Source organism: Prionailurus viverrinus, chromosome A3 (assembly GCF_022837055.1).
Source record: "Prionailurus viverrinus isolate Anna chromosome A3, UM_Priviv_1.0, whole genome shotgun sequence".
Taxonomy (NCBI): domain Eukaryota; kingdom Metazoa; phylum Chordata; class Mammalia; order Carnivora; family Felidae; genus Prionailurus; species Prionailurus viverrinus.
The window spans coordinates 57,636,509-57,917,915 of NC_062563.1; the positions used below are offsets into that span (position 1 = coordinate 57,636,509).

At 41.0% G+C, this 281,407-nt stretch overlaps 3 protein-coding genes and 1 non-coding gene across 8 annotated transcripts; 2 read left to right on the plus strand and 2 right to left on the minus strand.

The window, feature by feature from the left end:
• Nucleotides 1–18,752: 18,752 nt before the first annotated feature.
• TMEM182 (transmembrane protein 182) lies at nt 18,753–104,655 on the minus strand. Of its 5 annotated transcripts, XM_047853054.1 has the most exons (9): nt 104,644–104,655; nt 94,481–94,485; nt 90,696–92,936; nt 80,578–81,159; nt 78,518–78,857; nt 71,054–71,153; nt 69,292–69,390; nt 36,116–36,253; nt 18,753–21,086 (listed from the first exon to the last, which is right to left on the minus strand). In XM_047853054.1, the coding sequence occupies exons 5-9, from the start codon at nt 78,713–78,715 to the stop codon at nt 20,866–20,868; spliced, it is 756 nt and encodes a 251-aa protein (XP_047709010.1). In that variant the 5' UTR covers nt 78,716–78,857; nt 80,578–81,159; nt 90,696–92,936; nt 94,481–94,485; nt 104,644–104,655; the 3' UTR covers nt 18,753–20,865. The 5 variants fall into 5 exon arrangements, with proteins under 5 accessions (XP_047709010.1, XP_047709011.1, XP_047709009.1 ...); XM_047853055.1 differs by lacking the exons at nt 94,481–94,485; nt 104,644–104,655 and adding an exon at nt 95,681–95,773 and having other exon boundaries at nt 90,696–90,902; XM_047853053.1 differs by lacking the exon at nt 104,644–104,655 and having other exon boundaries at nt 90,696–90,902; nt 91,351–95,650.
• MFSD9 (major facilitator superfamily domain containing 9) lies at nt 95,855–112,343 on the plus strand. Its single transcript, XM_047853050.1, has 6 exons — nt 95,855–96,081; nt 100,749–100,836; nt 102,054–102,097; nt 102,416–102,545; nt 105,111–105,320; nt 108,525–112,343. The coding sequence occupies exons 1-6, from the start codon at nt 95,917–95,919 to the stop codon at nt 109,313–109,315; spliced, it is 1,428 nt and encodes a 475-aa protein (XP_047709006.1). The 5' UTR covers nt 95,855–95,916; the 3' UTR covers nt 109,316–112,343.
• Nucleotides 112,344–118,578: 6,235 nt separating this feature from the next.
• On the minus strand, nt 118,579–219,149 carry SLC9A2 (solute carrier family 9 member A2). The gene is made up of 12 exons (XM_047854129.1): nt 218,587–219,149; nt 179,117–179,580; nt 171,347–171,597; nt 151,387–151,604; nt 150,786–150,988; nt 140,499–140,588; nt 139,871–139,941; nt 132,995–133,156; nt 125,323–125,419; nt 123,103–123,234; nt 121,502–121,592; nt 118,579–120,179 (listed from the first exon to the last, which is right to left on the minus strand). The coding sequence occupies exons 1-12, from the start codon at nt 218,882–218,884 to the stop codon at nt 119,809–119,811; spliced, it is 2,448 nt and encodes an 815-aa protein (XP_047710085.1). The 5' UTR covers nt 218,885–219,149; the 3' UTR covers nt 118,579–119,808.
• A 21,159-nt stretch (nt 219,150–240,308) lies between these two features.
• Nucleotides 240,309–240,414, plus strand: LOC125163127 (U6 spliceosomal RNA). The gene has a single exon (XR_007151295.1). It is a non-coding gene; the product is annotated as a U6 spliceosomal RNA (small nuclear RNA).
• Nucleotides 240,415–281,407: the final 40,993 nt, after the last annotated feature.

Sequence of the window (281,407 nt, forward strand, 5' to 3'; positions counted from 1 at the left end):
TTGTGGTATCCCACCCCCAACTTTGAGATGTGCTCAAAAAAGCCCTTTGGAAAGTTTTTGGGTTTTCCACGTGAAGACTTCTTTATAGATGAAACGAGCCCTCTAGTGGTCATTTTTCAAGTTACAGCCTCTATTTTTAGGACTTGGAGGACGCTGGCTCAGAACGTTTCTGCTTTCTTCTAAAGATGCACGGAGAGCTAGTTCTCACTATGAACCGATGTAAATTTTGCTCCTTGTTACTGCTTGCCTCACAACACAATTCTACTCTCCCTTTCCCAGTTTGTGCATCGCTAAGAATCTTTCTTTTGTCTCATAATCTGGGCATTTCACTGCACCCCCCCCCCCCGGGTGCCAGAGGATCTGTCTCACTAAGTCGCGGGGACCCTCCATCACCACACGCCGCTGTTGGGGAATTGCTGGCCTTATGACTTCAGAAGGTGCGTGCTGAGAATAATAGCACCATGCTGGCCATCTATCAGGTGGACTAATGGACACTAACAGAAATGTACTCAGACATGGGCCTCCTCACAGAGGATGTGCGTGATTCACAGTTTGGCCATGAACTATAGCTATGTTACATTTGAGTTTCGTGCTGTTTCGATATTTCAAAAAGTCATACAGTCTTCCATGTCAGCCACATCTAACACCCACACTTCTGCCTGTACGGTGCTCCAAACAGACTGAAAAGACACATTTTGACTGGTCAGGACAGGGTGCTAGCAAGTGGTGAAGACCCTCACAATGGGTATGAGGCGGAGTTGCTAAAAGCAAAGCAAGCGGAAATCAGCGCAAACTCAGATGTGCTCCACGGTTGTTGCAAATTGCTCTGGCTCCTTTTGGTCTAAGTGTTTAAATCAACAGAGAAAATCCACACCGCTTTTTATTATTTATTTTTATTTTTTTAACGTTTATTTATTTTTGAGACAGAGAGAGACAGAGCATGAACGGGGGAGGGTCAGAGAGAGAGGGAGACACAGAATCTGAAACAGGCTCCAGGCTCTGAGCCGTCAGCACAGAGCCCGACGTGGGGCTCGAACTCATGAACGCGAGATCATGACCTGAGCCGAAGTCGGACGCTTAACCGACTGAGCCACCCAGGCGCCCCTCACACCGCTTTTTAAACAGCTTTGGTGGTCTCTTGAAATCCTAACCAGTCAGAAAATGGTATGTAGTGAGCACCCACTGTTTACACAGTGTGAAACAAACACGGTTACAAAGGCAAAGAGAAGACTATCCTAGGGACCAAAGTATTCATGGCCAAGTGAAAAAGAGAGCAAAGCAAGCAGATGAAAATCAGTCGAGACCCCATTTACCAGAAAGAAGCACAATTACTACGGGTTACTTGATGTTATGTGGGGTGTCCCTAATAATGAATGCCTGTTGTACCACCTTCGGGAAGACAGTGGGTCCTTAGCAGCTCTTGACTTTTCTCTCCCCATTGTTCACATCCACAATGTATCTCAAATTCATCTTCTCCCTGCCCTTCCTCCATCAACGGATGGTTACAATCTCATGGCCTCTCCACCTGCATAGCCGCGAGACCTTGGAGAGTTCAAATCCCTTACAGCCATGTTGCCCAGGAGCTATCGTCCATTCCCCACAAAGCCCCGGAACGGCTCCTACAAGGTGCAGCTGCCTCATCCCAGCTTTGAAAGTCATCGCTGACCTCCTGGTGTCCTCTACAACAGATTCCAAAGTGTTTTCGGGACTTTGATTCCTTGAGACGTGAGCACTGACAAATGAGAAGGGGTCATCTATTTGGGAAATGGCACACGTGTGCTGTGAATTATCAAGTGGGGCCGAGGGGACAGATGGAAACAGTACATAGGAGTTTCCACTCTGGCATCCTCTGGAAAGCTTTCTCCTAATTCATCTGCGGCTGAATTGAGTCCTTTCTCTGCACGTCCTTAACATGTTAGACATACGTACCACATGGCATAACACTAATGTAGTTATGTGCTTTGATACCTAGGCTCACACTCTAGCTGTCTGAAGTGATAACTGAGCATCATAATTTTCTGTTTTGAAACTTAAAATTTACAAAACCCAAATCACACCGGGGAACTGTAAACACAATGCCACCGACGGAGGCAGAATTGGATAATTAGGTTTGCCAAGGAAAAGAGAGTAAGACTTCGTGAATTTGTAAAAGGTCATCTGAAAACATTAATTAGTATTTCTTATTAATACCAGTTTCACTCAGATGGGATTAGTAGCCCACAAGCCCATGAAATTTTACTAGGAATTTCTTCCTCCTCAAATATAAAGACAAATGTGTCCTGTTCATTTCCGCATGATTTTATTCTGATAAAATGAAGATTTAGGTTAAGAGAGAGGACTGTCCCCTGATACAGATTTGGCAACAAGGCGAGAGGAGAGGCTAACTCTGGGGCAGGGGTCAGCTTTATGGTGAGTGATAACTGCAGTCATACAGGGCCCCGCACTTGGACCTGTGCTTGGATTAGTGCTCTGCTCTGGAATTTCTTAATAACTTTTCAACAAGGAGCTCCCATTTTCATTTTGCACTGGGCCCCGCAGATTATGCAGCCAGTCCTGCAGTGGGGAGATCTCAGGAGCCACTTGCTGCCTCCTTTAACCAGAAGCCCCTTCCCAGAAAGGCCAAAATCAGCCTGCACGCTTGGGTCTCTGGAAAGCGCGAGGGTGCAGCTAGAACCAAATCCACAGGAGGCGCTAACAGCCCCTCAGCCTAACCCAGTTGCTCTGCCACAGGGCATTGTGGGTCTTTTGCTCCGACCTCCCCACTGCCTTGGAAAGCACGTCCCACGAGGGGTGCTGGTGGTCCATCAAGGTGGCATCCCAACAGCTCCGGAGTCCGATAAATAAATAAACGTTTATTTAAAAATATTTAAAAAATAAAAGACCTCACGTTTTCAAAGGCAGAATCTCCACCCTGTTAACAGCAGCCAATCGCTCTACGGTCTAGCTGTAGAAGTTAATTGATGCTTTACCACTTATGTTTTTCTGTTCTCTAATTCAAGTTAAGAACAAATCATCTCTCTTATTTGTCTTACTGAGCAACTTTATACTTCTTGACACTTTTGGAATGACAACCCCCTAAAATGAAAAAAAAAAATCCACAAACTTCACCTTCTTATGCCGCACATTTGTTTTTAAAACTGAATTGGGTTGGAACTAATGTCCTAAGAATTCTCTATTTCGTATGAAAAAAATTAGAAACACCACAGGGTATCATAGAACTGGGAACGGAAACTACCTAAGAAGACAATTAACAGTGGAGGGAGGTACCGCAATAACACAGAGCTCTCATCTGTGGCTGGCATTCACGAGCGGGGTAGGCAACATATTTCAAGTAGATAGCAAGGCGACGCTAGGTTTATGTGTTGCTCTCAAGAGAGGTCCTCTGTCTTTAATCTGAGCATGAAATTAAGTACATTGATAATAAGCCGTGGATCTGAGAAGCTTGGAATAGCCATCATCCCCCAGGATTCCTCAGTATAAAGCCAAGGACTGCACGCCTTAGGTCAGAAGCCAATCCTGACATGATTGACGGCTGCCTTGTGTCTGGTGCAGAGGACAAGGCTGGGAGAGATAGGGTTCTCTTCCTGCATCTTACTCTAATAGCCTTGACTTCCCCTGAGTCCTTTTACAGATCTGGAGTCCATGTCCTCCACTGTAAAAGAAGGCGGGGGGGGGACAGGCAGACCAGGAATCCAGGAATCCAGCTTCACATCCTGTGGGAGCACCTCTGAACACTTGCCTTTGTCCTTGCTATTTATGGAACCTTAGGTATACCTAACCCTAGGTTATGTAACCTGTCTACACCTCCCTTTATCTCCGTGTAAAATACAATGACAAAATCATGGCACTTACCTCATCAGATTTTTGTAAGGATCAAATGAGAGCATTGTTTACAGTGCTTAGCCCCGTGTCTGGCACCTAGTAAGCGCGCAAAAACTTTCACCATAAAGACATACCACCACACAAGTATTGGAATGGCCTACATCCAGAAGGCTGACTACAGCAAATGCTGAAGAAGATTAGAACAACAGGAACCCTCATTCGTTGCCGGTGGCGCAGCGATGTGGGAGAGAGTACAGCCACCATGGAAGACATTTTGGACAGTCTGGAGAGGTTTCTTTTAAAACTGAACATTTTAAAACTGAACATTTTACCATATGATCTAGCAATCGTGCTCCTTGGTACTTACCCAACGAGCTGAAAACTTATGTCCACACAAAAACCTACACCCGGATGTTTATAGCAGCTTTATTCATAATTGCCAAACTTGGACACAATAAAGATGTCCTTCAGGAGGTGAATAGATAAATATATTACTACTACTACTACTACTACTAATAATAATAATAACTCTGGTACATCCACACAATAGAATATTATTCAGTGCTAAAAAGAAATGAGCTATCAAGTCACGAGAAGACCTGGAGGAAACTTCAGTGCACATTACTATGTGAAAGAAGCCAACCTGAACAGGCTGTATACTGTAGGATTCCCATAATATGACATTCTGGAAAAGGCACAACTATGGAGACAGTGAAAGATCGGGAGGTGCCAAGGATAAAAAGGGAACAGAGGAATGAGTAGGTGGAGCACAGAGGAATTTTAGGGCACTGAACTACTTTGCATGATATAATAATGGTGAACACATATTACATAGTTGTCCAAATCCGCTGAATGCACAATATAGTAAGAGTGAGTGCTTAGTGTAGACTATTAACACTGGGTAATAATGACGTGTCAGTGTTGGTTCATCAGTTACAACAAATGTATCACTCTGGTGCAGGATGTTAATGATGGGGGAAGCTGTGTGTATGTGTGCATGGTGGATGGGGGAACAGGGTGTACATGGGAAATCTCCGCATCTCCAGCTTAATATTGCTGTGAACCGAAAACTGCTCTAAAAAATAAGATCTATTAAAAATAATTTTTAGCCGGGGCTATTTTTATCAAGGATCCTTTCTAGCTTCATTTTCTGATGGTATATGTAGCCGATGTGTATTTGTTGAAGGAAGTTACTGTTTACCCAGCATTTGTGTTATCCTGGCCTCTGGTGGTGAATTCGCAGACATGCTATCATTCTCGCTACTGCATTTCACATTTCCATAGCACTTTTCCTGATTTGGGTTTTCCCTGAGCTGTTACAATTATTGAGTCTTTCCCAATCCCCACCCTCCACAATTGCTTTGTGTGCAGGTGATTGCTATTATTATCCTTAATTTCCAAAGAAGGAAACAGGCACAATGGGTCCTTATCTAGGAGGTGTTATTTCGGCATAAATAATACCTCAGAGAAACAGGTAAGGCACAATTTGCATCTTGGCATTAAATTAGAAATAGACCCCAGGAATATTTTATTCCTGAAATAACAACTACCAAGTGGAAAAGCCAGAGTGATTAACTAATGTCCCTTGGCTTTGTAATAACTTGGTAATACACTCAGAGTTGGAGGCACCTGCTTATAGATTGAACTATTCTGGACCTGCCCAGGGCCCTGAGCCTCTTTTGTTGGGTGAACAGAGTGTCAAGGCAGCTCAGTGGACTGAGCATCCAAGAGCCTGGATCTTCTAACTCTGCACTGCTATAGCCATATAGAGCAAGTCCTTGAGAATTCATTGTGGTTTTTTTTGGGGGGGGGTCATTTTTTAATTTGTGGAGGAGAGAACACTTTCTGATTTTTCTACCTCCCAGGGCAAAGGGGAAAAAAAGATAAACGTGGCATATGCAGATAAAGAAGATAACTCCCAAAATGGTGACTGGATCAGTGCTTCTTTCTTTAGGTGAGCCGTCACGCATAAAGGTCATCAATGGATAATCCTTCAGTTTTAGAGTTACAAACCTAGGCCAAGTGGGGTCAGGGTCTGACTTACAGATGTCTACAAGCAGCCACAGTGCTACCAGAGATGTATTTAGACCTATATAACTCCTGATGATCACAGACCATGGGGCAAGAAAGTAAAAAATGCAAACCCCATCACGGATTTGAAGCACTGAATTCTTGCTCAGTGCACGTACATACTGTTCAAACTATGTGTCTACTAAATTGTTAACACAAGCCTTGCAAGGCTCCTTGGCTAACTCAGGCCATGTTCACAAAAATGGAATAAGCTGTATGTCACTGACTTAGCAGAGCCCATGTTACCCTCACCACTTAATGGGTTAGATTAACATTCTGTGCCTCGTGCTTCTCGGAGAAGGGGACATCATCTCTGTGGTATTCTTCCCCCAAATCCATAGCTCCAATCTGTCAAAGCATCAGAAAAAACCGATTGAGAGACACTTGACAAGGTGCTTGACCAGTACTCTTCAAAAGCACCCAGGTCATGAAAAACATGGAAAAACTGAGGAAAGGTCATAGATTGAGAAGGCTAAGGAGACAGTACAGCCAAATGCAAAGTGGGGTCCTGGATCAGATCCTGGAACAGAAAAAGACACCGGAGGGAAGATAGTCGAGATTAAAAAAAAAAAGGTGCATAGTTTTAGTTAGTGGTATAGTACCAACGTTGGTTTCTTGAAAAAGTTATCTGTGGTTTCATGGGATGTTAACATTGGAGGTAGTAGGTGACAGTGTGTGTGGGGTTCTCTATCTTTCTAACTGCCTTGTAGGTTTAAATTTATTTCAAATTACAAAGTTTAAAAAAAAAAAAGCATGGCACTCAATTTTCCAGTCCCCATGCACAATTCCAGGGAGATGCCAGAGCCAGGACTGGATGTAGTAAGGGAGAGAAATGATAGCCAAGCTGTTTAAACTGATCCAACGGGTCAAAATTAACATGGCTGTTATTTCTACAAGAAGTATATCCATAATTGATTTATACTAGACTGTGAAAGAATAACAGAATTAGTTTGATGAGCTCCTGCCAGCATCTCTGATCCCTAACCCACCGCTCCCTCTCCAACCTTCCACCTGCCTGAGAAAGAAGAGCTCCTCCGTGAAATCATCACATCTTCCAATTTTTGTGTCAACCACGGCAAAGGCACCAACCCTTTTCTTCTTACATTGTTCTCGTGAAGTATGCCGTTAGGGGCTCAGAATAATAAAGACCGCTGTCATAATTAAGCTCTGGGATGTATTTCAAAAGACTCACAGACATTAGAAATGAGAAGGACCCAGCAGGTCATCCAAGCCCGTCTTCCTGCCAGTGCAGGATGGCTGTGTGCAATTTGGCAGATCCGTTATCAGGCTATAAAAATTCTAAACTATTCAAAAAATTGCCACATCGTATAAATTATGATAAAAAGTTTACCTTATTCCTGGGTGATTCTTGAGGGTAGGGAGAAAAAAAAAAGGAAGTCATGAATAGCTCCCTAAAAACAATTACTGTCGTCCTATTTAGAAAATACTTTCCAAGGTGAAAATGTGGTTATTTTCTGTTCAGTGTGACAGTCTATGCTTATTGTTATGCAAGAGTTGCCTCTCTGCATCTGATAATTCAAAATTTAGCACTGACCCCAGCTGTCCCTCAAATGATATTATGAATGTGTTTTGCAATGGTTCCAACTTCTTCTGGCTTATATTTAAAGTGATGGACTTGAACACAGTTGTATATGCTCCTGCCTTTGGCTCTGACCTCCTAGCCCAATGTCTACATTCCTGGAGAATCAATTCTAGAGAGAAACCTTCCAAAGACCTTCCAAGAATAATACTCAAACCACCACACCTGATCAGGTTGGGTGAGGCCTTTTCCAATCAGAATTGTGAAATGTCTGTGGTGTATGATCTGACAGATAAATCCAATAGAAAAGGGGCAACAGCAACAAATACAATAATAATAACAAAAGGAAGTATTTTCAGTGCATGGAACTTGGAGGAAAACTGGAGAGAATCACTGAAATGAAGCAGTTAATTCATAGCCCAGAAATACAACCTTGAAATGTGTCTTGATTATGTACAAAATGGAAAGTTGGCAGAATAAAGGATGTAGGCAGATACAGTCCAATGAAATATGTGACCACTGTATCCATCAAGACCAGATGTTTGTCTGTCATTCTTTCATGCTGGGCATTGGAAAACCAGGGCAAAGCCCCATGAAATATGTCAATATTTTTCATTTTTGTTGAGTTTTCACTGCTTGGTATACACAGTTCACCTTTGTATAACACATAAGAAAATGTAGGTCTGTGTCCTATGAAATAAAAGGAGCATTGTATCAAAAAATATGCCTAGTCCTTCTTTCTAACACCATATTGGATGGGCACATCATGTCTATAAGTCATGGCAGAAACTCACGTTTAGAAGCATATCCCAAGAACCAGAAGTTCTACCTTCGAAACCCTTCTTCGCTCTTCTTTTAACATAACTGCATGGAAAATGTATGCAGATAGGATCCCCTTTATAAGTGGTTTGTGTTTCAAAAATTCATTTGTAGGTTGGTTAAAACTTAAAACGCACTTTCCCAAAGCTCCAGGGTTGTAAACAATAGCTTATTTCCCAGGGCAGTCTAGTGGAGTGTTCGAGCAAAATACACGGTGCAAGAAGGGAAAGTTACAAAAAGCCAAGAACACGACACATAAAGAGCTAGGCTACCTGAGGCTGGAGCAGGAGGCTAGGAGCCTCGGAAGGACACAGCAGTAAAAGCCTCTGGATTTCATGGAGCTATCTAGTGTTAACGGGACATGGATGGTAATGGGACCTGCTGGCAAAAATCTTCACGTGCTTTCTCATGGTCTTTGTCCTCCTAAGCCTTCTGACTGAGTATGGCCCATCACTGTCTCTACTGTTTCCATTACAACTGTTGACATATCCTTCGGGTTTCTGCCTCAACTTCTTCCAAACATCTTTTGATATGTCTCCATTTAAATTCCGGGGAGGGCAGCGACTGGGGGACTAGAGGAAAAGAAAGAGGAAGGGGAGAGAAAGAAGAATCCAACTGCCCAACTTTTGCCCTGGGCTATAGTCATACGTATCGAGTGGATGGATAGGCGATGGACTAGCTGTCCTTGGGCCAGGTGCCCCACCTTGACACAATCAGCTATACTGGTCCTGTGGCATACACCAGGGACCTGCTTCCTAGGAAGTGTAACAGAAGCCAGCTCTGTGACATTATTAGCACCTTTTTTTTTAACGAAGTGTATTTCAACAAAGAGCTCCAAGTAAATAAATTCTTAATCCAGCAATGCTCAGTGTAGGTGAAGGAACTAGCACTACCTGGTGAGAACCTTCAGCTACTATGTAACCTGAGCCTTGCACTTAAACTTCTCCTGCTGGGCACTGAAGGAATAATCTGCTAATTAGTGTACATTAAAAGGGGAAGACAGAATCTGGTGTGTCTGCTAACTTCTGCTCTGCTCCAGATCTTTAAAGGAATGACTTTTATTTTTATAAATGACCATAAATGGGTGACAAAATATTTATTTAATATAAATATTTACATGCTGCCTCAGTTTCTCCTAAGTCATCAGTAAAAGTGACCTCGCTCTGGGCCAAAATTTCACAACAGCTTGATCCATTCATTCACTCCGCCATTCAGCCATCGTTTATTGTTTATTGAGTACTGTGGACACTCCATCAGGGAGGATCACCAGGTGATCACTCGGCAGAGTTAAGTACCGACGGGTCACCTAGAGCCAGAATCAGAAAGGATATCAAAAGCATGACCAGTTTTCCTGATGACTTTATCGCAAAGTAACATGTGACAACCTGAGAAATGATCCGGCTGCCTTGTTTTTCAAGCTTTCTAAATGACTATTTGTATTTCACAGACAGAAAAAAAGAAGTAATGCCTTTCCTAAGATTATGACATATATCAGCCATGAGTAGAGGCAGTGTCGTCATCTCCAATTGCCCATAAATACTGGCAATTCTAGGGGCGCCTGGGTGGCTCAGTCAGTTAAGCGACCGACTTCAGCTCAGGTCATGCTCTCACCGTTTGTGAGTTCAAGCCCCGCGTCAGACTCTGTGCTGACAGCTTGGAGCCTGAAACCTGCTTCAGATTCTGTGTCTCACTCTCTCTCTCTCTGCTCTTCTCCCTCATGCTCTGTCTCTCCTTCAAAAATAAATAAACATTAAAAAAAAATTTTTTTTTAAAATACTGGCAATTCTATTGTGTTTTTCCCCCAGGGATAACCCTAATCCATGTGAACTGAGACAACTTTGATCATCCCTCTTTGATCATTCCTAGGGTAGGGATTTGATTTCTCTTCTCTGGGTTAAGAGCTGCACAGAGTCCTATCTCTTAACCGAGTCACATTCCAAAACATTTTTATTTCTCTAATCCTAAAATCACAAGTCACTGTTATCCAATGTATGTACTAGTCAAATCTTTATGGAGGTTGCTTGTCTTTCTTGAACATTATGTGAAATATAAATGTCGTATGATAGTGGAGGTGAAGGCTTGAATCTACTCTTCTAATACTGAACACTCAACCGCACTTCCAAATCTTGTCTGAGGCTGCTTAGGCAGGGGCAAAATGGTTTCTTTTCAAGAAACAATCTTCCAAGATCAATGATGCACAAAGTACTTTGGTTCGAAAGGGAGAGAGAGGAAAGCAAAGAAAAAAAGCAGCTTAGACTGGAGGGCCTTGAAGTTGGGGGACTTTTTGAAGCTGTTCACATATGCGGTATCTACCCTTGACAGGTCATTTCGTTCCATTTAGCACTTTCTCTTCTCCACGATTAGAAGCTCTTAGGCAAATGCAGAAGGGAGGAAAAGCTACCAGATCTGATAATACAGTGTATCGTACTGTCAGCCTAACTGAAGTTCCCCTGTGGTGCGGGCAAGACACCGTTCCAAAAAGAAATCACGCAAAAGAAAGGGACAAAAGGATCCTAGAGATCACGCCTTCACATTTAATTTCAGAGAAGAAGACCCGAAGCTGATTTCTGTTTAGATCAGTTGTGTACCAGTTGGAACACGGGCACCTAGCACTGCAGTGCAGTAATATGATCTGCGCTTTAAATAGCTGCCAAATAGCCATGTGGTGGCTGGCGGCAGGCTACGTGTTGCAAAGAGAGCGATCTGTTTCAAAGCGAAGCCGCATAACGAGGGGACGAGTAAAGCTGATGTGCGGGAGAGCAGTGTTTCATTATCTTTCTGTGTTTTCCTTTCATATTTATTTAAATGTATTCCCCATTTTGAAAGGGCACTAATTCAGTTTGGACTCTTTGGGTGGGGGAGAGGAGTCGGCCAACCACATATGGAAACCCACCCAAGTAATTTTGTGCTGACTCCTCTTCTTTGGTGGTCTGTTTTCTCTGAAGGGAACATAATAGCACTATTGTCGCTCCTTCCCCCAAGTTTTTCTGGCTCTCATCACACTCCTGGGAAATATTATATAAGCAGAGGCAATGAAATGGAAGATGTCCCTGGGGTGAATTTAGGAATAAGTGTGTGTGTGTGTGGGGGGGGGGGGGGGGAATGTGTCCACTGATCTTTGAAAACTGAAAAGAAATCCGGGATCAGAAATTGTAGAAACATTGTAAGTCAGAACTATAATAATAACAATAACAGCAAGAGTGGGTAACATTTATTAAGCACCTGCTCTGTGACAGATGCTGTTCTAACTGCCTTCCACAAACATTTTACTGTCCTTACTTTGAGGGTGAGGAGACTGAGGCCTAGAGAAGTCTGTAATTGCTCAAGATCATGCTGCTATAGTGGAACTCAGATTTTTTTTTTTTAATTTTTAAGCTTTATTTATTTTTGAGAGAGAGAGAGGGAGGGAGAGAATGTGAGTGGGGGATAAACAGAGAGAGAGATACAGAATCCAAAGCAGGCTCCAGGCTCTGAGCTGTCAGCACAGAGCCCGACGTAGGGCTCAAACCTATGAACCGTGAGATCATGACCTGATCCGAAGTCAGACACTTAACCGACTGAGCCACCCAGGTGCCCCTGGAACTCAGATTCTAACCCTGGCCATCTCTCTCTGTCTCTCCAGAGCCCTCTCGCTTAACTGGAAGGCCTCCATTCCCACTACCCTAATTGGCCTTGAGTGGGAACTCTGTTAAAAGTCAGCAGCATACCGGACGTTGCACTGGGGGTTTTGCCCAATTATATTGCTTGGAGAAAAATGGAGAGTCTCAGTATCTGAGGGCACACAGATAGGTTTTAGACTCAGAATCCCACTGTCTTTCCCCTGTCAGATAGCTGGGTGCCCTCTCCAACACTGTGAGCAAAGGCTTTCAATAATAAAAACGGGAAGCCATTTCTGTAAGACAATATCTGCTTTCTACGTAGCGGACTTTCTATTTTGTTCCCAGAGTGGCATAAGCCATTAAAGTGGCCTCAGACTCCTATTGCCTCATTCCAGATTCTAGGTCACTAAGGTCATCGAGCATGTCACGGGGACCCTGACATTCTGTACCATCCCATTTAATGCTTGAAGTCCAAAGACTACATCAAAGGGTAAGGTCCGTGGAGGATTTTAAAGTAGGTTGCTTTGTGCAATTTGCTTTTCCATTCATGCAAGTAACCCAACACACATCTATTCACAGACATCTTTCTGTTTTTATTAAAATATGTTCAAAAACATTTCCCGTCCACTTTATGGCGAAGCCAGTTGGTATTACAGAAAGAGCATGGAGATTCAAACACCTAAAACCACATCTCCAACCCTCCCTAGCTGTGTAGCATTGGGCAAGTTATATACCCTTTCTGTTTCAGTTCCTTTAGTGCCCCAGTGGAACGCGGATAATGTATGAAAAGCTACTGGTACATAGGAAGTGCTCAAAAAATCAGAGTAACCGCCATTTTTAATCTTGTCTTCATTCTCATTTGGTGGAAATTTAGAGAATACTCTTTATTTTCCTAATATAATTTTCAATTGTCCACAAGTATTTAACTCACAATAACCTAGGTGGATGGTCACTATTATTCCTCCATTTTAAACTGTGTCCACATAGAGAACAAAGAGCAAAGTGACTCCAAAACCAGTGGGCTCTCTAAAGTTAAAGACTCGAACACAGGCTGGGTTGGCATGCTTTTGAGCTGTGCTGGCTTGGCTGTCATTGAAAGAATGTAGTAATCTTTACTTAAAGACACACATATGTTCAAGCTATAGCATTAAGTAAAAAACTAAGTTTACAAAACTTTATTCTCTATGACCTCCTTCTGGCTACCTATTAAAACTATTTACACCACTTGACTCTAGTGGTGGAATTATGGGCGAAATTTGTGTCTTTCTTTCTGCTTGTTTATACTTTCTGAATTGTCTAATGAATATGTATTACTCTTGTAAAGAAGAACAGCTTGGAGAATTAAAAGATTTCTTTAATGTCTGTTTTTTCTGGGTTTTTTTCTTCCTGTCCTATTGTGTCTGTGAATAGGCAGTGACAGACCTTGGAAACTGTATTTTTCTGAAAGCTTGATAGGTTGTGAAATTGTAAGCTTTGGGATTCACCATTTTATGATTAAGATAACAACATTATACAACAACCAGATTAATTTGGAAAATCTTGCTATCTATAAAAAATCATGTGGACAGATAAAAGTATTAGAAATCATAAACTGTATTGGGGTGCCTACATGGCCCAGTTGATTGAGAGTCTGACTCTTGGTTTCGGCTCAGATCATGAATCCAGGGCCCTGGGATCAAGCCCCACATCCGGCTTTGCACTGAGCGTGGAACTTGCTTAGGATTTAGGATTTTCTCTCTCTTTCTCTCTCTCTCTCTCTCTCTCTCTGTCTCTCTCTCTCTCTCTCTCTCTCTCTCTCTCTCTCCCCTGCTCACACTTTCTCTCTCTCTACAAAAAATAAAATAAAACATGAATAAATCATAAACTGTATTGATAATACTATTGACCACTCAAAACCTACAGTATCTATTGGTATAAGATGCAGCCCCTATTTCTGGGAGCTTGAGAGGTTTTACTGCTTGTGCTAGTGGTCAGTCAGGCCAATTACAGAAGAGTAAAACCAAATTCTAGACTCCCTTTATTTTTTTTTTAATGTTTATTTATTTTTGAGATGGAAAGACAGAGCATGAGCAGGGGAGGGGCAGAGAGAGATAGAGACACAGAATCTGAAGCAGGCTTCAGGCTCTGAGCTGTCACCACAGCCTGACGCAGGGCTTGAACTCACTAGCCATGAGTTCATGACCTGAGCCGAACAGACATCCGACTGAGCCACCCAGGCATCCCTCTATGCTCCCTTTAAAAAATAAACTCTGATTTTACTACTGATGAATTAAGAAACACAAGAATGTCTTAGAATCTGAACTGAGTCAGTTTTAAAAATCCTCTTTCTGATCATTTATCAACCGTCTTTCACATACTATACTTTTCGTTTTATTTTGGGTATTTTCCCAGATCAGAAACGGACAACCTAAAACAAATAATGCAGAACCCAGATCCAGGGTTCTAGTGTAGTATCCGGAATGTGTTTTGATTATCCTTAAAACAAGAGGCCAAGGTTTTCCATCACACCAATGGATGGATTTCTGACAGTCACCAGGATTCTTCTAGACTGGAATAAAATTAATGCCATCAGATATAAACAAGAAATCTCCTTCTCAAATACTTATCTAGAGAAACAAGTCAGGGAGCATTTAACTTCACGAGCATGATGGAATCTTCTGGATAGTCAGCAACATCCTGACACACTCAGTCTATTCCTACTCAAAATTTTAACAGATCTATATTTATGCTGTGTTTACTCCCTGGGGCTTGATTCATATCTTGGCTGATAAGCAGTGAAGGGTATTACATTTGACCTATACAAGGTGATTTGCTCAACTTTCTGCAACCCCGATGCCTAACGTTGGAACTAGTGCTTGGTAAATGTACAATAGGAATTTTGTTTGTATTTGTGGGGTTTTTTTTTGGGGGGGGAGGTGTTGGTTGGTTGGTTTTACCAACTGTAACATAGTGAGTGCTTTCTCCATTCTGGGCATCTTTAAATATATGACCCTTTTAAGGGGAGGCAGGTGCGCTGTCCCTCCACATGTACATCAGCATGCCCTATGACCCCACCCCCACCCCCATTATGGTCCTTCCCCCACACCATCACCCTCTTCTCTGGACAGAATGATTTTCAAAAGAGGCAAACTCGCTCTCATTTTCCCAGGTCTTAAGAATGCTTTCTCTGGACCTCACACTCCCTTCTCTCCAATTCCATGACCCTTTGCCCTCCTTGAAGATAGACAGTCTTTTTCTAGAAGCGGCCCAGCATGCATTCTCCACATGCTCATCTCTCAGTGACTCCCCACACCAATCAGATCCAGCTTCTGTCCCCACCACTATGCCAAGATTTCTGTCATCATTGTCAGAAACAATCTCCAAGCTTCCATGGCCAGAGGTTCCCTTTCTTTCCCTGTCACAGCCATCTTGCCAACAGTGTTGGGAAAGTACAAAACTTAGTCCCTTCTCAAAACATTCTCCCCACTGGCCTTCCCAAACCTATCAACCCTTCTATATCTCTTTCTGGCCTCTCTTCAGGCTCCACCTTCTCTTCACCCTATAAATGCTGGGTTCACCAGTGCAAAGAGAGTTCCTCTCTCTAGCCATCCTCCCTCGCAGCCTCATCCTTCCCATGCTTTTCAGTGTGGTGACTTCCAGATGTGAGTCTCCAGCTCAGACTGCTCACAATTACTCTTTGCTGAATAAACGAGTAAATATTTTAGATGAAGCTACTGAGTGAAAGTAAAGTGGAAGAAGTTTTCAAAGTATAAGTTTAAAATCCAGGATTGGAATGCCGGTCTTCAGACACAGATTTAAAACTTTTGCCACCACACCAGAGGTGTGACCTGAGTCACCAGAGGATCTTCCCTACAGGTGACTCAGATAAGGAGTTCATGAGACACCCAGTTGGCTTAACCTTCTGTAAGGGCATTCAAAAAATGTATCAACCAAGGCATGCTGCTTTAGAAAGGAACTCTTTTACTTGGCAAAACTTATTAGTGTTACATAAATATTCACTAGCAGTTATCAATTGCTAGATATCAGTTGTTAGAAGGTGTTCAAAGACAAGGGCATTGCCATTAGGCATCCATACGGTCGGACACGACCAATGCATTGCACATGCATCATCACATATGCCCTGGATCCAAGGAAGAGAGGCTATGGGAGCACTCACTGAGTCTCCCCTTTATCCCCCACTCACCCCTGGGACAGGCTTGCTACAGCATAAAAATAAAATAAGCCCCCACTTCGGCAAACCTTACGAGACTGACAGACATTTGCAGAAGTATGTATGCACATATGAGAGAAACGTAGGCATTTATTATGTACATATATATACATGTATGTATAAAATATTTCATAAATATACATGTATTATGCATCTATGTGTATGTACGTTCAGACCTGTCTATTGACAAATGTATATGCAGCGTTATCCAAATCCATATTTACACATGCATACATAACACATATATGCAGAAATAAAACCATACATAGGTTCATGGGTGTATGTTTACAAAACACACACATATAGGTTAATCCAGCTTTCTGTTTGACATCTCTCCAGGAATTTACACAAACCCATAAAATTCTTGAGGAAAAAGTTCTTGCGTTGGGGGGGAGTGAAGACAATATATCAGTACTTCATATAGTGTCTGTATATGCCGCACAAAAAAATAAGGCAACAAGCATTGTTCCTTATATATCACTCTTCTTATTATTCTTTTTAAAGGTATATTGTTCAAATACCTATTTGTTTAGATGGTTTGCAGTGACGACACAATCTGTAAGCATTGGTGAATTTTTTTTTAACAGTGGCAGTCTCTTTTTAGAATAAATGGACAAAGAAATGCTAAGGAAAAAAACCCAATTGCCACACAAAGGGGGAGCTATCTACATTTTCAGTGAATTATGTCACAATAACTCCTAGACTCCCAGAAGAATGAGACTATTAAAATGTTTGCTGTATATGTATTTATGTTATTCCAGTGAGCCTTCTCTCCCCTACATTATCTACATAATACTTGGGATCAATACAGGATGCCAATTACCCCAAGCACACTTATTTCATAAGAACAATTAAGACTATTCCTATCATTTGTGCAAACAAGAAAAATTATTACTTGAAGAATTCAAAATCATTCTAATGTGTTTACTTACAGATAGATGCCTTATAAATAGAATCGACTGGTTAGACATAATATATGATTCTCTATATCCTAAGGCATATCATTTTAGAAAGTTCAACCCGCCAACTGCCCCTTCAATTGTTCACAGCCATGGGGACACACCTGTGAGAGAAATGACCCCTGAGAAGCCAGAGTTGGACTCTTAGTACTCCTCCGCTGTCATTTCAGACTTGTCCTCTCTAATACTTCCCAACCTCACACACTGGTCCAGGCTGATCTCAACGTTCCCAAAGACAGAGGTCCTAGCACTTGCCTTGATGGAGCTAGCTCAGAAACTCTAAGCTCTAGTAGGACCTTTGTTCTTTCTTTCCTCTTATCCTGCCAACCAGGTTAAGTGTGCCAGCTTGCTTTATGCTTACTATAATATGTATGATGTTTAATATTTCCTCACCCTCCTTGGTTTTTAACATCTAATACACTGTCTTCCTAAGTTTTTGTTGGAATTTCTGTACCTACTCTGGGTCATCGCCGAGGAAATGTCTCTATGTATTTAATTCTTTTGGACAATCAACAAAAAATGTAGTTTCCATTCCATCTCTTTTGTATGAGCCCCTTCACTCCTGGTGGCCTTTCACAAAAATCAAATTGGGGACCTATCCTCTTACTCAATATATTTCTTTCCATGTAAGCCCAGTACTACGGGTCTTTCTCCACAATGCTACTTTCTTACAGATGTATGTACAGCTTATGTTTACTGGCACCTCATATCTGTCTAATCCTTATGACATTCTAAGCCTCTTTGTAAGCTTAATCTGGTTGCTTTTCATGAAAATATAAGTAAAATTATGTACTGAACTGAAGAGACCATCATCAATTGAGTAAAACAGTTAAAGTGGTACTCAGGGACATACAGCTATCTTACTGTCCCCCGAGAGAAACGGATTTGTAAAATTTTGCTTATCTCAATTATATTGATTTCCATCACTCACTTTATCTCTTTGTATCCAAATTTATAATTCTGGGTAGACACACACACACACACACACACACACACACACACACACTTATGTGTTGATGATAGATACACAGATAAGTACCAAATGCTGACACCTCATCCACCATGCACTTTTCTAAGTGGATTTAATATTCAACTTCAATAAATACATTTCATATATTAGTCAAAACAGTGACTAAATGGCCAGGAATAGCGCACCTAGTAGCATTTTTTTAAGTCGTACCCTCCACCCCCAAACTGAACACCATCATTCAGCTTCTCTGCACAGTTTTTCCAGCCAGTTCCAGTGCATGTACCACCTGCTGCCCGACCAAACTGAACCCCCAGAGCAAATACAGTATGGAAAGACAACAGCCTTCCCCAAGTCCAAGGGCGTGAGGCACTGCCCTCTTACTTCACTCCTTCCAGGATGGCACCAAAAAGACATCTCATTTGTTACACTGAAACTTTATGATGCAAAATCAACACACTTACAAAGGGTTTTGACATATTATTTGGAAGCTTCTGAAAATTAATCAGTACACCGAATAGAGGCAAACACACTATCCCAAATCACACACGAGGCTGTTACGAGAATATACTGCATATTTCTGCTATTTTAAAGTATATTTTACTTATAGACACAGCACACAGAACTCACCTTCCTTCCTTCCGCAGATTGCTGGTAAGTAGATGGGGAAATGCATCTGAATTAATGTGATTGATGCATTACAACTATGAAATACTTCCAAAGTGTGTATCTGTGTAAAAGTGTCATACACATCAGATATTCAGCCAATTGCCTTGTGATAAATATATGGTAGCCGCATAAGTGTATTAGAAAACGAGGATAACCATCTGAAATTTATAAATATTCAAACCTTTACTGAAAGCAGCTTGTATGTGAAATTTAAATGACATATAATACACTAGAAAAAAGGCTCCATTCCAAAGTTCTACAAAAAGGAATTGTATTTACAGATGACATGAACTAATCAAATACATCTAGCATCGTCTGGAAAACTTAATGGCATGCCATAACTTAATATCACAGCAAATATGCATAACAGAACCCATAATTATTTTTCTAATAATCAAGCCAAAAGCAAAGTAAACGGAGCAATATAAAAATGAAAACAGAAAAAGACAAAGGCAAGGATCACAAAAAACATTTATGATATAACTCAGATGGCTTGAGAAACCAGTTAAACCCCTGAAGCTTTTTTTTTTGTCTTTATTCTTGTATTTGGTTTTTATTGCATGCGAATCCTATCTGTCACTAAACATTAAAATGCCCTCATGATTCTGCAGATACCTCAGACGGTGGCGATCCCTCCAGAAATCCCTCCCACTGAAACAGGTTAACGGAAAGGATAGATGTGTAAGAAGACAGGCGATCTCTCCATCAGGGGGACGAGGAATGGAAAGCAATAGCCCCTCTATCCTACAGCATCTTCTCGGCGGTCACTCTTAATTTGTCTCTGAGTCCTGCCTTAGGTATTCACAAAGGCCGCAGAGCAAAATGCTGTGTCCAGAACAAAGCTCTCATACCACACAGGTTCTCTGTTCCCTCACCAACACCAAACTGCTCCTTGGTGGAGGTTTCCAAGATGCAAATGCAACGTGGGCTTCTCAGATGGATTTGATTTCAATGAAAATTAGTGCCAAACAAACATCTTTGATATGCAAAACATCTACATGTCTACACTAGCAAGTAAGAAAGAATTATTCACCAACCAGCACAAAGTTTTCTTCCAGGAGGTTAAAGGAAATAGCAGATCTGTAAATGTTAAAATACCTATTGTAAAGATGAAGGAACTGAGAGACAATAATTAAGGGAATCAAATTATCAGAAGAACTACAACCTAGAAAATCTTGGGGAAAGTTACTATTTCATGGTCTTTAATACAGCAAGGCTATTATTTCATGTGGAAATATTTTGAAAGTTTATAGCTAGTGCATATTAAAAGCACATTTCATCAATAAATTTTCACATGCTGAACATATTAGCCTATAATTTTAAATAGGAATTTTAAAATATCAAACAGAACTCTGAACTAAGCTAAGGTGCTTGGTTGTTACATATTTTCAGCCATGTTACATATAATTAATCCACTGAGCTCGTGAAAACCCAGTCTGCATCATATGTAATTTGGCAGTGCAGATTTGCCACTTTTAAACATAGTTTAAGGTTTATGTAAGCATGCACAATTAAGTAACCTAAGTGATTAAGTAAGTAACCAAACTACTGTTGGGGAGAATGTGGGATAAGCACACATTCTCAGTCTGGTTGTGGCCCATTTCAGCCAATGTGTTTGACTGATAGCACACTGCTATCTATTTTTAAGTCATAAATAATTGGCTCACAGGAGTCAGTGAATGTGTATGGGGATACGCATGTGTGTGGAGAAGAAATGGAGTAAGTTCTCTGACAACATTTGTATTCCGTTCTTAATTATTCTCCAAAGATTTTTTTTTTTAATAGCAGCAGAAGTGAACGCCAAGAAGGAAGCTTTCAATCAAAGCTTCATTGGCCCAGGTGGTGGTGTTATGCCATTAACAGGCCTTTGTAACCTGTGTGAGCTTTAACAGGTGCAATGAAAGGGAGGCCCATGTTACCTGCTCCTTACAGAACTAGGTTCTTGATAGCACCTATGTGAGATGGACACATGTGGCTGTTGGGAAAGACTCTAGGACCTTCCTATTAGGGGAAATCACAAGTAAAATTTAAAGGGGAACTTCAAATAGCAACTAAATAGCTCACCAACTAATTCTATGCTGGGATCACCAAAACAAAATGAAAAAAAAAAATTCTCTCTTCTAAAACCTCTCAAGAAAACATGGGTGGCAACAGTTTGATTAGTGATGTATCTGATTATGCTCAAGAAAACATGGGAGGCAACTGTTTGATTAGTGATGTATCTGAATATGCCGTCCAATAACTAGAAATAGTAATCCTGCTAGCAAAGAAAAAAATATCCCCGCTGGGGCCAGAAAAAATGACCAGCCATAGAGAACAGAAGGGGTGAACTCCAAGCAGTCTCTCATTTTCATGTTTTTGTAGCCTTCCATGTCAGCCACTGCCTGGACCCAGATGACATACAGCATCACCACCAGGGAAAACAGGATGCCTGGGAAGGACAAAACGAAAGACCTTTAGGCTTTATGAAGATGTTTTCCCAAGAACGCTAACCAATCATTTGCCTGATGATAGTCTCTAAAAATACAATCCTAGCCAAGTCACCTACTTTGTGTCAGACTTTTTATTTATGTGTTTTATATGCACATTGTCTATCTTTAATTTTCAAAGCATTGAGATGAGAGCTATGGCAACATAAGAACAATGGCAACAGCTGTCATGCATTTACTGAGTACTTACTGTATGCCAGGCTCTGTATTAGGCGTTTGTGAACATAAGAGTCAAAGATCCTGCCTGGTGGAATTTCTTCTAACATTTCCCATCTGTACTGTATGTCTGGTTTGGGGTGAGCACTGTAATATATTATTTATTGCAGTATACAATAAACTGGTAAAAATAGGTACCATTAACCCTTGGTTTTTAACTAGCAGTTTTCAGAGCTGATTTTCAGCTCAGGTCTTTCCGGCTGTTGTTATGTTATTACAACACAGCTGACTGGTGCTACAGGTAATTGTGTCAATGAAAACAGAAGCTGAAGTGAGTGCCAGACAAGAACAGAGATGAAAGCACTGGACTAATGTAAAAGAATATACATGATTCTTTCGAATTGAAATATATACGGTAAGATGGATCACGGCATAAAAGAAACATTGCCTGGAAAAAGTTCAGTGGACTATAAAACCACAGGTTTAAGAGCAAGTGCCTTACCAAACAAAAGAAAGGAAGTAAAAAGAATGTGGGGATGTGGGGAGGGAGCAATATGACAGGAGAGCTTCACGGATGCTAAAATTTGAGAACACCACAAAGCATATACTTTTCCATGTGGCAGCTACTGAAAAAAAAAACAGAAGGGAGCAGCACTTCTGAGCTGCAAACCCAGGTGAGTCAGCTGGCTGACTCACTCACTAGTGACAGATCCGGAGCAGGATGCAGCCTGAGGGATTCAAATCTGTCCCTAAGCAAAATATACTTGAGGTCATTTGCTAGCTGTTCAAAAGTTCAATCCAAACCTGTCAAGGACCTATTAGTTTTTGAATTAAGGAACAGAAGCATCAGGCATCAAATCTCCATATTCTAATTGCCAGTCAGTCTGAAAGGTAAACATAACCCTGGGACTGAGAGCAGAGATGGTGGCATATTGGTAGGACACAGTAGCTTTCAGGAGCCTAGCCATTAATCACCCTTCCCCAGTTGATTGTGCTCCTACAGTATTTAGGATGCCCTCTCTCTCTTGGGCCATCAGTTGCATAAAGAATCTTGAGAAGCACTCACAAAAGAAGAAGGGCTTATAAATATGCCGAGGTGAGTCTCAAACTTTCTCATAATCGTGATACAAAGTACAGAGCAATGAAGAATCAACATAGATGCTTCACTAATAGGAAACATCCTTCACACTGTGGTCTGTAATGTAAATGCAAATATGGCAGCACAGAAGAGTGCAATTTAACCACCGAACAACAGCGATGTCAGAGAGAAATAGTAAAGTCATAGCCGCCGAGCAAACTCCTCGCAAAGCCGTACCTCAGATGTTGACAACAATATGGCAAGGCCATGTGTTGTCGAGCAACTCTGTGCATTTCAATACATTTTCCTGCAAATATATAGACACCGTTCTCTCCTAATGTAAAAGTTTGGCTTAGTTATTTGCATACCATTTGCCTTATGCAAACACACTGCAAACCTTTGTTATTATTTGCGGATATGTTTCTTTATCTCTCTTCCGTCATATGAATCTCTTGTGCTTTCAGGTATTTTTACTAAAAAAAAAAAAAAAAAAAAAAAAAAAAAAAAAAAAAAGAAAACTGCCTTTGTGAAAAACTAGAAGCCTTATTTGTATATCCTTTCAAAAGTTACAAAACTCATTACTGAATTTAGAGTATTCAAAAAAACACATTGCAGGTAATCATGTGGAGATTTTTTATAAGGAAGAATTAACTTATACTTAAAATATACTTAAATATTAAAAAATATACTTAAAAACTGCTGTTATTCAAGAGCATTTGCATCCTGAAAGCAATGAAAATAGGCATTTCTATCACTGCAGTCTTTAACTTGTTCACCAACTGAGGATACTGTCCATTTAATTCATATCATACCAGCTTCTAATTATATCTTCCCATGGGGTAAGACAGAGTTTCCTTACCTATTAAAATTGCCAGTGTTTTATACCAGTGTGTGTATGTGTGCATGTATACACTTGCACATGGAGACAGAGACAGACAGAAAGAAAATGAACTAACAGACATTGAAAAGTAAGAATTTATGATGGGGAGTCTGCGTGAGACATCTGGCCAACAGAGGAATCAGGAGACTGTTACATAGAGGTAGACTGATGAAACAAATAAATATATTGAGGTTAGTTGGAATCATGTTCTTCACCGCCTGAAAGGGGAGTTACAAATTTGGAAAGGGGGAAAGTTAGAATAAACTCTATTCTATTGGTTTGGAGTTAAATATATCAGTGTGAATTTATGGTTCTAGGTAGATAGATAGATGATGGATAGATAGATAATAGAGAAGTAAAAGTGTGTGTGTGTGTGTGTTAAAATATACCCGTATGTATATGCCTACATATATTACCTGGTTCTGTTCCCTGAGAGGGTCTGAGAGCAGTAACACCCCAGTAGCATGGAACATACCAAGTATCCAGATCTTCGCTTCTAAATATCAGACCCAAGCATCTCAAAGAAATAGTTGTATCCAGGCTGGGACAGAAAGTACCAGGTAAGTCAGGAACATCAGATGTGCTCAAGGAATTGTGGGAGTGTCTCAGAAGTGAGCTTCAGGGACTTCCCCAGACAGTTCTGAGGCAATCTGACTATCAAACAACAAATGATAATGGTACATTATACCTCACTGAATAAAACAGAAATCTGAGCCCACAGTGATATAAATAAATGAATAAATAAATTAGCAGGGAGACGGGAAAGCTTTTCCTTACAGAATGCTAACTTATAAATGTAGAAGGAATAGTTGAGTTAGAAATCGCCATTTGGCAATCATTTAAGTAATAATTCAGGCAAGAAACAAAAATGGATGCTAAAACTAGTAAATGAAATGTAGATGAGAAATAAATATTTACACAGGCTCAAAGTCTTTTCCCACAAGACACTTATCAATTTGTAAAGGGGAAAACAGTAATTTTATACTGAAGAAACCTAGCAAATATCACCTTATTCAAATGATCAAAGTGCACATCACCAGTGGCATGACATATTCATGTCACTAACAACCTTGTCAGACACAATGAGAATAGCACAGCATCACTACTGTGATGCAGCCAAAAATGAAGAGCCTAAATCCAGCCATAGGAAAACATCAGACACGCCAACTCAGGAACACTGTAGAAAATCACAGGCCTGTACTCTTGTAGAGTCAAAGTCATGAAGGTCTACCTAGGATTTATTCTGGTCTGATGGAGATTCGAATGATACAACTACTAAATGCAAAGCCTGTTCCAGGACTGGATCCTTTTGCTGTGAAAGACATTATTGAGATGGTTAGTGAAACGTGAATGGAGTCTCTGGGTGAAGAGACTTTCAAGTTCAATGTAAATGTGAAAATATTTCAAAACAAAAACCAAAATGAATGAATAAAAAAAAGTGTAGTGGGAATCTATGGCTATGCGTGTTAGAAAGAGCATATATATGCTCTCTATATATGGGGGAATGGGAGGAGGGTATGTGTGTTCATATACCCAGCAAGATACATCTTCTTTCCACAACTTTATTTGTGACTATTACTGAACAGTAATATTACTGATCCGGTTCACCTACCAAGTGGAGAGTCTCATCTGGGAAAATACTAACAGCAAAATACTATGGAAAAATCTTAATTATTATCCCGTGATATCTTAAAGGACTCTCATTCATGAAAATATAACTAATAACTGTCTTGAGCAACAAGTGATTTGCATTTCAAGCTCACCTGCCACTATGATTTTAGCAGAACTAGAAAATATTGCTAGTATTTAGGTAATAATTTACTTCTAAAATTAAGTTAGATTTAAGTTTGGTCATATTTTGAAAGCATAATTTATTTCCAGTTAAACTTAAAAATACCTAGTTTTTGGAAGACCAACAAAAATTCATAAAACAGCTCACTGGAGGCATAATCAAAGTAAGGTACCAAAACCCATGAAGATTTGTAATAATAAAATCATGGACAAATAAGTCACAAGAACCTGTTGGTTCCCTTATTAATTAGCAGTGTGAGGAAGAGCCATTAAACTTATGATTTCATACGGATTCTCTTACGAAGTTGAAAACTTTTCCCTCTAAATATCAAGAATTCAGGGAATCTGGGTGGCTCAGTCGGTTAAGCTCAGGTCATGATCTCATGGTTCATGGGTTTGAGCTCCACATGGGGCTCTGTGCTGACAGCATGGAGTCTGCTTGGGATTCTCTCTCTCTCTCTCCCTCTCTCTCTCTCTCTCTCTCTCTCCTGTCTCTCTACCCCTCCCCTGCTCGCTCACTCTCTCTCTCTCTCTCTAAAAAATAAATAAATCAACATTAAAAAAAATTTAAAAATATCAAAAATTCTATTTGGAAAGCATTTTCTCTGAAACAAAAGTCACATAAAATTTAGTCACAAATGGCCATCAGGAACACAATTGCTAATGATAAACAAAATGGAAATGATCACAATGTGGAAAAAAATACAAAAGAACTTTCCCCAACACCAAGTCACAGACTGAAAAATAAAACTACATGTCCTCAATATTTCATAGAAAAAAGTATGGAAAAATAAGACATACTATGAAGATTTTGTATACTATCTTATAAAAAACAAATTTAAAAATGTAGTCCTAGGGAAAAGTTAGCCACAAGAATGGAAACTCTTCAAAAAGACAGGCAAATGTCAAACCCCTATATCCTTGCCTAGAAATAGACATATTTGTATTAAAAAACAAAAGCCTTTTGGAGTTACTGAAAAACGATAAGCTTGATCTTTAACTGCTTAGATGTAACTGAACTGCCTTGAAATGTGTTTTAAAACTTCTTTTTTTAATGTTTATTTATTTTTGAGAGAGACAGAGACAGAATGCAAGTGGGGAGGGGCAGAGAGAGAGGGAGACACAGAATCCGAAGCAGGCTCCAGGCTCTGAGCTGTCAGCACAGAGCCCGACGCAGGGCTCCAACTCCCGAGCCATGAAATCATGACCTGAGCAGAAGTTGGATGCTCAACCGACTGAGCCACCCACGCAACCCTTGAAATGTGTTTTAACAACTTGAATCACAAGCAGCTATTGGTCACTTGGGAAAGAATCATAAACTCAAGATGCTTCCATTGGCCTCTCTGTGTCATGCTTCCACACAAATTCAGTGGCAACTCATTTCAGCTTTCATTGGGCACTGAAAATGTCACAGAATTCCGTAGTCAAAAAAATGCATTATGTAGAAAGCTGAAGTGAATAGTAAAGTAGAATTAGAAAAAAATTGCCTTTTCTCTACCTGGAGGATGCATGTACTCTAGAGACAGGGCAATATTCAGCAAGGGAATCTACACAGAACTACAAAGTAAGCTTCAAAAAATTTTAGGATGGGGTGCCTAGTGGCTAAGTCAGTTAAGTGTCTGATTCAGCTCATGTCATGGTCTCATGGTTCGTGGGTTTGAGCGCCGCATCGGGCTCTGTGCTGACAGCTTGAAGCCTGCTTTGGATTCTGTGTCTCCCTCTCTCTCTGCCTACAACCCCCCAACCCCTGTTGTTCTCTGTCTCTCCCTATCAAAAATAAACATTAAAAAAATTTTTAGGATGATAGCTTCAGCTTGCTTCTTGCATCTATTTTCAGAAGATGAAAATGAGGTCTGCAATAGTCAACTGCCACAAGGTCAAAGTAGCCTGTGGCATAACACAAATGGACACCCTGATACACCCTGATAGCAGGTATAACACACTAGCCTGAAGACATTCAAAAGACATTCTACAATATAGAGAAAATATTCCAAGGAGCTGGTGGGAGATGAGGTTACTTTTCTAGGTAGAGTTCCCTGGAGGGCAGGGAGAGGGTTCATGCTCATGACAGAAATGAAGAAAAAATCTGGAGTGTGGGTAAGAGTACAAAGGATAGCATGGCAACTGTGGATCTTACATGCCCAGAAGAAAGAACAAAAATGAAACAAAAAGCAATGTATTTACTGTCATTTTCTAAAAGGAAACACGGCAATTAATCAAGAAATACATAACGAATGCCTTCTTTGTTCTGCATAGGGACACTGAGAAGCATGACTGACAAAGTCCCCAAAAGGGGCTTTTGCAGAAGATCCATAAATAGTCTTCATACAAACATGTTTTAACTTATCCCGTACTCATATTTGAAAGTATTATATTAAGCCCCAATGGTTTGAAGTTTGTTCCAATGTGTAAAAAGCATTCCAGGCTCATTGTTTCTCTTTCTCATTTTTTTAAAACCGAGGTATAATTCACATAGAGAAAAATGTACAAATTTTAAGTGTATGGTTTGATGAGCTTTGATAAATGTAAACATCAGTGTAGCCACAGTCCATTGAAAACAGAACATATTCATCACTGTCACTACAGAAAGGTTCTTCACGCCTCCTCACACCCCTCACCCAAAGCATCTATCACTATAGCAGAGTTTTGCCCTCAGAACTCCACAGGAATGAAAGCACGACCGCATGCAGTTTTTGTCTCTGGCTGTTCATACTCAACATGATGACTGAGAATTCACCCACGTTGTACATGTGCTAGCCATTCCCAGCTTTTTACTGCTGAGCCCTGTCCCATTGTAGGAACAGACCACATTTTACTCATCCATTTATCTATGGGTGACCACGTGGGTTCTTTCTAGGTCTTGGGGATAATGAATTAAGCCACCACTATGAATATTTTGGTTTGCGATGCTCCAACTCAAACATAGAATCTTGAAGTGATGGCTACATCTCCTTAGACAAATGGCTTTGTCCCTTCCCTTTCATTATCTGGCCTCATGTTTTTATTTAGTCAACCAAACCGATACAATGTCTATCAGATTTCCCAAATATTTATTACTTTCTTAGATTGGCATGATCATCATAGGCATTAAACATTCTGCGTATCCGATAGTCTGTTCTCTCTCGAGAAAGAGTTATTGATACAGAATGATCATGAGGGTTTATCCATCCATACAAGTCAATAGGGATTTCATCCGGAAAGCGGTTTTCGCTTAACTCCACGGAAGTATTTACTCACAGTCACACTCACTAAGCAGCAAGCGGCTGAACAGTACAGGCCTGGATTCTGACTGCCCTGGTTTAAACCTGACCTCAAAGGTACACAGGTTAGAAAGCTTCACACTTTCCCAGCTGAGCAACCTTGACAAAGTTCTGTACTTCTCTCTGTCTCAGGGTCTTTGCTGGTAAAATAGAGATGGTGCCAGTGCCTCCCACAGAGAGCAGTCATGGAGAATGAATGGAAGTAAAACACTTAGCAAGGTGTCTGGAACAGGACAAGCATATAACAGGCATGGGCTAGTTTGGTTATTATCATTGTTTTTATTGAGCTTTGGCATGAGCTCCCGCTAATAGCTAGCAAATATTATTCTCTGAAATCTTTTAAAGTATCAGAGCTTCTCATATGACTGGGCTATTTCAGGACTGGCCAAGAGGCAAGAAGATAAACTGCCATGGTGCCTTCCAGTTCTGAGATTTCAGAAGTGAGGGAGTGCCCATGTCTTATTAGAATGCTCCACCAGGTGGCACCAGTCACCCCACAGGCCCACTGCTGAATATTTCAGAAAGGGTAACAGGTGAATCCAGACTTATGCTCACTTCTATATATTAAGGATATTTTCTTTTTCTTTTTTTTTCCCTTTTTAAAAATTTTTATTTATTTATTTTTTAGTTTACATCCAAGTTAGCTAGCATACAGTGCAATAATGATTTCAGTAGTAGATTCCAGTGATTTATCCCCTATGTATAACACCCAGTGCTCATCCCAACAAGTGTCTTCCTTAATTCCCCTTACCCATTTAGCCCATCCCCCCCCCAAAACCCCTCCAGCAGCCCTGAGTTTGTTCTCTTATTTAAGAGTCTCTTATGTTTTGCCCCTTCCTTTTTTTATATATTAATATCTTTTGCTGCCCTTCTATATATTAAGGACATTTTCTGCTTTAAGTATCCAGTTAGCAAACTTCTTGTCCCTCCCCAACAGCACTTTAGTTATAGAAATCTCTACGACAGACTCTTAGCATATGTCAGTCTGGTCATTTGGAGGAGTCTGTATCTAATGTGCTTCTCTTTCCTACAAGTAAGTATAAAGGGGGGAAAAGTCCTCAGAAAATACCTAAAAATTTTACTAAAAAAGGCAATATGCCTTTTTCATGCACTACTAGTTATTCTGAGCAACGTGACTATTTGGGGGAAGGATGTTGAACAAAACAGAATATTTGGAAAGAAATTGAGTCCCTCCTAGCTAAATTAATAACAGATGTTAATGATACACATACTTTAAAAAAGGAGAATGAACTGATGGAAACTCATTCTGCCTTCCCACCATACCAAAATCTAACCCCACACCAGAGATGCCATTTATAAACAGGAAAGGATCTTGTCACCCTACACATCTGAAAATTCTCTTTTGGTGTGATTAATTATACTCCCAAAATACAATGACATGTGAGTAAAAGCATTCATCTGCCAGGCCTGTAGCTCTAGTTCTCAGAAGGAACCACACAGATGCATTTTTAAAAGGTTATGGAGAGCATTTATTCATGTTTGCAATTCAAGGTTTTCCAGAAAGTCCCAGTAACACTATTACTGAACTGAGCTCTCATACCCTAGGTTTATCTGGGCAGTAGCAGGACCATCACCCTGGAAGTCTCCAACGAGGACACACATACACACCAAGCTCAGGGTGGAGACTCAGGATCATAAGAGCTCTCTTCTTCACACTCCTCATCCCTTCCCAGCCTTCAGGTGGCTGGGGTGGTGGAGATTCGCAGACCTGGGTCTCACTCATCCCTTCTGAACTCTCCTATGGGGACCTGCTCCTTCACTCCAGCATCATATACCTACCACAGTGGTGCCCTGTTCGAAACTGAGCCAGGACACGTCTGGTCCTAACAGCCTGTTACACACATTCCAACTGATAAGGCCACGTGGGAAAAAATAAACTTTCAAAGAAGTATCCAAGAAAGAAAAGTAATAAGGTTTTAAAGTATTCTTGTAAATAAAAATTCTTCAGAGTTCTTTCCTATTTAGTATCGACCAAGGTTGACTTATTCCAGCACTTGACGTTTACATGAAATGTCATAAAGAGGACATTTAAAATTCCACATCAAAATTTGAAGGGAGGCCTTCCCACACTATAATAGTATCAGTATCCAAAACAATACTTTTCCTGAACAAATTCCCAAATATTACAACTGAAGGCACAAATCCAGAGCACAAGGCAAGTACTTCTAGAAAGTTGTCACAGCAAGTACGAAGCAGGTACTTAGAAAGCAGATCTCATGTACTAAGCATTTTTACTGAGCAAAAGAGAAATCCAAGCTGTCATTCTGTATTTCATAAAAATCAGAGACACTAATTCTACTATAAGAAGTACATCTGGCTGATGTATCAGTATCCTACAGTTTTCATTAGTCCCCCCTTCCTTTCCTCCTCCACTCGCCTCCAACAAAACACAGCTATGAGTAAAATGTTAAGTCCTGGACTTTGGTAAAATATTCTGTTCCCCACTGGGAGGTCATGTTTGTGATCCTCTCCTAAGAGCCTACCTCTGGTGCACTAGGAAAGACCCAGAAGCTCTAGAAAAGCCATTCTGGCAAGCATTTGCCGGTCTTCCAGGTCTGTTATGCTAACACAGAGGCCCCTTTGCTTGTCCAGGGTTAAGTGGCTGTTTATAGCCTGGATCTCTCACTATATAGACATGGAAACAGCAGGTGCAAGCAGGGAGATGCGTATGCCTGTAAGTTTAGAGCGCCTGCCTCTAGACCGTCAGCAATTCTTCCCTAATCCCTTCCTGCCCATGGTCTTCTGTTTCCTCCACATACTCTTCTCTTGCTCTGCTTTATCTGGAGGAAGACGTGAGAAGCAAGGAATGACACTGAGTACTTCCTGGAAGCCACGTGTTCACTGTCAGCCAAAAAAAAAAAAAAAGAGAGAGAGAGAGAGAGAACATCTGAAATATGCCCCTTGGCTTTATGACCTATTTTTTCTAGGATTCAGGTGAAAAAGTATCTTGTAGTTTGCAACCATGACATCTATCTTATCTTATATAGAAATAAATGTGCTTAACTGATGAGCTACTACAAATTCCATTGACCTTTTGAAAGAAAAAGGAAAACAAACCACAAATCCGATTTAACTCTGATTCAGTATTTTATGTTGTATTTTGGATTCCGAATTTTATATTCCCTTCATATCCGCTCACCTTTCTTATGCTACTTTTTAAAAAGGGTTCGTATCACTACGCTTTTAGAAAGCACTGCCCTCCAGATCTGAAGGGAGCAGGGATGAGCTGTGGAGGGACGTGCTTCAGGTGTTTTATCCCACGTGGCAGAGGAGTTATACAATTCACCCCAACTCACTCAGTTTGTATCCCTGGTGACCAGTAATATCTTGGGCAACAGCTGTCTAGGTAACTCTGTGGTCACAGAATGGGGTGGGAGTCAAACCACTACTTTGCCTCCAGGGGACAAATTGTTCCAAAGGGCCAATCACACTGCAGAGGTACCATTTACTTCCATTAATACATCCTGGGTCTACGAAAACAAAGGCTACTATATTCCTGACTTCTAAGAGGTCCCCGTAGTCTCACCAGCCTGAGGGTCCCACAAGGGATCTAGTCAAGATTCAGAAGCTTTTCAGGCACCTCTACCCAGGAGGGACTCAGTCTAGCTCTACAATCAGCAGAAAAACATATTCCCACTTTGTCACTCAGGAAGAGGTGATTTCAATTATGAAATAAAAATCTTTGTACCCTAATATGCTGCTAAGATGCTGATCTCTACATTTTATGGCTTATCTCCCAATGTCAGTGTCCCCGAACTTCCAGATCATGTCATTATTCTTTCCTGTTCACTTGGAAGTCTTACTCAGGCACAACAATTCCTGTATTGATATCACTTTGCCCAGGCACTAGGAATATTCTGTGGTATAATAATTTCCTCCATATAACCTAAATGTTTTGTAATGCGATGCCTACCCATTCTAACTTCTCCTGCATCTTTCCTATAACCTCCAATATCACAGGGTTAGGAGAAGACCGGTGTCAGCCCCCTTTGGATCTGAAAGTTCTCTGGGAGCCAACATTAAAACAAATTTCAGCACTTGTTTAGGCATTGCAGCGTGTATGATTAGACTCACTGAAACAGGTTCTGTAATATAACAATCCTGACAATTACCATGCACTTGGTTCATACCCGAACCTCCTTGGGGAGCACATGGCCAGAGACTGCCTGAAGAGGAATCTGCCCAGCTGCAAGGAGTGGCCACATATGTCCTCTAAGTTTTGCTCTGAGCCTGTTGACAGAGCAAGAAGAATACCATGGACCCCATTCCTTACTCACACCGACAACTGTGACATCAGCATGACTCAGCTATGCATGGAATGCCCCAAAGCAATCTTCTTGCTAATGCCAAGGAGTCTTTCTACATACACACACAGCCAGCAATGGCCATTTGGAATTTGGGTATCCCCTGTCCTAAAGTCATCTGTCCAAATAGAGAGAGTGTGCAATCTTGTTTGTGGCATTGATAAAGCTGCCATGGCAACCCTGGGCCCAAGCTGCACCTGTCACTAACTGCCCAGCAGAGCACAGAGCATTGGCAAAGGCCAGCATGGGAGATTCAGGCAAGGAATGATGAGGCCCATAAAAAAAAAAAAAAAAACAAAGACATTGTATAATACCAGATGCATGGAATGAGATCTCTTCATTTTGAAAATATAAAATCTGACCAAAGAAAGCATTATAAATTCAATTCTATTAAATTCAGTAGATGATTATATGCATGGGTCCATATTAAATGTGGTACACAAAAATCCGGCTGGCCCCAAAACCTAGTGTTTAGTACATATTTTCCTAGTGTTCATATAGCATAGCATGTAAGTTTCCATCTTCAGCTTTGAAAGGATAACTTGCTTATTAACATCACCTGAGAATGTCAATAATAGACAATTAAAAGGTTTTACAAATTCTTCTATCAAAGTACTCAAGCTTCAGGATAATTTATTAGCCCCATAACTGCCTTAACAAAATTGTGCTTCATTGTGGAAATTGCCACTGAACCATAAACTTTAGTTATTCCTGAGAACATCACTTTTTCTGCCCGAGCTAATAAAATGAACAGTAGTATTTTGTCCCATCCAACAGAATATCTCTCTGTGTTTTGGGGAAACAAATAGCCCTATATAAACACTAAAGAATTCTGCCCTGAAGAAAATTAAAAGTCAAATTTGAAAGGACGTGTCCTCATAATTGTCCAGTTCAGTTGCTTTCAGAATGGGTCCCAGAATACCATGGGCACCTCTCAATTCCCAGGGGCTATTGCATGAAGACTTGGCAAGGAGGACCTCAGCCCCATGCCCACATACAGCAAAGATTCATTGAAAAGAGAAAACCCACTGGTCATAAGCATAGGAGTCTATATCAAATGCTTTACCTTCCTATAGAGTTCTCAGCCAAATATAATTCTCTAAATATACTATTTTCTTGTACAATTTAAAAACGATCAACTTTTTCTTTTTCAAAAGCACTAAACACACACAGAGACACATAATTCTTCCATCAGACTAAACCAAGGATCAGAGCACTTCTGAGTATAAAGCAACTATGCTATCCATAATATGCACTAAACTAACGCTATTACAGTTAACCCTTGAACAATGTAGCATTAGGAGCGCTGACCTTATGCACAGTTGAAAATCTGCCTATATCTTTTAACTCCCCCAAATTTATCTGCAGTTGAAAATTTGCCTATAACTTTTAACTCCCCTAAACTTAATGACTAATAGCCTACTCGACCAGAAGTTTTACTGATAACAGTCGATTAACACATACTTTGTATATGTATTACATATCGTATTCTTACAATAAAGTAAGCTAAGAATAGAAAATGTCACTAATAAAAACATGAGAAAGAAAAAATACATTTATAGAACTGTACTGTATTTATCAAAAAAAGAAATCTGTGTGTAAGTGGACCCAAACAGTTCAAACTATATTGTTCAAGGGTCAACTGTACATTTCCCTTATTGGAAAAGATTAAAAAAGAAAAGCAAGGAATGAGAAGAAACAAATATTTACAAACTCTAGCAGACAGCTGCTATTTCTGGGAAGACCATGGAAAAATATAAAACTTCACTAGATCTTTGAATAAAGCAAAGGTAGAATGTGGTTTTCCCTCCCTCCTTGAGGGAGAAAAAAAAATTTTGGCTCAGAAAATGGTCAGTTTTAAGATATATAAGGGGTTTAGTCTTATGGAATTATGAATGAAAGAAAGGACATTATAAGTTATGAGACTGAAATGGACCGACACAAAAGGCCACACATTGTCTGAATCCATTTATATGAAATTTCCAGAGGAGGCAAACCCACAGAGACAGAAAGTAGATGATTGTTTACTCAGGGCCAGAAGGAGAAAAAGAGGGGAGATGATGAGGTCTCTTTGTGAGGTGATAAAAATATTCTGGAATCAGAGAGCGGTAATATTTGCACAACTCTGGAAACATATTTAAAAACACTGCATTGTATACCTTAAAAATTTTTTAATGTTTATTTATTTTTGAGAGAGAGAGAGAGAGAGAGAGAGAGAGAGAGAGCATGAATAGGGGAGGGGCAGAGAGAGAGGGAGACACAGAATCTGAAACAGGCTCCAGGCTCCGAGCTGTCAGCACAGAGCCGACCTGGGGTTCAGACTCACGGACCACGAGATCATGACCTGAGCTGAAGTCGAATGCTCAACCGACTGAGCTACCCAGGAGCCCTGCATTGTATATTTTACAAAGGTAAATTTTGTGAAGAAATCCAGGCCCTTGAAAACAAGGTCCTTGAAAAAACAGGAAAAGAATTGAATATAAGACAAAAGAATGACAGAATGGGTTAAACAGGACTCTGATTTGATGGGTTTTTTTTCTTTTTTCTTTCTTTTTTTTTTTTGAGGTCTTTGAATGGAGGATCTGTATCTGATTATTCTTATTTTTATTCCCTCTACAGAATTAAGTACAATATTATGTAAAGAGCGTGCTCAAAGGAACTGTGAATTGACCATCAATTAAATGATGAGGGAACACATGAGGAGCTGTCTCTGAAATCATTTAGAGACAACAAAGCTATCCATCCTGTTTCTTTACTGTCATTACCATTTCTACAGACACACTCTGTCCTTATCTGACATTATAGTATAGCTTAGTCATGTGCAAGTTGGTCTTACTATAGTGAAGTTTGCCTAATTTTCTAGAACTGTTATCTTTACAAATCACCTGTGTGCTTATGTTTTCGGATTAGACTTCTGGCTGTTACTTCCCAATTAAATGAAAAAGATGGAACATTCACAAGACACACCTAGTCGATTATTTTTCTATTTGTGCTATGATCACCATAAGCAGGCATTAAAAACACTAGTTGTAAAGCCGACTAAAACAAACGCAGGTTTTGCCAGGGAGAGAATGTGTTTCGCTAATGCCCATGAACCACAGTTAAGAAAACTGAATGGGGACATTGTAGAAAGAGATGTTTTTTACCTGTGATAAATAAATCATGCCGGTTTGTAATATCATCAGGAGGTTATCTCTTTTAAGATCACCCAGAAAAGTTCACCCACATCCTGATATTACAGATATGACCCCATTTTACAGAGAGAGTAAACAGGTTAATTTCCCTTCTAGTGCCCTCTTAATACAATATGGATACAGTGAGGAAAGGCTGTGGAGCATGTAGCAGGCGCTCAAGAAATACTGTATATAAATATCATTGTATTACCACTACTAGAAGCCTGAAATCTGAAACTAGAAAAGGAGAATATGAAGATATGGAGGAAACCCACGGCTGGAAATCACACCCTTTGCCCAGTGCGTACCTGCAGCAATGTACCCGCCTCCGCCGGCTTTATAGAGAACATGGCTCGCGAAGGGGGCTGCACAGATGATCAGAAAGCTTGCAGTCACCACGGCGACGACCCCCAGAAGCATCAGGACTGCCCAGAAACCACGGTAAACTGGAGACCCGGGGGTGGGGTGAAGGAGAAAAGAAAAACAAACTTAGATTGTGAACACCGCTTAGATTGTACCAGGCAGTTTCTTTCCTCTTTATTGTTCTGATTTCAGCCACAGCACGGATGGGCACAATCCCAAACCACAGATCCTGAATTACAGTCCAAGGGAAACCTTATTAGGTAACTCCATACTCAATGATATCAACCTTCAATCAACTAGTGCTCGGTGTTTGCACCGCACACGTGCTCAGTATATTCTAGGAGCTCATTTTCCGGACCAGATTTTCCATTTTAGAAGTGGAGATATTCCAAAATTCTGGAAAGAGTACCTTTGAGTAAGGATCTAATTGGGTCACAGATAGCGTTCCATACCAAACGTACAAAGACATGAAGATGCATTCACATTTACAAACATGGCCTCTTACTACCACTATAATCACTAGAAGGTAATAATCACTCCAATCCCCTAACAAAAAAGTACACTTCTGTTTAAATTGTGATGCCATTGGAAAGTAGTCTTCAGGTAATAAAAATAGAGAGCAAAAATAAAAATAAAAATTTGTACAGACTGAGATTTTAAGTCCGGTATATTTAAGGCATACTACTTTCTACCAATATTTTTCTTAGAAAGACTCAAAATGAGAAGTTAGAGTAGTCTCTTATGCATGGACCAGCAAGGCTGAATTAATGGATGCAGCTGGTGATAAATGGATTGTGCGTTTGGTGATACATAGTAATCAAATACAGAGGAATTCTAATGATCATTTTTGAGTGGGATAATTACCAATCTATTAAACAAATTCATCATTTCCCAAGGGATAAAACACTAAAATAAGTACCTTTTGGTATAAATGAGAGAAAGCTCTGTGAAACACATTAGTCAAGTTACCTTTTTTCATGAAAATATAGACTTTATATGAGAGAGCAAAAAAAAAAAAGATTTTATTTTTCTCCACAAGCCCATTTGGCAAAGAAAAAAACACGTCCATCACCTGCAATCTTACAGAAAAGAGGATGGGAAGGTGGAAACGTACAGGGAGAAGCCACTGCAGTTAAATGGGAAAGGCAGGCTGCACATTTTGTGTGGACACGTCTGAAAGCCCGGGTACAAGGCCGGCTTGTCCCCCACATGCCGTGCTATCCACCTGACAGTGGCTTCCTGGTCTGTGGTGTAGGAATATTCTGTGGCTGCGTTCAGGCTCCACAGGCAGCCAAGCAGTGGAGAAGTGCTGATCATATCTGAGCGTGGGAAGAGTGGCAGACTGTGAGCCAAACATGTGCCGTCCAGGTCCTACCAGAATTTGCTAGAGAATTGGCAAGCTTCACGGTTTACATTTTCATTCACACACACACACACACACACACACACACACACACACACACACACACAAATATTCCCTTCACATTGGGGAGCCTCACATTTTACATTTGTATTCACTTCATTTGCTTTATTGTCTATCATGTGACAGGTTCTGAGGCAAGTGCTAGGGGTGAAAATGTGAATTAGAGGCAGTCCAGTGAGTAAGGAGCCCATTCTGTCGTTCCCCTGATCACGACTAAAACGTGGACCCACATGGCAAACAACTATCTGAGGAGTCTGAAATGTAAACAGTAGCAAGTGGATTAAGGAGAGAAGTCTAGCTAGCCTTAAGGAAAGATAAAATTGGCTACAAAGAGTTTTCTGAGTTTTTCCTTTTTTTCTCTTCCTAGATTGGACCTGAAGGCAAGTCAGATGGGAACTTTGTAAAAGTGTAAAAGGTGCAAACAGAAAACAAAACAAAACAAAACAAAAATCCCCATATGATCATCATTCTCACTAGATCAGCAGGAAAGGGGGCTGCTGTAAGCCAGAGTATAGGGAAAGTCCCCATGTTGAAGTCTTCTCTTTTTATTCTCCCAGTCCTGTCTTCAAGGCCTCAAAAGTAGATCTGCACTGCTACCCGAGGGGAGGCATGGACACTTAAGATCCCAAATGACGATTTAACTCTTTTGCTATAAGAATGAGAAAAAGGAACCCTCAATTTTCAAAGAGTGAGGGAAAAAAAAGAGAGGTTTTCTCTTTTCTTTCACTGCTTTGCACTGTGCTACAATTGCATGGAACTGGGCCATGGCTCAGGAGGCCAAAACTCAGAAAACCTAATCTTTCTAGCCAGAAAAACTGGAAATGTGGGCCTTGGAAGCCTGAGGGTGTGGGAGAAACCCCACAGATGAGAGGGAGCCAGAGAAGAGAATCTCTAACTCTGTGTTTGAATCTACACAAGTGATGAACTTACTCCCCAAGTCGTGCATGCACAGAAAATGCCCAGAGAAGTGCAGTGAAGGCTCTGAGAACAAATTACAGCATCAAAACCACCCAAGTGCCAGAGCCCTGAGTGGCACATTACCCCAGGCAGACCCAAACAGCATAGCAAAGGCTTTGAAAACAGAATTGACCTTGCAAAGACTCCCACAGAAGAAAAGGACAGACGTGCAGGCGGATCACTCCTTCAAACAACAAATCAATATTCTCCAGAGAAGTTTTTACAATATGCAAAGTCTAGCAATGTATGTTCAAAATGTCTAGGCTATAATCCAAAATTACTTGTTATACTAACATCCATGATAATCTGACCAATTCTCAAAGGAATGAGCAATCAGCAGACGCCAACCCAAAGACGGCTCAGATGTGTGAATTCTCATATAGACTTTAAAGCAGCTACTAGAACCATTTGCTATGAACTAAGGTAAACACTGTTGAAATGAATAGATAGAAATCCTTAGAAGAGAAATAGAGTCTTTAAAAAAAAGAACTAAAGTGAAGTGAAAAATATAATATCTGAAATTTAAAATCCATGAAATGAACTCAAGAGCAGAATGGAGATGAAAACGAGCAGGCGAAACATGAAGAGAGAGCAGTAGAAATTATCCCAATTGGAATAACAGGAAGAAGAAAAGTGATTGGAACCAAAAATAGCTAGGGTCTCAGAGACTTGAGAGACAATATCAAAAGATATCACATTTGTGTCACTGGAGTCCCTAAGGAAGAGGCAAATAATGTTGGTACAGAAAGAACATTCATAGAAATACTTCCCAGACTTGCTATAGATGACAGAAACTCAACAAACTCCAAAGGGAATAAACTAAAAAAAAAAAAAAAATTAGCCCAGAAACATAACAAAATCACTGAAAACCATGGATAAAGAAAAAAGTTTTGAATGTAGTCACAGGCAGGTGGGGGGGGGGGTGGGGGATGACATATTAAATGCAGGAGAACAATAATCCCAAGGACGGAAGTTTCTCATCAGATATGATGGAGGCCAGGAGAGAGTAGAACATCTTCAAGGTGCCAAAAGAAAAGAACTATCAACCTCGAATTCTGTTTCTAGTGAAGATATCTTTGAGGGATGAAGGTGAATTTATCAAAGCAGACCTATTCTGTAAAGACATGCGAAAATGGATTTCTTTAGGTGGAAAGAAATGACGCCAGGGTTCACTTGAAACCTCAGGGAAAAGGAAGTGAAACAGAAAGGTGGATATCTGCATAAATGCAGTCTAGTATTTTTCTCATCTTAATTTCTTTAAAATATACTTGCCTGTTGAAATGCAAAAATATATTGTCAGCAAAATATGGTAAAGAAGTAGAGCTTTTAGAGTATTTACCACTTCCATGGGATATAACCAGTTACTTAAGTTTCCTGACCAGTTACTTACTTAAGCTTCCTGAACCTCTAACTCTTCTGTAAAATACAGATGTCTGTATCCACCCTTTACAGTTACTGGAGGAATTATTAATAATGCATAGGAAGTGTGCAACACACAATAAGAGATCAATGAATGGCATTTATTTTGTGGTTGCTTTTATTCACATTATTATTTAAACTGTGCCAACACTATGCAGTGGGTAGTACTGTGTTCAATACTAGGAAAAGGGAATTACTTCCCTCAGAGATCCTTACATACTGCTTTTATGTACCATCGATGTTTGGAAATTCCTTTAGATTACTACACAGGATGCAGTAAAGAAGTTGTGTTTGACAAAGGTCTCTCATACCGTCTTCCTTGGGAAGTTTTCTCATCCCCTAACCTCCAAGAAGGCATTGGGCATGTTTTATAACATGTAACTCTATTTCTAAATACCTGAAATACAAACAAATGGGGTCAGACACCGAACAAAAGACAGCTCAGACATGGTGACTTCAGATCCATGCCTTATGACCAACGTTTTGTAAGGATGAGTTGGGCTCATCAGTGTGATCCCTGCAGAACCGGAAAGCTAGAAACATGAGGTGATTAGTAGCAGGGTTGAAGTTGAAGGAAGCATTGGTCATTGGGTCCAAAAGAGCCACATGTGAACAAGAAGGCAGGCATTATGAATTGGGCCACAGACAGGGCGGAAACAGCAGGACATGCCTCCCCACAGAGAAGAGCAGAAGGACTGAAAGAAGGAGAGAAAGTACCTGGTGAGGGAGAGAGAGAAAGAGAACAAGACAGAAACGCAGATAAATGCTCCCCAGAGTTGCTGTCGTTCCTGAGAGCTGCCAGTTCCTGTCCTGCCATTTGCTCTAACAAAATAGCCTGACTTTTAATTCTGAGTCCCGTATAAAAGGCAGAACAACAGATCTGTATTTAAGGGAAGGGGGAACCTCGCGCCTGGAGAGTTGTGAACATACAGAAATCGCTTCCAAGTGAGTCTCCTTATTGCAGTCACTGTGTGCTTTATTTTTCTGCTTGTGTTTCAGCATTCAAAAGTGCGTAACTTCAGGCCTATTTCAAAATGTTTTGGAACTTCCTGTTCCTTGGCTAATTATATTACCTTGTTTGCATATGTGGCACACTTTGATTCCAGAATTAAAATGTTCACTCGTAATTAAGAATCATCTCATGGAATTGGGTAGGGTTCTTTCACTGTCTGAAGTAAACCTGAGGCAATCAGAGAACCTTCAACATAAAGCGAATTAAGTATATGTGTTTTGGGAGTCAAACATGATATTGGGGCCCTTCCAATTACTAATTGTGTGACTCTGATAGACCACAGTTTTCTAAGATGGAAAATAATATCCTTCACATAAGTTTATAGAAAGAGTTGAGAAAATATAAGTAGCTGCATGCCATAAGTACTCATATACATTTGCTATTACTAGTATTAATTAATACTCACCCTGTAATAAAATGTCAACAATATAGTTGACACATAAAAGACATCTTACTAATTTCATGGATCTAGGATGGACAAGATTTCAGTTGTAATATATCTATACCTTTTACATTTTGGCAGGGAGCATGTTTTTGTTTGGTCAGTAGTTTGTATTATTTAAGTCTCCTAGACTGTGAATGTTTCTCAGAGATCACTTCATTTGTTTCCTGGTTCCTTATATGAGCCCGTAAAAACTGTGAAGTTTTGTCTTTGAAAGCTTTGGACTGTGCCGAGTGAAAACATCTCTAAAAATCCATTTGAACCATTAAGGACAATTCAATGCTTAACTTAAACCATATTGGATTTCTACTAATTCCTATTAGAACATGAAGCAAGATGTACAATGTAAATAGATTTACATGTAATCTATATCATCACAATTTGGATTAATTAAAAGAAAGCTTCATCTGAATCTGTGAAAGTCCAGAATTAACAGCTATTTTCAAAGCAATGGAGTTCTGTTGATTCTAAATAAATTGGTGAGCTGACCTAACAAAGTGCCCCTTGTTCAGGTGTTGTAATGAGGATGAGTAGTAATTAGTGTGACAACAGATGTTATAGGAATGGTTCTTCTAGAGTATTCAGCTTATTTTCCTCAATAGATGAAGCTTTTACCCTGACAGTATTACTTGCACCACCAATTTACTTAGTAACTCCATCTTCGTGGGTCTAGATTAAAAATCATCAGTCTCGGGTATGCTGAAATGTCATGTCACTATATCCTGTTTGTCACTTCACATTTTATAATATTTTCACTCACATATGATATTTTGTAGTTTTCATTTGAGGGCTATCCTGTTGCTTTTTTAGTGGAGAAAAGAGACCAGTCATTAGAGACTGTCTAGGGTGTTCAATAAGAGTGTTATTTGGAATGCAAAACTATGTTCACAATGTGTTTTACTCTTAAAAAGTACATAACATAAAGAGTATTAACTGCATTGCAAATTCAAATTTCAGACTAAAACATGTACCAAGAGGAGCTCATATCCTGGGTATACCTCAAAGTCAAATTCCAAAATGACATTAATTAGGAACTGAAGGGAGACATCTACTAAGCATCCTTCAGGGAGAAAACAGAAAAATCACCCAAAACTGTAGGACAATGAAGGCCATGAAATAAAGTGGACTATTAACTGTACACATCAGTATGTGTGCATATGTATGAGTGTGTGTGTGTGTGTGTGTGTGTGTGTGTACACATTTGCACTATGTGTGCAGGTTCCCACAGACCACAGACAGGAAGCTAATGGCAGAATTGGCATCTGTTCTGAATTCCATCTACACGGTTAGTATTTTTTTCCACTAAGAATGTAATAAAATGCACTAAAACCCATTAATTTTGATGATAGAGCAACCTGAAGTTTTAATTCTAGATTATTTTTTTAAGAAGTTCCATTCCAAAACATTCACATCCATCCAGTAATTCAAGCCGGCGTCTTACAAGGGACCGCAAAGAGAGACCCTGCCAGGCTTGCTTGGCGAATGGGGGTGTTGTTGACAACTATAAGTTACTTAATTTAGCAAACATATTTCTATGGCTCTCTAGGCACCAAAACCTGCTAGAGTAAGACACATTCCTTGCCCTCACAAGTTCAGTCCAGTGATGGAAAAACAAGTAAGTTTCACACTGTGTTGATAGGTGCCTCAGCAGAGGTATGCACAGAATATCATGGAGCCCAATGGACCACAGCCCAGAGAAGCCACTATTTCAGGGCTGAATGGTAACGAGTAAAGCCCTACAGTTCTGATTCTAGTTGAACTGGGTCTTATTTGAACTGTCAGAAGGCAAGAGGGAAGGTCAGTGTAATCACAGTAGGAAAGAGTTCCACGGATCAGCAAACAGAAAACAGCTCCCTGCAGCTGCTTCCCATATGGATGACGGGAACAGAAAACGAGGGATAGAAAGGTCGTCAAGGCCTTGTGTGCCACTCAGCAAGACACTCCTTGTCATACTGGTCCTAGGGAGCCCCTGAAGGTCAGTTATCAGAAATTATAGCCACACCTGTATCAGAATACCGCTCCTGTAGCTGTCCAGAGACAAACTGGCAGGAAAAAGAATAGAAGAAGGGAAACACAGTTAGGTAGGTGCCATAGTAATCCAAGTGGGGCCTAAAACGGGCAGTAGGGATAGAGACGAAACAAGCTTTAGTGAGAAGCTGTTGTTACAGGAGCTGAGAACCCAGCAAGAACAAAGTCTATCTTTATGGATTTTTCCTTTGCATGCCGGAACAGCGTGTTCTGTTAAGATAGTAACAAACCTCCTCTTGATTTTGTAATATTACAATGTACACATCAAACCTCCTTCCACACAGCGTGGAGAGGGAAAAGTCAACCCACACGATCACAATTCCAAATTCGTAGTGTTTTGATAGATTATTTTGTTGTGTATACAAAAATGTAAATATTGTATTTGCAGTTTAAAGATAAACTTAAGTGTTATTCATGTTTCAAAACTTGCTATCTTGCCTCAGACACCTCACAAAGCTAGTTCATAAAGCTAATCCTATGTTTCGACACATCCTCAAGCACACAGTGTGAAGTGCTATAAAATGTTTTATAAGAAGCCAAAACAAAACGCGCCACCCCCCGCCCCTCCACCATCATCGGCAGCAAATGAGAACCTCCAGCATATGTTGCCGTTGCTTTAGGCAAGACGCTTCTGTTACACAGGCCAGCAAGCCTGTCCTGCATCTCCATACACTACTGGTCTTGGCAGCATTGGGCAGGTCTAAAAATACAGTCATCCCTTCACCAAAGCAGAAGGACAGGCTGTACAGTGTGTCCGCGTCTGAGCTCTGCAACTGTGGACGTGCCAAGTCACGTGCTCTGCATGGTCCATTGATTTTTTTTTTTTCCAGAACAAAAAGAACATTGAAAGGCCTGATGGAGTTTATTTACTTCCCTACTGTAAACACAGACAGTGAAGGAACGGCCGAGAGGGAGGAGTGTCTTGAGCAACCGGGGCAGAGTCCTCACCGTCCATGCCGGCTGTGACCTTGGGACAGTCCCCGAAGCAGGAGAAGCGTGGGTTTCTTCACATGGTTTCGTGGGCTTTCCAGGTTGGAGGGTGCGTCTATGGTCACTATCTTGTTTCTCCTCCTGACCATCTTGGGGGGTGGGAAGGGAGGCTTTGTGGGTGCTGGGCTTGGCGGTAGCAGAGGTAGAAGTGGTGGTGACCGCAGTGACAGGGGTACTAGCACAGTGCGGCTTGACCGCAGAAGCAGCCAGAATACTCAAGTCACAGCCAGGAGGAACTGAGGCACTCAGAAGTGAGGTGAAGGGGAATCAGAATGTGTCACCCCGAAATGCGCCACTTTGGGTAAGGATTATCTGAGCTGGAAGCGAGTAAGAGTCAGTGCATGCAGAAAGAAACCTGGGGGGAGTTTTCATCACCTGGCTTAAAGCAGAAACATTTGAGACATGAAGTCTGCTCTTCGAGAGTTTTATGGCCATGACAGAGACAGCAAGTCAGTACCAAGATGGGATGGCAAACACATCTACTAACGTACCCTTCCTGTCCATTAGTCTCTCCCGTATAGTTCCTAGTCACCGTCCCACCGTTTACCACCTCTAGCCCAAACCCGTTTCCTCTGTCTTGTCACATCACCATGTTCTTTGTTAAAAAGGCATATAAGCTCTCAGGCTTATCTGCTTCTTTGGCCCTTCTTCTTCTTCTTTTTTTTTTTTTTTTTAAGTAAGCTTCATGCCCAGAGCAGAGCCCAACATGGGGCTTGAAATCAGGACCCTGACACTGGGACCTGAGCCAAGATCGAGAGTCAGATGCTTAACCAACTAAGCCACCCAGGCAGCCCAGCTCTTCGTTTTTCCATGAAGGCCTCTATATGCATACAGACTAATAAATCTTTTCTCATCTCCTCTGTCTTTTTATAGTATAATTTGCAGGGCCACAGTCCCTGAACCGAAGGGGATAGAATAAAGTTTCCCTACAGAGGTATTGTATAAAAAGACACTCGGATTCTAATACAAGGGACCAGATTAACCTCCAGCTCCAGGTCTTGCTCTGACCCCTGCTGCCTCCAAGGGCCTAGATTTGCAGCCCCATCCCTGCCTGAGCATCAGAGCCACCTGCAGGTTTCTAATGTCATAACCAGGCCAGGATTCCAAACCAGCCCAATTAGGTGAGAATCTCTCTGGGTGGGCACATGCAATCATATTTCTTCCAGCCTCAGGGAGAATGGAGTGTGCACCAGGTTGAGAACCACGGGCCTCTTGGGTCTCTCTGGAGCTGCCAACAGCATTGCGAAGGTGCTATATGCCATGAAGTGGCTCAGCCTTTCCAGATGTCCTTCCCTCTGTCATCAGAGCAATCCCTACTCTGTATTTTACTGATGAGGCTGGGGAGCTTAAGGAAAGTTCCAAAAATTAAAACAGCCACTAAATGACAAGGTCAAGATTTGAACTCAGGGCTGTCTGATCTCAGTCTGAGACACCGTTAGTCTCTGTGTTTCGGGGGGGTGTGTGTGTGTGTATGTGTGTGTGTGTGTGTGTGTGTGTGTGTGTTGCAAATAAATTTCCACTGCTCCATCAGAACTTCTAGGTTCAAATCCTCCCACTTTGGTTCCTCTCACCTTATCCTCCAGAAATCCTGAAATTATACTGAAGTTTCCTGTTGGGAAGGGGGAATGCTGTTATGCCTCTAGGCTTTTATTTCCCCTCACTAGAATGATTAAACCTTCCTACTTGTCACTTGAGATCCGTTTAAACTGCTTCCTTCCTTGAAGGGACATAGTAGAGTTACTTCCTCACCTCCACCAAAAGGCAGGAGAGCCCTGAACCAGCTAGACGAAAGAGGTAGAATAATAACCCTAACCAGCTGTATGACCTTCAGCAAGTCACTTAGCTTCTCCGTGCCTTAGTTTCCTTTCCTAGAATGTGATAATAATGATACTTATGGTGTTGTAAGAGGACTGAAAGAGTGCCTGGCCCCCTACTCAGTCAGTGTTCTTAACACACGCCAGGCCCTGGACTTAGCACTCTGTGCTGTCTTCTCACTTCTCACATCCTCCTCCACTGCTAGACTGTGAGTTGCTTCAGGGCAAAGACTCAGTCTTGCTCATTTTTCTAACACTAGGGAAAGCTCAAGTTATGCAGCCAAGGCTAGGGGAATATTTAAGGGCCGGGGGACAGAATGAAGCAAACTCATTCAAAACAGAAAGGAATCCATGGTCTCGTCTCACTACCACAATGGCTGGGGAGCCTTTATTACCTGAATCCCTACTAGGGAGAAAGAGGCCCTTGAAAATGAAGAGCTGAGGAATCAAGTAATGAGACACTAACACCTGGTGGCTAAGTAAAGGTACCAAGGACTATGTGACTGCCCTTCCCATGCTCCTGAATACCCAGTACATAGAAATTAATTAAGAACATCAGGGATTCATGTAAGTTTTCCCACTCAACTCTAAAGATGACAGAAAAGAGACACATTTCCTTATTCTCTGAGTCCCTTAAAAAAAAATCTGATCTATACCTGAGAAGTCTTGTTATCCTTTATATTAAGCCATGAAAAGAACACTTTTAGAAACGCTTTACTCATATACTTTTTTTTAGTGTTTATTTTTGAGAGAGAGAGAAACAATGCGAGAGAGTGAGGGGCAAAGAGAGAGGGAGACACAGAATCCGAAGCAGGCTCCAGGCTCCAAGCTGTCAGCACAGAGCCTGATGTGGGACTTGAACTCAGGAACCATGAGATCATGACCCGAACCAAAGTTGGACACTTAACAGACTGAGCAACCCAGGCTTCCCTATTCATATAGTTTTTTAACATTAAATTTGAACCTGCTTGCCCAAATCTTTTGTACAGACAATAGAAAATAATTGCAGCAAAGACTTGCTTACTTAGCTGTAAGTATTGTATTATTATTATCCTAGGACTCCTGAGTCTTCATGTTCTTATCTTTCAGATGGTTTGACTCCACAAATCTCTAACATCTTAGAACCACATTTCTCCAGGGAATTTTGTCATATTTTATCATATTGACATTATATATCTAAGAACCTTTTCTTAGAGATGTGACTCAAAAGTAGTTTCCACTATTTCCACATCAGGAAAGTTGGTTTAGGAATTCCATAGCAATAAAATGATTTGATATGTTCCCTCTATTTTTATCACAAAACACCCAACCAAAGAAGTGATTAACAACTAACCTGAATTCCACTCTTTCCCTTATCTATGCTCAGACATTGATCGAAAAATATCTACCTTGTATCAGGCACTATGCTAGGTAAGCACTTATTGGTGATATTCCATGAATAAAAGTACAATATATGTTATCAAGCAGTCTAATAGGAGAGAATTGCACAATCTGATGGTTATTGGCTATGCCAAGTGCAAGGAGAGAATGCAATGAATGGTGTATTACACGAGAATAGAGTAAGGGTATTTGACCCAATCTTGGCATATTGCAGAGGGCTTCCTGGAGGAAGTGATGCTTAGAGGGCAGAGTTGGCATGCAGAAAATGGAGGCAGAAAGCACAAAGGAGACCAAGGCGGAATGCAGGTGTGTGCAAGGAGCTTAGTGTGAAAGCACAGAGAGAGCAAACCTTTGGTGGCAGGGGAAGTGGCTAGAGAAAAAGGTAGGAGGCAGATCACAATGGTCCATGTAGGATACAGTCATTTTCCAGTGGAATATTTTTGGCCCATGTTATGTAAAACTTTCCCTACAAATGACGTAAAAAATCACTGATTAACGTAAATCAAAATAGGCTTTTTGTCCCCACAAAGCTTCTGTCTATCAATAATCAAACCATTGGCAGGAGGTTTACAGTCTGGATTGTGGGGGGCAGTGTGTTCAGTGAGAAAGACAAAGATAAAAACAGAAAAACACAAACCCCTTTTCTTTCTTATAGAAATTTGTATTTTCCTGGTTTTGTTTTTCTGAAGGAGTAAAATATCATGATGCCACCACCAAAAACATCTGACCATACTTCTGGGAAACTAGCCTGCCCTGTGGCAAAAATTAAATGGACAAAGAAACCTTTTCAAGGAATTAGGATAAAAGAGAAATGAAGCAACCAAGTTTCTAGGAAGACAACGAAGGGATGAGAGTCACCACCAGCTGCCGGGGTGACAGGATTCAGCAGGCAACTAGTGGCCTGTCCCTGCCAGCAAATGCCTTGGAAAACTACGTGACCAGCTCTGGAGAAGGACATGCGTGGTTCGGGATGGGAACCCCGCACACAAGGAGTGTTAGCACAGTCAGCGAAGGTGAGTGTCGCATGGGGACAGACGACATAGCTGGCAAGCCGCCAGCATCTCTGCAGGGCAAAGCCTCCATTCCCTCCAGAACAAACGTTTGCACTTTGCTCCTCCATGAACAGACTGACAGTCGTATTTTCTCCACTTAGCAAGAAACACAACCTTTGGTGTTCAACATCGGCATCTACCAAGTATAGTACATAAGCCCTTCTCGGGCATCTTTCAATGACTCGGCATCCTCTACGGGTCAATCTGAGGGAACGTGTCAGAAATGCTTACTGGCCTTGAGTTCTCACAGAACTGCCAACTATTTGCTGTGTGTGCCTTAGAAGCCAGCCACGTAACCAGCCTCCCTAATTTTCTGTTTGATTCTTAATAAAGAGGTAGCCATCTCAAGTCTCATCTCCAGCTCTTCCAGTTAGAGTCCTGGCAAGCATATGGTCGATATTTCCCTTTGATAATGAACTGCACAGATTGAACTTCCAAGTCTCCCCTTGAAAGGACCAGTCTTCCAAAATTGCCCATTTTAAGCAGAAATTCATCGAGAAGATCAAACATAGCATCCCCACAGCTTCTCTGTACATGGTCTAGTGGGGGATTTGGTTTTATTTATTTATTTGCAGTGATAGGATACATCTTTGGAAAACTTCCCTCTCTAGCTACTCAACATAGCAAACTGTTATAGCAAATACCCTTCTTATTGCATAACAACAGCTGTTGCTCTGGAAACAAGTTAACCCTTTGCTTTCCATAAAACGTATCTATATCTTCCCTTAAAAATACTGAATCAATGCTCCGTGGGTGTGAAGAATAGCCTTGGCCACGCACAGCCCTGAAGCAATGAATTTGTGGACTAGGGAAAACACTCTAAAGATCAATCATATTTTAAAATAAATATATTTAAAAGTCACTTTGGTTTTACTTCTGTACCCCTAGACTTGTTTGTAAAGAGTAATAAGTAGTAAAAGAAAAACTGACATTGGCTCACCACACCAAAACTAAAAAGTGAAAGAACAGATTATGTAATTAAGCAATGGATTTTGTTTCAAAGTATGTATTGCTTGCTAGGTAAATGAAACATAATTTCTCCTACAATGTTATCAAGAAGGTGGTTATGGAGAAGCAGGCAGCTCATTGCAGAGCCTGATCTTTGGGGTGAGAAACTTAAACACTCTCAGTTTCCTTGGCTTTGAGATGGCAGCAATAAATCCTACCTCGCAGTGCTGTCACCAGATCCAGGGAGCTATCTATGTAATGTCAAGTAAGTGGGCGAGCACCAGGATGGGTTCCCCTCAATCCATTTAACTTGTAATCAGAAATGAAATACGCCATTCTGTTGTGATAAGAATGATTTTGATAAAATAAATAAAATTAATTATCTATTATACATTAATATTCATTAAGAAATCAATATTTTATTGATGCAATAAATAAAAATAACAAATAAAATGTTCCTTTAACATCTGTTAATAGTCTAGTGGGTTTAAATAAGCAGAAATAAGGAGAGAAACAAATAGCTTTGAAGGAATTATGATGGTGTCTCTGGGAAATGTATGGCCTCAATGACTGACAAATTCATTTGTTCTCATTCATGCCAGCACTGGAATTTATCAAGTAGTATTTGTGTTCATCATTCATACATCATCATTTACAGATGGAAGAAAGAAAAAAAAAGAGTGCAAAAAAATATATAATCTGTGAAAAGGGAAATAAGAGTAGTGAGCCTCAGAAGAAGGAAGTCCAGCTTGTGAAATAGGAGGTGAAGTTGCTGAGGACAGCCTGTTCAACCCAAGGGTCGGACCACACTGCATACCTGCCTCTACCCCCTGGCAGCATTTAACAAAACTTATCACTTCCTCCTCTGAGGAAAACTTAACCATGGAACATCCTTGGCCTCAGTCCTTGGACTGACCTTCTTTCTCACTACACTCACTCCCCCAAATGGTCTCATCTTGTCTCATGACTTTAAATACACCGCCACACAATGACTCCCAAAGGTACACTTCCTGCCCAGACTTCCACCTTTAACTCTGGACTCTGTGATCCAAGAGCTCACATAACGTCTGCACTAGGCAGCCTCAATTTAACACATCTGAAAACTTCCAAAGCTTCCTGTTAAAGATCAGCTCCACCTCAGCCCTCTGCATCTCTAGTAATAGCAACATCACCCCTCCAGTTGGCAAAGACAAAAGAGGGTCACCATCGACTCTGCTCTTTCCCTCACACCCCACACCCAATCCATTAGTCAATTATTCCTCCCTTATACAATCAGATATAGTGACCTTCTGCTTTTTTTTCAACCAGGACTAAAATCCCTGGAGATTATCTATGAAACAGAAGAGGATTCAGAAGGATAAATATAAGATGCAAATGTCAACGAGGGGGCTTAGAGCCCAAGTAATGGAACAGTGGGGGGGGGGGTTCCCTGGGTTTTCTTTTTGCCTCATTCCTCTCATACTTGACACTAGAGAAGTAGAGAACCAGAAAATGGCAAAAGCACAAGTCAACCTGGACAAAGTGCCAGGAAGGGGGCTATCTATCATGACAGAAAACGTTTAGACGGTAACTGTTCTACTGCACTCAAACACCACAGAAGATTTCAACACAGTCTGAATGAAGAGCCTACATTCCCCCTCACCAGACTACATGGACCACTTCAATACAGTGCTGGGTTGGTTTCAGGGAAGAAAGGGAGGTGAGACTTTCATCACCACCAGGTGGGAACATCCAGCTCCTATCCTGTGGTGTTTGAGGAGATGGAAAAGCCGGACACCCAGAAATGGCAACTATCATAGGCAAAAAACAAACAAACAAACAAACAAACAAACAAAAAACCCTAACAAAAACTGTTTATCTAAAGGACAAGATAAGGGGCTACCTAGTAAGGCAGGAAACTTTCAGGAAATAAGCATACTACAGTAGTAAAACTTGGGCTCCCAACCTTACTCTGATCAGCAAAGACCAAGAAAGGAGCCTAGACCTTGCCCCTTGATAGGCTGTAACAAGGTGCTCCAAACACTACTGCCTCTGTAATACACACACACACACACACACACACACACACACACACACAAGGATGGGTCAAAGAAGGCTAAATAAGGAGTCAGGACTTTCATCTTTGCAGGGGTAATGAGGTTACCAATCACAGTGACAGGAGAGACCGTGTGTGGAGCCTGGACTTCCACCCCTAAAAGGTGAAAATAAGACATTCCTTCCACCTAGGGTGGTATCAGAGAAGGTAGAGTGGAGAGTCAGGACCACCCTTGCCTACTCTCCATGTCAGTGGAAGCCATTGTAGAGGCTGCAATGACTGAATCCTGCCCCTTCTGGATAGGATGGCATCAGGGAAAGCACAGTAGAAAGCCAGAACTCTCAGTACTGCCCAGCAGTAGAACAGCATCTCCTCCCGTCAACACATACTAAGTGGGGAACCTGGAATTCTGCTCCTGTCTGACTTTCCCTGAGAGAGTACCCATCCCTTCTCCTGCAGAAGCTGTGCCAAAAAAGCCAACCAAAACAAAACATCTAGAGTTTCATAACATAATACCCCCAAACTCCAGCTTTAGTAGGAAAAAAAAAATGTCTAGTCATACCAAGAACCAGGAGAATCACCACTTAAATGAAGAACATCACTCAATAGATGCCAACAGACAGAGTGGAGATGGTAGTATTTGCTAATGAATATTTTTAATGAGCCATGATAAAAATGTCTTGGGGTGCCTGGGTGGCTCAGTCGGTTAAGCATATGACTTCGAGGCAGGTTATGATCTCACGGTTTGTGGGTTCAAGCCCTGCATTGCATTCTGTGCTGACAGCTCAGAGCCTGGAGCCTGTTTCGTATTCTGTGTCTCCTCCTCTCTCTGTCCCTCCCATGCTCATGCTCTGTCTTTCTCTATCTCTCAATAATAAATAAGTGTTAAAAAAATTTTTTTTAATGTCTTAAAGAAAATAGGGATTAAATTGAAGAGAAAATTAAATCTTGGCAAAGAAATAGAAGATATAAAGAAGAAACAAAAGAAAATCTTAAGAATGAAAAAATATAGTAGCCAAAAATAAAAACTCAATGGATGGTCTGGAAAGTGGGATAAAGTAGAAAAAGGGGATATACTCAAAAACACTATAGATAAATCAAAATGGAACGAAATTCTAAAAAAATTTAAATAACCCATAGTAAGGCAGGAACAAGAAAACAGAGAAATTAAAACAAAACAAAACAAAAAAAACAGAACTGAGATGCCTGGGTAGCTCAGTCGGTTGAGCGACTGACTCTTCATTTTGGCTCAGGTCATGATCTCACAGTTGTGAGATCGAGGCCCACACCAGGCTCCACACTGAGCGTGGAGCCTGCTTGAGATTCTCTCTCTCCCTCTGCCCCTCTCCCCTGCTTGCGCTCTCTCTGGGGCGGGGGGTATCAAAGGTAAGAGAAAATAAAAATTTAAATGGCAGGGTTAATTCCTAACATATCAATAATGGCATTAAATATAAAGAGCATAAATACACTAATTAAAGAACAGCTTTACCTTAATGTGTATGTGCTTAACAAGAGAGTGCCAAATTACTTGAGGCAGAAACTGACAGAACTGAAAGAGAAAAGAATGGATCCACTGTTACAGTTGGAGACTTCAACTCTTCTCCATAAGAAATGGACAGCTCCAGCAGGTAGAAAATCAGTAAGGTCATAGCTGGGCTTAGCAACACCATCAATTAACTGGATATAATTGACATCTATAGACTACTTCACCAAACAAGATCAGAATACGTATTTTCTCAAGCTTACATGAAACAGTCACTAAGATAGACCACATTGCAGACCATAATGCACTCCTTAACAAATTTAAAATAGAGATCAAACTATGTCTTCTCTCAGACCATAGCAGAGTTAAATTAGAACCAATAACAAAGATAACTGGAAAATCCCAAAATATATAGAGATTAAAAACACACTTCTAAATAACACAGGGGTCAAAGAATAATATCAAGAGAAACGTAAAACATTTTCAACTAAATGAAAACACAACTTGCCAAAATATGTGGGATTCGGAGAAAACAGTGCCTAAGGGAAATTTAAAGCACTAAATGCATATGTTAAAAAAGAAGAAAGATCTAATATCATTTATCTAAGTTTCAACCTTAAAAAACTAGAAAAAGTTGAGTGAATTAAATCCAAATTAAGCAAAATCAAAGAGGTAATATAATTATAATGAAAATCAATTAATTTTAACACAGAAAATCAATAGAAAAAATCAACAAAACCAAGATGGTCTTTGAAATGATCAACAAAATTGATAAGCCTCTAGCCAATCTGTCTAACAAAAAAAAGGAGGACAGAAATTACCAATATCAAAAATGAAAGAGAGAACATCAGTACATTTTGCAAGGACAGTAAAAGGGCAGTAAAAATAGCTGGATTTATCATACTCATCACTTCATAATGTTGAATCACTAAGTTGTACACTTGAAGTTAATATGACACTGTCAGCTACACTTCAATAAAAAATTAATAAGCAGCCAAAAAATGGGATAATAAAGGAATACTATGAAATACTCTATGCCTACAAATTTGATAATATTGAGGAAATGGACTAATTCCTTGAAAGACACAATCTGCCAATACTCAACGTATAAAGGCAAATGTCTATTAAAGAAATGGGATTAGCAGTTAATAATCTTCCTAAACAGAAAGGACCAGGCCCAAATGGTTCCCTGGTGAATTTTGCCAAATATTTAAGGAAAAAGTCTATCAATCTCTACAATATCTCAGAGGATAGAAACAGAGGTAGTACCTCCTAAATCACTCTAGGAGGCCAACATTATCCTAACACCAAAACTAAAGACCAATATCTCTCATGAACATGGATGCAAAAATTACCAACAAAATATCAGCCAATTGAATCCAACAATGTGTATAAAGAATTATGCACCATGATAAAGTGAGATTTATCCTAGATATTCAAGGCTGATTCAACATTAAGAAAATCAATTAATATAATCCATGACATCGACAAGCTTAAAAAAGAAAAATCACATGATCATATCAATAGATGCAGAAAAAGCATTTGACAAAATCCAATAAAACATGGTCAAAAAACAAAACAAAACAAAACAAAACAAACAAACAAACAAAAACCTCTCAGGAAACTAGGAATAGAGGGGAAATTCCTTAAAATGATAATGTGCATGTACAAAAATCCTGCAGCTAAAATTATATTTAACAATGAGAAACTTGAAGCTATTCCACTAATACTCAAGAATGTTCCCTTTTACCACTCCTTGCCAAAATCACACTGGAAGTCTTTGCTAATGCAGTAAGACAAGAAAAAAAAATAAAAGGTATAGGGATTGGGAAGGAAGAAATAAAACTCTCTTTGTTCATTGATGATACGATCATCTATGAAGAAAATCTAAAATAATCTACAAAAAACAAAAACAAAAAACTCCAGGAACTAATAACAACAAGGCTGTAGCAAGATTGATACACAAAAGTCAACTGATTTCCTATATGCTGGCAATGAAAAAATAAATTTGAAATTAAAACTAAAATACCATTTACATTAACACCCCTAAAATCAAATAGTTAGGTTTAAATTGAACAACATATGTATAAGATCTATATGAGGATAAGCAGAAAACACTGTTGAACAAAATCCAAGGACTAAATAAATGGAGATATCCCATGTTCATTGGTAGGAAGATTCAGTATTGTCAAGATGTCACTTCTTCCTAACTCAGTCTATAGAGGCAATGCAATCCCAATCAAAATCCCATCAAAATATTCTGTGGATATCAATAAACTGATTCCAAAGTTTGTATGGAGAAGCAAAAGACCAAGAAGAGCCAGCAAAATATTTAAGCAGAAGAACAAGGTTGGAGGACTGATACTATTTAAGTTCAAGATTTACTATGAAGCTATAGTAACCAAGAGAGTGTGGTAATGAAAAAATAATTGACATATTTAGATCAATGGAACATAATATTTAGCCCAGAAACAGATGCATATAAATATAGTCAACTGATCTTTGACAAAGGATCAAAGAATGGACAAATGGAGCAAGGAAAGTGCTACTGGAACATGTGGACATCTGCATGCAATGAAATGTATGTAGACACAGAACTCACACCTTCATGAAAATTAACTCAAAATGGATCATAGACCTAAAAGTAAAACACAAAACTATAAAACTCCTAGGGGCACCCAGGTGGTCAGTCGGTTGAGCACCTGACTTCAGCTCAGGTCATGATCTCACAGTTTGTGAGTTCGAGCCCTGCGTTGGGCTCTGTGCTTACAGCTCAGAGCCTGGAGCCTGCTTCAGATTCTGTGTCTCCCTCTCTCTCTTCCCCATCCCCACTCATGCTCTGTCTCTATCTTAAAAATAAATAAAACATTAAAAAAAATTTAAACTCCTAGAATGTAGGAGAAAACCTAGATGTCCTTGGGTATAGTGATGGCTTTTTAGATACAACACAAAGGCACAATCCATGAAAAAAATACTTGATAAGCTCAACTTCATTAAAATTAAAAATTCTTCCGCAAAAGATGCTCAACGTCTGTCCTCATCAGGGAAATACAAATGCAAGCTGGTGCAGCCACTCTGGAAAACAGTGTGGAGGTTCCTCAAAAAATTAAAAATAGATCTACCCTGTGACCCAGCAATAGCACTGCTAAGAATTTACCCAAGGGATATAGGAGTGCTGATGCATAGGGGCACTTGTACCCCAATGTTTACAGCAGCACTTTCAACAATAGCCAAATTATGCACTTGACCTTAGCCAAAAGGCCGAGAAGCGATAACAATAGCCAAATTATGGAAAGAGCCTAAATGCCCATCAACTGATGAATGGACAAAGAAGATGTGGTTTATATATACAATGGAATACTACTTGGCCAAGAGAAAGAATGAAATCATGCCATTTGCAACAACGTGGATGGAACTGGAAGGTATTATGCTAAGTGAAATAAGTCAGGCAGAGAAAGACAGATACCATATGTTTTCACTCATATGTGGATCCTGAGAAACTTAACAGAAGACCAGGGGGAGGGGAAGGGAAAAAAAAAGTTACAGAGAGGGAAGGAGGCAAACCATAAGGGACTCTTAAGTACTGAGAACAAACTGAGGGTTGATAGGGGGTGGGGGAGAGGGGAAAATGGGTGATGGGCATTGAGGAGGGCACCTGTTGGGATGAGCACTGGGTGTTGTATGGAAACCAATTTGACAATAAATTATATTTAATAATAAAAAATTCTCCTGCAAAACACAATGTCAAGAAAATGAGAAAACAAGCCACAGAGTGGGAGAAAATATTTGCAAAAGGCACATCCAATAAATGACTGTGAGCCAAAGTATACAATGAACTCCTAAAACTCAAGAACAAGAAGACAAAAATCTCAATTAAAAAGTAGACAAAGATCTTAAGAGAAACAAAGAAGATATAAAGATGGCAAACAAGCTTATGAAAAGATGCACCACAGTATTTGTCACTAGGGAAGTGCAAATTAAAGCAACAAGATACCACTACATACCTATCAAAGTGGCCAAAATTCAGAATATTAACAATATCAAATTCTAGAGAGGATTGGAGCAATAGGAAATCTCAATGCTAGTGAGAATGCAGAATGTTTTAGCCACTGTGCAGGAGAGTTTAGAAGTATTTTATAGGGGCGCCTGGGTGGCGCAGTCGGTTAAGCGTCCGACTTCAGCCAGGTCACGATCTTGCGGTCCGTGAGTTCGAGCCCCGCGTCAGGCTCTGGGCTGATGGCTCGGAGCCTGCAGCCTGTTTCCGATTCTGTGTCTCCCTCTCTCTCTGCCCCTCCCCCGTTCATGCTCTGTCTCTCTCTGTCCCAAAAATAAATAAAAAACGTTGAAAAAAAAAATTAAAAAAAAAAAAAAAGAAGTATTTTATAAAATGAAAGATACACTTGCTATGCTACCTAGCAGTCATGCTCCTTGGTATTAAAACTTGTGTCCACATAAAAACCTGCATGCAGATGTTTATAGCAGCTGTATTCATAACGGCAAAAACTTGGAAGCAACGGAGTTGTCTTTCAATAGGTAAACGGATAAATAAACTGTGGTGAAGTCAGCCAATGAAATACTACTCAGTGCTAACAAGAGATGAACTACCAGGACATGATAATAACATGAAGAAAAACTAAATGCATGTTACTAAGTGAAAGAAACCAATCCGAAAAGGCAACATGCTCTATGATTCCTACAATGTGACATTCTAGAAAAGATAAAACTATGGAGACAGTAAAAATATCAGCGGTTGCCAGATGTTGGGGTGGAGCAGAGGGGTAAATAGGCAGAGCATGCGGGATTTCTAGGGCAGTGAAATCATGTTATGTGATAATGTAATAATGGATACATGTCATTATACATTTTTCTAAACCCATAAAATGAACAACATCAACAGTAAGCCCTAAGGTAAAATAATGGACTCTCAGTGATTATGGTGTATCAATGTAGGTTCATCGGTTGTAACAAATGTACCACTCTGGTAGGGGGATGCTGATAACGGGCGAAGCCTGAATGTGTGGGGGCAGTGGGTAAATGAAAAACCCCTGGATCTTCTCTCAATTTTGCTGTGAACCTAAAATTTCCCTAAAAAATTATATTTAAGTTGAAAAGAGATAGCTTAGCAGACTCGATTAAAAAAATCTTCCAACTATATGCTGTGTATAAACTCACTTCAAATATAATATTTAATATAGAAATATTGAAAGTAAAAAAAAATGAGCAATTACATACCATGTAAATACTAATTCAAAGAATTAAGGAGTGGAGATATTTTATCCATATCAGATAAAATAGATTTTAGAATAAGGAAAATTATTGGCAACATTAAATAATGATAAAAGGGTGACTCTACCAAAAAGACATAGCAACACCAAATGTGTATGCATCTGACAAAAAAGGAGCAGCATATGCAAAGCAAAAACTGCTACATATGAAAAGAGAAGTAGATAAATCCACAATTATAGCTGGGGACTTCTATATCCCTTCTCACCAATTACTAGAAAACCTAGACAGAAAATCAGTCAGAATATAGAAGAATTCAACAATGCCATCAACCAATAAGCTCTAACTGACATTCACAACACATTCCATTCAACAGCAGTACATTCTTTCAAGTGCCATGGAATACAGAGAAAAACAGACCATACCCTGGGCCACAAAACAAATCTCATTAACTTTAAAAGAATTTAAATTATACAGAGTATGGTCTTTAATCACAAGGGAATTAGACTAAATATTAATAACAGAAAGATTGAAAGGAAATCTCCAAACTTTTGGAAACTAAACAACACACTTCTAAATAATCTATGAGTCAAACAATAAAGTATCAAGAGAAATGAGACAACACAGAGTTGAATGAAAAGAAAAATAAAACATATCAAAAGTGTAGGAAGCAGCCAAAGCAGTGCTGAGAGTGAAATCTATACCCGTAAATGCTTATATTAGAAAAGAGGATAAAAGACCAATAACCTAATTTTTCATTTCAAAATGAAGAGCAAGACAAACCTACAGCAATCAGAAAGAACGAAATAATAAAGAGCAGAAATCAATGAAATTCAAAACAGAAAATCAATAGGAAAACAAAGAAACAAACAAACAAAAGCAGGATCTTTGAAAAGTTCAACAAAATTAACACTATTTTAACAATACTGACAAAGAAAAAAATAAGACACAAGTTACCAATATCAGGAATGAAACATGAGATATCACCACAGATACAGCATACATAAAAAATAATAAAGGAATATTTTGAACAACTCTCTCTCTATATATATTTTTTACAACTTAGATGAAATGAACCAATTCCTAGAAAAACACAAACCATCACAAATCACACAATGTTAACTACATAATTTGAATAGCCCTGTAACTGTTGAGTAAAATTAATTTATAATTTTAAATTTCCTGAAAGTTAAATCTCCTGGCCAAGATTATCTCACTGGTGAATTCTATCAAACATAAGCATTTAAAGAGAACTAACACCAATTCTCCACAATCTCTTCTTGTATACAGAAGAAGATACTTCCCAATTTACTTTATGAAATCATTTTTACACAGATACTAAACCCAGAAAAAGGAGTTAAAAAAAAGGAAAACTATAGACCAATATCCTTCATAAATACAAATGAAAAAATCCTTACAAAATATTAACAAATAGAATTCAGCAATATATTAAATGAATTATTTATCATGACCATATGGAGTTTATTCCAATGGTAAGAGGCTGGTTCAATATTTGAAAATCAATAAATGTAATATGTGATATTAGTATGCTAAAGAAGAATAAAAATTGTGATCATATCAACTGATGCAAAAAAAATTAACAAAATTCATCATTCACTTATTATAATACTCTCAGTAAATAAGGAATAGAGGGGAATTTCAAGTTAATAAAGAATGTATGTAAAAAAAAAAAGGCCTATAGCAAACATCATACTTGAGGAAAAAATACTGAATGCTTTCTCCTGAAGACTAGAAATGAGGCAAAAGTGTCTTCTTTCACTGCTGCTATTCACCATGGTACTGGAAGTTATAGACCATGCAACAAAGTAAGAAAAGGAAATAAAAGGTATATAAATAAGCAAGGAAGAAATAAAACTGGTCTATGTGCCAATGACATGAATGTTTACGTAGAAAATCCAAAGTAACCTACAAAAAAACAAATACAAAACCTCTTAAAACTACTAAGTAAATTCAGCAAGGTCTCACTATACAATATACACATTAAAAATCAATTATATTCCTATTATCAATAAATATATGGAAACCACAATTAAAAGTATATAGCAGTTATAATTTCTAAAAAAATTTAAATACTTAGATGAAATCTAACAGCATAAGCTGAAAACTACAAAATGCTGGTGAAAGAAATTAAAGATCTAAATAAATGGAAAGATATACTGCATTCACAGTTTGGAAGGCTCAACATAATAAAATTAATTCTTCCCAAATTGATACAGGCAATTCTATCATCCAAGAAAGGCTTACTATAGATATAGATACAACTATCCTAAATTTTAATTTAAAGAAAAAGGATCTAGAATAGCTAAAATAATTTTGAAGAAAGAACTAAATAGGAGGAATCATTCACCCCAACTTCAAGATACAGCTGAAGTAATCGGGATGGTGTGGCTCTGGCAGAGGGACAGACACATACGTCAATGCAACAGAATACATAATCCAAAAATAGTCCAACACAAGTATGACCTACTACTTTTTAATGTGTGCAAAATCAATTCAATGGGGGTGCTAGGGAAGTGGGACACATGTTTGAAAAATTATAAATCATACACTTTATACAAAAAGTACCTCAAACTGGATCATAGATTTAAATATAAAACATAAAACTATAAAACTTTTGGAAGAAAAGAGACAAACTTCAGAACCTGGGGTTTGGTAAACAGTTCTCAGAGATGATACTAAAAACACGATCCATAAAAGAAAAACTCCATAAACTGAATTTCATAAAAATTCACAACTTTTACTCTGTGAAAGACCTTGTTTTCAAGGTCTTTTCAAGATGATGAAAAAAGCTACAGAGTGGGAGGAAATGTTTGGAAACTATGTATTCAATAAATGACTTGTATCTAGAATATATAAAGAACTCTCAAAATTCACAGTAATGATCACTCAATTAGAAAATATGTTAATAATTACTATGTTTGAGAGTTTCTACAATAAAATACTTTTTTTTTAATTAAAAAAAAGGGAAAATCTGGAATCCAGGACTGGTATTTTAAGGTATATAGCAGCCTGGACATAAGAGTTTTTTTGTTGTGTTTTGCTACTGATACTGATAGATATTCTTACTGGTTCGAAACAATTTTAAGGGACCATGGCAGTTTCAAACAAATTTTCACCTTTTAATATCTTTTTCTTAGCCATCTGAAATATAGCAAACCTCCTGACTAACTAGTCCCCTGATTCCACATTTGACTAGTCTGTTAACAATGCAATAATCGGAGATATTCTTTCACGACACAAATCAGGTCGAAATCATCCATTAGCCCCCTTCTTCTCTCATTCAGAACATGAGCCAAGGTCTTTACACTGGCCCAACCTCTCCCTGAACCCACCATCTCTCTGATCATCTCCTCTACTCTCCACTCACTCAATCTCTTCCTGCCATACTGGCTTCTTTTGTGCTCTTTGCACACATCAGCCATGTTCCAGCCTCTGGGCTTTCGCATCTCATGTTCTATCTGGAACACTCTTCTTCTGGATATCACACAGCTCACTCCCTCACTTTCTACAAATCTCCACTAAATACCATTTTCTCAGAGCCAAGCTTTCTTCTTAGCACATTACAGAGTTTTTATCACCCTCACTTCTGCCAGCTTCTAGTCTCCAGCCTCTTTTCAGGTGTCATGCTTTTCCAGAGCACTTTTCATCTTCCAACATACTATAAAATTGACTTATTTTATCTTGTCTTGTGTGTCTCCCCTCTCAAGACTGTCAGCCCCACAAGGACAGAGATTTCCATCTGTTTTTGTGCACTGCTGTTCCCCAGAACCCAATGCCTGGCACATAGTGTGTGCTCAATAAATATTTATTGAATGAATTTTAATCAAAATTACTAGATAAAAAGTGACAAAGCTTGGCCATTACAGATGGTAATATTAAGTACCTTGTACTAGGATGAGGAAAGCCACTTTTGAAGCCCTTATTCTTTGCCAGAGCTCTACCAAATGCTTGATGTCACTGCGCACACACACACACACACGCACATGTGTATACACACACACACACACACACACACACACACACACACACACACACACTACCCACAAACACACACACACAGTGCAGAGAGCCGGAGCATTTCACTAGGGAGAAGCCATGAGGAATTAATGTGCCCTCATGAGTACTTATCATCAGTGCTCTAAATTGGCATATTGCCCTAGAAATAGCTGACATTTATTGAGTACCAACTACATAGCAACTACTCTGCTAAGCATTTGTATTTTTACCTATTCTCATTTTAACAACTGTGTGAGTTGATATTATACTAATTTCCCTTTCACAAACAAGTGCAGGGAGTTTTGTTGAGATAAAGAAGCCAGAGGCTGGAAGTGGTGGCTTCAGGTAGTGAACACAGATACACTGACTGAAAGCCCAGCTTCTAACTCCCATAGAACCCTTACCACAAGCCGGCTCCACTGCTAAGTACTCTGTGCACAGCATCCACCTAGCCTCAAAAGAAGGATTGTGAACCATGACAGCTTAGCTGGATGACAGAGCCCAATTCAACCAGGGCTGGCCAACTCAAAACACACATCACCTTCGCTATGAGGCCTGTCACCTTATTTAATATTGAGGTTGCTTCCACACACACTATACCCCCTTTTATTTCTCCCCAAGTACTTAGCTGATTTATTTTGTTTGTCATCTGCCTCCCCCCATAATGAAAGTTCCATAAGTGTAAGTTTAGGGCTGACACTAAAGCCTGAAGAACAGTGCCCAGCCTACAGCAGTCATTCGATATTTTTTTCCACTGGATCTAGTAAATATTTTTTCTATGACAAGATCCACAACTTGAGTAGAAATGGTAATATTTAAAGATGAGAGAGACCCAGACCAGATCCTTGCTCCTTTTTTGGCTGTATATTCTGCATGGAAACAGGAAACTAACCATTATTAATGTGATTTTTGAGTCCAGACTTGGAGCTGGGCACAGATATTTACAGTATAATTCTAAAGAAGAGCTTGGGTCCTCAGAAGTGTTAGGAATGAATGTCTAGAATGTTTCAGTAGTTCTCATGAGAGGTGATTTTGTGCCCACCCACCTCAGGACATTTGCCTATGTTAAGAGATATTTTTGACTGGCACAACTGAAGGGTGCTCCAGGGGTAGAGGCCAGGGGTACTGCTCAACATCTCACAATGCACAGAGCAGCCTCCACAGCAAAGAATTACCTGGCCACAAATGTCAATACTGCCAAGGCACCAAGAGATTCTCTACGATTGGAGAATATTTCTACTTCTGAGTGTGGTTGACATTTCAATAGCTATCACCAGAAGCCTCTGTAGAGGCTAGAGCCTGTCCTCCATGAAGGGAAGTCAAGCCACACTATGGTAAATAACCACACAGTCTTGTTTTCAGAAGGCAATCTCCCCGCATTAGTGCAGAGATGTCACATAAGCTGTCAATCAATCCTTAGATGTCCATGAATCAGTTGTAGAGAACACAAAACACCCTCTGAAAACGTGATTTTTAATTACAGCTTTGATATTGGGACCTGGACCTGAAAGCCAACTGTATCCTCATGAGCTGCAGCTTTGGAAGATGGGGCGAGCTGCCCTATGAGTGCCCTGTGATCTGAATGCAGGGGAGCCTTCACTGGGTCACAGGTGAAAGGTCAGCCAGAAATCAGGAATTGCAGTCACCCCGTAATATCATGCTGTGTCTGTGGCTGTGTAATCCCAAATGTCTGAATGAATAGTAGGACATTGAGTGAATGTCAAGGTATTTCTAAATATCTAGGTACTTGACATTTTTGACCAAAAAACAAAACAAAACGAAACAAAACAAAACAAAAAAGGAACTGATTTCCATTATATTTTACAATGTATGTTTTTTTGCTATATAACTAAAGCAGAACAGAAGGAAATTTGGTAAATTTAAGACAACATCCAGATTCACCGTATTGAACATGGGAAAATTCGTAAATAGGACCCAGCTATGGAAGCATAATTGATCTGGAAGCAGGAGGTCATCCCAATGAAATTAGGTGCCTCAGGTGTGTTGATGTGCCTTCGTAGTTATGTGTTTGCATTAACTTTAGACTCAAATCTAAAATATTAAAGAAATAAAATTGTCAGATATGATGGTATTTATATTTTATTTTGCCTTGCATAGCAAAGCAAGATGGTGTGTGTGTGTGTGTGTGTGTGTGTGTGTGTGTGTGTGACTGTTTTTATAAGGACTTAGTATTCTCTGTAAATGTGTACTCTTGGGAGCTACTCCAAGTCCAAGTGCTGGCTCCTCACAAAGGTCTCAACGTGTTCATTGCCCATCCCCTAGCCACCCTGTATGAGGTTTCGTGCCCCCATCATTCTGTGGCTCTGCCCCTTTATGAGCATCACTGCTTTCTCACCTCTTCTCCTGGGACAAGTGAAGGAGGAAGAAGCCTGGGATAGGGCTAGGCCCTCAGGAGGACTGTTGGGTGACAAAATGTGCAGGAAAATGGAACGGTTCCTGGAGGAGAAAGAGCATTGCCAGGAAAGAGGGCAGGGCCCTCAGGTCCCATCTGAGGGAACAAGCAGTGAGCAGGAATGGGATACAGAGCAGAAGGCCTCAGGTCTCAGGCCAAACCAGCAGGGCATTGTGGGTTTACATTTAGAAAGAGATGCCTGTAAAGAGCCTTTGAGGGCCTCTGTAGCTGAGCCTTCAGTAGGCACAGCTATGAGTGGCCATGGGAACCCCTGCATTATCAGTATTATCCAGTTCCTTTCTGCTTCTGCATTTGTCACTGAGGGACACCACCTCCTTCCCAAGACTCTTCCTGTCTGCCCACAGGCCCCTGGAGCAGTGTTGACAGCCTGCTCATCAGCTTCCTTCTCAAGGCTTCTTTCTCTTTCTCCTTTGTGGGCTGCCTTTGCTTATTTTTTCTCCTCCTAAATATAATTGATATTTTACCACCTCCTTTTCTATGATTTGTTTCTTAAAGATTATATCTGATATCAAAAACTACCTCTATGGAAGGCTTCCTTAGAAAACTGATGTATGGGGCACCCAGGGTGGCTCAGTTGGTTAAGCATCCGACTTTGGCTCAGGTCATGATCTTGTGGTCCATGAGTTTGAGCCCCATGTTGGGCTCTGTGTTGACAGCTCAGAGCCTGGAACCTGCTTTGGTTTCTGTGTCTCCCTCTCTCTCTGCTCCTCCCCTGCTCATGCTCTCTTTCTCAAAAAATAAACATTTTAAAAAATTTAAAAAAAAGAAACAAAGAAAACTGAAGTATGTATTAGCTCAGAGAATGGGCCTGCTTTGTTAGAAAAGTGAAGGGAGGAGGGGTTGGGAAAAGAGGAACAGCATTTGGGGAGGAGGGACGGCAGGTACAAAGGCCCTAACGCAGAAGGACAAACACTGATTCTGAAGAACTCAAAGAAGGCCATCATGTATGCATTTGTTCCAACTCATGAAGGAAGGGACACATCATGTTCAATATATTCTGCTGAATAAGAAGGCCAAGGAATTTGTGCACTTAGTCATTCCATAGAAATATTTAAGCACTTACTAAGTACCATTCACTATACTAGGTTCTGGGGGTATAAATATGAGTATGTTACATCCTGTGTCTCTAGGGAGCTCCAACAAATAATAAAGAAACTAAGGTGAACAATTGCAGTTACATGCAATGAGGACTTTGATATAGGTGTGGCCAAAGGCTATGGGGATAGCAAGAAAATTATTAATTCACTCAAGGGCTGAATTATCTTGAAAATTAATCTATGTTCTATACATCATCACCAAATGATACCAAATAAATGAATTGTTATTGAGTTTAATCATGAAGCAAACCAGAAAATCTAAATTCTGACAGATATCAAAAGGCAATAGAATTGTTTAAAGGATGTCAAAGTGGGGCATCTGGGTGGCTTAGTCAGTTAAGCATCTGACTTCAAGTCAGGTCATGATCTCACAGCTCATGGGTTTGAGCCCCACATCGGGCTCTGTGCTGACAGCTCAGAGCCTGGAGCCTACTTCAGATTCTGTGTCTCCCTCTCTTCTGCCCCTTCCCTGCTCACACTCTGTCTCTGTCTCCTTCAAAAATAAATAAACATTAAAAAAATATTAAAAAAAAAATAAAGGAAGTCACAGTATACAATCCTACCTCAAAACTTCTCTAGGCTTGGGCAACCATTCAAATAACTAAAGTTGAACATAATTGAATTTTAGAATGTGTACTTGAGACAAAAAATAAATAAATAAAGGAAACACTGAATTAGACCTGACTGTATACACAGGTCAGGATCAGATAGAAAAGGAGAGAAAGGCAACATAAATTTAAAGCTGCTCTTTTGTTGAGATCCAACTAAAAAACTCATGCTTAGAAAGATTTAACAGCAAATACTAAGACTTGCCTTTTCATTCACTGTAGTTTATAATAAGATTATCAATAAATAAAATGCAGAGACTTGGACCTTTGCATTAGTTCTGCCAAGGATCAGCTGTGTGAAAACCGAGTCACAAGGTTCCTCTGAGTTTCAGTCTCCATATTATGAAATAGAACAATTTCATCAGTAGCATTCAATGATTGTAAAATAGTCTTTCCAGAACAATCAAACACTGCTATATTATTTTCACTGATTTCGACACTGGCTAACTGTAACTGCAAAAACTAAAGAAAATACAAAGCTATTTTACCAATTATATTTGCCAGGCTGGAATGCATCCAATTTTTACAAACAAGACTGAATTTACCCAAGATAAATTGGCAAATGTATAATGCCTGATAATTATGAGGCTATATGAAACCCAAGAGTACATATGGGGTCTGGTGAAGACTAGATAGCCTCACTAACTAGGAAACACTCACTTTTCAGTCAGATAAAACCCTTCTCACGATATCGATGGCCCTTCTCTTAGATAAGGGAACCATAAAAAAAAATCACCCAAATAAAATGTCAGATACCATTGTATGTTATTATGAATGTAAATGAAATGTGTATAAGCTGTTTCTTTGTAGGACATCCTTCTTCCCGTCTTGGTCATGTTTGCTAAAATGTTTGATAAAGCTGCTTAAAGTGAATAGGGAGTTACAATATGTGAGCCAAGGGGAGTGTGATCATTTAAAACAAAAAAAAAATTGGAATATGGTTTTGTCATTAGATCCAAAAATGACACAGTAATTATATGCAGTGCTACATAATGATTCTAACTGTAATTGCAGTATAATTTTTGGGGCATGCACGTACACTCCACCTCCATCATAATTATTATGTTTAGATCATGTCACCTTGTGTTTCAAGTTCTCCGCTAATTCCTTGAGCTACAGACTCTTCAAATATGTAGATTCATTTAAACATATATAGCGCCCATGATACCTATCCGATCATCACAGGACCTGAACATATACATGAGTTATCAACAGAACACTAACAGCTATGCAAACACCTAATGTTGTGGAAAGTCAACCCTGTTCTACTCTGCTACTTCTTGGTCAATTTTACAAAAGTAAGAATGTCAGGGAAGGGATACCTTTTTTGCAACTTTTTGTGAGACAGAATAGTTTATACACTTTCCTATGTCATCTCGTCTCTTATCAGTGAAAAGGTCCATGTTACACAATGCAAAATGCTTTGACAAATGGAAGCGCCTTTTGCAGTTATTAATGGGAAGTAACATTCACACCGCTCGTTCTCAAGGCCAAAAGCCAGAGCCCTTTTAAGCACAAGTGACTATGATGGATAAGCATGGCTGTATGACAGCTTATCTCATTTGCTATTCAGACCCCACTTCCACTCCATAAAGTGTCATGTTAATTGTGTGATATGAGCAAATGCTACATACTTTGACAAACTTAAAATTATAAGGCATATAATTTGCAATGGTTAATTTTATGCATTAATGTGGTTAAACTACCCATAATGGGGGTGGGCCTCATCTAATCAGTTGAAGGCCTTAAGAATAAAGACTGAGGTTACCTAAAGAAAAACTTCTACCAGAGTTTCTAGGCTTCAGATTCAAGACTACAACAGCAACTCTTATCCAGCCTGAAATCTTGCCCTATAGATTTTAGACTTGCCAGCCTCCACAATCACATAAGCCCATTCTTTAAAATCTCTCCATCAATCCATCCATCCATCATTCTCTCTTCCCAACCCCCACCCCTACCTATGTATCTCCTATTGATTCTCTGGGGACTACTAATATAAGTTTATTCAGAAAAGTAAATATGCTGCTTACTGTCTTTGAAAAAAAAACAAATATTTTTGTCTTTATTTATGACATTGGTAAATAACGAACCAATTCTTAGTTTTAAGATTACAAGAAACACCCTTTGTTAAAAACTTCATGAAACCAGCCGAGAATCAAGTTGACATATTGAGCTTTTGTGCTTTGTATAAAACTACATTTAAGTATATATGATATATTTTCCATACCAACTAAGTTTGTGTACCTTCCATAGGACAAAGAGGATGTAAATACCAAGGAACTCGGTAATCACGACTCTCAGTTAATGACATCTGACTATTCTTCGTTGAGATATCACATATAAGGAAGTCCAGTCATTTTGCAGGAAACCAGTAGCATAATCATATTCTTATGTGTAACAATTACAAAAACAATGTTTTTAAAGCAGGGTGTGGATTATAATATTTCCCATTATAAGACTAGCTTTAGGTCTGTTAAACCTACTAGAAGCAGTTATTCCTAATAAACATCATTATTTCCACACCAGAAGACACACTTAAAAAAAAATCTTTATAAGCAGCAAGTAAGTTACAATGGCTTTACTTTTAACTCTGAGCTATATTCTATTAGAGTTATAAATATTGTATTAAAAATGGTATTTTATTATTTATATATAACAGATTGATTCCAGAGAAAATGTTGAAATGATATATGTTAAATTAGTTTTTTTTCAGAAAAGCAAGTCTTTCTTGGAGGCATTCTCTAGACAAAGGTACTTACTAACAGCAGAGTCATAGGAGGTTGAATTGTGTTCCCCTCTCGTGAAGGGATATGGTGACAGGTAAGCGTGCATGCAGTTCTTGAACGGTGGCTGATTGGCTAGGAAGGAGAGCAAATGATGGTAGTTGTTATTGAGATGCTGAGTGAAGACTTCCTAACAAGAGACATACAGGACCTGGGACACACAAGCTAAATAAACAGTGGGTGGGAGCAACAGATTCAGAGAACTGATGAGTTGGCGGGGGGGGGGAACTCACATCAAGCAGCTCAGGGGACCTGGAAAGTAGATTCATCCAAAACATCTAGTTCATGACATAGTTCAATGCTGGGAATGCCCCTAATATCACCTTAAGATTAAAGGCACTACACTTCATTTATTTCACAGCCATATTCTCCAGTTCCCAACATGATGCCTAGCACATAGTATTCAAAAAGTAATTGTTTTAAAACTCTAATAAACTTAGATTTACCCATTGTCAGCTCTGATTAATAGAAAATGTATCCTATATTCTATTTTTAGGGAAAAGCTGGAAATGATAGGTCATACAAGCTAATAATTTAAATGCATTTTTAGTATTTGGAGAAAACACAAGAAAAAAACTTTTATGTTGTTGGAAAACTTGAAGCTTTCACTGTGTACCCTTTAAGGAGGAGTGAAATATTCTTTCTTTCTCTAAGTCCTTGGCAAAATCTTCCTCTTGCACAGTCTGACTTACTCTGCCAGAGTCTGAATGCTTTTCATTGGCAGATTCCATGCTCATTCTCCTCTCCAAAAGGACTACGAGATAGCCTACCAACTATTTCTTGCAAAATTCCATTTCATCATTACTTTGTTCCTTTCACATATGCCAACTTGCTGTCAGCTTGCTTACGTCTTCCAAGATCTCATCTCTTTATTATATATTATTTTATCATATAATCTTGACTAGTGTGTAAATGCCATATTTTGATATATCACAGGAGTATTGGATAAGGAGACTAATAATTTCAACCTACAATAACCTTGAGGGTAATAAATAGTTCTTTTATTGTTAAATGCAACAAGATAAAAGCTAGTTATTTTCAATGAATTTACTTTCAGAGATTAATATAATATAGGAAATACAGTGAAAAGAATGTACTGTATTTTTAAGAAGCTATTCTACATCAAAAAGGAACTCTCAAGTTTCTATGAGAGAACACAGACATCAGAAGCCAGGCATTTCTTGATAATTCCCACTACCTTGGTTAAAGCCCAAACAGTGTGCTTTCATCCACCGCTGCTGGTAAGTTTCATTATAAAAAACAAAACAAAAAAAAAGATATTTTTTAACTTTAAAGCCACCAATATAAAATATCTGATCTCTATATCTTAATTTTTAAATTTGACATTTAAAGGGTTGATAGCCAAAAATAAAACTAATTTATTTGCAACACAGCAATAACAGACACAGCAATAACAGACAAGAAAAATACTATAGTTAATACCTAGTTTTTTGTTGTTGTTAGGGTGAGTGTATTTTAAATATGAGCAAGGAAACAGAAGATAATTCAGTTTTGCCATAAATATTCAGACCCCTATTTTAGGTTAGAAAATAAAATAATTATTCATATAGCCATTTCTACTTACTGAAAAAGAATCACTTCATGAATCTTTTGAAGACATTCTATCAGGATTCTCCAGTTAAGAATCCAATCCTATCTTGTAAGTGATCTATACTAAATAAGAAGCTGCTCATTCTTATTTTAATGATGAGGGGAAATAAAGCTAAATTGCACTTACTGTACCAGAACTTCCAGATACTGGAATCATTCTCTTCCGCAATCCCATTAAACCAACATCTCCAGAAGAATCCTTCATGGTGGAAAGTGACATTCTCTATCTGTACAGAACACAAAGAAAGTAATTTGCCATCAACACAAAGCACATAACCTAAATTATCACATCCAGGAAAATATTACAACAATGGATTTTATCCCAAATAATGATGGTCAGTAGCTTGCTACCTATCTCTTCTGTGAAGAAATAGGCACTCCACCACTATTCTCTGATTTCAAGAGGATACATAAGGCTACCCTCATCCCTACCAAGTACATCAGTATTTGGAAGAAGAAACGCACATTCTGTTCACCTGAACACTTCCCCACTTCAGTTGCAAGAAGCCAGTAATCCGATCCAAAAGCCACCAAAAAGAGTAAAACTCCCAAAGCACCAAAGAGAGCCCCAAAGAAGATGGCAATATTTAGTCTCATCTTCAAGCCACTGGTTTCCCTTTAAATAAACTTAGAAATTAAAAAAAAATGGCAGACACGTAGCTTCTCAATTAAAAAAAAAATAAGAAAAATAAGAAAGATTTTTCGAGTAGGCAGGATCTTCTTTAGAAGCCTCTCCTAGCTCATGTTTTGGTGACTTCTCACTTGCACCCAGTGGGTGGATTTGTATTCCCTTTGCTCTCCCCTGGAGGGACTCCAGCCCAGCAGCTGAGAATGGCCAGCTATTTTAGGATACTGATTGAGGAGCTGTCTCTCTCCCGTGGGGATCAAAAAATAGCTGACCTTCCCCTGACTGTAGAGAGGAATATCAGGGGCTGGCTAGAATGACCATTTTTGCTGTTGGGTAATCCATAGAAGTGGAAAGAAGATGAAGTGGTATGAAGTCATTGGCAGTATTGGCCCAAAGTCTTAAGTGTCTGAACAAGCTCCTCAGTCTAGAATGACCATTACAACAGCAAAGCCAAAGACACTTAAGACTCTCTTTGAAGACAGATAAAGAACAGCTATCAGGAACCACAAAGAGTTTTCTTGGATATAATTAAAGTTGTAATTAATTTCTTAATTCCTTTTGGATACTTTAGGGATACAAAATAATCTGCGGGTCAAGTGGTCTAACGTATCATGGAGTACAGCTCAAGTGTATAACCTAGACATTCAGATGTATACTTAAAAGATCAAGAAAAAAGTAACATAGGCTATTTAAAGTACAAAAAAAGTACCTTCATGCTACCCACACTATTGACATAAAAACAGCACTTTCTACAGCAGCTCCAATATCTTGTACAAGTTACTCCAAATAACCATCCCTAAAGTGAACCGAAGAAAAACAGAGTCCCAAAGTATATTGTTGTCTGGATTAAGATGAAAGAATCTGGTCTACTCTTTATTTTTGTTTCCTTCATTTTAAATGTTCAACTTCGTCAAAACATCCTGGATTCTGATACAAACCACCTCATGAATCTATACTTTCTCCATGCCTTATCTCTATTGTTGTTTTCTTTTCATGTCTGAGTATACAAGAGAGTATTTTTAAGTACTTGTGTAGCATTTTAAACTTTGTACTGTCTCTATGGCTACTGTTTTTTGTTTTTCCTTCTAAATATATATTCTCAACAATAATGTGAGTTAGTGCACCTTCTGAAGAGGCATCAGCTCTACCAGCTTCCTTCACCACTTCTGCTTGGTATGGGACAGATCCTCAAATACAGATTGACGGAGGGCAAAAGATGACTCTTCAGTAGGGAGGCAGGGCCTTTGCCAGTTCTGGCTATATGTAGTCAGAGGTACCCGAAGCTCATGAATGGAATTCTAGGTCACAGAATCAGTGGCTGCGAGGGCTAAATGGAATTCAACAGAACAGCTCAGCTGATTCCTTATCTAATGCTGAAATCTCTTTTGTAAGAACCCCCACGGCATGGAGCCATGCCATCTCTAGCCTGCTGTCTTGAAAGACATCAGGAATGTCCACACAGCCCAACCTTAAGTTCTGCCAAAAGCTGCTTTCCTAAAGTTTCCAGTATTAATCCTATTTGGTCCTCTGAGATTGCATAGCACAGGTGTGCAATCTTCTGTCATGTGACAGAATTTCCTGGTATTTTTCTGATGAAGAAGCAGTCATCTCAAGCCTCCTCAAACCAGAACTGCTACTGGACCCCTAAATTGAGGTCTTTTTCTTCTAAGTTAAACATCCTATTCTTTTAAACATCCCTTAGGTTGGCACAACTCCAAATTTCCCTGTTATCCTGGTTCTTTGCTACAATCTTCAAGGATTTGATTGAAGTGAGGCATAGTATAATCTTCTGCATAGAGCCTAGCACCTGAATACCACCACCTTTCTGATTTGGAGGCTGTGATAAGCAGAATAATAGTCTCCCAAAGATGTCCACACCCTAATCCTAACTGTAATCACATAATCTGTGAATAGGTTATGTGGCAATATCCTGGATTACACAGGTAGGCCCAATCTAATCACATGAACCCTTTAAAGTAGAGAATCTCTTCTAACAGAGTAGGCAGAGAAAGGAATGTGGCAAGAAAAAGAGTCAAAGAGTTGCTGGTTTGAAGGGGTCACAAGCCAAGTAATGTGGCTGGCTTCTAGTGCCTGGAAGAGGAAAGAACAGATTCCCCCTGGGCCCTTCCCCCACTAAGGAAGAAACATAGCTTTACCAACACCTTGATTTGGGAGGTTTCTGACCTCTGGAATTGTAGGGATAGTAAATTTGTATTCTTTTAAGCCACCAATTTTTTATTCATTTGTTGCAGCAACAATAAGAGACTAATACAGATGCTATTTGGTAATTAATGCAATATGAGATCAAATTAAGGGTTTTGGGGGGGTGGGGGGAGAAAATACATCTTGAAGAAGTGCTTATTGAGAACTTGTGAGGGCCCAGGCATTTTGCCAGACATTAAGGTTACAGTACATAGGCCCTGACCTTGAGGAATTCATGCCCTAGTGGGAAAAAATAAATGATTCACTAGAATGAAGTACACAGAGGTTTAATAATGAGCTTTGGGCCAACCTGGACACATTCTCCTCCTTCCCAGCCCACCCCTCTCCCAGCGTCAGTGTGGTTGTGTAGTTGTGGTTGTGTAGTTGTGGTCGTAGACACCAACACTGCTCTTTGGAGAGGAGAAGGAATTTCTTCATGAAGATTTTATTTATTTTATTTATATCCCAAAGGTTTATGGTAAACATCCATGCATCAATACTAAATCTTTAACACACACACACATTAACAAACATACACACATACAAACAACTAGATTTTTTTAAGTAAGCAGGAAGGAGTGTGGAACTTTGTCATTGTTATAATTCATCTCAATTTTGGTCTTTGTCACACACAAAAATCATCTTTCTGGATTAGGTCCATCAACTAATGACATTTTCTCACCATTTCTGGTTTATCCAAAAATGCATAAGCATCATTATAAAAATGTGTGTTTATTAAATCAATTATGAGTAAGCAATCTAATTATTTCCACCATTCATTTGTGTGCATCTATTTGATATCACAGAGTACTTCTCACGTCATGAAACTAAACTGCTTTAGCCCCATTATCCCCAGTGCTTATCACAGTGCTTGACGTGCAACAGGCACTAAAATAAAATAAAAATCAATTTGTATTAGGACACTTGGCTGAGATACAAGTCCATGACCTTCTGAGCCATCCAACTGGTAATCCGTCCCAGAAGAAAGCGCCCTGATCTGGCATGGCCTGTTCTTTGTGAAACCTGGAGGGATGGATTTTAGTGGGGTGTGTGTTTCCTCTTTTTGAGAATCTCCATTAGACTCTTACTGATAAATGCAATGAAACTTACTCTCCAGGGGTCAAAACATGTTTCCTTTCTTTAGAAAACTGGACCATTTGCTTGTCATTTGCCACTCCCCTAATTTTGCATGATTCTTAAAATATTTCCAAATACTTTTTTTTTTTTAATTTTTTTTTTCAACATTTGTATTTATTTTTTTGGGACAGAGAGAGACAGAGCATGAACGGGGGAGGGGCAGAGAGAGAGAGGGAAACACAGAATCGGAAACAGGCTCCAGGCTCTGAGCCATCAGCCCAGAGCCCGACGCGGGGCTCGAACTCACGGACCGCGAGATCGTGACCTGGCTGAAGTCGGACGCTTAACCGACTGCGCCACCCAGGCGCCCCCCAAATACTTTTTTTAAGTTTATTTATTTTGAGAGAGAGCATGAGCCGCGGAGGGGCAGAGAATCCCATGGGGCTTGAACTCACAAACCACAAGATCGTGACCTGAGCCCAAATCAAGAGCCTGATGCTTAACCGACTGAGCCACCCAGGCACCCCGTGCAGCTTCCTCAGGTTCTTTCAGCAGCCTGAACAATTTTCCATGCACCAGGAAGATGCCTAAAAAGCTGCTGGGTTCTTATCATCTCCACGGATTTGGGCAGAGGGCCTCTTTTTCCCTTCACACTCTTTTCTGGCGAAAGGCCAAGAGATGAGGAGAAACAGACATACTCAGGCACCAACCCCAACTTGTAATACCCTGTAATAAAACCACTCCATTGCCTATCCTTTAGGTGGATATTGAATCTATTTTTATGTTGATATGATTATCACACTGAATCTGCAAGGCCACAAAACTAAGCATGATATCTCAGGTTTGATCCTGTGGGAAAGCTGGATTTTCAAAAATGTGAACTGAGGTCAAAAATAACAGCTGATATCCATGAGCATCTACCAGGTAGCAGATAGAAACCTAAGCACATTAATCCACTCAACAACCTTGAATACAGGACAACCTTCAGTAGACAGACTATGAAACAACCACTTTCTCTATGGGCGTCCACTCTCTTGAGCAGGAATCTTAGCATCTAAAAGTCTTTTTGGTGGTAGGAGTCAAAGATGGTCTAGGTCACATGAAAGATGGCCAGAGGTAAGCCAAGAGAGATTTGCTTGGAGTCTCACTGCCAAAGGCAATTCTCAATAATTAACGGGTTACGTTTGGACCCTAGAGGTTACCCCTTTGTTATGATGCTCAATTGTTCTCTGTGCCCCCAAGGCTAAATGAGAAGGCTAGATGGCTGAGTGCAGACTTAGGACCGGTCCTCCAGAATACAACAAACCTGGACACAAGAGCAGGAGCTGCAGGTACCAGCTCTCCCCCACTGGCAGTTTTCAGAATGAGGATTTCATTGAATTAAGAAGAGTGGGAATTGTCTTTCATAGAAGATGATTTGTGCTTGGGCAAATCACTCAAATCTCTGAGCTTTGGCTTCCCATATGGAAAAACAGGAACAATGCTTCAGAGGATAATTGGGGATATTAGGAAAGAGGACGTGTCAAATGAGTTGGTGGACTACCCACATTAGGTTTCTCTTCTATCCTGCCTTTACCTGAAGACCATTTTTTGATGAAATTTTTTTAAAAAAAATCATAATACAAGATAAAACTCCCTCTGCTAGCATTCCAGATAGGACTCGGGTTTATTTCAACAGACTAACCTCTCAGCAAGTGCCCCTAGCCCTCCCCACACCCATATACATCATTCTCTCCCTTAGGCCACCTGCAGCATTTTCCCAAATCCTTGCCTATCCTGTTCCCTTCTGATCAGAACTCTCTTCTCTTCCACCTGTCTGATGAACTCTTCCTTAATCCACTCAACAAATACATAGCAAGTCCCTACTCCGTGTTACATGTTCTTGCGGGTGTTGAGTACTAGCAGTGCTCTCCAAGAAGGCTGTATTGTACAACCTATAACACTTTCCCGTATTTAATTACACTCTTCTCTTCTATAGACACTTTTTGAATCCCTGCATCTTGGGAAAACTTGGGTCAAGACATGTTTCCTCAATGAACAAATTAATAATGAATAAACAAATAAATGAAAGCCCCCCCATAAAATATGCCCCATTATTCTTCAAAATATTATCAAGAATGTTAGCCTCTGTATCTACAGTGCCTTCTTATGAAGACCAGGAGGAAATTTCTGAATACTGAAAGAAGTTGTGTTTCCATAGACCACTGCTGTTATTTTTAATCTTAGAGACACTATAAATTGTATCCTTTTGATAAATATTTATCAAATGCCTGTTTTAAGGCAGATTGCTGTGTCCCAGAATGATGGTAGTGAATAAAATGTGCTCTCTAACCTCAATGAGCTTATATTCTTATGACACCAAGAGTACTTCTGTCTCTACCCGGGTACCTGGAAAGCTCAGAGACAAATGTACAAAGGTGATGTCCCAGCTTCCCACACCCTTCCCAAGGTGCCTTCCTTAGTTTCCTTCCTGTGTGCCCCCGACTTTCTCTCCCACACACACTTGTTCAACATGTCATTTTATATATGTTTATGTAAGCTGCTTCAAGTACTTTTGAGAACAACATAAAGAATAAACAAGGAAACAAACATAGACACTTTGTGAAATCAGATATTAGAAAACATGATGTAACTGCCCCAGCCAAGAAAGCTGGTCTGGTTTTATTGTTCCATTCAAAAAGCTCCCTGAACTCTTTGGTCATCCCTGCCTTTTTCCTCTCATCCTGATCATTCTACTATCACAATTTCATTTGGAGAGCCTCCTGACTTTGTGGAAATAACTTTCCTTTTGGAGTCTTTGTCACTTAAAGAAATTGACAAAAACCTTTTTAATTTTTTTAATTAAAAAAAAAAGTTTAAAAATCAACCTTCTAAAATCTAGAGTAAAGGAAGATCATTAGCACTCCAAGTTAGGGTGGTAAGTTTCCTTCTTGTTTTTTACAAGTTAAATAAAACTTGACAACCAAAGACTGGACAACTAAATAATGGAAGGCTTTGATCCACTATTTTGATCCAATGTCTTGTTTTTTTTAAGTTAACTGTGTTTTTTTTTCAATTGGTAAATACACTGAAACTTAGCAGAAATCTCAAGTCATGATAATGAGCAAACATTCTTTTTTCTAAGGTCATAATTTCTAATCCTGATACTGTAATACTCTTAATTATCTCAAAATATCTAATTAAACTAAGCATTTTGAAAACAAAATTAATTCTGGTTCACTTTAGCTTAAAAATATTCAAGAATGACAATACCCAGGACCTAAAAATGGTAAACAAATTTGTAAAGAAATATGGGCCTACTTCAGAGATATTGTGAGTTTGGTTCTAGACCATGGCAATGAAATGAACAAATAACACAATAAAGCAAGCCAAATGAACTTTTTGGTTTCCCAGTTCCTATAAAGGTATGTTACACTATACTGTGGTCTTGTAAATGCACAAGAGCATCATGTCTAAAAATACAATGTACATACCTTAATTAAAAGATACTTCATTGCAGGGTGCTTAGGTGGCTCAGTTGGTTGAGCATTTGACTTCAGCTCAGGTCATGAACTCACAGTTGGCGAGTTCTAGCCCCGCTTCAGATCCTTTGCCCCTCTCTTGCTCTTTCCCCCTCCCCTGCTCACACTCTCTCAAAAATAAATAAAACATTAAAAAAATATGCTAAGATATGCTGATCATTACCTGAGATTTCACATCGTGGTTATCTTTTAAGTGTGTTGGAGGGTCTTGTCCCCATGTTGATGGCTGCTGACTGATCAGGGTGGTTTGCTGAAGGCAATTTCTTAAAATAAGACAACAATAAAGTTTGCCACTGGGATTGATTCTTCCTGTCACAAGTGATTTCTCTGTGGCAGGCGATGCTATTTGATAGTATTTCATCCAGAGTAGAACTTCTTTCAAAACTGGAGTCCAGCTTCTCAAACTGCGGCTGTTGCTTTATCAACTAATTTTATGTGATATTGTAAGTCCTTTGTTGTCATTTCAACCATCTTCACAGTATCTTCACCAGGAGTAGATTCATCTGGAAAAAACAACAAAACAAAACAAACACTTTCTTAGTTCATCCATAAGAAGCAACTCCTCATCCATCAAAGTTTTATCATGATATCATGATATTGCAAAGTTTTATCATTGATATACAATTCAAGTATAATAATAATGAAAAAGTTTGAAAGACTGTGAGAATTACCAAAATCTGACACAGAGACATGCAGTGAGCAAATATTATTGGAAAAATGGCACCAACAGACTTATTCGATGTAGGGTTGCCACAAAGCACCAATTTGTAAAAAACCACCATGTCGTTAAAGCACAATAAAGTATACTCCAATAAAACAAAGTATGCCTGTATATAAATCAAACTCTCACAAACTTCTATAGACTGAGAATCCATTTTCCAAAAAAAAAAAAACTGGAATGGTTTTCTAGAGACTTGGGGTTGAATTCTTTTTTGTCATGGAATAATATAGATCCACAATATTTATCTGCCATTCAAAAACCTCTGAAAACCAAAAGCTGTTGGTAAAACAGACCTACTGGGCATAAGGGTATATATAAATTATAGTGTGAATTTCTCATGTATTTTATTGCAGAAGTATGAATGTGTTTGATTATAGGGCTCCCCAGCTTACAATGAGGGTATTAGGTAATATATAACATATTACTTTTCCCCAAAATTATGACTTCTAAACACATCTGGCCCTAAGGGTTACAGTAAGGGACTGTGGGACCACAGCCCTAAACATAAGACAACAGACCTGAAACATCAATTGCTTCCCTATGATCATTATTGAAACAGATTGTTACTGCCAGTGAAACATTGCCATCTGTCTCTGTGACTCTACTGACCTTTTTAAGTTCTGTTTTTATAATGGTTCTTGGTTCTTGTGTGTGTTCCTCCTGACTACTCTCCCATCCACCAAGATGACAACAGGACCACATCCTGTAGTTTTAAGAGATTATTCACAGGCCTTGTCATCTTACACATAGTATGTAACAACAAATAAACTCACTGGACATTATTAGTGGTTCTGTTTTTGTTTACTGCTACACCCCTACCAGCTTGAGGTAGGTGCTCGGGGGAAAAACTTAACTAACCAAATAAATAAGCCAGCAATCTTATGGAGGTGAACTGAATTGGGTTGAACACTGCCATCTGCTGGCCACAGGTAAAATTTGCATTCTCTGGTCCACTATGGTCAGTTGTGGGAATTTTTATATAATACAAATATTCTATAATACAAATACAAGATTTGCTGTTTTCACAATAGTATTTGATACTGATCAGCCTTTACTAAGATGTTTCCACCAAAGTACCAAGGCCCTGATGAACAGCTTACACTGAACGCAACTGCAGCAAGATCCATTGCCTCACTCACCTCAATAATTTGGGCAGTTAGTATTCCATTAAATTGAGAGCTACTTACACAAGTAACTCACACAAAGGGGATTATATTACAATGACATCCTTTACTGTGAAAGGGAGTTCACTGTCTAGCTTCATAGAGCTCCATAAGGAACTCTATTAATGAACTTAAGTGCATCAGCTCCTGAAAGAGGTAAAAAACTGAGAACTTATTTGTTAAAAATCTGCCTTCAACTGCAATAAAAACATAATAAACAATTTCAAAAACAAAACGGTGGACTAAAGGGGAAATATTTTTGATTTGTAAAACTAGAAATCAGATATAACTTATCAGAATGCATCTATTATACAAATATACATCTTAAAGAATTGCTACCTTGAATTTACTCATCCCTTTGTTTCCTTGCAATTCTCTCTTGAAGGTACATGCTACACTCCACATGCCAGAAACCTGTGAATAAAAAGTTTCCCTTCTCCTGTCCCTCAGTTGTGAAAGTGCTTTCCATGAATCTTGTGTGCCATGATTTGAATCTTCATATAGAGAAAGACATGTTTGTCTTGGCTCTGGGGTGTGTTGCCTTGTCCTTCCACACCTTGGCCACTGGTCTTCTTTCTCAGTAAAAATGAAGATGGTCTTTTCATTCCCACTTCAGATGACTTTCCCAAAGCAAGAGGCTCAAATGGGCTCAGCGTCTGCAAGCCAGTTCTGTGCCCCAAAGGAAAGACAATCCAATCCAGGAGTAAGAGAGTGCAGGGTGGGGAGACACATCCATGTGACCTTTGGGCTACCAAGTCTCAAAGAGGAGAAATAGTTGGTGTTGCATTGGTGTGAAAATACAGTCAGAAGCTGTCCAGGGAGAGGCCGCTGTCTGCGGCACTGTTAAAGGTGCTGGTGGTTTCTGCATGGAGGGCTGCACAGACTTCTCTTCATGTTTTGCTCAGCCAAGTCCTTTAAGTTCTGTAGATTTAATTCCATAGGAAGTATGGGGTAAGCACTTGAAAATCAGGACATATCAGGATACTCAAATAACACAACAGCTAAATAACAAAAATGGCCACAATGACAAATTAATAGCACCCAGCACTTACGTAGCGCTGGCTCTGTTCTAAGCACCGTTCTAAGTGCTTATTAACGCATTTAAACTTCACAATAACCCACTGTAATAAGTGCTATGATTTCCCCTATTTTATCAATAAGGAAACTGAGGCATCTCTCCATGGCAGGGTTTCTTATTATGCTAGTTTGTGTGCCCCCCCAAATTCATATGTTGAATCCTTAACCCCGTTGTGACTTTCTTTGGATATAGTACTTGTTAGGATAAAATGAGGTCATAAGGGTGGGACCCTAAAGTGTTACCCCAGAACATAAAACTAAAGCCAGGAGTTAGATGCTCTTTGCAGACTGCAGTTCAATAGCAGTTGTCAAAGAATTATAGCAACGTAAAAAAAAAAAAAAAGGAGTAGGTTCCATTTTCATCTTGGAAATGTAGAAACTGGAAGGAACATTCTGCCACCCTTTCTACAAACAAAAGGTTAGACAAACTTTAAATGAATAGCTTTTCTTGAACCCATGAGAGAATTGAGATCTCAGGTAAACAACTAACCAATCTGTATCTCTTGGGAAAGACACGTGCCTCCAGGAAGAAAAAGGACCCATGCATATATAGTGGATCATGCTGACTGGCATGTAAGTTAGCTACAAATTCCTTATGAATTGCTACAGGCCAAGTGTGCCTAGCATAAAGATCTACCCATACACAGGGGGATTCCTATCAATGTGTTTCCATCAACAAACTCTTCCAGGTATTTCCAAAGACTGGGGAGAATCTCCATCCTCTCCTACCTCAGTATTGCCTGAGGCATCAGAAAAGTAGCCACTGCCAAACTCTACTGACAACTCTCCTGTGGAACAAAAGCCTATATCCGAATGGAGAAGAGCAACAAAATTGTCACCTTAGGGCATTAGAGAAAACCCTTTGTAGCTGAGAAAAACAAAAGGGTTTTTTTTTGTGTGGTGTGTGTGTGTGTGTGTGTGTGTGTGTGTGTGTGTGTGTGTGTTTTAAGCAAGAAAAAAAAGGAGGCAAAAAGAAAGGAAGGAAAGAAGGAAGCAAAGAAGAAACTTTACCCCAAGAGAGAAGCAGGAGTAAGTAGAGTGTGCAGGATTGATAGAACAGTGAGGATATTCTACATGACAGTATAATGCTGGATACATGCCTTTATGCATTTGTCCAAACCCGCAGACTGTACAACACAAAATGTAAACCATGGGCTTCGTGTGACCATGATGGGTCAATGCAAGTTCATTGATTATAACAAATATAAACTGTGGCACAGGATACTGATAATAGGGCAGGCTCTGCGTGTGTGGAGGCAGGGGATATGTAGGAACTCTTTATGTTCCATTTATTTTTTCTATTAACCTAAAACTGATCTGAAAAATAAAGTCTATTAAAGAAATCTCTCTCCCTAAGTGAGGAAATAGAATATGTGGTGTCAGGCCTAGCATACAGCAGAATGAAAATGTGAACACTTGTGAAGGCCACACCCCAAGCCTCAGGTTCACAGAGCCTGGCTAAGACATAGTCAGAACATCAGAGAACGCTCTCCTCCCCTGCCAGCCACCCACAAGCTAACACGTGTCCAAGTAGAAATAACAGTGGAATATACCTAGGAATTCCAAGAGAAATATGCTCTCTGAGGGATAGTGCAAAGCTGGTCAAGAGGACAGCAGATATAATAGGAAAACCCTCTAGCAAACTATGTGGAATTTCAGGTAGCTCTAGAGTAGTGTTTCCTAACTTTGGCACTACTGACATTATGTGCTGGATCATTTTTTGTTGTGGGTGCCGTCCTGTGACGTGCAAGATGTTCAGCATTATCTCTGGTCTCTACTCACCAGAGGCTAGTAGCAATAGTCCCAGGCAGTCCCAAATGTCCCCCAGAAAGCAAAATCATCCTCAGCTGAGAACCCCTGCACTCAAGACCATGAAGTCTATGGTACAGAGAGGGTAACCAGCAAAGTAATTACTGAGGGTAACTGGGCAACAACAAACTTCCAGCTCAGTCAAGCTCCTGACTAGATTAACACACACCTTCACACTGAAGGATCAGCAGAAGGAAAGTTGTGCTCACCTCCAAGTATATAAGCAAAATGCACATATATATTTATATTTATCTCACTAACTAGTATCCTATACAACATGCCAAGCATTTAACAAAAATATTACAGAACATGTGAAAAGCAAGAAGAAAATGGAGCCTGAGTTCCACTTCCAAAGTGGCAGCTTGAGGAGCTCCATGGATCCATTCCCTAATAACACAAGCATAACTGGTAAAAGCTATTTAAAACACTCAACCATTTACAGTCTGAGGAAATTGTCCTAAAGGACAATTACATAAACCAATGTAGAAACATTTAGTCAAAAATCTACTAAAAATTTGATACAAACAGCAAGAGTTCTTGACATTTGAGACATGGCCCACCCCCTTCCTCCCCTTCTCACAAAATACACAAAAATTTAATTCACTATGGATCAAAGGCCTAAACTGAAGAGCTGAACTATAAAGTTCTTAGAAAAAAAGTGAGCATAAATATTCATAACCATGGATTAGGCAATATCATTTTAGATATTACAACAAAAGCAAAAGCAATTAAGAGACAAAAAATAAACTGGACATCCTCAAAGTTAAAAACTATTGTTCATCAAAGAACACTATCAAGAAAGTGAAAAGACAACCTGTAGAATAGGATACTAATAATACACATATCCATATGGAGATATAATAATAATCCGTATAAGAGATTTACACCTAGAATATATAAGGAACTTTTACAATTCAATGATAAAAAGACAACCCAATTTAAAAATGGACAAAGTACCTGAACAGACATTTCTCCAAACAAGATATACAAACAGCAAAAAGGCACATAAAAAGATGCTCAACAGTGCTGACCATCAGGAAAATGTAAATCCACACAACTACCACTAACTAATAAATGTTTGAGGACACAGAGAAATTAGAACTTCGATCCACTGCAGGTGGTAATATAAAACAATATAGCCAGTTTGACAGTTCTTCCAATGTTTAAACATAGAGTTACCACGAGCAATTCAACTTCAAGAAAAATAGAAACATGTATATACACAAAAATTTGTACACAAATGTTCATAGCAGTATTAAACCTGTATTATCCCCAAATTGGAACAAACCCAAATGTCTATTAATCAATGAATGGATAAATAAAATGTGGTCTATCCACACAATGAATGTTATTGGCATCCATGCTACCATAAGGACAAATCTTGAAATCAATATTAATAGAAGCTAGTCACAATGGAACACATATTGCATAATTCTATTTATTATGAAATGTCCAGAATAGGCAAATACATAGAGGTAGAAAGTAGATTAGTAGCCTCCTGGGGCCTAGGAGGGTTGGGGGTTTGCAGGGTGATGTCTAAGATGTGCAGGTTGTCTTTTCAGGATGACTACAATATTCTAAAAGTAAGTTTTGTGTTTTTAAATTTATGTATTTATTTTGAGAGAGAGAAGGAAGAGCAGGGGAGGAGCAGAAAGAGAGGAGACAAAGAATCCCAACCAGGCTCCTTTCTGTCAGTGTGGAGATCGTCCCATGAGCTGAAATCAAGAGTCGACCTCTTAACCAATTGAGCCACCCAGACATCCCTAACCTAAAATTGATTGTGGTGATTATTGCACTATCCCATGAGTATTCTAAAAGCTCTTGAATTGTAGGTGTTAAATAGGCGAATGGTATAATATGTGAATTACCTTTTAAGAATGTTGTTGTAAAGGAAAAAACAAAGTCTGAAGAGACAAAATAATCATCATAACCAAGCCCAGACATAACCCAGATGTTGAATCTATCATAATATGGAATTAAAATAACAGATAAATATGTTAAAGATTATAATGGAAAAGGTAGACATTTAAGACTTGATATATATCTTCAGCAGAGGTATGTAAACTATAAGACAGAATTGAATGCAAATCTAGACATCAAAACACAGTAGATGAAGATTGCCTTTATCAAATTCATCAGCATACGAAACACAGCCAAGGAAAGAAACATTGAACTTAAAGACAGATCAATAGAGATTACCCAAGTTGAAACGCAAAAAGAAAAAAGAGAAAAAAATAAAAATAAACAGAACACACCATTCAAAGTCTGATGGGCAGTAATAAATGAGTCTATGTATCACTGGAGTCCCAGCAGTAGAAGACAGAGAAGGGGGCAGAAGAAATATTTGAAAAATAATGGCTGAGAATTTTCCTAAATTGGAGATATACCAAACAACAGATCCAAGAAACTCAGAGAATATCAAGCAATATTAATACCAAAATAGAAAAAAAAAATAGACCTACCGTATTCAAACTGCTGAACATAAAAGACAAAGATAAAAATCCTAAAGGCAGCCACAGAAAAGAAGGCAAATTACCCAGAGGTTTAAGAATTACAACAACTTTTCATTAGAAAACACAAGGGATGAAAAAACATGGAGTGAAATCTTTTAAGTGCTGGAAGAAGAAAAACCCACATGCCATACCAGAATTCTATACTTTTTAAAAGTGAAGGAAAAGGGGCCCCTAGATGGCTCAGTCGGTTGAGCCTCTGACTCTTGATTTTGGCTCAGGTCATGATTTCACAGTTCTTGAGTTTGAGCCCTACATCTGTGCTGACAGTGCAGAGCTGCTTGGGATTCTCTCTCTCTCTTCCCCTCCCCTGCTTGCGTGCGCTCTCTCTCAAAATAAATAAATACATAAACAAACAAACATGAAAGAAAGAAACTAGCAAACAAACACGGGAATGTACTGTGAAATCCATTCAATAGGGTTTCTCAAAAACCTATGAACAGGATTCTAAGGGATGAAGTAAAATTTTAAAGGTGAAACAAACAAACAAGTTCTACTCCTTGAATAGGTTCAGAGTTAGAAATCCACTGGCAACAGGTCTACTTAAAGGGCATTTGGCTAAAAGGTGAAGTATGTGAGAAGTTACCAGAAATCTCCTTGGCTAAATTCCTCAGGGTATGATTGATCTAAAGGTAACAAATGTCAAGAAGCACCTTGAGAATATGTAGGAGATAAATTCAGAAGAGGATCATTTAAAATACAGTAAAGTGATAATGGGGCACCTGGATAGCTGTCAGTTAAGCATCCAACTTCAGCTCAGGTCATGATCTTGCAGTTTGTGGATTCAAGTCCCACATTGGGCTTTGTACTGACAGTGCTCTCTTTCCCTCTCTCTCTCTCAAAATAATAAACTTTTTAAAAAGTTTAAAAAATAAGTAAAAGGAAGGAAAGTTTTAAAAAGTTTAACAAATAAATAAAAGGAAGGAAAATCAAGCCTTTTCATACAATATAGAGAATTCAGTGCCAGCAGACCTACATTTATAAGAAATGTGAAAGGAAGTTCTTCAAGAAAAGAGAATGTGATATGGATTAGAAAATTGGTTCCAAAGAAAGAAATTAAAATTGTTCTTCCTTTAGTGTCCTAAAATGTTAAGCTTAGATTGTTGATTTTAGATCTTTCTTCTGATACATGCATTGAATGTTATAAATTTCCCTCTGAGTGCCACAATTGTTCTATTTCACAATTCTGAGAAGTTGCATTTTTATTTAGTTGAAAATATTTTTTAATATCTTGTAAGACTTCATCTTTGACCCATGTGCTACTTAAAAGTATGTTGTTAGGGGTGCCTGGGTGGCTCAGTTAAGCGCCTCTTAACTTTGGCTCAGATCCTGATCTCAGTTTGTGGGTTTGAGCCATGTCAGGATCTGCGCTGACAGTATGGAGCCTGCTTGGGATTCTCTCTCTCTCCTTCTCTCTCTGCCCCCACTCCCTCGAAATAAATAAATAAACTTAAAAAAAATGTATGTTGTTTATTTTCAAGGGTGTTGAAAATCTGGTAATTTTGTTATCAATTTCTAGTTTAAATCCATTGTGCATACTTTTTTCATTTTTCTAAAGTTGTTAAGGTATATATTAAGGCCCAGAATGTGGCCTCTTGGTGAATGTCAATGCGAACCTGAGATGAATGGGTATTCTGCAATGCTAGATGAAGTATTTCATAAATGTCAATTAGATTCCCTTGAATGTCGTTGTTGTTCTTTGGTTTTCTGCATTTTTAATATACAGCTCATGTAGGGTTTTTAGTATTTATCCTGCTTGGTGTTCTCTGAGTCTTTTGTGGTATGGTCTCTGTCATCCATTTTGGGAAATTCTAGACCATTGTTACTTCAAATAATAATTCTCTTTCTTCTTCCTCTGGTATTCCAATTATGCATATCACATACTTTTTGAAATTGTCCCAACGGTCTTCAATATTCTGATATATTTTTAAAATTCATTATTTTTTTATCTTTGCTTTTCACTTTGGGCATTTTTTATTGACCTATCTTCAAACTCAAGGATTCTTTCCTGAGCTGAGTTCAGTCTACTGATAAGCACATCAAAGGCAATCTTCATTTGTTATAATGTTCTTGATTTCTATCATTTCCTTTCAATTCCTTTTTAGAGTTTCCATCTCTGCTTGCATTGTCCCTCTGTTCTTGCATGTTGTCTACTTTCCATAAGAGCCCTTAATGTATTAATCATAGTCACTTTAAGTCCTCTGATAATTATAAGGCCTGTGTCGTATGTGAGCCTAGTTCTGACGCTTGTCTCTTCAGACTGTTCATTCTTGCCCTTTAGCATGCATTTTAAATTTTTGTCAAAAGCCAGGCATGTACGTATTGGGGAATAGAAGCTCAAGTGATTAGGCTCTTAAAGTGAGGTTTTATATTAATATTGCTAGGAATTAGGCTGTATTTAATGTGTTTATAGCTGTAAGTTCCAGAGGCTTCAGTTTTCTCCAGTTCCCGTGTTTTTTTGTTTTTCCTGCTATATTTGGGTTTCCTTAGAAAGTCCTTAAATAGGGTGTGTCTTACATGTTTCTCAGTTGTAATGCACTCTTTTTTTTTTTTTTTAATTTTTTTTTTTCAACGTTTATTTATTTTTGGGACAGAGAGAGACAGAGCATGAACGGGGGAGGGGCAGAGAGAGAGGCAGACACAGAATCAGAAACAGGCTCCAGGCTCTGAGCCATCAGCCCAGAGCCCGACGCGGGGCTCGAACTCACGGACCGCGAGATCGTGACCTGGCTGAAGTCGGACGCTTAACCGACTGCGCCACCCAGGCGCCCCTGTAATGCACTCTTACTGAAGGTTTGTTGGTATTTTCATAAGGTGTAGGAGAGGGAAAACATTCTATAACCTTATGATTAAATCTCAATGCTTTAGTGGGTTTGAGTCTTTGGATTATGACTTTTGGAAGCATATGTTGGCCCCCTTTTATTCCCCCCTCCTTTTGTGTGAAATAAAATGTTAGAGGGTGCTAGAGTTGTTTAATTGTCCTTTTTCAAGTCTGATAAGGCTCTGGTAGCTTACCTTAGATAATAAACCTTTGTTATAGACAATGCCCTCAGTGTATTTCAAAATGGTTAATTTTCCTGTGTTAATTTTTAAATTTTCTCCTCTCCCTGCTGAAAACATACAGGGACTTTTCTCAAATCCTCACCATAAAAATCTGGTGTGGAGCTTCTGTTGGTAAATACCATGAGAGTATGGGTATCCCTGAGACTGGGCCCCCAAGATTTAACTGTCATGCCAGTCAACTGTCAACCTCCAATAATTCATCAAAATTACAATGGAAGTGTTCCTGCGGGTTACTAGTTCCAGCAGCTTCTGCTGGTATTAAGCTGACTGTGTCTGTATTAGGCTCTCTCCAGATTCCCAGGTGATGGCTTACCCTGTGACATCAATTTTCAGATGTCTCCATTAAAAGTTATTTGTTTCAATTTCTCCATATTTTTTTACTTATGGTAAGAATGGAAGTGTCAACTTCCAAGCTCTTTACATGTTGGAGGTGAAACGAGAGTTCTGTGAAATCTTTACATGAATGGAATCCTACATGTATTCCTTTTCATCTTATCTCTTCAGTCAGCATAATTATTTTGAGATTCATCCATATTGTGGTATGAATTCATAGTACCTTATTGCTAAGCAGAACTCTACTGTATGGATTTACCACAATTTGTTTAGCAAGTTCACCTTTTGATGGATAGATTGTTTCCAGTTTGTGGCTACTACAAATAAAGTTTGTATGGACATCTGTGTACAAAACTCATTTTGGATATATGCTCTCATATATACTGTGTAAATATCTCAGAGTATAATTGAAGTATACATGGTAGGTGTATGTTTAACTGTTTAACTTTTTAAAGAAATTGCCCATCTCTTTCCAAAATGGATGTGGCATTTCATATTCCCATTGGAATTATTATTCCATATCCCTCCAACTCTTTTCATCTGTAGCCATTCTAATGACAAGCAGTTGTGTTTCAATGTAGTATACTACAAATGAGAGTAATATCTTAACAATATTCAGTCTTCCAGTTCATGTTCATGGTATATCTCTCCATTTATTTAGGTCCATTTTCATATCTCTCAGTGTATAGGTCTTTGTTGGGTGTTAAGTTTGATCTTATGCCATTTAAAAATTAAGTTAGCCTATTACCATTTCACAGATGCCAACAAAAGACATGAGACCCCTGCATAAGAGACAAAATACTTTATTACTCATGACGCAACAAACAGCAAAAACGCCAGCATGTTTATGCCAATTTCTCTTGCTTCCATATTCCAGGAGAGTGATGCAGCAGACCCATATGGATTCCACACAGATAGTGTTTTTTAATCACAACTCAGAAACACTCAGCTTGTTGGTAAGGACAAAGTAAGCTTTTCCTTTGATAAGTGAAAGGACATTACCTCATCTTTCAAGGTTACCAACTGTATAATCAGCTCTGAGAAAATGACACAAATGAAGGAATGGTGGGGCGCCCAGGTGCCCCAGTCGGCTGAGTGTCTGACCTTGGCTCAGGTCATGATCTTGTGGTTCGTGAGTTCAAGCCCTACATCAGGCTTGCTGCTGTCAGCATGGAGCCTGCTTCAGATCCTCTGTCTCCCTCTCTATCTGCCCTCCCCTGCTCGTTCTCTCTCTCTGTCTCTTAAAAATAAATAAAGCATTTTTAAAAATAAAAAAAATTTAAAAAAAAAAGAAAAGAAAGAAAAGAATGGTTAGAGGTTTACCACCTTGGTGTGCCCACTAAGAAGCACAGGAATTCAACAGGTCCAAAGAGGATTTCTCTCTGCACATTTTTAGTCAACTTTATCCTTATTTCATATTTAATGTTTTCCTAACGATTTTCTTTTTAAACTCTAGTTTCTAATTATTCATTGCTGGATATATAAAGAAAATTCCTTATTTGTACATTGACCTTGTATTTTGTAATCTCATTAAGCTTTTAGTTCTAGTAGATTTCTTACAGACCTCTTAGTATTTTCTATATAGATGACCAGGTGGTCTATGAAATATAGACAGTTTTATTTCTCTCTATAACAAATTTGGATGTCTTTATATCTTCTACTTACCTATTGCCCTTGGTTGAGACACTGATGAAACTCAATGGGAAGCCACCAGCCAGTGTGTCCGTGGAAATGGCTAGGAAATTACTTGCTATGGCACCTGGGAGGTTCACCTGGAAACCAGCTGGGATGTCAGTGGAATTTGCTGCTTGCATTGGGTGGCACTGAAACTTGCTGGGGCTAAGCACCAGTAAGTATTTCATACTCTTTTGGCTGCCACATACCACAGAAACAAGAAGAGAGAAAAGCACATTAGTCCCTCAGCACCTTCTACTAAAAAAGATTAACATTAGACCATCTAGTAATGGAGAAATTTTGACAGGGTTCTGCTCTAGTATCACAGAGCAGGACAATTATATGTATATTTGGGTTTGGAACTGAGATCAATCAATAATTTTGTCCATCCTTTGTCCAAATACATCCTTCCATTCATATTTCAGTTTCCATATAATTTTCCACCTAACAAAAAGGACACAGTCTCAACATTCACTGTATCTATTACTGACTATATTAATTGCTCCCCAATTTTAGTCACAATCACATTGAATATTATGCTACCTAAAGACTAAATTGCAAGGTTAACCTCCATCACTCACATATATAATTATCCTTGGAAGAAGACAGAAGGATAGCATATACAAATAATCATAACAGTCCTCACATCTGTAACTGGACATAAGGTCATAGTTGATATGATATCTATGGCTTTCTTCTTTGTGTCCTGTACCTTTTTTTTTAACTTTGAAAATATTTTTTAAAGTTTATTTATTTTGAGAGAGAGGGAGGGCACAAGTGGGGAAGGGGCAGAGAGAGAGAGAGAAGAGAGAGAATCCCGAGCAGGCTCCACACTGTCAGCGTAAAGTCTAACACAGGGCTCGATTCTATGAACCATGAGACCATGGACTGAGCTGAATTTCATTTGCCCTCTGCTAAAACATCAACTGGTCAGTTATTCACCTCATGGAATGATGCAAGTCTTCATCAGCGAAGGGTCTGATTCTGTAATAGTTCTATTTTTGTTTGTATGTTGTGTGGTTTTCTACATACAGTCTTTCTTCATGCCATTGTACAACCCAATTTCTCCTTGGTAATCAGAATCGGTCCATCACTCTAGCCAGTAGAATAACCCCTTCTTCTTCCTGGGTTAGTGGCATAAGGCCAAAGTGGCCAGGTGGTGGTCTCATCTTCTAATTCAACAGAACCTTTGTGAGGTCCCATAGTGGAAGCATTGCCCTCTTAGGATCAAAGGCCTCAAAACACAGGGTTCAAAGTAGCTGAGATGGCACTAATGGACTAAGTGAGTTACTAGGTGCAAGTGAGAGGAGTTATTCCCACTTTCACAATTTGATTCCTAAACTATGTCTTCTGGATATGGGGGAGACAGCACCATATAATGGTCTCTAATTCAAAGCAAATACTATATGCTTTAAGACAGAACTCCATTCTTTTAGGGTATCTAACACTGTAATTGAACCTTCAATAAGACATTATTTATTCAATTAGGCCAGCCTCTTCTTGGCGATGTGATATGTGCTAAGATCAGCGAATTCAATAAGGATGACCCCATTGCTTTACTTCCTTGGTAGTGAAACAAGTACACTGATCAGGAGCAATACTATGTGAAATACCACAAAGGAAGAGAAGATATGCTGTGAGGCCATGGACAGTGGTGTTGTCAAAAGCATCATGAACAGAGAAGGCAAATACATACGTAGAATATCAGTTTATTCCACTAAGGATCAATCTCTGCACCTTCCATAATAAGAGAGTTCTGATAACGGTCAATCTTACAGCAGACTGATCCCCCAGGGAATGGTAGCGTAGCGGGAATTAAATGTTGGTCTTTGCTGTTGGCATATCAGGCATTGAAGATGCATGGAAGAGTAAAACCATGCTACTGAGCCTGTGTATAGCCTCCATCTCTGCAACTCTTGCTACTTTGCCATGGACTCTTTCTTCTAGGGTTTTTATGGTTTCATGTCTCACATTTAGATCCTTAATCCATTTTGAGTTTATTTTTGTATGTAGTGTAAGAAAATGATCCTGTCTCGTTCTTCTGCATGCAGCTGTCCCAAGGGACAACATTTTAAGCACACCTTTCAAAGGATAACAGGCCTGCTATGTTAACTCTTCTCTGCACAGTAGTTAGGGTAGTTAGGTGATAGATGGGCACTAAGTCTCTAACGATCTCCCCTGGTAAACATTTCATACGTGTCATAACTCATAACTGGAGAAATTAATTATATCCTGTGTGACTCCACTGGGATGGGACACTTGGAGGTTCGTTACTATTTTCCTTTAGACTTTGTCCCATGCAAGTCACTTTGCTGATTTTGCTTTGTGTCATTTTCCTGTAATAAATCTCAGCTATAGGTGTATGACTATATACTGAGTCTGGTGAGTTGTCCTAGAAAATCACTGCATCAAGTATATAGTACTCAGGATTACCAGTACAGCTCCATTTTTACTGATGGTGCACAGTGGCATTTTGAGCTCCGATGAATTAGTGTAAATCTGAAGCCAGTGTCTAATAATTCTCCAAAGATCTGGGTATTTCCTTTTTCATAATTCCCATTCTAATAACAGTTGCAGGCTCCACAGGGGAAAGTTTGGAGGAAGACTTATGGTATATACTCATGTGAATGCTTCAAGATTCCACCTAAGGTTACCTAGACTCCCCTTGAGTCAAGGGGCTCTGTGAATTGATTTGTGTCTAGTATTGGGTAAGAGGCTGTGATTCTCCTATAGCAAATCAAGTTAGGATTTTGGGTACCAAATCTAGAGTTTTTTTCTGTTATATAACATAAGCAATACTCTAGTAGGTTATTTCATTCCTAGGGATATTACAGTCAACTAGCCATAGTAAAAGATTCCTGAAGGCCAAGGCATTCTGATCACTGGTACATGTTACCTCTTACAGTAAATGTGCCCACCTTGTCTTTGATGTCAAAGTGGTGCCATCTGGCCTCTAATAATCTGGGATCTTATTACCTCCGTTTAAACTAGGGATATCACCTCAAAAGCAGTATCACCCATAGCTACACCCAGCCTACAAAAGAGAGCAATCACAAGCCTCTTCAAGAATATTAAGTGTGGGGCTCCTGGGTGGCTCAGTCAGTTAAGCCTCTGACTCCAGCTCAGGTCATGATGTCACGGTTCATGGGTTCGAGCCCCACATCAGGCTCCATGCTGACAACGCAGAGCTTGCTTGGGATTCTCTCTCTCTTCATTCTCTCTGCCTCTCCCGGAGTCATGCTTTGTCTCTTTCTCAAAATAAATAAACTTAAAAAAAAAAAAAAAAAGAAAAAGAAAAAAAGAAAGAATGTAAGTGCTTCTCCCACTAACATAGTCCTCAATGCCTAATTAAGGTAGTGCCTTCCAGGCATTCTTATGGGATGTATTTGGGGGTTAGGCATGCAGGTCATACATCATAAATCCACTGTAACACTCTTATTTTCTCAAGCTTTGGACTCCCTTCTTCATATTATGCCAGGAAACCTCTGACATCCCAAGATAATCAAATTATGCCAAGAAACCTCTGAGTCCATGTTTCAGTCAACCAACCAGTTAAACTATGAAAGCTACCTCTGGCTCTCCAAGCAAACACATTCCATCTGGAACCTAGTAAGTGCATTCCTATTGGTGAATTCTGCCTAATCTAGTGTTATAGTTTTCCCTCCTTAATCTGACACACTTAAAATTTTCTACCCTATACGTTTCCAAGGTATGCTGATTATATATTAGCAGTCTTTCAATTCTTTTGGTGTGTAAGCAATTTTCTCTGAGGTCACAGTGTCTACCTGCCCCCTGGAGTATGCTGAGATTTTACCCTCATTATCTATCTAGTGAAAAGTGAGTGGTTTCGATGGGTCTTGAGAAACAGGAGTATTCCTCTTCAAAGCACCTACCCCAGATGGGTTAACCACGCAAACTTCAGGAAGCACAGGAAGGCTAGTTTCCTTGGATACAAGAAGGCAAATTACTTCTAGAGGCAAAGAAGGCTCAGAGTGACTTGGGTGGGGGGCTCAAGCTTGTCAGATTCATCTGGTTCCAACCACATATCTCCACTCTAAATTTCAGTATCTCATTCTTTCCTAAACGGTGCCCTTTCACACAACAAACTTTGCAAGATCAAATCCAACAGATGTAGCCATTTAGCAACCTGCACAACAAAATTAAGATTTTTTCATCAAAATCTCAGACCGAGAGAGGAGTAGGAACTGAAATAAGTTCCTAATAAGAGGGGCTAATAACCATAATTAATATTAAGTACTTACCATATGTCAGTCCCTGTGCCAAGTGATCGATATACACACTATTTGGCGTCATGCACTGCTTAATTCCTTTCATTGCACTCAAAATAAAACCTTAAAGCTCTGCCAGGGCCTTTTAGGTCCTGAATGATCGATCCTGCCTCCTGCTTACCTCCCTGATTACTCAGTTTGTTCAGAAAGTTTCCGCCATATATATATATATATATATATATATATATCCTCAACTTTCTCAGTCCACATGCCACCTCTCCCAAGCTTCCAAAAGAGCAGCTCACTCCCGGCCTTAGTTTTCATCTGGAAACAGGGCCTTTCTTCTACCACTTGTCACCGTATTACTTTATTTATCGTGTTCTTCTCTTGTTTATTGTATGTTTCTGATTTATCACGTTTATTTATTACATGCTTATTATTAATTATTCCAGGCAACTGTAACCCCCCCTCGGGCTCAGGAAGCATTTGCAGGATCCTCACAGCTCTCTGAGATTAGTCTACATTATTTCCGCTGCTTTTCCAACGGGCAAGCCGAAGTTTGGAGGGGCCAGAGGAACCTACTCCACGTCACTCAGAGCCCACTAGAGCCTAAGTCTTGAGTCTCCCAGGCTGGGCAGCCGCCACCCGGTGCGGGGAGGGGGGGGGGGGGGCGGAGGGGGGCATACTCTTTGGTGAAGCTCTTTACTGAACCCTCCCGTCCATGGAAACATAAAGCATCATCATTACCACAACAAAGCTGGCTCGTCTCTCACGCTCCACGGGCGCGCGCCGTCAGCTCCGCGTCCCGGGCCCAAACTGCGCCTGCGCACGGGGCCCGCCTCTCGGGGACCACCGCCCCGCAGCCTCGTGGAGCTACCCTCTGCGCAGGCGCACGCCGTTCGCTTCCGCTCGGGGCGGGGCTGGCGTGCGGGGGCGGTTCCCGGCAGCGGCTGCGGTGGCCGCGCCCCCCAGCCAGCGTTCGTATGGAACCTGGGGGTCGCCGCGGCCTGGCCTCGGCCGGGGGGCTGGCCTCGGCTACCCGGAAGCCAAGGCAGGAGCCGGGTGCCGGGGCTGAGGCGCGGGCTCCTGGCGCCGGTGCCCTCAGAGCCCGCCGCTTCCTGCTCTGCCTTTACCTGGTGGGCTTCTTGGTGAGTTCCGGGGCTGAGGTCGAAGGGCTGCGTCCTGGACCTGGAACCCAATTAGGGGTGGTTTTTTTCTTGAAGCTCGAGCGGTGGTAAGGTTCAGCCAGGGCTGGGAACCTGCGATCCGCCTGGTGGTGCTTCCTTACTTTTCAAGCCTCCTCTGTTTCCTAAACCCCTTCGCTCTGCCAGGCCATATTGCTTTATTGCCCCTAAGCGCTTTCTAGAGGGCCCAGTTCGCAGCTCCTGTGCCCCTCTTGCCCTCTGAAAGGCCCCCAGCACCAGCCTCAAGTGTGATCTGTGATCCAGCCGGGCTCAAAGGTGACCCCAGGTGTTAGATGCTGTGGTAGGTACTGCGCATGCAGGGTGGACAGTAAGGGCTGGTGGGCAAGCTTGAGGAAGTCCAGCTGATCTGGTGTCTGTAAATGTGCTAGGAATACACACGCCTTTATGTCAGGCCAGGTCGGGGAAGTCTCTGTTGATGACCCCACTTGGAGAGAATTAGGCACATTTACACTAGGATTCCTGGTAGACTTGAGTGTTTAAAAATGCAAACCACAGTCTTTTTGATTGCCGAGTAATACTCCATTGTGTGTGTGTATGTATATATACATATATACATACACACTATATATATACATACACACATCTTCTTTATCCATTCATCCTTTGATGGACATTTGGGCTCTTTCCATATTTGGCTATTGTCGATAGGGCTGCTATAAGCATAGGGGTGCATGTGTCCCTTCGAAACAGCGCACCTGTATTACCAACCAAAAAAAATGCAAACCACAGTGAATTATACACATCTGCCCTTCAACAAAGATTGGACAACGCAGATTTGGTTTTTTCATGATTTGTGTGTGTGTCCTGGTTAAATAAAGGGCAGTTGTTATGATTTCCAATGTAGAATGGAAAGCTTAGAAAGATGAGTGTAGGATGGAGGAAGTCATCCATACATCCATCCATGTATTATTGATAGAATTTCAGAAAAGCTGCTATGTGGTAGATGCTTTAGAGCTCCAATCATTATAATACATAGTCCCTGCTGGGAAGAATTTAACTGTCTTACTAGTAAGCTTGTGTTGGTAGTTCATGGGCCATTATCTCCAGGAACCCGAGATCCAACTCTTTACTCCTCTCTTTCCAAGTCTAGACCTGGTGCATTTGCTCTGGTTGTGAGCCGATCCATGTTAGGGGAGAATTGGGACAAAGGTCCAGTAGGATTTCCTCTTTGCTGAGTCTGTATCTTGATGACAAAAGGAACTAGTCAGGTTAAACATCCCTGGGAGAAGACTGCCTTGGCTGTCAATAGTCCCCAGTGTCACTAGGTCTTGGCAAAGAGGAATTATCGTTTTCTGCCCAGATGCAGGTTAAGACCACTGCTCCCCAGTATGATAGAGTCTGGATGCTGAGCCATGCTCAGCTAGGAGAGGAGCAGGAAGGCAGTCTCCCTGCCCCCTCCTCACTGCAAGGTGTTCATCAGCCTGTAAAGTTTTAATGTTGAATTAATAGTTAAGACAATGATGAAAGCATTTTCACCAAGTCACTGTAAACACAGAGCCATGAAGCACTCAGGAGGGCAGCACTTCACACAGAAACTCTGCCTACAGTTCACCTTGCCCACCCTACCCCGCCCCAGGCTCCGTGCCTCCAGTTCCAGAATGCCTCAGCTTGGCATTCCTTAATCTTAGTTCAGTTTCAGGGTGTAAATACCTCTTCCGCTTTCCATTCTAGTCACCCAGAATTCAAAACTATTGACTGTGAGTGGTTCTGGAGATTTCGAAAGGGAGTTGGCTGCCATCCACCCTCTGGTAGGAGCTGGGTACTGTAAACTACTGCTTCCCTCTCTCATATGGTACTGCCGTCTGGTTCTGCCAGAGGAAGAGGATTTGGGCCCTCCCCTGGAAAGTCCGGATTGGAGTTCAGAGAAACCAGCATGACCTAAAATTCAAAATTGTTTGAGTTTTTTAAATAAATTCACAGATCATTCATCACGGTCAGCGTCCCAACACAGATTTGAATATTCAGAGCTTCTCATACGTTGTGTATGCGCTGTGCACACAGCAAGTCTCATTTAGCAAGACTGATGTAAAATTTTAATAATTTGTTCAAGAGAATCATCAGGTCTCTAATATGTTCAGGGGAGAATGTAAGATTTCCCAAAAGTTAAAAGAGAATAGGGATTTTTTTTTTTTTTAATGGAAAATGTAAGCAATTAAAAATATGTGCAGCTTTGGGTATCCGTGAAGGATCTAATGGTTCTTTGTTAGGTAACATCTAAGGAATATTATACATAACTTAGTTATTACTTTTAATATATTTAGAGATGTAAAGAGCCCTAAGACTTTCGAGAAAATGGTTTTGGATGAATAAGAGAGGAAGGGAACAAGATTAAAGAAGTCATTTGCCAAAGTGTTCTGTTTTTAGTTCTCATCTGGGCTTCCGGGTTTCAACCTGTTTAAGAAGGAAGACCAAGAAGGCCCTCTGGACCCTTTTCGGTTACCATTCTAAGATGGTGCTAACATCTGTGATTTCAGTCCCTCTCCTCCAGATACACGGCGAGGTTCATATTTTATTTAATCAGCTGTAGTCAGGTCTCTTATTCTCTTATTAGCAATTTACTCATCACAAAATACTTTCAGGGTTCCTACCCTGAAAAGATCCTGGACAGCATATTCACCGGTTTTGACAGAGATGTAGCTGTTCCCATGAAAGGTGTAAGCGATCCCCACTCACCTAATTTCCTTATAAATGGTTACAGGCACGTGACCAGTTGCAACATCCAAAGCGCATGCAATGTGGGTGGTTTTGAAGAGCGTGTGGATTCACGGGAAGAGAGAGGTTGCCTTTTATAGTACAAGGGAAGACAGTTTTACAGCACAACTTCCCAAAAGAGCTAACACCAGCCTCCTTGGAAACAATATTTTTCAGGCTCACATGAGCCTATGTTTTCTTATTACCTTCCATAAATCTCAACCTACTTAGTTATTTCTCTTCAATCCTTTATTTAGAATAATGCTTTGAAAGTTAAATGACAAGGGGCACTGGGAAGTTTTTGGAAAATAAAATCTTGTTGGACAATTGAGTTTCCTTTTCTGACAGATCAGAAAATTCAGTAGGTAACTGATGTATTTTGTGTCTTTTAAATGATATGATACATCAGTAGGCTGATGACACAAAGCTGACAGAAAACCCCACAAGACATTGACTCAGACCCAAAAGAAATTTTAAGTAATCTTAATATCAAAATAATAAACCGTAGTTCTTGTATAAATTTATGGGCTATTTAGGAACACTGGATAGTAACTATATGGCCACCTAAAGATGTCACCATGAAAAACGGCCACTGAAAAGTGCATTTAGAGATTCATGTTTCTAAAATTAGGTGAAGGTATAGCCACCAGGAGAAGAGGCAGGCAAAAGATTCATTGTGGCTCAAAGAAAAAAATATTTTTCATGCATTTCTTTCTTTGTATTTAACCAGGATTATAACAAAAGGAATTCGGGTTGAATATAAAGAAAACTGTGTGTATGCCCAATGTCCTTTCCTCCTTCTAAGCCAGTTGTAGAAAGTAACCAAGTAAAGTAGGAATGAGAACAAAACTTAAAGGAAAAATTAACAATCTACCTGTTCACTCAGAATACCTAGCAGGAAGGATCAGTACTTATCCCCAGTCCCGGAGAAGAGAAAAAATGTGTGAACTTCTATTGCATGTTAGACCTTTCTCATCCATTATGTCTTTAAATGTACATCATATTTCTACCGGACAGGTATTAAATTATCCCCATTTTTTACAGATGACAGCACTGATGCTTGGTGACATTCAATAACTTTCCAAGCACACATGCTTAGGAAGTGTTGGAGCTGGAACTGAAAACTGTCTGACCCCATATCCCATGCACTTTCATTGACCCAGCTGTGAAACATTGGCTTTCCCCGCTACTCCAGCCGTCTTTCTCCTTCCTGCTTTGCTGAGACTTTCTTTTCAGATACTACCTTGTGAGGCTGTAAACCACGATTAGTTGCCTTCCCTAATTCTGGGAGGAAATTCATATTATTAAGCAAGGGATGCTTTGCCAAGGAATATGCATTATCCCTACTTCCTTTCCCACTTCATTACACACAAACATTTTTTTTATTTAACTTCTGTCTCATAGCCTCCCTGAGTATTAAGGATCAATTACAGAGAAGCTGAGGTTGAATGATTCTAGGTTATGGGGATCAGGCATTTACACGTAGCAATTCTTATAACATTATCATTGTATTTTGATTCTTTGATAACTTTAACCTGATGAGTATAGCATGCTACAGATACAATTATGATTTCTTGTTTGCTGAAAATTTTAGGTATTGTTTTTATTTCTTTTTTAATTTTTTTAACGTTTATTCATTTTTGAGAGACAGAGCATGAGCAACAGAGGGGCAGAGAGAGAGGGAGACACAGAATCCAAAGCAGGCTCCAGGCTCTGAGCCGTCAGCACAGAGCCTGACGCGGGGCTCGAACCTGTGAACTGCGAGATCATGACCTGAGCTGAAGTCTGACACTCAACCGACTGCGCCACCCAGACACCCCTGTTTTTATTTTTTTTAATCAGTTTGTTATTAGGATTACTACTTCGAGAACACCTAAGCTGCAGTTTCAATCGGAGTTAATTAGTGTTTTATTGTTTAGGATTTGTTTGGTGTAAGCATGGTCGTGCCTTTATTGAGCCTTCATGTCAAGTCTCTTGGAGCAAGTCCAACAGTTGCTGGAATAGTAGGTGAGTGGTTAATATTGCACATTTTCAGAGTGCTGCATTTTCAATCCTCTAGACTAAGACCCCCCAAAATAAATCAGTCTTCTAGCTGAATATTCAGCTGAATATTATCCAAAGGTAAATTGAAAAGGGGATAAAAGGAATTTTCAGAATACTTAAAAATGTTGCCCTGGAGCAAATGCAGTTCGTCTTTTCCTAGATTACCTGTGTTCAGAAAGGTTTCGAGGTTTAGCATTATCCCCTTCCCCTTACCACGAGTGACATTACAGGTACTTCCTGAGCCTCTCCAAGGAGCTGGCTGTGTATGTTAAAGGATAGGTATAGACTCCTGCCTGCAGGAACCTGTAACCTAATGCGAGGAACCAGAGAAACACAACCTACAGAAATCAAGCCATGCGGCAAAGGGATTTGGGGTGAGCCCTGACAAATTGGTTGCAAGCTTCCTGCACCACCACCGGCATATCTTAGGGGGTTGTTAGGGTCCCTCTACCTGTGCAGCATAAAAACTGCACATCTACAAGTCACTGACTCACCCAAGAGACAGGAAATAGGGCTTGGGATTGTGCTAATGTACAAGAAATTGTTAAGACTGAGAGCCCTTGGTAATTCACAGGCTAGATAAGCAAATGTTTGGGGACAGCTTTGTACAAAATGTTTGGCAAGTCCTCCTTGCCCTGATTTGTACTTCCTTGGAAGGTGGAATCATACTGGACCACACAGCAGCACGAAGGTATTTATGTAGAGCAGAAGGGACGTGTTATTTGACATAATGGGGGTAAAAGCGCTCTGTAAAACATTGTCAGTTCTTTATAAAACTGGAATGTTGGAGGCATAGGAGATAATACAGCAGATTAAGACTCAGTAGAATTCTTGCTGATTTCAGATTTCTACTCCCCCCAAGCACTCTCTGTTCAGTCTTCTCAGCTGGGGGTGCACATCCTCACAAAGTGGGAGAAGGCCTCTCTCTCAGAGTCCCTGCGGGTGGCCCTTACCTTTAGTCTCTCTTTTGCTTCCTTTAGTTTTATTTTTGAAGGTCTTTTATTAAAAATTGTATTGCTTTACTCTTCCAACTGAAAAAAAAAAGGGTAATTTCCTTTTAAAAATGGTCCTCCCTCCACCCCCAGTGTTTTTCTGTTAATTTCTTTGTAATTATTACCATATTAATCCATTTTTTGTGATGGGTCCATCTGATTTTATTTATTTACTGATGTCTTTTGTAGGCTCCTCCTATGGCATTTTGCAGCTCTTTTCTAGCACATTGGTGGTAAGTTATCTCCCATCTGGCAACATATCTGGGTCACATTTTGGGGGTATTTCAGGGCACCTGCCTGGGTGGCTCAGTCGGTAAGCGTCTGACTTCAACTCAGGTCATGATCTCACCATTCGTGAGTTCGGGCTCTGTGCTGACGCTTGGAGCCTGGAGCCTGCTTCGGATTCTGTGTCTCCTCGCTCTCTGCCCCTCCCCCATCATGATCTCTCTCTTTCTCTCTCAAAAATAAATAAACTTTTAAAAATATTTAAAAACATTTTGGGGGCATTTCCATAGTCGTGGTGGACCTGCTGTGTTCCTTGCTTTCCTCAGGGCTGCTGGAGTGATGTGGTTGGAAGACGGTCTTCCTTGCTGGTGTGCATTCTGTTCAGTGCCCTGGGTTATCTGATTCTTGGAGCATCCACCAATGTGTTCCTGTTTGTCCTTGCTAGAGTCCCTGTGGGTGAGTCCTTGCCTTTGTGTGTGTGTTCACTCAAAATAAGTCAGTTACATGTATCTGTAGAAAGAGACTTCCCTTCTGGTAATTGCCTTCTTGATGAGAGCTTATGTAAAAAAGAGAATAATGACAACAGCAAGAATAACTGCAACACCAGCCGCTGCTGGTGGCGGAGCACTTCGTATCAGCCAGGCTCTGCTAACTTGTGCCGAGCTCCAAAGCTTGCACGTGACAGTCTGAAGCCCTTGCCGTCTGTCGGTGTGAATCATCACGCGGCTGCACAGACCTGTCTCCTTCCCATCGATCTGATCTCTGTACGTTCAATCAGTAAGAATTCGTTCAACGTCTTTGGCCAGCACTGTGGTTACTGTTCTTTCTCTTGGCGAGCTGATGGTTTTGAAATTGGGCTTCCTGACTTCAAGTGGAGATTTACGGCTGTGGCTTTCCCACAGCCTTCTGTGAATCTGGCTGCTGCTTGAGGGAGAGACTAGGATGACAATGTAGTGGCTCATGGCTCATGGGTTGGTTTCTGTTTCCAAACTAACGTTGAATGTTTCTGGCATTTTCGAAATAGCTTTTATTTTGTCCATTCATTGAAACATTTTGTCCTTTCTTTGAGACACCACTTGTGAATGCCGTCATAGTGTGGTGCGTAGGCAGTTCCTGTGGATGCTTTTTATTCTCTCTTTGCCTTTCTCAGTTGTGAGAGCCCTGGAGTTTCAGTGTTTCTTTCTCCCCTTACTCAATAGAGCACTGACAGACTGCTGCCCTGTGGACGAGTTTGCAGCACTGGACCTCTGCCCGTATTCAGTGAAGCTGCTTGTTTTTAACTAACACCCCAAAGGAACAGAGCATAAAATAAGTCCTTTTGACATGCAGTTAATGATCACCTTATTTGGGATTTTCACCCCATTTCCGTCACATACGTTCTTACTCTTCAAGTCTTTTGAGTTTACCCTCCAGGATTCATGCTGCGCCTTTCTATTGACCCCCCCCCCCAAAAAAAAAAGTTTATGAAGGTCTTTGCTTTGAATGTGAACAGTCATTAAAATGTTTTTATTTAATATGACGTGAGCCTGGTTTGAGTAATGATAGTTCTGTTAGGTGAACGTCATACTCTTTGCCAACAGGAGAGCTATACATAAAAATTCTTTCTTGCTATGGGGACCTCTACAGTGCTTGGTGGCCCGGGGATGTGAGGGAGCCCTGGGAAGCCTTGCCGGGGTTGTGCCTCGCAATGTCCTGTGTAGATTCAGGTCCTTGTATCCTGAAGGTGAACCTGAGGGAGGTTAAAGTACCAGAAGCAGACCTTTGGTTTTCCCCTCCTCCCTCTGTCCCCTAGCCCAGCCTCTGAAATGTACCAGAAAGCTCATCTGGGTTTCTCACCGCATACTCTCACCACATTCCTCCTTCCTTAGGTATGTGAGGTGAACCCGACATCGGTATCATTTCAAAATAAACACAGTACTATAATCACAGGAACATAATCTATCAAGCCTCTTAGGAATCATCTTCCGGCCCCGTCCTTTCTCACATTCAAGGAAATAGGTCTAGAGAGAGTCTCTCTACCTAATTACCAAAGGAATTTATAAGTTTGCTTCCCAGAGAGGCTGGTTATCAGGCAAACACCCTCTCTGATGTTTAGACACAGCTGGGTATAGAACCCAGCATCAGTGTGCTGACAGAGTGATGTGCGGAGTTAAACTTCTTTCAAGAAGATCGCTGGAAACTGTTGTGTTACATCACAGTTGCGAGAAAATTCAGGCAGACCCTGCAGGAGCATTGATCGAGTGCCTGCTATGCATCAATCGACATCGTGGGCAAGCTGTGTTACCAGAATGCACAGTCTGTTCAGCGTATGGGAGTATGGGCACAGACAAGTCAAATACATCAGCAGAAGTAGGAGAAATATGAAGTTGTAACATATAATTGAATCTCTTATTAAGCCATGTCACAGCTTTCAGTTTGTTTAGTCAACCAATTCATAACCCTCTCGCTAATAGAAAATCAGTTGGTATTGTTTAGATGACCGTGTCATCATATTTTTATATTTTTACTCCCTATCCTTCTTGCCTGTTCTGTTTCTCTCTGTAGCAATTATCACCTTTATACACATACACACACACACACACACACACACACACACACACACACACACACACAGAGGCTCTGTGAAGATAGATACATTTGTGTCAAGGGTCAAAGTTAATGCTGGACGTATAGTAGGTATGCAGTGAATGTTTATTCACAGAGTGAATGAATAAAGAATGATACATCTCTGTAGAGAAGCCACCATGAATTGCACTTGGCTAACAGAGAGGACCGAAGATACTGGGATGTCAGGGTGGGAGGTGGGGAGGCTGAGGATTCAGGGCTTCACCACCAGGGGTAAGTTGACCAACTAGGACCGTGGGGCTCGACCGGGAGTCCAGTCACGGAGGCATCAAACTGCAGAGCTTAGACATTCGAAGAGAGTGGAGACTAGAACTCTTGTCAGTGGTGATAGAGATGAAATGCAAGATACTTTTGGTCTGAAAAATGTCACAGAGCATGTTTCTTGTCCCCTTACAGGTATTTTTAAACACACACTCTCCATTTCAAGAGCTCTGCTCTCTGATCTGGTTGCAGAGAAGGAACGACCCCTAGTAATTGGACAGTTCAATGCAGCCTCTGGTGTGGGCTTCATCTTGGGCCCCATGGTTGGTGGATATCTTACTGAGTTAGATGGTGGATTTTATCTAACAGCCTTCATCTGTTTTTCTGTCTTCATTCTCAATGCTGGTAAGTTGACATTTCATCATAAGAAGACTGTTTAGTTTATGCATTCACACTGATTTACTTTTATCTCCTTACAATTTGTTGTTCTTAAAATAGGTGGATTTTTGTTGTTGTTCCACTCTAGTTAACATACAGTGTTCTATTAGTTTCAGGCGTACAATACAGTGATTCAGCCATTCTGTACATGACTCCGTGTTCATCCTGTTAAGCATATTCTTAACCCCCTTCACCTTTCACCTTAGAATAAGTAGACTTATAATTTGAAGTTGGACCACTTCATCCCCTGCTACAGACCCCCCCCCCCCATGTCTTTCCATCATGCTAAAAGCACATATGTGTCTCATACAGCCAGCGTAATGGTGAGCTGGCCCTGCCCCTCACTCTGCCTCGCTTCGTATGCGTCAGCCACACTGGCTTCCTGGTCGACCTCACACACACCAGGCTCATTCCCACAGGAGGGCACTGCAATTTGCTCTTTCCTCCGCCTACAGCATTCTTCCCAAATATCTTTACCGGGTCTTTCTTCTTATCATTCAGGTGTCAAATATTTTCTTCCTTGGAAAGGCCTCCCCTGATGATCCTGTTTAAAATAACTCCCATTTTCTTGACAGCACTTCTGAAATTATATTAGAAATTTGTTTTCTTGCTTCTATTCTTTCTGTCCCTCTCCTCCCCACCTCCCCACACATACAATTAGAAAGTAAACACCACAGGCATAGGGGTTTGCTCATTGTTGTCACTCCTGCCCAGAACATGCCAGGCATAAAACTGAATTCAATAATATTTGATGAATCAAAGAATACTGACTGGACTGTGAGCCCCTGGATACAGGGTCAGTTACCTAAAGCAAAGAAGATGAACCTCTTTGTCCAGAGACTGGAACGTGGATGAGCCTTAGATGAACAACTTTATAAGCAAGAAGAGTGATTCACGTTATTCAGTTTTTCTTAAATGTAACGCTAACCTACTGCACCATTTTCAGTCTTTGTATTCAAGGCTCCACATTGAGTGATAAATTCCATGTTGAGCTAGGATTTCACACTCAGGAAGCAGAGTTCGTGGGTTCAGTGTCAGTCCTCACAGGAATACTTTATGATTTCCTGCCAGAAGTTTAACCTGCAACCTCAACCAGGGGGCGAGGTCTGATGGATTAGTGTAAATCTAGATAATACTTTAAGCACCTGACCGGTTGGTGTGGCCAGGTACCTTCCCACACGAAGGAATGTGATGAATGCGATAGCACTCGAAGTCAGAAGTCAGTGTGTAAACGAAGAACATGATTATGGAGTTCTGTTTTGGATTCTCCAGTAGTGCTGCTGTTTAATATTTTGCCCTCACCTAAGCCTGTGAATGGGTCTGAGTCAGTCAGGGATACATTCACCTGCAAGCGTTCTCAACCACGATGGCTAAAAAAAGTAATAGGGATTTATCTTACACTCTTAAGGAATGTGGAGGTCGCTGGACCAAGCTGATGCAGGAAATAGCAGAGGAGAGCAAGGTGGGGTGAGGGGCTGGAGAGCAGACAGTGTCTCACACGGGGCTTTGGCCTAACAGTGCATTGAACTCAGTGCACGGTGTTTGTTTTTGTTTTTGTTTTTTTTCCCCTCAACAACTTCAGCTGTTTTCCTCAACCCTCTTTACCCCTTCAGCTTCTCATATCCTGTGTCTGATCTGCCCCGTTGCCTGAGAAAGGCCTTTTATGTCTTTTTTCCACGATTTCTGTTTTCAGACAGAAGTCTAACAGACTTAGATTCAGATTCCTGCTTTGCCACTTTTTAGCGTGGGCCTTGGGTGGGTTGCCTCAGTTCCTCATCCGTAAAAACAGGGTGACAACACTCCTGTGCTTGTTAGGACGAACACCATAGGCCTTGCACACAAGCAGCTCACCCCTCTGAGTCGAGTATGGGAAGCCCTCAGTAAATGTTAGTTGCTGTCATGATTATCATCTTACTATTATTTTAATTATACTCTTCCTCTCAGTCTTCCTCTTAATTATACTCTTCCTCTCAGGGACAAGCCTTTCTCATTTTTATCAAGATTCTATGAAATGTCTGAGGGCCCTTTTAAAGATCAGAAGAGGTGGAAAGTCTAGGCCTGCATTCTTGTGTGGTTAGTTTCCTGTCATAAATTAGTCCCTGGCTAATAGTCCACCTGTACTATATTTGGAGAAACCACATACACACAGATGTAGCTGCTGAAAACAGCATGAAGTGGCCTGAATGGTCACTGGTCCAAGTTGAATTTAAGTGTGGAAGGACTGAGAACCCAACAGCATGAGTTTGGAAAAGATATCGTAGAATGGCAAGCTGGAATTCAGTTTTAAGACATTTGGGGGCATGGATTGGCCATGCCAATAGGTCAATCTACTTGGATGGCATGGGATAAATAAAACAATCATGGCGGGAATGTGCCAGTCACAAGGGTGGAGGTGGGATTATCCAAATAGGAATGGAGTTGCTGTGTCAGATCATGCATCACGGTCCGTGAGAATGGCACCCCCAGAGATTTTGAGGTGTGACTCACGAAAGCACATGATGGCCTTGACTAGGGGCAGATCCAAGCAGGTGCTTTCTGATGGGTCCTGGGCGTCAAGCTGTCCCTCCCCGGCTGTGTCTGTTCATAGCATCCTGTGCTTCCCCTAACTTAGCACTTACCCTGTAATCCAGTTGCTTTGCTTGTCCAAACCCCCTTTTAGACTTAAATTCCTTGAGGGCAGGGATTGTATAGGCCTGGTCTTGTTGCTTAATATATTCCTACTATCCAGTACAGAATTTAGCATTTAGGAGGCATAAATATTCAGTATTCGAACGGATGAAATACGGGTGGTGAATGAATGGGTGGATGGATGGGTAGGTAGATAGTGGATAGGTGGAGAATTAGAAGGTAATGATGGGAAGAATTTAAACATACAGCATGAGAACTTAGATATTGCATGATATAGGAAACCAGCTCTTGAGATGGGAAAAAAGTGAACATTTTGTAGGTATCGTTTTTGGTTTTTTTAGGCGAATCGCAGAATTCTGCGATCAAAATGGGGTAGAAGGAGCTGTGGGAATAGTTAAAAACTGGATTCAAAAATACAGATGGGTAAACATACTAATACAGAAATACAGAGTAGCAGTCCCTTACAATTGCTCACCCCCCTGGGGGCACTGTGGGATTCAGGGCGTGCAGCCTGCTGTGACCGATCCTATCCCGTCTTAACAGGGCTGGTTTGGCTGTTTCCATGGCGGGACGCCGAGCTCACCAGTACAGAGAAAGGCCTGCCAGTGGGTAAGAACCCCGCACTTTGGGGGAAGACAGACCGCGAAGTGCAGGAAGCGGCCGCCCCCTGCCAGAGCAGGGCCAGTGGGAAGCCTGCCAGGCCGCCCTGGGTGGAGGTCGCTTCCACCCTGCGGGACATGAAGAGCCTGATATTTTCCGAAATGTGGGACATCTTTATGGTGCGCTTGATGATGGCCGTGGCGGCCATGCTCTACTACAGTAACTTCGTGGTGGGCCTGCAGGAGCGCTTCGGGGTGCGGCCGCGGGCGGCCGGCTACCTCATCAGCTACAGCAGCGCCCTGGGCGCCCTGGCCGGCCTGGCGCTGGGGCCCATCCTGCGGCTCTACCGGCACGACGGCCACGCGGTCCTGCTGCACTCGAGCGCGCTCACCTGCGTGCTGCTGCTGCTGCACGCCGCCACCCACACGGTGGCCGTGGCCGTGCTCTGCGCCTCGCTGCTGGCCGTCTCCACCGCCGTGGGCAGGACCTGCATCACCGACCTACAGCTGGCTGCGGGAGGGGCGCAGGCCAGCGGCACCGTCATCGGTGTGGGGCAGTCGGTCACGGCCGTGGGCCGGATCGTCGCCCCCCTCCTTTCGGGGGTCGCGCAGGAGGTCAGCCCATGCGGGCCCCCCAGCCTGGGGGCTGTCCTGGCCCTCGTGGCGATTTTCGTAATGTCACTGAACAGACCCCGCTATGGGCGTGGGGGCAGAGACAAATTAAAAAGCGAGTAGAATGGAAGTGGACGGGCAAGAAACCAACTCCGAGGCTGTGAAGGAGGGATGGTTCCCCAGCGGGTGTGCCGTGTCGATAGACGTCCAGGTCCATCCTGCTGGATGATCAGAAGTCATCTTTGTCAAAGGGGAAGGTATTAAACGTTCTGTAAAAGTCTCCTCTTCGCACCCAACCAGCGGGGTTAAAATTTTCCAGGGAAAGCACTACCAGCTTTGGGAGAGGGGGATGGTGGTAGGTTAACAGAAGGTGATATGCTCCCCTGCTAAGTAAAACTTAGGGTATCACGTTAATAAAGTGATCCACTGGGACACAGGTGTCATTTCAAAATGCGTAAACTAAGAGGGGGCCTTTCTGCTATGAGAATCCTAGAGATGGAAGAAGCTGCTTTACTGAAACTCGCCTGTCACTTTCTCAAGTCATAACAAGGTTATGAGTTCTAGTTCCCCCTGGGAAACCGGGAAAACCAGATAGCTGGCCCCAGAGACTGATTCGGGGGGCCTCAGGAAGGCCCAGAAACCTGTATTTTATCAGCACCACTTGCACTTTCTCGTGGAGGCAGAAAAAGGATCATTCAGAGACCATACTGGTTTTGAGTCAAGTCAAAAGCCAGAAACTTGGTTGTGTTTATGAATAGCTAACCCAGTTCGAACTATTAAAATTAAATGATCACAGTGTGTGACATTTCCCCGAGCTCTTGGCAGTCATGCTCCATAATAGGAGAAACAGGTTCCTGGGCCCCGTCCCCTGTGTCCACTGCCTCTGAAGCCCCACGCTCTGCACAGAGCTGGTTGTTGTTAGTCTGGCCAGTTCTCCCTAGATTATTGGCCATGAACTGCTCCCAGAAGCCAGTGGTCCAGCAGGTGCATCAGTTGGATGGTGGTAGAGCCCAGTGGAGAAGCCAAAGCACAGGAATGCCTTTAAGATGACACCTCATGCAGTGTAAGAGTCAGGTGTCATGCCTCATCAGAGGGATCTTAGTTCTACAGCATCTTATGTTAAAAGTCATTTCCTTTATCTCTTTTTCGTATCACAACTGGGAATGAAAGAGCTGTGCTGATCTACAGGGAAATGTTTTGGTGTGCCTTGTCCTAGGCCCAAACTGCCATTCCAAAAGTAGGTCCCCAGGGTCCAGCCAAGAGGCCCAGAGTGAAGGGAAGGTTGGCACAAACTCACAAGAGCATCTGCGAGGCTCTTGCTATTTGGATGATGTCAGCCATTAATAAAAATTACTTTGGAGCCCCTTCTATTTTCCTCACCCAAGCTACCACAGTTCATATTCCCTTCATTCTTTTTAAGTGGTCCACTAGGAACTTATTTCTGTTCTCAGCCTAACACATGTATAATTGTAAATGATACTTTAATACACTAATCAGTTGTAACGTTAATAGTAGTATGTAAAGCAGAAAAAAAAAAATGTTTCTCTATTTTTAGAAGTTGTGTGTGGGGTAAACTCATACCTTTATGAGAAAGAATTAATTGGATGTTTGAAGATTGTCCTTTCTCCTATCTGGCTGCAAAGAAAATATTAACTTTTTATGAAGTGTTACAATTGTGAACTTTTATACAAGCGCTAAGTGCTTTTGGTGAAACCAAAATATGATGTAAAATGGTGTTGGCCCTTAAGGAGCACACCAAATCATCATAGAGGTTAGACTCAAAAGACAAGAAGTAATCATGGTTTATGCAATGAAGTAGAATTTCTCCGAAGATTATCCTTTCAGAGCACTCAGAAATAGACAAGTTTCTTAGGCACTCTTTAATATAGTCATTATTAAATGTTTGAAATCATAGGACTTTAATTTTGAAGTTAAATAAAGCCTACAAATTTATTAAGGCTTTACAATTAACCAGATCTCTGGAAATCCCGAAAACCAGGGTTGATCTTAGTACCGAAGAGTAGAGAAACATTTTCGTTATTCTCCACACTTATGTTTTTTTAGAGAAATATTATACAGGCATACTTTGTCTTATTACACCTCATTTTATTGTGCATCACAGATACTGTGTTTTTTACAAACCGAAGGCTTGTGGCAACCCTGCATCAAGCAAGTCTGTTTGCGCCATTTTTTCCAATAGCATTTGCTCGCTTTGTGTCTCTGTGTCACGTTTTGGTCATGCTCACAATATTTCCAGTTTTTTCACTGTATTTGGTCTGGTGATATGTGATCAGTGATCTTAGGTTTTCCTCTCATAACTGTTTTGGGGTGCCATGAACCACACCCATATAAGATGGTGAATTTAATCAATACTTGTTACGTGTTCCAACTGCTTTACCAATTGGCTGGTCGCCTGTCTCTCGCCCTCTCCTCGGGCCTCCCTATTTCTTGAGACCCAACAGTACTGAAATCGGTCCAGTTAACAACCCTACCGTGGCCCGTTAAGTGTTCAAGGCAAAGGAAGAATCAATCGATGTGGCAAACTTCCTTGCTGTCTTACGTTAAGAAATTGCCACAGCCACCCCAGCCTTCAGCAACCACCACCCTGATCAACATTGAGAAAAGATCCTCCAACCAGCAAAAAGATTACCACTCACGGAAAGCTCAGAGGGTGGTTGGCATTTTTTAGCAAGAAAGTATTCTTCACTAAGGTATGGACATTGTTTTTTTAGACATAATGCTACTGTAAAGTTAATAGACTACACTATAGTATAAACATAAGTTTTATACATAAGAAACCAAAAAATGCATTTTACTCGATTTATTGCAATATCCACTGTATTGCGATGGTCTGGACCAAACCCACAGTACCACTGATATATGCCTGGAGTTCCTCTTACGTGGTCCAATGTATTGCTCTTCAAAAGTATGTTCCAGGAACCAGCAACGTCCACATCCCCTGGAGTTTGTTAGATGTGTAAACTCGTGCCCCACCACAGAGCTGCTGGGAACCACTCTCACAAGATACCCAGCTGCTTTGTATGTATAGTAAATTTTTAAAACCACTGGTCTAATGGACAGTATTTGTATGACTTATGGAATATGATCTCAGGGAAATTAAATCTGCTCAATTAAAGTTTGTGTTAAAGTTTGCGTTGTTTTGTTTTTAAGCTCTTGAGTAACTTGTGTAAAATTTCCGAAGTATGTAGGTTGAGCCACATGAAATTGCCATTTTTCTAAGTCAAAAATAACCGCAGTTTCACATGATTCAACTTAATATTATATGGAATCTTATTTTAGGGGCATGGAACTTGCCTGAGAAGTTTATAAAGGAAATGGCACCCTTTCACCATTATGCCAGCCACAACTTATAAGTTCTGTGACTCAGCCTCAGGGTTTTGGGTTCTGAATACTTGGCCTTCTCCACAGAAGGAACGTATACCTCGCCCTCAAGTCCAGAGAGATGAGCAAAATTCACAAAGGGAGCAGGGCATTCCTGGCCAGGGCAGTGACCCCTGCAAGGCTCCGAAACCCAGGCCGTATGGGTCAAGAGTGATGTCTGCAGCACACAGAAGGGGCTAGAATCAGTGCTGCATATTAGAGTCACCTGATGCCCAGAGCGTGCCCTGGACCTTGAGAACCAGACTCCAAAGTACCCCAGAGTTGAGAGTGTCTGGCTTAGATCATGGAGGGTCTTGTGTACCAGGCTCAGGAGTGAGCTTCATTCTCACAGATGGGGGTGAGGAGGGGGAGCCACTGAAGAATTCATGTTGGAGAATGCTCCCAGGCTTTATGTTAAAGGTCCCTCTAGGGCGGGAATCCAAGAGGAACATGAGGGAGAAGTGGTCATGCACACTGAGGGAGGCAGGTAGGGCACAAAATTTTCTGAAAGGCCTGGAGATTATCAGCTTGTGACCTCCAGGGAGATTCTGGAAGGGGCCGTGGGCAACATCCACGTGTCTGGTCCAGGTGGAGGTCAGGCACTGTTAGAAAGTCTGGTAACGAATGTTGAGCACATTGTGCCCCTTCTTATGTTAGCTGGCGGAGAACACGTGTGGGCATTTATGGAAGTTTGTTCTCTGCATGTTCAGAACATTAAGAAGGCGTCTTTTCCTGAGGACATTTCTATAAGAAATTTAGACATCTGTGGGGGAGGGGGAATGTCAATCCACTTAGGAGAAATTTCAGGCATTTGGGCACCTGCTACAAGAGAATGGCTTTTTATTTGGAGTGTGAGTGTAGCCAGCATGGTCATTCTCCATGTCCTATTCCTCCTGGAAACTTAAGCCTTTAAGAAGTCTCTGAAATAGGGGCACCTGGGTGGCTCAGTTGGTGGGCATCCAACTTCAGCCCAGGTCATGATCTCCTGGTCCGTGGGTTCAAGCCCCACATAGGGCTCTGTGCTGACCGCTCAGGGCCTGAAGCCTGCTCAGGATTCTTTGTCTCCCTCTCTCTCTATGCCCCTCCCCTGTTCGTGCTCTGTCTTGCTCTGTCTCTCAAAAATAAATGTTAGAAAAAGTTTTTTGTTTTTTTTTTTTAAAGAAAGTCTCTGAAATAAGAGATTCCACAATAGAGATACCACAGATCTAGCCAGGATGATGTATAATGTGACTCCTCTCAGAACAGGGTGATGAACTGAAAAAATAATTTTCTGTCCTAAAGCTTTATTTTTCCTGAAGAACTTGCCAGTTACATGGTAATAATTTTCTTTAATCATACAACCCCTTTAAAATTATAATGAAGTGTTGTCATTTATTCTAATTGTCATTTTTAGGAGCCATTGCTGTATCCTGATACATATTTTACATCAGTATCCAGAAGCGCCTGAAAATGTTAACTTCCAGTTACTATAGAAACATGTCCTAATAGTAAGAACAACAAGCTTTTGGCTTTGCACACCATCTGCTAATACCAAATATACACATAATCTGAAATTTATTGCACACCGTTGGTAAGCAAAATTTTTTAAGATATCTCATCAATAGGATTTATTTTTAATCAATCAGGTACACAAATGCTAACTTATTTTAAAACATTATTTTACTTTAGATTTCTCACTTTTCCCAAATGGATTGTCTAATCCCACTACTTTACAGACAGCTGCATATGAAAACAATACAATTTCTACTGTTTTTGTGATTCAGTACATTGTAAGAAATAGTGTGGATTTTATCTGGAATTGGACACTCTCAAACAGCTTGTGCTGTTCCTTGAGGGGAAAAGACAATTATAAACATTAAAGAAGGAGGTGTTAATTATTACCAATAATTATACGCATAAACTATAGCATGAAAGTGGACTATAAGGATCTTGTTAGAATGAAAAATTGTATTTTAATCAGTCTTGATTTAAACTATACTACATCCTGATAAATAAACATCTTTTTTCCAAAATATACACTGTGGCGGGGGATAAAAGTAGTTAAAGTACCTATTAATAGTTGCGGTTTACAACATGGAATAGGAGATGTCCTTTCTTCAGGCTTATCAAAGAATCTCTTACATTTTGAATCACTGGGACTCAGGTTCTTATCCATATTGAGAATTATTTTTTCATGTGATAGCTTACCCACCTAAATCTCTCCTGAGTTTACCCAATGAAATTGAGACCACATGAACTATCCAGAATGAACCTGATGTAATAAATGCATTTGCTGCTGACTTGGGGCCTGGCCCTTGTGAGTGGGAGTGCATGTGAATGGGTGCATGGTCCGGCTTGCCTTGGTCATGATGCCTGGGCATCAAGCCAACTCCTGACCAGTGCCAGGCGATAATGACACGGGTAAGGGTGATCGTTTTCTCCTGGGCACCTTCAGAGCACCTTCCCTGTGCCATCTTTTTGGAATGAGTAACACAACAGAGTATGCCAAGTTGTGACGCCATTCAAAGTAACTTTCCAGCTAAAGGTAAGAACTTGAACTGGACGCCCAGCAGTAAGAGGTACTTGGGGTAGCAATTGAAACCACAGTAAGTGGTTTCGATCGGGTACGAAAACGTTAGTGAAAACCTAAAAATGTGATCTGTTGGTACATAGCCCTGCATAAATCATCTCTAAAAATCATTCCTTAAGACAGTGGATGGCATTAACCTAATTTGTTTTCCTTGTGTTGGCTTTGGAAAGCAGCGTTCAAAATTCCAGAGCATGCATTATCTTCGAGCCCTTTACGAAAGGGTCTGTTGACATACAGAAAATTAAGGGGCACCTGGGTGGCTCAGTCGGTTAAGAATCTGACTCTTGATTTCGGCTCAAGCCATGATCTCAGTGTTGAGATCAAGGCCCACATCAGGCTGTGCATGCAGCCTGCTTAAGATTCTCCCTCCCTCTGCTCCTCCCCCACTGGTGCAGGCCCTCTGGCACTCTCAAAAACAAAAACAAAAAAAGAAAAAAAAAAAAGAAAATTAATGGACCAGTTAAAATCTTCATTCCTTTAATCAGGTTCTTTAACATGGTAGCAATGTTAGCCCTGTTTAAGATATGTGTATTTGAAATTAAAACAACTGAAATTTTTAATACTCTTGAATTCTTACCTTTCACTAATTCCAGCTATCATGCCTCCATTTTAGCACAAATGAGAGTGGTTTTGATATAGAAATGTAAAAAGTGGAATTTGGGGAACTGTCCTGGTTTCTTGTGATGCATGATTTTCTCCACGGTGATCAAGTATTTCCATTTACGTTTATTCCATTAAATGTTTCCACTCCATAGTGATTTAACCCTTAGACTTTTGTATACTTCACAGACACCAGGAAAACTTCTTTGTTGGTGTACATCTATAAAATTTGTTTGGCAAGCAGTGACCATGACTAGATGCAGAGAGCCTTGTTTAAATTAGAAATGTTACCACTTGCACTGAGGACAAGACCCAGTGAAATAAAAAAAAAAAAAAAAGGAGAAATGTACATTTGAATATTTAATTCAAGGTATTTTTTTTACAGTAGTGAAAATCAGAAAAGTCCCCGCCAATGTGTCTGGCATTCTGTCTACTGGGCATCTCATGGAGGGACAGTTCAACACCGCACAACACAAGGATAAAAGATCCCCATGAAACCTATGTGACATAAGAGCACTGAAGTAGGTGCTGAGCCATTCAAAATAATCAATACGCTGTGCAGATTGAAAATTTGGTAATCCGTTTGCAGTAGATATATTCACTCTACACACAGAAACACTTACTTCTCTGACCGGACAGTTAAGAGAGCTAGCCACATTTTAATGACTCTTTTTAGAGGTAGTAAAATAGAATTTTCTTTGAGAAAAAATGTAGAAAATTAGAGAACAAAAGGGATCAAAAAGCCGTGTACCATTGCAACATTAAAGACGTTCACAACTAACCACGCGGGTGCTTGGTCTGCACATCTACGGTGGGCGACCATGTTTGAGGGTGTCAGCCACATGTGGAGTGAATGACATCGTAAAAACTTCTGAAGGGAGGCGTCAATTTTCTTGAACAAAGAGCTGTGGTCACTGGCAGGCAGCAGTTACCCACAAGGGGCTCTCACTGCCTTACAAATGGATTGAAGAAAGGGCCTGGTTAAAATATCAGAGATAAAGTACCAGCAAGCTACTTGTTTTGCTCTAAAAGAAAACAAAAACAGAAACAAACAAAAAAACATTCACACACACAAAATCTCAGATAATGAGACAGTTGAGTCATGAGCCAAAATCTCGTTCATCTCAACAAAGGGAATCAACATACTGTGTTCAGGCTTTGGCAGGTGATGCCAACAGCTACTTCAACTGGACAAAGAAATCTCTTTAATAACTCCTCAGAGAAGAAAGTCAAGTGTGAACTTTGAGCTAACAAAATATTACAGTTCTCACACTTGTCTATAAAATGCCAGTTTTCACATAGACATGATTTGGGCAGGACAACAAATGGAAAACATGCTGAGACATGTAATATATAACTAATTCTCCATGCTCTTTATATAAGTACACACTCCCTTCCCCCACTACAAAGCTCAGAAAAAGCCAAAGGCAATTTCATCCCAGATATTCTGGGGACTCATACATAAAACACATGTTTTTTAAAAGTATCGAACTCTGGAGCCAATTTCTAGTTGTTTGCTAACTGTTCCCAACAGTCAGCCTTTAACGTTAAACATAAAGAAACAAGCCTTGACCTTGCACTTTACAGGTTTCAAGTCAAATCTGTTACAACAATCACCAAACACCCATCAAAATTCTACAGTTACACTGGAACTTTGGTTGGATCAAGTATTGCTTGAAATAGGGGAATCATTTACAAAGGGTCTGGGATGGGTCTGTCCTACAGAAAATTTAGACTGTTTTGATATTTAAAGTATCATATTCTCTCCTATAGTGTCTAGAACTTAATTTTATTTGAAAAAAAAGTATAGAAAAAAGCGAAATGAAGTCAAGGTTATTTTTCATTGCTTTTGTCATTCAACAAATAAGAAAAAAATTTAAATTGATGATGACATTAAGTGCTCCTTTTTTTGTTTTGTTTTGTTTTGTTTTGTTTTTTGGAAGTTTACACAATGTCAACCAAATTCTTTATTGACTTTTAATCAGTGCTAGATGAACTTGGTATACCTACTTAACAGGAAGAAATGTAACAAAAATTTTCAGATTTTCTCCTTCGGTTCTAGAAAATTGGACTCCTCATACTATTTATTATTCTAGGACACCAGGAAAAATCAGGAAGTTTATTTTTAAGGTCATTTTCCATTTTAACCTCTTTTTTTTTTTTCAGTCCTCATTAACTTCTAAAAATTTATTCTGGACATTCTCAAAAATATTCATCCCATCTCTTCATGAATCATATTCCTATAGTAAAATTCTAAAAGTCAGTTTTAATTTCTTTTCTGCAGATGAAATATATGTATTTTTATATAAATATTTTTGCTTAAAATTAAGATATTTGGCACAGAGTCCTCAGCCTACAGTTTCCAAATTGTGGCTGTGCCACTTTCCACTGGCCAACGTGGAAGAGGTTGGGAAGGAAATGGTGCTCTTGATGAACTTGTACCCCGTGTCCTTATCTCTCCCTCCGCCTCACGCCCAGCAATCTAGCAGTATTCCAAGACTGTAGAACACGCGAGAAAGGGTGGAAGATTCATTTCTCCATGTCAATGGGGAGGAAGGAAGGGGGTGGGAGAAGTGTTGCTGAGGATTTCTGAGTACTGAGTCTTCGTTTAATTTATTCATGTTTTTCCACCAACAATACCGTGGTCCCTTGTGTCCTCTGCTGCATCTCCAATGTGCACCCAGGGGACAAAATGTGTGGCCGGGTTTGTATCTAAACCCAGACATTTAGAGTCTTGTTCTAGTCACGTTTTAAAAAGGAGTTTTTCAGGAAAGAAAAAAAAACAAAAACCAAAAAACCAAGACGGCAATAAAATCTACAGTTTAAGAGACAGAAATTCAAATATTAATCTTTAATGATTATATTCCACTTCTTGTCTTTCTGCTGTACTTTTAAAAAGTACTCAGCTGAGGAGAATCCATTTTTATACGAAGAATTTGAGTCACTACTTTATTGAGGGGCCGGAGGTAACAGATTACACACTAGTGCAAAAAAAAAACAAACAAAAAAACAAAAAAAACCCACTACATTCTCCAAAGTGCTTCCTGAATATATTTCAAGACCTGAATTCTCACCAATTTGCTAAATATTGGAATACTGTTTGAATAAACTGCTTGGAGGCTCAAAGTTCTAGAACATTCGACAGAAAATTCTGAAGCAGGTAGTCCTAGATGGGCATGAAAGGGAATCTCCTGTATCCTCTTCCCAGTATTGCACAATATAAAACCTGCCCACAAGGTGTAAGCAGGTGCTGCTTTATCTCCCCCACATTCAACATGAGGCCTGCACGCTGGAACTTCATCAAAAGCTGCCACCAAGTCTGTCATATGTTGCGTCACCCACACAGCCTGTCTGCGCCAAACACAAATGAGAGATGGAACCTATGTCACCCCCAAACATACAGAATGAGGAACACAGTAAGTCCTGCTGACTCATTGTTTCATGGGAATCCGCGCTCTGGGAGCCAGGCCACCTCATATGCCTAGATGTTCTGGTTGTCTCCCTGGTCTGAGTTCATGGAGCATGGTCTGCTCCATGCTGTGCTCTTCCTGTACCAACTGGTCATCAGCTCAGGATGGCAAAACACCTTGACTCTGAACAAATGGCCCACCATCCTCCGGGCACCGCCTTTTACACCCCAGAAAGATGTTGAGTATGTTTAACGCCCTTCATTTAAAAACTGATTACAGATATACATATGTTTTCATAAATAAAACTTGAGGCATACATGTATATATTAAAATTTTCACCAACAAGGGTGTGTTAAAAATTTCAAGTTCTGTCATTCAAGTTCAATAAAGGCACACTTTTTTTTTTCTTTAGGCTTGTAAGGAATACAACTGCTAGCAAGAAGTCATAAAAGGCATTTTATGGGACTTTCTTCTTTGATATTCCTCTTCTTGGGATGAGCATTCATCCTGTAAGTCAATGGCATGACTCTGCTACCCAAAGAAGTATTGAGATGCATAGAGGGCATTAAATGGATTCCACTTCTGTGTCATGTTTCAGAGTGACAACCCCCAGCTGTGCTGGGTCAGTCACTCCAGGTCTGCTTTGGCCATTTCCATCAAGGCTTCTCACTTCCAAATCGGGCTTTCCGGCTGCCGGGTTCCGATGCCCTCCGGACCAGCCTGGGTGGTGGCTTGGGGCAGACGCCTCCGGTCACACTGTCTTCCCGCACTGAGCCAAACTGGCCTTTGGAGAGAAGGGGCTGCCGTAGCATGCCTGGGGTCTGGGTGCCCCCCTCTTTGCTGGGGGGTGCTGGGGGGTTACAAGGCTGGCCCTGTCCGGAATCGACGTCTACCTCGTTCTTCCATTCCATTTTATAGGGCTGTGGGGCTTTCTTTGAGAACTGTTCTGGCAAGAAGCCCCTTGCTCGGGGCTGCAAATTGAGGACGGTAGTCCCAACATCTGTGTCCGAGTCACTGCTATTGCCACCTACCACAGAGCAAAAGAAGGACAACATGGGCAAGCATTTCAGAGGGAAGGAATTTTAAGTGACTCAGCAATGCAACAGTGGGTCCAGCATTTGCGGTGCCCTCAGGCACCTCAGGCACGGTTTGGGCAGGGGAGGTCCGAGGGCTCGCTACCTCTAGCCCACAGACCTGGGCATGATACATAACCTCTGTGGGCGTTAATGTTGACTGTCCACACTAACGCCGAAGAGCTTACTGTGCGCCAGGCAAGTGTCCTAAGCACTTGGAAATGCATTAACCCATTTAATCCTCACAAGTGCCCATTCGGCAGGTGAAGTAACCGAGCTTCAAGAGATATTATTAATCAGTGCATGTGGGTGTCACAGTGCGACTATCTGGCAACAGCAGCTGTGTTCCCACCTGCCCCATCAGAACGATCCCAGAATGGCTCAGCTACGTGTCTGGCACATAGAAAGCAGATTGGCAATTGGCTGCTATTTGGAAAATTCTTGTCTTGATCTGGAATCTCAGAGACAGCCTTCTTTATCTCCTGTGCAGTTTCATAAAAGGGCCAAAACACCCATGTGCCGTTTACAAACAGTGGGAAGACACACGATCAGAATGAGCTGGTGTCAAAATTCAGGTCCTAGAGAACTGTGGGTAGAAGAGCTGACGGGGAGCTCACCCAGGAGCTGAGATTCTTGGGACCCTAAGACCCGGTCTTAGTGGACGTGGCCCACTGCTCTACATATTCAGTGCTGCCTGGCCTCTCTTCTCAGGTCTCATCTCACTGATCATCACCACCAGCCAGCATTAGAATTTCCTCTTCTTGGTTAATTAAGTAAATAAGCAAAAATAAAGGGTGTGGTAGGGTTATATCCCACATTCTAATAACATGGTATCTTAATATATTTCTTCTGGGGTTCACAGAAAATGGCTGGGTGTCCACCCAAAGATTATCATTAAATAAAGAGATATTAGACTCGTGATTACAGGCAGAAGTAAAATTTATGGTTGACCTTATGAAAATATATGCAGGTTGTAAAAATTTAAACACTCCTTCGCACATTCACAACTCTCTATTTACCTGTTCACTACCACAGGTGGCAATAGTGGCTCGTGCTGTATCAAATGGAATCATTATGGAAAATCATTGGCTAAATTATTTATAACGTACACAGAACTCCATCCAAAAACCTTACAATGCTAATAATAAGTCACCATATTATTATTTGAGGTTTGCAAACCATTAAACAGATTGTCCTTAATGAAGAAGAAGAATGGGAAATTTTCTCTATTTTGCGAACATTAGTAACATGACTCTGCTCCAACTGAGTTCATTACCTGTGTTAGAAATATTCTTTTTCTTTTGTAGCTTTTCTGGAAGCTTTGTATTTTTTGGTAAGGATAAATATCGAGAGGCTGAAGTGGACGCCTGTGAGAAACACAGAAAATGTTTAGATTACGCAGATGTCATTTATTGTATATTAGAAGTTTAAATTCTTAGGGCAAACCCTGGTGTTAAAAATTAAAATTGTACTTTTCTACTCCAAAATTACTTGTGAGGGGCTGGGGGCATAGGGAATAAAGCTCCCAGCAATAATTATTTTACTTAAAATAACCAAATCTCTTCTAAGATGTAATAGAAATCAGTATTAAGGAAAATGAAAATAAAATAGGACCATTAACAATAAGATGTGCAAACTACTGAGTCTTTTTAAAGAAAAGCTAAGGAAACACCTATGTATAAGAATATACAAAAGATATGTAGAAACAAGGCACCTGGGTGGCTCAGTCAGTTAAGTGTCTGACTCCTGATTTCAGCTCAGGTCATGATCCCAGGGTTGTGGGACCCAGCCCCGTGTCAGGCTCCACGCTGGGAGCCTGCTTGGGATTCTCTCATTCATATTCATTCTCTCTCTCTCTCTCTCTCACCCCCCCTTCCCCGCTTGCACTTTCTCACTCTCAAAGTAAATAAATAAACTTTAAAAATATGTAGAACCTATATGTGTGGGAAGAAAATATATGAAAAATGTAGCTTACTTGAGTTTTAATTACTTTAGTAAGTCTTGAAAATGATAGAACAAAAAGTTATTAGTATAGCTAATTTGCTGACAATTCAAATGCCACAATCCTACTTTCCTTAACTTTTCATCGATGCTGCCACATTTTACACATTAAAAAAAGATAATTATCTTGTTCACACATTACCATTTTGGTCTCTGACGACCCAATACAGAATATTATTAAAAAATGAAATGCAATCCTAAAATTAATGCAACCTTGTGTGTCAGAGTGGTAAGATATAACGTCTGCTACGTTAAATCAATCAATCATAATGTCATTTAAAAATGGCTTTCCTTATCTATTGACAATGCCCTCCACCAAGGGCAAAGGTGAACACTCACGTCCCCCCAGCGGCTGTGACCTTGCAGTTCCAGCACGTGCCACTTGCCCATCTTTGGGCTGCAACCTCTCCCTGGAGATATCAGATAGGACTTTTCCAAATGAAGCTTGGTCCAGCCATGCTGTTTAAATCTGCAACTTAACTGACCCTTTCTGTGCTCCCAATCTCCTTCCTCAGCATTGTTTTTTTGTTTGTTTTTGTTTTTTTTTTTCCCCATAGCACTCACTGCCCTCTAACATAACAGATAATTTATTCCATTGCTGGCTGCCTTCTCCTCACTAGAATAGGAATTCTACAAGCGAAGGTATCTTGCTTGGTCAGTTTCGTTCACCAACATATTTCAAGTGCCTAGAACAGTGCCCGGAACATAATAGGTGTTCCAGAAATATCTAGAAAGACTTTACCATTAACTCCATCTCAGAATTCCTGTGAATCAACCCTCAGCAGCCATTCTGTCAGTAGACCCTCCAGACTGGCGGCTGGCTCTGCTCTGGGAAGCTTCCCTCCTCCCAGACAAATGGTAACAAACGCCAGTTACCCTGTGCTCCTGGTTCAAGCTGCTGTCTTTCCGGATGCTTTCTCGCAAACTGTGCCTTCGTCGGATCAGAATTTCCTTGGCTTGTCGCTCACTTGTGTCAGCCGTCAGATTGTGTCTGTTGTAGGACAAAGTCTGAAATGAAAAAAGAGACATTTTACCAACAACAAACAAACAAAGCCTGACTGCTGCCCCAGAAATTCCAAAACTTTGCTGTGTTTCTTTGGCTTTGCACCTCAGCGAGGCACTTAACTAATGTGCAGAGCAGAAAAATAAATGAATAAAAAGCATAAAAGTTGTTAGCACTCATAAAAAAGTTAACATTCGTTCAAATTTTGAAAGCACTTGTTTTCTAATAAAAGTGTGTGAATAAAATATCTTTCATTCAAAAGTGTGATCTTCATAAATCAGAAAAATGATGGAACTCATCAAATGCCTCTGTCCACCTTGAAGTGCTTTATATGTTTTTAGCCCTCATTAGTAGCTGGAGAAAATGATACAATTCATCTTAATAAATTCTCTATTGAACAGGAATTACTGGTATAAAAACAAACCACTTTGAGCCACTTGGTGGTGCCATGTCCTTGTGATTAAACTTAAGAACACTTTTACAACTGGGTGGTCAAACTGAAAAGGCTGGGGGCTATCACCGGCAATAACCATGTGCCAGTATTTGAAGCAGTAAAATTTCTAAACCAGGGCTGGACATGGCACACATTGTTAGTTTTCTAAGTTTCCTAAAATAAACCATAATTAGCGATGGAGTTCATTTTCTGGTGTCTCAATATATTCTTCTTGGGAATATCCCTGTGTCCCGAACTATTAAATATTAAATCTTGAAGAAATATGCAAAACTCATAGAGAACAAGGCTCAAGTCCTGCCTTGAGAAAATTACTGGCTGGCTGGACATCAAAGGCTAACAAAGTAATACAAAATTGTGAAATTAAGTGCTAAAACTATGTGGTACGTTATCAGCTCCTAGGGCTACCCCACTTGAAGACAGGGCTGGGAATAATACGGAGGCTGTTGAGGAATCCTTAAACATCCTGATGTGGATCTCCTGACAGGAACCAGTGGGACATTCCAAGTGGAGACAGAGAAGAGAGGAACAGAGTCCAAGGAAGGAAGACAGAACCTGGGGGCTTGGGGAGGGCAAGGAGGTGTAAGGTCAGACACTGTAGAACTTGGAATTAGAGATCCCAAATACTGAGAGAATAGTTTAGCCTGTAAGCCACAGCTGTGGTTTTGTTTCAATTCAAACAGGGGAAGGCTGCTTAAAAGGTGCTTTAGGGGAAAAGGAGGAGCCATAGTAATGCAGGATGGAATGGGGACTGCTTTGGGGAAGACCAGCTGAAAAAGTGCAGAAATGACCCCAACATGGGTGAGGAAGGCTCCTGACAAGCGATGTGATCTGTGTGCCACCTCGCCTCACTGTACCTTAATTTATTCATCTACAGAATGGAAACAACAGTCACCCCACTTGGAGAAATGAGTTAATACCTGCCGAAATGGGGCACGGCAAATTGTATGCACTCTCGAAATGTTAGCTAAATTATTAGCCAACTGTTAGAATGAGGTGTTAACAATGGGACGGCTGTGAAAGAAGTGATTCGGGAGATACATTAAAGGAAGAAACTATAGCACTTTATGAATAACAAGGAAGATTAAACGAATTTGGATAAGTTTTCTTAAAGCTGTAAGTTTTCTACAAGCTATAAAGCTATTTCACCAAAAAAATTAATGCCTGGGTGGCCCAGTCGGTTAAGCGTCTGACTCTCGATTTGGGTTCAAGTCATGATCTCATGGTTGTGAGATCAAGCCCTGTGTCAGGTTCCGTGCTGAGCGTGGAGCCCGCTTAAGATTCTCTCTCTTCTTCTCCCTCTGCCCCTTCCCCACACGCACTGTCAATCTCTCTCTTAAGAAAAAAAAATCAGAAGAGAGCCATCAATTTCTTTTTTCACAATTAGTTAAAACATATTCTTTTATCTCCAAATCCAGAGTAGCAGAACTCCCAGGGGACTCCAAGCTTTTCCCACTGGTGTCTGGGAAGGAATGGCACCCTAACAAGATAGGACCCAGAGAAGAGAAGTTGTCTGGTGTGGGACTCGCAAAAGGCTGGCATAATCGTAGGGCAATATCCGCTACAACTGGGTAGTGTGAAATCAGAAGGCATATTCTCAGCCAAAGGCAAGGAAAGGCTTGGCTAAATAAATTATTCTCACTCGCTGTCGGATTTGATAGAGATTTCTGGATAATATTTCTCGGATTTCATCCATTTCACCAGGTGTGAGCTTCCTTATTTTCTCTTCACGACAATCACTGTGAAAGTTTAGAAGAAGAATATATTTTACTATTGGACAAATGTTGGAATCATCAATTTTTTTTGAGATAGAATATCATCTAAGTAGAATCTTAGCTTAAAGAATAATGCTTAGGGATTATTCAGTATTTTAAGATAACTCAAAATTCTAAAACTGTTCAGCATCAAAATTATTCAAAACAAGTTCAATCATGCACAAGTTTTCACAGTCTGTTCATGCAATTATTTTTTTCCATACAATTATTATTTTAAGGAAGAAAAACTATAGTAGCTTATAATGGTCTCACTTTAGTATTTCTAATACTCCATAAATAAGGTAATACATGATTGATTTTTTTCCAACAGAAACTTAATTAGCTACATTTTACTATTAGGGCTTAGTCCTTTAAACACATCATTATAAATATTTGCAAAGACACCACTTATAATATGGATGCATATACAGTCAATCATAATTATTCAAGGATTTCGTATTTGTAAAGTAACCTACTTGCTAAAATTTACTTGTAAACACAGTATCAGTACTCCTGGCACTTTTTCACAGACATGTGCAAAGTGGGGGGAAAATATGAGTGCCCCAACACACAGGTTCCTGGATAAGGCTAAACAGGGCAACACTCTGCCTTCTTGGTTCAGGTCTTGTACTGTAAACAAATGTCCTTTTTGTGGTCTATTTAATGACACATTTTTCACATTTTTGTGCTTTCTTTTGGTGACTTCACTGTTTAAAATGGCCCCCAAGCATGGATCTGAAGTGCTGTCCAATTTTCCTAAACAAAAGAAAGCTGTGATGTGCCTTCTAGAGAAAAGTCATGTTCGGTAAGCTTTGTTCAGGCATGAGTACAATGCTGCTGGCCGTGAGAGGAATGTTAATGAAATAGTAATATATATGAAATAAGGAGTCTTCAAATAGAAACGTACATAAAACGAGGTTATATATCATCAGTTGATGAAAATGTTGTGACCAGAAGCTCACAAGAACCTAAGCCTGTATTTCCCCTAGGAGCAACTGTTCAGTATGGGCAAATCAGCGCTTATGGCAATTTTACAAGACATGACTACTGCCAACAATGAGAACCAACCGTATTTTCACAGTTTTATTCTACTGCCTTCAAAAAGACTTTGAGAGGGCCTACAAAAATATACAGTAAAATAAAATACATAGCTAAGAAGATAAACTAAGAGAATAAAGCTGAGAAAGTTAATATACATAAATCCAGGTCTTATAGAAGACGGGCTAAGGACACACCAACTGAAGGCATAGTTCCTTTATTTATTTTTTTTTAAATGCAAACTTGCTGTTACTGAAAATCAGCCATAATATTAATTACCTATGCCCATTGGTACTGGAGAAAAGCAAAGGAACAGATACAGATATTTAAGGCTTCAGCAGGACAGACTTCTCTAGATATAAATGATTCAATTTTGCCTCAACCTCAATTGTTCTTGAGTTTTTAAGAAGCATCTTCTTAGACTAAAGCATTGTTGTTTAGACAGCTGTCCAGGTATCTAATCAGGAGTTTGATCAGCAAAGTTAATTCACAGGACTTGAGAAGGACAAATATAGTCAAGAGGTAACAATCTTTTGGGTGTCTGATTTTCTTGTACAATGTTCCCACCAAGTTTTATCCAACATATGTTTGTATAACTCTAGTGGTAAGTGCCCAACTACCTCCCTTGTTTATACCCAAAGTATATCTACTGGAATGTAATACAAAAACAAAAAGTACAGGAATCTTACATGCACAGCTCAATGAACTACCATAAAGCAAGTGTACTTGTACAACCGCTACTCAAGTCAAAAAACAGAACGTGACCTAGAACCCCAGAAATCACTATTACACGCCCCCAACAATCACTACTTCCTTCCCTCTTTGACAAAAACAACCACAATCCTAACTTTGGAATTCACAGAATACTTTTGCCTGAATTTGAACTCTATATAAATGGAGTCTTTTAAATACAATAGGTAGTTTTTTATTTTTATTTTATTTTTTATAATAGGTAGTCTTTTAAATTTAGCCTCTTTTGCTTAGCGTTATATGTTGGAGATTCAACTGTGTTATTGCATGTAGCTATTGTTGGTTCATTTTATTCACTGTGCAATATCCCATTACATGAATATAGCACAATCTACCCATATTGATGGGCATTTGGTTTATTTCCAACTTTTGGATATGACAAACAATGCTTCTATGAAAATGGGTCTATTCCAAACTCTTACTTTGTTCCGCTGGTCTATTTGTTCTTTTATCCTTACCCAGTAATCACATTGTCTCAATCATAGGAGTTTTACAGTTTTGCTACCTGATAGTATAAATCCTCCAAATTTGTTCTTTCATGTTAAAGACAATTTTGTCTTGGTTAATTTGGGCCCTTTATGTTTCCACAGAAATGTTAGGACCAGACTGTCTAATTACACACTGGGATTTTGAATGAAATTGCTTTGAGTCCACAGATCAATTTGAGAAGAGCTGATAGTCTTATAATATTGAGTCTTTCTTTTTACTAATATAGTCTTTATTTGGTTTGGACTTTCTGCAGAGAGGTCTCACACATATTCTCTAAATTTCATTTTGATGTTTGACATTGATGTATATGAATGTTTCATGATACCATTCTAAATTAAGCCTTTTTTAAAGTGTCATCTTCTATTTGTTGATACTTATAAAGCCACCACTGATTTTTTTTTTTACCATGTATTAAGAAACCTAGATAAATTACCTTATTATGTCTAATTACTTTTCTGTAGGTTCTTTTGGATTTTCTCTGAAAACAATCCAGCTGTTTGGGAATAGTGACAGTTCTACTTCTTTTCCTATCCTTAACTTTTACATTTTTTCTTGCCTACCATTGGTACAATATTCATAGAAATAGTAATAATAGGCATCCTTGTTCTTGATCTCAGGATAAATCTTTCAACATTTCAACATTAAAAATCGTATTTGCCATAGATTTTTCGTGAACAAACTTTATTAGCTTGAGAAAGGATTTCTTCTATTGTTAGTCTACTTAAATATTAAAAAAAAATAAAGGATATTGAATTTCATCATATAATTTCTGGGCCTCTATTACAGATAGATAATAACCCTTGATTTTTCTCCTTTATTCAGTAAAAGTGGTAAATAATGGATTGATTTTGACTCTTAAATCATACTTACATTCCTAGAATAAACCAAAATTATTGTGATGTGTATCTTTTTTATAGATCTCCGGATTTGGTTTGCCAATATTATGTTTAGAATTTTTACAGGTTTATTATAATTTTCCTTTCTTATAAGTGTCTTTGTCAGGTTTAGTATCAAAATTATGCTAGTCCCATATGGCAATTTGGGAAGCTTTCCATTTTTCCTTACTTACTGAAGAAGTCTGTGGAAGATTGGTTTTATTTTCTCCTTAAATATTTTGTAGAATTACAAATAAAGCCAAATGGTCTTGGGGTTTACTTTGTAGAAACAATTTCAAGTACAGATTTATTTCTTTAGTATTTACAGTACTATTCAAATTCTCTGTTCTTTTATGGGTTTAATTTGTCATTTCTTTTTTCTAATTTCCTAGTATGATTTATTGATTTTCAGCCTAAATTTGTTGTTTTTTTGTTTTTGTTTTTGGTTTTTTTTTTGGGTTTTTTTTGTGGTTTTTTTTTTGCCTATTAACTGTATTTCTAACATTTTCATTAAAGGTTAAAAAAATTTTCCTCTAAAAATGCTTTATACAAGTTTTCATACATCCTGTTTTTCAAAGTATTTTCTGATTTATAGCATAATTTCTTACTAGATCCAATTTTTATTTAACTTCTAACTACAGGGATATTCTACTTTTTATGCTGTTTTATATTTTATTTTGGTTCTGATTCCGCCCGGTAAGGGAACATACCCTATATGAAACTTTTTAAGACTTGATTATTTATTATGTTATTGAAATCTTCTATATCCCTGTTGAAAGTCTGTCTGCTTATTCTATCATTTTCTAGGAGAAGAGCAATACAGTTATCCACTATGATTATGAATTTGTGTATTTCTACTTGTGGTTCTGTTATGCAGAATGTAATGTTTACATTTTATGGTAATAATATAATTATACAAACTTTCTTTTGTTTAGGTGCTTTAACAAAATACCTTTTTATCAACCTTTCACTTGCAATCGGTCTGTACTTTTAGCTAGAAGTGCTATCTCTTATAAGCAACATTTAGTGAGTTGTATATTTTTATCCATTTTGATCATCCATCCTTTCAAATGGAATGTTTGTATTTAATGTAATTACCTTTGGGTTCAAGACTATCATCTTAGTATTCGCGTTCTATTTGTTCTACCTCGTCTATAGTTGTTTTTTCTACTTTGCTGCCTTTTAAAATTTTATTTTATTTTGCTCTTTTATTTCTGTAGTTAGGTTGGCTTTTATGTTCTTTTACTTTTTTTTTTTTTTTTTGGTGGTCACCTGGGATTACAACATTAATCACTGACTTATTAAAATCCAAAATAATTTTTACTATTTTCTGGACAACACAAGGTTATCAAAACACAATTAACAACATTTACCTCCCTCCCAATATATAAACTGTATTTGTTGTTCATTTTAATTCTGCTTACATTCAAAACCACACAGACATTATTACTTTATGCAACTGATATTCATTTAGCTATTACAAGTACTCATTTCCATTGTTTTAATTCCTTCCTTAATCTCCAACCCTTCTCTCTATGGAGACTCTTACCCTTCTGTCTTACCCTTCTGAATTTTTTTTTTCTTCTGCCTGAAATTTTTTATCATTCAATTTAGTATGATGATTTTTAATTGTCTGAAAATGTTTTCATTCTCCTTTTTGTGAAGAATATTTTAGCAGGATATGGAACTCTATAGATTATCAGTTGCTTGCTTTCAGAATTTTGTTGAAAAATCAGTTGTCAGCATTTCTTTTTTACTTGAAGAAAACAGGTCTCTTTTTCCCGCTGATCATATTTAAAATTCTCTCTGTGTCTTTGACTTTTAGCAGTTTTGTTAGCATGTACCTGCATTTGGTATTTTTCTTATCTAATCTGCTTGGGGTTTGTCTTTTATCTCTCTGGGAAATGCTCAGTAATTAACTGTTAAAATACTACTCCTACTAATTTCTCTCTCATTTTCTCCTGGAACTTTCACATAATCCCATATATTTCTTACTTTATTTTCAGCATTTCCCATGCTCCCCTCCCACCCCCGCCCCACCGCACCAGCTCTCTGCTTCACTCTGGTTATTCCTTCTGTCTTACATTATAATCAGTCGATTCTCTCGATAGCTGTATCTAATCTGCCTTTACACTATCAAATGAGATCCTAAATTTAATTATTTTAGTTTTAGCTCAAATATTCCACTTAGATCTTTTCTATTTCTATCATCCCCCACAACAATGTCAAAAGCATCAATGCCATTTTCTTTCCTTACACATACTATTATTTTTATTTTAAAGTCCCTGCCTGATAACTTAATTATGTGAATCCCCTTTATGTCTGTTACTACTCCCTGTTTTTGTTTTATCTTTTTCTCAGTGTTTTCAGTATCTCACTTCCTTGTCTACTCTTATGCTTTGGATTGGTTGATAGACACGATATAGGAAAAATCATGGAAGTAGTTTAAGACTCTTTATAATCTTATTTTCCTCTGGAGAAGATTTAAGTTTATTTCTCTCAAGCAGCTGGGATAGGAGTAATTACCAATTTCAGATGATTTAAACAATCACGGATTGAGAGAATTCTAGGCTAGACTTCTTTCCCTTGAGGGTTAAAGGGTAGAATTTGGAAGTAATAGCCTATAAGCTGGGTACAAGAACCCCTCCTTCTTAGTAGGTACTGAATTCCAATTGTATTCTGTTTTAGCCTTTTAGACTCTCAGATAACTTCTCTGTGATCCAGGGGAAAAAATGGCACCAAATGCCCGTTCCATCTTCTTGGACTTCCCTTTTCTGTTGACTCTTGGCCAAGATATTCTTCTTTGCACTGGTGCTTTCCAGCTTTTCAGCAGGTTTTAAAAATACATTTTGTGCTTTTTTTCTAGTTGTTTGCATAGGATGGTTTGGACTACAACACTGAGTCCATTACTGTCAGAAACACAGTTCCTTATTACCTCCCTTTCTGCTTTTCATTTTCTCTAAAGAAAATGTTTCAGGAGCTGTGGAATGGTCAATATGCTACTCATTTACACAGCCATGCAGCTGACCATTAATTCTGTTACCTACTTCCATAACCTTAAGCCTTTGCCTTTCTTCTGCTTACTACCAGCTTCCAAATGAACTATACACAGAGAGGAAAACTAAGATTTCTTCGTGATCGCAAAGATAATGGCTCTCCTTTGTGAAGCTGAATAATTGAATTATCCTTTGCCACCACTGTGAAAGGCATGGTGAGTAAGAAAGATCATTAATTTGTAAAGCTAGAGGGAAACAAAGATCAAGTGTAGCCCCATTTTCTACTTGAAGAAACTCAATCTCAAGGAAATAGATGGACCAGCTTAAGGTCACATAGTGAGTTACTGCAGCGGAGGACTATAAATCAGTCACTGCGCTCAGTCAACTACTGTTCCTAGTGCAATATAATGCCTTTACCTCCAAGCCATTCTTGATCACTATTTCTTTTTATTTTGGATTGGGTAAACTCCCATAATTTTAATAGGGGATGTACAGTCTTAGTAAAAACCCTAGTTAATATGGTTGGGTGTAATTTGGAGTTTCCTTGTCTTATTTCAACTCTCCCATTGATAGCATTCTAATTACGTGACATGTTCTTTAAATGCACTTCAAGCTCATCGGTGAAAGAAGAAATCAGCAGAACCTGTAATTTCTGTTATTTTTGTGGCAGGGAAGGACTGATGTTTACACGACAAAATGACCTCATTTGTTAACTGAGCAGTAATTTACTGCTCTGCTATGGACTTGCTATAAAATTTTGGGTAAGTCACTTTACCATTCTGAGTCTTCATTTCCTCATTTTTAAAATTAGGAAGATAGACTAGGTCAGTGGCTCTCAATTCTGGCTGCATATTGGAAATATCTGAAGAACTTATAAATATACCTATACCTGGGCCTTAACACCACAGATCCTGGTTTTATTGGTGTGGGTGAGGCCCAGACATTTGTATCATTTAAATGCTCCTAAGATATTTTTAATACGCAGCCTAGGTTGAGAACCATCATACCGTATGATCACTAATGTTCCTTGCAAGCCTTAAACTACGATGCATGAATAATCTATGAGGAAATAGCTATATCCACATGCGTATTTATAATAGCACACCTTAAGATATTCCATTTCAAAATGCTCGCTAAAGAGGCACCTTTAAAAAGCACTGAATTACATTAAGAAGATAGAATAAAGGCATACCCATCCTAAACATGACAAAGTATTTGCTGACCAGTCAATTCTAAAATAACGTGACATGATGTGACATACGGCACACATTTCTAGGCTGCACATTTTAACCAGGATCTCACTCTTCTGTGAGGTGTCCAGGAAGAGGTCAAATTTGTTATTATTACCGCTTTCCAAAAACTATAAAGACATACACAGGAATACTAACTTTTATTTGCAAAACAGCACTTACTTCAGAGATGCAAAAGAAGGAACAGTACTTATCATCCCCGTCTCTGCCATCTCAATGGCATGTTTTATTTCAAGCTTTTTATATAAAGACACGATGCTTGACTTGGGTTGGTTTTCCCGAATCAACAGCTTCCGCAGGTATTTGTCATCGAACTTCTTAAACCTGGAAATAAAGGAAATCAGAGCTTCAAGTAATTAATACTAAACTGACAAAAACAACAACAACAACAACAAAACAACAAAACAACAAGCCTGCTTTTACCAATAAAATCATTTCTACTATACTTGGGGAAAAACTCAGTAGCAATGTTTAGCTCATCTGATCGTTATATATATATATATATATATATATATATATATATATATATTATGTGTAGACCTCAATGTATGTGCATATATATGTATACATAAATGACACTGCTGTATCCAGCCATGATATACATGTATCTAATATTTACTAATAACAGAGTAAACTATGTATTTTTTTTAACAATTGCTATTTCACTGCTTCTGCTTTCAACAATATTACTCAAAAGTATTTTTAATACTTTCTATCTCCAATTCCTCTCCACAGATTTTCTCTTGCACATTCACAAATTATGCTTTTGTCCCCAGCACTCCATTGAAGCTACTTGTACTGAGGTCATCGGTGACCCTACAATATAAATCCAATGGCCAATTATTAGCACTCACATTTCCTGACCTGTCCTGCTTAATAGGTCATTTTCTGGGACGTCACATTCCCCTGGGCTCCGTCCTACCTCTTTCCCAGTCTCTTTTGTTGGGTATTTTTCTTCTTTCTGGCCTCTTGATGTAGGAGTGCTCAGGGTTCCATCTTAGTCCTCTCTACCTCCACTTGCTCTCTAGCCATCTTGCCCAGTCTCGTGATTTTAATAGCATTTCTGTGCCAGCGACTCCCATATTTGTATCCTGCTGTAGCCTCACCCCCAAATCCCAGAAATGAATATTCAGCTGCCTATTCAACATCTGCACTTGGATATCTAGTTCTCCAACTTGACTTTCCCAGACCGAATGCATCTTCTCCTATAGTTCTCGCCATTTCAGTTAATGACCACTCCACCCAGTCAATTTTGATTCTTCTGCTTCTCTGACATTCCATGTTATGGACTGAATTGTGGGCCCCTGAAAGTTCACAGGTGGAAGTCCTCACCCCCAGTACCTCAGAATGTGACTGTCTTTGGAGATAGGGTCTTCACAGTAGTGATTAAGTTAAAATGAGGTCATTAGGTCAGGTCTCAATCCAATATGACTGGTGTCTCTATAGTAAGAGGAAATTTGGACACAGACACACACACACAGAGAAGACCATGTAGAGAGGCAGAAGGCGGCCATCTACAAGCCAAAGAGAGGGGCTTGTAACAGATGCTTTACTTATAGCCAAAAAAAGAACCAAATCTACTGATAACTTTGATCTTGGACTTCTAGCCCCCAGAACTGTGAGAAATTAAATTTCTACTGTTTAAACCACCCAATGTGTGGTACTCTGTTATAACAACTCTAGCAAACTAATACTCCATGTCCACTCTACCAGAAATTTCTGTTAGTGCCACCATCAGAACACACACACAATCCCACCATGCCTCGGCACTTCTATCCTCCTATCTCTTGGATCCACCCTGATACAAGACATCATCACCTCTCAGTGGATTCTTTTTTAATTTTTTTTTTAGCGTTTATTTATTTTTGAGACAGAGAGAGACAAAGCATGAACGGGGGAGGGTCAGAGAGAGGGAGACACAGAATCTGAAACAGGCTCCAGGCTCCAGGCACAGAGCCCGACGCGGGGCTCAAACTCACAGACCCCGAGATCATGACCTGGGCCGAAGTCGGCCGCTTAACGACTGAGCCACCCAGGCGCCCCCTCAGTGGATTCTTGAAACAGGCACCCAGTTGGGCTCCCTGCTTCCACCACTGCATTCCTCCAGACTACCCTCAACACAGAAGCCAGAGAGAACCCGGTAAAACGGTAAGTCAAACCATACAACAACGCCGCATCTCTCTTGAGTAAATGTACAGCGACCTGGGGGCCCTACACAGTTTGGAGCTGTACCTCTTAGCACTGTGCTTCTCACATCCAGCCTCACTGGTGTCCTTTCTTCCCTGGAAACTGGCAGTTCTACTCCCACCTGTGGGGCTTGGTAGCCACTATTCCTTCCACAGGAGCACCCCTGCCCCACAGTTGCAGACCCCCCTTTAAGTCTTTCCTTAAGAGCCATTTTTCCAAAAGGCTTTCCCATCCATCCCATTAGAAATGCATGCCGTCTCCCTCCCACCCTCCTAACTTCCCATTCTACCTCCCAGATAGATTTCTCTCCATACCATTTATCATTTTCTAACATGCTATATAATTTATTTATCTTGCTTTCTGTCCCCTAGCACTAGAATGGTATATATGGGCAGAGACTTTTTGTTTTTGGTTTTTTTCCACTTTTTCCTGTATCACCAGTGCCTAGGACAGTGCCTGGTACACTATAAGTATGGATGGTAGAAGAGATCTTTTGCCTCGATTCCTCCCTGTATCTACACCCTCTGCCATATTACTTGGCAATGTCCTTCCGCCACGGCCTAGGTGACCTGTGCTGTCCTGTTTCCTGCCACTGGCCCCAATAACGTTACTTGCTCTGGTCAGTGGGCTTTAATTATTTAATTAATTAAATAATTAATTAATTGATGATTGGGGCAGAGGCTTAAAACAGACTTGTTGGCTTGCACTTGCATGTTGAAGCTTATCTCTTTTGTTTTCACAATTACCATGAGAAGGACATTCATGGAGTGACTCATGAGTCCCAGGACAAAGGTGAATGCCACACGAAGCAGAGCTCTGTTACTCCAGTCACATACAAGAAGGCCAGCCAGGATGAGCTGACAACTAGCCAACCCCCTGAAGCATTAGCAAGACCTGTCCGCATCAGCCCGGCGCAGCCCCAGATCCTGGACTCTCAGACGCGTGACTCATATGCTTTCATAATGTGACTGTTGTTTGGACAGCTGTATATCAGGGCAGTTTATTATGTAACATTATTATGCCAACAGGTAAGCAAAACAGCATGCAATAAATATTTGTTGAGAAAGAAAGAAATGCATTACAGTGATCACCATAAGCCCAAAGAGGTTTATAGGTACACCTGTGCTATGAAAGGAAACAATGTGAACCCACATTCTTGGTACTAGTCCTTTGTTCTGTACTGGAGGGCTATGAATAATTAAAGAGAGCCATCCTTTCCACTGGGGCCACAACACTAAACATACAGCTAACTTTTTTCTCCGTTTATTCTCAACTTCATGTTAGGCCCATTAGGCCAGGACTCCTGGCATCAGCAGCACATCTTTTCACTGTATTTTTTTTAACGTTTATTTATTTATTTTGAGAGAGAAAGAGAGAGAGAGCAAGTAGGGGAAGAGAGAGACAGAGACAGAGACAGAGAAATCCCAAACAGGCTCTGTGTCGTTAGCGCAGAGCCCAGTGCAGGGCTCGATCTCACAAACTGTGAGACGAGGACCAAAGCCAAAATCAAGAGTCGGACTCTTAACCAACTGAGCCACCCAGGTGCCCCACAGCAACACCTCTTTTTAAACTTCTGTTATTTTTATTATTACTTTAGCTTTTCAGTAGAGAAGAATTCTTCAACAGAAGAATTAACATCAAGGGCAATGACATCTGATCTATTTAGCATAGGAAATATGTACTTTCTTTTCTTTATTTCCACACCTTTCATTTCTCTGCCAAGCCACGCCTAGGTGCTTTCTTCCTTTCACCATCATTAGGCAACTTTTACCAAGTCTGAGAAACTTCCCTACTCAAAGGATTGCGCCTTACCCTTCCTCAAAGCATCAAATGCCTCAAGAATTCTCTGGCAAGACCACTAGAAATGTACAGCATAAGGGTTCCAGACGAAATGGAAAGATACCCAACATACCTGAAACAATCCACTTCTTTATATGTGATCTTTAACATCAACAATCATGTACATACCAGAGATAGGATCTGCGGAAAGCTAATTTTAAAAATGGCCTGCGTCAGCACCAAATTCCTCCACACCCACACCCACTTCCCTGCTCTACCTGCGACATACAATGTACTTGACAGTCCAGAGAAGTATTTGAAATCTACCTGGAGAATATGAGGCATGGAAATATACAGGACTGAAATGAAGTATGCACACTGCAGAGAAAAACGTGAGACACAACGCAATACCACCTTTCGGACAGGAAATCAGAGTTGGCTCTGCCCTCTTTACTATTTATGGTCCAATTACCCTGGCAGCATGTAGAAATCAGTCTGGAGCAGACTCCAGTACCCCAGAGACAGAGTACCTCTGCCTGCAAGACAGGATGTAGCCAGACTTTTCTCTGCCGTTCCAGATCAAACCCACAGAATCACAGGGTCCACCAATCCCTCCTACCACTGTCCCAGCGGCTGCGGACCTGATGCCTCCATCTGTCTACTCATGTCTACTTCCCCCTGTTTAGGAGGCAGAGGAGTGGTATAACTCTTTAATTTCATCGCCCCTTTGGAAAGGAACCAACCGTTGTGGGCTACTACACTCTCCTGTCCCTCCAGGGAAGGAAGGGGTGCCTAGAGAAGGGAGAAAAGTGGTCGGGTGGAAAGGGAGGATACAGGTGGAAAACGGGCCGGGCTGAGAAAACAAGAGAGAGAGAAAGGCAGAAAAGTCTCTACTGCTGGCTTGGCGAAGACAAGGATCCATCTTTGTTAGGAAGGTTCCAGCGATGTAAAGCAGGGTAGTGTAGAAAGTCACAACAGAGATGGGTAGCTTCTCTCATCTACCTCCTGCCTGCAAAAAATGTAAAATCCTGCCCAAGATAAATGGCCATTTTTCTCCATATTTTTACGATGGAGATTTCAGTTTGCTTTATTACTTTGTGCTCCCATGTGGCTAACTGGGCACTCTCTCCAGACAAATAAAATATTTTTTCTTTACTTAATAAAGTAACACTAAAGGTTGCTAAAAGGTCCACCAAGGTCCACTAAAAGGTCCAAGGAACTTTTCTACATTAATAGAAAAGTGTAGCCAGGTTTGTAAAGGTTGCTCTCGAACTTAGAGTCTCTGTAACTCATTTGATCACCTAATGATATAACACACACACATACATACCTACACACACATACATACGTACACACACACCGGTTTGCTGTGTGTCTGTGTTGTTACCTCTATTTTACTGCAAAAAAATTTTTTTTTAATTTTTTTTTTCAACGTTTATTTATTTTTGGGACAGAGAGAGACAGAGCATGAACGGGGGAGGGGCAGAGAGAGAGGGAGACACAGAATCAGAAACAGGCTCCAGGCTCTGAGCCATCAGCCCAGAGCCCGACGCGGGGCTCGAACTCACGGACCGCGAGATCGTGACCTGGCTGAAGTCGGACGTTTAACCGACTGCGCCACCCAGGCGCCCCTACTGCAAAATTTTAAAGTCCTGAGTTCATGGTTTATATTTCTCGTGTAATCCAATACCATGTCGGAACATGTAGACAAACAGTAAGTACGCAAAAACTCCCTCATGTGAAACTACATAAATTGGTATGTTGGTCAACTTCACGTAAGTTAGCAGGGAGAGCGAGGGGCTCTAGCAAGTCAGGCAAGCAAAGGCAAGCAGCAGAGGAATCTACCAAAATATAGTTTAAATCTGTCTGTCTGTCTGTCTGTCTCTTTCAAAAGGCTCTCCTCAACAGTGATGGGCTGATAAGTGTTAACAAATTGTTTTATGACAAACCAGAAAAAGGCTCTGGTTCAGAGCATTTGTTAGCTCCATGGCAAACTCCTGCCATGGCTGACTCAACCTACCCGTGTGGATGGCAGTGAAGGCGCACGATCAGCTCCTGGTGGTCGGGTGGGCTGGCTCCTCCACTCTGTGGTCCCCAGCCCTGCTGCCACACTAATCCTTACTGCTTGATCCCATAAGTCCGTTTTTCAGTTAATATGAAAGCATGTACCTAATTCTGTACCTAATTCTGCCTGGCTAGTGTACCTTGTCCATTTCAACTCTAAGATCCTTGAGGAGAAGCACTGAATCTTCTTTATCTACCGCAGAGACTTTAAAGGTTAAAACAAAACAAAACAAGGACAAAGAAACAAACAAAAACGGACAGAGACAGACACATTTATATAAGCACACACAATATTTCGTGTAAGTGTAGACTGAAAAGCCTTTGTTATTTGTATTTTAAATCTATTTGTAAAACGCGTGTTATTCTATTTATATCCTCAGGTGCTCTGAAGCTCTGCACTGGACAAGGCCCCTCAACAAGCGTGGGAGAACAGACAGTAACAGAACCCTCAGTTTTTAACCAAATGGACTACATTCCTCAGCCTCCTGTGCAGTGAGAACTGCCCACGTGATGGAGCCCTGGCCCTATAGGGCCAGGCCATGTGTGTAACTGGAAGAATTCTGTGAAAGCTTCGGACAGCTCCATTTCAGAGGAAGCTGGTACATATTCCTTGTCTCTTCATTATCTTTCTTCCTACGTGCAGCTTGGAATGTGTGCATGATGACTAATGCTGCAGCAGCCACTCTGGTCTAAGAGGCAACCTTGGAAACGGAAGTTGTTGGTGGATTCACCTAGACAGAAGGGTCCCGAGAACCACAAGCGGTCCGTGGAGCGGAGCTCACCTATTAATGCCTACGTGGTCTACAGAGCTCTGGCTTTTTACAGAAGAGAAAAGTAAGCTTCTATCTTGTTCTAGGTGTCTGTGGTTGTTGAACTTTATCTTAAAGGACAGAGGCTGGCACAGCGCAGGAAAGGTGTGCAACTCAGAAAGGTAACACAGCTCAGTAAGCCCTGCTTCCAGAGCGAGCCAGAGCCACTTCAGCATATAATGGTGCAAGACCTTCTTACTTGTCTCTCCAAAAGTTGTGACCCCAATGTCCACAAACATCTTCAATCCCGGTCTTCACATGATCAAAAAACTAAAACGGAAAAAGCAGGCTCTTGATTAATTGTTACCTGAAATCACTAATTTCCACTCTACTGCCACCACTTCTAAACTCTGAAGATGCGGACCATTTTTTGTTTCGTTTGCTGTTGTTGTTGTTGGGTTGTTTGCTCATTTTGTTTTGTTTTTACTGCAAGCCACAAAACAATAATGCACCTCCAAACAAATTGATGTGTATTATATCAATATTAGGCAATTCTCAGGTTAGTTTTCTCATCGTAACATAATTTTGGAAAATAATGACATACAGTGATAGTTTTCCAGCAGAAACATTTTCAGGTTGAATGAAGTAACAAGAGGGATTTCTTGGGCCCCTATTCCCAAGAGGTCTAGCGGGTCAATTTGGAGAAGCCACTATGGGGTTGTGCTCGTTCTATTCCCCCTACTCATGCCTTCCTTGGCCCCCCTTCCCTTTTATCCTTTGCCATTTCCCTCTCCTTCAGGAAATGAATACCTTAATATCAAGTGGTCGACCGAATCCAACAATTTTTTCTCTTATCATTTCAACCATTACATTACATTAACACTTACCCGGCAATGGATTTCTTCACTGACCGCTTGCTGTTTCTTATTGGACTTCTTCACATCTAGAAATTCCACCAGCGGTCGGATAGTAATTCCCTACATAGGAAAAAAAAAAAGTGTATCTTCTTATAAAGTTAAGTTAAAAATTCAAGAATAACTTTTATTCTTCTAAGCTTTGATAACTAACAAAAGATACCCTCCTCTACTAGAAACACAACAATGGACAAAGTACAAGACGTTGCAAATAGACTCTAACTAAGTTATTCTAAGAAACAGAGAAAGAAAGAAATTCTAAGAAATAGTAAAGTATTACCCAGGTCAGAGGAATCACCTACTTGCAGTACCCATAGAAAACTTCTCAGTAATTCTTATATTCATTACTTTATTAAAACCACTTTATTGAACTTCTGCACAAATGTTAGGGTCTTGGGCATTTGGGACAAAGTTAAGGCACTCAGCTCTAGGACTTTGTAATTTTACAGAGAGAAGGATACACCAAAAACAGTTATAAAGTAGGCAAAAGGAAGAATGAGAGATAACCAGGAAGCCCATCCAGAAAGGCTTCCTGGAAAGGGAATACTGGATAACAGTCTTAAAAGACATTGGAAGCGTATCATAGCAGGACCAAACACGAGCAAAGAATCAGCAGTGAGAAAGGGTACAGAGGGGTTTGGGCACGTTTGCGAACTTGAAAAATGGACAGAACCATAAGGTATTTAGTAATCTAAGAAAAGAAAAAAAATCCTTAATATAAAAAATAAAAAACATCTGCCAGAAATCTGTAGTGAACATCTGACTTAATCATTAAACATTAAAAGCCTTTCCATTAGAACTAGAAATAACACAAGGATACTCCTTATCTGCTATTTGACACAGTTCTGCATGTCCCAGCCAATTTAATAAGAGACAAACAGGTAGAAGTAGAGATAATAAAAATGAAATAACAAGATTTTTGTTGCTCGTGAGCGATCTAGTTTTTGTCCTAAAATATCTAAGACGATCTTTTTTCATTAAAAAATACCAAGAAAGTTAATAAAGTCACTAGACACAAAATCAACATACACAAATCTATCCCATATCCTAATTTAAAAAAAGAAACAGAACACTTACATGAAAGAACACATATGTATAATACTAGTGTGTGCCAGTATATAATAACATATAAAATATATGCTAGTATACTATATAGATACTAAATATATATTATATACTCCACATATGCATATTATGAAATATATGCTCCCATCATGAAATGCACAAAACCTTTATAAAAATAACCATAAAAATTAATAAAGGATATTTAAAAGATTTGAGTTTTAAAAAGACACAGTTCCTAGATAGGATTACATTACAGTATGATCCTGACAATTTTATCTCAGTACATGCAATAAAATTCTGGTAACATACTCCAAAGTATTTTTACTAACAGAACTTAAGAGGCTGGCTCTAAATTAGTCTGGAAGAGTACAGATAGCCAGGTAGCCAGGAAAACTTAGAAAAAGAAGAATGAGGAGGAAGTTACAGATATCAAAACAACCAGTTAATAGACTTAAAATTATGAGATACTAGCACTAAAACAGGCCAGGTAAGGAGGTGGTGAAAATGTGGGGTCAAGGAAGATCCCCAAGTCTGCTGCATGGTAGGCAGATAGGTGGCCCTTCTTGGCATGGGGAACACATGAATGGGGGGGGTGGTAACTGGGTTTTTTGGGGGGTGGATACACATATTAAAATATGTTCCCTGCCATGTATTTGATTTTGTCTTGCCTTTCCACATGTCTTTGAGAATGTTTTTGATAATATAAACTGTGACACACACACACACACACACACACACACACACACACACACACTTTTTAAACTTTTTTTTAATGTTTATTTATTTTTGAGAGAGACACAGAGCATGAGCAGGGGAGGGTCAGAGAGAGAGGGAAACACAGAATCCGAAGCAGGCTCCAGGCTCTAAGCTGTCAGCACAGAGCTTGACATGGGGCTTGAACCCATGAACCGTGAGATCATGACCTGAGCCGAAGTCAGCCCCTTAACCGACTGAGCCACCCAGGTGCTCCCCACCTTTTTAAAAAAATTTTTTAATGTTTATTTTTGCGAGAGAGAGATACACAGAGTGTGAATGGGGGAGGGTCAGAGAGAGGGAGAAACACACACACTTTTTAAAGGAGGTTATTATCCACTGTGTTCTATCAATCCAGCTTCAGGTATTTTTAAGTTTAACTTTCTGGAGTGTGAACTGATTTTGACCAAATTTGGTATATAAGACACATGATGTTCTATTTGCATTTCAGTCTTTCTCTCTGAGATAATATAAGAGGTGATACACAGTTTTCCAATCAACAAGTATTCTGTAATTTTTAACTTCTATAAATGAAAATAGGTGTAAACACGTGGTTTACAGAGGGGTGATTCCATTGAATTTGAGATTCCATGAAAACACTGATTTAATAATCACTCCAGGAAAAAAAAAAATCAACAAAATCAGTGTCATGTAGAAACTATCTAATGTGTTCTAAGGACACTCGCGGTTGTTTTCATGCTTTTTTTCTATCAGTATCCATTTAGTAAAAAAATAAACAAGGGCCCAGGCATTGTAATATAGGGGACATAAAAATAAAGACAGGACACGGGCCCCGATCCACATGTGGACTCCTTCCACTGAACATATAATCTAGAAGTTAATGTACTGCTACAAATAAAAGAAAACTGATCAACTACAGGAAGCAAGTGCGGTCTGGTGCTTAGGGCAAATCCAGTTTCCAAAAACACCACCTATTTTATAGTTTATAATTAATAAAATCTATCGGTTATATGCAGTGGATCACTGCTACAATATTTTGACAACCTGTTCTTAAACAGCTCCTTTAAGAGTCTCCTATTTGCTCTTTGAAGTATTTGCAGTTGTCATGTCATGTCAACAGGAATTATTTGATAGGTTCCTCTCCTTCCCTTCTTCCTTCCTTCCTCAGTCCATCTATTTTGGAGGCAGAGTATGTGGCATCTGCATATGTCATATTAAGTTCCCCAAGCTGGATGCCCTCTTCTAGGAGCCCTGGGTCTTGGGTTGGGAGAAACAAAGGAAAACAACAACAACAACAACAACAACAACAACAACTAACCCTTGAGAAGTCACCTCATTTTACCACGCTGGAAAATTTCTAATTTAGGTCACTTGGGAAGCAACCTGATCAGCTTGTTACCATCCGTGTGGCTTAAAAACAAAATAAAGAAACCCCTTGGTTCTCCATCAAACCACTGAAAAGCGCATCTGCAAAGTACGAGTAAAATGTTCACCCATTCATCCGGCTTTGGCACAACGAACACAACACCGCGGGGCCAGACCCCATGGAAGGGAATATTTAATAGCAGGTGCAAACAGAAGGACAGCGAGGTGAGCCTTGTTTTCTACCTGGTGCCACCCCTGTTTCCACACACCTTGCCTGCTTCTGTTCCCAGTAACAAGTCACGAAAAAGAACTGCTGTCTGATTAAGTAATGAACATTCTTTTGGTTTAAGCTTCTGGAAGAAAATGAGTTGGTTGGTTGGTTTTAGTTAAATTTTACCAAAAAAAAAAAAAAAGGAGGTTGGGGGGGGGAACTACCTTCTATTTCTTTGCTGATTTAGCAGACAATTTCCAGAACAACTTGAGGAAACTCTCTTATTAAAAAATGGCGCTATCATTGCTATGCGTAGCCCATATCCTATGTAAGGCCGTGCTCACATTACAAACTTGATCACAGAGATTGTAAACCCAGTTGCACACACAGTATTTATTTTTGAATGGGATAAGTGGGCAAGAACCATAAAAGTGTTCACACGGTGCTCACGCTCTTCACCCCCCAGTCTCCCGGCTTCTGTTTACATTTCTTTCTGAGCTTAACCACGTTGCCCGGTATCTGGCCATCATCTGTCTGTCTCTTCCCCTAAACCAAGTCTTTCCCTTTACTGTGCCATCAATGTTTCTCTCTACTGTACCAGCATTCAGGCATGCTACTATAGCTCCTACTTTGAAAAACACAAACAAAAGCCCACACAGTCCCTTCTAGCTACTACCCCTTTCCTCTCCCAGATCTCAACAGACTTGCCTTATGTCTCCTGTCTTCGATGTCTCTTTATCCTTCTCCCTGGAATCCAATCGACTGGTGTTTCCTCACCATCGAACCCCAGCACTCTTGTGAAGATGTCCACTCATCACAGACTTGCTGCATCCAACAGTCCACTCTCTGCTCCCATCTCACCTGACCATGCACCCCCTTTATCACAGTTACCAGAACCCTCTCCTTCCTGAACACTTTCTTCACTTGACTTCCGGATGAGCCCCTCTTGATCTTTCCCCCACTTTACTATTCACCTTTCTCATTCTCCTAGGCTGGTTCCTAAACATTTTCTTGACTTCTCAATATGGATAGGCCTCCTCTTCTGCATTCCTCCTATGCTTGCTCCTGAATAGTTTCTTCCAGACTCATGCTTTAAAAACCATGTATATACCAGAGTCTCAAATTTCTATCTCCCAGTGAGAAGACAGCTTCTCTCATAAATTCTAGACCCATATATATAATTGCCTAGTCAATATTTCCATTTAGATGTCTAATAGGCAAATATTCATATCCAAAATGTACATGTCCAAAACTGAACACCTGGTTCCCCACCCTTCAAACCCAATACCCACCCCCGGTATTAATTTAAACATTGCCTTCTCTCACCTGGTTGCTCAGTCACAAACCCTTGGAACTATCTTTGTGCTTTCTCCCACGTCCTAAATTATTCACCTACTTTTTTTTTTTCTTATCTTAAAAATTCCTGATCATCTTGTCATTTTACTGCAGGACCAGAATGAATTTTTGTTAATTTCATAGCCCCCTCCCCACTCACTTAGTAATGATGTATGTTAATTAAATTTGGAAGGTGTCACTGTTACACTACATACATATCTTAAATATGACCATTCATTTAACAAGTCAAAGCACACCTGAAGGTCCTCGCAATATCTATAAAATAGTTGGCATCCTTGGGCCAGTTTGAGAGGCTAAGTCAGCAGAGATACTTGTTGTTGAAAAAGGCCAGCCCACCTCGGATCCTGAGTGTCCCACCCATTCTTGCAGGGGGTACCAATAATGCAGGGCCTCAACCACTTTTACCCAGGCCATTTTTCAGGGTTGCATTTGCAACAAGCAACATTGAGGGATGAGGTAATATCCCCCTCAAGACAAAGAGAGATAGAGCCTCAAGCTCAGTGCCTGTGTCCCATCTCCTGCCACGCACCACACGTGCAGACCTCCATTGTGAGTCCTCTGTGGGGAAACCCCGGGGGGATGGAACACTGACACAAACCAACACGAAGCTCCAGCTGCTCCTTTGGCCATGTGCGAGAAAGCCCCTCGTCTCTGAGTCACGAGTCAGAATCTTCTCTGACTTCTCTGATTCATGGAGTCGTCTGCAAGTATCCGTGGAAATTTGACAAGCAGGTTAAACTTGTTAACTTGCAAACAGGGTAAAATCTCAGATGCTTTACGGTTCTGAACAACGACTTACAACACTTATCTGCAGTGGAGACTGAAAGAGACTGGCCAGGACAGCCTGACCCCAATGTCTGTGCTTTCTACTACTGGACTCTACCTCATCCCCAATCTTGAATATAATTTTAAAACAGGAGAGACAGCTTATATTTTATGTATCATTACCTATCTTATCTAAAAGAAAATGAATTCACATGCTCAAGGGATCAGATTGTTTACTCATTCAATATTCCACAAGCAAGACTGTACTCTGGTAACATGTTAATGTGTTTCATAAAGAGGCAACCTTCTCTAATTATCACCATGACTCAAGGAACGCTAAAATTCTCCTTATAAATCTTGGTGTCACACAATAAACCATGTCACGTGGAATTCTATTTTAGAATATAGTGCTGATAACTCAACAGTATTAGAACGGAGGCGCTCATCATATAAGAAATAGTGAAATAAGGGGGGAAGGCATTTTGAAGTTTCATGATAGATCCATCAACATAAAAGTTGTCATTTGAGAAAGAATGCATAGCCCTTAATCAGAAGGCACAATTTTATGCATATATTACAATTATTTCTGGTATGTTTATAATCCATTTAAGTCTTTTCTCCCAGGCTTCTTTCCCCGAGTCCCTTAATTATGGATGTATTCTGGAAAAAATATCCTCTCTTAAGGAAGTGTGTGTGCATTTGTGTGTGTGTGCATGTGTGTGTTCATAACCCAGAGGCTCTTAAGAACTAGATTCAGGGGAGCCTAGGTGGCTCAGTCGGTTAAGCGTCCAACTGTGGCTCAGGTCATGATCTCATGGTTTGTGGGTTCAAGCCCCGCATCTGGCTCTGTGCTGACAGCTCAGAGCCTGGAGCCTGCTTTAGTTTCTGTGTCTGCCTCTCTCTTTCTGCCCTCCCACTCTGTCAGAAATGAATAAACATTAAAAAAAATTAAAAAATAAAAATAAAAAGAGCCAGATACATTAGTCTCCAATCTGTGCACACAAAAGGGTGGGCAAACAACAGTGACAGGAAGATTATGGGAAGTATGGAACTATAGAAATTCCTCTCCTTCAGGGGCATCAGAGAGAGCTTTGCCAGGTTATCCTTAAGCCGAATCAGAGGAGAAGACTATCCATGGTGTATGCTTACAGACTCCCAAATGTTGACCCCCAAATATCTCCATCACTGAAGGGTTAATTTGATATACCTACTATACCAAATATAGCAAATACATCTAAACTATTCTGTTTGTGGCCAGTGTTTTTTCATTTGTCGCATCAAAAACTCTGTTAATCGCAGTTAAGTCTGGATATACATGCTGTTCATTCAAACTGGGTGTGTAGGCTTTAAATATGGGTATGTCAAGTTCACCTGTATCTTTTGGTTGATTTACAGTTCCAAAAAGCCAAGATACTATAAGCATAATAATGGCACTCTATATTAATCACCTATATACACACATTCATTGAATAACTGGACACTTTTCTGTAATACTTTCCTTTTCCCTATGTTTGTTCTGATTGTAGAAATGCAATCTTATGCCTGTTGACTCTAATTAACTAAAACATTTGAGGTTGTATTTTGTATGTCCTCTCCTGAATTGCACCTTCCTATTTAGTCATTTTTTTTTAATGTTTATTCATTTTAGAGAGAGAGTAGTGTGAGCAGGGGAGGGGCAGAGAGAGTGAGCAAGGCAGAGGATCTGAGGCGGGCATTGCGCTGACAGCAGCCAGCCCGATGGGGGCTCGCACTCTCAAACTGTGAGATCATGACCTGAGCTGAAGTTGGACACTCAACTGACTGAGCCACCTTAGTCAGGCGCCCCTTAGTCCTTTTCATTATATTTTACAAAAGCATGTGCCCCTGATGTCGGGGGAGGGGGCTGGTTTTGCACTATAGGTATTTGAGAAGCACTTGTGTAGGTAATTAATAGCAGCTGATATATTCATCTCCAAATGACCTAGTTCCTAGTTACCCCAGGCTGACTTGGTTCTATTTTTGTATTCGACACCTTAAGTTCTGAGGGCACGGAGGAGTCCAGAGCACTGACTAAGCCTTGGCAGGGCTCGCTAGGAGTGCTAAGGACAGGGCAGCTGGCCTAGGAGAGGCAGTAGTTCACTCACTCTCGCCTGACTTTTCCCCTCGAGCCGGATGGCCCAGGATGGATGCTCCCGAGAGCTTAAAACGCTCAAGGCAAAATGGATTCAATGCACAATTTTGCCTCAGGTAACGTGTGGGGGTAGCAAATTGGATGACTTTTTACAAGAATCCTGTAAACACCACAGTAAAGAGATAAAGACAAGGTCAGTTTGCTTCTCCTGTACACCCCCAGGTGACTCACTGAGCATAAGAAGGGGACTCAAGCCAACATGGGATATTTGAACCACAACTAGTATGTGTGACTATAACCGGCACTGTTATGAATCATAATCTGATAGGTAATGTCTTCTCTGAGTGAAGTCAATGGAATTCAGTCATTCTGAGCTCGTCTGTGGGGTCAGAGTCCTAGGCTTAACCTCAGCTTCTGTCATTCGCCTATGTGTGTCCTTGAGTCAGTCTCTTTTCTCTCTTTCAGCCCCATGGGGCTCGTGCTCAAAGGTTTGTTGTGCAGATGAGATAATGCACAGAGGAAAGTCCTTGTCTGAGTACCTGGCACAGGATCCCTGATGGGTACCAGCAGTCTGAAGGTGCTGAGGACAAAGACAGTAACAAAAAATGGCTACTTCTTGACTTAGGAAAGGGTCGCCCAAGGCATTCTTCTCCAGGATTCCTCAGACAGGACAACCCACTGTCCCCAGGACTGGGAAGTATGAACAGATAAAGGATGAACTGCTTTTTGGGGAACTGATCAGCGGGAGGAAAAGGAGCACAATGAGTCACAATACTGAATGCTTATTATGTACTTTATTGAGAGTCAAGACCAAATTGGTCTCTGCACCACCTTTTACTATGCATGTAAATTTAGGAAAGCGACTTAAGCATAGGCTCAGTGTCTCGGTTTCCCCCTTTGTAATATGGGGTTAGTAACAGTGAGTCCTAGAGTTTTGTGCCATAGAATTGTTAGGAGGATCGAATGAGATACTATAAGAAGAGCTTAGACCTGAGTGAGGCAGCTAGGAAGCATTCTGTGATGAACTGTTGAACAAAGTTTTTTTTTTTTTTTTTTTTAAAGTACCTCCTGGGTTTCCCCCTTTGTCATTATCACTTGCTCTCAGTGTCCTCGGCTACCTCCTTCTTCTCCCCAGTGTCTTAGAGTTGGGCTACCCCAGAGACCAGTTGCTGGTCCCGTATATTGGCTTCCTTGATATATATGTTCACTCCCTTGGCAACAGGTCCGGTTTCACGGCTTCCAACACCAGCTCTCTGCAGATGACCAAGCTATCTCCTGAATCCCAGGCTCAGGACCCTGCCTGCTCATCCCTCTGCTTGTAGGTTTACGCAGCACCCCTAACCCGGCGTTGCATGTAATCGAGTCCAATACCTTCCACCCACACCCTTCCCTCCTCACTTAAGAGCAAATCGCTCCTCCTAGCTGTTCAGACCCAAAGACCTTGCGTCCTCTGTGTTCATCCCCCATCCCTCCAGCCACACTGGCCAGGAACACATTGCCTGCAGACCTATGGTCCTACCTTCCCAGAATGTTCTTCAGCTCAGCTAATTCCTTCACCCCCTACCAGCCTTTGATCCAGTGTCACTTGATCCAGTGTCGCCTTCCATGATGACTCTATTTAGAACTGCAACTCCCCTGGGGCGTCTGGGTGGCTCAGTAGGTGAAGCGTCCAATTCTTGATCTTGGTTCAGGTCACGAGCTCATGGTTTGGTGAATTTGAGCCCCACATCGGGCTCTGTGCTGACAGTGTGGACCTTGCCTGGGATTCTCTCTTTCCTCTTTCTCTGACCCTGCCACACTTGCGCACACGCGCTCTCTCTCTCTTTCAAAATAAACATTAAAAATAATTTTAAAAAGAACTGCAACTCCCTGTCATTTACCACTCCACCCTCGCCTGAGCCCTTACGTCTCCTTATATAGCACTTTTACCTTCTTACATACTCTATAATTTACTCACTCACCATGTCTGGGGTCTAGTTTCTGCCATCCCCTCTGGGATGCTAAGTTCACAAGGACAGAGATGTTTCTGTGTTTTGTTCAGTCACGGATCCTAAGCCCCCAGAGCACTGTCTGGCATATCGTAGGAGTCCCAATACGTATTTACTAAGTGAGTATCTGCGAAATATAATCTCCTAAGGGCTGGCTCATTAACTTAAAGAGACTGGTTGGCGAAGTCAGGATCCTGACACGGGCCCGTGTTCTTCCTACCACACTTTCTGCCTCCTAATACTAAACATGTATTCACACCGCCCATCATTTGCAGGGACACACTGCTATGCAGTCAACTAATGTCAAATTGCTGTGGAAGGTCATCACACAAGTAGCATTTAACGAGCACATTTACTAGGTCAGAGAGTAAGACAAATGACAAGGGTTAGCAAGCTCAGTTCATAAGTTTCCAGTAGTAAGCTTAGATCACTTAGCTGAGTTTCCTTAAATAAGAATTCCTGTGGGGGGGGGGGGGGGGGCAAGCGGACAAACTGGATTCTCCCAGGGTCCTGTACCATCAGGTGACATGAGAAGATAGCACTTTCCCTAATGTCACGACTGCCAAAGTTCCAACCCACCTTTGCCACTTTGTATCCTGCAAAAGGAGTACATTATGATAGCCCGAAAGATCTGGTCTCCTCTTGGTAACCAGACAGACTCTGCCGGAACAAAGAAACTTACTCACCAGGATGAAGACAGTAAAGAATATGACAACGATTGCAGCTGTAATGAACAGCTTTTTCCGAGGAAACACAGCAGCAGGTAGGAGAAACACAAGCGCAAAGCAGATGGCACCTCGGAGCCCTCCATAGGCAATGATGAACTGATCCTTAAAGGTCAGGGGAATCGTCCGGAACCAGTTAATGACCTGAGTCAGGACAAAGACACCTGAGAACAAAAAGCAAAACCAAAGAGAGCAGACTGTGTGAGGCCGGGACGTGAAACTAGGAAGACTCATTTTCTGCACTTCTGTGGCACACGGGCAGGGTATCTAATCTAAGTCCCATGATCTTCCCCTGCACCTCCGCTCTCAGGCGTGCGTCCTCGTTGTTCCAGGATAACGGGAGAAAACGTGGACTCAGAGAGGCCCAGAGAGGTTAGTCTGACTTACAGCATAGTCACGAAGGTACTTGGGGATGGAAAGCATCTATCAGGAATAGGGAAGAGGGGGAGGGGAGGGCGAGGGAGAAGACAAGGAAGAAGACGAAGAGCAGCAGCCAAAGGGAGGACAAGAAGAAGCGAGCCCCATTCGTCTGAGTGTTCATTTGCGAAACAAGCACCATTACCCAGCGCTCGCCAGATGAGACAGAAGGCAAGAGTGAAGCACACGAAGGCCCAGTTCCACTCGTGGTTCTTTCCAACGGTTGACACGCCCATGAAGATGAAGATCAGGGTCTCGCTGACGCTGCTCAGCATCTTCATGAAATACTTGATGGTCGTGTAGGACTTTTGAGATACGTTTTCTTCAACATACTTATTCATAGTCATTGCACAGGCGGTGATTCTGCAAGAAAAGATGCAGCTCCTATTGAAACATGACATGGATCCTAATCAGAATATGAGTGTCAGCACTTAAGGGCTCAATGGCGGCTCTACCCTTCTGCCAGTCACTATAGTGTTATTGATTGACCGGTGTAAGTGAACGTGACGTGCGTCATCGGACCCCACTGTCCCTGGAGGTCTTCATCAGTACCTATGGCTTGAACGTCTCAGCTCTGCCCAGCTTTGTAGTCTATGGGCACGGGCACCTGCCAGCATCACAAAAACAAGTCCACGATAAATTCAAAACCTGTCGTCTTCCCACAAAACCGGCTTTATCATCTCTATGCCTCCAGTGCCTACAATGCTAAGGTATTGCCTAAAACCCTGAACTTGAAACTGCAGTGGCATTGGCCTTCTCTCCCCTGCCACACCTCCTCGGTGCCCCCTACCCCACCACCTAATTGGTCACCAATTGTTTTCTACCCCTCATCCTGAGTATTTCCCAGACCCACTTACTCTTTTTTATCCCAAAGCCTTAGTTTCGGGTCTCGTTTCTACCTATCTACGGTATGCGCTTCTAGAAAATTCCCAACGTATTTATAGGCTCAGAGAAACTCCAAGAGGAAAGCAGCCCTTTTTCTTGTTTCCTCCAACATGTCCAAAACTCTGGGACTACAGAGCCCTTATTTCCCCTCGGAATATATCTGTTTTAATAGAGCACCTGTGCACACACTGGTGAGCGAAGGGCTTTAGGGTCAAGTTCATGCTCCTAAGTTGGACGTCCAAAGCTCTTCACACTCTTTCCTCAGTGGACCATTCCAGTTTCATCTCCCACACAGCCTCTCCACCCAGCATACACCATATGGCTCAACTGTAATTTCCCCACCACACCCTGTTCTTTATTGTCTTTTTGCCTCGCCATGTGCATAAGCTCATCTCTCTGTCTGGAATGCTACCCCTGACCACTCAGATGGCAACCACAGAGGAAAATTCAGTATGAGCCCAATGACAGCTCATCCCAGGTTCCATCTAAAGAGACACAGATACTAGACATCGGCTGTAGCAACATTTTTTCTAGATATGTCTCCTGAGGCAAGGGAAATAAAAGCAAAAATAAACTACTGGGACTTCATCAAAATACAAAGTTTCTGCACAGCAAAGGAAACAACCAACAAAACTAAATGGCAACCTACTGAATGGGATAAGATTTGCAAATTATATATCTGACAAAGGGTTTGTATCCAAAATATATTAAGAACTTCTATAACTCAACACCCCAAAAAACCAATCTATTTAAAAAAAAAAATGGGCAGAAGACGCCTAGGTGGCTCAGTCAGTTGAGCGCGACTTCAGCTCAGGTCATGATCTCATGGTCCGTGAATCCGAGCCCCGTGTCAGGCTCTGTGCTGACAGCTCAGAGCCTGGAGCATACTTTGGATCCTATGTCTCCCTCTCTCTCTGCCCCTCCCCCGCTCATGCTCAGTCTCTCTCTCCCTCTCTCTCAAAAATAAGCCTAAAAAATTTTTTTAATGGGCCAAAGACATGAACAGACATTTCTCCAAAGAAGGCACTCAGTTGGCCAACAGACACATGAAAAGATGCTCTACGTCATTCATCATCAGGGAAATGCAAATCAAAACTACAATGAGGTATCACCTCACACCTGTCAGAAATTGCTAAAATCAAAAACATAAGAAACAACATGTGTTGGCAAAGATGTGGAGAAAGGGAACCCTTGTGGCCTACTGGTGGGAATGCACACTAGTGCAGCCACCGTGGAAGACTATATGGAGGTTCTTCAAAAATTGAAAATAGAGGGGCGCCTGGGTGGCGCAGTCGGTTAAGCGTCCGACTTCAGCCAGGTCATGATCTCGCGGTCCGTGAGTTCGAGCCCCGCATCAGGCTCTGGGCTGATGGCTCGGAGCCTGGAGCCTGTTTCCGATTCTGTGTCTCCCTCTCTCGCTGCCCCTCCCCCGTTCATGCTCTGTCTCTCTCTGTCCCAAAAATAAATAAACATTGAAAAAAAAAATTAAAAAAAAATTGAAAATAGAACTACCCTATGATCCAGCAATCGCACTACTTGGTATTTACCCAAAAGATACAAAAACACTAATTCAGGAGTGCCTGGGTGGCTCAGTCAGTTAAGTGTCTGACTTCGGCTCAGGTCACGATCTCACAGTTTGTGAGTTCAAGCCCCCACATCGGGCTCTGTGCTGACAGCTCAGAGCCTGGAGCCTGCTTCAGATTCTGTGTCCCTCTCTCTCTCTCTGCCCTTCTCCCACTCATGCTCTGTCTCTCAAAAATGAATAAATGTTAAAAAAAACACTAATTCAAAGGGATACATGCACCCCTATGTTTATTTCAGCGTTATTTACAATAGCCAAACTATTGTGTGTGTGTGTGTGTGTGTGTGTGTGTGTGTGTGTGTGTATATATATATATCCAAAAGAATATTATTTGGCCATAAAAAAGAATGAAATCTTGCCATTTGCAACAACATGGATAGAGCTACAAGAGTATAATGCTAAGCAGAATTAAGTCAGTCAGAGAAAGGCAAATACCCTGTGATTTCACTCATATGTGAAATTTAAGAAACAAAACACACGAGCAAAGGAAAAAAGGGGAGAGAAAGAGGCAAACCAAGGACAGACTCTTTAGAGAACTGATGGTTACCAGAGAGGAGGTGGGGGAGGGGAGAGGGTAGAGTAATAGGGGATGAGCATTAAAGAGTACACTTATCATACAGAGACATGGGGACTAGAAAGTACCAAATGATTTCATTATGAGAGAGGCTGTTCTAGAATGAAGGAAGACAGAATTTGAGTGAGCTGTCCGCCTTCCACCATGCCATAAACCAATTGCTTGCCATGATCTGTGAAGTTTTCCACATTCTAACTTCAAAGCTACAAGGACCCTGAATGCACCCTGCCCCCAACCACCACGTATAGTCCTCCTGACCTTGAGAAGATGGCTGGTATTTTAGGAAAATCCTCCTACTGTGAGCACAAGGATAGGTAAAGAACACAAACCTAAGGGCTCTCTGAATCAAGACCTAAACGGGTAATCATGAACATATTTCACTGCAAGAAAAAGACCTGTTTTTTAAACACAAAAAATGTATATTTATTTTTGTGCCCCTATTAAAAGAAAACAAAGACCCCATCAGGTCAAGAACCATGCATTTAGCTACAATGTCACTGTCCCCAGAACGAGTGGGTACTTCTTTTAGATTTATATGTGGGAGGAATGCATAATTCACGTGGTTCCCGAAAGAAAGAGTGCCTTATTAAATAACCTAGTAAAATTCAGCAACCACAAACACACAGCAAAGCCTTTGACATAGCCGAGGGCTTGTATAATAACAAGCAACCTTTATAGCACCCCTGCTGTGCCAGGTGCTATGCAAGCTCCCTGTGTGGATTATGTCAGTTAGCCTCATTACAAGCCTCTCAAGCAAGTTCTGTTATCTTTCCCATTTTACAGATGAGAAAACAAAGGCAGACAGAGGCCCTCTTATTCAAGATGACACTGCTAATAAATGGTGGTGCCAGGATTTTTACTCAGGCAGTCTGACTCAAAGCCAGCACTGTTGAGGATGTAACCCTTGCTCTCTGTGAGCCCGGTTACCTCCGATGGGGAAGAGGTCTCAGTCTTCTGCCAAGCCCTTGCTCATCCTGTCTCAGGTACAAGCCCCTCTGTATGAGCTTCGTATGGCTGCTGTAAGAAATTAGCCAGAACTTAGCAACAACAACACACACTCATCATCTTATGCTTCTGGAGGTCAGCAGTCTAAAACCACTTTCCCTGGGCTGAAATCAAGGTACTGACTGATAGGGTTGTATTCCTTCTGGAGGCTCTTTAGAGAGACTGCTCTCACTTTTTCTAGTTTCTGGAGGCCGCTCACAGGTCTGGACTCACGAGCTGGTCATGCCAACCTCCTTGGCCATCTCCTTCCGACTCTGACCCTCCTCCTACGATCCTTTTCCTCAGGTTCTATGTGATCAGATCTGACCACCCAGACCATCTAGTGTTAGCTCCCCATCTCAAGGCTCTAACTTAATCATGCCTGCAAAGTCCCTTCTGCCATGGAAGGTACCATATTCTCAAGGAGAGTCTGGGGATGAGAATCTTCAGGGGGCCGTCACTGAGCAGATGTGTGGTGGCCACAGTCAAGTGTGTGTTTCTGGATGAGCGTGACCGGAGTTGCTCAAGTGTGCTTGGTGACAGAGGCAAACAGAAGCTTTGCCACGCTAACTTGAATCAAAGGCTGGAATGTCCGCTAGCAGGCGAGACAGCCTGAGGAGAACAGAATGGCAAGGAGCATCTCTCTGAGCAAGTCTACAGGGCATCTCACCAGCGCCCCCCCCCCCCCGAATAGAAGTCACTTGTTAACTACACCCCTGAACATCTTCGGCTTCCATATTTTAGGTTTTCTTTAACCCGACTTAAAAAAGTAAGATTTACCCAATAGAAAGTAATGAAGGCAAAAGCCAGATTAAGCTGATTAAAAATCTAAAGCATATGTTTTATACAAAAAAGACATACACACAACAATACACACTAGTGAGCATTTCTTCATTGTTGTCAAGTTGAAAATTTGTAACAAAAATAAATTATAACAGTCCCATTACTTCCTGAAATTGTCTAATGCTACGCAAAGGGTGCTTCACAATGATTTTATTATAAAGCATTTAAGCTTAGATACAAATATACAGAATAAACACCAAAGTACTTACTTCCCAGCTCTTTCTAATCACTTTTTTTAAATTTTTTTAACGTTTACTTATTTATTTATTAATTTTTTTTTTTAACGTTTATTTATTTTTGAGACAGAGAGAGACAGAGCATGAACGGGGGAGGGTCAGAGAGAGAGGGAGACACAGAATCCGAAACAGGCTCCAGGCTCTGAGCTGTCCGCACAGAGCCTGACGCGAGGCTCGAACTCACGGACCGCGAGATGATGACCTGAGCCGAAGTTGGACGCCCAACCGACTGAGCCACCCAGGCGCCCCTCACTTTATTTCTTTAAATAGAACATCAGCTACAGAGTTGAAATCCCTACACTTTTCTTACTACCCCTATTTCCCTCTCTCCCTCCTGGCATTGGATTTTAATCATTCCAAAAGTGATTTTTAAAGGGCCGGAGAATATTGTTTTTGTGAATATGATAAACATTTCCCTCTAAGATCACGTTCCCATCAGTCACTGGGCAAAATGTAAACCGTATATAGGCAAAGAATAAGCTCCAGTTCATTATGGGAGCAACTGAATAAAAATTCTATTCAGAAATTATTGAAAGAGATAGAGCTTTGGTGTAAGAATAAGACATGAATGAATTTTACATGAATGTCCATGGTATCAATTTCCATGGCTTTGTGTCCTTAACACGACACCACAGTGATGCTCATGTCTGCCAGACACGTCACTGTAACTTAATGCCACTTCCTACCTGCACAGTGAGACACTGGAGGGAGAAGAACGGCCCTGGCAGGTACCAGAGGCCTCGGCATCCGGTAGTTCCCTGTTCAGGAAGTGTGGGCATGTCTAGGACATTGATGCTCTCTACAGGCTGGGGACAAAAGTTCCAAGTGTCCCTGTTCTGGCGTGTCACGGACAGCTTAATAATGCATGTGGCCTCTCAAGCAAAGGCCTAGTGGTGTTTTCATCACAAAGGGGTTTTTTGTTGTGCTACGCTCTGACCTGAAGTCAAACCACCTCACTGCAATCATCTTGTAAGTACCCAAAACGACCCATTAGGGAGGCAAACACAATACAGTCTCCCAGCAGCTGAGAAGAACAGAAACCTTCTCTCCTCGCTGCAAAGACCATCATCTGCAGCTGACAGTCTTGGCACCACAAATTTGCATCTTCTTCATTTTTCTAAAAGCAGGCACAAGAAACTTACAAGGTGGTAATGGTCCAGGCTGGTGTCTGTCTTCAGCCTCACTGGCTCTGAAGTATGTGGCCAGGAGTGTCCTTGGGCACAGGGTCATGTCAAAGCATGTCACTGTAGCAATGTCCTTACAGAGAACTGAGATTTTCTTCCTCCATCAGCATGGGATCACATGACGATTTCATGCCTGAAATCCATGCCTTCTCATCCTCATTCTGAGCATCAGTGTGACAGATAATATCCGCACCAAAATAATAACCTAAACAGAGGCGCCTGGGTAGCTCAGTCGGTTGAGCATCCGACTTCGGCTCAGGTCATGAGCTCGTAGCTCGTGAGTTCAAGCCCTGCATCAGGCCCTGTGCTGACAGCTCAGAGCCTGGGGCCTGCTTCGGATTCTGTGTCTCCCTCTCTCTCTCTCTTCCCCTTCCCTACTCACTGTCTCTCTGTCTCTCTCCAAGATAAACATTAAACTTTTTTTTAATTCAAAATAATAACCCAGACAGGTTCATTTTAGAAAATTCTAGTTGAATCTCTTAACTCTAAAGCTCCATCAAATATAAAACCATTGGCCTTTAGAATTTGCAATAGAGCCTTACTTTTATAAGCCTATGTCACTGAGTCACCCCCCCCCTTCCCATGCACACTTCTCTTTCCTAGTCTCCAGAGCTAGCTAATATGATTATGAAGAACAATTTAAGATCAACCAACATTTTCTTAGCATTTACTCTGGGTCAAGTTCTGTGCTGGGGTCTAGGAAGATAAAAAGTAAGACACAGCTTCTATTTTCAAAGGTTCACAGTCTCAGAGGAGAAAGGGTCACACAAAGATAGCATCGTGACACAACAGTGCAAGTGCCAGATATGGGGATTGGAAATGAGGCTTTGGGAGTGCAGGGAAGGAAATCACTCTACCTGTCACAAAGGAGGAGTCATTTGAGCAATATCTCTATGGCTAAGGGAAGAGCTCACCAAGCAGGAAGAAGTAAGCCGAGCAAAAGCAGTGGCCATGTACGAAGGCATGAAAAAGAAAGAAAAAAAAAAAGTTGGCATATTCAGGGAACAAGGAATGATTTGGTTAGCCAGAGATGACAATGTCAAAAGAAAGGAGTTAGGGGCCAGATAATGATAAATGACACGGTTATATGTTATGCTCAGGAGTTTCAACTTCATTCCAAAGGTTGGAGGGGAAAAAATGAGAGATTCTACCTTTGATCTTATACTTAATGCCTATTTCCCCAACCCAACTGTTAGTTTCATGATGAAAAAAAATAAATAAATAAAAAGTGTCATCAATGTTTAGCATAGTGTCCAGCAGGTCATTAATGTGTTTCAAATCAATGACTACTTTGGATCCAGGAATGAATTGTTCACAGAGATGTTGGTGTGGTGTGCACAGATCTTGTGTTTTATCAAGAGAACTCTGAAGGAAATGCGGAGACCAGATTTGGAGGGACAGGAACCTAGAGGCTGGAGTCAACTCATTTCCTACAATGGTTGGTCATTCTGTTTGTAAAATCCATTGTAGCACCTACCTGGCCCATACGATATCCCAAAATGTGTCCATGTTTTGACAGGTGTCGGCCTCCATTCTGCGGGGCCACATGGAGGTAAGGTATGTATAGAATTCACTGGTGTTTTCTGCTTTGTTATTACCTTGCCTCACATTACATTTTAACATAAATGTATGGTGATTATCACCAATTTAGAGGCGGAGAAGCTAAAGCACTACAATTAGTGGTTTTTACCTTCACCAGCAATTGAGGTTTTCTTCATCACTACGTCATGCTAAATACAGCATACACAAAATTCAGGCCAGCTAATACTATCTCAACAGAGTCTTTGGGGAGAAAAACAAACTTTGTATTTAGAGGACCTGTCATTTGACTATTTCTGAATAGAAAATTCCAACAAATTCCTTTTCTCTGTACTGCAAGACTCCATCCCAGCAGTCCATGAAGCCAGTCTTCCATGGACGTTCATTTCCTTTTACCAGAATGTAGACTTTGAGAGAGCAGGGCTAGCATTCAACCACGCTTACCATGGTTCACTTCATGTTATGGTACTGAGTTGCATGTTCAAATGATCCTGGCTGAGCTCAGTTTAATGAAGGTCCAGAACCCTTCATTTAGATGGCTGTGATCTGTAGGACGAAAGGGACCAGCATCAATATGGAATGCATACCCTGTCTGTGTTTATGTACATATGGTGATGCCATGCCTCAGTGACTTCAGTTTATAAATACAAGTGCTTTTACTTTTTTTTTTTTTAAGGTTCATTTATTGAGAGAGAGTGAGAAAGAAAACAAGTGCAGGAGCACAAGTGGGGGAAGGGCAGAGAGAGAGGAGGAGAGAGAATCCCAGGCTCCGTGCTATCAGGGCAGAGCCAGACGCGGGGCTCGATCTTGCAAACTGTGAGATCACAACCTGAGCAGAGATCAAGAGCCGGATGCTTAACCAACTGAGCCACCCAGGTACCCCACTTGTATGTTTCTGAAGAGTGGTCAATTCTCTAATTTCCATTCCCAGATTAGGAGACTTCTTCTGTAATCTGAACTGCTTATTGGAGTTAAACAGATAAAAAGAATGTTGCAAAGTTCTTGGCTCCTGTTCTATCTCCACATGTGAACTTAAAAACTACGGATTCAGTTGCAGAAAAATACGGTCCAAATTATAACTGCATATTCTCAATAAAGACTTTGCCAGATAGGAAAGCATACTCCACTAATCAGTGTCAAGCATTAGCAGTGACAAAGGACAATTAAAAAGCTTTCTCTGTATTGATTAAAGCCAGGTCTCGTGGTGACTCAGGGTACACTGCATGTTCTCAGAATAAAGTACTCACTCATGTGAGGTAAATTAATTATTCCAGGGCATGAATTACTATATAATGGATTGCCTCTTCTACAAAACCTGACAACCGAGAGAGAGAGAGAGAGAGAGAGTTTGACATATGAGAAAATGCAAGCAAAATTTGTTTTTAAAGAAGGATCCGAGTCTAAGAACGGAGCAATCTTTCTTAAAATACCAAAGAAAAGTAAACTTAAACTATCACAAATGCCTGGTTATCTGTGTAGTCTTGCCCATTTCATGTATTTTCCACGTCTTTTGTTTCTTCTCCTTTATAGGCTTTCAACTCAGGTCAACTAACATTTATAGGTCACTCACTGAGTGAGGGTTGATTTTGTGGAGAGAACACATAAAGAATCATAGTTCATTATCAATAGTATAGTGACACACAAGGCATCAAGGGACCCACGGAGTCCACTGACTCTAGTTGGGGAGTGTTGGCAAAGGCCTTGCGTTTCTTTCATAAAAATATAGCTTCTCTGTAATGACTAGAAAGCCTGGGACAAACATAAATGCCTGGACCCCATCCCAGATCTATACAGACTCAGAATCTCTAGCTGGGGCCTGGGATTCTGTATACACGTAAGACAACTTTCCAGGTGATTCCTAAATACATCAAAGTTTGAGGAAAGCAGGAGGGGTTACAGGCAGAGGGTTCAGTGGAGTAAGAATGAACGAGAGAATGAACGAGAAAAAGTGTTGCAACTTGTATCATTTTATTTACAATGTTATTGGAGAGTGAAAATAAGGGCCAACATGAGATGTAAGGACTGAATTAAACCTCACCACCTATTCTCTCCTTCCTTTCTCCCAATTTCCATTACTCGGTTCTGGGTGTAGGTTCTATCTTCTCTTGCCTGGACGGCACACATTCTTGTCCTGGCAAGCCTCCACCTAGGCACCTTCACTCTGCTGCCAGAAGCTGTTCCCTCTCCTCCCACCCAGAAGGCGAATCCTCTGCCCCGGGGGGGGGGGGGGGGGGGGGGCATCCAGTGAGCCTGAGGCCATGACTGCCTGCCAGCTTTCACCCCAGAGTGCTAGGAAAATACTATTAGTTTGATGTGTGATGGCCTAAGAAAGCTTTGGAGGCACTCCAGTCTTCACTATGAAACAGAAACACAATTGCGTCACCTCTTTGCTTAAAGCTTCCAAAGGTTCCCAACTGCCTACAGCACAAAGCAGGGCGAGACCAAGCACCTATCGCCTTTCTCATCACCCCGGGGTTCCATTCCCTGGAGGTAGCAAAGCTTTTCGCCTTGGAGCTCTCTGCTGTGCATCACCCTTGGCACATAATGCCCTTCTCTTCATCACTGAGGCCTCAACTCAATACGTCACCAGTCCAACCCTCACTATACTACAAAGGACTGAGCTTTCCTGGATAACTTGTGGTCAACACAGACCGAGAGGCAGGTCACACTCGAATTAAGTTTAACTTCACGACACCTTCTTCCGGTACTTCTCCCACCACAGGGCTGGTCATGTGACACAGTCCGATCCAATCATGGTCCTTGCTTTGAAATGTCTTCTAACAGGAGCTGGCAGAGTAGAACTCCCTGAACGCTTTAGTGACAAGAGTCGCAGAGCAATAAAGCCCGATCTGTCTGTAACCCCTGCTTGATGCTTTAGAGATGGCTAGCCTATCAGAAGGAAGCCATCACACAGAGTAAGATGAAAAAGAGAGAGAGGGGGTTCTGGCCTCGGGTCCCATCAACCCAAAGCCAAATCTACACCTGCCCTCATCAAGAAGTGATTTACAAGAACCTCTATTCAAATAAATCTGGTTTGATTTTGGGTTTCACTGGGTGACCAATAATCTGGTTTGATCTGGGTTTCCCTTGCTCACACAGAGCCTCCCTCTACTGTCTGAGCTGGGCTCCTGCTTACAAGGACCCCAGGTGACTCTATTTACCTTAAATAGCCGGGGATTAACTGCGAGGGTGCATGTGGGAAAAAGATTCTTGGCCACTTTTCCAGATCCCCTGGAATCAAACGCCCTCATGTCTGACTGGCATAAAGGAAGTGGCAACAGAGGGACAGGGCACACTGACAGAAAATACTAGAGCATCAAGAGGAGCTACTCACAGCTGCCCCATGCCAAGGGCACCAAGAGAGGAAGTCTCTGGGTTCATTTCAGGCTAGCTTCCTCCCCCACACAGACAACTACTAAGTAGTACACTAAGGTTTGGGGCGCCTGGGTGGCTCGGTCGGTTAAGCGTCCGACTTCGGCTCAGGTCATGATCTCACGGTCCGTGAGTTCGAGCCCCGCGTCGGGCTCTGTGCTGACAGCTCAGAGCCTGGAGCCTGTTTCAGATTCTGTGTCTCCCTCTCTCTCTGCCCCTCCCCTGTTCATGCTCTCTCTCTGTCTCAAAAATAAATAAACGTTAAAAAAAAAATTAAAAAAAAAAAAAGAAGTACACTAAGGTTTGTTAAAGCAAGGTGAAAGAGAATCAGGTTTTCCTTAGGGCACCTGTCCTGTTCTTGAAAGAGCAAATGTTGACCCCCATTGCTGAATTCCCTCATGAAGGGAGCGGGACACTGATTCGAGCCATGTGGCCAAAGGCTGGTGTCCTACTCAGAAGTACTAGCTGGGAAGTAACTGCATGCTTTCCTTCAGCATCAGTTTGCTGCGACATTTTCATTTTTCATTAAAACAGAGAAGGCAACTGCTTCTCAGCAATTATACAACATTTACGTTTCTGATTTATAATCTTACATTTACATTTTGGCCTACATATTACTAGAAAACAATTTTAGGGGCGCCTGGGTGGTTCAGTTGGTTAAGCGTCTGACTTCGGCTCGGGTCATGATCTTGCGGTTGGTAAGTATGAGCCTCGCATCAGGCTCTGTGCTGACAGCTCGGAGCCTGGAGCCTGCTTCGGATTCTGTGCCTCCTCCTCTCTCTGTCCCTCCCATACTCATGCTCTGTCTCTTAATAATATATAAACTTAAAAAAAAAAAAGAAAATAATTTTAGCCTTACTATTGCAATTTACTTATACCTGAGAATATGGAAGCGGAAAGCACCACGTGAAGTAGCGAGCTCTGGACCAAGAGTAACCCAGCGACGTGGTGCTGTGATTGTTTTGACATAAACACAAACAAGACTTAAACAGTCCAAAGAGCAAAGTGACAGTAACCCCAGTACTACCCAATCACTGGTTACTATCGAGAACCTCTATTCATCGAGATCTCAGGGAATGGGGTTCTTAATTCAGGAGCCAATTGTTAAAGTTTCACGTAATGTAAATAAATGTAGCAGGCCACACCAACCACGTTCCCTAAAATAAAGATGTGTGAAAACGACACGCCTAAAGGAGCCACCAAAGCCCTCCAGTGAGGAAGGCAGGCCTCAAGTTCTATCATTCTATTCAGTTGCTCTCAAAAGAGAAATCCATAAAGTGCACTTCACAAAACGAAACACACTTATGGTGACATTCACTGTGACCCCTCTTTAAAAAAAATTTTTTTTTCAACATTTATTTATTTTTTTGGGACAGAGAGAGACAGAGCATGAACGGGGGAGGGGCAGAGAGAGAGGGAGACACAGAATCGGAAACAGGCTCCAGGCTCTGAGCCATCAGCCCAGAGCCCGACGCGGGGCTCGAACTCATGGACCGCGAGATTGTGACCTGGCTGAAGTCGGACACTTAACCGACTGCGCCACCCAGGCGCCCCATGTGACCCCTCTTTTTAATTTTTATACTCTTTTCAGGAACTGCCACGAAATATTCCCCTGGGCCACTTGCTGCATGCTTACCCTCCCTGAACATGCCAAATGACAAACTGTGTGACCGAAATCATATACCACTCTTGTAGTCGAGAACTCATGGCCTCTATGAATGATATTCCCCATACAGATGATTATGATAATGTTTTTAATGTTTCTACTTGTAAGAAGATGAGGCATGAAAACACATTATTCTAAACACTGAATTTTACAATTTCAGTTTGTGAAAAACATAAAGTACCCAACCCCAGGGAATCTGTTTTAATGGACTTCGCTCATTCCTATAGCAATAACAACTTTTTCTCAGGAACAGTCACTCCCCTTGGCCATGTTTTGAAGAGTTTATTCAAAGCCTCTAAATGTGGACCTTAGGGTAACAATTTTCCTTTTCTCACAGGGGCTTTAAGTTGACTTCTTCATCATCACAAGCCACCTCAGGAGAACCCTCTGCCCTCTCCTCTGTTATTCCTCTCTTGCTTTCTGACCTTCCTTACTCTCAAAGAAATCTTCTTTATAAATTTTTTTTTTCAACGTTTATTTATTTTGGGGACAGAGAGAGACAGAGCATGAACGGGGGAGGGGCAGAGAGAGAGGGAGACACAGAATCAGAAACAGGCTCCAGGCTCTGAGCCATCAGCCCAGAGCCTGACGCGGGGCTCGAACTCACGGACCGCGAGATCGTGACCTGGCTGAAGTCGGACGCTTAACCGACTGCGCCACCCAGGCGCCCCGAAATCTTCTTTATAAACAGCATGATTTATAAACATCCATGAAGGGAATGCATTTCCGTTCTGTTTCTTACCTCCATCTTTTCTTGCCCTGTTTTTTTATTCTACTGTATCAGACGGAAGAAAAATATGTTCCAACATCTTCAAATATCCAAACAGCAAAAACTAATGGCGAACACTAGAGAACACTGTTATCTAATAGAAATATAATGCGAGCTTAAATTTCCTAGTAGCCATGATTAAAAATGTAAAACGAAGGGCGCCTGGGTAGCTCTGTCGGTTGAGAGTCAGACTTCAGCTCAGGTCATGATCCCACCATTCGCGAGTTCGAGCCCCACATCAGGCTCTCTGCTGTCAGCACAGAGCCTGCTTTGGATCCTCTGTTCCCCCCCTCTCTCTCTGCCCCCTCCCCCACTCGTGTGCATGCTCTCTCTCTCTCAAAAATAAATATTTTAAAAATGCAAAAAGAAATCGGTGCGATTAATTTTCATAATATATTGATTTCACTCAACAATTATTTATATTATTTATTGTTGCTTCAAGTTGAAATCAGTATAAAAATCATTAATGAGAGCTTCTACAATTTTTTTCCCACTAAATTTTAAAAGTCTGGTGTCTAGTTTAAACTTAGAGCACATCTCAATTTAGACTAGCCACATTTTAAGTGCTCAAAAAGCCACATGTGGCTGGTGGTCACCACACTGGACAGCACTCAGGGAAAATGTGACAGCCCACTGGTTCTGCCCCTTCTTCTGAAAAACCAAGCAAACTCTGCAGTTCGTCAGTTGGACTCTGTTTCGTGAAACAGTTTAAACTACAAAAATAAATCCAAGCAATTTCATGGAGCGCTTACACTACTCTGGATAAATACTGCACGATCTCACTCATGTGTGGAATCGAAAAAAAAACCAAGGTCATAGAAACAGACAGCAGACTAGTAGTTAGCAGGAGTGGAGAGCAGAGCGGGTGGGGAGCAGGTGGAGGGAGTGAGGGAAATGGGTGACGGTGGCCAAAGGGTACAAACTTCCCTTATAAGATGAGTAAGTTATGGGATCTAGCGTACAGCAGGGTGACTGCAGCCAGACCTTGCTTATTTAGAATAAGTTTTTTCTAATGTTTATTTTCGAGAGACAGAATGCAAGCAGGGGAGGGGCAGAGGGAGGAAGGGAGACACAGAATCCAAAGCAGGCTCCAGGCTCTGAGCTATCGGCGGGGCGCGAACCCACGGGCCACAAGATCATGACCTGAGCCGAAGTCAGACGCTTAACCGACCGAGCCACCCAGGCGCTGCAGAATGAGTCTCTGTCCATCTCTATACTCCGAAATGTTAGAGGGATGCAAGATGGAAAAGTGCTATGGAACAACACAGCTTAAGGAGGAGGTAGACATGCGTTGCAGTATGCACGCATGGGAGCCACAGGGCGCCGGGACCTGGGGCTGTCCTTAGAGCATCCCCTACCCATTCTTTACTTGTGATGCTTCAAGAGCTCCAGCTGGCCTGCACTGAAACCAATAACTGACTCAAAGTGCCGGCTGTAGGATTCTCAAAGGCCATCTCTTCTTTGAGTGTGCGCAGGGAAAGGTAGGAGCACTGGGATGGGAGTGGATTTGAAGTTCAAACTAGAAATAAGCTGATGTGATCTGCTTGCTCTCTGTTTAGACAGGCTTTAAGACCAAATGGATTTGCATGGAGGCCAGGCCGGAGGGTGTGTAATAACAGATTACTTGGGGGCACTATTTATCCTGGTTGCATTATCCAGATTGATTTATTAAAGCTCCAAGTCACATTCTTACACTAAGGAAAACATTCACTAACATGAGACAAGTCTAGGAAAATTAATAAAAGGAGCTTGTCTTCCACATACATACAAATATATGTATATACGTACATATGTAAGGTTTTATGAATGTCCTGCAATGTCGAGTGTTCATTTTTGCCCCATATTTGGAGAAGAGCAGAATACATGAATATTCTGCAAGCAGGAACATTCTGGCACACTGGCCTATGAGTCCATATGACTGTCTCTTAAAGAGACGGTCTTCTAAATGCTACCAATGGCAGGCTGATCAAGAGAAACCAGGACAGTCGCTATAAAATGGCAAACAAAGGCATGCTTTCCTATTTTTCTCAATGTTTGAAAAAAAATGACAATTACCAACTCACACACAGAGAAATGAGGAGAGAAAAAACGGCCTTCACATCTTCAGCAATGACTCCTCAGTCCAGCTAGCTTGACCCACTCCTAGACTTCATTTCTGAGCTTATCATTCTGGAAATTCCCTGTTAAAGTCTCACTTAAAAATTGTCATACAAATGTGCAGTTTTTTTAAATGTATACTGGGACATATGCTGGACTGGCCTGGTAACTGGAGTCCAAGCGTCCAGGACCAGCTTACAAAGACTCACCTGCAGCCATATTTTTTCACCACCTGAGTCTCAGTTTACTCATTCATAAGACAGGACTTATATTTACTACTGTCTACTGTCTTTGCACAATGCTGCTAGAATAATTGAAACAACAAATGGAAAACATTTAAAAAATTTTTTTAATGTTTATTTTTGAGAGAGAGACACACAGAGTGTGAGCAGGACAGGGTCAGAGACAGAGGGAGACACAGAATCCGTAGCAGGCTCCAGGCTCTGAGCTGTCAGCACAGAGCCAGATGTGGGGCTTGAACTCATGAATGGTGAGATCAGACCCAAGCCGAAGTTGGACGCTTACCCGACAGAGCCACCCAGGTGCCCCCAAATGGAAAACATTTTAAGTACCCTCAAGAGAAGGAAGACTAAGGAATGATGAATCCATGAAAGAAAACATCAACTAAGAAATACTGGGTGCTTATTCTCCTATCTGAAGGAGGATTTAGCCATTTTTTGAAATTCCTGGAGCACCTCAAAAAGAAATCAGCACTTCCCCGCAGGCTGCAAGCTGCTGTGGAGACTAACATCCCCTCCTTGGTGACCGTCTGTTTTTAGCATCTCATTGACTGGAGCACGGGGGACGTGGCAGGCACGAGGTGAGGACCGAAAGAGGTGCTTGATGTCCACAGGAAGAGAACAAAGTCCTACTTCAGTTCACTTCTTTGTGGATCTGATCTATGGAATCATCTTACACATCCGTTTGTGTCTTTGGATAAGGGGAAGGGGACAACATGGAATTGTCAGTGTCTTACTTCTGAGCGGTTTTCTGAACATAAAGCCCAAAACATGCAAACCAAGACACGCATTTCTAAAGCCAATAGCTATTCCGCTTCCTCTATATGCCCTACCATGCTGCTGTGATTCTCAAAGGTGTCCAGTGCTCCTGAGACATGAAATTCCCAGTTCAAGGGACTACGGATACTTCCTCTTAACTTTAGCTGCAGTGCTGTGGAGCTGCCTATGAAACACACACGCACGTGCACTTTTCCTACTGCAACAATCTGTTCCGGTGTAGAAATGAACAAGAGAATATTAGGAAAGAAGGAATTTCATTTACCCTCCTAGGAGTTGCAGCGAAAACCCTCCCGAACACACAGGAAGACAGGACTATCATTAATCACTTAACATTAAATTAGCTTCCTGAAAGTATGAAGAGACCACAAAGGGGAAACCAGACCTAGGGATGCCTAGAAATCAGCTCTCCAAATAGCTTCTGTCAGACAGAGGAGGAGAAGGCAGATAGAACTCCACCTCGTGTTATTTCACATACTTGTTGTCAGTGAAAATCAGATATCTCCACAATTCCATGACAAAATAAACAGCTGCAAGGGGAGCTTCTGGATGCCCACGGTACATCACTCCGAACATCTCTCCAAAGAAACCAAGGTGCTGAATTCCTACCCAGGGCCTTCCTACCTAAAAGACTGACTGCATTTTGAGCTCAGACCCAAGTCTTCTGTTCTGTGGAAGGATGTTTCTTTTTAATCAGACTTTTTTTGTGTTAACTGCCTGCTCACTGAGTGATCTCAATCTTGGACAGGCTGCTGCCTAACAGCCCACCCAAGACAAAGTGCAAGCACAGAGGGTTACAGCATCTGGAAGGCAATCAGAAGGGGAAGGAAGAGACAGGAGAGAGAGATGGAAGGAAGGGAGAGAGGGAGAGAGGGAGGAAACCAGGCGAAACTCAAGCAGGACAGATGCACTTTGCTACACTGTTTTGCAGATTCTGAGAGGGGCTTTAACCTTCCTCTCTGCTTCCCAGCTGCCTAACCTCAGTGCCTATTTTCCTTTCTACGTGGCTGCGCACTTCTCTCAAGAAAACGGGGGAAATCACTGAGCATGCTCAGCATGTCACATGCCTTCACTCCCATTAACCTTAAAATTTGTTTTTAAATGGCAGAAGAGTGCAATTAGCATGAAGTATGATGGGAATTCTTAAACTCCGTGCAATTTAAATGCAGAAAAAAAATCCCTAGTTCTATAAAAGCAGCACACATAGATATGCAATTTTAACTGCATCATTAGAGTGGATCCCCTGGACCGACGTCCAAGGTAAGGGTAGTATTTACAATGGGGAAGAGCACACAGTGCACTTTTCACAGGGGCGACACACACACCTTGGATGCACACCATACAGAAGCATCACGCATGGGCGAGTCCCGAACAGCATACTAATACCCCACATTAGAAAACAGGGTGATCCTTCTGAGAACAAACGCACTCCAACATCAATCTGTCCCTTCATTGGCTATCATAGGGTAACGGGTGTGCATGGTAATTCCAGATCCGAAAATGTTTAAATCTCTTGCCATGTCTTATTTAACAGTTAACTTATTATGTTAGCGCACTACACGCAATGACAAAATTTGTTTAAATGTAATAAAGGACCTTTCTGTACAGTAAGCTGAATGTTCACACTGAAGCTGGAAACAGAGGTGATGTTTTTCTTCCACCAACAAACCATGCAGAGGATTCCCTGTGCTATCTCCCAGGGATATGTGGCCCTATTTGTCCCTGATTTCCTAATTCCCAGAGCAAGTAAACCCCTAATCTCATCTTCGCAGGAGGTCGGGGCCTTGGTGGAGAACCAACCAACCACTGTGGACCCTGGGCCTCACGGACATTTCTAGGCAAGATGCACCAGGACCCCAACCCCTTGCAACACATCAACTATTCCCCCAGCACCCTAGATCTTCCCATCTCAGTCCCTGCCAATGTCAAACATATTTAGATAATTGTGTGGGTGTTCTAGAACTTTCACTTGTGCACGTGGTCAAACGATATTCAAGGTTCTGACACAAACTGCTGTTAGCACACTGTTGGGATACTAGACACAGAGTTCCACCCCCATCATTCTTTAGAGACCTTGTAACTAGCTGATCACACACTTTCAATGACACTGGTCAAAGAACAGTGAGGAAACTGGAAGTCATACAAATGATATGAATAGCAACCAGGAAGATACAGAACATTTCATTACTGGGTCAAACTGGATTAATATGTTGCTTTATTTAGGCTCTCTGTGAAACAGAAAACCACACAACCTTTAACTCATGGCTTGCATTATAATGGATTCCACTCTCCTCGGGGAGAGGCACCTGACTTCTTCCACCACAAACCTAGCCTGCTTCCAATATAGCAGCGGTGATAGGACTTGAAAAACAAACAGTCCTTAATCAAAGCAACATCTAAATCCGGCTGCAAGACGAAACTTCAAGAACCAGGCTCGTGTCTACAAAACTCAATATGTAGCAGGGCCAAGCATAGAGCCCAGCATATGTCTAGCAATAAATAAGTATTTATCAAAATGAAACCATATAGAGCCATTCCATTACTAAGCATTTCTCACCAACCCTATACAGGGTGTGACCATAGTAGGCTTGTTTTTGGAAATTAAAAAAATATCCACACTCAACAAGGAGCCTCCTTCAAAGTGACCCTGTGAAGGCTAGAAACTGATCCAAACACCACCTTTCTCTAGCCCGCATGCAAGGTTTCTTGAGAAAAGTCCTTCAGAATTTGTCGGTGAATGATACACCAACTGTATCTTCAATAAAGAACTTCTTGCTTTATACATTTCTTTCCTTATAAACATACCTCTTTTTTAAAAAGCTAAGCTAAAATGACATGATTACATGCTTTCCACATTGAATTTTGCTTTGAATGACTTAAACCTATTATTTCAAATCTAATGGAGCACACAAAGTGAAAGTTCCCTCCTGCCAATATCATTCATATGAATACACATACGCAATTCCAGAACTCCAGATGCAGTTTGGGCAATCTGACCTTGCTGGAGTAAGTTTAGAGCCTCCCACGTGGACAACCTCTGAGTGAGCATCAAACTGGGAAAATTCTTGGTGCTTGACAATCAACCCCAACAGTTTATTGTCATGTTTCATATGAGACCCAAAAGAGAATTCTTTAGTCGTTTTCCATTCTAGCACCAGATCGCTTTAGTATAAAATTGGCTGAATTTCTTCATTTCTTTGAAAGTAACAGTAAGGAGACTCTATTTTTAATCTTTCTGGAAAGAATTTAAGGAACCCTGTTTTATAAAATGGATTCAACCTTAGCCTCTTGGCTTAGAATACATAAATTTAATGAAACTTCATCATTAAGTGCTTTTAACAAAGAGTTAAATACTTACGCCATGATACCTGAGAGGTGAAACATTTCGGCTGTTATATAGGACAAATAACTGTACAGGAAGACAAAGAGTGGTTCAATCACCCGGATGTTATGCGTGAACCGAGTAGTAAATGCCGCTATAAATCCCAGGAAGATGCCAATCAACACCCCACCAATTCCCACAACAAAGAAGTTTGCAATTCCAGCAAACACGTCAATGGTCTCAATGGTTTTCATCTGGCAAAAAGACTTGAACAAGTTGTACAGGACCTGTGGGAGAAAGAGAGCGCATGGTCAAGACCCTTCCAACTTCCCTGTGTAACTGCAGCCACAGAAAAATCCACCTGGCCTTGCAACAAGGACATTCCTTCTATGTACCAAAGTTGATGACCAGTGGCAATAACTATATTTCTCTATCGCATGTTTTAATATTGTGTTGAATAGCTTTGAACAGAAAGCCATGTAAAAGTGTATTGTCGGGAAAGAGATTTCTAAAAGTGAGGGAGAGGAGACTTCACAATTATGATGTGACTTGCTCCTAAAATGTTATTTTTTAAGATACCATCTAAAAGATAATTTTATGAGATGTGGTTGCCATCCAAGAGGCCCTGCTTGTATTACCGATGCTGGACAAGTGGTACATCACAGAGAAAGCTTGTCGGTGTTGCTGTGAGTTTAGTTACTTTGTGAGGCTCTCTGGTGAGACCCTGCCCTGGAAGGGGCCCCACCCAGCAGTCCAGGTACCCCATCTAAAGATATCTTCCTCCCAGGGCACTGAGGTCCTCCCTTCTCACCCCTCCCTCACCCCGCCCACACATGCACATCAGCTAGAACAGGAGACCCAAAGGAACCTTCCTGAAGTCAAGAGGCACCTGTGTCGTGTGTGTGTGTGTGTGCACACGCACTGTAATTTCATAAATATTTTATCCCTTTTCTAAAGTAATGAGCTTACCCAGGTACTTGGCTTCTGAAAAATCCACAGTCTTTACATAGTCTCAGTTTAATTAAGCTTCAAAAATGCCAGGCACTTCATGTCTGCTAGGGAATATGCTTGCAAACATGTTTCTAAGGGTCACTGGGCCAAATGAAACAGGAAGTGATGGCTTACGCCCTGCCACACTTTTTACAAAGCCAGCAAGTAAAATACTCCAGCAGGTGCCCTGCTTCTTTTCATTGCGTTATTTACAGCCAGAATCTCCAGGGAAGCTGGCTGTCAGGACATTGGGATGAAGGCCTTTTACAGTACAGGCCGTGCTACCCCCTTATTTGGTTTCTGAGAAGCTAAAATTGAACCCATTTGTCCATGGTCACACAAAATGTCACAGGCAATATGAGAATCCAGGTCTTCTGACCTTCCTGGTAAGTTTTTCAAGCTTCAACCATGGGAGAGTGAGTCAAGTTCTGACCCAGCGAACCAGAGTGTGATCTGGAAAAAAGTCTACTCCACTCTTCACCTCACTTAAGGTCCTTTTTTAGTCTACCGTGTTACAGGTTTTGTGTAATTTTTCCCTCTTTTCCGCTGGATCATACACTCCTTGTGGTCAGGGTTCATTCCTTATTATAATTTGCTTCTTCCATGCTGCCTGGAGGGGGACAATAAATGTTTGCTGGTTTTGAAGAAAGCAGATTACTAAGAAATTAGGAGCTTTGCTCATTCACAGGTATGACACTCAAGAGCATTTGGTCTTGGACCACCAAGAAATGACTTGAGTAAGAAGAAAAAAAAAAAGCAACTCATGCCCCCAAAGATTTGAATATGTTGAGAGTATCATCATTTTCTGAAAAAGAAACTGACTTCAAGCAGTGGCTGCTTCCTACTTTCAACCAGAGGCTTGCTGCATACGGGATTCCATCAGCATCAACATGCCACGGTTGCTTCCTGAGGCAGGTTCAGAGATGTGCTATATATACCCCATGTCTCCAAACAGCCAAGACTGAAGGGTGATGGTCACCTGCTTCCTGAGGAGACAGGTAGGTTTCCTGGCCAGCCATCTCTGCATAGACAAGCTCCCCAGGCCACTTGGTCATTGTACTTCTATCCCCAGGCTCCATGACTTCTGCTCTCCTTGTCTCCCACCTACACCAGCAAATCTCAGCTCTCCCTTGCTCAAATGCCCCATACAGCCAACACAAGACTCACTTCCTTTATTTTTTAAAAAATTTGTTTAACGTTATTTAGTTTTGAGAGAGAGAGAGAGAGAGAGAGAGACAGAGTGCGAGTGGAAGAGGGTCAGAGAGAAAGGGAGACACAGAATCCAGGGCAGGCTCCAGGCTCCGAGCTGTCAGTACAGAGCCCGATGTGGGGCTTGAACTCAAGAAACATGGGATTGTGACCTGAGCCAAAGTCAGATGCTTAACCTACTGAGCCACCCAGGGGCCCTAAGACTCCCTTCCTTTTAATATTGTTATTCTATTTGTCACTCTCAAGTTTAAATTCCTTGACTTCCTGGGGTGCCTGGGTGGCTCAGTTGGTTAAGAGTCCAATTTCAGCTCGGGTCATGATGTCGCAATTTGTGACCTCGAGCCCCACGTTGGGCTCTGTGCTGACAGGTTGAGGCCCGGAGCTTGCTTCGAATTCTGTGTCTCCCTCTCTCTGCCTGTCCCCCACTCACAATCTGTCTCTCTCTCTCAAAAAAAAAAAAAAAAAGAAAAATTAAAAAAAAAGTAGTAATAATCAAATCGAATCAAATCCTTGACTTCCTGACTTTGGGGAAGGCTCAATACACCTGACAACAATTTTTTTTCTTTTTTTTTTTACCACTTTCCAACACCCTTCAGTCTGGAAAGGAGTCTCATCACAGCTCCACAAAACATACCATATTTATCCATTACTGCCCCTGGTTTCCTTCTTGTGGTTTCTCTTGGCAGAAACCTACCAAGTAAACCCAGGGCAATCTTTATCTATCTTCCATGGCCCAGCTGAAGCTGCTACCCCTCTCCAGAGCCTTCCTGTACGTCTACAGCCCCTGCAAATCACCTTATCCTCTGCCTTCCTACAACTGAGATGAGCTCCAAACCAGTTGGGCTTTGGTGATGCACCATCTTGCATTGTAGGTGTTGCCTCTTGGTGCCTACCTCATTTCCCCAGCAAAAGCAGAGAGCCCTTGCACACAGAACCCAAATCTCCTTCTCCTCCTCTCTCACATCTCCCCTCCCCACCCCATCGAGCACATTTATGAGGCCTCCAAAGGAGGTGCAGGCCCATGACTAGCATATAGTCACAGTTTTTCCAGAGGCATTTTCCTCCATTTTAATCCATCAAATCCATCCAAGGGACATTCTGGTTTCAACAGCTTTTTAGGTTTTGCAGAGAACAAAGCTGAGTCACAGGCACTGTACGTTCTGCACCCGGGCAGAAGCTCCAGTTGGATCAATCTACTGCCTCAGATACCAGGGCAATGTTACAGGGAAATGTCTTAGGTAGAGATGTTGCCTTGACAACCAGAAAGCTTTCCATAACCTCCCACCTGCTTTACACTGAACCTGATACCTAGTGATCGGCACAAGATAAAATTCTTTTAGTTACCACTGGCCATAACCCATAGTTAGTTCATTCCAGTTAAATACTTTAGTTGTATCACAGGGGAATCTATGTAGAAAAGTGCTTTTGGAGATTTTATTATATACTATATTTATATATTGTTATACATGTATGTAAAATATATAAACATATATATAAATATGACGGCTACGATTATGTCGCTAGTTGGTCTGTGCAAAGCTGACCTCAATCTGACAACTGTACTTTTCGAAGACTGAAATACGGGTGTTGCCTGTATTTTGTAGCGGGCTAATCTGACAGCTGAGTACTTTCCAATCTTTCTACTTGATACTGGGGTCTTAAAAATTCTTACATAAGCACCCTGCTAGCTCAGCTGTTAGAGCAGGAGACTCCTAAAATACTTACATATAGAAGAATTAGAAATGATCTATTGTGACCTTTGATTTAAAATGTGCAATAATTCAGTGGAATCACAGAACACAAAGATGCAAATATGGATCCTTTACCAGAATAGCTCTGTTCCGGAAGAATAGTTTCCAGGTCACTTTTTTTTTTATGTGAAATACAAGAAATAATCATTTTTGCATAAGGAATTTGAAATATAGTCTGTTACTCGCAAGAGCAACAGTGAGTACCAAGTGGTTGCTGTTTACCTTCTAGCTTCCTGAAGTTAAATTCCAGGGCACTGCACATAACGACTGGGCCATTAAAGCCCATCCCCAGGCTCGTTCCAAAGAACCAGCTATCCTTATCCAAGCCTTGTTATGGTTGATTAAGGAAATGCTTTAAGTGTTCTTGAAAAATGTATTAGGTTATTCAATGGGTGCATTAACACGGTCTAGAGGTGATATTGGAAATTACCATTTGAGCACAAGTCATTGGATTATGGACTACTAGGAATGGCAGGAATGATCTGGTAACTGACAACCTGAGCCATCTTTGCCTAATAAGGAAAATTTTGACAGATTTTCCTAAAATATTTACCATAAGGGAAAGTACAAAGTTCCCAATTAAAAATCTCACCTTTGTTCCTTTGGCTGTCATTTCTCCAGCTGATTCCAATCTACTATAGCCTTAGACAGTGGCACAGTTGGACTGCAACATATGTATCATCAATTTCTCTTTGAATGGGGACATTGTTAGGGTAGGTTTTCTCCCTTCATCTCTGCCACCTCAGTAGTGAACCTACCGTGATTTGGGGAAGGAATTAATTGCACTGACCTATAATTTCACTCATCAACCAGACTACCTTTTTATTTTTTTATTTTTTTATTTTATTTTTTTTTTTAATTTTTTTTTCAATGTTTCTTTATTTTTGCACAGAGAGAGACAGAGCATGAACGGGGGAGGGGCAGAGAGAGAGGGAGACACAGAATCGGAAACAGGCTCCAGGCTCTGAGCCATCAGCCCAGAGCCCGACGCGGGGCTCGAACTCACGGACCGCGAGATCGTGACCTGGCTGAAGTCGGACGCTTAACCAACTGCGCCACCCAGGTGCCCCCAGACTACCTTTTTAGCACGAGTTCTCTCTGTTTAATCTTTACCCTTCTAGTTGCAACTCCTAGTGACTCATCATTTTCACTGTACACAGCAGGATTCATACTTTTCATGCCTTTCTCTACCCTCAGAGTCCTTAAAACACTCCTGGAGATAAGACTAAATGTCAAAGAATCTTCCATAAAACATCTCCACTTCTATACTCTGAGGGTACCTAACTGGGAGGCAAGATGATCATTTTTACAACGTTGTTCTAATCATTCCTAACACCACATCAGTGCAGTCCACTATTCAGCCAGTTCAGTGAAAATAATACCTGGTAGTTTATTCTTCGGCTTTAGGTAGGCAAAACCCTTGGGCATGCCCTGCTATCCTGTGGGCATGGCTTTAAGGGTCCTCAGCTTGGAGCCCAGGGTATATAACCTGAGGAAGGCTCATTCATGGGAAACCATTATAGTCATCCTGACTTACAGGTGTTGGCTTTGTAACAAGGGCTTTCACATCTAAAGGGCAGTCATGCCCTTTCTCTGTCCTTGCCCTCCTTCCTGTAGTGGAATGACGTCCTCAATTTGGCCCACTGCCCTCTCTGTCCATAAAATCACATTTGATGGCTTGGTGCCTCTTGACAGGAAGCACAGGATGTGCCTCTGGAAAGCCTGGGGCCTTTGCACACTTTGAATGGTGGTTTAGCCAGATTGTTTCCTCATATCTGATTCTCCACAAACTCAAAGAATGGACACTGAGTTGTCTGAATGACAGATTTTATGAGAAGAGAAAGCAGTGTAGTATCACTCTGAAACTGAGCTGACATTGCTATACTGCCCAAGAATGAGTACAGCAAGGTGTTATTATTTCTTTATAAAATTTTCTATATGCAAAAGAGATCCAAGAAATCCTCATTAAAATGTCCACAATCTATCTCAACAAGGGTAACGTGTACATATCAAACTAGAAATTAGAATAAATCACAAAATGTCTTCGTTGCTATGGCACCTTCCCAGTTACAATTTATATTGGTAAGTTAATGACTGATCACTGTTAATGAACAATGGAATAAAGGAAGTGTATTTTGTTACTTGCGTGAGGCAACTTAGCTGCCTTAAAATACCCATCTTAGCAGCCATTCTAAAAGATGGGATTTCCTGGGGCACCCCAGTGGCTCAGTCAGTTGAGCGTCTGACTCTTGATTTCAGCTCAGGTCATGATCTCATGTCTCATGAGTTCAAGCCCCACATCGGGCTCTTTGCTGACAGTGCAGAGCCTGCTTGGCATTCTCTGTCTCCCTCTCTCCCTGTCCCTCCCCTACTCGCTCTCTCTCTGTCTCTAAAATAAATAAACATTTTAAAAAATGGGATTCCCTTCTCAATAAATTACTTTCTACCTAATAATGTCCACATGGAGTTAGTGGATATCCTTGAAAATGATATTTTACTCAGTTCAGGGGTCTGAATATAGGCTAATGGCGAGTGATGTAGGTTTCTGTGCTGACTTTTAAATGAATCAGGAATAATATTTTAATGAAAGGACCTAATGAAGGGGGTGATGTAAATTACGCAAGTTACTTAAAAGGATTTAATCCTTCTCTGCCTCAACTTTCTTCCCTATCAAAGGTAAAGAAATAATTACTGCATAGGTTGTCATAAAGACCCAAGCACAAAGCAGACATCCACAAAAGGGTCACGGCTACATTGACAACTGTCACCATCACCACTAAAGATTGGTGGCTGACATAAAACGGCCTCACTGGTGCCCACTAACAGGTTTACTGATACAGGGACACCTGAGTGTCTTTTGCTGCCGGAGGGGCATTTTGTAGGCCTTTGGCTGGGTGGACAGAGACACTTCCCGGTCACTTCTCCGTGTTTTGCTTGAGCTCCGAAAGCAGGGCGGAGGTAAATTGTGCTACTGTTAGGATCCCAACAGCCTCAGACTCTAATTATGGGGTAATTAGTGACAATAAAAAATAACTAGGATTTTCAGAACAAATACCCACTTGCAGGAAAGTGGCGAGGACCAGAAATAAGCTGGCTGAGTGATGTGTGATGAAAAGTTGGCCTAAAATCATGAAATGACAAATAAACCAGGCCCAGATACAGAACGGTACACAGCAGGTATTATCGTTTCACTTCTATCACGTGTATCGTATACTGGCAGCGTCGCATCTCACAAAGAATTCTGGGACTTGAAGTCCTTAAATTCTATTCAAAGACCATCACTTTTGAAAATGGCACATGAGGGGTGCCTGGGTGGCTCAGTGAGTTGAGCGTTCGACTCTTGGTTTCGGCTCAGGTCACGATCTCACGGTTTTTAAGTTTGAGCTCCACGCTCAACTTAGTTAGCGTGGAGCCTGTTTGGGATTCTCTCTCCTCCTCTCTCTGCCCCTCCCCCACTTCCTCTCTCTCTTTGCCTCTCTCTCAAAATCAATAAACCTCAAAAAAAATTTTTTTTGAAAATTCCAAATGAGAAATCTTCAGAGATAGGAAGGTCACAATCACTCTTACGCTCCTCTGTTCCAAGCAGGGACCCGCAATACAGTTTGTACAACCCAGTGCAAAGTGAAAATGAGGGGCCCGCTGTATAAAAACAAATAAAAAAGTCATTAATAAAAAATCTTTACAAGGTATTTCAAGACAGCAGTAACAGCATGAAACCAAGCGCGGGGCCTTCCTAAGCACTGGGCCGTACAAGTGTGCAGGCAGGCTGCACCTTCGGGGTCTCACCTCAACTGTCACTACCAGACACAGATAGACCAGCGGTGTTGGAGCGACACAGCATGAACCTGTTACTCACCACTGTCACTGCATCATTCAGCAAGGACTCTCCAAAGACCAGGATGTAGAGCTGCTCGTTGACCTGGATGTTCTCGAAGACAGCGAGCACAGCCACGGGGTCCACTGCTGAGATTAAGCTGCCGAAGAGTAGATTCTGGAGCAGAGTGATGTCACTCAGGCCAAAGGCTTCAATTTGGCAGATACCAAACAAAGACACCCCAATGCCAATGGAATTCCAGAGGGTCCCTACCACAGCATACCAGAAAATGGTGCCAATGTTCTCAAAGAACGGGCGAGTGGGCATGAAATAGCCCGCATCAAGCACAATGGGTGGGAGAAGATACAAGAAAAACACATCAGTCTTCATGGCAGGGGGGGACTTTTCATCAACCCCAAAAATAATCCCTCCTAGCAGCAGGCCAACCATTATAAGGAGGCAGCTCTCAGGCACTATTGTGGGCAACTTGTGATACAGATGGAAGCCTGTGAAGGAAAAAATAAAGACAAGGTATTTGGGTTGTGCATGAATTAGGGAGAAGGTATACTGGTTCTCTTTGCCAGAACCAACAGGTTCTGTTTCAAAACCTCCCAGGTCAGCATAATTGGCTACAGACTGGCTTTACAGATTATGATGTACAAAGTCAGATGATCTCCTTAAAACTATTCACAAAGTACATGGAGGCACAAATGCAACTTTACATTAGAAGTTGAATGAGATACATACATAATACACAGCACGGCTTTGCCTAAATTCCAATTAAGTTTTCTTAAATGAGATCACACAATTTTACATTTGAAGCAATTTTGCGATTTCCAACACATTTTCAAATGTGACAGGTCATTTCAAAAAAACTTCAATGGGGCACCCGGGTGGCTCAGTCGGTTGAGCGTCCGACTTCAGCTCAGGTCATGATCTCTCGGTCTATGAGTTTGAGCCCTGCATTGGGCTCTGTGCTGACAGCTCAGAGCCTGGAGCCTGCTTCGGATTCTGTGTCTCCCATTCTCTCTGCCCCTCCCCCACTCATGCGCTAGCTCGCTCTCTCTCTCTCTCTCTCTCTCTCTCTCTCCCCCTCTGTCAAAAATAAGTAAAACATTAAAAAATTTTTTTTAATAAAAATAAAAAAATAAAACTTCAAGGAGGAGGTAGGGCAGTTATTTTCACCGTTTTAAATGTATTCATTTACGTGGAAACCGAGGTTCACAGAGATACAGGGTCTTGCCACGGTGGCCACATCACATGGCAGCTTTTGGGTTACCACTGTGCCCTCTAGTACTGAGAAGAGCTTTAACTTACTTAATATTTTTAATGTCTGATGATCTCTTGGAACGCTAAGTATGTTTAATTTTTCAGAGGTCTGAAACAACCAAATCAACCCTCCAAAGGCACATCAGGTAGTTATGACACGAGAGGTGTAAACACACCACCATCTCCAGTCTCAGAGAGTCTCCAATTGAGGCAAAGGAAGAGATACGTTTATGACCTCCTCTGATGTAAGATACTGTGTGATAAGGCCCCAAACAGCCACTAGGGGAGCAGCAGAGAAGGACATCATGGAGGAAGCAACATCAGGCAGGGCTTCCTTAAAGGACAGACTTTAAATACACAGAGGAAGCATGAAGAGTCTCCCAGGAAGAGAAGAAATGGAGGGAAATACCCATCTCCCAATCCACGGTGGAGCCCAGTGTAGCTTTATTGCAAAGACTATGTCGGTGGGAGGGGGGGTGCGAGGCCTGCAGCAGTAAAAGGAGAGGAATGTGAAATGTACCAGTACATGGGGTAACATGAGGAGCAAGTTCACACATGAAAGGCCAGCCCTTATTTATGAGACAACAGCGAGCCATCCTGAAGACATCTCACACACTGTAGAATTAACGCGGCACGTGGAAGTGATCTGTTATAGGAACGCAATACGGAAATGACAGAATGAGTCCTTAGAAGCTCTGAATCACAAAAATTTTAACAAGAAATCCCTTAGTACAAACCGTACTAAAGTCATAGCATGAAATAGCTTCTACACGACAGCAAAACACTAAACGAACAATTTGAAGAGACGTAAAGACCTAATTTCTAAATAATGAAGTAAACATCTTTACATTGGGATTCGAATCATTCCTCCAGCATTGATCATTTTATTATTCATATTCTAACAGGCTCCAATAATTGGTGAATAAATGTATTCAACTGGTTCAGCCACTCTTTACCCATAACCTCTATCCTGCTGACCCCTCTGCTGAACAGAGAATTTTAAGAAAGTCCCCTGAAAACCGTATCTTTGTCTTTGTTTTTTTTTTAATTAAAAAAAATTTTTTTTAATGTTTATTTTTGAGAGAGACAGAGACGGAGCATGAGTGGGGAGGGGCAGAGAATCTGAAGCACACAGAATCTGAAGCAGGCCCCAGGCTCTGAACTGTCAGCACAGAGCCCGACCGCGGGGCTTGAACCCACGAATCGTGAGACCATGACCTGAGCTGAAGTTGCACACTTAACCGATTGAACCACCCAGGCGCCCCTGAAAACCGTATCTTTGTAACCTCTCTTCACAATGACTCCTGCTTCTACATTCAACTTCCCCTGTGTGATAAGGATGTGCCCACAATAGCCCTGCCGGCCCCCTTGATTCTAAGGGAAACCAGCTCCTTTCTGGAATGCAGGACAGGAAGATCCAACTTGAAGGCGCTGTGTGTGCTGTGAGCCTTAATGGCTGCTGTCTGACAATGGCCCGTGGCTTCACATCCAGTGCTCCCACTCTGCCTGCGGCTGTGGATAGGTCACAACCAGGCCCAGGCCTGTTTGGTTATCTGGCGACAAACGTACCTGCCACCTTAAGGACTGGAACAATCATGAGTTGATGGCTGCATGGCAGTCACCACTGTGCCTATGATATCACACATGCCCCCCAATTTTGGCTTCTTCCCCGTCTTCTACATGAAAACACAAGAGAAAAAAGTTCTAAAGAAATGCACAAAAGGCCTAGGATCCTCTACAGACGCAAGGCCTCTTCCTGGTGGTGGCTCCCTCTTCTTCTGGCCTCTTGCTTTCCTCTTCCTGCCACTCAGTCCCAGAAAACCCAGTGTTGCCATGTGGAGTGTCGTCTCCTCTCACTGTATTGAAAGGAGGTCCTACTCCTAAGGATGGAGGGTGGGAAACAAGGCAGATGAAAGAAAGGAAGAAACAGAGGCTGCTTGTATGCATTTTGCAGGCCAACAGCTGCCATGTTCTGGCGCCATGATGGATCCTAACCAGGAACCGGGGGAGCAGAAAATGACCAAGCAGATGCCAGAGAAAGGCAGAAGAATACCATTAGATGAAAGGGCCACTGGGAGAGGGGGCTAAAAGAGAAGGGGGAAGTCTGGTAGCAGCAAACATCAGAGAAGAACAGTGAACATCAAGAACTGTTGTTTAAAAGGTCCTGCCTTTAGGGGCATCTGAGTAGCTCAGTCAGTTGAGCGTCCGACTTCAGCTCAGGTCGTGATCTCTCGGTTTGTGAGTGCCATGCATGAAGCTCATTGCTATTAGCGTGGCTCCTCTGTCCCTCTCTCTCTCTCCCCCTCCCCCTCCTGCGCTCATGCTCTCTTCCTCAAAAATAAACATTTAAAAATAAATAAATAAAAATAAAAGAGCCTGTGTTTATATTTTTAAAACACTGTTTCCCTTTCTTTTACGAATGTTTTGGTCATTCCGAATTGGTCTGAGTGACCCTTGCTTGAAACTGGACAGTAGTCCCAAATCTGCCCAGTTGTTCCACAAGCAAGGGGGGATTAAATGAAGGGTGGTCATAAGACATCTTCGTTGTTCTGTGCTTCTGGGTAAACACAAGCAGAGACACTGAATTTTCTAAGACACTCTCTGTGGGCACAGAAGGTTTTGAGTGTTAAGCGTCTATGGTTTATGAATGACAAGAGTCAAGACACCTATCACCAAAATAACTAATCAAAACAAAAGTCGTCTTAAACGTCACTGTTCACAGAATTAAAAAAATAAATCAACACTTGCCAATGTGAATTCGTTTGTGGCTCTCCCCACCCTCAATTCTTTGGAGGGTACATGAATTTGAATGGACAGAATTTGCTCTGCAGAGTCATTATCTCATCAAATGCTATGGAGAAACAGATCAGTAATCAGGGAAACAAAAAAAAGGAAAACAAATAAACTTTCTGATGATTTTCACGAGGTTGAACGTGTGCTACTCTAAGTACAATCTACTGCTCAGTCTAGGGGTCAGCTAATTTTTTTCCACAGAGGGCCAGATAGCAAATATTTTCAGCTTGCAGGCCATATTTTACTCTGCCGTTGTGGTACAAAGGAAGCCAGAGATGATACCTAAGTGCAGGAGTATGTTCTAGGGAGGCTTTCTTTGTGGACATGTCCTACTAGTTTTTATGTCACGAAATGTCATTCTTATTTTGATTTTGTTTAAAAATATAACAGCCTTTCTTGACCCACAGGCCATACAAAACCAGGGCAGGAGCCATGCTGGGCCCCTAGGCTGTGGTTTACCTGTCCCTGTTTTAGTTTGTTCTTTGTATTTCCTGCTAAATTCTACTTAGTAATGTAATGGGGCATTGTAATTGTGTCATTCACTTTTTATCACTAGCACATAAGAGTCTGTGAGGGTGGATGCTTTAAATTTTCAAAATTCACTTAGCAAGAAGGGGAACAGGATTAGGGTCTCATACAAAATGCGTAGTTAAGACAATCCTCTCTTGGAGTGAATCTATTTTAATTTCTCTTTGCATACAAGTGTTGAAATTAACTGAGCTTTTTTTTAAGAGCTTAAGATCTATGTAGAAAGAAGTACAATGCAATTAATTCACTGTATTTTCTCATTTATGCTTATAAGCTATTTGTCAAATCCTGGGAAGAGAACACAGGAAGCTTCCAGATAGCAGGATCCACAGAAGAGCAACAATGTAAAAATCTAAATCCCAGAGAACCACCACCAACAAAAAACCATACAAAATAAGTTTCAAAAATTACATACAGTTCTTTTTTTTTTATTTATTTACTTTGAGAGAAAAAGTAAATAAATGTTAGCTGGGGAGGGGCAGAAAGAAAGACAGAGAGAGAGAGAGAGAGAGACAGAGAGACAGAGAGACAGAGAGACAGAGAGAAAATCCGAAGCAGGCTTCATACTGCCAGGGCAGTGCCTGATGCAGGGCTCAAATTCACCAACTGCGAGGTCATGACTTGAGCTGAAATTCAGAGTCAATGCTTAACTGACTGAGCCACCCAGGCACCCCCAAAATTACCTACAGTTCTAATTAGCAAGTGACACGGCCAGGAGGGAAAGAGGCAACTAGCATAGGTGAGCAGGGACAAAGCCTACAGGAGAGAAAGCCTACCCTCCAGGCCCAGACAAACAAAACTATCCAATTAATGTTCCATATTTTATGAGAGCTTAAAGAAAAAATAATGACATTTATTGGATCTACAAATATTTTCCAAGCTTGTGTTAAGTAGGGGACAGGTACGCTTGGAAACAAAGTCAGCATAGGCAGCCTGACTCCGAATTCGTGTCCCAGGGTCATCCTTCTTGAAGAAACTCTGGGAAACATTGGATTTAACATAAATAGTCTAAAATAAGCCATGCCTACTTGGCTGGGGGATAAATAGGTAAATATAGAGTATATTAAACTTGTTTTTAAGTATTAAGAGAAATAAGCAAGTTCATTCAAAGCTAAAAATGCTGGTTTTATGTATCCCAATTCACATAGCAAGCAAGCAAAGGCACAATTTCAAAACCAAAATGGCAGTAAGCACTACACATTGAGAAACTGGAAATAATGCGAATCATTTTGATCTGACACAGCAACAAGCTGCTGTCACTGCCAGATTGATGCCAGTGGACAAAGATCGAGTGACAGATTTTAATTCTAAAAATAGAATTGGGGCGCCCGGGTGGCTCAGTTGCTGAAGCGTCCGACTTCGGCTCAGGTCATGATCTCGTGGTCTGTGAGTTCGAGCCCTGCATTGGGCTCTGGGCTGACAGCTCAGAGCCTGGAGCCTGCCTCGGATTCTGTGTCTCCCTCTCTCTCTGCCCCTCCCCTGCTCATGCTGTGTCTCTCTCTCTCTGTCAAAAGTAAATAAACATTAAAAAAACTATCTTAAAAATAGAATCAAGCTGCATTCGTAAATAAAAATAAACAGTAAAAGTATGGAAATAAATAAACACATAAAATAAACAATGAAATTCAATAAATAAAACAGAATTAACTGATTTATGTCAGTAACTTATTGACACATGAATGTATACTTCTTACAACATTTAGTCAGATGCCGGGGCCGAAAGGTACATTTAATTTCTCCCCACCAAAAAATAGTGCAACTATGAATATATAGCCAACTCTTGTTGTATTGCACTTTGCGTTACTGTGCTTTGCAGATACTGCACTTCTTTTTTGTTCGTTTTGGTTTTTACAACCTGAAGTTTTGTGGCAGCTCTGTGTCCTTGAACAAGTCGACTAGCACCATTTTTCCAAGAGCATCTGCTCACTTCATGTCACCGTATTGCATTTTGGTAATTCTCCCAACATTTCAAACTTTACATTATTATTATATTCATTATGGTGATCTGTGATCAGTGATTACAACTTGCTGAAAGCTCAGATGATGGTCAGCTTTTTGCAGCAATAAAGTATTTTTTAATTAAGGTATGTACACTTTTTTTAGAACATTTAGTAGACTGCAGGATGGTGTAAACATAGCTTTTATATACGCTGGGAAACCAAACAATCCATTTGACTTGCTTTATTGCAATATTTACTTTATTGCAGTGTCAGGAGCTGAACCTGAAGTATCTCCATAGAGGTTTTAAAAATGCCCCACTTAGGAAGTCTGCAAAGGACTTATAATAATAAAATAATTGAAAACAAATAAAATATAAATGAAACATTAAAAATTTATTGGGATTATTCCAAAGCAGAACTTAGATGGTATTTAATTTTTCCAAATGACATGACCACTTGCAAAGAAAAGAAAAGAAAAGCACAATGAATACAGTCAGTCCATGAAGAATTTTGAAAAGGAAGGAAGAGTTAAACCCTTAATCAGACTGTTGAGTCCCTTCCCTGCACGAGGCTGTGAGGGAACCAGTATCATGGATCATGAATGGGCTACCTTCAGTGAGCTTGGATTTGGCACAGAAGATAAGACACGAACATAAGTAATAATAACAGAAGACAGAGAGTGATAAACGTGAAGAAAGAAGAGCTGTAGAAGTTCTAGAGACATAAGGAAGGGAAGAAAATCACAGAGGAGGAGACTCAGGAAGAAACTGGAGGAGGTGGTGTTAAGATAACTAGCTGTGGATATGTAGGTTTCAAGGGGAATGAAGCACAAAGAAGGCACGAGAAAGACTGGGTGCCATGAGGGAGGGGCAACACACCTGACCTAGATACAAAGTGCGAACAGCAAAGAAGAGATGAGCCAAACAAGGAATGGCCACACTACAGAAGGCCTGGAGAGCCGATCTTTGAAGATCTGCCTCTGTTCTCTGGGTCAGAGGGAGCTATTGAGGGGGTCTCAGAACCATCCTTGTCTTCCACACATGGCGTGAACAGGGATGAGCCCCTCCTAAGAGACTAGAGACTGGAATTTAAAAATGAGGGATGAAAGCTGCCTAGAGTTTTACACCAGATGGATGCGATTAACCATCAGTGAAAATAAAGAAGACGATGATGCAAACATGTGACTAAAAAGTTTAAGAAGAGCCCAAACTCCAAAGGGATGTATGCATAATCTTATAGAGGAAAAGTCTGAGAGGAGAGCCACTCAGCACAACCATGTTGTAATGTAAAAAGAACACATACGTAACAGAACAAAACTATATTGCAACATTATATGTGCCAGGGAAAAATCAGGAGCAATAAAAATTATCAATACCATCCGATCATATTTTTTATTCAATATACGTTTACCGGGACTCTACTATGTGCTGGGTACCATATGAAGCACTCGGACTGCAGCAGTGAAAGAAAGAAAGCCCCTGTGCTGGAAGGCTGCAGTTTAATGGAGGGAAACAGGAAATGAATAATCAGCCAGTAAATTCAGAGCGGCAAGTAGTGATGAGTGCTACAAAGAAAGCCAGAGAAAGGTGAGGCATCCAAAGTGACAGGACAAGGTGGTATCTGGCATCAGTCTGGTCAAAGAGAGCCTCTCTGATGGGTGACATCTGAACAAAACCCTGCGTGAACTGAGTATGTGAAACATGGTGGAAGAACTTTCCAGAACAGAGAAGAACAAGGGCTCTGCGTTGAGGGCACCCTGAGCAAGAAAACCACTGTGGTTGGAACAGGGGAAGTCAGGAGAACAGGGTAGGAAATGACATGGAGAGCAGCAAAATAATAGAACACTCAGAGCCTGTGGCCATGGGAAAGGCTTTGGATATTTTATTAGTGCAATGGGAGCCACTGGGAGCATCTGAGCAGAGGAATGTCATGATCAGATTCGGTTTTATAGGGTCATTATGACCGCTGTTGAAGAATGGAAGCAAGAACACCAGTCTCTCAGGAATTCAGGAAGGAGATGATGGTTTCCATTAAAGTGGTGGTGTGTATAAGAGGAGGCCAAATGCTGAACATATTTTGATAAGTGCTCCAAGAGGGCATGTTGCTGGCCTGGAGGAGGGATGTGACTGTCATATTGTGATATGAGACAAATATATATATTTGGTCTTCATCCCAAGCTCCTGGCCAGAGCTCCTAAAACCTTTGTAATTTTCCAAGTGATAATGGTGCTAGGGCATCTTTTGTTCTAATATTTGATCTTTGACCCCACTTCTTGACACAGAGCTCTTAAATTCCTTGGAATTTCCTGGGTGATAGGAGTGTCTTTGGTTCTAATAAGGCAACTCAAGGTGGGCTCCTGGATAACTTCAAGATGAGGTCAGGTCACCAGGAAGACCAAGCCATGAGTAGAAACTTGTAACTTTCAGCTCTCCTTCTTCATCCTCTGGAGAAGGAAAATGGCTGGAGACAGAGTTAATAGTCCATCCTGCCTATGTGATAAAGGCTCCATGAAAACCCCTCAACTGTGGTATTCAGAGAGCTTCCAGACTGATGAACAAGTCTACCCGGCAGGAGAGTTGTACACTGCAACTCCACAGGGACAGAAGCTCCTGCACTGGGGGATCCTTCCAGATCTTGCTTTATATCACTTTATCTGGCTATTCATCCGTATCCTTTATCATATCCTTTCTTATGTAATACACCAGTAAGCATAACTGTTTCCTTGAGTTCTGTGAGCCGATCTAGCAAATGACTGAACTCACGGAGGGCATCATGAGAACCTCGATTTATAGCTGGTCAGTAAGAAGCACAGGCACTCACAACTGCCATGAACAGTCTTATGACGCTGAGCCTTTAACGAGTGGGCTCTGACATGAACTCCAGGTAGATAATGTCAGAAGTGAATTGAACTGTAGTACACCCAGTTAGTGTCCTCAGAGAATTGGAGCATTGCTTGGTGTGGAAAACCCACACATCTGGTGGCCAGAAGTATTCCGTAAGTCTAGATGTTTTTCTCTTAGTGAGACTGATGAATCAAAGATGAATCTGAGCATTTTGGAAAATTCCATATAGGTTAAATAGTTTAGCATTAGAAAAAAAGAAGAATCTATAAAACACAATAAAATTCTATGCTGCAATTATCTCTCTTAAAAAGCAGTGACATATTGTAATCAATGACCCCAAAGTAGAGGATATTAAGCTAGAACTTAATATCCTTTTAAATTCACCTTTTAGCTCTGTGCTGGCAGTGCAGGGCCTGCTTGGGATTCTTTGTCTCACCCTCTCTCTCTGCCCCTTCCCCACTCATGCTCAGGTGCTCTCTCTCTCTCTCTCTCCCTCCCTCCCTCTCTTTCTCTCTTAAAATAAATGGGTAAACTTTAAATAAGTAGACAAATTCACCTTTTAAAGACTGTGAAAAAAGTAAGAAAAAAAAAGATTAAGGAAAAGGAACTAACTTCGGCTTCTGGAAAGATGGAGTATGAATGTTTCTCTATTCTTCCAACTAAGTAAAAAACCCTAAAATCCCTAGACATTATATACAAAACAAGCATAAGGATATTCTGAAAAGTGGACAGAAGAAGGAAAACCAGCTAGGGACCTTGAGATCTGAAGAACAACATTGCTGAGAGTTTTTTGGGTTTTCTTTTTGCCTCTCATATCCCAGACCTGAAGAAGCCACTAACCTGGAAATGCCAACAATCATAGATGACAAAAGTCCCAGCAAAAGTCTGCCCTATCTATACTACGGACCAGGAAAGAAGCAGTATAGCAAAACAGAAAACTTTTAGATCATAGCTGCTCTACTCCTGCCAACATGTCAAAAGAAACTGTGGCCCCAGTCTCAGCAAAGTCTGAGTGGGGAGCCTAGATTATGTGCCTACTAGACTGTAAGGAAAACCCCAGCCTCCCTATTGAGATGGTGTCAGAAAAGAAAAAGGAGAGAGGTAGGACTTTCTTCATCATGGAGTGGTAACTCTCTTCCATGGTGCCATTAAAGGCTAGGTGGAGAGCCTGGACCTCTGCCATCTGCAGTAATGAGGCACCCCAGATCCTCTCCACTGAGGTGGGTCAAAGGAGACCTAGTGGAGTCAAGACTAGGTCACTTCCATCCAACCGAAATGAAGCCACCGCACCCCTGTGGTGTAAGTGGAGGCCACCAGAGGAACAGCAAGGAGGTACTCCTAATCCCTCCCAGCCAAGGAAGGATCAGGGGAGTACTAGTAAGGATCCGGAACTGCCAGCCCCATACAGTAACGAGAAGCATCCTCCTCAGGTAATCAAAGCAAGCAAAGCAGAGACCTGAAAGTCCATCCCCACCTGTCAGTAACGATATAGCGCCTTTCTCTCCCACCACCAAACTGCTCATCGTAAGAAGTCATCTAAAACAGAAGGTATAAATAAGATCCAGAGTCTCATAACTAATACGCCAAATGTTCATGTTGCAGCAGAAAGCCACTCATTATACCAGGAATCAAGAAGATGTCAAACCGAATGATAAAGAAAAAAAATTAACAGATACCACTATCCTGATGACTGAGATGTCAGATTTATTTGACAAAAATGTGAATACCGCCATGATAAACATGTTTCATAAGCAATTACAAACACACCTGAAACAAATGAAAAAAAAAAAAAATAGGCAGTCTGAGCAAAGAAATAGAAGATATGAAGGAGAACCTTCCATAAATTTTAGAACTGAAAAACATAATAATTGAAATAAAAAAATTCAGTTGTGTAGGCTCAATAGCAGAAAGCAGTAGACAGGAAGGAATTAGTCAACTTTAAGATAGCATGACAGAAATTACTCAATCTGAGTAATTGGGGGAGGCTTAGGGACCTGTGGATCTATAGCAAAAGATCTAACATTCCCGTCATCAGAGTCCCAAGAAGGGAAGAGAGAGAGAGAAGGGCTACAAAAGCATTCAAAGAAATAAGGGCTAAAACCTCCCCAAAGTTGGCAAAAGACATAAACCTACAGAATCAAGATGAGTAAGCCCCAATTGTGACCAGCCCAAAGAAGCCTACAGCATGACACCCGATAGTCAAGCTTCTGGAAAAAAATTATGATAACAGCCAAAGAGAAAGGACACCTTCTCTACAGGAGGGAAAAGAGAATGACATCAGATTTCTTGTCAGAAACCATGGAGACTCTAAGGAAGTAACAAGACATCATTCGTGTACAGAAAAAAAGAACTGCCAAACCAGAATTGTGTATCCAGTGAAAATATCCTTTAGGAATAAAGGGAAAATCAAGACCTTGTCAGCTGAACAAAAACTAAGTAAATTCGTTGCAAGTAGACCTGTCTTGGCTAAAGGAATTCTCAAAAAGAAAACAATGTAACCTTAATGTGTGTGTGTGTGTGTGTGTGTGTGTGTGTGTGTGTGTTTACATACATACATACATATATTTTAATGTTTGTTTTTTAGAGAGAGAGAGAGACAGAGTACAAGTGAGGGAGGGGCAGAGAGTGAGGGAGACAGAAGACAGAATCTGAAGCAGGCTGCAGGCTCTGAGCTGTCAGCACAGAGCCCGACGCAGGGCTTGTACTCTTGAACTGTGAGATCATGACATAAGCCCAAGTCACATGCTTAACCAACTGAGCCACCCAGGTGCCCCAAAAATGGAATCTTAGAACATCTGAAGCAAAAAAGAAAAACAGATAGAATAAAAAATATGGACAAATTCTATGCATTTGCCTTCTCCTCTTTAATTTTCTAAATTAAGTTTGACCATTGAAACCAAAATTACAACACCGTTTGATGTGGTTCTCAATGTATACAGAGGTAATGTTTAAGCCAACTATATGACAAGTTGGAGAGAGTAAAAAGATGTAACGGAAGATAAGGTTTCTACATTCATTCAGACTGGTAAATGACTACACCATTAAACTTTTATTTAGTCACATATATAACGTAATACCTAGAGGAACCACTAAAGAGGCTATACAAAAAGGTAATCCCAAAAACAGTATAGATAAATAAAAAACGGAGTTTAAAAAAAATGTTCAAGTAACCCACAGGAGGGCAGGAAAAGAAAACAGAGAAATGAAAAAGAGAACAAAAAATCAAAGTCACAGACTTAAACACAAACATATCAATAATCACATAAAATGTAAATGGCCCAAACGCATCAATTAAAGGCAGCTGTTAATAGAATAGGTTAAAAATATGACCCAACTATTTGCTGTCCTCAAAAAGCTCACTTCAAATACAGGGATATAGGCTGGGTTAAAAATAAAATAATAGAAAGTTATATCATCAAACATTAACCAAAAGAAAGTGGGAGTAGCTATATTAATACCCAGTAACGTAAGCTTCAGTGCAAAGAAAATTATGAGACAGGAAAGACCATTATATAATGATAAAAGGGTCAATTCACCAAGATATGGCAAGCCTAAATGCATATATGTCAAACAACAGAACTACAAAATACATGAAACAAAAAGTGATAGCATTAAAAGAAGAAACAGATAAATACACAATTATAGTTAAAGATCTTGATACCCCTCCCTCCCTCAATAATTGATAGAATAACTAGACCATCAACCAATAGGATCTAATTCTACAGTGGACTCCAGTCAACTACAACAGAATACACATTCAAGAATCCACAGAAACGCATCGAGAGACATATCCTGGGCCATGAAAACATGCCTCAATACACTTAAAAGAATGGAAATCATACAGAATACATTGTCTCATCACAAAGGAGTCACACTAGAAATCAGTAACATATAAAAAAACAGGAAAATCTCAATTTGGAAGTTCAATACTCTTCTAAATAATCTGTGGGTCTTCACAGACACCAGGGTGGCTATCCTCAAAAAGACAGGTAATCACAAATGTTCATGAGCATATGGAAAAATAGAAGCCCTCATACACTGCTTCCAGGAATGTAAATCGTACAGCCACACCAGAAAACAGCCTGGCAGTGCCTCAAAACGTTAAACACAGACGTCCTGGGCCTAGAAATTTCATTCTCAGGTATATACCCTAAAGAAATGAAAACCTGTCCACATAAAAACTTATAGAGGAATGTTCACAGCAGCATTATTCATAATAGCCAAAAGGTAAAAACAACCCAAATGTCCATCAACTGATGCCGGTGATAAACAAAATGTGGCAAAAAAAAGGGGGGAGGGTATTATTTGGCCATAAAATGGTACATGCTACAACATAGATAAACCTTGAAAACATGCGCCAATTGAAAGAAACTTGTCACAAAACCACATATGGTATGACTCCAGTTATATCATACATCCAGAAGAGGCAAATCTACAAAGACAGAACGTAGATTCGGGATTTCCTTAGGGCAGGGCAGGATGGGGAAATCACACAGACATGGCTAAATCATATGGGATTTCTTTTAGAGATAATGAAAATATTCTAAATTTGACTAGAGTGATGGTTGCACAACTGTGAATATACTGAAGGCCATCAAGTTGTATACTCCAGATGGATGCAATACATACTATATAAATTATACCTCAATAACATTATTACAAAAAAAAATCTATGGGTCAAAAAGGAAGTCTCAAGGGAAATCAAAAAGTGCTCTGAACTGAATGGAAATGAAAATACAAAATATCAAAAGCTAAAGTTTTGCTGAGGAAAAAATTTATACCACCAAATGGATTCATTATAAAGTAAGAAAAGTCTCAAATTAATAATCTAACCTTTTACTTTACTATTTGCAGGTGACATACTACTATATATGGAAAACCCTAAAGATTCCACCAAAAAAAAAAAAAAACTACTAGAACTGATAAATGAATGCAGTCACAAGATACAAAATTAACATAGAGAAACTGGTTTCATTTCTATACATTAAAAATGAGGTAGCAGAAAGAGAAATTAAGGAAAACAATCCCATTTACAAATGCATCAAAAAGAAGAAAATATCTAGGAATAAACTTAACCAAAGCAGTGAAAGATCTGTACAAAAACTATAAAGCACGGATGAAAGAAACTGAAGATGACCCAAATAAATGGAGAAACATTCCATGTTCATGGTTTGGAAGAATGAATATTGTTAAAATGTCCGTAGTACCTAAAGCAATCTACAGATTGAATGGGATTCCTATCAAAATGCTAACAACATGTTTCACAGAACTAGAACAAATAATCCAAAAATTTGAACGGAACCACAAAAAACTCCTCCGAGCCAAAGCAATCTTGAAAAAGAACAACGAAGCTGGAAGTGTCACAACCCCAGAATTCAAGACACACTACAAAACTGTAGTCATCAAAACAGTACAGAACCGGAACAAAAGTAAACACACAGATCAGTGGAACAGAATAGACAGCCCAGAAATAAACCCAGGCTTTTACAGTCAATTGATCTATGACAAAGGAGACAAGACTATGCAATGGGAAGAAGACAGTCTCTTCAACAAATGGTATTGAGAAAACTGAACAGCTACATGCAGAAGAATGAAATTGGATTGCTTTCTTACACCATGCACAAACATAAACGCAGAATGAATTAAAGACCTAAATGTGAGACCCAAAGCCATAAAATTCCCGGGAGAGAACATAGGCAGTAATTTCTCTGACATCAGCCATAGAAACACTTTTCTATATATGTATCCTCTGACAAGGGAAATACAAAAGTAAAATTAAACTATTAGGACTACACTAAAATAAAAAGCTTTCGCAGTGAAGGAAACCATCAACAAAACTAAAAGGCAACCTACTGAATGGGATAGGATATTAGCTAATGATGTATCTGATAAGGGGTTGATATCCAAAATATACAAGGAACCCATACAACTCAATAACCAAAAAACAAATAATACAATTTCAAAATGGGCAGAGAACATGAGTAGTCATGTTTCCAAAAAAGACACACAGATGGCCAGCAGGCACATGGAAAGATGTTCAACATCACTAATTATCAGGAAAATGCACCTTACAACCAGAAGGAGATATCACTTTACACCTGTCAGAATGGCAAAAATAAAAAAGCACAATAAATAACTAGTGTTGACGAGGATGTGGAGAAAAAGGAGCACTCATGCACTGTTGGTGGGAATGCAAACTTGTGCAGCCACTCTCAAAAACAGTATGGAAGTTCCTCAAAAAATTAAAAATAGATTTACCATATGATCCAGTAATTACACTGCTGGATATTGATCTAAAGAAAAAGAAAACACCAACTCAAAAAGATAGATGTACCCTACGTTTATTGTACCATTATTTATAATAGCCAAGATATGAAAGCACATGCACACATGCACACACTGGAATATTACTCAGCCATAAAAAAGAATGAACTGTTGTCATTTGCAGCAACATGGATGGATCTAGAGGGTGTAATGCTAAGTGAAATAAATCAGAGAAAGACAAATACCATATGATTTTGCTCCTGGGTGGAATTTAAGAAACAAAAGAAATGAGCAAAGAAAAAAGAGACAAACAAACAAACAAAGACCCTTAAATACAGAGAACAAACTGGTGGTTACCAGAAGGGAAGTGGCAGGGGGGAGGGGGGGTGGTAAAATAGGTAAAGGGGATTAAGCGTACACTCATCATCAGATACCTGGGTGGCTCCATCATTAAGCATCTGACTTCAGCTCAAGTCATAGTCTCACAGTTGTTGAGTTCGAGTCCCACATTGGGTGAGCTTGTGCCCCACTTCGGGTAAGCTCCAGCCCCACTTCAGGTGAGCATGAGCCCACTTTGGATAAAAAAAACATGAGCCCCGGGTGAGCCCCACTTCTCTCTCTCTCTGCCCCTCGCTCACTTGACCCCTCTCTTTTTTTAAAAAAAATTTTTTTTCAACGTTTTTTTATTTATTTTTGGTACAGAGAGAGACAGAGCATGAACGGGGGAGGGGCAGAGAGAGAGGGAGATACAGAATCGGAAACAGGCTCCAGGCTCCGAGCCATCAGCCCAGAGCCTGACGCGGGGCTCGAACTCACGGACCGCGAGATCGTGACCTGGCTGAAGTCGGACGCTTAACCGACTGCGCCACCCAGGCGCCCCAACCCCTCTCTTAAAAAAAAAAAAAAGGTGTATACTCATCAGGATAAGCACTGAGTCACTGAGTCATGTACAGAATTGTTGAATCATTACATTGCACACCTGAAACTAATATAACACTATGTGTTAATTATACTTGAATAAAAAGGAAATTTTAAAAATCAAAACAACTAAACACAGCCAACAAGTCTCTCCCAAATAGAGGCAATTGTTTAAACTAGAGCCAATCAAGTAATTTTCTTCCTTTACTTCTAGTTCTTCTCTATGAAAGTCTTGCCCCTGGTTCCTGCCAGTTGAGTACTCCTAATGACTTCTGGTTTGTCACCACCCAATTTGAAAATATTTTTTCTCAAATAAACCCTTAAAATTAAAAATAACAATAATAATAAAAGCAAAATAAACCCAAAATAAACAGAAGGAAGGAAATTATAAAGACCAGAAGTCAGTGAAATCAAACACAGAAAAATAGGGGAAAAAAATAGTGAAATAAAAAGCTGAATCTTGGGTCACCTGGGTGGCTCAGTCAGTTAAGCATCTGACTCTTGATTTTGACTCAGGTCATGATCCCACAGTTTGGGAGACTGAGCCCCGCATCGGACTCTGCGCTGACAGCACGGATCCTGCTTGGGATTGTCTCTCTCCTCTCTCTCTGTCCCTCTCCTCACTTGCACACGCTCTCTCTCTCAAAATAAATAAACATTTAAATGCTTGTTTAAAAAAAAAGGGTGAATCTTCAAAAAGGTCAATAAAATTGGCAAATCTTTAGCAAGACTGGTATTAGTGTTTACCAATAATGTGGGAATAAAAAAATGGTATCCACTACAGACCCTGCCATCATAAAAAGGATGATGTGGGAATATTATGAACAGATTTACATACACATTTCACATCCTGGATGAAATAGGCTGATGCCTCAAAACACACAAACAACCATAATTTACTTCACATGGAGATAATTTATATAGCCCTACAACTAGCAAAAAATAAAAACAAAAACAAAACTGAACTTATGATTTAAAAGTCTTAAAAAAATAAACTCTTTAGCCCAGATGGTCGTATTAGTGAATTCTACAAAATAATACCAATTCTACATAATTGTTTCCAAAAACTGGAAGAAGAGGGAACATTTCAGTTGACTTCTGAAACTACTAGACCCTAGTATCAAAATCAAACAAAGAGTACAAAAACTAAAGCAACAGGTCAATATCCTTTATGAGCATTGTGATATTGTAATTTATAATAATAAATACATATTTGTTCCTCAACCCTTTTTCTGGTTTACAGAGCCCCTAAAACCTTTGTTTGATAAGAGAGCAGTCTTGTGGGACTGAGCCCTTAATCTGACGTTGCTTCCCAGTAGATAGTGTCAGAATTGAGTTGTAGGATACCTAGCTGGTATCCAAGAATTGCTTGGTGATGCTGAAATTGAATGCGGGATTATGGTATAAATGCAAAAATCCTTATCAAAATATTATCAAAGAATTCAGCAATATATACAAAGACTCATATGTTGTCTTTTGACCAAAGGAGGCTTACTTATTTCAGGGAGGCAAATGTGCCTTAATATTCAAAATCCAATCAGTGTAACACATCATATCAAGAGACTAAAGAAGAAAAATTACATGATTATACCAACTGACGCAGAAAAAGTGTTTAGCAAAAATTCAACATCTGCTTATGATAAAGACCCTCTGCAAACTACTAATAGAAGGAACTTTCTGAACTTGATAAAGATCATCTGATTCCAAATGCCAAGTTTTAATTACCCTGCAAAAAAAGTGCCTAGTTGGCAGAAAGGTTGGCCTGTTCACTTAAAAAACCCCAAAGTTGGTGCTCAAGACACATACGTTTGGGAAATGACTGAATAGACTATAAATCATTAGGTGGAAACCATTTATGTTATGGGAAAATCTTGCAAAGAAAATATTCTTCCTTCCTAAAAACTGATAAATAACTCCCATGATTACTTATTCTTTCATTTATTGACCCACAAGCATTTCCAAGCACTCAGCATCATGAAGCGTGCATAGCACTAGAGACATCGCAATAACCAAGTTTATTCCTTGAAGTTCTGGAAGTTCCAGAAGTTCCATGAAGTTTACCATCTACAGGGACAAAGGACGCCAAAGAAGTGGTTACAAATGCCATGCTTGTTACGGAAAGGGAAATGTAAGTCACAGTGGAACCACTGCAGGGTCTTTAATCTTGTCTGCCCCATTGGAGAAGGGCTCATTAAGGAAACAGTGGTAGGAATTGTCAAAGCCAAGAGGCATGGGAGGGGCTTCTGAGCAGAGGGAATGGCACGTGCAAAACTCAATAGTGTGGGCACCAAGTGTGGCCCATAGGAGGCGCTGCAAGAAAACCAAGACAGGGTGACAGTAATGTGTCCTAGGGCTTGTCATCCGCAGTTTGGATTCACCTCAAGGTAGTGGCAAGCAGTAACACCCAACACAGGCAGTGATATGAAGAAAAAGGCATGCTCTTCATTGGAAGACATTTACAAAATGTTTCAGAGGGCAGTGAGTACCCACATGGCTCTCTGTCCACAGTCACACTGTGCAGATGTTGTTAACAGACTACTTACTGCACTACAGTTCACAGACCCACCTGAGGGTCTGTTTCACCCACTAGAGCAGGTTCCCAGGGTGGTAGCGAGTTTCACTCAATTTTGTCCTCCCATTATCTCATAGGTTGTAGCAGGTGGACCAAAATGGCAGTAAAGAGGGGCATCTGGATGGCTTAGTCCATTGAGCATCTGTCAGCCGGCACAGAGCCTGCTTCAGATCCTCTGTCCCCCTCTCTCTGCCCCTCCCCAACTTGCTCTCTCTCTCTCTCTCTGAAATAAATAAACATTTGAAAAAAATGACAATAAAGAGAAAAGCGCTTCACCTTCTCTTTGATCTGGATGTGCTCCTTTAGGGGTTTTACTCCATGCCTCTGGACAAGCATGCAGTGACAACCAGATAAGCATGCTGTCGCTGGGGGTCAAGCACTTGAAAACAAAGATCAGATCATGGGCTTCGCCTTTTATCACAGTCCTCACCCACATTCTTAGTTCCAGCTTTTCTATCATTTTCTTTAATCTTTAGTTTTGTTATTTTATTTACCAGCGGAACACCTAGCCAACCGGTTTATATCTGATTACCCTAAAGGTTTACGCTTTCATCACCGATGGTGAGTTCTACCTTCAACTCAATTTCCTTAAGGTTGTAAGAGTTATGCTGTTCCTCCTTAAAATCTTCACTTCCACCAGACACAAAAGAACACACTCTGTATGATTCCCCTTACATGAAGTCCCTAGAGTAGTCAAATTCGCTGAGACAGAAAGTAGAATAAAGGCTCCCAGGATCTGGGAGGACAGAGGATATAGGACAGGGAGTTAGTGTTTAACGGGCAGAGTTTCTGTTTGGGAAGACGGGAAAGTTCTGGAGATGGCCAGTGGTGATGGTTGCACAACATGGTGACTTGACCTAATGTCACCGAATTGCACTTGAAAGGGTTAACATAGTAAATTTTATGTGGCATCCATTTTACCACAATAGAAAATACATCTTCACTTTCATTTTTCACTTTCCTACTCATTCTTATGAAGTAATTACGGCACAGAAAAATGAAATATTGATAATAGCTACATAAACCCTGCTCAGCAAACAAGTGTGAAAGGATGTAGCTGAAACTGATCTCTGCTGATAGGCACTGGCACCATGCACATAACCCAAAACAACTACCATCAGCTGAAGGCAACTCTCAGCGTGGTGAAATAAAGCGTGTCTGGGCATTTTCACTGTGTACGTCTCTGCCACAGCATTTCCACTCACAAACATTTTCACCGCACAACTAATCGACCGAAAGGACTTCTGCTCTAAAAGACAGAAGGACTGATTGACAGTTTGGTTTCATTTCTCCATTGACAAAGTTCCCATTGTTACATTATATAACTATTGGCTAGACCTCATAATGTTCTATACGGTGATGAGCAGACAGGGTAGTATTAAAATAGCAGGCGATAACTTCTAAATCGACTTGATAGAAGAGATGGTAACCAAACTTACTGGAAGTGTGAAATAAGAGAGTCCAAAGCTGTATTGCATACTATACTCTACTAGAAAATATCAGTTACAATGATAACAAAGCTCAGTTACAAATGCATTACAGCATCACTATGTCTTGTACATTTCCCATAGAACTCTAGAACGTCTATGAGCAGACATGTGACAATATGTCAAGGATGAACAGCAGTATAGAAGCCTTTCAGAGTGCAGTACAAAGCTCCGTTATAAATGTGTATCCTAGTCTTTGGAAAACTGACACTTCTCTAAATGAAGGAAGACATTAACAATGAATTTTATTGTGTTTTTCATGTTTATTTATGTCCTTTTACATGTCCCTGTTTTACCTTCCATGGCTTGATCTTTTATTACAAATATCCTAATGGCACTTCTATTAATTTTTTTCATGTTTTGTTATGTCCATTAAACATGAACGTCCCTGTTATCTTCTGTGATTTTCTCTTTTGCAGCAAAATTGCCTTACACCCAACTAGATATATAGCAAAACGTTTGTGGCAATCATGTTTGTGGTGAAATGACCAAGAACCATAAAACGTGCAAAGCATGGGCTGTCCAAAAATAGCAAGCAAAAAATCAGGATTTTCTGCGATGCAGAGGGGAAAATAACTAATTTTTACAAAAACACTCATAGCAAAATATCAAAAGGAGATGGCCGACCAAAGTATAACACGCTAACATGCTATCCCAATCTACCATAGCACATACGTCAATTACAGCAATACTCCTATGGGTTTATTGAAAATGATGCTCAGTGAACAAGCGCACAAGAATGGTTGTCTTTATTATCGTTAAAACTGTTAAATTCACTGATCTTGTTCACAGACATATTTTTAAAGGAAAGTGCCTCTTATATGGGACCTCATCATCCACTGAGACCCTAAGACCAGATAGCCTTATTTAAATTGGCAAGGGGCGCCTGGGTGGCGCAGTCGGTTGGGCGTCCGACTTCAGCCAGGTCGCGATCTCACGGTCCGTGAGTTCGAGCCCCGCGTCGGGATCTGGGCTGATGGCTCAGAGCCTGGAGCCTGTTTCCGATTCTGTGTCTCCCTCTCTCTCTGCCCCTCCCCCGTTCATGCTCTGTCTCTCTCTGTCCCAAAATAAATAAGCGTTGAAAAAAAAAAAATTTAAATTGGCAAAACAGAGACATTTGGGGGGAAGGTAAGTAACACTTTCATTGTTTTAACAATGGTCGGGATGACATTTGATGTATCCATAGAGTTTACCTTTCACAGATAAGGATCTTGCTGTGTGACATAACTAAATGTCAGAGGCAGGGTGAGAGGGACGTGCCGGCAGCCTGGCATCCCTCCCAACACTGCTTCCCACGCCTGCGCTCCTTACTCAAGGTGTAAAACGGGAATGCCTTTTACTTAGGGATTCCATGACAGCCTCCCCATTTTTATCAATGGTAAGGGGATGTCACCATTTTTACTTATTTCTCTTTTGGTAACACCACCATATTCTGAGGATGGTATTCATTTTGACTATTATTAACTTGATAAATTCCAACGGATCCTGAGTGCATAAGAATCCCAATCAATAGACTCACCTCCCTTAAATATAAGCAGGTATAAATACTGGAAGCAAAATTTCATGCAACGTGAAAAAGGCTGGGCCAGAGGTTATAAACTGGCAGCTCATGGGCCATCGTGGCCTATAGACCGATTTGGTTTTGCTCGTTGTATTTCTGAATATTGAGCTAATCTCTCGTAAATGAGAGTTTCCACATACAAATTCCTCTGTTTAGTTTATCTTGAAAAATCAGCAGACTGGGCCCTCTGTCCCCCCGTCTGTGCAAGGTGGCAATCAGCTGGAACTGGGCAGGGGCTTCCTCTAGTCAGAGCGAGTACTGGCTCTCCAGCTTGCCTGCCAGCCTCCCCCACGCTGGGCATCCCCACCCATCCAGTCCACACAGCATGCATATGCACTACTAGGCCACACTGTGTGCTGTCCGTCTAGACTGCAGGTCCAAAAGCCTATCTTCAGAGGCTACTCAGACTGCAATGGAGGGGCACCTGGATGGTTCAGTCGGTTGAGTGTCCAACTCTTGATTTCATTCAGCTCAGATCATGATCCCAGGGTCCCACGTGCATGATCCCTGCGCGCATGGGGCCTGCTTAAGATTCTCTCTCTCCCTCTGCCCCTCTTCCCCACTTGTGCTCTAATTAAAAAAAAAAAAAAAAAAAAAAAAAAAAAGACTGCAATGGAGACTGGGGCGAGAAACCTTACATTGTCTTTCTCTTCAGTCTTCTTTTTAGATTCCTGACTTCAAATCGGAACTGCAGCAATGAGAACACAACTCAGCACTCAGATTCCATGGTTTATGGGACTGGCTTCCCATCTCATAAGCAAGTGACCAGTGCTTAGCAACTCAGGGTGGGGGTACCTCCCTCTTCTTACCGGGCCCCATGGCTGGTTTCCGTCAATGGGGCGAGCTCCCTGAAAGGTCCTAAGTGCCACACTTGGAGTTGGTGACTTCTGCAGGCTGAGAGAACATCCCTCAGTGTATGCTGAGGCATACATTGCAGGCTGGGACTTTCTCCTCCACTGAATCCTAATCTGACCCCTGAGCCAGGGCTGAGCACAAGAAGTGACTTGTGCCCTTGCCTCATTATCACCTGAATTAAGGCCTTTTCTTCAGTCTCAGACCCATTATTTGCATTCCGGGGCCATCAGCAAGATAAGATCAATTCTCAGTGTTAGTTAGATTTTTCTTTCTACAAGAGGTTGGGCCCAGAGAGTTAGCCTATAACCAGTGGGTCAGAAAAGTATTTTTGCTGTGTCGAGTATGCAAATATTCATGAGCAGAAATCTCATATTTAGTTTTTACCTGGCTACCTGTGATTGCTCATGACAGACTTAAAAGTTGTGTTTGTGTGTGGTGTGTGTAACACATGGAGATACATGTGTGAAGTCATCCCTAAGCCCTGTGATTTGCCTTGCTTCACGAAAGACACTGCATCCGATGCTGAGAGTTTTATGTGACACAGAAGACACATTTACTGGGGCCGAAGGCAGATGCGGCTGGAGGTGCTGCTCTCGGAAATCCGATGTGGAAAAAATAAAAGACTATATAGGTCTCTGGATTTCAAGGAAAGTCACAAATTGAAACAACAGCAAGCTATCCCTTCAAATGATAGAGAATTTTTTGGTTCCACACATGAAGGTGTCTGGGAGGAAATATGTGCTGGGCTGAGCGGGAACCAGGTTGGCCTGGGAAGATGTTCCTGGCACTGAATCCCTTGGCTCTCAGGGGCCCGGAGGCCAAGCGAAAAGGGCCAGAGTCTCTCCAGGCTTGGCAGCCCAAATCAATTTTGGGCAAGCCGATCACAAAGCAAGTTCTCCTGGCTGTAAAAGAGGCTGGGCCACAGTGGCGAGCACACGAAGCACTGTGCAAAGTTAATGACTCTGTTGATACGGCTCCTCAGCTTGTGCGTTACAGTGTATCTCCAGTCTTCCAATACCTCTATAAAATCTATTCTAATGAAGTGACAATCGCGTGCCCTCGCTGCTCGAAGGCGGCTTCTGTGACAGAAAAGCTCACTATTTTTCTAGGAATTCTGAAGGAGAGGGTCATGCAAGAGACTAGCTTATTAGCATCTATGTAAAGTACATACATCATGATTATTTTGCATAGTTATCTTGTCAAAAGCAAATCAATTTCTTCCTTTCCAAGATAAGAAAGAAACTATGCTCGGAGAGTGAGGAAAGCCAGCGAAGAAAGGAGAAATAAATAAATGAGCACTGTGCTTTTCTGTAAATAATACTTCTTGCTTTTTATTTGAGTTATTTGTGGTTTTCAATTTTATGTTAGGTTGCTTACCACTCAATGGCTTTCAGAGGATCAAACCAATTACATAGTTTACCATCTTGGTTACTTCCTACTGACGAGGCCAATCTTAGATTACTCTGTTAACAGGTCACACTCTCCTTTTTTTTTTTTTTTCATATTTATTTTGAGAGAGAGAATGCACAACCAGGGGAGGGGCAAAGAGATAGAGAGAATCCCAAGCTGACAGCATGGAGCCCAACACAGGGCTTGATCCCATGAACCCTGAAATTATGACATAAGCTGAAATCAAGAGCCAGAAGCTTAACCAACCAGGTGCTCCCACAGTCTCCTTTTTGAAGCTACAGGTAGGCTAGGCCAGGGAAATGAATTCTGAAGATGTTCAGTTCTTGCTATCAGCATGCTCAGATTGGGTCCTACGAATTTTGCAAAACGTTCCATGAGCTCAGTGCAACCAAGATGGAGTAGCCATACCACACCATCCACATGGCCCAGAAATTATAACTGATTTGGGTGCGTCCTTACCGCCCACCAAGGCAGCAACTCTGCACCAGGAAATAACAATGACACTGGCCAGTGTCCCAAGAATTTTCACATATTTTACAGCTGGGTGTGAAATATGTGCCTCCCTACGCCAAGTAAAGTAATCCACAGATGCCAGGGGAATTTCTAATATCGCCAGGTGGGAAACAAGATCCACGCTGTTAAAATGCTCAGAGCAGCCCTCGGACGCGCCAAGAATTCTTATTTAGCAGAGTCCTCGACTCATGTTTCTCATGAAGTACACATAAAGTCGTCACAGAACTTGTCCTGAATCTGTCAGGACTTCAGGTTCAGATTTTACATCTCTGAAGCGGATTCGACAGTCCCATATTCTAAATATCTTTAACGTTACCAAGTTCTACCCCCTTGTGGCTCTTGGCCCACCCCTTTTCCTTCTTCTTCATTCTCCACTGCAGTAACACCCTTCGATGAAGGGGTTCGGCCAAGGAAGGGGTAGACTGAAAGAGATCTTTCTGAGGGGAAAAAACTCTCCCGGGTATAGGCATTATGTAGGGGGAATGACAGTAGCCAGGGAGTAGTTAGGTTTGCCAACTGTATCTGAATAGACTTTCTGCAGATCTGGCTGGGAGGGAGAGGGACAGGGAGGGGGCACCGGGATCCAAGACCCGGGAGTGGTAACAGGGACCCTGGGGTACTCTAACCTAGAGAGAGGCAAGACTTGCCATGCAGGCCAATGGCTGAAAGCAATTTTTTTCCTACTGCCCCAGCTAGATGTTAAAGCCCAAGATTTGTCATTCTTTCAACCCGTGTGTTAGTAAATGATTTATGCCAATTTTTGGTTGTGTTGTTTGCGCACCCATCATTAAGTTATGCACGGTTATCCAGGGAGCCTACCGCACCCACCTAACCACCTTGTGTTGGTAGTTTTATGTTCCTTTTGGCTTTTATTCCTCTGAGAGCCTGCCTTCTAAACAAACGTACCACTTGCTTAAAATAAATAGATCAAAGTATAGTAGAGGAACCCACAATTGCCAGTAATTGCTGCCTAATTGCATTTTTCAATTAAGTGGTCGCTAACACTTAACTCCAGCCACTGGTTATATACACAGAGGGGATCTGCGTGCACACCGGTGGCCAAAGCTAAATTAAGAAACTACCCTATTTGGCAAAAGGATGCTATTTTCTCAACTTACCAGAATCAGCATATTTTTGCTCATTTTGCCTCCTCTCCAGCTTCTGATTACCAACTCGGTGATCTCTGCACATCCATGTGTCTTTCGATTTGCTTATCATTGCAAAGGCCAAAGGGATTTCAATTCTTAAGAATTCTATGGTCCAAGCATCATCATAATTATTACACTTTAGGCAAATAATAACCAGTACTACTAATAATATATTTAGTGGAAAAATAGAAGACCGGAGTCCTGCCAGTTATACACACTTGTTCACAGATTCAGAGACAGCAATAAACTCCCTTGGTTTCAGTGGCCTCAAAACACAAAATTGAGACATCAAGACCAAACGGGAAGAAAAAGAAGAAAAGAAAAAAAAAAAAAATCACTGCAGAGAGAGTAAAGTCATTACATATATAAATCGGCTATCTTATCAACCAAATCCCTTTAGCAAAGCCATTAGCACTCACGAACCATGCTTCGAATGAAAGCACGTGAATACATGTCAGCAGTAAAACAAAGCCAAGTGAAGACTCTTGTGAGAATCAAAATAGGTTTATTCATGTGAAGCAGCTGAAAACAGAAAACAGTACTGAGGATGTAGACATCATGAGTTTTGACTGTGAATCGCCTAAGCCCTGCAGAGGTAGACAAAAACAAAGACACAGGCCCCCGTCCATGGAGCCTGTACTTGAGGAGGGAGGGACTGTGAGCACACACAGGCGACTAATAAATAAATAAACATATGTCAGATAGTGACAAAAGTGCTAAAGGAAGGAAGCCGCGCACAATAGGACCCAGAGAGACTGGGGCGGGAGCTGTTTCACCCAGGCACACACACATATTTTCTAGTTCTCTTAAAGACATCAGCTCCTTGAGCCCACGGCAGCATCTTTGTATCCTTCCGGACAGGTCACGGAGGATGCACAAAGAATGATGCCATTTTCCTAAGAAGACAGGTAGACATGAATGGTGTATTCATGATTACTTTGGGCAGGACTTTGTTTTACAACTCCTTCCTGCCTCGATTCCTAAAGGAACACAGTTTAAAAAAAAAAAGAAAGAAAAAAGTACAAAGGGACTTGGGAATGACCTGCTGAAAAACATGTTTGCCCTGCTTGTGTGTGAATGGACATTGCTGGGGACCCTGAGGACACAGAGTAGACCCAGCAGCTCAGAGGGTGTCAGGAGGAAGGCCTAGGGGAGAGCCAGCTCCTACAGAGAACGTCTCACCGGACCACAAGCCTTGTGTGCAAGGCCGTCTCTGCTGCCTCCCACCTACTATGCCCCTTACCTACTACGCCTGGCTGTTCACCCTTCAGTCTTTGACAGAGGAACCTGCCACCAAACAAAGGGGGGTGCGTGGCCTTTCTTTTCTATTGCAAATTAACTTACAAAAGCAGACAGATGATTTTTTTTTTTTTTACATTTATGCAACACTGAAAACTGCAAGGTTATGATTTAGAGAGAAGCCCGTGCATAACACCAACAGCAGGAGACAGGGCCATCCAGACAATCTAACAACTTGCTACAGAATAACTGGATGAAACAGACTTTGGTGGTGCGATACCGTTATGCTTTGGAGGAGGAAGCAAGACATCGGTTCTTATCCGAGGGCTAACCACATTTCCAAGGTCTGAAGGTGGCAAGTTTTCTACGTGCACTAACTCTACCCTCACATCAACCTCTCATTCTCCTATTTTATGGATGAAATAACTGAGGTTATAGAGGATTATTAACTCACCCAAACTCCACAGCTACTAAGTGGCAGAGATCAGATTTTGGACAACAGGGCAGAAGTTACCACTCAAAGTATATGCAATTACAGTATATGCATCGTATGTAGAGTGACTAAATAAATGACCACGTGAACTAGCATATTTGAGAGTGAGGGGCAGACTATTAATATATGTTCTCGGATAATGGACGCAAATCATGGATATCATGGACAAACCAGGAGGCACAGTTACCTTAATTACCACATGATTAAGCTGAGGTGAAACAAAAAGTGTCTCTAACTACTATTTACTTATTAATTTTCTCAGTGCTTATTTATTGACTACCTGCTCTGTGCCAAGCACTGTTCTAGTCAGCACGCCAAAGAGACAAAATCCCTTCCTGCACAGAGCTTCCATCCTAATGGATGTCATTCACGTGTGCAAATGTGTCTGCATGTGCATGCATGTGCATGCAGTTCAACACGTGTGCATGCACGTGCAACCACGAAACACATTTAACACCCTGTCTCCTGTAAACCTGTTGAAGCTGAACTTTGGCCTATTAAAATGTATATGGTAGCCCAAGTTATGGGTTGAACCTTCAACCTATGAATCTTAACATGTTAAATATATATATCAAAAGCATTGGAATTCTATATTCTCTAAGTTATGTATGGGAGAAAAAGCTAGACCAAGCTTCAGAAATTCCAGACTCAAGTTCTAGCTCTGACACCACTTATGAGTTATGCCACCTTGCCTTCTAGAGCTCCGTCCGTCCTACCAGTTTACAGAGTTGCGGTGAGGTCCGACCAACGTCAGCTGTAGAGTCAAATGTGCTTTCAGTTGGTCCACACAAAGATCCTGTGAAGTAGACAGGATGTAATCATCGTGGTCCAATTTTACAGTGAAAATCTGAGACCATCAAGATTAAGGTTAAGAGTGTATGAGATAAGGCACAACTAGGTGCTCTGGAGACTACAGACAGATGCCTAGAACTTAATACTCTTCTCCGGGACAAAACACAGTAGAGCAATGAGGTACGCTGACCATGGATCCCACCTCTACCACTTAAGAGTTGTGATACCCTGGACAGGTTACCTCAGCTCTCTAAACCTGTTTCCTCATCTATTTTTTAAAACTGGGGATAATAATGATGGCTTACCAACCAGAGTTGTTGTGATGATTAAATGAGACAATGGGTATAAAATACTTGGCCCAAATACCGGGCATGGAATAATGCTTCATCCTGGTTGGCTATTATTGTTTTATTAAAGAAACCTGTGATAGAGGGATTATGTAGGCCCACCCATCTCCACCCTCCAATGCCACAATAAAAGACTCTGCTCGGCTGCATTACATTGATCAGGTTTCCCAGCCCATGGATCCCTAGGAAAGAAGCTTAGTAATAGGGAGTAGCAGAATTGCCTGTGGCAGAGTCACAGGAACACGGCAAAAGAATTGTCCCATGGCCTTGTAACTCCACGAGAAACTTTCCATGGATAACAAAATTTTTAAACTGCTTTAGAGCACTTTCACAGGCAGGCTGGGCATGTGTAATCTGTTCCATTTGCCGCTGAAATTTCTAAAGACAGTTGTGAATTTGACTTTTCTGTTTTTCACATGTGGGCCTTTGTATGCCAACACCAAGTATTAACATGAAACTCACCTTTAAAAATATGGTTATGTCACAACCACCCAGAGAGCTTTCAAAGGAATTCCCATACCTCCCCTGGAGTTATTGAAGAGGGAAAGGAATGCATACATCTTCAAACAAGGGATGAATTTTACAAACCAAGATTAGAAAGCCCTAGAACAGTGATGAACAATGTGTAGGATTGTTGCAGGAAGTACATCAATTATGATTCATCACATTTAAAAGATGTAATTGCAAGAGAGTAACCTCTAATTGTGCACGCCTCATTTAGAATGACAATACGCCCATGTCTGCACGTCCCTTTAATATAATAAACACATGCTTCTCTTGGCTTAAGTTTCTTTTGCTATAAAAGTAAAATCTTTGTTATAAATTACTTCCTCCCCTACAGAGTATCTCTTATTATCCCTTGGAAATGTTAAACAGGTGGGGCAGATACATATCCCTACTTCTACTAATTAAATGTGAGAACCAAGTCTTGGGAGGATCATACAACAAAGTTAATGGCAGAACTCAAAGTGCCACAGGGTCTTCCTGCTTCTAATCTGGGGACATATTTTCCAAACCTCAAGTCCAACACTTTTTCAATTGCTGAACTATTTCTCTTCTACCCAACTATGAAAATATAGAAGAGAAAAGGAGAATAGTTACATCTTCCCATCCTGCAGATAGAAAAACTAGGAAAAGAACATACTATATTCACCTTACATTGAAGAGAGTCCATTATGATATCCTATGGGCAGAACATATCCATGGGCTTTTAACACTACATAGCACGCATTTCTTTTAAAAGTGCCATATAAAATGTCACTGAGCCATCCAACAATGTGAACACAGATAAAACCATCTCGTACTTCAAACACAGAAGATTAATATCTAGCCACATCCGAAATAAAGGAAAATGTCTCCGAGGCCAGAAACAAGAGAAGTCCAAGCAAGAGACATCAGTAGGATTTCAAGCCACAGTGAACCTGGGGGATTGGATTCCACACAAGTTACCTGCACTACGTGCTGGGACCTAGCATTTGAACACCTATATGAAGCCAAGAAATCCGAAGTCAGACCAGTAAGGGAAGGATTCATGCATAAATTCCTGAGTCTCAGAGAGCTACTCTGTGCCAAATAAACACGTACTAAAAGATGTCTATAGCCAAGGAAAAATTGAAGGAAATACATCAACTCTTTATAGCCTTGGGCAGAGGGAAAATTCACCTGTGAAATATAAAATTCCAGATTGACCCCACACACAGGTTTAAAGTCCACTTGAATAATATAGGAAAACCAAGCTAGCACTAAAAACCAATCACTGAAATTCTGGTCCCAGCATGAAAACTCAAAACCATTTTTGTTAGAACCATTCATAACTTAAGGGAAACAAACCACTTCCAAGTAAACATCCCCTGCTGAAGCTAAGCTCACGATAAAAAATATAATCTATATGAGGAAATAAATATCCAAAAGGGAAAAATCGGTAAATGTGATAAACATAATTAACAACTAAAAATAACAGAAAAATCTACCTTTTTAAGTTTTTTTTAATGTTTATTTTATTTTTGAGAGAGAGAGAGAGAGAGACAGAGACAGAGACAGAGCATGATCAGGAGAGGGGCAGAGAAAGAGAGAGAGACACAGAATCCAAAGCAAGCTCTAGGCTCTGAGCTGTCAGCACAGAGCCTGACACAGGGCTCGAACCCACAAACCGTGAGATCACGACCAAAGTTGAAGTTGGACGCTTAACCAACTGAGCCACCCAAGTGCCCTAACAGGAAAATCTAAAAAAAAAAAGGAAAAACAAAAACCACAACAACAACTATAAAATGAATACAGTTTAAATAAAATACTCCAAAGGAGTAGTATAAGTTAATTAAATAGTAGAATAGTATGAACAAAATGCATTTTGGACTGGAAAAAGAACCAAAGCAGCATGAATGAAAATATAATTAAAATGAAAAATCCAATGAGTAAGTTAGGCACAGATTAATCTGTGAAAGTATAATGTGGTGCTGGAAAAAAAGATCTGATAAAATCACCAAGAAATAGAAAAGAGATGAAAAACACCAAACGGCATTAAGAAACATGGAAGCACAAGTCCAAGCAACAAAAATAAAATAAGTCAATACCTAGACATACTGAAGAAGCAGCAGAATATCAGAAATAACCAAATGAAAAATCTTAAATACACACAGACAGCAAAGTCTGATTAATTCAAAGGGCAATGAGAGTAATAACATAAATCTCCTTAGCAACAAAACCAGACAGAAAGTAATGAAACAATATTTTCCAACTGATAAGTGATAATAATTCCAACTCCTATGTTGTTATATAATCATTCAAGAGAATAATAAAGATAAAGACATTGTTAAAGATCAAGAGAGTTTATCATTCAAAGATCCTCCCTGAATGAAGTATGTATCAAAGAAAACCAGTAAAAAGAAAACAATGTGGAAGGGAGAGAGAAGAAGTAACAATAAAAAAATCGGTAAGCATGTTTGCAAATCTATGTAAACACTGCTTATAAAAATTAAAAACTAATTTGGAAGAAATTAAATACAAACGAGGTCTAAAAATTAAAGTCTAATTTGGAAGAAGTTAAATATAAACCAGGTCTGAATTCTAAACCAAAAATTACAATTCTGAAACAGACAAATAGCAGTTAAAAATTTTAAAGTTTAAATATTATTAAGGAACAGTATAAAACAACAACATAATAGTAAATACTGCGTTTGCCATGTTCCAAAAATTGTTTACATATTTTACATATATTAACTAATTTATTTTTTATAGAAGCTTATGACATTGGTACTTTCATTATACCCATTTAACCAATAAGGCAACTGACCCCAGAGAGTTTTAAGTTATGTACCCAATATCTCACAACCACAAAATATGTAGGAAAATGTAACTGGGATGTGAGCCAAAGCAGTCTTCCCTGACTCCTGTTAAATCGGGTAATCAAATTAAAATTGAAAAGTAAGCACAAAAGGAATAGAAACAGAATATATAATAATATGTTAAAAATAAATGAAAAAAATTGACTAGGCCAAAATATGACACTAAAATTAAATATACCAGATAAAAGCACAATAAACAAAGAACAAAATAAGCTTGCATATATCTTAACTTACAATAAATGTAACTGTAATTTTTTAAATTACAAATATTTTTAAAATTTAAATTAAATATAAAAAAATCCAGTTATATGTAGGGGTTTTTTTGAGCTTTAAGTACGGACTTTATTTAAAAAAATTTTTTTTAACATAATTTATTGTCAAGTTGGCTAACATACAGTGTATACACTCTTGTACTGTTGGTGGTAATGCAAACTGGTGCAGTCACTCCAAAAACAGTGTGGAGGTTCCTCAAAAAATTAAAAATAGAATTACCCTATGACCCAGCAATAGGACTACTAAGAATTTATCCAAAGAATACGGGAGTGCTGATTCATAGGGGCACATGTACCCCAATGTGTATGTAGTTTAACAAAATATATCTGAAGAACAATTATCTAGTTGATTTGATTGCAATGTTAAGGGAAAAGATATGTCTGGAAAATGTAGATGTGAAAACAGATACAGAAAAAATACATGTGCAAAATCTAGTTTTATTTTGAATAGCAATAGTAGTAAGAGAAAAAAACAGACTATGAGCCACAAGAATATTATTGAAAATAAAGAAGCTCATAATTTAATCATTAAAGAATTCACTCAGAAGATATAATATTAAACTTGTATGAACCTAATAACTTGGCATCAAAATATATAAAGCAATAACTGACAAAATTACAAATAGTAATTGGCATCACAATCTTAGAGACTGATTTTAATGTACCCCATAACCTAATAGATAAAATAACCAAAACTCAGCAATTCTATTAAATATCTGAACACCATAATTAAAATGTAATCTAATCCTCTGTGTGGAGGCATGTTATCTTCATATGTGCACATGTGCCTGTATAGAATCCTACATCCAATAAATAGAGAATATATAATTTTTTTTCTTTCTTTTTTATATTAGAGAGACAGAGAGAGTGGAGGAATGGGGGGGGGGGAGAGAGAGAGAGCACAAATTTTAAGCAGGCTCCACGCTTAGCATGGAGACCAACACAGGTCTCAATCTATGAACCTGGGATCATCACCTGAGCTGAAATCAAGAGTCGGACACTCAACTGACTCAGCCACTTAGGCACCCCTATAATCTTTTTCAAGCAAGCATGGAAAATCCAGTTTAAAAACGACCAGATATTAAACCACAGAGGACATCTCAATCAATATCAAAAATCAATTATCAGGCATATCTAACCAAAATTAAATAAAATATGAATAAATAAAAAATAACCACATATCTCAATATGCTTGCTGACTAAAAACTATAATTCTAAATAATTATTGGGCTAGAATAAAAAAATCATAAGGGAATTTAAAAATACTGAAAACTAAACAGTAGTGAAAACTCTACATATCAAAACTATACAATGCAACTAAAGTAGGACAGAACAATATACTTTTAGCTTTATATACATATATTGCTGGGGTACCTGCTGGCTCAGTCGGTTAAAGTGTCAGACTTCAGTGCAGATCATGATCTCGCGGTTTGTGAATTCAAGCCCCATGTCAGGCTCTGGACTGAGGGCTCAGAGCCTAGAGCCTGCTTCAGATTCTGTATCTTCCTCTCTCTCTGCCTTTCCCCTGCTCATGCTCTCTCAAAAATAAATAAACGTTAAAAAAATATAAATACATTGCCATTCCTCTAAGATATACCCATTTGGATCATGAGAAACCATCTTTAAGAAGAGTTTCTTTTACTATTCCTATTTCAGCACATGAGGCATTTCTTTGACTTCATAAAGACTGTATTGGATTTTACAGATTTTAAATCGGTGGCTGGGTGCCCTTGATGAGATACTTCAGTCATCTTTCCAGCTTTATCACTGATATGTTAAGTTCTCATTTCAGAATACAGGTGGTTTGTCAATTAATAGCAGTAATGATTTCATGCAATTGCTTAGGAAAGTGCAATTTCATTTGCATCACCTCCCTGAATTCTTTAGTCTTTGCCATGCTCTTTATTGTTATTATAATTTGCAATACAGATAAATTTACATAAACATAGTTATCATGACTATGCTTTGTAACACAGTCTTGAGTGTTAGTTTATCACAGCTTTGAATTTAATGAAAACAAGTAAATAGCCACATTTTGGAGGAACTGATGAAGAGAAATGGCTTCTTAGGAGTTGTAATAACTAAAATAAACTACTGAAATAGTTTTGTGCATTTTCCTAAGACTGATGTCATGTTAGCATAAGGGCATGCCTATTTTAGAACATAGGAGCTCATAAAAACATTTGTCATTAAAATTTTTGAAAGTAATATTATGTTTTCAACTATAATTGTTTTTTTTCAGGGATTAATTATCATTGTTAGGTGGGAATACACATATTAGAAAATAAGTAAATTCAATAATTAATGAGCTAAACTTTCAATTCAGGAATGAAAAAAATATATATATGCCAATAAAGTAGGAGTAACTAAGTAATACAGAGAAGAAATTGGTAAACTAGAAACCAAACAAAATCTAATTCTTTGAAAAAGTATAAAATAGATAAACTTCGGAGACTGTTGATCAAGGTAAAGAAAGAAAGAAAAATTACCTGTTATTCTTTTAAAAGACATGAAAATATTTCTGCGTTACAGTGCAGTGATAAGATTCCAGGTGGCACCTGAATGATCCTTAGAAACAATACAAGCTGCTGCAGTCATCCTTCACACAGAACACAGGAAATGTATGGTTAACCCAAAGTGGAGAGAGATGGAAGCTTTCAGACAAAAAGAAATCAAAATTCTTCTTTTAGCTTTATTAGGAACAAGCGCACGCCATCAGGAAGACTGAGCTCCACAAGTGTGTTCAAAGTAAGATGTGGTTCAGAAACAAGGAAAGATCACGAGCTTCATCCACTGTCCAACCAGCTGGTGTATACACTTCAGGAAAAACAAATACAACAAAGAGAAACAGATCAAGGGCAACGATAGGTTTTTCTAAGAGATCAAGATCTCAGGTAATACAGACAGATAACAACTGCAGAAACTATCTGGTTTCATATTTCAAATCAGGACAGACTTGATCCCAGAGGAGAAACCTTCAGGAACCAAACTGCTTTGACTTTTCCTTAAAATAATACTACAAGTTATTTAATGTCAAGACAACGGGGTGGAGGGAAGTGGAAAATTCTGCATCCTAACCCCAAGTTTAAGGGCAAAGGAGATGAAAAGGCAGGATTCAGTCTGACACCTGGAAGAGGCAAACAGGCCAGCTCAACAAGACTACTAGGTAGGTGAGGGGACAAGAGAACGGAGTTGTGTTGCTTTAAACAGCAGGGACCCAGTACTCTGTCCCTGAACTCCGAAGAATGGTAGAACACATGCCCAAGTTCACCTGGTTTAGGATAAATCCACTGATCCACTTCATGGGCAAGGAAATCAGAGGAGACAATCTTAGAACACTCCTGGAAGTTCTTCCTCTTCTTAATTCTTTGGCTACCTATTACTCTAAGCTGTAGAACTCCATTGCTGTGTATAGGATTACCAAGCAAGGTGTGCATTTTATAACTGTTAAAAAAATCAACAATCATTCAAAACATAGATCTTAAAAATTAAAGAATAATACAAGTTCACATGTGCTAACTTGGATCTAAGTGAAAAACAAATTCTAAAACTGCAAAATTTAACACCTGTTCAAAAGTATAGTAAGTTTCCTACATTCTTTGATTTATTTAACCTACTTTACATACACATTCACATCATCATCATGATGAGAGGATTTTCTTTTTAACCAAATAATTCAGAAATTGAGTTTCTCTAATAATCAGGTAAAACAGTGAAAAGTTGAATCATTCAACACTCTCCCGCAAATGTACCTGCTCACTTCTGACTGCAATATTTCTAAGGTTCTATTGTACTGCAATATAGCAAACAATTCTGAATTCACCATCAGGCATGATTTAAACCTCCTACAAATGTTATTAGGAGCCTCCATTTGGGGCAACCTGTTACCTTTGTTTAGATTAATCACCAGCAATGTTTCTCCATGTTCTCTGGGTAGGTAAGTTCAGGTACACCAGGTACATGGCATAAAAGTGCTCCAAATAGAAACCATGGCATTTTGCATGAGTTAACACATCTGTAATCTCTCAAGTCTCCCTGCACAGCTCAATTCATCATCGTGCCCAAAATATGAGCAAATTAAGTCATATAAGTCTCCCCAAATAATAGTTTTTCCAGGGCAAAAATTAAGATAGAATTTGAATGACTAGATACTGTTTAATGGGCTGTAAAGGCATCCCACAATACAAGGACAGTCTTCCTAAAATCCAACAAAAAGTGCAGGGCCGGTGGGGGAGGGGTGTGGGGGTGGATATCTGGGCATTTCCAGGCTTCTCTAAGGGCAGAGTTGCAATAGGAAGGCAGGGCTGGACTATATATACACAAAGAACCTAGGAAAGACCCCCAAGAACTGGCTTTGGGAGACTCAAACTATACTCTCTTCTGGGAACTATATATACCCTTTACCCCACCCATGGCAGTCTCCACTGAGGTCTCTCTCTGGTCAGACCCTTCTGGTTGGGAGACGTGAACATCTGTCTGTGTTCCCATTTCTGTGCCACCCCAGATGCAGGGAAGAAAGGGGACTTAGTAGCCAGTAAAGATGACAATTGGGGGAGGGGCAGAAAGGTCAGAACAACAAGTGCCAGGGAATATAAATACATCTGGGTATAAAACAAAAATACTGCCAATGGGCAGATGAATACACCTATGAACTCATAGAAGCATTTTAATAAAACACCACACAATTAATGGGATAAAGTCAAACGAGATGAATAGATGATGACAGAAAACAACAAGTATGAAAGAGCAACCCACACATGAATAGGAACACTTGGGAAAGGCTGAACCTAAAGAAGTAGAGAAAGGCAGGAGGTTACCCAGCGCAGTGGAAAAGGAAACACAGTGCCAGAGCACTACCCAAGGCTTCAGTTCACTCCTCTTCCACGCCTACTAGTGACAATATTCAGCGCTTACCACACGTCCAGCATTTTCTAAGAATGTTATACATAGGTAGTGTCATTTAATCCCCATAACAAAATAAGCCTCCAGGATAGACACAAAGATGAGACATCAGACAGACCTGGATGGAATTCTGGCTCCCCACCCACCAGCAAGGTAACCTCCCCACTGCTGTTTCTTCGTATAGGAAATGGGGTAATCAGACCTACCCACGATGGTTGTGAAAATTAGAGGTAATGAACTTAAGTGCCTACCAGCAGCTGTTATTAGTGTAATTAATCAGATTAAAATAATCAGGAGTGAAGAACAAAACAAAGACTTGTAATTGAATAGAAATAGCAACCGAGCAGCAGTAATGGAAACAGGGCACAAAAGCACCTCTCCAGCGATGGAGGCTGGGACAGAGTGAACAGAGCCTGCATTTGGCTCCCCACTTTGTATATCTGTGGGCAACTCCTGTAAACTCTCCAGAGTTTCAGTTTCCACCTCTATCAAGGGCGGGGGAGGGTATTAATATCTGCCCTTCCTGCATGGCAGGGTTGTTGTAAGGACCATGTGAGGAGACAGCACCTGAGTTTATTGTTACAGACAAGGAGTTTACGTAAATGTGTATACCCTACCTGATAGATGGGGAAATCCACTTCCCCTGCTTCCACTTCTCAGGTGGAATTAAAACACTGAACTAGTACAACAATGTCAAAGCCAGGCAACTGCAGCCTGAAAAGTCTCTAAACAGCATGTGCCTCCTTTGGCCACCATTAATAGAATCTAATTAATTTTATCTGACATCAGGCTTACCTCCCACAACTTCCACCCTCCTGCAAACCATCTCTTCTTACCTGCTTTGTGCCTTCCTCCCAATTTGTGCCTTTGTTCATTCCTCTCTGGAATGTTGTTCCCTTTCATCTCCGACTGACCCTACCCTGGTCATCCTTGAAAGCCCAATTTAAATGCTCCCTTCACATCGTGAAGTGACTTCTGCCTCCCGACACTGCCATATTATCTTTTCTGAATTTGTCACACGACTTAGCACTTTCTTGTATTAGGGTCACTGGTGTGTATGACATCTCTCCCACCAATCAAGAAGCCCAAGGCCAACAGGCAAGGCGTCTTCTCATCCTTTAGGGCGACCTGCCTCACGGTGCAGCACAGGATCTTTCCGAGGACAAATGCAGAAGACGTATGCAATAATGCATACGTGTCTTTCGACCTAATAACTTTTTGAATCATGATGACAGTAGTTGACATATTTTAAAATAAAAAAAGTATTTAAAATATAAAGCAAAAATAGCATAAAGCACCATGAGCACAACAAAAGTTTACGTGTTGGGGGCGTGGGGAATGCAGATGAGAAAAGACATTCTGCGCTTCTGCTTTCCAAATGAGAGTTAAGGAGACAGTTTAAAAAGTGGGTTAATTATTTTTAAATATGCATCTTGCTTCACTGGCCTCAGTCACCTAAGAAAACGCTTCCTGGATAGTGACAGCCTCAGCCCAAAGGAGGGGAGGAGACAGGGTGTTCCTGTCGCAGCTGCAGGCACTCAGTCGTCGGTCCTCTTCCATGCACCTCATTAGTCAGGTGCATGGCAGGGTCTGGGTCACTGCCAAGGCGCCTCTCTCTCGGAGCATCCAGGGCTTTAACCGTTTTAGTCTCTGTGCTAGCCCGCGCCTCTCTCCCAGTGGGGGAGACCAATAAACCTCAGCTAACTCGCCTCCTCCCTCAGTAAACAGGTCTCTACTTTGGCAGGAGGCTGTACCACTTGGTGTCCGAGGCAAAAGTAAGCAGCAAATCGCTGAGTTTGTATGGACTAATAGCTTCGGGCTATTTCAAGGCCAATGTCCACTTAAGAACCAAAGCATGAAAGTGTTCCTCCCGGGGTCCCTGTGGAACAGAAGCTGCTTTGTCGCCCCTGCCCTGATCCGCAGGGAGGTGGCCACCACCCAGAGGCCAACTCGCCTACTCGGACGCCCACCTGGGCGTCCCCTTCCGATCGCCTCCACCCCAGCTCCCGGGTCCAGCTCGCTCACCTATCTTGGCCAGGGAGGCCAGCAGGATCCACAGGGTGATCTCGAAGGGGATCTGCACGTGGGGATAATCCAGGGTGAACACTGGCAAACGACTCTCCTCGAACGGCGTCGTTCCGGGAGCCACCACGCTCGCGGGGCTCGGCGGGCTGGAGCTGGAGCCCATAGCCCTGGACGCGTCCAGCAGGGTCTCAGCCAGGGTGCCCGCCGGCCCCGCCACCTGCAGGAGCAGCAGCAGCAGCAGCAGTGGCGGCGGCGGTGGCGGCGCCCACAGGCTCCTCCCGGCGCCCGCGGGCTCCATGGGGTCGGCTCCCCGAGCTGCCGGCGAGCCCCGCGCTCGGACCTCCGCGAGCTCAGCGCATCGCTCCGAGGCAGCGCCGCGCGCTCGGCTGCGCACAGTGCGGATCCGTGAGCCGCCGCCCGCCGCGGGGCCGGGGTCTCTGCAGCTGCCGGTTCGGTCCCCGCTGCGAGCGGGCACACCGCCTGGCCGAGCGCGCACCCTCAGCCGCCCTCCGCCGCCGGCCGCCGGCCCATGCCCGGTGCGCCGCTCGCCGGCCGCAGCTGCAGGCCCTGCCCCGGGCGGCCCGCGGGCGGGGGCGGGGGCAGGGGCGGGGCGGGCACGGCGCCCGGGCCGCGGGGCGGGAGGACGCGAGCACCGGGCCGACGCGCCGCGCACCTGCCCCAGCCCGCGGGCGACGCGGGGCCGCGCTCCTCTCTAGCCCGCACCGCGCGCCCGGCCCCCCCACCCCCGGAACCAGCCGGCTCCGGGCGGAATCGCGCAAGGTGGCCGGAGCTGTCCCCGCCCCGGAGGCAGCGTCGGGCGTCCCTCCAGCGAAGGGGCCGGCGCGACCCACGCGTCGCGCCCTTTCCCCCGCAGGCTCCTACGAGGGGACGCCGGGTGTGCCGGGCTCGCGCCCAGGCGCCGCAGGCTCGGGGTCCGGAGGGGAGGCCGGCCCCGCGGGGTGGGGGCGCTCCCGGCCCGGCCCCGGAGCTGCGGAGGCCGGGACACACTGGGGAGCTCTGTGGCTGTTTCAGAAAGTTGAGAAAAGCCTCATTTTGTTCCCCTTCCGAGGGTTATCACATCGCGTACTGTACAGGGCATTCTGCGCGCTGAAACTGTCCGTGCCAGACTCTCTTCCCACGCTCCCACTTTTCTCGTCCACCCCGTACTGGTTTCGCTCCCTCCACCACTGTCGCTTCCCCTGTTTTCTCCCTGCCCCCGGTCACGAAAAAGAAAAACAGCTGTCTCTGTTTTCAGGCTTAGAGGTGCACATGTCCGAGAGCAACACAAATATAATTATTTCGTGAAAAGCCAGTGATTTGCCTAGCTCAGATTGACTCGCTCCGCTAATTACAGGACGGGTTGCGGTTAGGAGAGGGGAGGAAAAGGGAGCGCGATTCTCCTTGGATCTCCAGGAGCTTCCAGCGCCGACCGCCCCCTGCCTTCGGAGCGCAGCCTGCTCACAGGGCAGTTTTCCGCTTCCCTGGGTGAAGTCTTACTGCCCCAGTATCTTCATCACCAGAAACTGAAAGGATCCATCGTCGAAAGCGGACCGGTCGTCATTCAAATAATTGAAACCGTTTTCCCTTCGATATTTAGGAAATAAAACCCTTCTCTTTTTTCAAATGTTTTCAATGTCAAAATATGATTCCTGCTACTAAGCACTCGGCATTTCAGAGTTTAAAGCAGACCCCCCCCCCCCCAGTTCTAACATAGGGAATCTATGAGAGGTCAACAGAGGATACACGGGAGAAAGAAAGGAAAAAAAAAAGGTCTCCACCTGAATAGAGCATATAAGTCATCTTCAGACTTTGAAAGTTATGCAGGACAAGTCCAGGATAAGAGAAGGATTCTAGGAGTACTTCAGTTAATATAAAGCATTAGTGTTTCAAAAGTGTAACAAGAATTGAATGTAGGGATGTCCTATCTTCTTAAAGAGAATCAACGAGCCATTCAAAAATCTGCCTGCCTTCTAAATTTTCATTAAAAAGTATGTGCTTCATATGCCTGGGAAGAAAGGAGCAGCAAATAATACGTTTGTCAAACTGTGTAGCTCTATGTGGGGAGCTGCATGCAAAGCACTTTACCTGTATTTTTTGTCAATTATCACAAAACCTCAAAGAGGCAGACATTCTTCTACCCATTTTACATTCTTGTACCCCTTTTGTAAGCGAAGAATTGTCGATGAAGAAATACTTAAAAGCAAACAAGCAAGCAAGCTGATGTACCCAAGTTTACCAATCAAATAATGGTCTAGGAGGAATTTAAGTCAGCCTGTCCATGCCAGCACTCCCTCCACCTGAGGACTAGTTGGCCATGAATGGCAGATTATTTTCTCCAGTGGTTTTACATAGAACAGTGGAGGCTAATTTAAAGATTGTCCAAAAAAGCCACAGCAGAATAAAGTTTTCTTTGCAGTAAGCAAATCGGGCCAGTTCTACAAGTTTAGTGAAATAACAGCAGGGCAAGGGCACATTCAGACAATAATTTCTAGAAGTTTGAATCACAGAATGCTTTGAAGAATGATTGTGCATCATAAACAAGAAAACAAATGACAAATCTATGTTTCTGGGATCTGACTGCCCATAGCAACTGTAGAAATTACAGACTCTAGTATCACTTGTATAAATCTGTGTTATTGTAGTTAAAGATTATCAGCTTTTTCTTTTACATTTAGAAAAGTACTCTTTTCTATAAATGGAAGATGAAGGACTTAGTTTTATAAACAATCTTTTCATCCTTCCCCTAAAGCAAATAACAAAGTATCAAACTATACTCCCATGCTGAGGAGGGCCTGGCTGAGCCATTTTTCAAAGGGGCCTATGAGTCAGAACTCAACCCCTGAAAGTGGTAACACCACCTATTACTGTACACATGAAATGACTGAAGGTAAGATCATATCTCTATCAAATTAAAATCCTTCAGTGACTTTTCAGTGCCATTTGGAAAGATTAACATCCTACAGTGGCTTACCTGATTTGACCTCTGCCTTTACTACTACTTTACTCTATCCCATCACCACCAATGCACTGTGAACTCTGACCAAAGTTCCAGGCTCCCTCTCACCTCAGGACCTTTGCACATTCTGTTCTTCCTCTTTTCTGCCCTTCACATTGTTAATTCTTCCTGGGGTCTCTGCTTGAAGGTAGCTGGTTCAAGGATGTCTTACCTGACACCTACCTTTCTGGACTAATTAGAATCCCATTTTATGCCTTTGGTGTCTTTCCATAGCTTTCTGTCTTAGCACTTAATCATTTTACTTTTCTCACACTAGACCAAAAGCTCTGTGAAGATAAGGGGGATCGCTTTGATTAACTTGCTTATCCTTAGCTCCTAGCACAGTGCCTAGAATAAATACCACTTAGTATGTATCCAATGAAGGCCAGCTCTCCTGCCTTAGGGGTATAGGCTGCAGTCCTTTTCCTGACTGTATCAGTCACAGGAAGGATATGAAGGGTTCCACATGAAATGTTTCCCTTCAATGATCCCTGGTTCATATTTTGGGATCTCACATCTCCCTTTTTTCTTTCTACCCAAATGATGTGAAAATCTGATCACATGGCAGGATATGTAAATATTTTCATACTTTGGGGTGCCTGGGTGGCTCAGTGGGTTAAATGTCTATTGATTTCAGCTCAGGTAGGTCATGACCTCACGGTTTGCAAGTTTGAGCGCCAAATGGGGCTCTGCACTGAGAGTGCAGAGCCTATTTGGGATTCTCTCTCTGCCCCTCTCCTGCTCGCTCTCTCTCTCTCTCTCTCTCTCAAAATAAATAAATAAACATTTAAACAATATTTTCATGAAGGGTAACTACCTGATTTGAGACTGACCTTCACAAAGGAGCATATGAATCCTCCCCGAGAAACCGGTGAGGCTTTTTCTCTGCCCTTTGATCCGACGCGGTCGATTGGAATTTTATAATCCTGTAACAGAAATAATTCCTGAACCATCCAGTCATGAAACTGGACAGTACCTCTGGCATCACTAACACTCACAAAGGACTTTGGAATTTAGCTCAAGAGAAAGTGCACCTTAAAAAATAGAAATGTGAGTCCTGCAGGGAAGATGAGGATCATCCTAGTGCAAGGCTGCTCTTAAATCTCCGCCTCACCCTGGAAAGCTCGGGAGGATCTGGGATTTAACTGGCTGCCTTGCTACCCAGAGTTTGGAGCTCAGTGAAGTCAGTAAGAGTTGAACCCCAGGAACATCTGTGTGAAGGAGAAGGCGGGGATCTCTATAGCCTGGCAGACAACTCCAGAAAGCCTGTGTATCACCCCGATTTTTCAGAGGCAGAGTGGAGGCTGACCAGAGGAAGGGATCCGTCTGCAGGTGGCAGTGGCTCCCCTGCACCACAGCGTGGCGCCCGTCCTCTCCCCACTGGCAAACTGGCGACAGCAACGTGGGCTGCAGTCTGCTGCGCATGCGTGCTCCGTGCTCCGGGCACAGGGGACGGCGAAGGGCTCCGCTCTAGGGTGCCGCAGAGTCCCTAGTAAGAGAAAAGAGTTAGAACTGACATTTCACACTATTTATTTTTTTACACATTTTTATAATATTCATATTTTAACTTCTTCTTTGAAATCTGCATTGTACAACTACAAACCCTTAATGTTGTAATGATATTTCAATTCCAAATCTTTGCTTATAAAGTCAGCCCTCATAAGAGTGTTGACTTGATAATTATATTATTATATTTGCAAGTCTTGAAGCCTGCACTAGCTTTGTTTGTTTGTTTAAAGACAGTTCTCAGCAAAAACCTAAAGCCCATTTCTTAAAGAGCCGCCCTAGCAAGGATCATGCAGTAGTGTGAATGTTTTATTATGTGCACAGAATTAAATGCTTCTCCCTCTCTCTTTTTAGCCAGAGATACTTGTTTCATTTCAGCAGAGAAATGTTTTGGTGTCTGAAAAGCTGCAAATTGAAGGTAAATAAACAAGCGTGGTACTTTTCATATTGAAATCTCCTCGTATATTTAAAAAGAAGATTCTGTCTTCAGATATTCAACCACTAAGCTTTGCAGAGCCTTGTTTTTCTTTTGTAAAAAAAAGACTTGTAATAATAAACTTTATGTTTCTTTCTAGAAGGCTTAAATAAAATCTAGGGTTTGAATCCAACACATTTGTGTAAAAGAGATACACACCTACATCCTATGTCACCCTCCTCGGCCCTGTGATGTCAGGTGTGGGGGAAGAGCCTCCCTCTCCTTTATCTTGCTATATCTTGATTCTGAGGTGCAGAGCAATCAAAAAACCAAAGACAACCCACAGAAACCTCTCAGTAGTATCCCATTATTACATATAAGGCACACCCATTCACCAATTCAACAAATATTTATAAAGTAAACCTCTGAAGTTGCTAGGCACCTGCTACTAAAAGTCGTTTTGTACCTTTTTTTTTGTACCCTTCTGAGTTTTCAGCTGAGATTAACGAGAGAAAAACAGAAGCTTATTAACATGTGTGCCTGTTATGTGCATACATGAGAGCTCTCCAGGGAAAAATGAGTATCTCTCCAGGGTGGCTTAGAATCCAGGATGAAATGCCATCTTTGTAGGGAAAGTAGAGGGAAGATGTAACCTTTTAGGGGAGGGTAAGGGAATAGATGGGAGATGATAGTGATGAGTGAGCAAAAGGCAAGCTGAGCACAAAGTACAAGCTGGCACCGCCCCCTCCCCAGGTGGGATATGTATGATATTCCTCAGGCACTCCTGGCTGCCCAAGAACAAAGGAAAGGAAAGAAAACAAATGGTGGTTAACTGATAGAGATCACAGTCATGCAGAACACGGGTCTCCATCAGTTACAAATGTCTTAGTAAATGACAAGAAAAAGGCAATCTTATCAATAACCTAATCTCCAGAAACCTATAGGCTCACTTTTCTGGAGCCCCTAATATCCACCCTCCCCTCCGCAGTGATGTGGGGAACAAAGGCAAGAGGAAATAGCAGGTGAAATTAAATTTCTTTATAACCTGCAGCCCATTGACAAATACTTGAGGCATATACGGAGTATAACCTTAGTCCAGGAACCTCCAAATGTCTTCATGTTAATGCCTTACTGGAGGGAAAACTACCTTTGTGTGACTAATAGCAAGGCCTCAGTTATTTTAGGAGTCCTCTTTAGCATATCAAAGTCCTTCTGGAAACCTGCATTTGCGTTTACCTCCCCAACTCCATAACATATAACCAGCTACTCTTCCTAACCCCAAGGCAGCCTTTCTGGGCGTTTCCTGTCCCCTTGCTCCAAAAAAATCACCTTTTTTGCACCAAAAACATCTTCAAGAATTCCTTCTTGGCTGTCAGCTTCGAGCCCCCACCATTCCAAAACAAGTGTGTCTCCTGTCAATTTCCTGTGACCAGTCCATCTTTCCTGGTTGCTGAAACTCCTAGGAAGATGTATAGCAGCCAACTTCCTTCTGGAGAATCTGTCTTTAGGCAGATAAAGGGAGTTCGGAGAAAGCCTCCCCCTGCGTCTGCTGTTTTTCAAATGTCCACGGCTCAAAATAATCAACATACCAAAGTGGCATGTTTTGGGGCAGTGTATACCACTACTCTTCAGGATCATGGCAAAAATGCTTGTAGAAGCAGCTGGGAATGAGGAATCCCCTTGCAAATGTATATTTCGTTTAGCATTCTGGAAGTGAATCAACTGCTACCATACTGGAGATGGAAATCTGCCCAAACCCTAACCTGGAAATAGAGGAAGCAGACTTTAAAACACCCATCTTCATCCCAGCGTCTTCAGTCACTTCCTCTTGCTCTTTGATCTGAAATAAGTCCTTAAAGCTTTTTGAGTTTTAATTTATCTCTCCAAAGGTCACTGTAAAGGCATGCTTGTGCAGATCTTATTTAATGAGAGTTCACTCTGAGAAAATCTCATCAGCTGCAACCAATGTGAACTCTGGCCCAGTCAGTTCACCAAGGGCTATTTCTCTGGATTCTCGGTGCTTCTTCAAGGAGAAATCCAGTGTGTGTACCTCTGAATCTCCCTTCTCCCAACAGTCCCTGGCTTCTATAATTCTCTTTATCAGCCTTAAAACCTGAAAACATCTTGGGGTGCCTTGGTGGCTCAGTTGGTTGAGCGTCTGACTCCGGCTCAAGTCATGATCCCACAGCTTGTGGGGTTGAGCCCCGCCTCAGGCTCTGTGCTGACCGCTTGGAGCCTGGAGTCTGCTTCAGTTCTGTGCCTCCCTCTCTCTCTGTCCCTACCCTGCTTGTGCATTCTGTCTCTCATAAGTGAATAAATGTTGAAAAAAAATTAAAAAAAAAAACCTGAAAACATCTCAAAGAGATAACATTAGTTTAAAATTTAATGTATGCTACATTATGCCCTGCCTATCTTTGACTTCTGTTTTTATTCATCCATCCATCCATTTATTTATTTATTTATACAACCAAACCTCTAGTATTTATTTAACTTTTTGCGACTCTACTGTGTGCTAAGTGTTCGTTCCTACAGGAAATACAGAGATAGACCATATGAATCTTTCCCTTGATAATTATATACCCATGACAGAATAGATAGAATACCAATAGCTAACATTTACTGATCACATGAAGTGAGACAGACTCTTTTTCAAAGACTGCATCTATCATCTCATGGGTAAGATGAGAAGGAAGACAGGGATTTTGGTTTAGAAACGTAGAGGTTTGGGGACCTGGAGAAGAACAATTTTTGTACAGCAGTACCTGTGAAATTCTGACAGGTTGAAGAAGTGGGAGTTGGAGACAGTGAGTAGAAACATCGATTTCAAGGATTTTACTGTATGGGGAAGAAAATAAATGGGACAATAGCTAGACGGAAACAGGTTCAAAGAAAGAAACATTTGTAAAGCCTGGAGAACCAACAGCATGTTTTCCTAGTAATGAACATGATCCCATGAGATGGGGGAAAGAAGAGAAACAGAAAAATCGCTGATGCACTATCCTGGTTAGATGTGAGGGATGGTATCCAGTGTGCAGATGGAAGGATCCGGTGTGGCTAGGAGCAAGGACAGTCTATCCGCGGCAACAGGAAAGAGGGCACAGACAGGTCGGTGAGCAGTTGTGATGACAGCACAAATTAACGCGTTCTGGTCTCACTGCTTCAATTCTTCAGTGAGAATGAGGTTAGGGAGTGAAGCATTGAAGATTTAAGGAGAAAAGTGAAAATATAAAATATTGGTTCAAGGACATTGGAAGAGTGAATGGCATGTAGGCCTATAAATTATGAGTTACAAGCAGAATTAGAGCTCCTTTGAAGCTTATAACCAGGCATATAAAAAGGGACCAGTCAGATAAATTGTGTGTTTTCTGTACGTACATTCTCTTGCATAGGTGCGGGCATGCAGTGGGCAGAGATCGGATTCACCTACGTGGCGGTTTCACCAGGCTTGTAGGACAGAGGGAGGTGATTGAGTGCATACACAAGGGAGTGGTACAATGGTCTAACAGCATTTAAGTCAGGTAGGACTGAGGGACTACAGGTGCCAGTGAAGGCAAGGATTGACACCATTGGGGGTATTTGAAAGAGTGAACCGTAAAGATGTGGAGGGCACCAAAGTGTGGAGTGTTTAATATTTGAATTTATTAATGAATTTGTTTATTTTCGTGTATACTTTGATTTATGAAAAAGGGCTGCAAAAGGTGAATGTAATTTGTGAAATGTGTTCAGATATTGATTTATTCATTCAACAAATGATTATTCAACTGAATTATTTTGGACTTCGTAACAGACTTTCATCATTGTACAATAGGAGGTATTTGAACTAACGAAGCTTATTTTCTCGTGGATTGGCACAAATCTTAAATGGTAATTCAAGTTTAAAGACAGTCCTGCCTCGGGGCACCTGGGTGGTTCAGTGGGTTAAGCGTCCCACTCTTGATCTCAGCTCAGGTCATGATCTCACAGTTCATGAGTTCGAGCTCCACATGGGGCTTGGCACTGATGGTGTGGAGCTTGTTTGGGATTCTCTCTCTCCCTCTGTCTCTGAACCTCCCCAGCTTGTGCGCTCTCTCTCTCTCTCTCTCTCTCTCTCTCAAAATAAATAAATAAACTTAAAAAAAAAAAGGCAGTCCCTTCTCTAGAAGCAAACGAATAGCCCATGAGATACCGTTCTTATAGATTCAAGTTTACAAACCAATATAGATCACAATTGATTTTTGCACAGGGACATGGCCTGGAATTTCTTCAGAATTCTGTATTTGACTAAAATGGGCTATTTTGTATTAAATAACAACTTATCCCTAATATGAGCATATAGATGCATGGTAAGAACTGTACAAATTTAGAGCAAGATTTAAATACCATAAAGTATTTCCAAATAATTTCCAATGCTTAATCTGAGCTAGAATTTACAGAGGCTGTTAAAAAAAAAAAAATGAAAAGCCCTGATTTGTTCTGGGAGCCTACTTCCTTCTTGGTCAGAGAAATTACTTAGAGGTAGTTTTGTCAATTCTGGAATTCTGAGAATATTATACAGAGAAAAATCCTTACAGAAGACTTTATATGTCCCTTAATTAGTTGCTTATGTGATCATCTATGGCTCTCTTCCCTGTATTCATTTATTCCTGTCCCATTCTCCCCCTCTAGGAATGTGAGTTTCTAGTGAGCACACGCCATGTAGATGCTCAGCCAGTGATTGAATGAGTGGAAAAAAATCAGCGAATGGCCTTGATTTGCTGCCTGGTCCTGTCCTACTTAATTCTTACTGAGTTCTTTTTCATTCTGTCTGTCATTCTGTCAACTGTGTGCTCCTTGAGATTTCATCTAAACTCTCCCTCGGTCTTTCTTACATGCTTTTCTCATCCTTGTAAAAAGAAGGACATTGAGCCCCAAGATATGCAAGTCCTCGCTTGCAACTGGCTTTTTCTACTCCGGAGTCTGGGTGGCATCCTCCCAGATTGTAACATTCACTCATGGCTTCCTCCTGAGGTGAAAATGACTGTGTGGAATGCCAAGGACACCTCACCCTGGTAGTTGACTTCTGGAGTTGTGGAACCAGTCTGCTTCGGAGCAATTGATGAGTTTTCCACAGTATCCTTTTTTTTTTCTTTTTCATATGGTTAGCAAATAATGGAAGTTTACAACATCTCATAGAATATGTTCCTCAAAGCAACACTGCTTGGTATGTCAGACTTGTCTGCAGTCGAAATCTATTGTTGGGCAAATGAACAGAATCATCTTGAGTAAAGGCTGAAGGCAAGCATACATTCAAGTTGAGTCCCCGCAGTCCTGATTCTCTGAATATGCTCTTCTGATCCCAAAATCAGTGCCTCAGCAGAGCAATGCTCTATTTAACCTCCTGAGGGAAACTTACCCTTAGCTCACCACTGGGAGGGACAATGCTAAGGCATTGGTTTGAGATACCAATTAACAGGGCACCTGGGTGGCTCAGTTGGTTGGGTATCTGGCTTTGGCTCAGGTCATGATCTCCTGGTTCATGGGTTCCGGCCCCAGGTTGGGATCTGTCCTGACAGCTCAGAGCCTGGAGCCTGCTTTGGATTCTGTGTCTCCCTCTCTCTGCCCCTCCCCCCCTCCTCAAAAATGAAGATTTTTTTAAAAAATAAAAAAAAGAAAAGATATCAGTTGACTAACTTGAAAGGAAATTAAAGAATCCATTTATGTGAAAACCTCAATGAAAAGTATAAAAGTAATTAGGTACAACAGATCAGGTGGATAGCAATGTGTTTGCTTCTCTGTATAGGTCACTCTTTCCAAAGGAGTTCTTGCAAATCGTCCTTCAACAAATGAAACATTTTCAATTCAAAATGTAGCCTTTCCTCTCCTTCTAAAATGAAACTGATAGCACAATCATCTCAACCCTACCTGAGTTCCAGAACTGAGCACTGCTGATCTCTGAGGCTAGGACATGGGAAGTCCTCTTAAACGTTTCCAAATGAGTCAAAGCCTTGTATTTTATTTTATTTTTTTATTTATTTTTTTAAATAGAGATTAACACATCTCTTTTTTTTTAAATTTTTTTTTAACGTTTATTTATTTTTGGGACACAGAGAGACAGAGCATGAACGGGGGAGGGGCAGAGAGAGAGGGAGACACAGAATCGGAAGCAGCTCCAGGCTCTGAGCCATCAGCCCAGAGCCGGACGCGGGGCTCGAACTCACCGACCGCGAGATTGTGACCTGAGCTGAAGTCGGACCCTTAACCGACTGAGCCACCCAGGCGCCCCAAAGCCTTGTATTTTAAACCTTAAATATACAACAACTCGATATCAAATTGTGTGACAGTGGGAGGTGCAAAATGGACGAACCTGGTAAAAAAGAATGATAAGAAACCAGGACAAAGACATTTCCTACCATCTCATTTAAGGGGGTTCCTTGTATCCCTTCTTGGAAAGAAAACTGGAAATTCATGCAGAACCAGACAGCACTTCACTTCTAAGTTGATTAATACACTATTTGCCTTTCAAGTTTTACAATTTTAGAAAACAGTGTATATTTCCTGTTTATGCCACAATGTCATAGAGAGAACATTTTCCTCCTTCTGGGTTTAGAGCATTGAGATTATCCAGATACACTGTTTGCAAAGATACTTGACATGGCTTCCACAGAAACCAAGTTTCCAATATCAAGAAAGTTTTACTCCCTGACACTAATTTTAAATGCATATTTTATGATATGCATCTAGTATACTGAATGCTCTTCTAGGTTAGAATAATTTTATGAAAAATAATGTAATAGCTTTAAAGAGATAAGTATAACTTAGGCCAACTAACAGGTATATATAACAACATATACACTAAGTAGTTTCCTATATTAAAACAATGATAGTGGTAACAATAGAACTCTCTTATGTATTGTAACAGTGTGTGACCGATAAAATAGACAGACTAAAAACATGCAAAGAGAGATTCACTGATGAAGGGCAGTATGACTTCATCAATATGACTCACATGTGCATAATCACTATGAAAATTCCTAAAAATGGAATGCCATGTTGCATTGAGATTTCCTAAGAACTCTTTTTTTATTATTTATTTTTATATATTTATTATTTATTTAGAGAGCAGGGGGAGGGGGCAGAGGGAGAGAAGGAGGTAATTTCAAGAATCTCTGTGCTGAGCACAGAGCCTGATGAGGGGCTCAATCCCAGGACCCTGGGATCATGACCTGAGTCAAAATCAAGAGTTGGACACTCATCCAACTGAGCCTACCAGGTGCCCCTCCTAAGAATTCTATTGAGGAAGTAAAATTACCCTTCTATAAATATTCCCTTCTCTAGAGTAGTTGACCAAATATTAGATTTAATTGTTTTTCAGTGTTTATTACTGTTAACATTCCTGTGATGGTTTCACATAAATTTTATACCCTTACTGATCATATTTCTATCTTGAATTGTTCTTTCATTTTATAAGTGTGAATACCTTTTCTATTCTAGAGTTAGTTGAAAAAAAGTGATATACACATGCAAATGTGTGAGTGGCAAAAAAAAAAAACACACTAATCATGAATGTGTATGATACTTATGACAGGCCCTATGTAGGTACATTTTTACAACTTCACAGACCTCCATTTCTTTATTTCTTCATATATGAAATTAGAGTAATGGTGTCTACTTTGGAGAGCTGCTGTCAGGATTGATTGCAAAAATGTATGGTTAAGTACCCAGTGCAGTCTGAATAGAGCACACTCTAAATAAATATCAACTATCCTCCCTACATAGTCCCTGGAGGGCCCTGGAAGCTCCAGTATCACATGGCATAGTGCCTGATGACCATTGATACTGCTCAATAACACTTGGGTCCTATCTGAATTCCAATGAATCCTAAGAATATACATATACATATATATATATATATATATATATATATATATATACACACACACACACAGATATGTATATATTTACATATATATACATATATGTACCTATATATGTACGTATATATGAATATACGAATACATATACGTATATATGAATATATATACATACATATATATGTATGTATATATGTGTGTATATATACGTACATATATAGGTACATATATATGTATATACACACATATAGATGCATACACATATATATGTACGTATATATGTGTATATATACACACATATATATGTATATTCTTAGGATTCATTGGAATCCATATATATATATATATATATAATTTTTAAATGTTTTATTTTGAGAGAGAAAGTATGCAAGTGGAGAAAAGGGCAGAGAGAGAGGAGAGACAGAATCTCAAGCAGTCTCTACGCTGTCACAGGGGAACCTGATGCTGGGTTCAGTCCCACAAACTGTACCTGAGCTAAAATCAAGAGCCAGATAGTCAACCAACTGAGCCAACCAGGCACTACAAGAATATATATTTAGACTTGGTATCATTTCACGTACATAAATTATGCTGGTCCGAAATGGTGAAAATATAACCTCTTCACGGATGTGGTGAGGAAATGAAATTCTTTGACTTTATAGATTTAAGGGACTTAAATTTTCAATGATTCAAAATCAGCTTGTGCTCTTACTTCCATTTTTCTAATTACTTAGGCACTTATGGAAATAACCAGAAGGAAATAAAAATAATGGGGGTGAAGGGTGATTGGCCAAAGCACCAGTTTATATTGTGTTCTGAACCTACCATTTTCCTTTGAATGTACAGATACATTGGACATCGGGGTGCCTGGGTGGCTCAGTCAGTTAAGCATCTGACTTTCACCCAGGTCATGATCTCGCAGTTCATGGGTTCAAGCCCCACATGGGGCTCTGTGCTGACACCTTGGAGCCTGGAGCCTGCTTTGAGTTGATTCTGTGTCTCCCTTTCTCTCTGCCCCTCCCCTGCTCATGCTTTCTCTCTCTCTCTCTCTCTCTCTCTCTCTCTCTCTCTCACACACACACACACACACACACACACAAATAAATAAACATTAAAAAAAAAGATACATTGGATATCAAGAATCACAAACTCGAGGGGCGCCTGGGTGGCTCAGGCAGTTAAGCTTCTGACTCTTGGTTTCAGCACAGGTCATGATCTCAAGGTTGGTAAGATCAAGCCTCTTGTGGGGCTCTGCGCTGACAGAGCAGAACCTGCTTGAGCCTTTCTCTCTCCCCTCTCTCTCTGTTCCTTCCCTGCTCTCTCTCAAAATAAATAAGTAAACATTAAAAAAAAAAAAAAAGAATCGCTAACTCCAATTAGATCTGCAAATAAAATAGTTTAAGTTTTACTAAACTAAATTTTGGGCCTATTTAGATTTAAATTCAGGCCTATGGAGGTTTGAGTTTTAGATTAAATTTGTGCCTAATCGGATTCATTTCCAACTACTCAAAAACATGGACGCAGTTACCACGCTAAGGAGTTAACGGTTCAATTATCCAGGAACCCTGTGTAGTCCTTGAAACCAAACGTTAGCAGAAAGGACTTCCAACAAACATTTAATAGGAAAACATACATATGGCCACCAAAGCAGCTGCCTGTGCAAAGTTACACTGGCCTGGACCCTGTTTTCCCAGATGTTTGTGTTTAGTTGTTACATCACAGGTATGAGCCAGATGAATAAACTGAAGCCAGTCGAATCACTGAAACGAAAGGGGTCAGGTGCCTTTTCAGTAATGCTTGCAATGGGGGGGTGACATTCCCCACGATGCTAAATAGTAGAAGGAGACACATAAGTGAAATGTCCATATGTCCATTCTTTTTTTTTTTTTAAAATTTAAGTTTATTTATTTTTGAGAGAATCAGAGAGAGCAAGCGGGACAGGGGTAAACAGAGAGGGAGAAAGAGAATCCCAAGCAGGCTTTGCACTGTGAGCGCAAAGCCTGACCTATGGCTCGAACTCACAAATCATGAGATCATGACCTGAGCCAAAACTAAGAGTCAGACGCTTACCCAACTGAGCCACCCCGGTTCCCCAATATGTCAGTTCTAAGGAATAGCATCTCCAATTTCCCTTCTTTCACTAACAAGTCTCTGGGTATCTGACCAGAAAAGGAAGGGTCTGAAAAAGAAAGAGCTGGGTCTTCCTCTTATGGGAAAAAAACTACACACACACATATAAACACACACACACACACACACACACACACACACAGTCCAACGCCTACATTTACAGAAGAGAATGAGTTCTTAAAAAAATGCACTGAATTAATAAAAAAAAAAAATCAGTGCCATATCCAAAAAAAGAATTCTGACCTCCTGACTTGTAGCTTGATCACTTCCCATTCAGCTTAATAATCCTGAGGGGCGCCTGGGTGGCGCAGTCGGTTAAGCGTCCGACTTCAGCCAGGTCACGATCTCGCGGTCCGTGAGTTCGAGCCCCGCGTCAGGCTCTGGGCTGATGGCTCAGAGCCTGGAGCCTGTTTCCGATTCTGTGTCTCCCTCTCTCTCTGCCCCTCCCCCGTTCATGCTCTGTCTCTCTCTGTCCCAAAAATAAATAAACGTTGAAAAAAAAAATTAAAAAAAAAATAATCCTGGTAGCATGATGGTCCAACCAGTTTAACATACCTTGAACATTTCTGGGTATCTATCTGGGATTAACGGGAAATTTTCCTTATGAATGTGTCATCTAAATAAAGATATTACATGAATAAAACATAATCACAGATGTTGTTGAGACATAATGAGATTCCATACTACTGGACTGTCATTATGAAATATTATGTTTTTATCAAAGAGGGTGAGATTTCAGAGGACAGAATTAGCTAAGGACAGAGGAGAAGGTAAAATGAATTTTCTGATCCCAAAGAATACAGAACAGCCCGGTCTACCCTTCTACCTGCAGAGAAAGAATTGTGAAGTTATTGCTGATCTGCCATGAAAATACAGGCTCACTCAGAAGTTGAAATCAAATCTGGCTAAATCCAAGAACTTGATTTCGTGACACATACACACACCCCTACATCAGTCATGGCCTGGATTCTCAGCAGGGAAAGCCAATAAGGGCCTGTATGGACCGCAGCACCTGCTGCCTTCTGTGCCCTATTTTCAAGACCCATAACCTTGCCTGCACCTCTTAGGGAAAACAGCTGTAGAATGGAGGCTTCAGTGCCCAAGGACGAGCGTTCCCACATGGTAAAAGCATAGGAACAAAGGTCAGCTGGGATAAGAATCTCCATAGTTGTTGATAGGGAGGAAATAAAGTCAGAAAAGAAATCTCAGCCCAGTTTTTCCCCCCATTCTGTATTTACTCACTTAATGATGTCCTTACTCTTTCTCAAACTTCAGGTAGCTGTCTATTGACAAGTGGAAAAATTTGTAGTCATCTGGATGAATGAAGTAGGGCAGTCATGCTCCCATTTCTGTATGACTCTCTACTTGTATGTAAAGTCCATATTATGAATTGTATTTGCGGGTGTAATACACATGCTTAAATACAAGTCTATATGTTTATGTGTTTTGTCCTCCTCTTTATATCTCTGCAAAAGAGAGTGAGGAAACCAAAATCACGCCTTAGGACTGGCAGGGACTCTGCCATGTGCTTTTCATAGATTTTTCTCCTGATATATCTCTATTTTCCTTCTCTTTTCTCCTCCTTTTGTTTTTCCTTCTTTTCCTTTCCTTCTCCTCTTCCTTCTTCCTCGTCCTTCTGCCTCTTCCCCTTCCCTCTCTCTAATCTGTCTTTCCTCTCAGATACACAGGTACACACATGCACACATATATGAAGCCATGTGTAAGAATTAAATGGCAATCCAGGAGTACCTGAGTGGTTCAGTCGGTTAAGCATCCGACTTCCACTCGGGTCATGATCTCACGGTTCATGAGTTCGAGCCCCGCATGGGGTCTGCACTGAGGAGGAGCCTGCTTAGGATTCTCTCTTCCTCTCTTTCTCTCTGCCCCTCCCTGGCTCATGCTTTCTCTCTCTCTCAAAATAAATAAATAAACTTAAAACATTTCAATGACAATCTGATGACAACAAAACTTTATCTAACTTCTCTCTCTCTCTCTCTCTCTCTCTCTCTCCAGCCGCGTAACTTTTCTGCATCTAAACAAAAGAGGCGTTGCTTTCCTTTATAATTTTCTTTATAATCCACTCCACATCCCCTGGCTCCAAGCTTTTATTGTATTTCATCTGGTCAGGAAGTCCCCTTGGATTCTTCTCAGCTTCTTCATATCATAAGGCTCCCTTGCCACAGTCCTAGAGATACAACAGGATCCAGGCTTGTAAAAATGACGAGGAAAACCTGGAACTTAGCCATCAAAGGGGAAAAAAGGACATGTCCATTTACCTGAAATGAGTGGTCAAGCTGCGTTCACAAGAACACACTTTTTGGTTTATATCTAAATCATCCTTAACAATTGCCATGACTCACTGCCTGAGTCATAGATATGTTGTGAAGCCAACCAAAATATATGAAATGGTCTGGCTCATTCCCCTTGTGTATATTCAACTCAAGGTGAGAGGTAGGTTACTCTTCAAGAATGCCTACGGTGCAATCCGGCTTTCACTGTTTAAGAACCAGTTTTTATAAACCTGTTTTTAAGACCTAGATGTTTAATTCATAGATGTCAAACAAAGCTGTAAAACCTGTTCCTCTATTCGGGCTGTACCAAGAGGAGCCATCTGGTATACATCTTTTCATCAGATGATGTAGTTTCTCTGTAAGTAGACCTACATTCCTCTAGTGGTACTTGGGTTCTACCTTTTATACTTAAATTGCTGCCTGTGTAAATAACTCATGACTGTGGTTGATAAAGATGCTTTATCATAACTTATTAATTTAAAGGAACGCTCCTGTTTTCCACCAACATCTCAGTGTGTTTCTGTCCTGAGATGTATTACACTCTACAAAGTGGGAATATAGGCTTGATCATCAGGCATGGTTGTGCCTTGATCCAAAAGGCTGTGGTTGAAAGGACATGCATTTAAAGGTGTATCTCTTAATTAGATGACTTAACATAGTAAACATTGATCCATATGATTTTTTTTCAAAAATTTTTGCAGTATCACGGTAAATTAGCATATATACAGGATATGTCCCTAGGTATCAGACATAGAGAATAAGATCAGCAAATAAATTCACCATGGCCATTGAAGGCACCTGGAAACAAACATAAGAATATCAACGAGACAGCAACTGAACATGCATTGTTATGGGAAACCCATTTTTTCTTTCTTTACTATTGACCAAAGAGTTGATTATTTTGGGGAAGCTGATCAAAAATAACTAGAATTCTGGGGGTTCCTGAGTGGCTCAGTCAGTTAAGCATCTGACTTCAGCTCAGGTCATGGTCTCACGGTTCGCAGGTTCGAGCCCCGCATCGGGCTCTGTGCTGACAGCTCAGAGCCTGGAGCCTGCTTTGGATTCTGTGTCTCCCTCTCTCTCTCTGCTCCTTCCCTTGCTCATGCTCTCTCTTTCTCTCTCTCAAAAATAAATAAAACATTTAAAAAAGTAACTAAGGGGCGCCTGGGTGGCTCAGTCAGTTAAGCGGCCGACTTCGGCTCAGGTCATAATCTTGCGGTCCGTGAGTTCAAGCCCTGCGTCGGGCTCTGTGCTGACAGCTCAGAGCCTGGAGCCTGTTTCAGATTCTGTGTCTCCCTCTCTCTGACCCTCCCCCGTTCATGCTCTGTCTCTCTCTGTCTCAAAAATAAATAAATGTTAAAAAAAAATAAAAAAAATAAAAAAGTAACTAAAATTCTGATTTTTTTCAATCAATTCCAAGAAAAATTTCAAAAATACAAAATAAGGAGTTGGTTTTGAGCAAAAGAAATCCAATATCCTCAAATCTCTTGTTCCGCTGTCCTTCTGGCAGGCACTGCACTTCACAGAGGGAGGCAAGGTAAGTACATTTTTTGTTCTGCATGCTTAATGTATAAAGTATCCCCACTTCCCTCAAGAAACAGTATCATATCTAAAACACTTTGATGAACACTGAATATTAAAACATTATATGACACTACAGACATCGAAAGAAGCAGACACAAATGCATGCTCTTCAATTTCTCAGTATGTTCAGAATATACCACAGCATTGATAATACGAAGACAAATGTTTGGATTTATTTTTAAATTGAAAATTCTTCTGGTTGTTCTTCACTGAGGGGCGTTAGCGGTGAAGAGGTGATCAGCTTGCCGCTGAACGAAATGTGTCTGGCACGTTCTTGGTGTCTCCCCTCCACCTGAGTAAATCAAGCCGAATGTCTGCTTTTTCTTTGTGTGTTCCCAAGTCTGGTGGAAAACGGCAAAGTCATTAAGATGTGAGACATGACAAATTCACAGTCCCCCACCACTCCTGGGACCTTAACGCTGCCGGGAGAACAATGAGGTTTTCTTCATTTTCTCTCCCAGTTTTTGTGTTTGTTTTTGTTTTTGTTTTCAAACCTTTACTTTCCTAAAGAATAATGCTTCACCTCCTTCCCATACCACTCTATCCTCCTTAAAGAGAGAGAGAGAGAGAGAGAGAGAGAGAGAGAGAGAGAGAAACCATCAAGAACCCTCTCACCCACACCGTATCAACCGTTCATTTGTTTCCATACTGTCTCTTTATCTTGTCCTACTGGGGGGGTGGGGGTGGGGGGCAGTTCCTACCCAAATTTTATTCTTGTTTCTGAGCTTCAAATTTCCTTCCCTTGGGTCTTATCAGGACCATCACCATATTGATTTTTCTCTTGTTCTTTGCCATTTAGTCTCTCCCTCCCTGAAAGCAGGCATACACTCTTCCTCCATGATCTTCCTTCCTATGGCTTTGGCTGCACATTCTTAGCTTCCCTGGCAAGATCCCTTCGCCTGCCCGCCCTTTCCTTGTTGAGCTGTTGGCTGATATCCCTCCTCATTCCGCCCTCTTCGTGTATTCTCCATGAGCATTTTCACCTTCTCTGCTGGTGTCCAAGTCCGATATACCCGTGACACATAAATCTACCACCAGCCCTAAATTCTCTACTAAACTTCAGGCTCATGTTTACCTCTAACTGCAAGACAGTGCCTCCTGGATATCTCACAAGTGTGAAAAATAAGACAATAGGCCCCAAACAGAGGCACTTCTGCTAAATCCCATGTCATGGAAGCAAGACTTAATTTAATTACAGTCTCAGCTCTCCCAGAAATGGAATCTTAAACCAGTCCATCAGGAATCACCTAACCGGCACTAATTAGGTAATCTGCCAGAGAAAGCCCTGTCATCCCCCAAAGGAAAGTAACCCTGCCATAACTTTGCACACGCTAATGTGCCTCTTTCCCACCTTCCTTGTTCCAACTCCTTTCTGCCCATGTAAGTCTTCCATTTTGTAAGGTTCCTCAGAGCTTCTCTCTGTCTTTTAGATTGGATGCCACCTGATTTGAATTGACTTTTGCTTAAATAAGCTCTGAAAATATTTAACATACCTCAGCTTATCTTTTAACATAGGTAACTCAATATTTTAGAATAAAATTTGTTATCTCTTCCCACTATCAATCCAACATGACCCTTTCCTCTAATTCTGATTTCATTAAGTGTAAAACCATCTGTTGGATTAGTCATGAAACTTAGGCACTATTCTTGATTTCTCACTCTCCCTCATCCTAGACAGAGTAAAACTCCAAGCCCTTCCCCCGGGGCTCCAAAATGTCACTGGAATCTATCCACATATCTCCACCTCTGCCGCGTCTATGCTGGTTGATGCCCTGCTTCCTCCGGCTTAGACATTGCAGTAGCCTCCCTGCCTCCTGTTTCCCTACGTCTTCCATCCACTCTTCATTCTGGGCCACGGTCACCTCTCCACTGAAACTCCACTCAAACTGCATCTACCTACTGTCAGTTCTAAGTCAGCTTGCCCTCCATTTGTTGGTTAGGCTTTACCTTAGGTCTCATTTTCTTTGTAAAACCTTCACACCATGACTCTGGGTAAGCTGTCCTTCTGATGGCCCCCTAAAGCATCCTATTGAACTGAAATTTCCTACTCAGTTGTCTGTATCCAACGCTGAATTTCATAAGTTCTTCCTGTCTTGATCACTCTTGTGGTTCTAGAACCTGGCACCCAGTACCTGGCATAGAGGAAATATTATAAATAATTATTGAATAAATTCCTGAATTCGTAAATAAATGGTTTTAGGACTAGTTGAATACTAAATGGAATAAGTTGGGCTGAGGGAGGGAAATCAAACACTCAGCAAGGCAGTTATGAGGGCAAAATGGTCGATGGATTATTCCTAATGTCTCTTTTCCATCATAAATTATTTAAAAATGTGTTTACACACTTATGACTTTCACATGTTTGCAACAGATTTCACTGAGTCTTATTCTTCGCTTTTCCCTGTATCTATGCCACTTGTCAAGTAATTTTGCAAAGCTTACTAACCATGGGCAGGGCACGTGTCCCACCTCAGCTCTGATTTCAACCATGACAGATGCTTTGGTCCACAGGTAGATGTGAAAGTAACACAGTGTTGGTCTGAGTCTAAGACCCAAGAGGTCTTGCATGTTTCTGCTGGTCTCTTTGTGCCTCAGCCACCGCCATGAAAAGAATATGGCTGTGCCAATGCACTGGTTCCAGGAGGAGAGTATGAGACCCAGGGAGCAAAATGATGCAGCCAAGGTGCTTCAGCTGACCCCAGCCTAGGTCAGCTGACCCCAACTGACTTGTAGCCTTGGTTTCTATATAAATGCCTATTGTTTGAAGTCACTATGTTTTAGAATAGTTTTTTATACCAAACTTTTGTGGTGGCAGTAACTGCCTGGTCTATCTGCTACTTGAATGTTTGGGTATTCCAGAGATGGTTATGAAATGTACTTGCCATTGTCCATTAAAAAATAATCATTTTGGAAAAAATATTTATGGTACATACATCTAACGAAAGAGTTGAATCCAAAATACATAAAGAACTGTGCTCACTTTGGCAGCACATCTACTAAATTGGAATGACGCAGAGTAGATTAGCATGACCCCTGTACACAGATGACATGCAAATTTGCAAAACACATAAAAAAAACCCCTCATAATAAAAAGTACAAACAACCCAATTTAAAATGACACCCCCTCACACTTGAACAAATATTTCACAAAACACGGTATGCAAATAGCCAGTAAGCAAATGAAAACGAGCTCTACGTCATTAACCATAAGAGGATGCAAATTAAAACCATGGTGAGATACCTTTCACAGGTGCTAGTGGGCTATTCTCAAAACACCTAACAAAACAGACATTTGTGAGTATCTGAAGTGACTAGAAGTCTCATCTATTGTGGGTAGATGTCGAGGAATGTCCAACCACACGGAAGAACTCCTTTGCAATTTCTCGTAAAGTTAAACAGTTACTTTACTTTACATAAAGTAAACAGTAAAGAAGTAAGGACGATGTGTACACAAAAAGATGTAGAGAAGAATGTTCATAGTAGCCTTACTCATAATTGCCTCAAATTCGAAATGGCCCAAATAACCATCAACAGGTGAATGGACAAACACATTGTGGTAAACTCATAGAGTAGAATGCTTCTTAGTAAAAAGAAATGAACTATTGACACACACAACAATTTGGATCAACTTCAGAAACATTATATCAAGCCCCCTCCACCAAAAAAGCACAAATTGTGTGATTCAATTCATATGACTTTCAGTATAAGCAAAACAAATCTATGTACTAGAAACTAGAGTTGTTATTGTTATTGTTGTTGTTGTTGTTGTTGTTTTCCCTGACAGGAAATGGTGCAGAACTGACCAGAAAGAAGTGTGAGAGGATTTTCTGGGGTTTTGGAAATGTTTTCTATTTCCATAGGTTGTGGTTAAATGGGTGTATGCCATCGACAAAACTCTTCAGAATGAGTCCTTAAGATCTATGTATTGTACGTAAATTATACAGCTACATCCGTAAAAGATTGTTCTGGCCAAAGGGGATGGCGAAAATATATACGTAGATGAGAAAGAAAGAGACACACATACAGAGAAAGAAAGAGAAATAATCAAAACTCAAACTACACTTCAAGAGGGCAGTTGCAGTGTTTTGTAACCATTTGATAAGGGAAGGTGCTCTCCATACACACCATTTAATAACAAAAGGAAACAGTGCTTTTTATGGAGGGCATGTAATATTTGTGAAATGAATGGCTGCTACAGATGGTCCTGAGGCAGCCACAGTGAGATCTCCTGGAGTAAGAAGAATGCTGAAGCCCACAGAGGATACAGGAGACTACAGTTTTGGTGGCAAGACATTGCTGTACAAGCTGGCGTGCAATAGGTAGACTCTTGAGACTCACTCGACGCTTTCCTGCCCAACGGGGTACACACTTAGAACTCTCGAGACTTCAGGTTTCCTTGAATCGAATGGCTTTCACCTGGGCTCTGCACCTGGGCTCAGAACATCGGACCATGGGCAGCTGCATCTACTCACGAGGCACAGATATTTTTGTTTGGTACTGTCTTTGGTGCTAGTGTAAGGAAGGGAAAAAAAGCCTCTTCCCCATCCCCTCCGAGGGTCTCCAGCTGGAGCCTGAAAATGACTGACCAAGGACCGATGAACAAGAGAAGAACAGAGTTTGTTAACGTGGGCAGCATGCATGCATGTGGGAGAAACTCAGTGATGGGTAATTCAACGTTTTTATTTATTTTTGGGACAGAGAGAGACAGAGCATGAACGGGGGAGGGGCAGAGAGAGAGGGAGACACAGAATCGGAAACAGGCTCCAGGCTCCTAGCCATCGGCCCAGAGCCTGACGCGGGGCTCGAACTCACGGACCGTGAGATCGTGACCTGGCTGAAGTCAGACGCTTAACCGACTGCGCCACCCAGGCGCCCCAGTGATGGGTAATTCAAAGAGGTGGTTTGAACTTGCACCTAAATGGCATCTTAACAAAGAAGGACAAATTTGTAGGGAAGTGACAAGACACAGGGAAAGGGTTTCTGGCTTCTAGGGACTTCCAACTGTGGGAAGGCAACGTGGGAGAAACCAGTGGAAAGGAAGGGCCACCTTAGCAAGGTTTGGTTGCACAGGTCCCCTTCGGTGCTGATTTTCCTTCTTCTGCGTGACCATAGAGTTTCTCCGGGAGAGGGGATTTGGGGCAGTTTTCATTTTTAGAAGTTTCTGCTTTGAGTTAGATAAGAGAAGTTCTGAAAAGGCTTCTTTCTGCATCTCTTGATTCTCCGTCGTACCAAAGCTGCACATTTGGGGATGGCACGTTCTGATCCTCCGCACTAGCTAATCAACTGAAATGAAAAGTATTCCTATGCCACTGACCTTGGAACCTGGAGATCGACAAGCTTCAGTTCTCCTTCCTATGTTCCAGAGTGGAAAGAGGGAATCCCAAGCAGGCTCCTTGCTGTCAGCACAAAGCATGATGCAGCGCTGGACCCCACAAACCGTGAGATTATGACCTGAGCCGAAGTCAGATGCTTAACCGACAGAGCCACCCAGGAGCCCCCTTAACGAGAGCCGATACTATTGCCTTCTAGATGGGTCCACTTTGATCATTCTCCTTTTGTAATTTAGATTGAGTACTTTGCGTAATACCATAGGTGAATTCCTGAGGAAATTGTACATAAGCCATGATCAAATAATTTTCATGTACTGGAAAGACTCACTATTTAACAGATTCACTATTTAGAGGAAAATTAGATGGAACCTGTCTCTATAATTGTGCCAGCGTTCCTGGTTTCAAGCAGAAGGAATACATTGATTTCCTCAAAGAGGAAATGGATGCATTGGAGAGACAGCTGGCGCTCAGAGTGGTTAACAGCTTATATTCCAAACCGGACCACGGCCACCAAGCTCTGAGGTGCTGTGTGGTAAGAACCACAGTCAGAGTCACAGCATAGGTAAGGGACACTGACACAGCAGCTGCCCCCATGATGGCTATGGCTTCAACCAGCGCTCTTGCTCGTGGGTCATTCTCCCAAGTATCAGCATCCCCCAGAGGGTCCAAATGTCCCAAGGACTGTCCCCTGCATGGGACCCCCCAGCTTTTCTGAGTGGGGAGTTGGGTGATTTGGACCCCACAGTTTCCATAGGAAGACTTACACTCTACATCCTAACCCAAAGATGCAGGGAGGTGCAGTTCTCCAAAGGATAATCCTTGGGTGCCTGGGAAGGACGAAAAGGACTGACAGTGGGAGCTGGCAGCCCAAAATTGACAAATGACAACCAGAACTTCGTTCTTAATTGAGGAATATCAAATTGATTCGGCATGGAGATGTAGTTTCTTTTAGGTATAGGACTGGCAAAAAAAGTTACAGCATCCATAGTGAGTATTGTTACTAAGGGTGTGGAAAGCATTCTCCTATTCTGTGGATTAGCATGTAAACTGATATAATGTATTTAGGGGACAATTTGGAATTTCTATCAAAATTAAAAAAAAATGTAATGTTTTTTATTTATTTTGAGATAGAGCACGAGCCGGGGAGGGGCAGAGAGAGAGGGAGACATAGAATCTGAAGCAGGCTCCAGGTTCTGAGCTGTCAGCGTGGAGCCTAACGCAGGGCTCAAATTTGTGAACCGTGAGATCATGACCTGGGCTGAGGTTGGACACTCAACCAGCTGAGCCATCCAGGTGCCCCTACAATTTCTATCAAATTTAAGACTAAGTAATCTCTTTGAACCCACAATTGACCTTCCAAGACTGAAAAGCAGTCTTAATGCATACCTGCAAAAGGGATTTACGGTGTTGGCAAAGTTGTTTATAAAGAAGATAGAGAAGAAACAATTTAAATTAAGCGTTCATCAATAGAAACATTGTCGGGGAGCCTGGGTGGCTCAGTGGCTTGAGCGTCTGACTTCGGCTCAGGTCATGACCTCACGGTTCCTGGGTTCAAGCCTTGTGTGGGACACTGTGCTGACAGCTCAGAGGCCGGAGCCTGCTTCAGATGCTGTGTCTCCCTCTCTCTGTCCCTCCCCCTCTCACACTCTGTCTCTCTCTCAAAAATAAATAAACATCAAAAAAAATATTTTTAAATAGAAACATTGTCAAATAAATTATGGTACCTCCAAACAGTTAAACAATGCATAGCTTTTAAAAACTTTGTAGATATGAAAAGATTGCATTCGTTAAAGTAAAAATGTTAAAAACAAGGGGCGCCTGGGTGGCTCAGTCGGTTAAGCTGCTGACTTCGGCTCAGGTCACTACCTCGCGGTCCGTGAGTTCGAGCCCCGCGTCGGGCTCTGTGCCAACAGCTCAGAGCCTGGACCCTGTTTCAGATTCTGTGTCTCCCTCTCTCTCTGACCCTCCCCTGTTCATGCTCTGTCTCTCTCTGTCTCAAAAATAAATAAACGTTAAAAAAAAATTTAAAAATGTTAAAAACAAAAGGTTTAATAAAAGGGAGGCATATGTAACATCTATGCTTGTATACATGAGTAGAATTTCCTTACAGGATTCACAAGAACCTGAGTTGGGTGAGTTAAATTTGAATCACAGACAAACAATGAGTAATTGTTTAGTGAGAGTATGTCTGGCTTGTTTATCTGAAATTCAAATTAAACTGGGCACCCTATCCAGAGGAGTATTTTAAGGAAAAGTCCCATGAAACTTTGTGTCAAGGTATTGCTGAGGACAGGGATGCCTGTGTGGCTCAGTCAGTTAAGCCTCTGACTCTTGGTTTCAGCTCAGGTCGCGATCTCACAGTTCTTGAGTTTGAGCCCCGCATAGGGCTCTGTGCAGTTAGCTTGGGATCTTCTCTCTCCTCTCTGCCCCTCCCCTGCCAGTGTTCTCTCTCTCTCTGTCTCTGTTTCTCTCTCTTTCTCTCAAAATAAATAAACTTAAAAAAAAAAAGATATTGTTGAGGACATTGTTTATTCTATCATGTAGTTTCTTTTTCAAAAGGAGACCAAACATAAGCGTTTTGGTTTTTTTGGTTGTTGTTCGGGTCTAAATGCCAGGAAGAATCTTCTGTGAAATGCGTTTATTTCTATCTTAGAGTCTGAGCAGGAGCACTTGACCAGGTTACTGTCTTCACTGTGGCTGCTGGCAGGTTCGAGCCACATTTGTCGCCCAGACACGTGGAAGAGAGCACATCAATACTTGGTTTATGCAAACGTTTAGGCTTTTTTCTGGCTTCATTTTCTGACCCTCTCTTTAGTTTCCTTTATTCTGTTGCTTCTGCTTTATGATTGTTATCCTCTTGGGTTTTGTATCATTTTTAGCACTTTTTAAAAGTCTTGGAGACAGGGTGTGTGAAGAAAAATAAATACGCTAACCCTGAAGTCTTACAAAAATAGTTTGGTAATGTGATAGGGAATTCTTTGTGTTGGATTCCATCTACAATGGTTTTATGGCTAAAGGTTTATTTACCGTTATTAGGGGATCTACAACATAGGCCCATTTTGAAGGTGGTCCCATGGTCGAATCCCCCAGACCCTCAATGGAGTGAGAATCCAGCACGTTTTCATTCTTCATTCGGGGAAGAAAATGTTCTCTTTCTTCACCTGGCTGCTGTATACCCTTTCCTCTATTGCCACCACTAAAATTATCTTTTTGTTTAAAGAACATTTGTGTTAATATCGTATTTCTATTCAAATAAACACTCTACCTCCTGTTTCTTCTTTAACCTCTAAGTTATCAGTATGCAGATAAACAATTTTATACCTTGTTGTTAGAGGGGGAAATGGGGCCACTGTCCATATGGGATGCTTGACGTGGAGCCCCATCTGAGAGCCGAGTTAATTAGGCAGAATGTTAATTGATTCGGTCGGTGCAAAGGTTGGAAGTGAACACTTAGTTTAGCGCTAGTCTCCAAGTTAACTCTTAGCCTGCTGCTCCCCGGTAGCATAAGTGTTTATGATTTGGTGACAGTAATCCCATTTGTACTTGCTTCATAGGATCAAGTTTTCTCACCTCTAATTTCTTAAGTAGTTGTCACCTTGACTGTGGCATTAATGGCAGTGTCTTTCATTTCTTCTTCCCTCTGAGTTTACACCAAGCATGCATCAGGACATAAACAATAAGAACAAATACAAACTAAAAGTGAGAAGAGGTTTTTTTTTTAAGTTTGTTTTTTTGAGAGAGAGAAGGGGGGGGGGGAGGGCAGAGAGAGAGGGAGACACAGAATCCGAAGCAGGCTCCAGGCTCTGAGCTGTCAGCACAGAGCCCGATGCGGGGCTCAGACTAATGTGCCATGAGATCATGACCTGGGCCAAAGTCAGACACTTAACCGACTGAGCCACTCAAGCACCCCAAGAAGGGTTTTTAAAATCTACCCTAAAGCCCTGTGACTTTGTCTTCTAAAATGCAGTGTGGGGTTCTTTTTAATTGCCTTGATTGGAACGCCTTGGTGGCTCCTGAAAAATCAATCTGTAGCATAAACATTGCAATCTTTGCATGTTGAAAAACTAGGAAAATCATTCAAAAGAGTGAATTTAAGCTTGTGTCTCTGGTCTCTGGACACGAAGAACCAAAAGAATCAGAGGAGTTAACGAAAGTGCCGGGACGGGCTCCTCACAGAGACAGACCCATAGTGCTGTTCTGCTTCCCATTTGCCCCAAGCTCCTCTGACATTATTTCCTCCTCGGTTTCCTCCGAGACTGGGACCGGCTCACATTCCAACCCCAACGTGACTGTTGTTCCAAGAGGTCCTGCTGGAATTCCCCACTGCACTTTCTGGTTTCATCGAGAGAGGTCACTGTGGCACTGCTACTGATAGCGCAGCCTATCCAGCTGGCAGAACGAGGGGAAAATGCAGTCAGTCAACAACCACGTATTGGATGTTATCAGGCACCACTGCCAGGCGGCAGGAACGAAGAGACGCAGAAAGGAGGCGATCCGCGTGGCCCCGGAAGGGAGGGGAGTCGGAAAAGAGGACACGTGGAAATACGCTCCAACAACGGATATGTGCCCGGCCTCAGTGGCAAAAACATCCATGTCCTGTTTACATTTGGTAGGTTTTGCCTTGAACTGCATTCTGGCAAAGTCTTATGCACGAAGAACTGCTTTTAAGAGGTTCGATAACTTGCGTCATGTTAATTCTGTATCGCAAAATACCTTGGAGTCGTGTCTTCAAAGAAGCAAGTCAGCCACAGCAACAAAAATTCCACAAATCTCTTTTTTTGAGAAATACACTAGGCTGGGTTAGTATTACCTTTCACCATCGGTGGTTTGTAAGCAGGTGACAGCGAAACTCTCTATCCATTGCTTTCCCCTGAGCAGTGAGGTGGAGGCTCTTTTAAAAATCCCCATCCCTAGGCTTCATCCCAGGCCAATTACATCAGAACCTTTGGCACAGGGGGCAACACTGGGGTCTTAGAAAGCTCCAGGAGACTCCAGTGCACACCCACGACTGACAGCCAGGGCCCTAGGAGGTCCTCAGCTCTGGTCATCAAACTAGGTTCTTGTCCAACACTGAGAAGGAGATTTTAGAAATGATTTTTTAAAGTCTATTTCATGGAAACTGCTTGACAAACGAAGGGTCATTTGGTTCTAAAATGTTATAAAATTGCACAAACTAAAAGTGGGCTTTGGCCACAGTTAGTTTCAAGGAAACGATGGAGTCGTGAGCGGGTAACCCTTCTGAAGGTTGCCAATGATTATCTGTGGGTCATGTGAAATGAGTTTTATGTCAATACAGTAGAAGCTGTTTTGTGTGGTTAAGTACTTTTGCCTGGTTAAATAAGCAAACAAAGGTGGAATCGGGAAAGGAGCAGAGTCTGATTTGCTTTGTGCTACCCAGATAAGTGGCCTCCCTTTCTCTGGGTTTGATCTAGAATAGAAACTGTCTCTCCCGCCTCCGCCCCTGGTCTGTAATGAACAGATGCAGATTGTTAAAACTTAAGATCTAGCGTATTAGTTTGTGTCACAAGTACGGGTCCATGGCTTGATTTTTATGACTTCTCTCTTGAGCAGTGTCTATCCTTCTCATTGAAGTGAGCTTTGAGCTCTGCAAACACTGCCTGATTAGAATTGGTATCATTAAAAAAGATTGTTTTAAACATTTGTTTATTGAAATCTGTAGTGATTTATTTTTTCAATTTTTTTAATGTTTATTTATGTTTGAGACAGAGAGAGACAGAGCATGAGTGGGGGAGGGGCAGAAAGAGGGGGAGACACAGAATCCGAAGCAGGCTTCAGGTTCCCAGCTGTCAGCACAGAGCCCAACACAGGTCTCAAACTCACAAGCTGTGATATCATGACCTGAGCCGAAGTCGGACGCTTAACCGAGTCACGCAGACGCCCCTGTAGTGATTATTTTTAATGCATAAAAGTTGCTAAAATATTTTTCCACTACATTATGGACACAGTATGTGAAGAGTAAGAGGAAGTAAAGATGTCTGAGTAAATTGAAAATTGTTCAATTCCATTCATAGTGAAAGATCTCAAGTGAAAGCAGTAATGAAGTTCATTTCCTCTATTAAGTTGTTTTTAAAGTTACAGTATGTAGTACAGGTGAAAATATAAATGGAACTGGTATATCTGTCCAATCCTGAAGACCATATAGTGTGGCAGAAAATGTTTGAAAAATAATTTGACAATACTTATAACAGCTTTAAAATAATCTGACATTACTTATAACAGCTTTAAAAATATCTATACCTAAGTAATAGGAATCAAATAATATTAATATAATATACAATTTTTTTAAAGATTACAAACAAATTTTTTAAATTTAGTTTTAGAGAGAGAGAGAAAGCGTGAGTTGGGGAGCAGCACGGAGAGGGAGAGATAGAGAGGGAGACAGAGAATCCCAAGCAGGCTCCGTGCTGTCAGTAACAGAGCCCAGCACGAGGCTCGATCTCACAAACCATGAGTATGGATACTTAACCAACTGAGCCATCCGGGTGCCCCTCCCCACACTGTTTTTAATATTGTGGTTAAATACTATGGAGGAATAGTAAATTTTATGACGTACGTGATGTTCACTGACGGGAAACTCTACCTTATAAACTGGAAAACGGTAAGTTAAAAAAAAATTAAAAAAAAAAAAGGGGGGGTGCCTGGGTGGCTCAGTCAGTTGAGCGTCAGACTTCAGCTCAGGTCATGATCTCACAGTTTGTGAGTTTGAGCCCCGCCTCGGGCTCTGTGCTGACAGCCCAGAGCCTGGAGCCTGCTACGGGTTCTGTGTCTCCCTCTCTCTCTGCCCCACCCCCGCCCCATTCATGCTCTGTCTCTCTCTGTCTCAAACATAAATAAACATTAAAGAAAAAAATTTTTTTAACTGGAAAATGGAGAATAAGGGAAGTAAACTAAGTGAAACATCAGAACCAGTTCAAATTATAGAACCACTTTAAAACATAATAAATACAAAAATATATAAGGTAATATGTAATATGTAAATTATAATATAAATATAAAAAATAAAAAGTCATTTTAAAATTCACACAAAGTAATACCTTTTCTGGTGACAGATGGTAACTACACTCCCTGTGTGAACACTGTGTAATGTATGTAATTGTTGCATCACTGTGTTGTGAACCTAAAGGGAAAAAATTAAAATTAGGAAATAGAGAAAGGGTGTATTTTTATTTAAGTATCCACCAATGAAAATATTTGGAAAATAATTGAATCTAAATGCCTACCAATATATTATGTAAGTCATATCTACATATAAGTCATATCTACATATTAACATCTACATCTAGATATGTAGATGTTATGTATTAACATTTACATCTACATCTAGATATGTAAGTCATATCTACATATGATTGAGATATGTTGATATGTGAAAGCCATTACTTTTATAACGTAAAAATTCTCTGTGAAGCAACAGAGCAAAAGCTCGTGCCGTATGTGTGATCGAGAATGAGTTGACACAAAGCTCAAGGAACAAAAATGAGTTACTTGAGATCCGGATAAGGGTGAGAGAAAGTCAAGCAGCATGCAAGCTTTGCTATAAAAGAGGTGACAATTATTACCGGACTTGAGTTGCAGAGGCAATAATTTATACTGGAGGATCGATAAGGTTCTGGAATGAAGGAGGAAGCATCTCAAATGAATTCTGAGAGGATGCTATCAAGCAGGTGGATATTTGCGTATGTAAAGTTGGTTAACAAGCTGTAGAACATAGGTCAGTCAAAGGGAGAAATATCTGTGTGCAGAAGGCACATGGGAGAAGAGTAAACTATTTTATTGAGGAAGAAAGTTCATTCCATCTTATTCATTCATTCAATCAATCTACCAATATTTATTGAGCAGTTACCTGGAAATCACACTTCCAGGCGTTCTGGTTACAATGGTGAAAGAGACACAGTCCTTGCATTTCATGGGGTTATATTCCAGAGCCTGAGACAGGAAAGAAGTGTTGGATTAACAAAAGTGCTGTGAATGTATATTGGGTACACTAATATTGGGTAATTCTGCTTCCAAACATTTATTATTACATTTAATGGCAATAATAACCTTACGAAGTGGGAATTCTATGTCCGGCTCCTTTAAATTAGCTTGATGAAGGAGTTACAATCTAGATATCAACACCCAAACTAAAACTGCATCCTGTAAGTAAATTTCCAACAGAAGAATAAGGACCCGCAGGATGAGGGGATTATAACCTCTTTGCAGATGCATATAAACAAATGGTTTTTCAGTCATGAGACTTTGGGCCCCTCCTGTGTCTGATCTTTAGGAATTTACTTGAACTTTGAGAGTTAGTATCAAGTCCTGCCTTCCCTATTTAAGAAAAACCATTTCATTTAATGAAGAACTATTTTTTGGTACCTACAATAGGTTGAGCATGTTGTTAAGCCCTGGAGACACCAGTAAAATAAATCCTGCTCTGTCTTCAAAGAGCATGGAGTCTAGTGGAGAAGACCCAAGACTGAGTGGTCAGTGCTGATAACAGTGCTCTCCAAAACCAAATCAGGGAACCAGAGCCAGCTTCCTGAGGAGGTATGATTTGAATAGGGTTTTGAGGGGTGAGTAAGAGTTAGCCAGATTAAAACAAAGTGTGGCGTGGTAGAAAACATCACAGAGCCTGAAGCAGGGCTCGAACCCAGGAATGATGAGATCATGACCTTAGCTGAAATCAAGAGTCAGACCCTTAACGGAGCCACCCAGGCACCCTGAGTGATTTTTTTAAAAAAAGCAAAGTGGGGCCCCTGAGTGGCTCAGTGGGTTGAGCATCTGGCTCTTGGTTTTGGCTCAGGTCATAATGTCACAGTAAGCGGGTTCAAGTCTGGTGTCAGGCTCTGCTGACAGCACGGAGTCTGCTTGGGATTTTCTCTCTCTCCCTCTCTCTCTGCCCATCCCCTGCTCATGCACGAGCTCTCTCTCTCTCTCTCTTTCTCTGTCTCTTTCTTTCTCTGTCTCTCTCTCTCTCAAAATAAATAAATAAATAAACTTTTTAAAAAATTTAAAAATTAAAAGAAAAAGAAATGCCTTTGGATGAGATTATACTGGTCTCTTTCAAATGTTAGAGAGAGGTTAATGATGTTAGTGTCTGAACATTTAATTTTCTTTAATTATTTCTTCATATAGCCAACATGCATCAATGTCTCAAGAATGTTCTTTAAAATTTTGCATGAATTACTTGCTAATAATAAATCGTCTATATTGAATCTATAACTTGTTAGGTAATATATTTACTTTACCTTGCAAAATGATCTCCTCCAAGTTATGATAGGTCTTTTTTCTTTAGGAGATAAGGCCACATTGTTTTGCTTTTATGCACATGTTTTTCAGTGACTCTGAATCGAGAAGCTAGCACTCAGTGATCCCTATGGTGCCAACTGGTTCTCAGACTATGGCCCTACTGGGGAATTTTTGACTTTCCAGATATATAGAATCTAATTATTTATTGTGCCTTCTGTGAAACCTTCTGAACTGTTTTAATCTCTGCAGTTTCTTTTCCAGATCTGCTATGTTTTCCTTAAAGTGTGGTAACCAGCTCCACATGACATACTTCTAGAGGGCCATTTCCCCAAGGGTACAAAGCCTATCTTTGAGAAACGAAGGCAGAACAAGTGAGAGTTTGTTTGCCATGTGACCAATACTCCCCCAAAGAACCTAAGTCACCACCAGGGATTCAGTGCATGGTGCCCCAGAGCTTAGCTTCCCTTGGGAGGTGGGGGAGGAGGCAGCACAGGCAAAGGGGAGAAAGAAAGAAAGAAAAAGGGGGCTGAGCACAGGCAAGGCCAGGAAAGAGGGTGAGCATCCAAATCAGAATTAGCTATGTAGTCCTGCAGGTTACACGGAACCTTCTGGTTTACCCAAGATCAGATTTATCGTATACTTCTCAAAACGTACATTACTGGGCCCCAGCACAGACCTGTTGGATCATCTGGGGAGAAGTGAGAGAGAATGTGCAGAAATCTGTGCTTTAGACAAATTCCCGAGGTAATTTTCATGCACAGTCAAGACTGAGAATCATTAAGACAAAATGGTGGTACATTTTACAGGTGATCACCCTTGCTCTTTTTAATTTTTATTTTTTTTTTCAACGTTTATTTATTTTTGGGACAAAGAGAGACAGAGCATGAACGGGGGAGGGGCAGAGAGAGAGGGAGACACAGAATCGGAAACAGGCTCCAGGCTCCGAGCCATCAGCCCAGAGCCCGACGCGGGGCTTGAACTCATGGACCGAGAGATCGTGACCTGGCTGAAGTCGGACGCTTAACCGACTGCGCCACCCAGGCGCCCCGATCACCCTTGCTCTTAAGAAAACATTTAGAATGTGCAAATGTCCAGAAAATGACCTTTAAACTTTTCTATGTGTCCAATCGCTTCTATTTGAAAGACCTTCCTGAGAAAAAAGGCAATTTAAAATGGCATGGCCAAAACGAGATGGCACATTATCACATTCCTTTCAACTAAGCTTAAAGATACACTTGTAAGTGCTTTCTAGTTTTCATTTCAGAAGATTGCGCTCAACGTGGTTGCTTCAAGTCAGTTCAAGTTCAGCTAACGCACCAGTGCAGACCAATCTTTTTTTTTTTTTTTTTTTTTTGGTCTGGAGTCCTACACAGATCTTAGCACATCACACTTCTGTTTCAGAAGTCCTCCTTTCTTATAAAGTGAGAGGGAAGTCCCCTTTTTCCCTAAAAACCCTTTGCAACCACTTTGATGCCTGAAATTCATTTTCCTTAAATGAGGCTACAAAGCTAGGTCTCTGAGAGATCTAACACACCAAAATGTAAGGTGCTTATCTTGAACTTTGCCTAAGAAGGCATTTTGATAAAGTAAGGGTTGGAGGGGCGGGGGGGGGGGGGGGGGGGGTGGTGGTTGGTGGGCAGCATGAGGCCTGGAGGGGAGGGACGAGCACAGCAACAAGGGGCTGGATTGGAAGACCTTGACCCCATCATCACCTTCCAGGACCATCCCTGCCTTGTTACACTTATCTTCCTTAGAGTAGGGAACAGCCATTTGAAGACAATGGCTGGTGCTCCCAGAAGCATAGCTATTTGGAGCTAAAGGACCCACTAGCTCAAAATCTGGCCCCTTGTCTAAAAGGAACAGAGGAAAGATTGTTTCACTTTACCCAGATAATAGATCAAACCAGGGAAAACTGATTAGTCCATAAAAGCCTTTCAGCCAGACTATATTTGCTATACAGAAAAAAGAAAGGCGTTCTATTTTAGCCACTCTGTGCCTCCTCCCTGAGCTGCCTTAATTAAGGGTCACTCCAGGATTTTCAGAGTTTTCTTTGGTGGCTTCAGAAGAGAAAGATAGGAGGTGGCTTTGAACAAACAGGAACCTCACCCATAAAGCCAATCTCAAATTTCAACCTCAGTTCTTTTGCCAGCTAAAGCATCCACATAGAGAAGGGAGGGGGCCATTGTGCCAGGGAATTCACCCTCAGGGAAAGACAAAACCCCAACAAGCAAGGACTAACAAAAGATAATCTCAGACACAACCCTTCACCCTGGCTTTCAGAGAGAAAACACACTGTGGGTCTTAATTCCTTTATCGTTGGAGATAACAAGGCCAAACATTGGGACCTGGATCCCTATGGTGGAAGGGTACAGCACGTACTTCCGGTCTAAAACTTAGTGTTCTCCAAATTGTGGTCAGGGGTCAGCTGAAGTCTCTTGAAAACTTTCTGATGACTCCCCACATCTCCTCTGGTTCTCTTAGTTTACAGCCTGGCAATGCTTCCCCATCCGGCAACTCTTCGTGATCCTGGTGGTCACCTAGTGACTCTGTCCCCAGCTCCCACGCTGCCATTCCTCAGCCTGAAGGCATTTTCCAGGAAGATTTGAAGAAGAGCCAAATGGAAAGTCAAACAGGCAGAAACCTTACCGAGAGATTAACTCACAATAGGTATGTGTGTTTTGGTGCCCTGTAGGGCAGTGTTGTGCATGGAAAAGCTATTCAGAGGTTTACTTTGGTTTTAAAAAAAGTTAATACAGGTATCCCCTGATTTTCAAAAGGTGCCATTGCATCACTTTGCCATGACAAAAAGACCTTCACTAGTACCTGCTTCCGCTAACCAAAAGAAACCCAAAAAGGATTTTCACTTTTATGAAAAAAGTTGAGAAGCAAAAATGGCATTCATTGTTGGTTTTGCAGTGAGCCACAGGAGAGGTTGGGGTGCCCGTGAGTCCCTTCCCCGGAGCCACACTCCTGCTGGAGCTCTGACCTGTGTCTGTGACCTGGGCTTCATCTTGATTTGTTCTGTGCATCTGTTGGCAAGATGTGTCCTCATGTATCAGAAAAAGTATAAGAGAGGTTATTTTGGGGGTCTACGAAAGCTCAAAACTTTTTCCATGTAAATGAATAGTAATTGCTCTTTACTTTATGCCACTTTATGCCGTCTCAGGAAAGATTTCACGGGAATACTCTTGGGTGGCAGAAGAAACCTATAATAAATTTACTGAAGTTATAAATTTAAAATTCAAACCCTCAGCTGTTTCTCTAACCTTTTAAAGTCAGTTCACATTAGATGAATCAGACTTATAATTCCATTGCTATTTGTAATCTTACTAAGATGGCTAGTTACAAATCATGGGACTATTTCAAATGCTTAAATATTCATCTTATACTGCATTTGTAAGGCTAATCTTGTCTCTATCAGTTGAAAGTCTGGAACAATACAAATACATAAAGTATCAATCATATACAGATTTCTTAACTCAAAGACATCAATACCAACGATTAGATATCACCAAATATTTCTTACATTAAGTTTTAAGTCTTCTCATCATTGAAAGACAGGTATCCATTAAGGAAAGAATTATGGTAGGAGCGCTTGGGTGGCTCTGTCGGTTAAGCGTCTGACTTTGGATCAGGTCATGATCTTGCGGTCCGTGAGTTTGAGCCCCATGTCGGGCTCTGTGCTGACAGCTTAGAGCCTGGAGCCTGCTTTGGATTCTGTGTCTCCCTCTGTCTCTGTTCCTCCCCTGCTTGCACTCTGTCTCTCTTTCTCTCAAAAATAGATAAAGACTAAAAAAAAATTATTTTTAAAGAGAGGAATTATGGCATTTCACACAATTGGGAATTATTTTCCTATACAATTTTAGGGAGTGTCTTCTCAACCTGGTAAGCTTCTTAAGGTCCAGAGATTTCAAGCAGGACATGACTGATCCTTGTCTCTGACCCTGAGGGTTATTATACCTGACTGTATTTGTGGTGGCTGGTGGATGACTCCATTACTCAGAAAGAAGCAGTCAGGTAGTCCCAGAGATAGAATTAGTTACACAGGGACTAATTATTTGGGAACGACCCCCTCCCCCCCTCCCCCTGGGAAATTGCAACACAATGCAGAGGGCTCATTAGTGTGCTTCTTTAGGTCTTAATATATATAATATCTTTCCATTTTACTCTGAGGATCTATGGACCTGATGAAATCTTCTATTCTTTTTTTCAAATACTTCTCTCTTACTGATATTAAATGATACCTGCTTGAATAGTGACTCTCCTCTGGCGATTTTGAGTACCTGATCACAATTTTCAGTCATTCTGTTAACTGAGATCAGCTTCAGAATGGTATTGAGAGGCTGTCTGGAGGGCTATTTGAGTCTGATTCTTGGGAACATATGTGGACCATAAACTAGGCAGTTCCTTTGCTATGAGCTGAACAAGTTTTCCATGTACCTTAACTGGGGATTTCCACCCTCATTCTTCCTCCCTACAATCCTTGCTATTGCCAGAAATAACCGTAATAAGGCCAGTGATAATGCAGACCGTATAATAATGAAGCTCAAAACAGAAGAGTCCATTGTTTGGTTTCACGGGGAGGATTTGCGATATATTGAAAAGCCAGGTAGGTAATGGGATGTGTCCATTGGGAGCCAAAATGTACTGCTCATATAATCAGAGAAGAGTAGAGTTTGGGAGATGTCCAAAGATGGGGTAGAACTCCATGGTAGGATGTACTTGCTGTATAAAATGGAAGGAAACAACACTAAGCAAGCAAGCAACCAACCAACCAAAATTCTAGCACAAAATGAAAAATAAAGTAAAACACTAATGAGCTTCGTCTCAAATGACTGAATTACCTGGGCTCCAATTCTTACTCTGCCACTTACCAACTGTGTGATGTTACACAGGTGATAACTGCTCTGATCCTTAGTTAATTTATTTGTTAAATGGAAACAAAACCTACCTCCCAGACAGAGATGTGTATTCCAATAGGAAGACTTGTTCCATGCTTAGAGCACTGGTATTTAAAAAAAAAAAAAAAAATTCTTCATTAATGTGACAGTTGCTACTTCAGAAGAAAAATGATCAGTATTTTATTAAGAAATCATAATTCTGCTGCATTTCCTTACATATATTTTGCAATGAGTATTATTTTCATTTTCGTCTTGTGTTCACCAGAATTTTTTTTAGCCCATAAGGCCTAAACGCCATTTCGTGGCTCAGTTTCCAGAGTTATTATGAGAATTACATATATGTGAAAATGAAAAGTTTGGTAAATATAACAGGTGGCTGATGATTTTTAGTGTGAGAGGGACAAAAATTTAAAATAAAACAAGTTTCATAGGCAGTCCCTACCTGCTATGGAAAATTTTCTTTTGCTAGTGGCATTCAAGCCTCCCTCAGCTATACCAGCCTTATCCAATTGATTGCTGGGAAGAAAACCTTAAAAAGGGAAACAGATCCCTTTTGCGGAGAAAGAAGATTGCATGTGAAAAGAAAGAGAGAAAGCATGAAAAAAGAATCTAGACCTTGCACGGTGACTGGTTTTGAAACCTTCCGGGAGCCTTGAATAAAAAGATGACTTCAGACACCAGCACACTGTGGTAGGCCCTCGGAGCAAGAGAGATGTGAAATTTATTTTTAAGGAGTTTAGGACATTTGTCTCTGAATATTCTTCATATCTGGTCTTTTCACAAGAGAAAAGTAAAGAACTAATTTTTTTTCTTTTTTTTTTTAGTTCTTTGTTTTACTGATGGTCTTTCACTCCATGTCTGTGAAGTGTTGAGTTTTGAGGTCAGAAGAAGTCATTTTGCTTTTGTGCCGATTATATTATTGTCATCATCACCACCATCGTTACTCTCATTATTGAATTCCAGCTACACAGAGAAAAGCAAGAGGGTATCAAGGAGTTCATCCGGCAAAGAAAGTGAGTTCAGCCAGTGAAGAGCAGAGCATTTGAATGAAAAGCACGCAAAACAAGGCACAAACCAGTCCATCACACATGTATTGAGCTCCTGCTTTGTTCCAGGCATGGTGATAGAGCTTGCCAAGTTTATGAACAAAGGTCGCTCCTTTAAGAGGATCACAGTCTTGTGGACGAAATATTTAAACATCCTGGGCATGCTAGAAGTGCCACAACACAGAAAAAGCATAACCAAGTTAAACTATTATATAAAGGATGGAATGATTCATTGTGGATAGAAGAATTGAGATCAAATTCATGAAAGAGATAGAACAGCTCGACTGAACCTTGAGGTAGACATTGGATTTAGGCTGGTGTTGCTGGAGAGAAGGCGAAAGGACACAACTTCATTTTGAAGCATAATATACTTGTGATAATGTTCTGCTACATATGAGTGAGTTATAATTATATGTATCATATATCATACGTCTGTGGTGAACACAGATGTAAAATTTCTATGTACGCAGAATTTCTATCATACGTCTGTGGTGAACACAGATGTGTTCATACTTGTGATAATATACTTGTGATATAATATACTTGTGATATAATATACTATAATATACTTGTGATATATACACAAATATACTTGTGATATAATAATATACTTGTGATAATGTTCTGCTACATATGAGTGAGTTATAATTATATGTATCATATATCATATGTCTGTGGTGAACACAGATGTAAAAATTCCAACAAAATAAACAAAAATAAAAATTCATCAACAGTTAAAAGATAATATGTAACAACAAGTTTGGTTTATGAGCAACATGCCAGGTTGGTTTAATATTAGGAAATCAATCAATATAATTGATCAATATATATAATTCAATATAATTCATCACATCTCTCCTTCAAAGATAAATAAATATTAAAATTTTTTTATAAAAAAATAAGTGGAAATTATAGAAGTGAAAAATACATTCACAGGGAAAAAAATTATAAAATTGACTGAAGGGGAGATAGAACACTGTATAAGAAAGGATTACTAAGCTCTAAAACAAATCAACTATCATCCAAACTGAACTTCAAGAGAAAAAAGAATGACACACACACACACACACACACACACACACACACAAACAGACCCTGGGTGGTCAATGGGAAAATATGAGGCAGTCTAATATTTGTGTAATTGAAGACTCTGAAGAAGAAGGGGGTGAGGGAAGTGCAGAGAAAATATCTGAATAAATATGGCTAGAAGTTTCTTGAATTTGGGTAAAAAATGAATATACAGGTCCAAAAATCTCAGTGAAACTAAGCAGCATAAAAATAAAGAGAAACATACATAGTGGATAAACCATAGTAAAATTGCTGCAAATCAGTAGTAAAGGGAAATTCTTAAAAGAGAATATAGAAAAAAAGACACATTAAATACAAAGATACAACAATAAAAGTATGGCTGACTTTTTATTAGAAACCTCCAGAAAACAATTGAATTGTGTCTTTAAAGTGCTGAAAAGAAAAAAAAAAAAATGTCAACCTAGAATTCTTTGTTCAATGAAAATGTCCTTACACAATGGAGGCAAATGATGACTTTTTTTTTTTCCAGTTAAACTAAAATTAGAGAATTTGACTTCAGAGACCCTGAGTATATTGAAAAATATTAAAAGTTCTTTAAGTTGAGAGGAACTGATGTCAGATGGAATCTTGGGTCCTTATAAAGGAATGAAGAGGACAGGAAATTAAGACAGTGATATTGGCAATAGGGTAGATAATAATTCAGTGCAGCAGAAGGGAAGTTCCAGGGATAGACTCACATATCTAGTCAGTGATTTGTGATTTCCCTATTCAAGATCAAGTAGGTCAAAGTGGAATCTGAAAGTCCGAACTTACAAATTCAAAGTTACAGAGTTACGGAAGCCCCACCCAAACCGTGAGAGCTTGACGTTTGGAAGTATGAAAATATGTTTAAGTGATAGGCAACAATGTCATTACATGGGATGGGTAGAAGGTAAGGAGCCAAGAAAAGTCTGGGTTTTTAGAGTTTGCCCAACAGAAAACTACTTTCTGACCGAACTGTACTGCATCTTTTACTGAAAGTGGTTCTATCATTCTCTTGGACCAAAGGAGTCCATTGTATTTCACTTTAGATTGGAGAATACTTTTAAAAATGACAGTGTACTAGTTATCAGTATTATTGAAAGGCCGAAGGATATTTGAATGAGGTTCATATTTTGCTTGGAAATAAACATAGCAATTAACATGTGCTGAGCTGCCACCATTGATAAGCAGTATTTTATTATTATTTTTTTTAACGTTTATTTATTTTGGGGACAGAGAGAGACAGAGCATGAACGGGGGAGGGGCAGAGAGAGAGGGAGACACAGAATCGGAAACAGGCTCCAGGCTCTGAGCCACCAGACCAGAGCCTGACGCGGGGCTCGAACTCACAGACCGCGAGATCGTGACCTGGCTGAAGTCGGACGCTTAACTGACTGAGCCACCCAGGCGCCCCGACAAGCAGTATTTTAAATAGTTTCCAAGAATTCTGTTTCCATGTCCTAATAGCTCACATGACCATTATCATCATATGTGAGATGAGAAAATGAAGATCACTTGCCCAGCATCATAAATCCAATCAATGTAAAAGCTGATATAAAAACCCAGGTAGTTGGGCTCCAAAGCCCACACTCTTAACCACTAGTCTGTATCTGCCTCCCCGCCAAACACACACTTTGGCACCTTCTTTTCTTGGGACCTATTTACCTACATCTGGTCATTACAATTCCTCTTACATTTCCTACCTGGCATACCACTTTCAGATAAGCCCCAGTAGCCATAATGTTTATGTGTTTATGTATCTGAGGCAGCTTTCATCAGATTCTGTCCAAATGTATTCTGCATTCATACTCTACAAAGGGTGTGTGTAACTGGACTATTTGCGAAATACTGAGGCACAAGTTCTCTTGACATCACACTAATATTAGAAACAGTGTTCTCATTTTTTCCAATCTCCTTTAACAAACACTTCCCCACCCTGTAACCCAACGTATATGCTTTCCTTGTTACAGGTCTGTGCAGGGATGGCTTGCTCCATTCTCTGAATATGGGTTGTTGCCTCTCTTTCTGAGTCATATTTATCATTACTATTTTTTGGTTTCCTTATTCCCCTTTGTATGAGATATCTAAGTTTCAGAGAAACTCATGCTCATTTCCTTATCTTACACCAAACCAAACACTCTCAGAAAACCGACAAAACTCTTATAGTTAACCAACACTGTTGAAGCAAGAACTTGATATGTGTGACTCCTTTATTTGAGCATGTTTAAGGTAAAGCTGAAAATCATTTTGCGAAGTGTGTTAGATACGTACCAGGCTTTAGAGAAATAAAGATGAATTAAGACTTGGTAACTGCCCTCAAGAAGCTGATGACTCAGTGGCAGACCTGTTAATGGACCTTTGTTTATTCCGTGGATTTAGAGAAATCCTAGAGAAGAAAACCCAGCCAGAGGGACACCTGGGTGGCTCAGTCTGTTAAGCATCTGACTTCAGCTCAGGTCATGATCTCACATGCCATGAGTTCGAGCCGCATGTCAGGCGCTGTGCTGACAGCTCAGAGCCTGGAGCTGCTTCAGATTCTGTGTCTCCCTCTCTCTCTGCCCCTCCCCCTGCTTGCACTCTGTCTCTCTCAAAATAAAATAAAGACATAAAAAAATATTAAAAACAAAAAAAAAAGAAAGAAAAGAAAACCCAGAGAAGCAAGATCCCTGACATCCAGAGATCCTACAGCTGCAGAAATAACATCTCTATACATGATGATTGAATGAATTGGCTATTTGTAAAAATAATAAATAGCCTTTGAATACCCACTATATGACAGACATTGTTTTAGTATATTTTTTTAAATACGCCACAGTCTTGGGGCACCTGGGAGGCTCGGTTGGTTAAGCGTCTGACTCTTGATTTCGGCTCAGGTCACGACCTCACGGTACATGAGTTCAAGCCCATGTCGGGCTTTGAGCTGACAGTGCAGACCCTGCTTGGGATCCTGTCTCCCTCTCTTTCTGCCCCCCCCCCCACTCATACTCTCTCCCCCTCTCCTTTTCTAAATAAATAAATTGAAAAACATTTAAAAAATCCCCACAATCTTATGAAGTTGATTTCTATTATTACTCTCATTTCATAGATAAGGAAATTGAGGCACAGAGAAATAGAGTAACTTGCTGAAGGTCACCCAGGTGTCAGGAGCGGAATTTGCATTTTTAACATGAAAACCACGTCTCTACTAACTGGTTAGTCTCGGGCAAGTTATTTCCTTAAACGTCAAACAATAGTATTTGTTCAACTTCAAAATATTGAGTGCAATTAACTGAGTGGCTATTATATTTCAAACACCATTTTAGACTCTAAACAACAATAGTAAGCCTTATATTCATTGGTGTGCAACATTCAGGCCATATATTGAGAAGCCTAGATAGATAGAAATATATCTATTTATTTCTTAATCCATTCAGTAATTGTTCACTGTCTATTTATTCTGGTTTAGACTCTTGTCCTAGCTCAAGCCAGCACATACATCCATGTACAGGAAACTTTTAGGTCTCAAGAGGTTTACACTACAGACAGAAGAAACAACCAATAAATACATAAATAAGCACACGAATGAAGCCAACTTCTTATAGTATACTCTGCTTTTCTACAACTATCACCATGTGGTAATCTTTTTTTTCATGCTGTAAAGATGTAATGGATCTTTTTATTTTATTTTTTTAATACTTGAGGATATACATCATCCTTTGAAAATCCTTTGTATACTGGAGTACATTCCCTTATTATGGTATCTTCCCTCCTGTGTCATAGATACAATTCAATCTGCACTTCTTGCTGTAACCCAGGTGCATGTGGGCTCTTCCAAACAGGTGTACTGCCATTGGATTGGAGTTGGAAGGGGCAAAGGAAGTTGGTTCTGCACACCCTCCTGTTTGCTAGTCAGGGTGGAGGTAAGGCACCTGTCTTAGGGATTCTCAAGTCCAGTCCCTGATACAAAAGCAACAGCGGGGCCAATAGCAGGGGATTACAATGGAGTTTCTGGCATCCGGTGCTGCTGTCCATGAAGGCAGCAAGCAGGAACAGCAACTTTTAAACAGGCCAGCTCTAGGGGCTCCTGGGTGGCTCTGTCCGTTAAGCATCCAACTTCCGCTCAGGTCATGATCTCGCGGTCCGTGAGTTTGAGCCCCAGGTCGGGCTCTGTGCTGATGGCTCGGAGCCTGGAGCCTGCTTTGGATTCTGTGTCTCCCTCTCTCTCTCTGCCCTTCCCCCACTTATGCTCTCTCTCTCTCTCTCTCTGTCTCTCTGTCAAAAAGAAATAAACATTAAAAAAAATTTAAAAGACAAAGACAAAAAAACAGGCCAGCTCTGTGGTGACTTTAGGCATTCTATGTGGACATTCAACACCAGACCCATTTCTCCTTCTCTCCCAATGATACTATGAGCTGCTGAATGTCAGTTAATATATTTCCTGGAAACTAGATAGCGGATTCTGTTGGCTTATGACTGAGATCCTAAACCTATTCAGTAATTGTTACCAGCAGTGGGTGCAGGGACAAGCCTTTGCTTAAATAAGAAACTTGTCTGGCCTGGTCTGAAACAGAAAGAATTGACAGGAATAAGAAAATGGGGTTCTCGTAGTCCATTTCATGCAATGCTGGAAACATTTTTTTAAGAAAAAAATGTTTAATGTTTATTTATTTTTGAGAGAGAGAGAGACAGACAGAGAATGAGCGGGTGAGGGGCAGAGAGAGAGAGAGAGAGAGAGAGACATAGAATCCAAAGCAGGCTCCAGGCTCCAAGCTGTCAGCACAGAGCCCGACGTGAGTTTCAAAACACAAACCATGAGATCATGACCTGAACCGAAGTCAGATGCTTCACTGACCGAGCCACCCAGGTGTCCCTGGAAGAATTTCTTCTAAGGCCATCAGTGCTCACCCTGAATAACATGCCCATTACAGACAGGCCTTGGAGGACTAAGTGGGCACTGCCATAGGGCAGAGAGGAAGGCCTGAGGAAGGCCATAATAGGTGGGCTGCTACTTCCAACTGTGCTGGAGAATGTAAAGGAAAACAAAGTTAGGTTTACATTTTAAATTTTCTGAATACAGCATATTCTGTCCTAAGAAAATGTTTTGGACATAAAGACCTAAACACAGCTGAAAACTACAAACTCCTTGACCATGTTAAGATGCAAAATTCAAGTGAGTAAATTTTTAAAATCTTATTGGCTTTATTCAATGATTCATGAATCAGGTGGCATCCAGTCGAGCTGATAGAGAGGTGTTTCCAAGGAATTGTACAAAGGAACACTTCCACAGGCAGAAGGGAACAGGAACAAAGAAGTTATATTAGGCAAAAAATTAAATTGGTTCTAGTAAGGTCATTTTGCTTTACGGGAGAGCAGGGGTCTGTCAGGCAGATTACCTAATTAGTGCTGATCAAGGGATTCCTGATTAAGTGATATAAGATTCCATTTCTGGGAGAGCTGAAAGTGTAATTTAGCTAAGTCTCAGTTTGGTGATGTGGGGCTTAGCATGAGAGGCTCTACGTGGGGCCTATTGTCTTATTTTTAACAACTATGTGAATTATTTAATGAACACGTCACTTGAATTCACAACTCACAAGTTTTATTATGTGAGACTGTAGACTTTGCTTGGGAAAGAGTGAGATGCAGAAAATTTGAATGGGCATAGTAAGGAATATTTGAGTCATTCAAAATGCCCCAAACTACAAAACTTCATTGAATCTCCTAGACAGAAGAGGCAATTCCTTCCATTCTGCATGATAAAGGCCTACTAGGTTTGAAGACCATACAATGATCTAACTGGGGTAGCTGTTTTGCAAAGGAGAGCCACCTTTATCACCACAGGATTTTATCATGTCCTAGCATCGCACAGGGGGCCAATCTTAAGAGATTTCCTCCCTAAGTAATCACAAGATATATTCTAGTTTACATTGATTAAATGTGAAAAGTATTTCCATGGCCATAAATTCACAGGGTTCCAGATTAGGGAGGAAGAAATACAATTTTAGATCAAGATGACTTTGATACAGATGCACTTTTCCAGAGATTCTAGATTCAAGGTACTTGCTTGAGTGCTATTTGCTCATTGCGTTGGCTGACATCTGAATTCATTCATGGTCTACACTGAATGAAGTTCGGAGGAGAGAAACTCACTGGTACCTATGAAAGGATTCCAAAGACAGAGTCAGTGTTGTGGACGTACCTGTGTTACTTTTTACCCCATCCATAGCTCTGTCCCTGAAAGAAAACTCTGAAGTTCTTCTCTTCACCATGATGAAGGGAACACCAGCATCCTTAAAAAGCAGTGCAATGGCCATTTCCATAGGCCATAGATATGTTTGGGAGATATTGGCTTTCAGATGGGCTTCCAGATGTCAAGGTGGGTGATAAACTCTTGAAATGACAGAGACCAAAGAGCAGTGCTTACTAACCACACGCAGGGTAGCTGCTGTTACCGTGATCATCAGATTGGTTGGTGTCGTTATGAGAACAGTCTGATCTTCAGAGGTCTTTGGCAGTCATTGACTGATGATTGGGTTCCTAGGTTGAATTAGTAGGGAAACCTGCTAATTTCTTTTGTGATCCCTTCAAACTCTGAGTCTATTAGATCACCACAGTAGATTCATGGCCACTTACTAATTTTCAGAGTTAACTCAGTTCACAAACCCAGAGGCCCTTGAATAAAGGGGAGACCAGGTACACTTGAGTGTCCTGTGAGAAATCGAAACCACACACACATTAAACTTCCACCTAATATTTCCCAAAGAAAGTCGTAGATATTCTTCTTATGATTGTGTCAGAGAGAAAGAAAAATGTAGGGAATTGTTGGACATGGGTCCTTGAGACAACTTTCATTCCTGCGAATTTCAAATTCCACAGTGGAAAACTAGTCAAAATAGGGGCTTATGAGGTAAACAAGACGTGGAATTTTTGTCAGACTCCAATGATTGATGACCCACTAGATCTGGTTAGTTTTCCAGATCCTGAATGAACAATTGAAATACAATTGGCTCCCTGATTCATCAAGTGGGGGCCACTACATCATGAAAGAGCATGATAGGTGCTTCTCCTCCTGTGCAAAATTGCCAACTGATATTAACACTATATTCCTAGGGGAAATCACAAATATTAGTGCCATTGTCAAAGCTTAAAATGTGCAAGGATGGTGATTTCTTTCATTTCCCCATTTCGCTCGTCTTCTTAGACTGTTTGAGAGCTTTGTGGACATGGTAGGCACAGTGTGTACCCTTCAGAACCTCCTTCAGGACAGAGGCATGGCTATCACCTGCTGAAGGTTTGCAGTTATTCCTTCCAGAGAAACACCCTTAGTTAAGAAAGTTGCCTCCTCCAAGGTTATGATCTCTTTTCAGGGCAGCCCACCTCTAGTGATGGGTCTTAGCGGAGGTATAACAGCCTGGCCCTCTTGCTTTAGTTCAGGTCATCTCTCAAGAGCTATCTCAGCTTAAGAATCCCTCGTGACTTTGGCAAAGGCCTTGGTTGCAGTTCTATCACAGTTAAATCTCTCCTTCTGCCCAATCCCTATCTTTTCTTACTCCTTCACAGGTGTTCCTGGGAACACTCTCTATTAAGATTCCTCTATGCAAATCTGCTTTTCAGAGTCCATTTCTTAGGGAACAAGGCATATGACAGTTGGTGCCAGGATTGGTCCTAGGAATTAGACTCAAAATAAGACTTTGGAGCTGTATCACCCATCAGTTGGCAATAAAGTCCTCATACATGATGGTGGCATAGCCCTTGGCATGCTGTTATTGTGTAGCTATTAAAACTTTCAATGGTCATGTACTGGGACTGTGTACCAGTGGAAGGAGACACACAGGCAAGGGCAATAGTTTAGGTATTTCAGGGGCATAGGGAAGTAGTAATTATAAGGAAAATGAGATTAGATGGCAATTTCTGAATGCCATTCATGAATTAGGAAGAAGTAGTGAAATTCCGAGGGTAATTACCAATTTAATACAAAATATGAAACCAGAAGCCTCCTTGGAAGGCTCTAAAGACATTCTTACCTCCTGCAGCTAGAGAGAAGAAAAAGCTGAGGCTCAGACTCAGGACTTAATAATAGAAATAGCAGAACTCCACAGAGTTTGAATTCTCAATCCCAGGAATCCCCAAGATCGGGGTCCCGATAAAGAAACGTTGGCTCTGAGACATCAGGGTTTGTGAACCTGAACGTCTTGAGTGGCAGATTCTCTGAATTCTGAGCCTATTGGAATGGCCTACCATTCTCTCCCAAATGCCGGTGCCACCCCGCCCCACCTTCGGTTGAAGATGGTATTGAGGCCTCTGCTTTGTAAGACTACATGTGCTCTGTCATGAGCTACCTTCATCTCTCCTCCTGGCCACTGGACCAGTAGGTAGTATTAGTTCTCAACACTGCCCAGCTGGGGAAGTGCTAGACCTGAGAAAGCGGAAAGCGAGCATGCCCCAAGTGAGCAGCAGGACCTAGACCTCATGCACTGGTAGGAGCTGGTGGAGTATGTATGGGACCAGGTCCCGAGGGTGCTGCATCAGGGAGGTGAGGGGTGCATAAAGTTTGATCAAAGAGGTTTATAAATATAGGAGCACTCTCCTGTCATTCAGGATTTAACATCCTAGCAAGATTTTGGGAGATGGTGCTAAGAAGCGAGCAGATTAGCTCCTGAAATCCTAGAGAAAGTGATGTTCCATATTAAGTCAAGTAAAAATGCCCAAACTTCTATGGCAAGTGATAAAAGCCCGGGGGGGGGGGGGGGGGGATCAAAAGGCTCAAAGAATTGGCAATGTTTGAATGGATCTATCATGAAAAGCCAGAAACCAACCACCAGCCAACTTGGTTCTCTGTTGGAGCTTCTGCAAGACACTCCATCTACTAAACAATAAAGAATGTCCTGTTGAGAGGGCAACAGCACCACTGAGAAGCTCAGTGGTCATTATCCTTTACAGGGAAGCCTGATGAGAGAAGACTCATTAATGACAATGAGGAGGAAACGATCCCAAACCAGGAGAGACAAGTGGAAGAAATGTGATGAGCATGAAGACTGGAGTGGCAGGCTGTGGGTCTGGCCTGCAGAGAGCTACAGAGAAGGCATTTAGAAGGGAATCTATCTTGCTTTGGGGTCTGATGGGGGGGGGCGGGCAATGAACAAAGGTACTGTTCAGTATCTCCAACCAAATATTAAGGACGAATGTTCAGGAGTCTGATGGAAGCTGCTTGTATTAGATTCTTACTGCTGCTGTAACAGATTACCACCAATTTAATGGATTGAACAAATGTTAATTCATTCTCCTATAATTTTAAAAGTCAGAAGTCTGAAATGGGTCTCACTGAGTCAAAATCAAGGTGTTGGCAGTGGTAGTTCTCTCTGGAGGCTCTAAGGGAGAATCATTTCCTTGCCTTTTCCAATTTCTAGAGGCCACATGCATCCCTTGGCTCATGATCCCTTCTATCTTCAGAGCCAGCACCATAGCATCCTCAAATCTCTCTCTGATTTTGATCCTCCAGCCTCTCATCTGTTCCTCTGAGTCTGACCCTCCTGCCTCCCTCTATAAAGACCCTTGTGATTATATTAGGTCCACCTGAACAATCCAGGATAATCTCCCAGTATCAATATCCTTAACTTGATCATATCGGCAAAAAGGGTAACACATTCACAGGTTTTGGGGATCAGGATGTGGATACCTTTGGGAGTCATTACTCAGTTTATCACACTACCCAAATAAACATGACCATTACTTGCCAGTTTTCAGAACTGAGCCAGATTTCAGAACAAGAACCCAAGGACTACAGTAGAGGTCAGATTCCCCCAAATCAATTACTTTGTAACCCTGGAGCAAGTATATATGGGATGATTTCCTAGTCCTTCTGTAAAGGGACCTATAGTCGTTTACTCAGGGAACCATCCACTGGGAACAGAAGGGTACCCAGATATTTCAAGGACTGTTGGACACAGGCAGAGTCTGATTTGACCTTAATATCCAGAGATCTGAAGGATCATCATGACTTACCTGTTAAAGTGGGCATATACAGGAGCAAAGTAATAAATTGATTCCTAACCCATGTTCATCTTCCTATGGGTCCATTGTCTCCATAGACCCACCCAGTGGCCATTTCCATAATCGCCTAATCTATAATTAAAGCATATGTGTTGGAGGTTGGCAGAACCCCACACTTTTTCCTGGACCCATGCTAGCATAGCTTGGAAATCCAAGCTGAAGCCTCTAACACCCCCCTCTGTGGCCAAGATATTAAATTAAAAACCCATGGTACATGGCAGAGATTAATTCCACCCTTAAAGACCTAAGTGATATGGTGAGTGTGGTCCCAATAATATTCCACTTAATTCACCAATCTGGTTCCTATAAAAAGCATATAAATACTGGAGGTTAATAATGGATTATTGCAAATTCACACAATGAGTTGCCCCAATTGCAACTGCTACTTGTATGTGGTACTATCTGTTAGAGCTGATAACATGGACTCAGGTACAATATAGGCAGCCATCCACTGTTGGATGTGTATATTTTCAACCCTACTCGGAAGGAGAGCCAAAAACCAGTTTGTATTCTCATGGGAGGGACATCAGTATATCTATATGGTCTTGCCCCAAGGCTATGTTAACTCTCTATTCCTCTGTCATAATCTGAAGATAGCTGGGTCTTATGATTATGGGTCTTATGTATAAAACATCATAATGACATCGTTCTAATTGGTTGGATGAGCAAGAAGTGGCACGTTTTTGGAAGCCTCAATAAGATGCATGGACAGCAGAAGTTGGGAGATGAAACAATACGAAGGTTCAGGGATCTGCCACATCAGTGAAGTATTTATGCCCCGAAGATCTGGGGCATACCGAGACAATCCCTTCCAACTGAAAGGACAGAATGTTTTGTTTTGTACCTCTCATCACTAAGAAGCCACCCCAAGGCCTGGTAGGCTTCTCTGGGTTTCCGAGGCAGCGTATTCCACACTTAGGAATGTGTCTCTGATCCAGTTATCAAGTAACACAGAAGGCTGCCAGCTTTGAGTGGGACTCAGGTCAGAAGGGCTCTTCAACAGCTCCAGGCAGTGGGATAAGCAGCCTTGCTACATCAGCAGACCCTGTGGCATTAGAGATACCTAGTGATAAAAGATGCTCTATAGGTTTTACGGCAGGATGGTGTAGAAGAATCACACCATGTGCCGCACAAAATGACACATAGTTTTAAAAACAGCTTTTAAAAATTTTGGCATGCTGCTGGGACCTCATAGCTTCTCACCACAAGACATCAAGTGACTATGTTGCCAAATTGTCTATCATGAGCTGAGTTCTTTCTGACCCCATTGAACCAGAAGTTTAGGTAGGCCAGGCAATGAGCAAAATACCAGATTGGTACATCTGGGATCAGGCAGGACAGGGCCAAAGAGCATAAGTAAACTGCACAAGCAGGTGGCATGGACCCTTTATTTCTAGAAGCCTTTAGTCTAGGGATAGAGAAGACTTCCGTCTTTTGCTAGCCCAAGGGTACTTCACCATCCCTTGTTGATATTCCTAACTTTGTCTTCACCTTTCTAAATAGATTCCTCATTAAGAAATCCTTACTTACCAATATTTGAGGATTTCGTGGTTTCTTGATAGGACCCTGATGAATGTAAGAATGAATAACCTGCCTGAGACTACTGACCTGAGAAACTGCACTGACCTGTAGGACCCTTAAATTTTCATTGCTTGAGTCACCTGTTCTCTTACACATGTATGTCTTAAGAAGACATCAATATTCCTTGATAGTTTCTGGTCACCTAGCCTTAACAGCATGCCATCAATGTAATCGCCAATGTATCCAGTCAAATGGCAAAATAACCAAAATCCTTGTAGTTGTAATACATGTGTTCGATGACTCAAGCTTTCAATGCTCAGGCAGTTTATAAGTCTGCCTTACGCTTTATTTCTTGCTTGTGTAGGTATTTAAAGATAGCTGGTGGTAACCAGGACTGTCTCATGTCTATTCTGCACATGTGTGAAGACTTGTAAATCCCCAGGAATAGGTCATAGCTTTTTTAAGTTTCCATGGATATCTCATTTCCCAGATTTTCCTTTCAAATTGTTGGCTAGTAATTGTTTACTGTGGCTGGTATCTCAGAGCCTTAGGCAGCTGTGATATTGAACAATTCCTGCTGATTGTATTTGACAAACACACTGAAGATAGAGTTTTTCCCACTGAACAAGGACTTAATCAGGCCAAATAACACAAGCCCTATGAATTGGACTTTTCCAAGGAGCTGTCAGACAATTCTCTGGTCATGGAGCTTTTTGAGAATGGGAGTAAGCCCTATGAAACCCCACAAAATCTGCTATTCTTGCCAAGAACTAGTAGTTTTTCTTGGATAAACAAATGATCTTCAGATTGTTGTAAGCTTTCAGCCCATTGTCAGAGCTCTGAAGATAATTTTGATAATTTTGCCAGTATTTTCATTGTTTTTTATGAAGGGAAAGATTTATGCAGCTTCTCCCTTGGCCATTCCCTAGTCATTTATCCTGGAATGAATTTATTTACCTTGATTTGCATCCTTCTAGAAGCCATGCTATTTATTTATAGTCATGGTATTTACTTATTTATAATCACAATATTTCACAAAACACTGTCCTGACAAAACTCATTATAGTAAAATAAATGATACAGTATGCTGAAACCAACAGAATTCACCAATTTTATCATATATCCCACTACCCAGAAGCAGGATAGTGGAATAGTCAATTGAAGACTCAGTTATGGAGCCAGCTGGGAGAAACCACTTTGCGAATTTGGGTTATAGTCTTTTTTTTTTTTTTTTAAATTTTTTTTTTTCAACGTTTATTTATTTTTGGGACAGAGAGAGACAGAGCATGAACGGGGGAGGGGCAGAGAGAGAGGGAGACACAGAATCGGAAACAGGCTCCAGGCTCTGAGCCACCAGCCCAGAGCCCGACGCGGGGCTCGAACTCACGGACCGCGAGATCGTGACCTGGCTGAAGTCGGACGCTTAACCGACTGCGCCACCCAGGCGCCCCTGGGTTATAGTCTTAAGATTGTGTGGTACAGAGGCTGAACTAATCATCAATATGTGACTTTGTGATAATTGTTACTTGAATACATGGATCCAGGAATCAGAGATAGAAGTGGGAGTGGTTCCTTGTCTCTCTCTCTTTTTTTAATGTTTATTCATTTTTGAGAGAGAGAGAGAGAGCATGCACAAGTCGGGGGAGGGGAGAGGAGGGAGGGAGACACAGAATCTGAAGCAGGCTCCAGGCTCTGAGCTGTCAGCACAGAACCTGATGTAAGGCTTGAACCCATGAACCATGAGAGTCTCAAACTAGGCCATATTTACCCTGGGCTGCTCTCAATGAGTGAGCACAGCAGACGTATTTGAAAAGTCATTTTTACATATGATGAAAGATGGCAGTTGTCTCAGGATCATTTATTGATAGTACGTTTCCAAGTATGTGTGAGTTCATTTCTGGAGTCTTTTGGTGTTGTCCTAGTGGTCAGTGTATCTATCCCTTCACTAATACTCCCTTAATTGCTACAGATTTATAAAAAGATTTGAGACATGATTTGACTAGTCCTTCAAATCTTCTCCTCCATCCTCCTCCTTTACAAAAAATAAAAATAAAAATAACAATAAATAAATAAAAATTAAGTTTATTTATTTTGAGAGAGTGAGCAAGTGGGATAGGGGCAGAGAGAAAGGGGAGAGAAAGAATCCCAAGCAGGCTCCACAGTGTCAGTGTCGAGCCCCATGCGGGGCTTGAACTCATGAGCCACGAGATCATGACCTGATCTGAAGCCAAGGGTTGGATGCTTCCCTGACTGAGCCACTCAGGCACCCCTCCTTCTACTTCTTCTTTGTCTTCGTCTTTGTCTGGTCTATCCTGAGACTGCACTTTTATATAAATTTATAAATACTCTTTTACATTTAAAATTTTTAAGTCTTGAGAAATTCCACATTAGGACGTGTTCCTATTTTAATTTAAATTTTATTAAATATAGATACATTCAGGGAGAATTACTGTATTATGTTGGGTCTTCCTATCTATCCTCTCACCTTAATTGTTGTCTTCATTAATATCTTCCCCAAAACTTAGTCATTTTCTCCCAAATGGTCTGGAAGGCTACTTTGTAAAGGAAAAAAAAAAAAATCCAATGACGCCAAATCATGGTGTAAGTATGGAATAACCACACACACATTCTTCCTGGATAAATGGAGGATAGGGAAGCTATTTTTTTTTTCTTTTCTTCTTTTTTTTCATTAGGGCCTGCTATATACTCTTTGCCTGGGGTTTTACATGCATTATTTTATTTATTTCTCACCTCAGTGGAAATATTATTGTTCCCATTTTGTATATCAATAAACAAGGTTCAAAGAGTTATGGTAGTTTGTCTAAGTTCCCACAGTTGGAATGTTACAGAGCTGTAACTGGATACAACATTAACACACCCTACACCGATGCTTTTTCCAACATACCAAATGAAATGAACAGTCAATAGTGAAATAGGAGAAAACTTTGTAATCTTAGGACAGTTTTGCAAAAGCTGGGAGTAGCTTAAAAACAAACATAGAGATAACTCATGGGGTAAGAAAGTTTTAAACAGGCAATAAGACAAACTATAGCCTAAGACATTGGCTGTCACAATCAGGAGTAATCACATGAAGGCCACTGAGCTGGATCAGTATACCACATGGGTTCGTAAGATGGGGGCACCTGGGTGGCTCAGTCGGTTAAGCGTCCAACTTCCGCTCAGGTCGTGATCTCGCGGTCCGTGGGTTCGAGCCCCACACTGGGCTCTGTGCTGACAGCTCAGAGCCTGCAGCCTGCTTTGGATTCTGTGTCTCCTTCTCTTTCTGTCTCTCCCCTGCTGGTGCTCTGTCTCTCTCTCCTTCAAAAATAAATAAACATTAAAAATATTTTTAAAAGCCTAAGACAAAGGAGTCAGATTTGAATTAGTTGCAAATCTGAACAGTAGGCAGTAATGTAGATGAGGCTCATCAAGAAACTGGAATTTTCTCGGTTATAGCGTTTCCCGTGAGTTTTTAGCAAATGGGAATTTAAGTTCACAATATTAAGGTGCAAAAAAATATGTCATTTTGTTTCTAGATTAACTTTAACCTGCTCCAAGCACTACCGTTTTAGGCTTTCATTGTCTTTGAATTATTTTGTTGTCTGTCAGCTCATCTCAATTCTGTAAACTGTAGAAAACTGATAGCATTGAAAATAATTCGTGTCTGTAGATATGCAAGTGCATTCTGTCAGGTGAAAAGATAACTGATTTTTCTTCCCACCATGTCAAAAACTTATTTTGCATCTAGCAGTTCATTTTTGTATTCCTGACTGCCTCTTAAATGTGTGGTGTTTGGAATTCTTTAGAGACATTGTATTGGTTCCCCCGTGAATTAAGGAGTTAAATATATCTTTAACAAGTGTGCATTTTATTTCTGAGAGTTGTGACATTACTTCTTAAAAAAACATTTGCCCCTTTCCAGGGTCTAGGTCATCTGACTCCAACGCCTACATGTTTCACCATAAAACGATGCTAACTCCTTCGTTATGGTAACAGGTAAAGTTTTTAGTGCAGTAACTACATCAGACACTCCGCTAACAGCTGGTAGAACATAAGCATGTTGCCTAAGTAAAGTTTTACAAAACCACAGGAAAGGATTCAGATTCGTTTTACTCCTGCACTCCAGCTCTTTTTTCTTTTTAAAAAAAAATTTTTTAACGTTTATTTATTATTGAGAGACAGAGCATGTGCATGGGAGGAGCAGAGAGAGGGGAGGCACAAAATCCAAAGCAGGCTCCAGGCTCTGAGCTGTCAGCACAGAGCCAGACTAGGGGCTCAAACTCACAAACATTGAGATCAAGACCTGAGTTGAAGTCGGACACTTAACCGACTGAGCCACCTAGACGCCCTTCCTGTATTCCGGCTCTTAAACATGATCTTAGATTTCCTCCTCCAGCTCTTTCATAACCCCCCAGATTTTCTGCTTGATCAAGACTGATGCAGGGATCCATATTTCAGAGTTGGCCTCATTCCAGAGTCGCACTGCCTTCACGGGGTAGGTAGAGTAGATGTCTTTGCTCTTTATTTAGTGATGTGGAACTAACTGGGGAAGTTAAAGGGCTTGATCAGCATCACGTAAGTACTGAAGGAAGCAATCCAAACCTTCCAATTCTGAGATTCTGAATTCTATGTTGCTCTGTTGGAGGAGGAGGCTGTCAGGTCACCCCCCAGGCAGATGGTAATGCCCAGCAGGAGAGCCGACTTCCGGGTGACCTGTCTCAACGTAATAATCCTGGAGTGTTCAGCAGCCCTGGAAGGACTGATCCTGTGGTGTTAAGCCAACATTTGACCACTGCTCTAAGATTTTTATATCTTACCATTTATTAGGGACACATCGATGCAGCAACATTTCCCAAGGCTTTCTTTATATCTGACATCCAAAGAGTTTATGGTCTAGAAGAGAACAGTGGGCGGTACACCAAGCCTTGCAAATAATTTATCAAATTTAAAGTTACCTTTCTGTGAATGAAAGTTTCCTGAGTCTACCCTAAATGCGAGGAAGGGTCTAATGTGATATAACCATAATCCTATCTTTTTTTCCCCCGACAAATTCATCCTACCTCTTCAAGCCATTATGAAACTTCTAGCCTGCTTGAAGGTACTCTCCAAATAACTATTTCCTTTCATCCTGCCTGGAAGAATTCTTGCCAACTCACCGTAGATGTCTTTTCCTTTTCAAATATTCATTTTCGTTCTTGCAATGGGTGTCCAGATATTTTTAACAAGAGCTGCCCGGAGCCCCGCGTGTCACAGAGTGACACTGCAGAAATTCCAGCTGTATTGTCTAAATTCAGAACTTGAAATTCAGCTCCAGGGGCGTGGGTGGAGTACAGCAACCATTGTTTGCTAAGCCTCGTGCTCTCACGACTGCTGGTTTGGACCGCCCTGCTCTGTGTGCCTTTCCCGTGGGCGTGGGTGTAGCCCTGGTGAGGACCTGTCCTTTGTCCTCCTGTTTTAAGACTATCTCTATTTTGGAGGACAGAACATTTATCCTCCCTTTCCTTTTTCAGATTGGTGTTTTTACTTCTGCATTCGTAACGCTGGGACATCCCCCCTGCCCATACACACAACCCCTTTGGAAGATGGCACAGGTAGATAATAGGGCTGCCTCCTGAGCCAGGTCTAGGACAAGCACAAACTCCAAACAAGGGCAGCCTTCACCGGTGAAACAGTACGCCAGTGAAACCCAGAGTCCGAGTTTCACTTGCTCTTAGTTACCCAGAGAAATTCCTGTGAGGAAACAAAATAAATGAACCACTGTGGGGCCCTTCCTTCCCTTTCCACGGGTCCAGGGCCACGGTGCTAGGTGACCCCTTATTTTGAAAGTTTCTATCTGGCTCGATTGGATAAAGTCCAATAGGAATAAAAATATTGGAATTATAAAAATCAGCTAAAGGATAATTCGCGTTCTCATGTCATTAGACTTAATCTAAGATACAGACTCCCGGAAGCAACGATTTGGCCACAGGCACTGTTAGCTTCAATTAGCACTTGAACAGCAAGCCAAACAGCAAGGAAACTTGTGGTTGTGGAAGCAGTGCGTAAACAAGACCAGAACGATTACCCGATATAGTGAAGTGACCTTAAGAATTCAAATGATGGTGGCCAACAGCGAATTCATTTTTTAGGTTACTCAGTGTTTTAGGTTACCCAATGCTGTTGCAAGCTATGAAGGTGCTACTATAGTTTAGTGGATAAAATTAGTGCCTTTGGGGGGCGCCTGGGCGGCTCAGTCGGTTAAGCCTCCGACTTCAGCTCAGGTCAAGGTTTGTGAGTTCGAGCCCCGTGTCGGGCTTTGTGCTGACAGCTCAGAGCCTGGAGCCTGCTTCAGATTCTGTGTCTCCCTCTCTCTCTCAAAAATAAATAAACATTAAAAAAAAAAAATTAGTGGCTTTGGAGTCAGACAGCTCTAAATGCCATTTGTGTCTTTTTTTTTTTTTAATTTTTTTTCAACGTTTATTTATTTTTGGGACAGAGACAGAGCATGAACGGGGGAGGGGCATAGAGAGAGGGAGACACAGAATCGGAAACAGGCTCCAGGCTCTGAGCCATCAGCCCAGAGCCCGACGCGGGGCTCGAACTCGCGGACCGCGAGATCGTGACCTGGCTGAAGTCGGAGGCTTAACCGACTGCGCCACCCAGGCGCCCCGCCATTTGTGTCTTTGATGAACACTTGGATCAGCTGTGTGCCCTTGATGAAAGAAAGCTTTTCTGAGACTCTGTTTCTTCACCTGTAAAATGGGGATAATAATCACAATACCTCTTTCATAAGACTGTTATGAGAATTAAATTTTTTAAAATGTATATGAAAAGTTCCTAGTAAAAGTCAGACACATAATTTGTTTCCAATCAATGGTATGCTTACCAAGCATATGCGTACCTCTTTAACTACTAAAGTTGTTTAGCAGTTTAACAGTAGTTGGTCATTCTCCCAACCCCTTCCCACCCTCTCAGTGGGTTGCTGGTTTGTATTTCCATCGTGGGTAAGCAGCATGTGGAGACTGCTTGGTTGGGACCTCATTTGGGAATCAAGAACAAAGTTCTTTGGAAACAACTTATAATTGATATTCAAAAAAGCTCAATGTAAAATCAGACACAAAACATTTTAATTGTTATCAGAAAACAATCTTAATGCCAAAAATGATCAATTCTTCTCATGATATAATCATCCATTAAGTTTGTAAAAACAGATTTTCAAACACATCACCTTCCACTGTATTTATTTGTCCATTTTAAAGCCAAGTTCTTTTTTGGTAGGATGAAGGTCCTCTGTTTCTTTCCATTGGATCTTTCCCCAGTGAGAAAAAGTTAAATTCTTAATTCTCCTCAGGGAGAAAGTTTAGGTCAATGGTTACAAACCAAATAGACCTGGTTCCCAAGGTCTTTGTTGGAAGCGGGGAGACCTTGGACCTGTTACTCGATCTCTCTGAACCTTGTTTTAAGATGGGACGACACTGCATCTATGTAGGTAAAGTACTTTGAATACTGCCTGAAATACAGTAAGCACTCTATGAATATTGGCTATTATTACTGTTCTATTCAAGACTGATCTCTTAGAACACAGGGTATATACCTTGATTTTAGGACCACCCATTTTAATTCAAGATCTATATCACTATGTCTGGAAACAGAGTAGTGACTGTCTTGGTTCAGTTTACAACGTGGCTCTGATTACTTTGTTGAATAAGCCCTACCCGGAAGAAGGCTGGGCAATGGAAATTTCGATTTCAAACCCATCATACTCACTTTGAGCACCCTGGGCTCAGAAGCTGGTTAGACTTTCAGAAAGAAAAAGAATTTATTCAATCAAATATTGTGCGCAGAGAAACAACATATCACTTGTTAATTACAGAAGTGACTAGCGCTGATCCGGGCATCTCTTTTATTCCCCTCGGCTTATGGCCCAATTAACAATTAGAAGTGACTGATGTCCTAAAAGGAAGCTTTCTGTCTGCACTACTGGCTTTTCTCAGGAGGAGTTACAAATAGGATACTTGACAGAGTTTAGTCATGAAAAAAAAAAAAATTAAAACTACAAGAAACCACCTGTATTACTCATACATGAAATATATTTGCAAAAATTCTAGATAACACCAACACACTCACTGACTTTATTTATAAAGAGAAAAACAAAACAACTACTCTCCCTAATTTCAGAAAGTTATCAAACGTAATAGAGACTACTTTTTTCCATGCTGAAAATCCTTAAACACTTATTTAACTAGTTAATATTTATAAGTTCAAATAATCACTCCTTTGGAGAGGAGGTCTCTTATGGAAAAGACTCCAAGCTGAGGAATTAAACCGCATTGAATGTTTCCCCGACAAAGAGCAATTTTCCCTTTTTTCACAGGGTGCCTGTCATGATAAACAGAGGTAGGTCTTCTAAATTCACTGTCTCTTTGAGGATAAACCACGATTTGGATTGGACACCATGGTAACCATCCTCCAAACAAGAAAACACAATAATTTTGAGGTAATGACAAAAAAATTCAATAAGCTTTGCAGGAAAACCATGAATCCATATCCAGATCTGATCTCTGGTTTTGCTATTGATTGATGGATAGCCCCAAATATCCTCTATAATGTCATTCAAACTACTTCTCAGAAAAGTCTCAGGTGTCCATTATTTATACCTCTTTATGTAATTAATTGAATGTATGTCCCCTGTCACGAGTACATACATTTTGGCCTAAATTAGCATAGCTGTTAGTGATCAAGCTCTTCCTACAAAACAAGCACTAAGCTAAGAATTTTACAAATACTATCTCATTTGACCCTCATGATCATTCTCTGAGGTAGATAAGATTATCACCTTATTTATCAATCAGTACATTTCAGCTTAGGGAAGATAACCAGGCTGCCCACAGCCCCACAGCTAAAAGTGGTCTGACTTCAGAGCCTGAACTCTGAACTACACTGATTTAAAAATCGAAATGATCTCAGTGGCAGGCATCCAGATAGGCAAGGAAATGTTCTAGAAGCTTCCCTGAAGGCTGAAACCAAAATGGTAGCCTAAAGAGCCGAGCAGTAGTAGTCACTTCTTACACATAGGAATGATAATTCTATCACTGAATTCCGGTGGCATTTCCAGACCTACTTCCCATGACCCTTTAACTTTTTCTAAGAAGAGAAGCACAAAAGTATATGGCCTTCACGAAAGAGAGGCAAAAGCATGCGGGGAAGCAAGACAAAGTGTCTGGAATGTCATCACTACTCGGCCATGGCGCATTCCCATCTACAGCCAACGTTTGTTTCTCTGGTAGGAGGCTGATAAAGACCGGGGAGGTCCCATGGCATCATGTTAGGTTTGGGCAGGGTGAATAAACATATCTGCCACATCCCAAACACCAGCAAACATGTGGAAAACCTTTCAGGTAGAAAGCTGCCATATAGGATACATGAAAGGAAATGCGACTTTACCCCATTTCGGAAGTTACTGAAACCTAAAGACCACTGAGGCACACAATAGGAGCAGGCTTGAGAAAGTAAGAAAAAAAAGAAAAAAAAACTTATGGAGGGAAAATAGGATTCTGTGGGTTGTGTGTTGGCTTCTCCGAGGTTGAAGATAAGAGGGCAAACTGCGAGGCTCAGTGGACCAGCGGCCAGACCCAGGAGAGCCCCTCTGAGGGACTCCAACCTCTCCCCGAGCTGAGTCCGGAGTAAGCAGCAGAGCTCCCTCAGCACTCCAGAGGGAACTTTCTCTGCTGCACGGCTTGGTGCCTGTTGGAAAAACTCATGATGTGAAACTGATACCCAAGAGCATTCTTGGGGCACCTATCACACGCTCAACCAAACCCCAGCGTGGGCTGTCGCCAGGAAATGAAGATCAGATCACACTGCATTTTGAAACGATCCTGGGTGACTGAGCAAAGAGGCCACATCCACCATGAGCTCTCCAAGCTACCAGAGCCACCAGGACCACAAGGGCCCTCAACCTACCATACGTTTCGGGAAGGCGTTCCAGGGCCAATTTCTAGACTCAGGCAGCGAGGGCCAGACACTGTCTAGATGAACAGACGGCCTCGGGGCAAATGACTCATTTTGGCTTCTACCAATTAAAAGGGCAAGTTCCCTTCTATTCACTAAGTCCCACCATCCCTCTCCCACAGGGCACCAGCATCTCAGAGAAAAACAGAAGAATCAGATAAATTCCACTAATCCTTAGACTTTGCTGTCTGCTCTGGGAAGGGGCCTTCACAGTTTGGATTTCTTTTGTTATATGGAGAATCCAGCAAGGAATACAGTGTTCTCTACCTCGCAGGAATTGGCTTTGCATATGGCTTTGTAAAGGTGATTTCTGACGCCCCCATTCTGTCGCTGTATCTTCATCTATAGTGTGAGGATAATGACTCCATGACTCCCTCTCATGGGTCATAAGGTTTTTCCGTTGCTTTGCCTGCTTGTTTGTTTAAGCAATAATGGGAAAACAAAAACGAAAAACAAAAACAAGAAACAAAAAACCAAACCCAGAGATCCCTGAGTTTTATAAATACTTCTGTCCCTTTGGGCGGATTACTACTATCTGGTAGTAGATAATTTAAAACATTGAGACAACTTAGAAGCAGGCTTATATTTCAGATTCAGAAGAAGAGAAACAAATGGGCTCTTTTGAATGGCATTTCTACCACTGCAGCAGTGACCACTGGCAGTTAAATGCCCTTCACAAACTATAAGTCCAGGGAAGGCTGTATATCCTTTGTCAGGCAATGGTGTCCACGGATTACACTAGAGAATAAGCCCACACCCTTTAAACCCCGGAAGCGGCACTAGCCAGTGTCTCAACACCTCATCTTTGTAACCTGGAAAATAAGAACGTCTGACCATATCTTCTCCGACCTCCTTTTCAGCTGTAAAAAAAAAGGGCACTGTTGCCCCAACATTTATAGATGATCTACCATGAACAAGGCACTGTAACAACTAAGACAAAAAATGGATAAAAGCT

Bases quoted from the DNA above. Each gene is read 5' to 3' on its own strand.
- SLC9A2 (XM_047854129.1), bottom strand. From the start codon at position 218,884: ATGGAGCCCGCGGGCGCCGGGAGGAGCCTGTGGGCGCCGCCACCGCCG. The intron at 151,605-171,346 runs GTAAGTATTTAA...CTTTTCTTGCAG, and splicing joins CACCTCTCAGGTATCATGGC to AATCACCGCCTGTGCAATGA. The intron at 120,180-121,501 runs GTAATGAACTCA...GCTCTGTGGTAG, and splicing joins AAAGAATATTTCTAACACAG to GTGGCAATAGCAGTGACTCG.
- TMEM182 (XM_047853054.1), bottom strand. From the start codon at position 78,715: ATGAAATACTATCAAATAGCATCGCCTGCCACAGAGAAATCACTTGTG. The intron at 69,391-71,053 runs GTAAGTGCAATT...TCTCCTTCCTAG, and splicing joins TATCTGGAAGTTCTGGTACA to CCAATCAGCCACCGTTCAAG. The intron at 21,087-36,115 runs GTACGCACTGGG...TGTCCTTCCCAG, and splicing joins AGGCGGGTACATTGCTGCAG to GCATCCTGTTTTCCCTGGTG.
- MFSD9 (XM_047853050.1), top strand. From the start codon at position 95,917: ATGGAACCTGGGGGTCGCCGCGGCCTGGCCTCGGCCGGGGGGCTGGCC. The intron at 100,837-102,053 runs GTGAGTGGTTAA...TGTCTTTTGTAG, and splicing joins AACAGTTGCTGGAATAGTAG to GCTCCTCCTATGGCATTTTG. The intron at 105,321-108,524 runs GTAAGTTGACAT...CCGTCTTAACAG, and splicing joins TGTCTTCATTCTCAATGCTG to GGCTGGTTTGGCTGTTTCCA.